The 265,000-nt window shown below is 34.0% G+C and overlaps 4 protein-coding genes, 1 non-coding gene and 1 pseudogene across 5 annotated transcripts in view; all 6 read left to right on the plus strand.

The window, feature by feature from the left end:
• The window catches only part of LOC127857398 (putative nuclease HARBI1), a 21,825-nt gene extending 8,818 nt beyond the window's left edge, over positions 1-13,007 (plus strand). The window contains exon 2 of the mRNA XM_052393794.1: positions 12,373-13,007. Coding sequence (XP_052249754.1) covers positions 12,373-13,007 — 635 coding nt within the window. The remainder of the gene's footprint in view (positions 1-12,372) is intronic.
• Positions 13,008-17,056: 4,049 nt separating this feature from the next.
• Positions 17,057-21,610, plus strand: LOC127857399 (receptor-type tyrosine-protein phosphatase epsilon-like). The gene is made up of 7 exons (XM_052393795.1): positions 17,057-17,134; positions 18,011-18,176; positions 19,620-19,684; positions 19,923-19,959; positions 20,190-20,293; positions 21,101-21,245; positions 21,468-21,610. The coding sequence occupies exons 1-7, from the start codon at positions 17,057-17,059 to the stop codon at positions 21,608-21,610; spliced, it is 738 nt and encodes a 245-aa protein (XP_052249755.1).
• Positions 21,611-72,878: 51,268 nt separating this feature from the next.
• On the plus strand, positions 72,879-86,723 carry LOC127857400 (uncharacterized; annotated as a pseudogene).
• A 30,061-nt stretch (positions 86,724-116,784) lies between these two features.
• LOC127857401 (receptor-type tyrosine-protein phosphatase kappa-like) lies at positions 116,785-214,293 on the plus strand. Its single transcript, XM_052393796.1, has 21 exons — positions 116,785-116,829; positions 117,037-117,176; positions 118,010-118,101; positions 118,246-118,398; positions 118,777-118,940; positions 119,227-119,314; positions 120,170-120,234; positions 120,594-120,630; positions 120,827-120,930; positions 121,223-121,348; positions 121,518-121,666; positions 122,823-122,958; positions 123,375-123,503; positions 123,605-123,707; positions 124,238-124,314; positions 124,841-124,975; positions 125,295-125,432; positions 211,052-211,206; positions 211,715-211,850; positions 212,166-212,206; positions 212,836-214,293. The coding sequence occupies exons 1-21, from the start codon at positions 116,785-116,787 to the stop codon at positions 212,885-212,887; spliced, it is 2,265 nt and encodes a 754-aa protein (XP_052249756.1). The 3' UTR covers positions 212,888-214,293.
• On the plus strand, positions 170,721-170,801 carry Trnac-gca (transfer RNA cysteine (anticodon GCA)). Its single transcript has one exon. It is a non-coding gene; the product is annotated as a tRNA-Cys (tRNA).
• Positions 214,294-215,530: 1,237 nt separating the features above from the next.
• LOC127856831 (uncharacterized) lies at positions 215,531-223,308 on the plus strand. Its single transcript, XM_052392978.1, has 8 exons — positions 215,531-215,987; positions 216,796-216,964; positions 217,278-217,443; positions 217,953-218,144; positions 219,738-219,870; positions 220,779-221,005; positions 221,281-221,403; positions 221,740-223,308. Exons 1-8 carry the CDS (start codon positions 215,828-215,830, stop codon positions 221,905-221,907), a joined length of 1,338 nt encoding a protein of 445 aa, XP_052248938.1. The 5' UTR covers positions 215,531-215,827; the 3' UTR covers positions 221,908-223,308.
• Positions 223,309-265,000: the final 41,692 nt, after the last annotated feature.

Here is a 265,000-nt window from a genome sequence, read left to right on the forward strand (position 1 = left end):
CTTTTTGGCAAATTTGTTATGATGCGTGCTAGTTAATTGATCACCGAGAAACACCGAGGTCTTTAAGTAAACTAATTTGTATGATGTCAACTGCTGAACATACTGTATGAAATCATCTAAGAATGCCGATGTAAAAACATTCACAATCCACAAACGGCACACTTCATGGGGTGAATTTTTCCCTCCCTTTATACTTATTATATTATATTACGTACCGTTTGGCGAATTAAAGGTAAAGGGGCTAGTACATGTACGACAGTAACGTTAAAAACATGTCACATTTCACATGGACTTTTTAACAATCACAAAGTAGAAAATAAATTTGGAAAATAAAAAGGTTGTCAAAATTTCGCTGTTATTCAAAAGACGCAGAGCCGCATCCACTGAACGAACTGTAATGATGCTTACGACCAGATAGCAAAGTATACAATGCTTAAGATTATAACAATTTTCAAAATCCTTGTGTTGAAAATATTTATTGTTTAATAGAAACTAAACTGATCCTAGCGACTGTATCCTGTTTACTCTGAAACTCTGCATTAAATACGCTTGTATTTAACTTTAAAATTGAGGCTGTGCGTTGGTAGGTCAAGAAGAAGATGCAAACATTAATCACTACACTGATCAAAATTGGTAAGCAATATTTAATTATGATTTTGAGTAATGTTTCAATAGGGGAATTTCATCTTCAGATACAAGGAGAGTATAGTTCAAGTTGTTCCCTTATGCATATGCTGACAATGCACTTTTAATCCCTGAAAATTAAGATAGCATGCACACAAAATGGAAACTCTAAACAAACGCATGTAAATTCTCATTTTCGGAAAGCGACATACATCGACAATTAATATTCATTCATAACACTCCATTAATTAATAGATATACATACTCTAGCTAATTTCACTATATACTCAGAAGAATGTGGCTGTTGACAATATTATAAGTACAATGTGGCTAACTGCAGTATCTAATAAGTAAAATGCTGCTATTTGCTTCATTTACTATGTAAAATGTTGAGTTTGTGATCATTGGCTATTCGAAGTATTTAATAATAAATAAGAGAGAACATATCACGAATTATGTACTTATTGGCGTATTGATATCAATATCGATTCTTTTATTTAAGTTGTACGTAGTCTTCATATCACCACTGCATTTTATTTTAAGTAAATAATATGCACTTTTAAATTGTCCGTGACTTAAAATAGTATTTCTTTCATCCACTGTCTTCTACTGCCTTGAATTGGAAATCGGCCACTTCCCTTAAACATAATTACAGGGGGTATAAACATATATTCTGATAATTTTGGATTTTCATTATCCCAATATTTCATAGAGTTTAGAGGGGATATAGACATTATTATGTTTTTTTTTTGTGTCTGCTAAGCGAGCTATATATATTGTTACTTTCTGTTCTGTTCTGTATACCTTACTTTGTACTGTACGTGGTAAGTACGCATACAAATCAGACATTAATACTACACTAATTTTAGATAAAAAGATAATTACTTACACATTTGATGTCACGTGTGTTGCTTTAGATTCGCATTTTGAACGAAATATATGTTGATTTACCAATATTTATTTGATTGTTAAGGAGGTTAATTCGACGAATAGTTGTGGAATTATGCCCGGGCTATTCCGTGTGAGTAAAATGATCCATATTGACTTCAATGTAAATACTTTTTAAAATTGTCCCCTCTTTATATATAGAGCCACATTCTGGTTTTTCCAAGTGACATCTTTTCGCCGTTCTCTACAACGCTTGTTCAAATAATCTTGGAGTTTAACTACGATTAAATTACATATGTAATGAAAACCACTATTTTCTTTAGAGAAGAACCTTACCGCGTGGTTTCAACCAAAACGATCAAATGTGCAATATTTGATGTTAAATATCTTATAATGGTCCTAAACAAAGCTTGTTCCAAATTGATATTCTCGCTGTTTTGATATACCTTTAGTAAATCTTCTTTAAAAATGTTATGTTCAAACACAATGTCATACGTTACTAAGGCGGCAGATTTAAATAAAGATTGTTTGAAGTTTCTTAGATAGTTACACAATGAATGTAATTGTAAAGATGCATTTTTATGTTAACTGAAATATGTATATCAAGCTTAATGTTAATTGCAACAATGTAAACGTTTGATAAAACAATTGTTTTTAAATCAACAACTTTTAATCACAATTACAGTTGTAGCGACAACCTTCGCTGAAAACCGGATATAAGCTCTCGATGAAAGTGTTCAGTGAAAGATGAAATGATTCTTTTTTTCAACGTGTGTCTTGAACGCTTTTCTGTGTTTTTGTTCGTAAAACAACAGGGAAGTTTTCTGAGAGTCATTGCCTATAATATTACTTGTGTGCTAGGTTTAGTTATTAATAAGACATCTGGAACAAGACTATTGCCAAGCAATATAACTCCCCTTCCGATGAAACTCAACCATTTTCAGCAATATTTAAAGTCTATCTGTTGCCATAGCTACCAGAATTCTTGACGTAGGAACAAAATGAAATGACGTGCATAATATCCATATTTTCATCTATCCATGCTTTAAGTTTCATGAAAAAATATGAAGACCTTTTAAAGTTATCGCAGGATCCACTATTTTTAGCAATACTAGTATGTCTAGTGTATTTGTTAATATTTCTAGTATATTTGTTGCCGTAGCAACCAGAATTCTTGACGTAGGAAAAAATAAATAAAAATGAAATGGCGTCCATAATCTCCATATTGCCATCTATCCATGTTTCAAGTTTCAAGAAAAAGTAATAAGAACTTTCAAAGTTATCCTAGGATCCAGAAAAGTGTTACAGACAGACAGAGCGCAAACCATAAGTCCTCTCAGGTTTCACCGGTAGGGGACAATAACGGTAGTGAACGTATATTCATAATTAATTATCTTTTTCTATATGTCGATCATCGAAAATATTGCACAGTAGTTTGAAGTAAATTTTAAGTAAGGCATTTATTTATGAATCTAATATGCAAAAATCACATTAACAGGAGAATCATAAATGGTCAACAAACATGTATAAATCTAGCTACAGCTCATTGTAGAATCACCAATAGTCGCTGTTTGAATTGCAATAAATAAAGCAACGTTTCATTTAAAAAGAAAAAGTTTGATTATCAATTGTTTATATTGCTACAACTTCTTATGAATATTATAATTGTAGCAATTTCATTCGCCTTGAACCGGATCTGACCTCTCAATGAGAGTTATCAGAGGAAGATTAAACGATCGTGGCTATATGTTCGTGTGCCTTGCTGGGCTACGTACAGTTGTTTAGAAAACGATACGATTGGAGTCCTTATGTATGTGCAAGCTTACTTAATTTTATTATTATTTTCTTTTTACATCTTTTTTATAATCTAATATATTGCAAAGACCGTCATCAGTGGGTATAAACCACATATAAAAATTGCGCATCAACGAGGATTTAATTTATTACATGGAATGTAACGCAGATATTTCTGCTAGTAAACGTTATATGAAAACATACGATTTAATTTTGTGCTTAATATAGATATAACAACACAAAATGATTACATGCTCAAACGACCACGTTAACATTAATAAACAAATCATATTTTTTACTAAGATAAGATGAGTGTGTGAAATAAAAAATGCAAACACTGTATTCTTATATTGAAGGTATTGATAGCAATCACTAACACATAGCTTTCACTAAGCTGCAGACTAAGTGATAAGAAATATTACATCGAATGTGTGCTTAATTAATTGGAGACAGATATCTAACATCATTAAATATTCACCTTAATGTTGACTTATACATTTGTTTGTGCTTTAGTCCATACTTTTCAATATTTTGTCGAATTAGTGTGTATTTAAAGTCAAAATCCATTTAATTGGTACTGGAAAGAAATTCCTTATTCCGAATTATAATAAAAAAGGTAGCCATTGCCTTTCTTTCTTTTTCAGTAAGAACATGTATTTTCTGTTTTCGCAATTGAGCTAAATCAACAATAATACTGTCAGGCTTCCATTACTCTTGTGAAAGAAATAAATTAGGCCCATTTAAAGTTTTTCTATACTTTATTTTGATTAATTCTGCTGTTAACTATTGATTACTAATTTTCCGTTTAATTTTGCTAGATAAACGAATGTTTAAGAGGAATACCCCTGTACTGAATGGGCGAAACACCATCATTTACTTCATACCATAATGCGAATGGTTTAAATGCATTTATTGTTAATATCGGTCACAATTTCTTTTGAACATGTATGTATGTGTGTTAATGATTCATTATGAATTGAAATAACATATAATTGTTAGAACGTATTGCCATGAGGACAATTGTTCCGGTGATTGTTATAAAATAGTCCGATATTGACCCAAAGAATTATAACATCTTTAAATTGAACGGCCCCATATAAGTCGTGCCTATAATTTAAAACAATTTTTGAATGAAAACAATCTCAATTTATGATCAAGTCGATTCGGGGGTATGCACATTTTTAATTTAAATAAAGGAACACGATATGTCGTTGTGACGAAACATCGTTATGTTGAAATATTATGGAAAAAGCCAGTGGTAAAATGTAGAGTCCGTCCGGTTGCATGAATGCTAACTATTTTGAAGCCTTGCCCCGTGTTCACAAAACGATTTTGCAATCAAAAATCGATTTTAACTGACATCGATTTTCATTCTTGCCTATCAACTACAATGGAAATGCATTATCAATAACAAGCAAAATCGATTGCAAAAAATGTTTTGTGAACAAGGGGCCATATATACATTGTTCAACAAAGGGACCGCAAACATATGGGAACGTCGATTAAATGCTGCGCAATTCTTGAGCGACTTGTTGCGCTTTTTACATATAATATCATATTATTAATCGTGTAGATTAGAGTCCGTTTTAAAAATAAAATTAAGATATAGCGGGATTATATATTCAAGATATTTACAAAATCACTGGTTATGGACGGATTATTCTATAAGAATCAAGAGCCTTAAAACAATTGCCACATGTTGTCATTATTGTGCAGTGAATCAAACGACGTACATTAAACAACTGGCGGATGATGATGCTCACTCCAGTAAAGCGATATATATATAAAACGGTCAAGTAGTAGAGGTAGTAGATGGTAGCTGTGGAAGTAATACAATAGAATTAGTAGTTACTGTTGTAGTAGTTCGCTATGCTCAAAGCATAGACATTGAAAAATGTATATATTAAATGATTAAAAAAATAAATAATGTTGCATATCAGTGTGGTAAGAACTTGCAATTTAGTTAGTCAGCTCATTGTATTATTTACCTGTAAAAACTGTTTTTCACAGATTATTATACAGTTATTATGTAACACTTATATATTAGATAATTTTGTATTTTTCCAAAAGAGATAGAGCAAATACCAAACAGATGGAGCTAAGGATATGAGGTGGCGCCAATACACGATATAAGAATAATCTCATGACTTACATTTGATAGATAGTGTTCTTTTTCATATTTCGTTTTTTTTTGTCAACGTTGATACTTATACCTAAATCTGAAAGAACAAACCGGGTATAACCATTCTATTGCAAATGGTGTAAATATTTTAATATATAAGTAAACAACGCAATTAAGAAGTTAATAACCTGAACAAACATATTGTACGATATTAATCCAAAATATGTAATTTTCAATTAATCCAATATCGAAATTCTCGATATTCTCAAAATATTATTTCTACAACAAATGTGTAAATGCAAAAACAAAATGGATGAAGTAATTTGAAGATGTTACTTCTACTTGAAACGATGATGTTTTACCCTATTACAAAATCTTAATTCACTTAATGGCAAAGGCAACGAATCTAAAATAAGCTTACATATGTCGTGTGTTCCTACTAATACCTGCAAAAAATAGGATATCTTCGGCTTTAGTCGTTACCTTTTTGTTTACTATACTCAAGCTTCTTTCCAGTTTTATAGTATAAAAATCTTCGAATTCTATTTGCATCACATGCTTCTCCATAATTATGTAGGCTTTACTGTTTCGATTATATTTCAAAATGATCGATTTAAGATAACATATTGAACACTCAACTTGGAATACGACACAAGAAGTGTATGATCGGCAACGAAATAACCTTTTGGAAAAACACTTATTTATCCATTAGATAAACAAAAGCCAACGTTTTTTTGCATGGAACAACTTACAAATGTTCAAAGCACAATGGTTTGATGTTGTAAGCCATCGGATGGAAATTTGCTTGTCACACAGGCAAAATACATCGAGTTTGTGTTAAAATCTTCGCAATGCCATTACTTCAAAAGGTCTTCACGTTTTCAAATGGGTTGTTATTGTATGTTTCTGTACATGTATAGATCAATAAATCTTTGTTTAATCGCACTACATTGCCCGATTTTAAAAATAATGCGAAATGTGTTGAAACAAACATATAAAACTAACTCACTAAGCAGAATTTTCTGTAACATTTAATAACATCCGGTCCTTAGCGCCACCACACAAAATATTATCACCATAGAAACACATTATGGAGCGATTTTAATACACTTTTACTCCTTTATTACATTATGTCCCGATCGCAGAATTAATGGTTAACGTGGCTTATACATGTATGACATTCAAGTATGAAACAAATTTGACAGTTCACATGAACGTATTAGCCGATAATAATGCAGAACGTTTGGTTAAACATGTAAATGGTTGTCTTCTTTTAACCGTGATTCTAAATACGTGGAGCTACATCAAATGATCTAATGTATGAAGATAAAAAAAGTGATGTAAGCGTGTGATAAATCATGCACTATTACTATTATCAAAGTTGTTTTACTAGATTCGATTATGATTTGGGATATTGTTTTAAGATTGGATTTTCCTCTACATGTGCAATTTTATTATTTTTCAAGTAGTTTCCTTATTCACATGTTTACAAAGCACTCGTCATGAGTATTATTGCAAGTAAAGATGTCATGAGATCAAAGTGGAAACTCCTAGCCCACGCAAGCAAATTTCTATTTCTTGGAAAGTGGCAGTCATCGAAAATGAGTAATCATTCCTGCAGTCCGTTAGATATACACACAGCAGCTAGTTTATTTATGTACAAAGAAGAGTGTGGCTATGAATTTTTTTCAAGATAATTGCGATTAATTGCTGCATTTCCTATTTTTAATGTAGCTATCTGCCGGCGGCGACAGTTGGCTATTCGAAGTGTCTAATGATTATAAAATGATAATTTATCACTAAATAAGCACTTATAAGACGACTAGTGTCTAAAATAACATCCTGGTCATGCCTCGGAATTAAATTGGTTTATTCCATATTGACTTACATAGTAAAATAAGTATGAAAATCTTCAATCACATTGCCTTAAGTGGCACTGTGGAAATTGACACCGTTTTTACCGATCTTTATACATTTTGTTCGAAACATGCACTTGAAGTTTATATATAGTGCACTCGCAAAATGACTTGACAATTTCTTGCCACCATATAAGAACGTAACCTTGTGATTTCCATATGTGCAGCATTCTATGTTAATTGTTGTTAAATGGTCCTAAGTATGTTTGTTCAAAATTGGCTACACATTTGCTAAATATATGTTCTTATCATACACCATTTCATTCGTTACTAAGACGGTTGATTTCGGACTCTCTTGGTCATCTTGCTTTAAAAAGATAACATGCATGTCATGCAATAGATTCACAATGAATGTAAATGAACAGATGCATTATTATGTTATTTGAAATAAATTCACCAGGCTTTACAAAAATTTAGCAATGTTAACGTTTGATTAAAAAATGTTTAAAAAGCAGCAACTCCTTTTAACAGCATTGTTGCAGCGACACTATTCGTTGTATACCGGATCTTAACTCTTGATGAAAGTGTGCAGGAAAAGATGAAATGATATTTATTTTAAACATGTCTCTGAATCGCGTGGCAGTGATTGTGTTGGTAAAACCACAACGAAGTGTCCTGAATGTCATTGTTCATTTTACTACATTTGTTCACGATACGTTCAGTTGTTAAAAGACGTCTAGAATAATGGAAGTGTAAGTATATTAATATTTTAATTATTTTCCTTATCGGTAGCATCACTTTTTAGTGAATGTGTGAATGAATCACGTATTTAAAAAGTTCATAACAGGAAAATCATACATGTTAAACAAGTATGTATATATTAAGCCACAGCTCATCGTAAATACCACTTTAGTAGCAATAATCTAGGGACTTATATCTACAGATGCATACAAGAGGTGATATAGTGATGATAGTTGTCAGCGTTAGATTAAACGATCTGGCCTTCATATTCCTGTGCATTGCTGGACGACTTCCAGATTTTAAAAGACGATCGGAAAACTTAAGTAAGTGAAACCATATTTACTTTAAAACGTATTTTCTTATTTATCAGGACAATCGCATATATGGCCTAGACCGTCATCAGTGAGAATAAAGTACATATATAAAGTGCTTATCAACAAAAACCTCATTAACTGCATGCAATTGAATTACTAGCAGCTTTTTCTGATAGCTAAAATTCAATAAATACATACGGTTTAATTTTGTTTATATCATTACTACATCATAACAAAAAAGCACATGCTCAAACGAATGTATTTGTTTAAACTAATAAAAGGTTAAACTTATATCAGGTTATTTTTGTTTTCTTATCAACACATTTTCATATATGTAATGTATTGCATGCGACTGCTTTGACAAGATGCAGAAAGGAGATAAGAAACATTATATTGTTAATTAAATAAAATGGAGACGGGTATCATATATTGTGAACTGTTAAAATTAATGTTGAATTATGCATAACAAATGTGATTTTTTTTTACATATTTGTTCAATATATGTTGAATTTATATAAAGTTAGAAGAAAATATTCATTTAATATGTACCAGATGATCATATCTTATTAAAAAAGTATAAAGTAAGTAGTCATTTTCTTTTATACCTAATGATAAAATATGACATTTCTGCAGTGAAATAACAGCAGTAAAAATAAACAAATTGTTATTTTCACCGGTGAAAATAACACATTTTTGGAACTACTTTTTCTATTTTTACATTATCATATCAAGATTTTTTTAATGATCACGAGTGAATTAAAATCGGTATTCCATTGAATCCAACACACGTTCTTTTCATTTGAGGCGTTTTTCACCGTTTATTTACATTGTAAAAGAGTTTAACTGGAGAATTTCGCTAGAATAGTGAAGTCATTTCGTCGAAAAAATGACGCCATTTTGTGTATTTAAATGTATTGAGGCACGCCACGGGAGAAATGGTAACTAATTATTTTCTTGAAAAGGGGGAATAAAAGAAACAGAACAATGTTTATGTCAGTGTGCGCCACTCATGAAAATATATGTTCTATGATCACTCGTGACATAACAAACGATCTTACACTGACATAAACAAATATCCTCTATATCTTCCATTCTCTGCATCTAAACCATATACGTTCCTTTTTCGCAATTGTGCTTAAACCACATTGGTATTGTAAGGCCTCCGATACTCCTGTAAAATAAGGGTTCGCGTTCATTCAGACTATATTCATACCGTAACAGATTTTCTTTCTGCTATTATATTTAAAGTATCAGGCTTTTTCCGCCCTATGCCACGGGTCCGAAATTCGGCCCCATTCCCAATGCAAATCTGGTTGTTTTTTTCCCAATTGAATTTTTTTTTCCAAATTCCAAAAAAAATATAAAAAATTTTTTTTTTTTTTTTTTTTTAACCTTAAAATATATAAGTTTACCTGATCCGGTGTAGAAAATAGAAAGTATTGCATAATTAAATTATCTGCTGCCTTGAATTTGTTTTAAAAACTGTAAAATATGTTAATGATTATATAAGACTTTCCTTATTTTCCTCAAAATCCGGGATTTTTTTCAACTAAAAAAAGGCCAAGCCTTTTCCCCAAATTCAGATTAAAAAACCTGCACTTATCACACATGTTCATAATATTTTGTCAAATTTTAATAATAAGTTATCAAAATAGTCGTTATATACCAGTTAACGGCTTCTTTGAAATATAAGAAACACTATTTACATGCGATAATTTTTCCCAATTGAGCCAATTTTGCGATTATTTTTTTCCCCAAAATTGGGGTTTTCACGACGCGAAATTCCCAAAATTCCAGTGTGGTGTTTTCCCAAAATGGAGCGGAAAAAGCCTGAGTATTAATTTTGCTGGATTAACGCATGTTCAATAGAACACACACAAGTCTGAAATGGACGTCAAACCAAGGAATATCCCAAAATCGAGTTTAAGACATCACGCGCATGCAGCACATGTGTGTTTATTTCCAAAAAATAGTAAACTGTTGTGTTTATGATATTTTTACAAACATGTATCGTTAATATTGGTAATAATTGTTTTTTTAAAGTGTAAGCAGTTTGTGTTTAGTATGCATCATGAAGTCAGGTAACATATTTTTGTAATAACGTAATGCCATGAGGACAACTGCCCCTTTGACTGTTAAGAAATACTCTGATTTTAATTTGAATAATTATTGGACGTTTTTTAATTGAGCGGCATCGGCATATTAAGTCTCGTCTATAATTTAAAACATTTTCTGAAAGAAAAATCTCAACTCATTATAAAGTTTATTTGGGGTATGACAATTTTAGATAAACATACTTTACATACAGGAATACATGTATCGTTGCCACGTTACTAACAGCGGTATTTTCAATTTTTATGGAACAATAGTCAGTGGTCGAAATGTAGAGTCTGTCAAGTTGAAAATAATCATAAATACTTGTTTAAGCCTTATTTAATTGTTACACTTAGGGACAGGAAACATTTAAAAACGTTGAATTAAGAGGACGAATGAGTACCTACTGCTCATGTATTGTGCTACGCTAAGTGTTTTTTACATATAACATTACGTCATTACTAAGTTAATGGATACATCTGCGAATTAAAGAAAAGGCGGGCTATTAGAAATGAAAATCAGAATGTTGAGACCTTGTTAGAAAGACAAAACGTTGTAATTATTGTTCGGTTATTCAAACGACGCATATTTGATAATTGACGGATGATGATACTTACTACCGTACAAATATTTATACAAGGCATTGGTATGAATAACACCACTTTCACAATTCACCTAGAATTTGATAAGTTTTGGTATTTAGGTAGAACCATCTGTTGTGGATAGAAAAATAAAACAAAAATCATGCACCGTTGTTGTTCATTTTTTATTCGCAATTGAACAACAAGCATATTTTAGAACAAGAACAATTCACCAATAAGGTAATAACATAAAAACTAGAGTAAATTAATGAGAAAAGAGTTGAAAACAACATCTATTTATCACAAAATATGTAATACTGATTTAATTATACTGTAAATTAAAAAAAAAAACATGAATCGATTGATTTATGTTTCTAATCAATTTTTAAACATAAACAAAAACAACAGAATTTCACATATGAAAATAAATAAAATTTATCAAAGTCATTTTTATTTTTAAATGCTTTCCTGCACCTAGATTTTTTCCACATTTGGCTTAATGTTAAATGAGTTATAACTTAATACAAATATAAAAAGAAAACAATAGCTCACCGATGTCGTTTGTTCACAAATGCAGTTTTACGGAAGGTATTAAAATGCAATTTAAAACACAGTGAAAACCATGTACATGGTGCCGGTCAAAAAACATACTAGTACATGTATTGCTGTATGCCAATGAAAATGTAGATTTAAATGTAAATGAAAACAGAAATTATGTGTAGCAAGATGAGTAAAAGAAGAAGAATACAGTAAATAACTGAAAACAAGATGTATACAATATATTAAAGGGGACGTCCAACAGATTTAGGCATGTTTTGAAGCTTGTCATTAAATACTTAAAATGCTTTATATTGATAAATTTAAACATTTGAACTAAAAATCTCCAGTTCAAAAACAATAATACAATTTTAAAAAAGGAAAAAAACGTAACGCTCAACAAGGCTCGATCCACTGACCCCTGGATTCCTGGAGAAAAAAGCCTACCGCCTATACCACTCGACCATTCTCGCTCATATTGAGAGCGGATGTATTTTTTACCTATATAAGCAATCCTCGTAGTTTCCCAAAATATCGTTTCACGTCGATACGACGCTTTATCTGTTGGAACGCCCCTTTAAAGGGGCATATCAAAGGTATTTCATTTTCATGGACAAAAACTGTTCATTTTGTGTACCTTGCATTTTAAGCATGTTTTGTTGTTATTTCGTGTTTACATTGTTTACATTCTTTTTTATCCGAAATGTATTGCACTTATTTCGCAACCGGTGTTTCAGTAAAAAAATATTTGCGTGAAACTAAACTGCCGCGTACGTCCTTAAGAGTTGCTAGGAACATAATATCTTTGTTTATTCTTGAAGTGTACCAGGCATTTGTTGACGAATATAAGGACGAAGTCATATCATGTCCAACATCACAAGTCGAATGGCGCATTATTGCGGAAGAGTTTAAGACAACGTGGAATGTGCCACTCGCCTGTGGAGCAATTGATGGCAAAGATGTGGCTATCATATGCCCACATAACACTGGATCATTGTTTCACAATTACAAAGGCTTCTTTTCGGTGGTTCTTCTGGCTTTGGTGGACGCCGATTATAAGATTGTGTGGACAGATATTGGTGGATACGGGTCTATGTCTGACGCTCGGATATACAACGAGTCCGAAATGAAGGAGTGTTTGAAAAATGCAACAATCGGAATCCCAGATCAAGACCAAATACCCAATGATGATCAGGACATGCCATATTTTATCTTGGGTGATGGCGCTTTTGGACTACGAACCCACCTGATGAAACCAAATTCCCACCGAGGACTTTCGAAGCAGGTGTTGATAACATACTATAGAATTTCAAGAGGGAGACGTGTAGTAGAGAACGCTTTTGGTATACTGGCACAGAGATGGCAGATAGTGTTGACCACAATGATGCAAGGACCTGACACAGTGAAAACTGTACTCGAGGCTTGCATATGCCTTAATAATCTAATGAGAACTTGACGCGGAGGATGATCAACATAATGTAGTACGAGGTCTCTGGAGAGCCAATGCAAACATGCATGAATTTGAAGCAATCAACGGACCTAACAGGGATACTGTAGCACGGAAAAGGCAACGGGAATATCTGAAGTTGTACTTAAACTGTTCAGCAGGATCGATGCCATGGCAAGAACATATGGTAACAAAACAATAGAGTTGGATAAGCATTTTTGACCTGCTAAATGTGTCCTTGGTTTTAATAATGATTGCATTTGACATTATGTGATGTGTATACTTTACTTTGTATTGATAATTCAATTATGGTTTGTTAAATTGGTTATGTAATATAATTTGCATTTATATGTACGACTTAATTTATTAAATCCTAACTCTGTTTAATCATAAGTCATACCGCAGTGAATGTATAATAAAACTGGATCGTTCCATGAGAAAAGCTGTTATAGTGATACCTACGTAAAATGCCGCCTCGGATCAGCCTGTGCAATTTGCAAATGCTAACCCGGAACACCACTTTCCTTTTACATTGAATTTTCGTTGAGTTCTCGGTTTTGCTTTCGTAGCTGCTTTGCAACCCCCCTTCCTTCTCGGCATATTTTCTGATGTAAAATACTTTACTTTTACTAAGAAGAAAGTCGCAGATTGAATGATCAGATCGAGCCGAATCGCAGTATGTATATGCAGACGCGGTGAGAACCTGATGGCGCGTGGTAAGAACGCAGTGCTATCTTGGCGGTCGTAGTAGCAACTTAGTACGGGCGTAGTTACAGTATAGCAAGAACGTGTTGGACGTGGTACCCGACTGAATACACGCGCAATAAGAACATAGTGGGAACGTTTTGGACGCAGTAAGAACTTAGTGGGAACGTGGTATGAGCGTAGCAATAACTTGAGAAATGCATTTTTACAATTTGTACCCCGTTCTCGCTACGTCCTACGACATTTTCAGGACGCAGCGCGTTCTTCTTGAACAATGCCTAGTGTGATGGGGCCTTTACTCGTAAAATAATTTATTTATTTCAATACTTTGCCATTAAAAGTCAATGGTACACTGATATGAACACAAATCATTTTAAACAAGTAGAGACACTTATATGGAAATTTGGTAATGATATAACAATGCATTATGTGTAAAAAGTATTTTATATAAACTATTATTGCATGTATATGGGTTGCAGTTTTACGCGTTTTCAAATTACATCTCATTTAGAGTGTGTTTTTTTTTCAATACATAATAATGTGGTATAAGTACTTCATTTGAATGAATATTTCTGATTAATTATGTATTTTATACAGTATGATCTCTTGAGCGATTTTACAACACAAGTTAAGCGGTAAATCAAACAACATTAATTAAAGATTATATATTAATAAACTATATTGCTTAATTACAAATCTGCGATACACAATAACATACTATAAATAACTAAATTCCAATTAAAACAAAACAAAACAATTCGTACTGCCTTACTTGTAAATTTAAATGTATTAGACACGCTTCATACACATTCAACAGGTTCAACATCCATAAAATGAGTCACAACTTATTATTAAAACCACTGTTATCTTCTCTGCATACAGAACGTTTGTAAATTTTAAGATCATTATTGAAAGAAATGTCATTGCATAACATAATACGTTTATGTGGGCTTCGTTCTGTTTTTTAAAACGACAAATATAGCGCTTGCAACATAAGTACATGGATATTGTTATTTTTTATCATCGTGAACCTTTATTGAAATAAATAGCGCTTATTAATGTGAAATACTTTCGACGTTTTTATTTTTTGTTTATAAAAGGCACACACAAGTTCTCGGTTGAAATCAAGTTATGCTAGGATACTTCATTTTTCGAGGTCCGGTCTAAGAGGTTTATGTCTTCTTTGCCCGAGAAAGGCCACGTTGTAACGATTTGCTTATTTGCATTATCATGTGACTACTCGCTCACCTATTCAAATAACAACAATGGCTGACGATATAGGTTTCCGAACTTCTCGGATATTATACAATAAACAAATTATATCGATTGACGGCCGTTGAAATTGAAAGCAGAATGTTGATCAATTCACATACGTCAAAACAGTTAGAATGGAACCAGATAAAGTTGCAAAATATCATTTTAATATATTGTCTTGATGTTTGTATACCGATAATTTTTTTCCTTATTACTGTTTATCTGAATTAACATATTTTTGTATTGCATGTTCGTCCTTTTAACAGGTTTGTTTCGCAATGATTTTTAACAGTTTAATTGTTTTTGTATCAGTTTTTTTAAATGTCTACATCAGCCGTAAAACGCAGACGTCCAATTTCGACACTATTAAAGGAAATTTGAAATGCAGATGAGACACGAGACCGACACGTTTGGTTATAATTACTTTTGTTTCCTTTTGACTGATCATTATAGCATAATATTGAACACATTTAATGACATTAAGCATTTAATAACGCCCATTGGCATTGGATATTTGATAATAAAAATATTTAGAAGCATTTAGTATATCCTCCTAAACCTTTGCATCAATTCTAAATCATTGATATTAAAAGCCGATAATTGGACGGGCATAACGATACAGTTATCACGTGTGTACGACGATACACACATTTAATAATGACCCAGTGGTGAAAATTTTCAAACAAATTCCCATTTACATTTTGGATCTTTTCACCGTCGTTTTATGTTTCTTTTTCAAATATTAATTTATGTGATACTTCATCATTTTAATTTGCTGAAATCACATTACATGTGTGTACTTAATGTGTATTAATTATTTTCAGAATATATTTGGAGCTATGGACCTAACATTGATGTATCTGATTTTGCTATTCATCGTTGATAACGCGAATGGTAGGTGTATGTTTAACTATACCAATCTATGAATTTCATCATATCCTGCAAAAACGGCTGTCATTTTAAAATATAGAAATTGCAGTCGAGTTATAATGCAAAGAGCGCATTTCAATTAATTGGAATATGGAATGTCCTTAATACCATTTCAGCAGAGACACACACTTGTATCGAGAATAACAATTGTAAAAGAAACAATTGCGTTTGGGTGACCGATCTCACATGGGATTGTTCGTATGGCTGCAATGATGGATATTGGGGACATAATTGCCGAAATAACTGAAGTGATGAAAACTGTCAGTCCTGTGATCACAAAAAAGGAGTATGTTCAACTTGCAAAAACGGATATTACCAATCTGGCGGACAATGCATCTCCTGGTGTATAGAAGGATATTACGGCTTGAAAACATGTGACAACCGATGTCCTTATAACTGTCGTACTTGCAGATCGGCTCAACATTGTTTGACATGCGAAAGTGGATATTACGGTTCCACATGCGAAAGCCACTGTCCCGATAATTGTGAGACCTGCGACAAATCCGGACTATGTTTAACATGTAAATTGAACTATTTCGACTCACACAAGAAATGTCAGTGTCTGATGAGTTTGTGCAAGTCCTTTCCATGCCATGATTGTTCAAACAGCACTTACTATCTAAATACAAATTCGAGTACATGTTGCCCATGTAGCAGTCGATGCAAGCATTCTATTTGCTCATCAGCTGAACTGTGCACACATGGGTGCGAAAAAGGATATTTTGGGTCTGAGTGTGGGAATGTTTGTTCTATAAGACATAAACTGTGTGCGATATGTAATGAACACACGTTAAATACGTTTGTATGCGCAACCTGTATTGACAGGTATTATCCGAATACAAACGGAACATGTATACCGTGTTCCGCTAACTGTTTTGAAGGTAATTGTAACAACTCGACTGGGCACTGTGCAAATGGATGTAAAGATGGATTCTGGAATTTCAAGTGCAAAAACACATGTCTAGAAAATTGCTCAGTGTGTGATCAGGACAGTGGCAAATTCTTGATTTGCTATACTTCAAGTTTGCATGGGATCAAATGCGAAAACACGTGCAATAGCAAATGTACCAATAAATCCTGTCATATGAATCGAAATTGTAAAAGCGGATGCATTTCAAACTATTTTGGTCCATCTTGTGACAAGCCATGTCCTATTAACTGTGCACAAAATGGAAGTGAATCTCGATGTTCCCATGAAACAGGACTCTGCATGTATGGCTGCAATGCAGGGTTTGCAGGAGGCAATTGTATGACAGGTTAGATAACACTATACAAATTAGTAATTCTTCTTGAGTTATTGGAGGTGTTGTTACAATTGAAATAATTTTTACAGCCATATATTGAACTGTATTCCACATTGTATTAAGTACGATAGCCTTAGTGTTACGTTGTTACTGCAAACAGATCTCAAGCAAGGCAGCTCGTTCGACTCAGTTTCCGCAACTGCGATTGGAGGAGGATTTGCTGTTTTTATAGTTGTGATCGTGATTGTTATCGGACTTGTTATTTCCATACGTAGAAAGTAAGTACACAAACTGCAATGTCGTGATAATCTATACATAGGTTATTACAAAATTGATTTGCATACACGTTTTCACCTGTATTTGCAAATTGTAAACATAATAAGTCTTACAATTATTTAGATGTGTTCTCATTTGTGTGCTTCTTTACAAACTTTTATATAAAAACATAAATAAATGGATGCATTATTAAATATGAATATACATACATTATAATTTCATCTTTTTTTAAATAGAAATCGTCAACCAAAGACTGAAATTGTTCGTGGAACATCATGCGATGCCGACAACTCTGTGGCACCGGTGCACGCGTCTGTTGTGCGTTATCGTAAGCAGTTTATGACACTACTGTATTCCTTCATCTCACTCAAATATATTGTATATTTCATCCCGCATTGGACGGCCAATATATCAATATTTATACATGCTAAGAAATCTAGTTCGATTTGCAATATTGCATTAGTTGAACACGCTTTAACTGAATTGAGTGGTGACATTGAATCTATTTATGTAATGCATGTTAATGCTATTATTAGATTATATTAAATTATTGAAAATACAAAATAAAAATATCCATTAGCATAAATTGGCATATTTCTGAAGAAAACTTTTCCATACCGAGATAATACAGGTGTAGTGTCTGAAAACGTATCCTCTGTGAAAGAGAATACCTCTTCCGGAAACTTGACCAACCCTGTCTACACGAACAACCTTAGCGACGAACACCTTGCGATGGCGAATGTTACCTCTGAAGACAGCCTGGAAGTCGGCAAGTAGTCTTTCGTACAAGGAGAAACAGGATTGAGGATCTTTCCACTTGTTGATTACTCTGGAGTTGTAATTGTCCTTATTATGACTACATGCAGTTTATTATCTTGTGCACAATCTGTATGTATTTTTATCTTCAATCATTGATGCAATATATGTTTAAGCACGATTTCTTGTTAACAAGAGATTCCTTCGAAATGAAACTGTTCAGTCATTTATCTACCTAGATATGCTAATATGTGTAGTTTATCAGCATACATGTATTTTGTTTAACAAGGCTGAATAATGGTAACTTATGAGAATTCATGTTTATGATCAGATGAACTAGACAGTATCGCACGACAGAATGCAATCAGATTTGAAGAGAATGGAGGTGTTTACTACAATAACGCTAATGAAGTAAAGAAATTCAAAATACCAGTCGCAGAACTACAGAATACGTGATGTCGAAGGATAGACATTTCTTCAAAACCGAATTCGAGGTAAATTTAACCAAATCATTGTTTCCATCCGCTATTCTTTTATTTAAAGATAGTGATCAGTTACCTCTGACATACTGGTTGTCAAAAACAGCAAAACAATCAACGTAACCGACGTCACTGTGTTCAAACTATCAATGCAAATAATTGAAGGGTAACAACCTGTCGCCATGCCGAACCAGAATAATAATTAGAACGTACCAATGTATATATGTGTCTACTGTTTTCCTTATAGCTTTGTCGTCATAATGAATACCTTACACGCACTTGCACGTTTTGTTCATTGAAAAACTTTTTTTTACAGAAATTCCCTTATGGACTGCTGAAAGACTTCCAAGTGTCTCAGATGAAGGCAAACATCACCAAAAACAGATACAAGGGCATTTACCCATATACGCAGATAAATATTAAAACAAAATTGCATCTATGGTTATCATCACCACTATTTTATTTGCAAGTGATATATTGACAGAAACGTACTATTAAGTAATTATATTTAATTGTGTCTAAAACAGCTGTAATTCTTGAATTAGTGGATCTTAAGTATTGAGTTATTAAAAACTGATTAATCGAATTATTATTTTCTTTTATTTATTTTTTCGATTTGAATAAAAATTATCTGATGTTAATATTTATTTACACTTGCTAGTTTTCTTAGTAATTCTTGCATAAGTGTGGGAGTATTATCCATTTAACCAGTTATATCACCAAATGCTTTTTATTGACGGTTCAAAATCGGTGTGCACAACTAGAGTAATGATTAATTTAAATAGACCAATGTATGAATTGTATTGTACTGTAAAGACAATCGGCCATCTTCCATAAAGAAAAGAATTACGGACATAATTTCTCGCCTGAAAATGTGGATGGATTTTTGCTGTTTGTAGATATTCATTTTATGTACAAAATGTATAGCCTATGTGAATAATGATTTACATCAGTTATACGTTTTCTTTGTCTTGCAGATGATGCTCACAGAGTAAAAGTTCTTGGTGAGGACACGGACTATATCAACGCCAGCTTCATCGACGTGAGATCAGATTTGTTACTTAACTAAGTATTGCTTTGAATTGAATTTTCATTAATTACAGAAATATGTCATATTATGCAACATTACTATGATAGTAATTATTTATGCTTAAAAACTATAAATGGTAACGGACGCAAGAATGTTTCAATAAGCCTTAGTCAATAAGCTTATTAAGATTAAAGATAAGCTTAATAAGCCTCATTTTGTTTCTTTTTCGTATTGCTATTGTTGTTTCTAGGGTTACAAAAAACGACACGAATACATCGCTGCATTAGGTATGTATTACTAAACACCTTTAAATATATAATTATGTTTGTTTAGTTGCAATATCATTATTGATGCCCATGTAATCTTGTTGTTAAACATTTTCCAAAAAATGAGTTTTTTTAGGACTAATTCTTATGAATTATGATTGTACAAATAAATTTCAATATACATGTAAAAACAAGACTTAAAATGCCCCACTAACACATTGGGTAGCTTATTGACTAATGAACTATTTTAGGTCCGATGTCTAAGCAGCTTGGTGACTTCAGAGCTTTCTGGAAAATGGTTTGGCAACAAAAGGTGGAGAAAGTCGTCATGGTTACAAATCTAGTAGAAGAAGGGGTGAGTACGTTTGTTACTTAAACAATTTTTGTCTAGATTACATGTTATCTATACTCCTATCGATGTTTTCTTATTTTGAAATAATCATGGGTTCATTAACTTATTTCGATCCGTCAAATTATGCTTATTATTATTGTATTTGTGAAATAAGCATATTGGCGTATGGAAGCAATAGTTCTCCTATACAAAATATATGTATGTATAAATACGGTGTATCATATACGTCTGTGAATTATTGTTCTCCTGTATTTAAAAAAAGACTTCTACAATCATTTGTTGTTTTGCAGACGGTCAAATGCGAGCAATATTGGCCTGATGCAAGTGTTAGTCAAGTATATGGTGACATCCGGGTTGTTTGTCAAAGCGAAAATCACTATGCTGAGTTTACGAGACGGACATTTACGGTCATGAAGGTACAAAATATACGCCGTTTGTGGATACACATTTATGTTTATTATCTACCGACATATCGATGGTGCGGCTCTAAATCTGGACTATTGCATTATTATATGATAAAGCGGTTATCAAGTGTGTGTTTTGTGACTACTGTCGGGCGAAGTGTTAGGTTAGAGTATTAGCCGTTCCTATGCTGTGCTTTGATAATCGTTTTGTGTTTGGTGCGTGTGTCTTTTAGTGTTCTGTAGTTTAAAAGGGATTACAAAATACGAAGTAAACAATCACGCTCACATCTATAAGGTCTAAATTCTTCTATTTTGCTAATCGACAAATTGCTGCTTAAATATGTTACTTTTGTATTGCAACGTGATTCTTTGAATAGCTGTCATTCATGTGTACTTTTCTGTACAGGCCAATGAAGAGAGAATCCTGCACCACCTACATTTCACAGTGTGGCCGGACAAAGACGTTCCAGAAGACGTCACGTCGATCATTGAGTTCAGAGAGAAAATCTTACAAGCTCCAGTAGTCCTAGGAGGACCTACCATTGTGCACTGCAGGTAAATACAAAATCTACACTCGTGAGACATGTGGGATAGAGAAATATTAAGATGAATGATTAAAGGCAATTGGAATGTAAAGCTTTGATACGGATTTTTCGGACAAAGTTAAAAAAATTCTAGTCATTAATTTTTGTAAATAGTAGAACCTGAATCGAAAAATCTGTTTCAAGAGCTTTCATATAATATCGAAAAGTATATTTTTGCGTACAATGCAGGCGTCGGTCGGACCGGTACTTACATTGCTATAGACACTGTGACAAAGGAGGGAGAGTCAGAAGGGGCAGTAGATATAGCAGGATGTGTGCTCAACATGCGACAGAACAGGCCCAACATGGTCCAGACTGCGGTAAAATGCTAACATCTTTTGAATATTATTGGCAGTAAATGTTCGCTCCTACGGCAAAGTCGCTTCGCTGAGTTCTTTAAACACCGATATTATAATTTGGGTAGGAACACAGCTGTCGTTTGTCTTTTCTCATCAAATACAAAACATCCGATTGTACTTTAGTGTATATCATGTTTGTTTTATGTTGGTACCTCTGTGTTACTTCGATATTGTAAAATGACATCAATGAAAGATTTATCTAAGTTTGATTGCTAATTAAACAAGAGCATTATCCAAAAATTGAAAAGGCATGAATGCATGGAATTAGACGCTTGCGTTAAACTACACAATTTTTAGAATGTTATCTCTTTCAAACATGTCATAGGAAATTTGCTAATAGCTTTTATACTTGTATGTTTAGGGTCAATACGAGTATATTCACCACGCCGTGGTCCACTCTCTAACGTTCGACTGCAAACATGTGGCCGGTGAAAAGTTCCAGTCATATATGAACAACATTTCCAAGGAACAAATCAGAAACATATTTCACGTACGAAATGAATGCATAAGATAATATATATAATATCATACCTAGTATATGCATAAACAAATATGGTGTAACACAAATGCTATTTGCGCGTCCATGTGTTAAGTAAAGTAAAATCATGTGATATAAGAAAATGGTCAATCCATTTAATATGTTTTGCAAAATTAAAAATAAAACATTTTGTCTTGTAGAAATTGCAAGAGACAAAAAAGCATATGCGGTTAGAGGAAACGGAGGCAGTGAAAAGAAACACAAACTACACTGACAAAAACAGAAAAGGGTCCGATATTCCAGGTTATACTCTTCTTTTTTTTATCGTTTTGATACATACATATACTTTAAACTGTTTGTTCATGCGGTACGGTTAAAATCAAACATACTCTTGTTTTAAAGCGTTAAAACACTTAAATAGGTGATGTTCATCGACCAAGACTTTACCTGAACCAGAAACCAGGTGCATCAGACTATATCAATGCAGTATATGTGAACGTATGTAGAAAAATGAATGTTACACTATTTGTTGCATATATTTACAATGACCTGAAATTTTCGTGAAAACGTTTGTTTAAATGCAACTCTTTTTAATTGAATACATATTGATGCTATGATATGTTTTTGTGTATCATAGATTTTTCAGGACAAGCATAAATACATCCTTGCCCAGTCACCTCTTTCAAACACAGTCGCCAACTTTTTGGCGTTAGTTGTCCAAACGGATTGTGCCTGCATTGTCAATTTTGAATCAACATCGGCAACTAGAAATGTGAGTAAAGTTTCTAGAAGTCGGATACTTATTTACAACTCAAAAATATTGACTGGTGATGTTTTCGCCACTAAGCATCATGCACGGGCTGTATGAATACTTACAAGTTGCTGCATTCACTCATGCACCTTTTTTTGTAAATAAAATCATCCTTAACGCTTTATTGTTATTTAAAAAAAAAGTTGTATGTACAAGTCTGTATTATTACAATCTTACGACTTTTGCATTACCTAACTCCAACAGGATTTCGGTGTGTATGTTCCACCGGACAATAAAGTGTTAAAAAAGGGGATCTTCAACGTACGATGTTCAAAGCCAGACGTTAATGCGTACCGTATCAAACGAACATTAACAATTGATTACCATGGAAAGGTTTCTGTATTGTTTATATTTTTCAATTTGTATAAATTATATGTCCGCTTGTGCATATATTCAATACAGTTTTTAATCTGATGTAATGTTAAATATTTTCTTCCATAGAATTCAAGGCATGAACAAATAGTGTATACTTTGTTGTATATTTTTGACTGCTTTGAGCAAATGTATATTTGTATTAAAAGTCGTTAAGTAGATTATATAAACCGATCTAAATACTAATACAAAAAAACGACGCAATAATTAACAATGAACTGGTATTGCATTTGTGTGCTACTAGGAGCTGTGTCTAACGAACCTGGAATTCACTGATTGGAACAAGGATTTTAACCTTCCAAATTCGCCGTCTGACTTCCGTCAATTGATTGCAGAAGTAGATATTGTTACAGCCAATACGAATGCTGATAGACCTGTACTCATACATTGCCTGTACGTTTGTGTGATTTGTTCTTATTTCTTGGCATGAATATTTGTTTGCTTGTTATATCTCATGATATATATTACACGTATGTATATTGTATTCGTGAACAATTACTCGTAGTTTTTATGTAGAAGGAGTTGGTTCCAAAGTAAAATAAACTGTTATAATGTAGCTCTACAGCTAGGTGTGTTTGAAAAGATATATACATGCGTGTGTGATAATCAAGACCTGAATCAGCCGGTAGCGAGCGGAATAGCATAGGCTATACATCAAAACAAACAATGCCGTTGTGTCACCTTTCTATTCATAAATCAAATAACTGAAATGGTGTACTGTTTTCCATCTTCGTTTTCAAATCCATGCATGATCGTCGTTTCCGCAGGGACGGTGCCAGTAAATGCGCTCTCTTCAGTGTCGTTGGCTCCCTGCTACAAACGCTGGAGGTGGAACATGAAGTTAGCATTGTTAACGCTGTCAGGAAAGTGAGGTCAAGACGGAAAGGTGCCATTCCTAACTCAGTACGTAGATTGGTTTTTCGCGTTTAATTATTAGGTCATTCGACTTGTAAGAAAAATAGCGTGAGTGTTAAGATAAACTTCAAAGACATTGTATTGGTAGTCCCACATTTATTTTGCGTAAGTCTAATTCAATTTTAAAGATATTGATCCGGCATTCAGTTCGTATGCGGCGATGAATTATAACAATCAAATCAGCAAGGACATTGATCGATTAGATCTTGATTGACCATATAATTACTTGAAAAACAGTGTGATCTTAAAAAGTAATAATCAAATTGAGTCTTTTGTCGGTGGACATTTACTAATTTGCATCTTAATATCATTTGCTTACCCATTTATACGTCGAAACCTTGATCGTGATTCCAACAAGAAGCATGTATTTCGATGCTCTATGAAGTCTCATTGAAGATTTCAAGCTTTATTTTAACATATTCGGGATGAAGCAGCAAAGCGTAGAGCAACGAATGTGTATCGCTTGTCTCTGTCTTTTTGTTTTCCAATAATGAAGAACATTTTTCAAAAACGATGTTATACAATGGAATACCAGGAAAGCGTCGAATTCAAATGTGTAACAAATGAGTTAAGCTCAGCAAGAAAACATGAAGCATTCGCAGTTAAGATTTCTAAGACTTTTTAATAAACTTATCAGTATGCAACAATAAACAATTATTCTCTATATACTAACATTCCGCTTGCTTGTATCAGGTGACACTGATGTGTATGTTGTATTCCACAGGAGCAGTTTCAGTTTTGCCATGACTGTGTCCTGGACTACATCAAGAGTTCCAACACCCACTCCAAATTCGTTGCCGATCTCTAAAATTAATATCATAAATTCAGCTACCGGATCTAAAAGTTAACATTAAGATATCGTTTAGAGCATCAATACACTAGATCCTCGTACATTGTAATTAAATTGGAATAATATGCCCCTTTATTGCTTTGTTTAATCTGAAATACGATGCTAAGAGGTTAATATTTATTAACAAAATTGAGCTTTTTGATTGATATGGACAGAAACGTCACTTTACATAATTAGTTTAACCATTAATATCGTGTTGAAATTTTCTTCTTGTGCTATGTAGGACAATCCTTATTTGCCTTAAGTAAAAAATGTTAAGGACATTTAAAATACATTATATGTTCTTACAATGATTTCTGGAGATTAATTATGAGCATACTTAAAGATTGGTTACGCATGCGAACTCCATGATATGCAAGAATATTCGCCTGTTGTATGATGTTGGACTTAAAGGTCATTACATAGTTTACCTTGGGTCGATTATGCGTAGCCTAGTAAAACAACGATTTTGTAGTACATGCACACACGAATTCTAACAATTAGAAAGATTAATGAAATATGAGCGGGAATGTTCAGATGTTCAATACTATGTTATGTATTTTATTTGCACCTGTCCACATCCTACAACACGTTGGAGTGTGTTTTTTTTGACGCAGTAGAACGAACACTTGTCATAACTTGTAATGTTCAGTCTTCAGAGTCGGTAAGAGTCGAGCTATTCTTCGTCATACAGGTGACATATATTTACAATCTTTATTTCACTAAGTTTATTAATTATATATATATATATATATATATATATATATATATATATATATATATATATATATCGCTAGCTTTGTAATGTAATAACTTCATAGATGGACCATATTTATTTGAACTATACTAACCTAAAAAAAACTCTTTAATACTCGCTTTATATTTTGGTGTTCATATTTTCGTTTTCTGTTTGCATGAGCATGTGTGATTGAGATCGTTTTAGACGCTCGTTTGTTTTCTGAATAATTCTTGGGTAAATTTAAATTTCAGCAAGGCTTAAATCTGTAAGAACCCTTTTGCTTTTCATTGATCGACCCGAGGTGGTGATCACAGATTTGCTAATTTAATGTTTATAGTGAGTGTCTTATGTATAAAAGAAGTTGAACACACATTTATCTCATGATATAGTTTTTTTAGTTGTCTTTTTCTATATTTTATGATGTGAAAAAGTTATGACAGAATAGTTTCATGTGATAAATTACTAAAGCATATTTATTTTTATTCCATACCATTTATTAATTTAATATGAAAAATAATAGTTTTATATGTAATATATTGATTGTGTTTGATTCAACCAAAGACAAAGGTGTATCTTTATCACACGATATTGAGTTAGCTTCGTAAATAAGGATGTTAATGTGTCATATTTTTTTCGATTATTTATCATTGTGTTTCGGGTTTTCTGCTGTATTTTTTTTAGTTTTATGATTTATTCAAACATCGCTTGTTTGCCGTCTGCCACTTGAACATAATGGACATGTACAAACTTTAATATAAGAATCACAATCACACATGTAAAGATTATCACAAGTATTGAATGTAAACATGTATTTTATTAACAAACTTGTATTATTATTGTTATGTTATTTGCTTTTATCATAATGTTTATTTTACTTATATTACATGTATTACAACTTCTATGTTTCGTAATAATTTCAATCTTTGTAAATAAAAGGTTTAATTATATTACAATGTTTTGAATAGTGTTTTTAAACAAACACAAATTATCAATATGTAGTTAGTAATAGAATATTAATATAACAGTTCCGTAATAAAGTAATTTTTAAGTATAAAAACCATATGTTGAGTAAAATGAACTTGGGCTTCGTGAAGTAGTACACGAGAAGAACTCATATCAACGAAGTTCACAGAGAGGCTGACTAAGAAACAAACTAGGTGGATTTCTTTGACAAGAGACCTGGATAAAAGAAAAGTCAATATCTTTAAATAAAGACTTCGTTATTGAGGTTTGATATCCATCAACTTTCTCTTATAAATGCATATACATTTTTTGTACCAAGGGTTTAATCAAGCTGTTGTGTCTCATCGATATCATTTATGTTTTTTAACGTTTACATTGACCATATGGTTTGAGTTGACAAATCGATGGATGATATGTAATAATTAATATGCACTGATGCATTTTAAGTCTGGGCCTGTAACCTTGGAAGCATCCAACTTTCAACCTTTTGGTGATACATATTATCATTAATACGTAATAAACACAAAAGAAGAAGGTTCACGAAGGTCCTTAATAGGTCCTATATTTTAACAAATATTTAAGTACAAAATATGTACGTTTTATAGTATTTATAAAAACTAAACTTAAGTTCTTTCATATTAATGGGACAGTAATGAAGGTGCTAATAGATTAACTCTTCGGTGGTTTTATAAGTGCAACAGTCTACAGCTTTTCGGTTTTAGTTGTAGTTTATTTAACACAAACACTGGTTCGAGACCAATATTCAAAGACGGCCAATAACAGAACAACCTGTGTAATTGAGTACAATTAAGATATTTTGTGAAGGAAGAATACTTTTAAAGGAACGACATTTTTATGTTTCAGATTAATACAATAAAACTTATTTTATTTAATTCAAAGTTCGCCTTTGTAATTGTAATAAATCGCTAAATGGTTGTTTAAAAACATAGATGGTTCAGCGTGGAGGATTCCAAACATCACCATCAGCATGTGATTATTATATCGTAAGGAAGGAGGTGATCAACAGCGTAACAAAAATGTTATGCTTATATAATCATATCAGAAGCTTGATTTTCAAAAATAAAAATGAATCGTTGTGATATGATCGGATTGCACTGCATTCAAAACCATAAAAGTGAGAGATTGTCTAAGTTAGTAAGTTCGTCATCGAATGCTAATTAAAGCGAGTCAGACTTTGTTTACCTATTAAAACATACATCAATTTAGATGAAAAAAAAGATACATGTTCAGCGAACGATATCTTATGAAAATATAGTGCCATTAAGCGATTGCCCATAAAGGACTAAATGTAATTATGTTCTTTCTTAATCTTAAAATATACATGAATGTGGAAGAGGCATGATAAATTATATGTATTAACTATCATATAATGGTGCTGATTACTAAATGTTGAAATTCAAAACCACAAGGGTGACATATTTAATGCAGTTGCATCGTATGAAGAAACATTCAATCTTCATGCATATTATACCCACCTTATCGTCGTGACCTCTAATATCACACAATAACGCACACGATCAATTATTCTGAATTCTACACAAACACTCTTATATTTCGAATCATGATTAAATCGGTTTCTTCACCGCCTATGGGTTTCATGTCAAATTGCTTGCAAAATGCCCCTAAATACAACGTAACATATTAGGCGCTCATATGTGAACAGCTAGTAAAGATTGTGTAACTGTTGATAAAGGAATTAAAAGTTTAATACTCATGGATATATATTTTAAAATCATGTGCTTATTAAGTGTGATAACTTAAAACAACCCATTATGTATAAAAAAATACTACTAATATAGCTTGTTAGTTATAAAATATGTAATGTTCCATATGAGCTGATATTGTTTTATATTGCTGCTCTTACCTCAACCTTGAGAGTTAAATCATACGTTTGCGTTCAAAATGTAATATCAGCCCGTTTGAACACGGTCGTTTCATTGGATCAACCTGGTCTGCGGCGGAATATATGTGTTAGGGTCATTTCATATGTTCGACATAAGTGATTAACAAAAAATACTTGGCAGTTGAGATAAGCATGCTAAATGGGAGAGTCAAGAAAAATAAATATGTCACTGGGTCTGCATGAAACTATGTCAGTGATTTAACTGTAATCCTAAAACCGGGACTGTTAGTATGATACTAATTTACAATAAATATATACTCAGATGGTTTCAGGAGATCTATGTTAACTCGTCATGCTACGAGAACTTTAGATTGTGTTGCCTTTAAAATAGCAGGTTCGATACAAGCTAGCAAAATTATTTTTATTTTGTAAAGTGAACAATGTCTATTATTTTTTCTTTCTGAGCTATTTTTACATTACGCATAAATAAGCTTTACATGTATTAAATTGATCGTCTTTGCCGTTACTGTTTTCGATTATGTTAACGTTTACATGATTCTTCACTATTTCTTCATAGGTAAAGCTATTTTATGATTGACACTTATTCTCGGTCGGATAATACAACCCATACCAAAACTTTATTAAACATTAGGAAAAAAAAGATAACCGTATAAAGTGTGGGCGTGAAAGAAAAAGAAACCATCAGTTGTAGAATATTATGACTAGAATGGCTGTTTATATGCATAGTTTTTAAAACTTTAAAGCGAGATTATACGATTTTGTCAAATATTTATTAATTTATATTACATGTATAAAAAACGTATTAAACATGTATTTCAATATAAATTAAAATACAAGTTAAGAAAAACATGTGTAGAAAAATGCGAAATAAGCTATATAATTTAATTCTGAAATCGAAAATGTCTGTACAGTCGAATTCGCCAGCATGTAAATCATGAATGTACGATGTGAATCTAAATTTAATTTTAACGGTTCATTTTAAATTCCTGCAACGATATCTATTCATACGACACAAGAACACTAACTAAAAAAGACGAATGCTTCGGTTTTTATAGAAAAACATGTACGAAATATATTCGTCACAATCGGCTCGGGACGCTAATTTGTCTTTTATGAAATTCGTCTTCAATGTATAATTTTTTTTGCCTATTATGTGTTATTGCACATATTTTATCAATATATTACAATTTAACACATATAAAAATCGTATAATCTCGCTTTAAACACGTCTTCTCTGCTGACTCGCATTAGGAAAGAAAGTCTTATTGTCGGAACTTTGAAACTTCAAACAATACCAGGGGCGACTGTTTGACGTTTTATTTACCGTCGCAGTGCGGTTTGTCCAGTTGGACCTGATGCAACCTGGTAGCAGACTAAAGCTCTGTTTATCAGCGACACGTTATTTCCATGTTTTCTTTCTGCGCTCAATGGGAACTCCAGTGGAAATTTCAGTATAACTGTACAATGATATGCATTTGCAAAGTGCGTGACTGATTGTAAATGTTTGACTGAACGCTTGATTTCCTCGAGCGATAATCTCGTACTAAGTTGGTGTAAAAGTATGACCCAATAACCAGCAATAAACTAAATCATAGTTAAAGCATTGTAGTCCTTGTTCAGACGTTTACAAAGTTGACCGGATACGACTGTATTGTGCCAAAATTAACTGTATTTGCCTTATGTCCAAGTGTGTAAACATTTGTCTCATTAGTTTTATCTGAGGTTTTGACCTTACCGTAGTATTTTATGATCAACTCTGTGGTTAATGGACAGCGCGGTACGCGGGTTCGGAATTGAAGAGTGACATCTTGAACCGAAGTGCCTCAGATTAAATTATGCAAGCTGCTGTTCTGCATCCTCTCTTTCCGTACGCAGTCGGCGGGTTTCACTAACGTTTTCATTCCCGCGCATTCAACTGCCATCGTGCTCGCATGAATCGGTATTGTTTTCGGTGTGTTAATGAATTAATATGTACCTTAAACACTTTATCGTCTTTTTCTTAAATCACAATTACATCTTTCATTCAAGACGGCTTCTTCGATAATTTTTCTACTGGACGTGCCATGGAATCCGCCAATTTACAACAAAATAAGAAAAGAAACGTACATCCTCTCCGGATAGATACTGATTTACGAACGATACGGCCCCACACGGGGCGGATTTCTAACAATGTAAAATAATAAAGCGAGAAAAAGTATACTCCCATACTAATAACATTACTTTTAGTAAAATAAGTTAAATAATCCGATATAATGGATGTCTGTTCACCTAACCCATAATAATTAAAGGGGCGAAACATATAAGGTTCTTTATAATATAAATAAGAACAATAATAATTTATTTAAAATCCTATAATAAAATGCTCGTGTAATTTTAAGCAAGAAATTTACGCAAGTTACATACACGAGGTAACATTTAAAATAACGATATATTGTGTCATGGATACATTTTTAGTTGTTATATTTATTATGTTTGTCGATCGATATTGACTCTGCGAAATGTCATGTCATTTCATTTGTAACAAAGTCTAAAAGCTATGATACAGCGCATAATACATTATACTGATTTTTTCTTTGATTTAAAAAATATGTATATACTCAAATACATTCATTATAGACGATATTGTTCTTACTTATAATGCAAGCAAAATAAAAGGTTCCAATCAATAGACACATTAAGATTAAAATATGACCAGAGCTAAATGTGTTAACCGGTTTATAGGATATGTACGTATCAAAATCCATTGGTTTAGACAGACATTCTCTTGAGACTCTTTCCCGGGAAAAGCTAGTAACAAGTTGCATGAAAGCATGTCTGTTATTTGTATTCTACCTCAATTTAACAGTTTTACAGTTCTTTAAACTACCTGTACCGGCTGTTTTTATCAATACTTTTTATTTTACTGTATTTTGTATTTCTATTGATTTTGGATACAATCACATTTTAATTCACATTAGGTGAGGATGCAAACTAGCATAAGAAACAACTTGAAAATGAAATGTTTATAATTTAGTTGTGGACCAGGTATATTAAGTCTCAAGAGTAAAAATATTTCACACAATTATCGATGGAACGAGTAATCAGCGTCAATGTGTGTCATGATTGTTTATGTTTGACTTGTTATCATAAATGTTCTGTTTAGAGAAAGTTTTTTCCCATGTAAATATATAATGCTTTGATGATTTCAAAAAAATTATAGTCATTTTTAATAAATGTATGTGTATACCTTATGGGAAATCTTGGTTCGGCTCTTTATTAATAATACAAAACTAAGTCATATACGCACGATCAAATGTGATCCATTAAGTCATTAATGACAAACTAATGGCCGTTCAGATAAACTAATTATATAGGAAACAAGTCCACTTTAAATCATCCAAGCTATGAAACATAGCTTAATATGTAAATACATGTTTTCTTTTGAAAGAAATTGATAAGAATGTTCGCCTGTTCGAAGCAATATGCTACAGATGAATTATCGGTGGGAAAATGAGTGATGGTATTAAACTGTTATTAATGGTATTAAACTGTTATGTTTGTAAATGAATGACTTGATAATTCTAATTAAGTCCTTAGAAGTGTTGTTATTTTGTTATTTTTTTAAGTCCTTTGTTGTTTTGCGAGAAAGCTTAACTTCTCTCCATGTGTTAAACACAGCCTCCTTTATTGACTGCACCGTTCTGGTTTCATTGTCATTATCAAAGTGTGCTATAATAACTGTCCCTGCTGCGAAATAGCTTATCTCTGTTAACCGAATGGTGTGTGGTTAAAGCACACCACCGACGTTTGTTATCGATTAAAATGTATCACATACACTTATATGTAATCTCTCAACATTGGTTATTGTAGCAAACATACGTTGATTGTTTTACATTCAAACGTATCTGATTAAGTATTTGTTCATATATGTTCACGCTTTTAACAAGAATATAATACTAGCACACAGCTCTAATTCTACAGCGATTCCATTGTGTAATGGTTATTTTATTTGCATATAAACTATAAGGCCCTGGGTTCAATCCCCAGTGGAATTACCTTTTGTGTATGCACTTTCAATGTAATGATCGCAAGATATAATCGGAATGTATCTCGTTAATATGCTTTTATAAAAAAGGAAAACCTGAGACCAATATATTAGTTTTTCATACGATACGCACAATATACCGGCTTGAATAATTTCCCATTAGGTTGTTAATTGTTCATCTTGTTTGATCGTCATATTTTGAGTTTTACAGTAATAGTATTTATGCTATAATGAGATCAAACTTACCGATTCGATACGTAAATACATGTGTTTACATTTAGGCAATGACATCTTGGTCAATTGATCGCCATTTCTGCTATAACATACATGTATAACGAGGATAACATTAAAAGGAGAGCTCCAATATGGTTTTCAATGTGAACAACAGGTAGCGGACGGTGTCCGTCGAAACCGCGACGGGAAGAACCAAGTACGTGCTTCCGTCATCGTCGATATCCAATTGAATGTTCCGAAAGAAGTTGTATTTGTTTGTCCTGATCTATCAAAACGACAAAAAAAATTCTATAGAAAGGATGTCAATGTTGCATTTGTATTTATGATTTTTTGTAAAAAATTTATTTTCATATCAGTTCTTATACAGGTTTGTATATGTTGCAGTGAATTAAAAATAAAAGGCAGTTCACCCTAATTATTCTTTAAAACATCTGTCTATCAATGTTAGTCACTATTATTGAAAAGTGCATATGCGTGTTAATACCTATAATAGGTTTACTTTATTAGCAACAATAATATTAAACTAGATCAGAAACCCTTTAATGAAGCAACACCTATCAGCACTGTATGAGACTGTGTACCACCTCACTTCTATGCGTGGATCATTTATTACCAATATGGTTTTCAATGTGAACAACAGGTAGCGGACGGTGTCCGTCGAAACCGCGACGGGAAGAACCAAGTACGTGCTTCCGTCATCGTCGATATCCAATTGAATGTTCCGAAAGAAGTTGTATTTGTTTGTCCTGATCTATCAAAACGACAAAAAAAATCTATAGAAAGGATGTCAATGTTGCATTTGTATTTATGATTTTTTGTAAAAAAATTATTTTCATATCAGTTCTTATACAGGTTTGTATATGTTGCAGTGAATTAAAAATAAAAGGCAGTTCACCCTAATTATTCTTTAAAACATCTGTCTATCAATGTCAGTCACTATTATTGAAAAGTGCATATGCGTGTTAATACCTATAATAGGTTTACTTTATTAGCAACAATAATATTAAACTAGATCAGAAACCCTTTAATGAAGCAACACCTATCAGCACTGTATGAGACTGTGTACCACCTCACTTCTATGCGTGGATCATTTATTACCAATATGGTTTTCAATGTGAACAACAGGTAGCGGACGGTGTCCGTCGAAACCGCGACAGGAAGAACCAAGTACATGCTTCCGTCATCGTCGATAACCAATTGAATGTTCCGAAAGAAGTTGTATTTGTTTGTCCGCCCGTCGAATGGTATCCATACTCTATCAAAACGACAAAAAATCTCTATGGAACGGATGTCGATGTTGAATTTGTATTTATGATTTTTTGTAAAAAAGTATTTTAATATCAGTTCATATACAGGTTTGTATATGATGCAGTGAATTAAAAATAAAAGGCAGTTCACCCTAATTATTCTTCAAAACATCTGGCTATCAATGTCAGTCACTATTATTGAGAAGTGCATATGCGTGTTAATACTTATAATATATATACGCTATAAGCAACAATAAAATTAAACTAGATCAGAAACCCTTTAATGAAGCAACACTTATCAGCACTGTATGAGACTTTGTACCACCTCACTTCTATGCGTGGATCATTTATTACCTCATTTTTTAGTATAGTAGGTTTCATCATAATATCTTTAGTATCCCATTTTGACAACGGAAAAACGGACAGATGGAGGAACGTGTGAACGGTCACTGGAAAAAACCTACGATTAACGTCGCTATAGAAGTATTATGTATCAATTAAAAAGAAACTCGCATCTAAAATGAATGAACACCTTAATTCGGTAATGGAATGTTTATGAAATGTGCCTAGCTACATTTTGTCGTCTTGACGTTTTGTTACAATGGAAAATAAGGATGAATAACTGTGTTTATAAAGTCGCATTGACAATACCATACGGCTACTTATTTATCCACCACATCATGATGTTTTGCACACACTCAACATATTTTTAGAAGTCGTATTCATCTTAAGGCAATTCTGATATACAGTTAATCATAAGGCCTTACATAATCTGTCCTCCCTTACGATGAATTTACATCTATGATGTCTTTTTTTCCGTCTTGTCAGGATCTTTGCATGCATGAAGGCGCAACGGTTAGGGACAGTTTTGAAAACAAATCAAATCAATATTAAGTCACTTTTATTAAATATATTTAAACCGGGGCGTTTGCCAAGATAATGTCAGTCTTTGTGACAAAATGCCCATCCTTTTTTCGGTAAACAACATTTCTCTAATTAGGTATATCAAACCTTTAACTAAAGAGAATCGTTTCACAGTCAAACGATCTAAAACTGTTTAACACATTTAAAACGCTTGCTATTTATTAAACATATACTATATATAAATACACTGATGAGAAAAAATATAATGCAAGCAATGTTCTGAAGTATTGTTATATGACTTATTCATAATGTAAAATTACAGAAATACGAAACACTTATCTTTACCGTGTTATGTTCGTATAAATCCTGAACCCTATCTGCATCAACTTGTTAGAATTACTTACATATGACGACCACCTTAGTGGCAATATATGCTTTGATGTATGACTACTTCAAACTTTTGTGTTTAGTTGACGAAGTCGAAATCAGTTTCTACAAGTCCGTCATCAAGATTCCAGTCGGTACCAACTGACTGCAGAAGGAATTAAAACATGAAGTGTTTTTATTTATTTGAGTAAATGGTAAACACCTTGTATGTAAATATGATATATAATTAATGTAATATGACTTGGATTGGAGACTCCGATTATCTAAGCCCCATTTCAGTTAGCAACCAGTCGGCCAGGTAGCTGGTATTTTGTTGTTCCTTAAACGAAAACTGAGATCAGGTCAGTTGTTTCATAAAACCAATACTATCAACACATGAGCTATTGAGTTGTGTTAAGATTCTTCTTTGCAAAAAATTGTGTGTGACTTTAACGTTAATTTCTGTCAATGTCTTTCTAACTTTACTGAAATTTTGTTTTCGTTTTTAAAAGTGTTTTATAAAAGGAAAATGACTATTATTTGTTAAGGCTTATCGTGATAAAAACGTATTACAGCAGCCGCACAAAGTTTATACAACACATACCTTATAATTTCACCAAACTTTACCCCCGGTTCACACGTAGACGCCGCTTCTCCTACGATCAAACTGTTGCCGAAAACGTGGCCGATCGATACAAATCGCAGGAGAAACGTAGTGGAGTCTTCATAAGCGCAGTATGATCGCGGTTGAGTCTTCATTATCGGAGAGCTCTACGCTATCGCCATGCTTATGTTGAACATACACAAAACAAGCGTAGCGGGATCGTGGCCAACAAGAATCGGTGTAAAGTCGTATAAAGAGCGTAGTGGAAGCGCCGTAATCGTACAGGCAGCAAGGAAGCATCGTGGAGAGATCTTCATAATCGCAGTAAAAGCGCAGTAAAAGCGTAGTACATTCGGGAACTAATCAAGTACGCTCCTGCAACGCTCCCACCACGTCCTTACTACGTTTCCACGACGTCTCTCTGCGTTCCTGACGATCCTACGAAGACCTACAATGGCCTTACGCCGATCATGCCACGACCTATCAGGCAGCTGTTTGTTTTAATAGTGCTGATATTTGACCAATCATCATCTGTCAACTACATGTAAAGGGTGACACTTTACTTGACGATCATTTGCAGTTTAGACTTCGAACTGTTCAAATCTTGTTACAGCTACAATTAAAAATGCCCCGTAAACCACGTGGTAAAGGCCATGAAAAATCTGCGGTTGCAAGTTTTGTGACTCAAGACCTTGAACATCCTGCAGCAGAAAATCATGAGGCCGGGAAAGAGCATTACAAACCTTCGACCGTTGAAGCCGCTGCCCTTCCTTCCACGAAAACTCCTCAGCCTGATGATTCCTCTATTGAGTCCAAATTCGATGTTGAAGACAGTAGAAATGTTCTCCAGCAGAAACGCAGGAAAATGCAGACAGACCTTACAGAGGACCAGGAACAGCCTACGGTTGAATGGCTCAGCGCACATCCAATCCTTTACAACAAAAAGCTAAAGGGGTATAAAGAAATCCAGAAGAAAGAATATATCTGGAGGGAATCTGCTTGGTAAAGACGCTGACATCGTCAAAACCTGGTAGTTGAATACACTAGCACTCGAACAAGGTATGGGCGGCTTACAAAAACGCGACCCGGTGCTCCAGATGCGGAACTAACAGAAAGGGACAGTTGGATACTGCGTGAGTTTGGTTTCCTGCAGCCCCATATCATTGAAGTAAAAAAAACGCACCGCTGTAAGTGTAAGTAGATAACCACACATTCCTAATAGGGTCGAAATTATGTCATATGCTTGAGTGTTGATTCCTTTGGAACAAACGAATTTCAAAGCGGAAACTGACTGGATCCCAATCAGTAGTCAATTGATAATGATTCACGTTACATATAAAGCTGGCGTTATGGTATAATTGGTTAAAAAGCCAAATTGTACAATAGAATAAATTGTTGTTTTCTATGTTAATATTTATTGCAGATGAAAATGGGGATAATGTATTCATTCGTACTTATTTTCGTAACAGATGATGGCGAAGATGGTCCCAACAAAACCTGACTCTGCTGATTACCAAGCTGATACCGCTGGTGCAGGCGCTCTCTACATTGACGCCTTTGATGATTCCACTACAACGTTATCTACTTTGACAAGTGTATCTTTAACATCAACGTATTCAAGAGCTTCTGGAACTCAAAATCGGTCCTCCGATGATGCAATCTTGGCAGACCTGGCAGGTAGTCGGGAACAGCTTATTTACTTGCAGCGAAAGTTGCTGGGTCGCATCAAGAATGCACCTGAACCGAATGAGCGTGATGCCTTCATGGACTTGGTAAGCATGCCGTGGCAGGCCTTAATACGACTCTTTGGCGCAAAATCCAGGCTGACGTACACCAACTGGTCAGCCGCTAAACTGACATGCAGGAGCAGCAGCAACAACAGCTGCAGCCTAGACCTGACTTTTCCTCAAACAAGGATAGTGATCCCTGTTCCATGGCAGCCTTATCCCTCGCAATAGCCATCCCAAGTCGTTAATACAACGTCCGTGTGGGGATCTCATGAACGTGCTAGGGTGTAACAGCAGCAGTTTCAGCAGCAATACAGGAGTGTGCCCCTCCCGTTAGTAGACCGTCACAAGAGGGATAAAGTATGGTGTTTGCAGGCCTTAGCTCACTGTTAGATATGGATGACGGACAACATTGACTCCAGCAGCAGTAAACGCTTATCAATACAATTCATAGAAAAAACATAGACACACGCAGTTCTAGCGATATCATGTTATTTTTGCAGCAGTGAAACTTCTTAAAGCTATTTTAAAGTAGTGTCAGGCATGCAATTAATTGACAATAGTTCATTTTGTTTTTAAAATCAGCCAGTTAGATTGTTTGATGCACGTTGTTATATGTACAATTGTGTGCATACTCTTTTGTTCAAAATGTGTATGTATAAAGGCAATAATTGTACTAGTGTAACTTCTTGTATTACTGTTTGTTTTCAATCAAAATTCAATTGTTATGTCTGTCTGTGTGTCTTGTCTTGTTTTTTTTTATTTGTGTATGTTTAAAGAATACCAGTTTTGGCTCGTGTTATAAAAAATCTTAACGTTTAATTTTTAATAAAAATAGCATTATGGTTGGTACCATCAGCTTTGTTGTCAAATAACTTTAGGTGCCTTAAACGAATTTAAATCTACATTTGCAATGCGATTATGTTACAAGATTTGTGTCATATGTTTCTGTTTTATACACGAAGTATAAGAATAAAACTAATATAGAATATACTAGTATTATTTATTACTCCATATACTTAGGCACGTTGATCTGCCTGTAATCTTTCTGCGACTAAATTTCTTCGATGTTTCCATACCTTTACCGTATTTTACTTGGTTACAGTTTTACCAAATTGCCCACGAATGGAGTGTAACTCATAATTTGGGGAAAAAAAAAATACTTAAATTACATAATTTTCATTTTTTATTGTTTACAACAGTTTATATATATATGGCAAACGCTGTTAAGATGACTTCTTTTGTATATTGCATTGCATTATACACATAAATTCCTTTTGCAAAAACATACAATATAGAACTGTACTTTAATTCACAAATAACTGCAGAGATTTTTCACAATCTTAATTTAATCCGAAATTGCAGCTTGACAAAAAATATTCAAACAATCACTACACAAACGTCATCTGACTTCGCAGTAATTGTAAAAAATTGTAAACAGATGTTTATTCGTTATAACTTGATTATACCGCACATATACTTCTTAAAATGTCCAACACTGTACATAATAACGCATACTTGTAGGGAATGATTCTTTCCTGCCATGGTACCGATCCTACCGGGCTGTTAAAAAAGAGTTTAAGTAGCTCCCTTTTCTCTTCCCAGCGATGCTGTCCCTGTTTGGTCCTCCTGGCATCTGTACCTCTTGCATGTTAGCTTCTTGTCTTCAGGCACCGGGCTCCGGATTGTGATCATCATCTTCCTAGTCAAGATGGGCATTTTGTAAAGCCGGGTAGCGCAATCTCATGAGGGTATGAAGGCAAACACAACACTCTATGATGTCTTGTATCGCAGCTGGGAAATGCTGCATGGTTATGAATAATACATGCCATCTTTGTGCCAAAATACCAACCGCATTTTCAATCACACGACGACCCCTTGATATTCTGTAGTTGGTGATTAAGTGCTCTCAGGTTAGACCTCTTTGCGAATAAAGTTTCAACAAATATATCCTCAACCCAAATGCATCGTGTCCCAAAATAAATTAGGGCATCGGCTCGCGGTCATGAGGAAGTGGGTCTGGCGCTGTAAATCCAATTGCTCTGTCTTCGAAGCACTGTTTCAGCTCAGATTCGTTAAAAATGGGAGCATTAGACATAGAACCAAGACCTCCGCAGTCAATCCATTGAAATCTGTAATCAGTATCTGCCAATGCAAGTAGCACTACGAAAAAGTAATGCTTGTAATTGTGGTAAAGCGAGCTACTGTTCGGGGGAAATCTGATGGCCACATGTTTACCATCTAGGGCACCGCATGCATTTCGGGCATTCCATCTGTTCTTGAACTCGTCTGCTATGAGAGACCATTCATCTGGAGTTGTTGGGCATTTTATCGCTTCATCTTTAAATTCCTCACAAATAGCCTGTCAAACCCCATGCATGAAACACGCTATCGTATTCTCAGCCACTCTGAAGTTATACATTAGACTAGGGTACTTATCTCATGAAGCGAGATGTCTGATAGTAATGGCAAATAACGCTCTCCTCCAGCCTGTATCTTTCTTCTGAATCCTAGGGCCAACTCTCTGGAGCAACTCATCGAACATCGCTGGTTCCATCCTAAAAAAGTTGAAAAAGATATTGGTGTCTTCTATTCAGAGTTTTCGCAGCAGTGTGTCATACTGTCAAACTGGAGCCTCCTATCTGCAGATAGCCATTGCCGTACTCAGTATCTTTTTGGCCTTCTTCTGCGCCTCCGCCTGTTAACTATCTGTGCAATTTCAAGTTCAACTTACAACTGTTCTTGCTGAAGTAAAGCCAGTTGAATCAGATCAGCATTCATACGTCCATTCATGTTTGAAGTTTGGAAAGAAATGAAAAATTTGGTTTTACTCAAAGATATATATATATATATATATATATATATATATATATATATATATATATATATATATACATCATCGCCAAAGTCGTACTAGAAGCGTAATACAATCGTAATATGATCGGAGATATGTTGGCGAAATCGTCGTTCAGTCATATCGGTGTGCGTAGCGTCGTAGTATGATTTTGAATGTCGCGGCAGTAAACGCGGCTGCTAGTCGGCAACGGTATGCGTAACATCGTAGTAGAAGCGCGTTAGCATCGCGTTTGACGTAGGGGCATCGTAGTACGGTCAAAATGAAGACTATGAGTTGCCAAATTGCTCGATTGAGACTCCGATCGGCCCGATTCGCCCTGATCCAAACTTTTTTCAGATCGTTGCTTGATCAGGATAATCGTCGTAAAGTCGCATTATAATTGTGCCATTAAAAACGCGAAAGAGCACCACCAAAATACATTCTCTTGTATTTATTACTTAAGCAGCGGTTGTATGCACCCAGATCTGTACGCTGTGACTTAGATCGAAATACACTAACATCCAAAGTCCTATCACATACAATAATAAAAAAACATTTATCAGTTTTTAAAAAAATGAGTAGAGTGGTGGAAAGCGCTTATAATTCAATTGGTGTTCGACAATATAATGTTATAACACCTATCTTTAACATACGAGTTAACGATATTTACATACATTACGTAACTTGCAATCCAATGTAAATTATTTATGGGAAATTAATCAAATTGTTAGAATTAATGTTAAGAAGCGCATGCAGAAAACAATTTACAGTTAAACATTTGTTCATTTTGTAATGTATTTTGCATACTTTAAACAGTAATCGCTATTTCACGGACTGCTAGCGGTAGTAAATATTTGGTGAACACTTTCTTTATTAATTTTATATCTAGACATAAACACATTCTCTGGGATGTCGTCCAAATCACGGTTCAAAGAGCATCTAACTTGGCGTATAGATACGACGTTTTGTTTTCGACTTCGCTCTACGACTGCAAAATGCATATTATAAACTTAAAACAACATTAACAAATATTTAAACTAAACATGGTAAGTTGCGATATTTGCAACTTGTTATCAGATCGTTAAATACGTACTTATTGAAACAGTCCCCCGGTATAGATCTTGTCTGGTTTCCCCAACTTTGATGGTTAGTATCACACTTTTGGGTCAAACGAGTACTTCGATGGTTTTCTGCACTAACAGTGACAGCAGTTGTGTTTTTTCTGTTCAAAGGTGGAAGACATGGACATAAATGAACAATACATAACAGAAGTGGATGACAACAAAGAATTCAATAGTGCAAAAGATGGTGATTACAATGAGAGGGCTATTGATGAAAGCTTCAAGGGTCGGTTTAGTAAGAATAAAACTCATGAAACGGACAAGGCAGTAGAGGGCGGTGATGATTACGACGAGAACGGAGATCTGGAGACTGGCAAACACTGCAAGACTTACGGCATGGGTATGATGTGGAACACAAATGTCAATTTGGGTGACCCCGTGCTTCGTGACAAGGAGTGTCGGGTAGGTTCTGAAGAATGATTATCAACTTTTAATCATTGGTTACAGATTCAAGTTCCTTTTCCTTTCAAGGCTGCGTGCAATTTTATGTGTTAATATACCTGCTCAACATGCCAATTATTAGCTTACTTAAGCTTGTGTGATTCCCCTAAGTCCGTCGTGCATTGGCTGTCGTGCGGAGTCAACATATTGGACTTTCCAAACACGCAAAAAGCCACCTGTTTTGCCCGAATCTCCCTGCAATTTGGTCAGAACATGTGTCCAAATGATATAGTGCGGAACAGGGTAAACAGGTCAGATGAGAGAAATGGCTTTTTGAAAATATGCAGGCCAACATTGTTGCTGATTTTTATTTAACTTAGTTAAACAATACCGTGATATCAAATATATCTTGGTCGAGTTGGAATCTTTGAAATGGTCCCCAAGTGGGACAACAACAAGCATTCTAAATGTTTGATGACTTATTGTACTCTTTGTTCAAGTTAGATATAACGGGAATCCTCAAGCATGGGTACATGTTAATATTATCCCACTATTAATACTCATTTTAGTCGATCGGATATTAAAAACACTCACTTGTTAATAGTGATGGTTAACACAACGCTTTATTGATACCACTGCGACATATGGGTGAGTCGTACCCTATCAATGACTATCCCAGTCCCATAAATGGTTATTGTTTGTACGTGTTATTATGTTCCGGCTTAAACAGTCAATGTATCGCCATTATTACATTCCGATAACCGAGTAGTCCATCCACTCCAGGGGATGAAACCCAAATAAACAAATGTTGTATTCCAAATGATCTCATCATTATCGCAATATACCATTCTCCTTGCGCTTGCTAATCAAATCAACAGCCTGAACGTGCAACAAATTAATCTTACCCTCCCAGATTGAGCAAATGTATGTTAAATATATATTCACACGCTAAAATAAAAGATAAATAAATAATACACATACAATTACGTTACAAATTGTCCCAACAATTTTAATTTAACATTTTATCAAACGAAATGAATTTATTTGCAAATAAACCAGATATCTTTCAAAATTGACAACATATTCATTGCTATTTTATATATTATTTATGCTTTTAAGTGTTACTAAACTGTAAACACTCATTATTCACCAATGTTTCCAATTTTATTTGTAAGATAATTTATTTAAAACAATCGTTTTATTGGGGCTCTTTTTAGGTTGCCATTTACAATTCAGATGTTCCATGGTATATTTGTCTACATAACATATTATTTAAAAATTGTCTTCAGCGTCATTCTGAGTTGGCCGGAATTCTTATACTAGCCGGACAGGGTCTAAATATTGCGTTCCATGTTACATTCTATGTCTTTAAGTGCAACACGAAAGTTCAAAAGCATGTCATTAATGTATCTAAGCAGAACTTTCGCTTCCCACGACATAATGATAAATAATTATTTTTTACAGAAAAATGTGGATACAAGTGCATTTACATATTCACAGTATAGAGAATATCACTTAGTTGAACGTTTATTTTGATGCGTTTATACCATAGAGTATGGGCAGATATCGCTTCCGGCCATATGCCCTAAAATGCGGACAACATAGTAGATCACTATTTTATGATAAGTTATGCTTCATATAATACGTATTCGATATACAAAAAAACCCCAGCTATTGTGCTGTATTTGGAAGTAGTTATAAACAAATTAGTTTTTATAATTTCTTCCAAGTGCAACAAAATAACTTGTTTTAAATGTTTACTTTTTTTATTGATCAACAAAAGTCGCGCATCGTGACATACCGATAATCGAATGGTACCTCAAGTCTATAGAATAAAACCAAAATACAATATCCAAGTATTCCTCATTTATTTCGCAATTATCACTACTTAGCATTCTCGTCCCGCTGGCTTTTCGATACTCCAACTTATTTTCTAGTTGACGCTGAGTTTTATGTTGAGCAGTGTGCTTGTCAGTTGTTTCTTACTGAACGCCCGATGGAAAATAACCATTAAACCTAACATGTATTGCCCAACTTAATACAATTGTTCAAAACAAAACCCAGATGATAATATATCGAAGTTGGAAACTGGGTTAGGTTACACACTAGGTCACCAGGTCAAATTATAGAAAACGTTTGTTAGCACTTTAGTGACCACATTGTTGGTGACCGTAAAAAAGCAAAATCCGGCTTGGGTTGGACACATCAACAGGCTTGACAAAGTTTGCAAGACTTCGCTCCAGGGCACAGTAGAGGGAGGGTTGTCGTTGAAGCCTTCAGACCAATAGCGGGATGAACAATATGATAGCGTAGACACCCCACTTTATGGTTGAGTTATGTACAACAGCGCTCAACAAAATCTGAAGTTGATGATCTGGATGTTTGTTTTCCGTACTAATACCATTAATTGAAAACTAGACTTACACTAGGCCAGTAGATGAGCATGGATAACTATAATCTTTGTTTTTGTAATGTTTGTCAAATAATTAAAAGCAAACTTATTTGGTCGTATTATACAGCATGTAGTATTGTTCGTCTACAAAGGATTAGCTTATATCAGTCAACTTGATAATTGATTGACAATTACTAGTTACTGTGTACTATGAAAGAGCCTCGATAATACAAAATCAACTTATTTCTTTAAATGTGTTGGTACCCTAATTCCAGTCGGATAACACAGAAGGAGGTATTGCATTTCTACAATACCCTGCAGTATATACTGCACGAGACAGGATTTCCTGAAACTGAAGATCGAACTGCTATTCCTCGGCGCGATAACAACAAAGAGATTGTCTGGTTGGAGTGCTTTCTCCATCTGACGATTGCATTGCGCCGGTACCTGAATGTAGGTACAATATTGAAATTCCAGATTCGTAATGCAATTTATGGTTTGCATGTGTTTTAGGTTTCCTTAAAACAAAATACCTACATTAAAAACGAAATATGTAATTTTTACCAAACTCGAGTTGGAATAGTATTCATAGGCAGAATAGAGTGTTTCCTCGCTTCTTGTCAAGATTTTAAGATTAAATAGGATTCAGTTTTTTGTGTTAATAAGTCATAATGCTGTTATATAGTAAATTGTGTTGTAAAAAATAGTGATTTTGATTATGCTTGATACCCTCAGTACGCTTTCATCTGCGATCATGCCAAATGTTGTAGTGGTTACTTAAAAAAGTAAGTCGGCAATGAACATTGTGGCCATCATCAAGGTCAAGGTCACAGGGACTTGTATAATCAGATAAGTTTGCACTTAGTATCTAGATAATATTTATTATCTTATCGGTTATCATTGACTAAAGATGACCACTCAAATAAGTATATATAAGGTCAAGGACACATGGGCGACTTTCTTCAAGTCAGGGGAAGACATGTTTTACAAATATTTGTTGCAATCAAAAAACAATATATCAATCCCATGATGTGTGTATGTGAGATTTGATAAACATATATCAATATTATTTAACTTATTCAATATGTATACTACTTAGTAGCTGTAATACTATTAGGGCATCGGCTTTGCACCTTAGTTATAATGTGCGTGGCACACTTTTCCAAAACAGATCATAATAAGGCCTCATAACAAAAATTGTATTCGCTATCTTACTTTAAAATATGTTTTGCCTCATGTCTTTGTAACTAGAAACTACTTTGTGAGGGTTAAGTATGTGTCTTGTTAAAATATTTAAGCAATCACAACAGTTATAACAGTTTTGAATGTTTTCCACGCTTTAAGGTGGTAACAAAGTATCCGACACCCTGCATCCGGTCCTCAAAGAGACCTGGGTTTCAAAACAACCGCACAAGAAAAAGGCGGGTCTGTACGAGCTCTTCATTTTTAAGGCCATCACGTTCCATAAAGGGGGCCTCACCTACATTGACGAATTTAATCCCCCGCGGAAATGCACCTGCCTCATCAACTATTTCACCAATCCAGTGAATTCTGGTCAACCGTTTTGGGTTATTGAAATGGAGGTAGACGTATAGTATGTACTTCATGTTATAATAATTATTATAGATCTTGTCATGATATTGGATGATTTTGCTGAAGACGTAAACTAAAAAAAATCCGTATTACTCAACTCAGGAAAAACAAATCCGGATACTGAATGGACCATATTATACAGCTAGGAAATGATTCTGAACTTTTTTTCTCTTATTAATCTCGAGAACATACTCATAAGATGAAATTAATTATAGACATAATGTTACCTTACAAGTTAAATTGTCTTTAACACTTTCTCATTATCTCGTTTGTATTCACTAAGATTCCCGGATTAATAATAATGAACATCCCTATGTGTAGCTAAGTAGCTTTTACGATCAAAAGATAAAAAGGACTGAAGGCCTCTATTATATTGTATTTATTATAGGAAAACCTGGATATCCCAATGAGCAGTTCACTTTCGCTGTGTGCCCTAGTGGACAACAAGCTATGGACACGATACCAGATGTCACGCTGCGGTCTGTCCCACCCTGAGACTCTTGAATTTACATTCGTTCCAAAGATATCTGTAAGTTTGTGGTAGTTAGATTCAGTATTGCATACTTATGCAGTTATGGCACTTTTAATAACTTTGCATACAAATATGCATATCCGAAATTACACAATGAGTGGTCGAATTTAACGCACACAATATTTGCACACAGAAAATGAGTAGGTTAAAGTAACAGAGTTACCTTCATAAGTAAATATATAATTTAAATGGTATATCGTATAGTGTTTAAAATATAAACCATTCTGCTGTTTTGTTATGTAAGACACAACTTTGAAATAGTAAAACCTATAACAATACCTACTCTTTTTTCAGAACTTTCAGCTTTGCTCTGTACTAAAAACTGTCTTTCTAGGTACCAAGCATCGATACTATCAGAGTGTGCGAAGTGGCTCGATGTTTGAAAAACGGAAACGCCCAGGCTGAATTCAACTTGCTAGACGGCAACAGGGGGGTCATTATGCCAGACACATCACCTGCCCCGATAGAGAGTCACGCCGTAGAACCAACGGCCAACAACGTGTTTACTGCTAAGCAAATTAAGGACGGTGGTTTGGTGTGTACGCATGCAGCTATGGAGCTTGAGACCCAAAACTTTCTGCAAAAACCTTCCATTTTCAACCGAAAGGTAACGTTCAATGACGGAGTGTCTCATTGAAGATCGATTACATGAAAGTAATTATCAAAACCGTTACCTCTATTGAATTGTTTTGCCAGATATTGTTTTCGAAACTTATAGGTTAAAAAAAATTGTGTAAGCTGTCGGATGGTCAGGCGGTCGGTCGTTACGCTTTCGATTACATTTGATTTCAAATTGTATCTTATTTTCTATTTCCAATATGTATAACCATGTAAACAAATGTTCAATAGAGGGTCAACCAAAACCTGTGCATTTTATACTGTTGGACGACACAGTGATGCCTCCATAAATAGAAGTAATAATAAACAAACCTTTTTCTAACTCTAGTGTAAGCCTTGCAAAATATATTTGACATATGTTTAGTAGGTTGTTATCGGTACATATTATTCAAAATGTTCATGAACATTGTACGAAACGGCCGCAAAAGCCTTAACTAGAATGTTAACTTTGTGAAAGTCATACTTTTGCAATACATTAATGTATTTAAAAATAATTTAACATATAAGTAATCCACCATAAACTCATAAGTAGCGAGTAACGTCCGTCTCCCTACCTCAACGGTCATATTAAGTCATAAACCAGTTTTTTTCGGGGCTGTAACTTTGTCATTCATAATGCAAATAACTTACCATAAATGGCCACCATTAGGAGACATTGCCATATTTCTTATTCCCTATTTGAGACCCAATATTAGTTGAGCCCTTTCATACTTTATAAAAATTAATACATATTAGTCTCGTACCCGGGTTCGAACCCTTTCTATTGAAGCAAAAACAAAAACTAATATAATGTTTGCTACTGCACCACGCAGCTTTTCAAGTCAACACAACCGGCATAGTGATGCTTGACCGTTTTCAACCAATTAAGGAAAAGCAATACACACGCTTTATTATTATAGCTATTTTGAATGACGATAATCAGTTAACAAACCAATACCTAAAATTATTTTCCTTAATCGCTATTGCGCTATTTCGCTTGTGTAAACACAATGCTCATTTTTTTAAATATATCACAATGTGTTTAAAATCGTCATTTTACCAAACTGTTAACAAGTCCCTTTTATCTTCAATTAAGATTAAAGTTAAGAAAGATAATCATGGTACAATTTGCTTGTGACAGAACATGTATAAAGTATACTTTATCAGTGAGTTACTTCAGATTGTAGTCAAACCGTCGGGCCCAGATTATTATGCCAGTTTTGGTGTTACGTTTCACGCTCCTGGTAACGTTGAATCTGTCATTGATGCCGTGAATAACCTCCTGGATGTTATTCACGATGGGGATTCTATTCTCGTAGAGACCTTTGTTGAACCTATCAAGCCCAGGCCAGTTACAGGTAAGCAGTGTTTCATTTAATTTGTTTGCTCTCAGTACTGTAGTGAAAAATAGTTTTTCAAATGTGTATGTTTGCAGTGGTTGATTTTGCTTTGTATATCACAAACATTTGGCTTTTGGATTAGGAAAATAGCATAATAAATAAGGAAATTTGGGAAAATTAAATATCATAAATATTCTTAACAAATGTCATGTTTCAAATTGCTAATAAGTTAAATAGATGGATAGTTGCAATTTTATAATAATTCGTGCAAACAATATTTTTAATTGGTCTATTTTGATCAATTAAGGTAGGCTTTTTAAGCCAAAAACAAAATTAATAGTCTCTTTAGGATTCGAAGTTAATCGATTGTGGAAGAATACCATGTGCTAGTCTTTTTAAATGCTATGACCGTAACTTGGTTTAAAAGAGATAACATTGATTAATTTGTACAATGAAAACTTTCCTGAAACATTTTCAGGTATAACCCACAATATCCAGCTAGCAAAGGGTGACAGTGGGCTAAATTTTAGAGTGCGCTCAACTGGTTGCAAAGACTTCGACGGCAAACCTATTTGCTCAATTGTAAGTTGTTGGCATGTCATCTCCAATGATCTTAAATTGATATGCAATCACAGTTCTTTCGTGCAATTTTGTAGAAAGAGAACAATGTATTTTAATCAACTGTCTGTTAAACATTGGACAAAAATATAATGACCTTCAGTGAAGCATGAACAACTATTTTTTTTATTATTTAAATTTAGAATTTTACCTTGAAATGACAGCATAGATATGGAAAATATCCAGGGAAAAAATATGATTAGCTCACCTGACCACTGACTTGCAGAGGGGGGGGGGGATATTGTGATCAGTCTATGCTGCGGTGTTCGATTGGCAACTGTGAGCTTGTTACAAGTCTTAAGAAAAAGTGTCTCACTATTGATGACATTGATCAAGCGATTAATTAATTTCAATATATTGTATATAGGCCTCAAGCGAATTTGAGTCATATGGGGTAAATATAGATCAACTGGTCAGTTTTATGAGAAAAAAACTTGAAGTCATGTGAGCGATTTTGGCTGTGTGCAGGGTTGGTGTTCCTAAAGCTTATTAGAGAAAGTCTTAAATTCAATTATTTAGATTAAGAAGAAAGTGTTGTCGTTTTTCTTAGAAAAAGTTTAGATTTCGTGTCTAAACTTTGGTTTTACCGACAAAGGACTCAAATGCAATTGTCTTTAATTCGATCCCAAGCCCTTTTGTCTGGATTTGTCAAGCAAATCTTTCTAAGGCAGTTCATCCACATACACTGTTTCAAGTATTGCTCTGCATACGTATGCATAAGTATGTGCACTTAGTTCTGATTACCTGCTTACCCAGGAAGAGCGTTGGGTAGGTTAACGTAGATATGGGCCGTGCTCTGTGAAAATAGGGTTTAATGCGTGTGTGTAAATTGTCCTCAACAGATTAGTCTGTGCGGACTGCACATGTTAATCATGGATGACACGTTCAGGTTTTATTGAAATGTTTGTTTCAAGAGAGCCTTTCTTGAAAACAAAATCCAGTTTATGCGTAAAGTGTCGTCCGTGATTAGCCTCGGCGGACAGCACAGGCTTATCTGGGACGACATTTTACTCACATGCATTAAACCCCCTATTAACATAGCACGGCTTGTATATTACAATTTACTATTTTAAAGACAAAGAATCTGAACAAACGAACACTTCATATTTCATTATTGTTTTGGTACTGACATTAACCAACAATGAATTTTAAATAAACATCATAGGCTAGTAATATGTAAGTTATATGTGAGTTTTGTAATCTACATGAACTGATTTAAGTTATCCATCTTAACCCTTATTACTCATAAACATGCACTCTATTTTCAACTTCAGACGATTTTACTTAAAAAGAATGGTGAAATATTGGATCTTTACAATTAATGTGCAGATTGTCAAATTCTGAAATGTTGTTGCTTTACCACCCAAAACATCGAAGTCATAGTTGTTTTTTATAATTCTCATTTAGTGCGAAAAGGGTATCCTTTCTTTAATATGCCAGTACTTTAACTTATATTTACGACAGGCATTGATTTCTTCTTAACGGAGAAGAATGACCAGATCGTCCCGGTCGCGGTCGAGGTTAACAGTCACAACTACACAACAAACTCGAACAGGTACGAGTGCTTAGCGGACATGATGCATCGATGCACGGTTCTCAACACCCAGATAATGAATCCTGTGTATCAACTGTCGGAGCATAGAATCGGGTAACATTTCACAATGAAGGGTAATGCATGGTGTTGTTGTTTTTCATAAACTTTCTTTTACGGGAGGGGGGGATGCACTAACCATGGTTGATTTTTGGTCATGGCAATATAACAACATTAGGAATGAAAGGTTATATTGTTTGGTATTGTGAGTTTTTTTTGTGAGTGTGTGTGTTTTGTTGTGTGCAGTTCGTTGCTTATTTGTTGAGGGACATGCAATCAGTTGTATGTGTTTGATATAAGCTATGAACCGGTTTGCGTTACCAATAGAAAAATGGTTGGTAGTTTTAAAACTACCACATACATTATTAAGTTACTCGTTCACTAGCATTGAAAGCGCCACCTTTGCCCAAAGTTGTTTCGTAAAATTTTCGACCAGGATATCATTTACCATTTTGAAATATAAATTTGACCTGTAAAGCCTACGTTTATCAGCTCGATTCGTTATTTACTCTCGTTTATACTAAATGTTTACGTGTACATTCTAAATTTTTGTTTGTTTATTAGATATGATATCGTTATGAAAACATAAATGAGTTATCATCCTTTGTATGCGTACTTCAACTTAAATAAAGACAGCAAACACGCGCTGTATATTAAAGCAATTTAATTTGCTTTCATGACAATACTGTAAGTGCGTTTTCCAGCCGTTTGCTTGTGTTAAGTTTCGATCATCTAACAGAAAAAGTTAAAACCATGTGGTTAATAGATTTCAATACGAAATAACTAGGCAAGATCATAGACTAATTAATAACAGAGTGATGACCATTGTTTTCAGGGGATTACATCATTTAAAATAAGTAAAGATTACCGTCAATGTTTACTTGATCAACAGAAAATGAAACATTTATTTTTGAGTGTTGAATTATTTTACGGATTTTGTAGCGACAACCCCAATCAGTATGAGAGAAGGAACCTTTGACATGCGCAAATTCGACCAAATGTTTGGTCGAGGCGTTAGGCCGTGGGTACGAACCATGCTCACCTGTTCCCAGAACTACATTTTGCAAGAAAAGATGATCCTTGTGATTGGGGCTGGAGACTATAGCAAGGGATTTATCTGGCCTGCTGCTTTTAGAGATGCGAGTTAAGGTAAGCAAAAGGGCTGGAGGCTTTAGGATGGGCTATATATAAGCCAAATGACGTGAGACCTAGCAAGAGGTTTGTGTGGAGTATTTGGATATGGAAGTGAAGGTGAGCAAGACGGTTGGTGGCGAGAAATAAGTTCATCTGCACTGTTGATTTGGACGGTAAAGATGAGAATTAACGCTTGATAATACAGCACTTAGTTTATAGGGAATGTTGCACTGCATATGCGAGATGATGTAAACAATTGCACTGAAAGCTGTAGCCTTCTGATTTTGAGATTGGAGTCAAGGTAAGCCATAGGTCTGGAGGTTACAGCGAGAATTGTATCTGGTCTGCTGATAACAGATGGGAGACAAGGTAAACCATAAGGATCAAGGCTAAAGCGAGAGGTTAATCTGGTGTGTTGATTAGAAATGGGAGTCAAGGTAAGCCAAAGGGCTGGAGGCTAAAGCGATAGGTTTACCTTACTTGGTGATTACAGATTGGAGACAAGGTTACCCACAGGGCTCGAGGCTACATTTTTTTTATATCTGACCTGCTGATAACAGATGGTAGACAAGGTTACCCATAGGGAACGTGGCTAAAACGAGAAGTTTATCTGGTTGGCTGATTAGAGTTGGGAGACAAGGTAAGCCATATGACCGGAAGCTAAAGCGAGACGTTTTTCAGGCCTGCTGATAAAAGTAAACCATAGGGTTGGAGGTTATAGCCAGGGCTTTTGCTGGTACGTTAATTGACCACGGTATATGTGTTACGCTGTGAAGAAGATTCGAAAAGATATGTTTTGTATGTTGTGCTTGATACACATGTTATTAGCGGGAGCTGTAATTTTGTGATCCCGCTAATAAATTTCGTAGCGAGTAAAGTCGATATATATAGAGATAGCGAATATTAATACTGAAATAATGCCGATATAGGTGGAATGTCAGCGGAATGTAAAACAATAATTTAAGTAATAAAGGGTATAAAACGGAGAAAATCTCCTGTCTCGGCATGGGCGTTGCCCTCTTCACTTCCTTTTAATCATCATGTGATTATCCCTGTTGGATATCACCGATCAGAATGAAACAAATGAGCATATTGCAGTAAGTTGTAATAAAAATGCAATCACACATTCTTACTGTTTACTTTTGACAAACATGCGCCAATAGCGGGTTGACAATTACCTGCGACATATTTTTGTTTAGGATAATCCTCGTGGAATCCAACCCCAAGCATTTTGCCCGCTACCTTGTTGACCGTTTCATCTGCATTGATGTCGAGTACCACAAACAGGACCGCGCGCTTGCGAGCCTAATTGTTGAGACCCTACGGGATGAGAACATCAGCGTGGACGGTTGTCTCAGCTTCTGGGAGGACAGTGGACCCTTGGCGGCGCTAGTGTCTGAATTGCTTCAGACCAAAGGTTGAGTGGACCATGGGTTTAGATTCGTTATATAGAATTTTGTTTTTTGAATATAAAAATTATACCCTTGTACGACTGTCAATTTTCTTTGTGTCACAGGTAAATAAAAAAAAACTTAAGTAGTAAAACTTGGTAAACATCCGCATATGATCTTCCGCTGATATGTCTTTTTTCTATTTCTATTTCAGCATAAAAATTGTCCATTTTTAATATACCAGTTTTGGTGTTTTGTTACTCCTTAATGGATGAACGCGGAATAGCTCACCTCATCACAGAGTGCTTATGAGAAGAATTTAGTTGCCCATCGTATTTCAGTGAGGACGTCCGTCCGAAAATTTTATAGTCTAAACATTTTTCCTTCTCCACCTCTTGGTGGATTTGAATAAAACTACGACGACATGAATGACTTATCCTTTGTCAAAGTTCTTCAAATCGTTCCAGTCCAATAGGTTATGGATCTTAACATAATACAAAAAGGAAAAAAACGTATGCAATTGTCTCGTCTGAAGTCATATGTAGCTTATATACTTAGTGTTTACCATCGTCGTGTGGTCCTCTACTAAGTTAAAGGAACCGATATGTGTGCAGAAATTAGAAACAGTACTTTTTTTATCAGTCGATGTGTAGAAAACACCAATACGCCAATTATCGACGATATACTTATGAATGATATACCTTTTAAGTGTTAACACATTTCATTTCACAATTTCGAAAGAAAATTATTTTATATTTCCGTAGTACGCTAGCTACAATTGTTTATGCAAATACAAACTTTGGATATCCCAATAGCATCAATCGGTCAAATATGTCACATATTGTTAATTAGTGGAACTAAAGTGTGTTTACTGGTTATTTAATAAAACGTAAATTGTTTTGGCTTCAAATAATGATTCCTCCAAATTATATTTGATTAAAAATAAATATGATGAATATAGCACTAGTATGGTACTTCTGGTTTTATACGACTCTTAACAACCAAATAATCTGAAACACATTTTCAGAACATCATTTACTTTTTCAAGAACGTTTCTGATATTTACTTAATCGACGTGTTTAATTTGTTGAAAAACACTAATGTCTTAACCACCAAGTCGGTATTACCTTCTCATTATCTTAAATTGCTGAAATCGGTCAAGTATGTTCTGATCGAACAGACGAACCGACTTTAGAAGCATATTATTGTTGAATAATTTGTTCACAAATACAATGTTCATAAACCTTGGAAAAATATGTATATCATCATCTTCCTACTAATAATCATCTATCATCATTTATCGTTCCACATCGACCACAATCACTTCCCTCATAAATCGTCATCAAAGTTTTACCTCCACAAAATCCACTACCACAATGACAACGTTTCTTCACCATGGAAATCATCATTATGAATAGTATCGTTATCATAATAACGATGATTATCATCATCATCACCATCATCGTAATCTAACCACAAAAAGATGAGTAATATTTTGACGTCATAACTGGACAAAATATTATAACTCTTATCGTTTGGTCTGTTACCATGGTTATTTGGGTAATTGTTTATGCATATTAATGTTTGTTACAATTTTATCGGTAACGATTTATGAACTAGTCGATGGTTCAAAATATGTCTTAATCTATCGTTAACAATATCGTACACTTAATTAAACAAGTGTGTGTTTCATGGAAGCAAATGCCATGGTATGTATCTTTTTGTATCACGCAAACAAATACAGTTTCGAAAAATCATCATGATGAAAGATTTACAGGCAACGTGTGTTAAATGAAATAATTATTACTGCAACGCATGAAAAATGCGATTTGGACAACACAAGCAGACAGTCAACGCTTAGAAGGAACAATATAAAGAAGTGAAAGCAAACAATGAAGTAATTATATAAACCATGTATAAAACTAAAAGTTACCACTAAGCAAGTTGGAGTATTTAATGAAGTACAGGAAATAGAATCAAGTATAATCTTATTGACAAGATGTCTAACACAGAATATCTACTTTTAATTTTTAATTTAATATAACGCTGTTGTTAATAATAGAATGTGATTGATAAAATAACATAAAATCATAGTTTTAATCCCAAAATATTGCAATATTATGAAACAAGTGTTATTAAGGTATCGCATCCCTAATGGGCACATATCCAAATATAATTTAATGAATTATTTTCCTAATCAGCATCATTTCACTGAACTACATGCAAATTTGTAGGTAGGCTTTCCATGCTTTAAAAAAAAAATATACCGTTTTTTTCAAAACCACCCTCACGCTCGGCTTTTGTCCAGTTTATTTTCACCCCTGGGGTATATAAAAGTTCCATAATTCATTCAAATGTCCAAATATGGGCATGCAGTTGGTGTGTACATATGCAGTAAAGGTGTTTAAAGTTTAAACAAGATGAAATAAGTATTCTTTTACAGACATTTATTTTTTACAAATTTTTATCTATGGAATAGCGACATGAAATGTGAGTGATTTCAGCCAAGTAAAAATTGGGTCGGTTAAAAACAAAGTGTCATAAAATTCAAAATAGTATCATTTAAGTTATATTTTTAACTTAGTTTTTATAGAAACACTATATACAGCAAAAAAAATACCAAGAAATAGACAGATTTACCGTTTACTTTTTAAAATAAAAATACAAATGCAACATGCATCATTCGTATTTTCAGCAGTAAATTACCCAGTTTAGCCATAACGTTGTTTTAATTTTAAAAATTGAAGGATGTGCTTATAATTTTCAACATATTTAACAATAAACATAGCTTATATGCTATATTAAATCAAATTACGTTGGAAAATAAATAAAACGCGTCGCAAAAAGTATGCCATGTCGGCAGGATTCGAACCTGCGCGGGAAGATCCCGAAAGATTTCTAGACCATCGCCTTAACCACTCGGCCACGATAACTTTTCATCAATGCAACCTTAAATTAGATATGGATAAATAAACAGCTAAAAATGCTCATTTGAAGAAATCGCGAAATCGTATTTTTCAGATGATTATTGGATTAAAGTCAATATTTATAGTGAAAATAATGTATTCTAAATGAATTATCAAAATTCGAAGTTTGAAAAAAATGAAATGCATCTCTCGGAAATAACCGATCATTGAAGATCGGCGATGATCGTAAAATAAATCGCGGGAAATCATTAGAGGTGCGCTACCTTAAGTAATGTATTAAACTACTTAATAGTTCAAACAGGGAAGCTAGCCATGTTTAGTTCAAAATGCTTTACAATAATAGAAGAAAATGTCATACGTATGTAGTGTAAAATAATAATAAAACATTTTGTACAAAGCAAATTAGGTCAGAATTATTTAAATATTGCTAAAATTGTAAAACTATACTTATAACATTGTGCGATATCTATGTATTACCTCATCCATGTGACATTTTCACGAAATATGTTCACGAAATATGTTTATTTCCTGTTTATTTAAACTAACTGTCACTAAAATGATGTGTGTTTTGTGTGTACTTCCACGAATGCTGTTATTTTATATGTATGCTAAAGACGATGAGTTTCACATGCTGAAGTAACATAAGCTATTATTTTCTGTTCTACTCTTTTATTCACTCCTTAATTAAGTTTCATACAAACCAAGTGTAAACACTGTTCACATCAAAGTTTGTTCTATGTGTATGCATATATTGGAAAAGAAATAAACATAATCACTTTATCATTTGTATGTCTTATTCATTATGTGAGATATCTGAAAAATCATTTAACTATCAAATATATATATTACACTTCATCAAGTGTGCAGCGATTTTCACGAACTCTGTCTTATTCAACTGAAACATGAATTTCCTTCCTGGAAATTTACATATCTTGCAAGATTGTTACACATGCTAGGTCAAATTTTAAGAAATAACACGATACACAATACACGTTGTCGATCAGACCCGATAAATGAATGAAATCTCAATGTGTAAAGACACACCTTCGAATTGGACCAATGAAATCACTCGTGTGTTTAAAATGTCGGCCAGTTGAAATGTATGTAAACAATGGATTCAAACGGCGCTTGGCAGTTAGTGTTGATGCATAATGCAACGGCAAGAACGGTAAGAAAGTTTTTTCATACGTTTGATTTAATAACGGTTGCGAGGTCCGTGAACTTTGCAGGCAAAATGCCCTTTTCAACGTGAAGAGTTCAGTCTTTGATCGGGTCTGATCGACAACGAGTTGGTTACGCGAGTTGTGTATCGTGCTATTTCTTAACATTTGACTCAGCATTTGTGAAAATCTTCCAAGATATGTACATTTCTAAAAAGGAAATTCATTTCTGCGTTGAATAAGACAAAGTTCGTGAAAATCGCTGCACATTTGATGAAGTTTTGGTTGTTCACAGCGATGCACCCCGTTTCGAGGTGGTTTTGAGTTGAATACTTTGTTATATATATATTTGATAGTGAATTTTCTTTCAGAAAGTTGATTTTTCGTTATAATTTAATTATTTATCATTCAAAATGATGTTTTCACTAATTAATATCATAGCCATACGCTAAGCACCTGTGGTGCAATATCGTGAACGTGAGGCATTTTTTAATGTCGCATTTACAATAAATAAGTTACCAATATCAAATATTGGAAGCTGTCAAATCCGATTTATATATATATATATATATATATATATATATATATATATATATATATATATATATATATATATATATATATATATATATATATTTATATATATCTGATAAATGTTGACTATATATATATATTTGTTAAACATCTTAAAGCAAATAGTTGGACATTTGAGACATGATTCGACATTTAAAGTCTTGACATTGAAGCAAGGATTGAACTTTCATGCATTAAACAAATATGAATGCATAAATCAATTCACGTTGCCTTATCTCAGAAGTTGGTATTTAAAAGCTGAATACCCTTAAAAATATTGAGGATGCAATATTTTAATGCGAAAGGGATTGTTCTCCCGGCCGTTCATCTAAACGTTTTTTTTTTTCAAAATAACGTATAAATGAAATTAATATAAATGAAATAAAGCACGTGGATAAAACAACAATTGTATACAATTTTATGTAACTAAAGAATCATTAAATCATGTCGTATGTAAACTGTGAGAAACAATTGATGAGGCACGTATGCAAAGTATTTAATCAGAGACAAACGCGGATCTTTGAATAATTGGGCCATCTTGTGCGAAGTAAATTAAAAATAAATCTTATCGAATATTCTAGGTATCGCTTCAAGTCAACCCATGTTAGCCATCTTCCCTTTGAAATATATTAAAAGTAGGGTAACGAGGGGATCACATTAAAGCGGTTTATTTGACGATCATTTATTTCACTTGCATTTACTGGACGCTATTTAAATGTCCTTGTGTGGTTACTGTTTCGTTAAATTCGTTCAATTATCAGACCATGATCGTGTTTACAAATATTTCGGACCCAGCAAGTGGAAAGAGATACTAACGGTTAATTGGTGAGTCGCTAGTAATGAATTCCCTTGATTGTATGTATGGAATGATTTGCCGAGGAGCGCTAGGCCTTGAATAGCGTGTGCAAGATTCAAATACTGGCTCTATGTTTACAATTGTGTTACAATTAATTGATGGTTATTTAACAAGGATGTAAAACATGTACAGCAGAACACGCAACAGACTCAATCATTTCATCGAGGGCCACCTCGTCGGAATGTTAAATGCATAACATTATTTTGGCTCATACATTAAACGGGAATAACCGACAATGACCTTCTACATTTGTCCAACTTGAAAATATATTGAAATGCATGCGATATAGAATATGTTCTGATAAATGTTGACTTTAAGTACTTAACAATTTCCTTACTGATATTTTTTTTCCTGTATCATCATTTCCACTCAAGTTGAGCTGCATTTTAAGTGGTCGCGTGGTTTACATTAAAGCAACGGAACGAAAAGAGCCTGTGATAGAACACTTGTACATACACACTTCATAATACAGCAGTCTTCCTTAAACTTATTAAATTAAACAAAATACTTTATGTGGACGCGCTTCAAGCTGAATTCGGATATATTCTTAATTGTGTATTTATTTGCGCGGTTTAAATATTAACACCATATAATGCGGAAGTTTAATGAAATGCTGCTTTACAATTGCGAAATCTGAAACACTAATGAAACCACACGAAATTTTAATATACAGGCTTAACTGTGAATGAAGTATAACGATTAAGAAACCGTCGGTGGCGCTGTTGTATCCACCGGTATGTGAGCTAATTTCATTCGTTGCATGCTAATATTGCTGCACAAAAATGGTCAATTTTTGTAATTGTTTGTTATTGAATTTCTCAACTTTTTTCGATAATTTACTATTAGCATACAGGCAATTATCTTCTTTATTGTTATAGAGTTTCAAATAACAGTTCAATCGAGTCATTTGATATCAATTTGTGTTGTAACACTCATGTTTAATATGTTATCGACTTATAATCGAATAGTTCGAGTTATTATACTCACCCATTTGTTTGCTCTGATATAGGAGTTTAGGTCTATAAAAAATACAAGTTGTTTCAAACTTGTTCTACAAACTAATGATTTTTAGACATATTTATGGTTCATATTGCTCCTCACTGTTTCTGAAAAATATTGTTAATAAAGATTTCCGCTACTTAAGTCGCTTGTTTTATAATCGAAAAGGGTTTGTTAATTTAGGTTTAAGTGTGAGGTACTGCTTTTCCTTAAACCGGATTTAATCCCAAAGGCTATGCATTAACCATTTCAAGGCGGTGATCACAGTTGATAGCATTTTATGATTTGAGTAGGGGTTCTGTTAAAAATGTATTTGATAAGAAACAGCATGTCTTTTCTCCTGATATAGTTTCGGGAGTTTCATTGTTTACGTTATCAATAATCTGCTCTAATTATATTTTATTTATATTTGTCAATCGTTTACGTGCTTATATGTGATATGTGTACATTAATGTATTCTTGTAAACAGTTGGCAACGCGATTTAATACTAATATGTAACAACTGTCGCTCCAGTTGTGTGACATATCTAATAAATAAAACGCCTATACTTATAAAAGAAATAGCGACAAAACCAGTCTGATTTTAAAATGTGAGCCACCGAAAAGTTAACGCACCTTTGGGAATATAACGGGGTTAACAAATGTCCAATCCTAAGAATATTTCCATCTATGATTGTAGTTAAATATATTCGTTGTGTGTTTTATTGTGATCAACCTCGACTTAAAAACCTATAATATCATTTTGATGAACCGAACTTTCGCCTCGTTATTTCAATATATTCACTAAAAATACATTTAATTTGTTTTTGTATTGTTTACGCTGGTTTTTTTTAAAAAACGAGAACCTAAAACAGTGCTTGGTTATATATTAGAAACTGCATGTTTCATTACCTAGAGCACATTCTGGATTTATTTACGGAAGACAGCAGGCAATATAATATGAAATCGCTAGTTCAAATTGTGGGACGAATTGTATCTGCGATTTTATCTGAACGGTTTCAATATAACCATAACAGTAGACGGAAGTTAAATGTACTACAGTTTAACAAAAGATAAATCAAGCGGAACTTTATGTGCTTCTGTTCAAATCAACCTTATATGTTCAATATTTAAACACAGCCAGGAATGCGTATTATTGTAATGGAGAAATTGTCTGTGACTCGATAATACTGACAGGTATGTTGCTATTTTATTAGTTTAATCAGTTAATGTTTACAGGTTTGTGAATAAAGTTGTTAACATTAGTTTTAAAATTGTATTTAATATATCAAAATTCAGATCACATACGTATGTAGGTCATTGTACGTTTACAGGGTTTGCAATCGTTTAAATAATGTATTGTTATCATTTGCATTATTCGTCATTCGCAGTTTTAATAGAGTTTCAAATGAAGATTGACGCGTGGCGTGTTATATGCTAATGGGTCGGCTTCCTTTTTTTGATCTTTGATCACCGACAGTAGATTATTGACAAACTTCAAACAATAGAATATAGATATCTTCCAATTAATTATCACATAACTTGCGTGTTACGGATAAAATTGCCAGAATGATATCATATCACGGGTAAATATTTGCGGTTTGTTTGAACGAATATTAACATTATACAGGAAAACAGATGTCTTTGCTTGAGAAAGTCGCCTTTAGCTAAACATGTAAATAATATATCATTGGAATATTTTGAAGTTTCCAAAATGCCTGTATTCGCAATTTTGAGCCAGCACAAGGGTGCGTATTTATAACCTCCAAGTTTATAATACATTTGGCACAATAGCATTTTTAATTTTATCATTTCAGGAACACGGTATTTGAAAGAGTCATACATATCTACTGAAAAATTTAATTTAATGCTACATTTTTATTTTATCATATCATATTATATATAAATCTTTACTCAATTAATACCAATATAATAACTGAACTCGTGATTTTCTGTTAAGAAACCAAATGCTGAAAATAATAATGTATATCTTAGAATTAATAAATACATTATAACAATACAATAATATAATAACAGGTTATATAACATTATGAAACATTCTTCGTGCTACTAGTTTTACGCACACATTTTAACCTAAGCATTTAACCATAAGTTCACGACTGTGTTAGAAACAGTAACAAGCAATATCAAATAATGGATAAAGATTTAATTATCACCATGACTACCCAGAAGTGAAAGCCGGTGAACATGTATTGAATGGTTTTGCAGTACTTTGATTTATAAACTATGAATAGTATAAAAAAGAATTAACAGAGGCAGTGATGATAAGTTATCGAAGACTTATCAACCATTTCAATATAGTGAACGATAAAATGTGAGTTTCGTCATGTCTGTTGCGAAAACCACAAGCAGTTAATTGTTATTTCCTTTTAAAGAAAGAACTAGAAACAATTTGATATTTTTGTAGTTAAATTGAGCTTTATTTCGCTGATAAATAAAAACTGAAAAAAGAGGGTCACTGGTGTTGGACCTCAAAAAGTGGTCTTTGCGTCACCTCACCAAAATGCCATGCAGAACAAAAATCAGCCAAAAAAATGAGAGAAAAAATGATAAAAAAAACGGTAAGCGTTAGTTACACTTATAACTATGATTAACATGTGATTTATATTCAGAAATATAGTCAAATAGATATGACTATTAAATAGTTTTCGGAAAATTAGAAAACAATCTGGACTTCACAAATAAAAATTCTAAACATCCATATACAACATTACTTCATTATAACTTGTCTTTTCGAAGATAGATTTAATATACCTTAAAGGGGCCTTTTCACAGATTTTGGCATGTTTTGAAGTTTGTCATTAAATACTTTATATTGATAAATGTAAACATTAAATTTTAAAAGCTCCAGTAAAAAATCAAAAATAAAATTTAAAAAAGGAAAAAAAGAAGCCCGCAGAAGGGCTCGAACCAGTGATCCCGGAATCCTGAAGTAAAAACGCATTAGCCAACTGAGCTATCCTGCCAAGCATACATAAGATGCGTATTTTATACGTTATATAAGCAATCTTCGTAGTTTCACAAATTTAAACGACAACAACAGAACTCTCCAAATTATGCAATCGTTTCGCGTTATAATTTTTAGGTTTTTAAATCGTCAACAGATGCATAAATTAGCTATATTAGACCATGGCAAATGTTCAGTAATACTGTTTCCTCACAAATATCATAACTAAACCGAAAATTTGCGAATCTGAAACAACTTTTTTCAATTTTTGTCAATTTACCAAACCGTGAAAAGATCCCTTTAAAAAATGATTCAAAAGTTATCCCAAATTAAGCCAATAAAGAGCAAATATAAGGTCACCATGATAGTTTGTTCAGCTCATCTGTAAAAAGTAGGATAAAATCGGAAACACAGTAAATAACAATTGAAATGGAATTACCTAAGTGTATGTTCCTAGTTTCTCAATATTTTATTGGAAAACTAATTTCTCCGTTGATATAATAACACATATATCTCATTAGGAACCCTTAATTCACTAGCATCATAATATCTTGATATAATACACATATTCAGATGTGTTCATTTGGCCTCTTGATAATACTAACAAACACGTCGATATGATATAAAAGACATAGTTGGCCTCCTGTTGTTGTTGCATTTTTTTTCAAAATTACTCGAGGATTGTAGACAGCTGATACGATTTATGGATCAACATGGCCTCTTAATTTGTACGCAACATCTCCCGAGGGCAGCTAATAAATAGTCTCTTCTTTTTCTTAGAAAAATCTTATAAGTGTTTACAACGACCCTCAAAGGAACCTGTTCACTGATTTGACGTGTATTGGAGTTTGTCATTAAACGCACTAAATTGATAAATGTCACAACTGGCACAAAATAGCTCCAGTGAAATACAAGAAGAACATCATATCCTCGTATCGTCACAAAATATCAAGATAACAACAGAACTCTCCATGTCATCCAATCGTTTCGCGTTTTTTATACTTTTTACCGTCAAAAGATGCATACAATTGATATTTTAGTGCATGTTAAATGTTCAGTATTACTGTTTCCTCGCAAATATCATAACTACATCGAAATTTCACGAATCTAATACATTTTTGGCAATCGTGTAATTTTACTAAAACGTGAAAAGGTCCCTTTAAGATTACAAGGCTACAATCGAAACTTGTTAAAAGTACTCATAGTGAGCGAGTGTAGCATAAGGCTTAAAGGCGTCTTTCGTCAACAAGTGTCGTTAAACGACATCTTCTAAATCGCTTATCATAAAACTTGACAATAATTATCATTTGATTACCCTCTTTCAAAGTTGTTTGGATCGTTCCGGTTTACTGTTTATATCTTTAGACTTAAGATCGCACGCCTTGAAATCACTTAAATTTCAATAATAAAAAGTTGTACAGTTCTATTTGAAATTCTCGTGTGGTCCTTACAAAATGTGTTGTACTATTTCCTTTGGATTAAGAACTTAGTATGCCCAGGTGTTTGCATATTTTAGATCGATTTATTTAGCATAGCATCCTTTAAAATTTTCTGATTCGAAAACAATATGGTCAGATGTATAATGTTTGTTATTTAGTTGTTCTCTATAAAATGTGATCAAATTATTTTAGCAAGCCACATCCAAGGGGTCATTAACATAATATAAAACTTATTATATTCAAATTCAAAACAAAGAGCAGAATGTTTTGTTATATGGCATAAATAGTTTAGTCATCATTTGCCAGGTTAATTAAAAGTATGAGCATTTTGTAAAAACTGGCAAAATCTTTGTGTTTAGAATACGCCGTATAGACCTATACAGCAATCTTTTATGTCTAAATTATTAAGTTTAGATAGCTATGAGCAAGCTTTAAAAGAGCAATAAACGCCCTTTTTTGTCTTGGTAAATTTACTCAATCACTTAATAAATTAAGATAGTCACGTTTTTTCTTAGTTTCATGTTTGCCGTTATCTTCAGATTTAACACGAATGAAATGCTTGATTTCTACTCCACAGTGAACACCAATGTATACAACTGTGACTTTGGTTTATTTTTTGTAACGTGTTGACGCCTTTTTTTATTACACATACTGGTTATAATGTTTTCTAAATATTTACATGGGCATCCACAATATAACTGTCTGTATATTATAAACAGAACATAGTATATATAACAGGTCTAAAACATACGATGGATGACTACTCGTGTAAAAAAAAATAAATAATGCTTAAGCCTTGAAGAATTGGTTCTAACCTTCAGATTTCATTTTCACTTGCCATTAATAGTATCTGTCTACATCGTTAAATATATTATGAATCGGTCAATATGAATAACATATTGTAAGTTTTTGTGTTATATTTACTAACAAAACATCCAGAAGCCAAAAGCCCAAGTGGGCAAAATAAGCACACAGTGTTTAAACAGAACAAAAAGTTCATGATTATACAAAGAAATAAAACGTTTGATTACAACAATACATAATAATGTATTATTGACTCTTTTTTAAATAACTGTCGACAGTATATCGATAATTAAATGTGTCACATTACGTCAATTTATATTATATCTAATTATTAACAACAATATAGCAAATACATTGTAGTTTACAAACAATTCATTTCACGAAGCACCTGCTTTTGATACTTGTATAATTGACAGTATGCAGATGTTTGAGAGAATTTAGAAATACTGTTAAACACATGCAAAATTCAACCCGGTACATTTTATTACTATCCCTTACTTCAATTGATGTATATATGTAGCAGCATTATTTGTGTAGCAAAATTTTTTTTAGGTGTTAGTTATTCAATTCATTTTAGCATTTATAATGTTTCAATGTTATCAATTGAGATCTTAACTCTGAATAAATCCTACACTTAAAAATATAGTGGAATTCATCTTCTAATGTATTACACATGTTACAATTTCTTTCGCCTATGAAAACGGAATAAGGTTTAGCTCATCTCCCACTTTCTACATACAATCCATCTGAAGAGCATGTTAATTTCGAAACTAGTTCGATTTTTTTTTATTAAGCACAACTATATAAATAAGGCTGAAATTTCAAAATGGCAATATTTAAAACACATTGGCTCTGTTTTGTTTCACAATTTCAATTTTGAATGAAACTATCATTAAATCTATGTTTAACGTTTTTATTAAATGCCTTATCGTGTCTGTCATCTTGACAAAGCCATACCTCGTAAAATCATAAGTTACATGGTAAGTCCTTAAGTAAAGGTCACTAGTTGATTTAATTAGAATTAACAATGCAATCATATTTTTTTTATTTTAAATACGAACATTTTAGAGAGGAGTTAATCGCATTATAAGTTAAAGGAGCAGAAATCAAAACAAAATGCTTTCATTTAGAAGTGTTTTTGTAGAAATACCAATACATCCATTACATGCGTTATCCTCCTAAAGTATATACCTATCAAATTTCAAAAAACCAATACAACTTGTATCATGAAGTTTTCTTTTATTCTTATATTAATAATCATGCATCGCTTTTGTCCATGCTTGCCGAGTGAAACATTTGAAAACTGACTTTATGTTCACAATTATATAATATTATTTAATGGATTCAATTATTGTTACTTTCCCATGTTGTATAACATATACAGCAAAACCCACTTGACCTAATCATTTTAGTATTCCACTACTGCACTTTTACGTTGGAGACGCTGACATGATATTTTAAAGTGTTATCGGATACCCCATCCGATAACACTTTTAAGCTCCGCCCATTAATATCATGTTTTAACTCCTCCTACATTTGGGTTCACCATTATTTTGTGCAGCGTTCAATGTTTGCTTAGTCCCGCCCATACTGAGAACTACTTTTTTGTAGGCGTAGAACGTCGATTACGTCGTTAAATTGTAAACAAACTGAACCATTCATATTGTATTCAGAAAATCCATGAACAGTAAGTAATAATTAAAACTTATATCATTTATTAAGTTTATAAATATGAAAAGCATGAAAGAAATGAGCATTCATCTATGGGAAAATAAAACAAATACACATTTGGGCCTAACTTGCTTCACTTAAAAGTAAAACAAATTATACACTATAATATGAAACATTAAACTTAACAAAATAAACTTAAACGTTTTATAATATAAAAAAATCAACATGACAGATTTGATCAAAAGAAGAATTCAGGGCAACTTATACTTTAAAGATGCAAATGCTTTCCTTGTTTGTGTCACAGTTTAAATGCCAAGGGAAAAAAGTGAATATCATACACAATAAATAAATGTCGACAAAGAAATTTTTTAAATAATAAAGATGCTTTCTAACATTCAAAGATAAAACAATAACAACTTTTCTCAATAATAAATTTGTTGAAAAACAGTTCTACCTTTCCAAACAAGTAATTCAATGGGTTGATTTGAAGCTGTGCCGGAATGCAGAGGGATTATATCTTGAATTCTTTGAGAGGCAGAGAAAGACTAAGATCGGTTTAACTGATAAGGCTAGAACTGTATCGCCAAGGACTTGGAAGAATGATCATTACACTATAACATTTTTATAGCGTAAAGCACAACTTGAACAAATTACAATTTAGACAGGCACACAATATCATTCTAAAAAAAAGCTAATATAGGCATATGAAATGGCTGTTAACAACTTTAAATAAAAAATAAATATTTTTTTAAAACTAACAACCTTTTTATAATATATTTGTTTTTTTCCTCAATTATTAATAGCGAATGGCTGTTTTTGCACAAATTTGAGGAATTCGCGTTCCCTACCCACTATGGCTTCTCAGCGATGGTCTGTTTTTCGGGGAGACCGTTTACTTCTCACAACTAAACGTATACTACGTAGATTGACAAGTTGAAAAATAAATCACTCTTATCACTTCCAATTTGCGCACTACGTGAAAATCCCGTTCCATTTGGTTATTGTCTTTATTGTTTGAAATTTTCACTCTACACATTCGCTTTGAAATTAGCGGTTGGCGTGTACTTGGAAGTACATGTACATGTCGAATGTGTTATTGTAAAAAATATTAATATTGCGTTTTCAGTGCAGAAATTGTAATTTAAAGCATCGATTTCTCGCTTCAATTTTTATATTTTGTTAAATTATGTGCGTTTAAATTAGATTTTTTGTTGCTTACTTGCGAACTAGTTTTTATGTGTAAATATGCATAAACGCTAGCAGATGTAATCAGGTTGCTACTAATTTGCATATTTTACTACCGTATCGACATCAATGAAATTTAGCGGTTGTTTGTTTTCGTTTGTTTTGTTAATATTTTCTTATTTACTTTAAATGTGGCATAATAAATAGAATATATGGTTGGTGACTTTTGATATCATGTGATATAAGACTCGTCCGATATGGCGTGTGAAAAGCCTCGGCAAGCCTCGCCTTTTCCTACGCCATATCAGACTCGTCTTATATCACATGATATCAAAAGTCACCAACCATATATTCTCTATTTAAACTCGGGCTTCCGCATCGGAACGTTTACTGCATACCATTATTTGTGATTTAAAATTAAAGTTTAATTGGATTTTATGGACGATTGTTTATCACAATTGGCTAAACTATTCGTGCAAGATAATTATATATGCGCTATATGATATATTCTTATTTATCTTCAAAAAGAACGAATGCATGTCCTATTTCCTGCCGGTGTATCATTATTTTCACTTAAGTTGTGTTTCATTTAAAGTGGTCTCGTTGTTAACAGAACGAAACGAAACAAAACGCCCGTGATTAAAATCTAATGTAATCTAAATTATTAAGCGGACCATCTTAGCTAAAAAAACTATGTTAAATGTTTTATGTGGAAATACTTGAAGATGAATCAGAATATAAGTGCTTTATGCTATTTTTATCTGTGCGGTCTTAATGTCAACACCGTTTAATGCGGAAGCGATCTTTACCAGTGTTAAATCAGGGATGACACCAAACGAAATTTCAGTAATCAAATGCAATCGTCAATACATTATTGTTATAAAGAAATCAGCGGTGACGCTGCAATATTCACATGTGTATGAGTATAATTCATTCGCTGAAAGTTTATATTGTTAAAAAATAAACTTTGGAAAAGTGGTTATTAACTATGTTAACACTAATTTTAACAAACTAATTACTATGTGTATAAGCGTTTATCTATAGTAGGATCAAATGCTAGTACATGTCGTTATGGGAATGATGGGTTTCCAAAACAACTGCGTCCTTTATCTAGACTGTTCAATATTTACGATATCATGTGCATTTGTATTATTCATTCTTGTCGAAATATTGTCAATTTGACTTTTGGTATTGTTGCATTTGAAGTGGTATCTTTGTCAATATTAAGGAAACGAATGAACATATCAAATGATAACAAGCCAGTGTATTTTACATGTCTCTGTCTGTCTTAAATATGTAAGTTTGCATGTTTGCTGCTGAATACGAGAACACTTGCTAAATGGTAGTTTATCTGTTTGGTTTAAGCTTAAACACTCGTGCGCGGATGCGGAAGTTAAATTTACATACGTTGTACACGTGCTTTATCGAGCAGAACATTTGTGCTCTATTGTCACCAAACCAATTTAATAGTTATACGTATTTGTGACTACATTGTTGCTATTACGGAATTGTGTTAACAGGTATGTGAGTTTTATTGTATGTTTATATGGTTTAAACATATTACACATCTCAATATGTGTGTTCAATTGGTTTAGAGCTTATATATAATTATATCCCGATCATAATATGCCGTTATACGGATTATAGGACTTCAAAGCAACAGTTACTTATTTTATCTAGATTTATCTAACAAGAGATGTGTTTGTCAGAAACACAATGACCCTACTACGCCGCTTTGAAGCCATATATTTGACCTTTGACCTTAAAGGATGACCTTGACCTTGACATTTGACCACTCAAATTGTGCAGCTTTATGAGATACACATGCATGCAAATATCAAGTTGCTATCTTCAATATTGCAATAGTTATGACCAAGGTTAAAGTTTTGGGACAGAATGACAGAATGACAGACAGACACATACACTGACAAACAGGCCAAAAACAATATACCCCTGATCATTCGATCCGGGTGCATAAAAATAATTCGAGAGTTTATGGTTCCGTTCTGTGCATAACAATTGTTTCCTTCTGACAAATAAATGTATATCGTTTACAAACTTACGAATTCTGTTTACAAACTTTTGCAAGTTGTGCTATATAAACGTAAATGGGAAATTCAAATAAATACACATGTATTGTGCTGTTACATGTTTATACACGCCAGTACCTCAACAATTATTGAAGATTTTGAAATGGCAGTGCAAGCGAGTAATGTAATATAAACTTGTGTTGGCTACTTGTCTTAAATCTTCAACGAAACAGTATCGACTATTTTTAGAATCGTTCCAGCTATTTGCTTCCGTCTTTTAAATGTTGTGGTTAATGTTATCGCGCAACATATCACTGCTTCTTAAAGATATAATCACTTCACTCGATTAAATGGCGCGGCACAGGCCGACGCGTATCCACACGCCGCATGTTTAAACCCAGGGGCGCCACAGGGTTGGTAATGGGGCAATGCGTAGTTGAGATTGATCGTATTGTCATAAGAGAAGTTCAGTATAAATTAGAAGAGAATCGGTGTAGAAATGAAGAAGTTATGTAAACGGCAATTTTGGACGGGTGTGGCCTATGTGGGCGGGGCGCCCCAGGGTTGGTATGCATATTTGAGAATGACCGTATTGTCATAAGAATAGTTCAGTATCAATTAGAAATGAATGTATCCCCACGCCGCATGTTTGACCCAGGGGCGCCACAGGGTTGGTAATGGGGCAATGCATAGTTGAGATTGACCGTATTGTCATAAGAGAAGTTCAGTATAAATAAGAAGTGAATCGGTGTAGAAATAAAGAAATTATAGTAAAAGGCAATTTGGATGGGTGTGGCCTATTTAGGCGGGGCGCCCCAGGGTTTGTAATGGGGCCATGCATAGTTGAGATTGACCGTATTGTCATAAGAGAAGTTCAGTATCAATTAGAAGTGAATCGGTGTAGAAATGAAGAAGTTATAGTAAAAGGCAATTTGCGTTGGTGTGGCCTATGTGGGTGGGGCGCCTCATGGTTGGTAATGGGGCCATGCATAGTTAAGATTGACCGTATTGTAATGCATAGTTGAGATTGACCGTATTGTCATAAGAGAATTTCAGTATCAATTAGAAGTAAATCGGTGTAGAAATGAAGAAATTATAGTAAAAGGCAATTTTGGGTGGGTGTGGTCTATGTGGGCGGGGCGCCCCAGGGTTGGTAATGAGGCCTTGCATAGTTGAGATTGACCGTATTGTCATAACAGAGGTTCAGTATCAATTTGAAGTAATTCGGTGTAGAAATGAAGAAGTTATTGTAAAATAACATAAAAATGAGTGAACATATCTGACCCGGCCCCGCCCCAACCCCCATAACTTTTGACCCAGGGGTTAGATCAAAATTCCAAATAGTGCAGGGTCGCACATATGCTCATAGCTACCATGTGTGTAAGTTTCAAGGTTCTAGTGCTTAAAGTGTAGGAGGAGATAGTGGCCAGGACGGACAGACAGACGGACGGACAGACGGACGGCGGAGATAGCCACAATATCCCTACGCTTTTCAAAAAGCGTGGGGATAATAAAAGGAATAATACGCAAGTCAATTGTTACAAGTGTTTGTATCAGTCTCGTGGCTTGCGCTATTTCGTATCACATTCGAGGCTCCGCCTCTCGTGAAATACGTCATCACAAAAGCCACTCGACTGATTCAAACACATGGAACAATCGACTAGCGTAATATTCCGTATATATCATTGATTTTTTGTGGATTTAAGGTTGGGGGGACGGGAAACAATTAAGACTCAGTTTAAAGATTGTATGAGTTGTTGTTGATTATTCAGTTGATGAAAATCTAAAATATTATTTTATTGCTCCACTTTCACTCTGTTTACTGTATTATTCTTATGTTGATTATTTTCCAGAGAACATATTGTGACACAAGATGAAGACAACGTATCTTATTTACTTTTGGATAGCAATTTACATACAAGGTAGATACAGTTCATATAGTTTTTAAATTGATATGTCAACGCTTATATACTGGAACGTATAAATGTTTTTCGATGCTCAAAGATTGAAATATATTATCTATCTTTTAGATCAATGCACATCGCAATGCAGTGTTGGCTTATATCCGTTCTATTACCTGAACACGTATTATTGTTATAAATGCCATACCAACTGCGTATCCTGCGAAGACTGGAACAATTGCAATTCTTGTGAACCGGGCTATAATGGTACGCACTGTGATTCACGTTGTTCAGCGGGCTGCCAAGGTAGCGTCTGTAATAAAGAAACCGGAGCGTGTACGTGTTCTGAAAAGTTCACAGGAAGCAAATGCGACGCGTGCTTGTTGGGTTATTATGGAGACGAGTGCAGACCGTGTTCATACGGCTGTAAGGATGTCTGTGATAGACACAGTGGAACTTGCTAACTTGCTCATGTAAGCCAACACATACAGGTCCGTTATGTGATAAGTGTGCAGCTGGATTGTATGGGCCATATTGCTCACAAGCGTGTAAATATAATTGCAAATCCTGTACGGACATACAGACATGTTTGAAATGTAAATCAGGATTTTTGTACAGAAATGCGTGCCAAACATGCAGTTTTGGATGTCCGAATGAATCATGCTACGAGCAATCCGGTCAGTGCTACTCATCGTGCATAATCGGGTATCGTGATCACGACTGCAGTTTAAATTGCTCTGAAGGATGTGCTAACAATTTATGTCGAAAGATCGATGCTGTATGTACAGATGGATGTAAACCCGGATACTCTAATGCATATTGCTGTCAACCAGGTATGTTTAGATGGTCGTGTGAGATGAACTGTCCCACAAACTGTGCTACATGTACATCCATGACCGAATGTCAAAGTTGTAAAAATGGATTCTTTGGGTCACAATGTTATGAAACTTGTCCTGTTATGTGCAAAACTTGTACCTCGCTGATGAAATGTACTGCTTGAAACAATGGATATATTGGGGAAACATGTCAGACACGTTGTCCTGAAAAATGCTTGACATGTAATAATGATGGAACATGTATGACATGCAAAGACGAATTTTCAAGGCCTGATAAACAATGTCAATGTTTAAATACTAATATGTGCAGCTTCTAATTGCACATCGTGTTTAAATCCTACATACTATACAGAAGGAACTTCGTGTTGTCCGTGCAACAGTAACTGCAAACATGGCACCTGTACATCAGCTGATCAATGCACAGACGCATGTAAAGATGGCTTGTTCGGACCCAAGTGTGAGTTGCCATGTACACTGATCGACATGAACTGTTCTATGTGTAGTTAAAATAGCTTTGGATCATCTGTTTGTAAAAAGTGTACTTATGGAAATTATCCTGATGCAAACCGTACATGTGTGCAGTGTTCAAGATTGTGTGTTGAGGGTACATGTAATAGTTCTAACGGACATTGTGGAAAGGGTTGCAAAGATAGATTCTGGAATCCATGGTGCGACCGTTATTGCAGTGAAACGTGTACAATATGCAACCAGGATAGTGGAGATTGTTTGATTTGCTCATCGACAGGTGTGTTCGGTGCAAAGTGCGATATGCCATGTAGTAACATGTGTCTTAATGAATCATTTCATATGAATGGAACTTGCAAAAGCGGGTGCATTTCTGATTTCTATGGTCCATCCTGTGAGCAGTCATGCCCTACCAATTGTGCCAATGGAAGTAACGGAACACGATGTTCAGGTGCAATAGGTTTGTGTCTGTACGGCTGTAATGAAGGCTTTGTTGGAGAAGGATGTGTGGAAGGTGAGAATAGTTTTTATTAAATATGCTTTATTCATTGTATGGTATTAATTTATATTTCATAATGAACACATTTTGTATTAGTTTTAAACTTACAAAAAAACAAAATAATACGTTATTTAAAACGAACATGATTCCAACTGTAACATGAAATTGTATGCATCATTTTGTGTTTGAAACCCATTTGGTAAGCGTACCAAGCCTGTTACTGTGTTTATAGCTCTCAAGTTAGACAAAACTAAAGATACAGTACCAGCAGCCGCAATAGGAGGTGGAGTTGCAGCTGTAGCTGTTGTTGCTATTATGGTGGTCGTTGGAATTTTCGTTCGGCAAAGGTAATGTACCTTCCAGGCATAAAATATTTCGCAAACCGGTCAACGCATACTTTTAAACCAACTTTCGCAAACGCAGGCTTTTTGAAGGACGTTGAATTTGTATAACCAAGTGAGTATTTTCTATTTCTTTTTTTTATCTGAGTCATAATTTGACTGATATTAGAATAACAGGTCTATGTGGCGGTTATGTTTCAGGAATAGAATGCCATTGTACGATAATGTCGTAAGAGAAACACATGAAGATCGCCCTGAACATGCATATGACGGCTTACATATGAATTGTAAGAACATTAAGTTTATAGCTTTCTTAAATGTGTACATTGATCGTTTTTCATCAAGCAGTCAACTAAATTTCATATTAAAGGAATCTTACAATACAGTCTAAATAGTAAAATAGTGTTAAGATGCTGATACCATGGACATGAAATCAGGATATGTGGTAATATGACCGAATATAAATAACGTGTTTTATCTTATCTTTAGTTAGCGATGGCACGAAGGAGTGCTCTACAACTGTTGTAAGAGCACATACTGACTACCAGAACACGAGTGATCGTTTTTCGGAATCGCCAGAACAGACTGCCTCTTGTTTGATACGACTCTTCGCAAACAACTCAACTACAATACATTTCGAAAACAATTCATATGTTTATGTACGAGTCTGATATTTACATAATTGATATGTGTAATTTGTAGAAACATAATGACATGACTGTCTTAACTGCCAATTATGTATAACTTTCGGATCATCTTTATTTGCGTACAATCTGTAACTTATGCGCTTATCAATGCAGACGTACCGCTTATAGGAGTATACATAATTGATGATAATATATTCACAAAAACTATTTTAAAAACATGTGAAAAACATTTATCATCATTATCATCATCATCATGATCAACATTTGTCATCTGTTATTGTTACCACCACATTCACTAACCTCGTCATCATTGTCATTACTTATAACTCCACCACATTCATCACAACCACGAGCATCACGATTACGTTATTCATCATCGAAATCATTATCACAACTAGTACCGCCATGATAATAATTACCATCATCGTTATAGTTACCATTATCATCATCATCATCATCATCTTAGCACAGAAAGATAAGTTATCTATGGAATTTCAAACTGAAAATAAATATGATAACTCTTACTGGTGTGTCTGTAACCATGTTGTTTTCGACAAATCTTAATACAAATAATACAATGAATATATGGTCTATATATGGCATGTATACATTTATTTAATACGCAGTCTTGTTCGTGCATTCGAATAAAGTTTCGACAAATAATCAAAATGAACAATAGTCATGCAACATGTGTTTAATAAAATAATAAATACTGCAACACATGGTAAGGACCTTTTGGAACACAAAACCACACAATTTACAGTAAGAAGGAACAAAGAAGGAAGTAATTGTGTAAACCATGTAGAGAACTGAAAGGTACCATTAAGGAAGTCGAAGATATATGAGGTATATGAAATGAAATCAAGTATAAATAATATGTATGCATTGTGTTGACGATGAGCGTTTGGCCTTAAGTAACGTATGCAACATTTCAATACCGGCTTTATGTTTACAATTTTATAACGGATTAATTGATGGTTATTTTACCAGGCTGTAAAGAATGTTCTGGACCACACACACAAAACTTAATCATTTTAATCGAGGGCTACCATATCGGAACACCAACATGATTTGGGCTCCAAATTTAAACGGGAATAAACGATTTAAGAAATGGAATAAAACGAGCCCGTGATTACAACTAGTATAACAAACTAAACAATTAAGCAAACCCTCTTAGACTCACTACTAAAGAACGACACATATTAGTAATGTTGACGAGCTTTAAGACGAAATCAAATATGCTTGCTTAATTGTGTGTTTATCTGTGCGTTTAAAATGATAACACCATATTATGCGGAAGTTGATTTGACTGCTGCTTTACAATTGCGACATCTTTTGCTTGTATGACATCAAGCGTAATTTAAATATTCAAACTTAACTGTGAGTGTATTATAACCATTAATAAATCATCGGTTGCGCTTCAGTATTCACAGGTATGTGAGTTTATATCATTCGTTTAATGCTTATAATCTTGAGCAAAAAGGGTCAATTTCTGAAAGTATGCGTCATTTAAGTCGTCAACACTTTTCAAACAAATTCCATAAACATGCAGGCTATTATCTTCATCATTGTAAAAGAGTTTTAAATGATATCTCAATCGAGTCATTTGATATAATCTTGTGCTGTCATGCTATCGACCTACTATCGCATATGCTCACCCATTTGTTTGCCCTGATATAGGCGTTGATGTCTGCATAATACTATCGTCAGGGTTATATACAGACTTTGCTCGCATAGTTAATAAAGTTAAACAAAATTAATTTGTGTACAGGTGAAAACTGTCTTGGAATTGAAACGTTTCATTTTGTTATTTGAAATTTAAATAGTATTTAAGGTTACACATTCAATATTGCTACCACAGAAAGTAAACTTCCAATATGTTTTTGTGGTCAATTTAACTAATGACATAAAGAGGATATCAATACCACTGTCAAAGCGGAGAAATAGTTTTGCGCGTTGTCTTGAGAAAGCCATTGTTTTAGTTAAATGTCGTGTTGCTTGTCGTGTCCTGTATTTTATATATTTCGTTTTGTTACCTGGCAGCCAGTTCAAGTATGTCCGGATATCTGACATGTTAAATAGTTGCATCAATAGACACTTCTGTATGACCAGACAAACACACGGTTTTTCACGGTTTCAAAAGATTAGGTTGGAATAAACGAGTGAAAATTCTAGTTTTACTGTTTTGATTATGCGCCTATAAATTTTCGGCATTTACATATTTTCGAGATTTACTGCAATGAAACCAAGCGTTCGATTGCTTGACGTCACTTCGTGATCGACTTCGATGAAACGCTTGCTTACGCTGTAAATGTTATTTCTGTGCAAATACAAGCGTCTATTAATTACGAAACGATAATTTGTCAACAATGAGAATCAGATACTTGGCTTGATAATTTTCATTTAAAATGTCTAATTTGAATATAATTCGGAATACAAAACGAAACTTAAAAGTTTGTTTTAAAACGTTCCAAAGAACAATATGGATTTCAATAGAAATACTATTTCCACCGACAATCAAGATTTCCGGTATGACCACTGTTATTTTGACGATTTTTCTATCGGATCGTCGGTAAGCGTGACCACGTGTGACAACAGCGATGCCAGTTGGAAAATTAGTAGACGTGTCGTTGAACTCGACACATTGGCCGAATCGCTTTCAGCATGCAGTTCTTGCCAAGTGCCCATGAATTTACTTAACACAGTAGGAAGCAGAGATTTCGGACAGGCATGCGTTTTGGAAATACAGTGTAGCAATTGTGGTGCAATAAATAATGTGGCTACTGGACGGAAACATGACAGAGTTTATGACATGAACACAAAGCTTGCATTGTGTAAGACTTTTTTTGTCTTTCTGGTACATTGGTGCATTATATCATGATTTATTGTCTAGACTAAATTACTGATACTTTTGAATACAGTCAGATAGTTATCTCAAAGTACATGTAATTCCTGTGTAGTCTACATGCATACATTTTTTTATATTGTACTTGCTATATTTTTCCTTCATATTTTGTCTGATTAATCATTTACTGTCAGTAAACACAATTACAGTAGAATGTGAATGGTTCATTGGCTGTCCTTAGTTAAACATGTATATTTTAAAGTGACATAAGTTTATTTTCTTCCTGGAGCACTTTTTATTAATACCGGTAATAGAATTGAAATTTTTCAAGTTTACAAAACATAAATATTCTCAATTCGTCAAATACGTATTGGTTTTGAAAATAAAGGGCTTAAATTTATTATTATTTGTGTGTATGTAGATCTCTAGGTCTTATAAAATTATGTAACTTTTGTAAATTATTGACATTATTTCATATTTTATTCCGCATAAGCATATTCTAGCATTGTGGATTGTAAACTGTTCTGTCATTTACTGCAATCTGTTTCAGGTAAATCATAAACTGGGTGTTTCACCTGGGACTTTCACATCGAAACTGGCCTTTCCCCGTGACCTTCAGCACAAAAAAGATGGCTATAGCTTTTGCTCGTGCAGCAAAACAGCGACGCATAAGACTCAAAACTGGAACGGTATTTTTAATTATGGGCATTTTATTTTTAAAACACAGTATTCTTCATGTGTATGCCCCAAATTGGTAACTTAGTTTTTGCACTATCCGTGGTTCGGTCGGTCAGTCCACCATACTTTTCGTGCCTGCCCTCTAATTCAAGTAGTTTTAATCCGATCTTCACCAAACTTGGTCAGAAGCTGTGTCTAGACCAAGTTCGAACATGGCCATGTGGGATCGTGGGTTTCTTACAATTGTATGGATTATTTTTTTATATTGTTACAAAGTTGGAGTTTGGGGCATCCGTGTCGTGTGGACACATTTCTTGTTTGAGATTGTTTCAATAGATCCATCAATTATATATGCAAAGTAGTAGGAACATTTAAAAGCATATGCTTATGTTTGTAAATTGATTATTGTAAAAGCATTAATGTGCTGTGTAATCATTTCTTAAAATAAAAATCGGAGATAACCCATGAAGGTGCAAGCACATTTTCCCATTTGAAATTCTGTTTTGCTGTTCAGGCATTCAAAGGACAGTGCAAGAAGTACGAGCGGGACCAACATACAGTTCAAACATAGAGGACCAAGATGTTGAAGTTACAACTTTACCCCCACCTGTACCCAAGCCTGGTCCAGCAGGGCTAGACACTACTGGGAAGGAATATGTTTTCTTTGATTTGGAAACAAGAGGGTTAGGTAAAGTTTATTTTTAACATATTCCTTATTCACAGTGTTGCACATACAGAAGTTTATCTTGGTCCAATTCAGGTATTTAGGTACTCTAAATCTCCAAAATTTAACTTCTATTAAAAAATATACATATTTACTTACATGTGTAACATAATTCAACCTGCTACTGCTGAGTAACTCAATGTGAGATATCGTGTGAATTGTTTCCGATCAATAACCCTTCAACTGAAAAACTCTCTTAAACCACAATGCATAGAGAATGGATGTGAAGGAACCTCTTCTATGATTGTTCAAATTAAGCTTCAAAATAAGTCCTGTCCTGGGAATGGGGGGGGGGGCAATGTTTTTCCCTTTTATGTTTGTTGTTAACACTGCAAAAGTATTTTAAGAAGTTTACATTGTACTTGAGCGAGCGCCCCAAGGCTCTCTGATTAATGGAGCTAAAATGGATTTTGTGCAATTTCTATCTACATTTTTTGTTTTGTTTTTTCAGAGCGTACTTCTCACATAATTCAGATAGCTGCAGTGCATTCAACTGGTCAGTTTTCAACATATGTGATGCCTGAGAAGAAGATGTCCTTGAAAGCGTCAGAAATAACTGGAGTGACAGTTGTTAACGACTCTATGCTTGTCAAGGGACAAACAGTAACAGCTGTCCCCATCAAATCTGCATTGACAAGTTTTATAACATTCTTACAGAAATTTTCACCAGTTATTTTAGTTGGGCATAATATAGAGTGTATTTGATTGTAAAGTGTTGCTCCATGCTGTCCATACTTGTGGAAAAATGTTTGAGTTTCAGCAAAATATTTTTGGCTTTTTAGATACTTAAAAAGGAAATATTACCAAATATGAAATCATATAAAGGTCTTTTTTATTATAGTGTCACCCCTATTGAAAGGGCCAGTCAATCTGACTTATGAGACACTTTTTTCGTGTATACCATGTACCTCCCAACTCCTATCACTATGCCAGACGCCAGGCGGATAGAAGTCGGTAACCATTCATGTTTAACGCTCGCGGCTCACGAGCCGGCCTAATCGGAACAAGTGCCATGACAAACATCCATCCTTAGACAAACGCTCCCCATGGGGCTCGAACCTACGACCTCCCGATCCCAAGGCGGGCGCCTTATCCACTAGGCCACGGCGATCGGTATAAGCGGGAACATTTAGTTAAATTGGTGAATTATACATGGCACATGGCGCTCTACAGGATGTTTTAGCTTTACAAAAGTTAGTGAACTCTGTTCCTCTTGACCAAAACACTGTAAACAAATATTCATTCAGCTATGACCAAGCAGTATTAGCATACAATGTGTAACTAAATGTTGCTTCCAACATAAAATCTTTGCAAACCATGATTGATACAAAAGTTATAAGTCAAGGTGTTACAAGGAAAGTTGCAGGAAGTGGAATGCAACTTAAACATTTGAGTATTGAATCAAAAAGAAACGGACTGAGTGGTTTTGAGGAGCCCCCTGTCAGAGGTTACAAACGGACAAATCAGAGTAACAAAATCAGAGAAAATAATATGTGCAATAGCGAGTTATTTGTTGCCTGACATCTAACCAATTGTTATTTGCATCTTGTATATAGATAAGCTATGAAATCTAATAGCTGTTACATAATTGTTTTTCCTTCTCGATGACAAACATAGTTGTGATTCTTATGTCAGTTGTATTTCTCATGTTTCACCTAAGTTGTAAGATATTTTTGGCAATGCATTAAACCACAGATGCTGTGTGAAACATAATTTCCCCGCTTATTGTATTCTATGTTGTTTTTAGCTCCACTGGCCAAAGGCCAGCAGGGCTTATGTCATGATCCTGTGTCCGTCGTGCGTGCGTGCGTTAACTTTTCCTTTAAACATCTTCTTCTCCTAAACTACTAGTCCAATTCTGATGAAATTTTTTCAGGAATGTTTCTGGGGTGAACCTCTTTCAATTTTGTTCAAATGATGCCCCTGGGGTCAAATTTGACCCTGCCCCGGGGGTCACACAATTGAACATATGCTTATATAGGGTCTATTTTGTGAAAACTTTACAAATATTCTCGTCCATAACCATTGGGTATAGGGCTACCAAATTTGGTATGTAGTGGCATCTTATACTTCTCTACCAGGTTTGTTCAAATTATGCCCCTGGGGTCAAGTTTGATCCTGCCTCGAGGGTCACAAAATTGAACTTATGAACTTCAGTTGATAAGGCCTTTTTTATGAAAACTTTAAAAATCTTCTTGTTCATAACAGTATGACATAGGGCTACCAAATTTGGTATGTAGTGACATGTAATAGTTCTCTACCAAGTTTGTTCAAATTATGCCCCTTGAGTCAAATTTGAAACTGCCCCGGGGGTCACAAAACTGAACATATGCTTATAAAGTGCTTATTTTGTGAAAACTTTAAAATACTCTTGTCCATATCCATTGGGCCTAGGGCTACCAAATTTGGTATGTAGTGACATCTAATAAACCTCTACCAAATTTGTTCAAATAATGCCTCTTGGGTCAAATTTGACCCTGCCGTGGGGGTCACAAAATATAAAAACGCTTATAAAGCGCCTATTTTGTGAAATCTTAAAAAATCTTGTCGAAAACCATTCGGAATACGGCTACCAAATTTGGTATGCAGGAACATCTTATAGTCTTCTACTAAGTTTGTTCAAATTATGCCCTTTGGGTCAAATTTGATCCTGACCCGCGGGTCACAAAATTGAATATTATATACGCTTATATCTTGCTTATTTTGTGAAAACTTAAAAATACTATTGTCCTTAACCCTAGTACTTAGGGCTACCACAATTTGTATGTAGTGAGATATAGTAGTCCTCTACAAAGTTTGCTCAAATTATGTCCCTGGGGTTAAATTTGACCCAGCCCAGGTGGTCACAAAAGTGTACATGTGCTTAAATAGGACCTATATTTAAGTATTTGCACATGCGTAGAATATTTGTTTCAGCCTTTTTTTTCAGCAGTGGAGCGATACAGGGCCATCATGGCCCTCTTGTCTTTAGATACAAATCTCACAGTTCTAAAATAATAATTTTAAAATAATACATATGTTCAATTTACAACCCACAACATGGGTAACAGGTGGGTGGGGTAATTTAAGATGTTTTTTGAATATCACCATTGTTTTTTCATTTGTTACATCTGAAATATTTTCATAACAATGTACATTATAAATATTTCTACGTGTATCACATTTCAGTTGATAATTTGATTGTTATGGAGCAGTTATTATATAGATATATTTTAATTACTATTACAATATTAGTCATTATATTTTTGAAATTAAGTCCATATTAAAATGTCTGTAGCAAAAAAAAATCCACGGTGACCTATCAATTTCTTTACTTCATTTTAATGCTAAGCAAGTTTCCTTTAATTGAGAACCTGAAAGGAATATGAATATTACATCAACAGAAATATGTATCTGTATTGCATGTTATCTATTTTGAACTGTGCAATAAAAAATTCAAAACAAACAAAAAACTAGTCTTACTTATTTCTCATTATTTTTTATGATTTCTAATATTTTTGGTTTTAAAAGTGTTCAGTATGATAATACAAATGTTACAGTTGCTTATCTAATACAATCTCAATATTACTATGCCATTTTAAATGTATTACACACAAACATTTTAACGTACCTCCAATTTTATGCCCCGCAAAAATGACCTTTTTTCAAACGCACAGGGCATTTAAAAACCTTCGTTATCTCAAAATTATTCACGGTGACCTCCCTTTTTTATTTTATATTTATTTCAGATACAGATCCATTAATCACCATAAATTTTTTATAGCATTCCGGATATTTTAAAAAAAATCACAAAACGATCGAACATCCTTAAAATAATTGTTTATATTTATAGAATATTTAAAATACAAGTTGTTTCAAACTTTTGCTACAAACAAATTATGTTTAGACATATTTGTGTCCCATGTTGTTCTTCACGATTTCTGAATAAATATTTGTTATATAGATTTCCGATACTTACGACGCTTGTTTTATATGCCAATATGCTTTGTCAATAATGCAGGGTTAAGTGTGAGGTTCTACTTGCCCTCAAACCGAATTGAATCCCAAATGCTAGACATTGATTTTTTCAAGGTGGTGATCACAGTTGAAAGAATTGTACGTTTATAGTTGATGTGCTGTAATACATGTAGTTGAAAAGAAAGAGCACACTTTCTCTTGATATAGTTTCTGGAGTTTCATTGTTTACGCTATCTATAATCTGCTGTTATTGTATTGTATGTTTATTTGGCAATTGTTTATATGTTGATATGTGATATGTGTACATTAATGTATTCATACGAAGAATCCCGCAAACAGTTTACAACGCGATTTAATACTTGTTAGAAAATCAAACAAACTTCATCTTTAGGGTCCCCTCCTCGCCGCCCTTAATTGTTAAAGTTATTGCCCTGTTGTTTTGCGAACGAAACATTTTTGGTACGAAAAAAAGTTTAGGGGTACGGGGAAGTAGTACCCGTGGGTAACTTGACCCATTGAGCGAAACTGGGAGGCGGGTTACATTCTTGTTTATTAAGTGTGGCAATACATTCATGATGATTCTCGAAAGTAGGTATGAGCACATAGCCGGACCATGTGAGCTCAATCGTATGAGCACTTGACTATCCGAGCTCGCCCACGAACATATTGATAAGTTAACTAATAGCGAAATGGCCTTATACATGTATATGCTGAAATCTAACAATCAAACGAAATATCAAACATGGTATGTACACTTAGGTGGTTGTGTAATTTCTGTTAGAATATCGTATTCAATATGTAAAATTTAAATGATTGTGCCCGCACTTGAGTTTGTTGCCTTGTTTGAGTCTATACGCGCCTAGGCTGCACCCAGTGTGTGTATTTGTGTTTTTCCAAGGTAATGAGTTACCCCCGCGCTGAGGCTGCATAATGTTGGGACCCGGAGTGTGTCCAGCACTCCTACCTAATAAGATTAGATTGACGACAGTTGGGACGAATTTTGAATGATAGCTGCAATTTCCAGCTATTTGTTTTGTACTGAAATACTTGTTAATTTTTTATATGGTCAAATGCTGGGGGGGGGGGGGGGTGAGATTTTCCGGAAAAAAACAACTGTCAGGAATGGTGACCACAAAACATACAAAATATAACATTGCGCCGGGAGCGGGAATCGAACCGGTGTCGTAAAGGTGAAAAAGCGAACGTCCTTACCACTGCGCTGCGGGATGGACAATTACGCAAAGAAATGTTGTTTTATCTATATATATCATAGCAGTGCAGCGTTTACAATTTGCAGGTTCGAAATCGTTCGCATTCTTTAGTTTTGTGATCACGTAAAAAGTTAATTTTACATGTTTTTATTCGCAATTTATTTACTAAATCGAGAACAAATATCAAACAAAATAGAGAAAATATATAGTTGTTTCATTGGTCCATAAAAATAAAATGGATGTAAAATTACTAATTTGAAATTAACGTTCTGATACACTTATTGAATCTGTTTCCCCAGGATATGCTGTTCTATTAATATTTACCTTTATCAACACGAACGACAACTCTGCTAGGAGAATGTTATCAATGAAAATCAACGAGCAATCTCCTACGCAGTGGCGAATGCCAAGGGAAGTAACTGAAAAATCGAGTTATCTCAATCGGACTGGCTCGGTCTTTTACATAGGTCGCCATTGTTAAGAATTTTTTTACTGGTTATCAAACCTTGGACGCTGCTGTTCCAGCATCGTCAAAAAGGAACAAAGAGGAGTAACTGCTATATTAGCAATATCAAATTATGGATCAATATTTTGATACATATCCTGACTACTCAGAAGTGGAAGCGGGTGAACATTTATTAAATGATTTTGCTTAACTTTGATTTATAAAATATGTATAGTAAAATATAATTAATAGAGGCTAGTGATAATAAGTTATCGAAGACTTATCGACCATTCAAAGGTAGTGAACGAACAAGAAACTGTGTATTATTTATGTATGTTGCGAAAATCATGTGTAGTAAATTCTAATTATTTCCTTTTTAAGGAATTACTAGAAACAATTTGATATTTTTGGTAGTTTTATTGAGCCAGGAGTCACCAGTGTTGGACCTTGAACGTAACCTCACCAATAAGCCGTGAAGAACAAAATGAGCCACACAATTGAGAAAACCGTTATAAAAAGTGTAAATAACTAATAAAAAGTATAGTATTCTTTGCATGATATATATATATATATATATATATATATATATATATATATATATATATATATATATATATATATATATATATTTATTTATTTATTTATTTATATTTTTATATAATTAACAACAACAACATTATGACAATTACAAAAGAAAGAAAAAAAATGACATTTCCATAATGAAAGTATGTATTAATTGCGCTAACAAATAAAAAATGATATATCAAGAACAGATACAAAAATTACATATCAAGACATTTTCCCTTAAGTAACGGTACGGTATAAGTAAAATTTGTAACCAGTTAAAAAGACTACAACAATTTGAGATAAAAGAGATGCAAATGTAACACATATAAAGTTATCCATATAATACAACTCAATGCCATAATTTGTAAGAGGTTGCAAAAAAGAACAACAATCATCAAATTTAAATATAAAGTAGCGAGACAATCGCACTGAACAACTGCCATTCGACTTCAAAGGATTTTAAGTTTTTTTATTGATATTTTTCTTAAGTTAATATAATTATGCTTAATGTATGTATTGACTCCTGTTATACTTGGGATTATTTAACTCATTTAACACTTGTAGAAGTAAATTTTATATACAAAAAACTTTATTTATTGTTCTAGTAGACTTTGTAAAATATCCAATTGGAAAAATTGTCTTATTTATGAACGGAAAAGTTTGTCCTGATCACATTCCGTCAATAATTGCTTTAGATATTTGACATTCCCAGAATGAATGTTCTTACGTTTCTTCATTTTGTTTGCAATTTAAACATTATGTACCATCAGTTATTTTCACTTTTATTCAGAAGACTATTTGTTCCAAGCATCCTGTGGATTATTATGTATTGGAACCACTGAATCTTAACATCATTGGTCATTTAAAATGGTTGTTCAAATATGCAATTCCATTCCTCTTAATGATTTATAGTATTGAGTTTGGAACACCATTTCGCTTTCACTGATAGTTGTTCATGTTTTGTATTTAGAATGATATATAGTCGTTTTGCACATGATTCACTTTTCAATATCAGTTATAATAATGAGGGCAAAAAGGGTTTGATCTTTTGTTGTTAACGACATGAAATACAATTTTATGTTAATAAAATAAACTATAGCTCTTGTCACTCACTTGTCAATATATTTGGTTTGTAGAAAAAGTGGATAATACAATACTTCTTCCGTGTTTACTTCTTATTTACCACAATAATGTAAGAAGCTTTTTTAAAACATCTACCTAAAAAGAGTTTCAAAGTTAATATACCTTAACCTAACGGTTCAAAGGTCATCAAAAAATAAGACAATGAAAGGAAAAAATAAGGCCACACTGAAAGCTGCTAAATATTGTGTTTGTGAACTATTTTTTCTGTTGATACAATAACACATATATCTTATTGTGAACCATTTATTTACGAGCATCATGATATCTTAATACTATACACATATTGCGTTGTGTTCAGTTTGCCTCTTGATAATAAACAAGTCGATATGATACAAAAATACTTAGTTAGCCTCTTGTGATTGTTGCTTTTTTCAAAATTACTTAAAGATTGTTAACAGCAGATATGATTTATGGATCAAAGTGGCCTCTTAATTTGAACACAACATCTCTTGAGGGCAGATAATTAACAGTCTCTTCTTTTTCTTAGAAGCACCTTATAAGTGTATGTAACGTCAACACTTGTCATTAAACGCCATCTTCTAAATCGATTTTCATAAAAATGTACCATAATCATCATTGAATTACCCTCTTTCAAAGTTGTCCTAACCGTTACAGTTTACAGCTTGCTGCTCTAGACTTGACAGCCTATTGAATTGATAGTTATATTGGTCCGTACCAAATGTGTTTTATTAACCTGGGACTAAGAAAATAGTGCCCTTTTGTTTTCATATTAACGATCAATTTTCTCAGCAAAGCTACCTTTAACATTTAATGTTTTCTGTTTTCAAATCATTCGGGCCAGATGTGTTACGTTTGTTATTTAATATCGTTTAGTTGTCCTCTATAACATGTGATCAAATACTTCTACCTAGCCACATCCGCGAATCACTGACAAATATACAAGTAATTCTCTTCAAATGCAAGACGAACGCGAAATGTTTTGGTATATTGCATTACTTGTTTGGTCATCCTTTGACAGGTTTATGCAAATCATGATCATTTTGTCAAAACTGGCAATATCTTTGTGGTTTAAATAAGCCGTAAAGACTTATATAGCAAGATTTAATGTCAAAATAGTACTCAGATGCGCGAGCTATGGACGCCTTTTTTCCTCTTTGTAAATTAACTTAATCACTTTATAAATATGATAATCATGTGTTTTCATAGTTTCTTGTATGCCCTTGTCTTTAAATTAAACAAAAAACAAATGCATAATTTCTACTTCACAATGTATACCAATGTATAGATAATACAACTATGACTTTTGTTTGTATCTTTGTAACGTTTTGACGCCTTTATTATTATACATACTGGTAATTATGAATTGTAAATATTTAGATGGGCCGATCATACAATCTAACTGTTTGCTTAAACAGAACAAAGTATATAATACATACGATAGAGGACTAACCCTGTAAAATGCCTAGGCCTTGTAGAATTGGTTCTAAGCTTTAGATTGCATTTTCCCTTGCTATTAATTGTATTTGTCTACATCGGTGAATACATTACGCATCGGTCAATACCAAATAACATATTGTAAGTTTGTGTGTAAATTAATAAAAAATCTAGAAGGCCAAATGCCCAAGTTGACAAAATAAGCGTACAGTGTTTACACAGTAAAGAGTTCATTATTATACATATAGGATCTGGCACGAGTTGTCATATCATACCATTTTTTATTAAACGAGTTCAGGAATTTTGTTAGTAAGCGAGCCTTTGGCGAGCTTACTAAAGAATTTCCTGGACGAGTTTAATAAAATATGGTATGATATGACAACGAGTGTCAGATCTTTTTTATCACATGCTTTTAAATGAGCAAATTAAATAAATATTTACGCAAACATAATGATAAGGCCCGAATGTTGTTTACATTTCGTGACGTCATTTGACGTTGCAACGTCATTTCAGCAAAATAACAAAATGCGATTGGGCAATAAACGAAAACTAAGCCAATGAAAACGCTTAAAAATGTTGTATTACACATGTGTAATAAAAAAAATATGTAATTGTTGTATTACATGGGAAACAGGGTTTGGAATGTGATAAAAAAAATAATACGTTTAATCGCATCATTGCATATCAAATTCTCTATAAATAACTTTCGACGGTTTATCAATAATTAAATGTGTGTCATTACGTCAATTTTATGATTCAGCTTGTTAATAACAAGAATATAGCTGGTATATTGTAGTTTAAATACAATTCATTTCATGAGGCACCTGCTTTTGATACTAGTATACATTACAGTATGCAGATGTTTCAGAAAATATCAAAATATTTTATTGTAATAAAATAGTGTTCTTATATTACAGTTTGCTGCACTACAATACACGCCAATTATAACTCACCATAAAACAATAGCACTAGCATTTACCCTTGTTTTCTACCTTAACGGAACGCAAATATAGGCAGACCAAAGGCTCTGGTACAGTACATTATTTAATTAAAATAAAAATAACATTCTGACACGGTGTCTGTAGATTAACAAACACGCATTACAACATGAATTAAGAGAACGACGTTTGACTAACAAGGATTTTATAAACCCTATACAGACCACCTACAAGATTGGTCTAAATGTAATGTACAATGCAATATAGAAATAGAGCAGTTACATGTGACATAATAGCCGTAATGTAATGCATTACAATTGTTAAAATAAATTTGAAGCAGCATTTTCATTTCGATTGTAATTTATTCAATACATGTTAGTAATTAGCCTTTTACAATGTGATATACTTTACTCTGAATACATCCTACACTCAAACACAAAGTGGAATTCATCTTCAAATGTATAACAAATTTTACGCTGTCTTTCGCCTTTAGGAACGGAATAAGGTTATGTCCATCTCCCAATTTCTATGTATGTATGTATGTATTTATTTTGACCTTGCGGTCAAGGATAACCCATGAAAGTTCAAGCACTTATTTCCAATGGGGTCCTTTGGTTTTTGCTGAAGAAACAGCAAGCAGAAGAGACAGTATTGGGATACAAGGAATCCGGGTGCGATACCCTAGCTCTTTGCGAATAGATGCCTTGGTTCTTTTACGTGCTCAGTGTATAGCACCAATACACGCGAGAATTACCTGGGTTTCATACCAGTACATCTCTAGTTGGTAGGGAAACACTAGAAGCATTTCTGAAATGTCCAGTGCCCCGGCCGGGATTTGAACCGGGCACCTCTGGAATGGTAGACCAGAGTGTTACCACTCGACCACCGCGCCATCATAAATATAAATAATCTATATGACGAGCATCCTAATTTTGAAAACTTTTTTTTTAATGAAGCACATATATAAAAAGGCTGAATTTTAAAAATGGCAATATTGTAAAACAAATTGGCTCTGTTTAGTTACACAATTTCGAATTTCGATTTTCCAATTTGGAATAAAACTCATCATTACATCTTTGTTTAACGTTTGAAATTCCGTCATCTGGAAAAAGCCACACCTCGTAAAACCATAAGTTGCAAAGCAAGTCCTTAGGTAAAGATGACTCGTTAATTATATTTAGATGACAGTTTTAATCATAAAATTATAATATATACTTTTATTTTTTTAGTAAGAACTTTTTGACTAGGAGTGAACTGCAATATATATTATAGTGGCCGCTTTTTTGCAAAAATCAAGACACAAAGCTTTTCCTTATAAGTGATTGTGCAGAAATATCAATTATCCCGCTGAAGTATATGATCATGGCATTTCTAACAACCAATACAATTTGTATTCTGAAGTTCATTTATTTTGATTGTTAAATGTTCATATCAATGTTCAATTAGTACAAATACATTTCCTTTTTTTATACCGGTGTATCATCATTACCACTAAAGTTGTGTTTCAATTGAGTGGCCTCGTTGTTGACAGAACGAAACGAAACAAAAACGCCCGTGATTAATGTCAACACCGTTTAATGCGGAAGTGATCTTTCCCAGTGCTGAATCAGGGAGAACATTCTTTTACACTGATTACACGAAACGAAATTTATTTCAGTAATCAAATGTAATCGTCAATACATAATTATTATAAAGAAATCAGCGTCGACGCTGCAGTATTCACATGTGTATGAGTATATTTCATTCGCTGAAAGTTCATATTGTTAAAAAAAAATAACATCCGAAAAGTGGTTATTAACTTTGTTAACACTAATTTTAAATGTACAGTTAATATGTGTATAAGTGTTTATCTATAGTAGGATCAAATGCTAGTACATGTCGTTATGGGATTGATGGGTATCCAAAACAACTGCGTCCTTTATCTAGACTGTTCAATATTTACGATATCATGTGCATTTGTATTATATTTTCTTGTCGAAATATTGTCAATATGACTCCTTGTTGCATTTGAAGTGGTATTTTGTCAATATTAAGGACACGAATGAAAAGATCAAATGAAAACAAGCCATTGTATTGTACATGTCTCTTGTCTGTCTCGGCCAAATGCCTACTTAAATATGTTAGCTTGAATGTTTGCTGCTTAATGCGATTCATGGCACTTGATAAATGTGTTGTTCATCTGTTCGGTTTAAGTTTAAACACTCGTTCGCGGATGCGGATGTTAAATTTACCAACGTTGTACAAGTGCTTTATCAAGCAGAACATTCGTTTGCGCTTTTGAAACTAAACCAAATTTAATAGTTATACGTATATGTGATTAAATTGTTGATATTACGAAATCGTGTTGACAGGTATGTTGTGAGTTTTATTGTATGTTTATATTGTTCAAACATATAACACATCTAAATATATGTTTTCAATTGGTTTACAGCTTATATATAATAATACCCTTGATCATAATGTGCCATTATACGGATTATACGTCTTCAAAGCAACAGTTACTTATTTTATCTAGATTTTGCAAATCTAACAAGAGATGTGTTTGTCAGAAAAACAATGCCCCCCTACTGCGCCATTTTGAAGCCATATATTTGACCTTTGATCTTAAAGGATGACCTTGACCTTGACATTGGAACACTGAAAATGTGCAGCTTTATGAGATACACATGCATGCCAAATATCAAGTTGCTATCTTCAATATTGCAATAGTTATGACCAAGGTTAACGTTTGGGGACAGAATGACAGAATGACAAACAGACACATACACTGACAAACAGGCCAAATGCACTATACCCCTGATCATTCGATCTGGGGCATATAAATAATTCGAGAGTTTATGGTTCCGTTCTGCGCATAACGATTGTTTCCTACTGACAAATAAATGTATATACATTTACAAACTTACGAATTCTGTTTACAAACTTTTGCAAGTTGTGCTATATAAACGTAAATGGGAAATTCAAATAAATACACTCAACCATTATTATAGATTTTGAAATGACAGTGCAAGCGAGTAATGTAATATAAACTTGTGTTGGCTACCTGTCTTAAATCATCAACGAAACAGTATCGCTTATTTTTTTAATCGTTCCAGCTATTTGCTACCGTCTTTAAAATGTTGTTGTTAATGTTAACGCCCACCATATAACTGCTTCTTAAAGAGATAATCACTTCACTCGATTAAATTATTCAATGCGAATTTTTGAGGTCACTGACGAAGTTCCATACCAACTGAAATTCAGTAGAATTGTGCATCGTTCCTTATTTGACATTGCAGTTCGCTTGTTTTACATAATTGTTTTTAGTCTTTATGAACTGATTAGGATCTATTATGGTGGCAAACCTTTAAGTATAATTATGTCGATCTTTGTACTTAAAAGGATCAGGTTTAGTTTTGAGTACAAGATGTAATTTAGATTCATATTTGTATTTGGGGACTAAATACATAATGCATCACTTCAAATATTGAATTAAACTTTTACTCGGGATCACCATTGTAGTCTATCTGGTTCGTTCGTGCAATAATTCCATATCGCTACAACTACTGCATATATATTGAAGTATAACTTTGAACTTGTGAACAGGGTTGTCCTTTAGAGTCAATGACCACGAATTAGTGTTTTGACTGGCCTTTTAGAAGAATTATTTAATCTTGTTGTGATTAGAAAAGTGGGTAAATGTTTGCGTTCAAGATGAAATTTAGGTAAAATGTTGAGAGCAACATGTATATATCTATGATCATATACTATTGATATTCAATAAAAACACTAATTTGACTTGAGGTGGAGGTTTATATAAGGTGTACAGAGTTCAGTTTCCGCGTAACAATTTGAGTTTATATGAAAATGTTTTCCTGTATTTGTAAGTGTACTTTGGTTATATCCATTCGTTTTCAGCAAAGTTAATTACGTTACAGACAATTAATTAATTAATTTATTTATTTATCGTTGATAAAATTCATAGATGGTTTCATGGCACTGTCGCGATTCCTGTTTTAATTCATTATTTAAATTATTTTACCGTTTACATAATCTATATTACTTAATGAATGTCAAACTTACGGTATGTCTAATTAGTCGTTATATTTTGTCATTTTTGGAACTTTGCCACGTGCCTGAAAAAAAATGCAGGTGTTTATCATAATTTTTCACCTGATAATTTGCCTAAAGTTCCATTATTCTTAAATGTTTATCAACAACACTACTCACTTCCTACAGATACATTTTTAGCTTTATTTCACCGGAAAACAACACAACAGGGATATGCATGTATGTCCTTCATTCTTAATATTTCTGTCTCTGGACACTTACTTATGACCAAACCAACACATTAAAGAAATAAGATTTCGACTATTTTTCCGTCAGCCTTCGGGCCATATGGTTGCAACGGTTTGCAGGCAATAAGTAAAGATATTACCGAATGTACTTAGCTAATTATTGGTATATATGTATAGCAGCATTAAAATACAAGTTTAAAAAAAAATTGATACAAACCAACGATTTTCTGACAAATTTAGAGTCCAAGTAGGTGTACGCGATTTTTGAAAGATATATCGTTATTTTAAGTTTTCGATACGTGCGATGCTTGGGTTACACGTGACTATAGCTTGTGGTTTAAACCAGGCATGTGTGACGGTTCGGATTGCCCTCCAACTGCTTTAAACTCGAGTGTTTGCTTATTAATGTAACATATAGTTACTAGTAAATGCGCTCGTTAAGTTACTCGTCTTTTGTAATAGCATCGTGAAAAAAATACAAACTAATAACATGTATTTTGTGTAAATTCGTTGATAGCCCAATGCGATGTTCAGTTAAGGAAATTAATATATAAAATTCGAAGATGATCACACCAGAATATATAATACACACATCGAAAATACATGCTATTACAAAAGACGAGTAACTTAACGAGCGCATTTACTAGTAACTTTATGTTACATTAATAAGCAAACACTCGATTTAAGTTAGGAAGATTGCATGACATATGCTTTGAAAACGCTAGTGCAAGTTTCGGTAGGAATTTTATCTGCTTGTTTATCTAAACAGTTTAAGTCAAACAACAACAGAAGGCAGAAGTTTAATTCACTGCAGTTTTACAAGCGATAACTCAAGCGGAACTTAATAAGCGTTTGAATCAACTTAGGTTCAATAGTTAAACATAGCTGAGAATGTGTATTATCATTTTAAAGAAATAGTCTGTGACGCTGTGGTATTTAAATGTATATTGGTTTATTATGTCTTGTACTGATTGTCTGTTTATGTTTATATATATTCACGGCTTTTGTGTGACGATTATAATCACCGAAATGATTTTATATCATGGATGAAATTGACCGGTTTTTGTTAACGAGAACTACAAAATACAGGAAACTTATATATTCGCTTAAGACATTCGCATATAGCTCAACATGTTCATGGAAAACCATTGTAATGTTTCTGAAGTTTCGTAATTTTTATTTTTGTTTCTAATAGCTAACATAAACAATATCGCGTAATGTATTTCCAAAAATTATCATTGTGATCAAACAAACCTTTGTCAAAATACGAAATACGAAGTATAAAAGGTGCGTAAACAAAACAAAAAATCGCTGTGTTTATTGATTAGAAGGAGAAGCATGTGAATCATTAAAATGTTATGTATTATCAATACAAAAATATAACTATTTACTGCCAATTAAAATTTGAACTTTAAAAATCCATCTTCATTGCAAACATAAGGTCACCAGGGTCGTTTGTTCTCAATTACTGGCTTCTAACGAATGTAGAGTAAAATAACAAAACATAGTTACAACGATTGAAACGTGATTACGTACGTTTCAGTTCCTGGTCGCTAAATATTATGCAGGTGAACTTCTTGCTATTTGAACATATTTTAACATGTCTCTTATTAAGAATCCAAAACATTGTGTGTTGAATGTTGTTATTTCTTTAGTCAAAAACATAGGCTTATTCGTGTTCCCGCTGCTACGCAGGATTGCATGTCGTTCCCTAAGTAGTACAATGAGTAAAAACATAGACAGACAATATTAACAGTTGATTGCAAACTTAAATAGCAAAGCAAACGTTCGTTTTGTCTAATATGATGTGTTAGGCATAGATATGTTTTACTTGTGGTACGAGCAGTATCCTACCGCTCATCACTGTTCTTAACTCGAATGTAACACAAATTATTTAAAAAATAATTATTGTTTATCGGATCGGTCCAAAGAAAAAGACTTTGCAAACAAAGCTATAATATATTTGCATGTATCCATGTGTACGATTCAACCACATTCGATAATAGTGCAGACGTATCAGCGTCTTAATTCAATGGTTGAAATGTCAACACGAAGAAAATGATATGTAACATCAGATTAAAAGTGTGTATATATTAATGTACCTTGTAATTTAAGTTAAAGTTGATTCAATAACAGCATGCTTATGCGAAAAAAAATATCCTTCATAATTACCAAACACAATTTGTTATTTTCCGATTTTAGGGCTATATCGGCTGTTTTCATCGTAATTTGAATACAAATACATTGAAATCACGAAATAAACCGTTTTATAAAATGCGGACATTTATTTGTGGCAAAAAAAACAAAGACTAATCAGTAAGATACCAACAAATAGACAAGACACATACATGCATAACACACTTACATGCATGAACAAATTTGGCGTCACCGTATCAAAATGTACATTGTAAACGCAACGTACTTCGCCAATACCTAAAAAGGCTAAATACAAATGTACACAATTGATGATTTGGTACGCATCAAACACCTATTAAATCTGAATTAATCTAGAGTCGCTGCCTTGGAAAAGTCTGTGAAAACACAGTAGAGACTTATAACCGTTTTAATGAGCTAATAATCTCAAACTGGGCCTATACTTATTTAAGAATTAAAACATTTATTCACGTAAAGATTATTGTGTATGCTCTAAAACTGAAATTTAATATGCATGTGTTCTGCTGTATTATATTGATACAGACAAGTATCGAATATACGCACGATTTTTATAAAGTTTCAAATGCCAGTTCAAACACGGTCTTTAATAAACTCCTATATGCGCTATAAATTAGCTAGAGCTTCAAGATATGTGTTATATTCGCGAACGATTAATTCAGTGTGTATATAACAAATGTAGTTTGAGTTTTGGTAAAAATCTAAACAAATATTTCAAATCCTGTATACAATAATTTCCTTATTAAAACTTAAAATAATGGTTGAATAAACATTTTCACTCGACTGTTTGCAGTCCCTTGTTATAGAGTTAACGATACTTCACCAATATAGTAATCCACAAGTATTGGGTCTGTAAAAACATTTACAAAATATAATAATGGCTTCCCGGTATTAACAATTAATGTTGTAATCCTTGTTTACTTTTGTTCTTTGTGGGTTTTTGTTAATTGACTTAGCATCGTAAATTTAAAAATGAACACTTGTTTTTTTTTCGGACAACAAATGAAAATGAACTGAATTTTCCAAACATGATAAGTTCATCAGGCAATTACTCAATTAAATGAGTATATACAGAAATGAATACTATAAACTCCGAAATGTATAGCAATTTATATAGCCACAGCTAGGTCGAGTAGGACTCGTGGCATACATGTTACAAAATATATACGCGTTCATATAGTATCGTATCAACCTTATTCCATTACTTCCTATAAAAAAATACGTTTATTACAACGCCATCATGAGAAGAAACAAAGAACTAAAAAATATTGCAACTCGTGACATGTCATCAGCATAAAAAAACGAAATCACTTGCTATTTCATATTGGCATTACAAACTCTCATTATTTCTATAATGAATAGTATTGCATGAATTGACATTAGCGCATCACATATAAACGACCGATAAAACAAGGATAAAAAGTGTATGTAGGTTTTTAAACGATACTTGCATGTGTGCCTTTATTGAAAACACGTTTAACATTAATTATTTAACACACTTTAAGTCATTAGTTAACATCCTTGATCCTTCAATCATGCTGTTCTTGAAACCGCCAATTTTGTTAACGGGAAAGGCTCGTTCTGTCACCCTGTTGCTTACCTTCTTGCTGCAATTAATCAAAGCGCTGAAGGCACTGAAGATGTTCGCTATTGCATAATTTAACACGCAATTCATTTTTCAAAATCAATCGCAAGTTTGAAATGAGCACACGCCATTCAACTTTATAAAGTGTGTGTCATAGCGCACGGGTCGAGTTTTGTGTGCACTTTTTATCATCCTTATAATTTCAAAGAAATAACTTAGACAAAATAAAAACACATGCTTTTTGGACGTTCTGAAAGCATAGACAGTATGATGAAAATGGTCATGAAAACTTAATATAAAGAAAATTTGCAGTCACCATCATATTAAAGGAATATTTTTTCTATTATCAAATAACTATCTCACCAAGAATATAAATTCATAATGAAAGTTCCGTGTACAAAACTTTTGATTTTTGACACCATATACAAATTCAAAATATACAATTATCTTCGTATCTTGTATATGGAGGAATAAAAGTATATAAACATATCTGTTTATGCTTTACTTGTTACCCGAGCAATTCAAACGGTATCAACAACGCTGACATAAACATAGGTATAGGGCATTAATGCGCTTTTAGTAGTAGCTGTTTTACTCAGTTTTAATCTTAGTGACTTTTACATAACACCAACAGACACGAATGAATATTTTCGAATATTTAATAAGCTGATTCGAGATACAACCTCTGAATTTTTGCTACATCACTGCGTATGTGCTCAATTCAAAGGATGTAGCACTGTTCAGTGTAAGGAATTCCGGTCTACTCTCTATATGCTCAAACGACACAAATTGTGGCCCTGTTACAATTACGCGTTACAATCCACTTGCAGAATTTCACTTTCGCCTCCAAGATGAGAAAACAATCATAAGCGAAATAGTATAGTGTCACGATAAGAGAAAATCGTTTAATTATCATACCACAATGTTTGCCGTACTTGGTCAGCACGTCTAAAAATCATTCCTTAATGTGTGGATAGGCTGCCATTATTAACAAGTTTGCTATTTTGAATTCAATTTTGTATCAAAAAGCATTGTTCTTGAATGTGGCATTTTCAATTCGCAATGAGATTTGTAATGACCCTCGTCATGCGAAAATGGGTCTTATTCCATATGCGCCCATCATATAAATAGCCCACTCAGCTATCTCTCTAAGGAGAAACATAACATATTGAGTGATTTTATAGCGAACAGCATCGCCTATGGCCTGACTGCGCAAAAGCACATGTTGGGTTTAACAAACGCTTGCCGAAACGCATAAGACCCATTTTCGCATGACGCCGCTATTGACGTGTGATTTAAATGTGTCGAAAGAAAACTGCGTTTTAATAAAATATCAACATACGCTACGCTATATTTCGATAGTGAAGAAAGATACTCATAACAAGGCATATGAGGAAACATATGAAGTGCTCTCCCGTAGTATATTTTTATCTACTCACACTAATGTGTGGTTTGACAATGCTAACACACATTCCATGCGGTTAATATGCAACTTACAAGTGAAAAACACAACACAACAGTTTAACTTTGTTTAATTGTATTTATTTATTTAGAAAAGTAAATTGCAAACTTTATTTCAAAGTCAGCGTATACGCCGACTACATTTTTAAAAGATATTTATTGTTATAAATATATTAAATATACTATATTTTGTTGTTTACGGTTTTAGCGATTATAAAGCATTTTCGAGGTTGCCTATAGTATGCCTGTAGTAATTGATGAACTCATATCCAACTGTCTATGTATTGAGAACTGTGAATATAAACAAGCTAAACCTTTCACTAACCTTCTACTATTGCGTTGCTAGCACCCGTAAATACAAAAGATCGCCGCTATCTGTTGAGAACCAAAGAACTTTTTCAGAAATACCCGCTGTAGTAGCATGAACAAGGTTACGAAACAGGTCATTCGTATTATTATTATAAATTGTTTGTTATATTCGGGTTAAGCGATTATGAAACATTTTTTTGTTTTTGTCTATCGTATCGCTGAAGTTATTGTTGAACTTATGTTCAACGTTTTATAAATTGAGAATATAAGTAAGCGTTAACTTTTTCCCGAATCTATTAATAGCCTCAATTTACGACCTGTACTACGTCATTGAGGTGTATGTGAGAGCGTAACCTATTGCGTTGTTATCGCCCGTGGACTTTCCTTTGTTTATCGACAGGCGCATCTATAAATAGCCTCATATTATGAATGGACTGAGCAAAAATACTACGTCATAAAGACGTTGCAGATAGTGGACTATTTTATTCATTCGTAAACAATCTCCTCCGCGACACGTACAATACGATCATTGTTTATTGATTCTTTTCTATAATAGCACCGTTCGAAACTATTGCATTTAACACGATATTAATATCATGTTTCCATTTGTGAATGAATATAATTGGAGAACTCAAACCTCTTGCATAAATTATACAACTCTTTCTCGCGCGGATACGTGTAGTAAGCGGGTATTGGGCTCCTAGTAGCTAAGGCGTATCGACCTGAATTTTAGACTAATCACCTTAGACGGTCGCTAAGCGACCATCTAAAAAGCAACAACCAAATGTTATGTCTAACGTCCGATAAGAAGTATTGACGCAGTAGCGTCATCCGCATACTAATTCATTGGGAACTATTTTGTTACTTAAAGGATTGCATGACTAGCACCAGAACCTTTGAGAAATTGTTAAGTGAAAATACGATGGCAAAAGCCATTATGCTAACGAGCGATATGATAATAACGACAATATTTATTATTGATTTTGCTGCTAAGCGATATCATTATTATTGTCTGGGTTAATGTATACAGACTTTCTAAATTAAGTCACATCTCAGTGTATTTACTGACAATTTAGTAACTTCACTTAAAACAGGTTATGAACGTGTTTTAATACGCTAGAGTATGCGATCTAAACACCGGTTTTAAACACGGGTTGTTGCAGTTGAATTAAATTGCTTATGTATCCTGTGAATATCTGCACAGAACACGTAGACAAACATATAAAAGGTAGGTTCGTTCTTATTAAAAGACAAGTACATTGTAATATTGTATAGTATGTATGTACTTCAATACACACAATCGCTTAATTTCCTGAATGAATTGTCGCCTTTTCCGTATTTGCCATCTTTTCACAGTTTTGTTTTGTTTTAGCAATTGGTCACTTGCCTTAAATAAAGGACCAACAAATTGTTTATAATGAGCATGCAAAACTGCTCCAGCAGCTGGAGTTTCACTTCTTCATATTATATGTTAGGACATAAACAGCTCTTTCTCTTGATTTATGTGTAAATGTTTTCAACGTCAATGGTGCCATGACATGACTGTTTTAAAACATTTTAAACAATCTTATACATCTATAGTAAAGTTTTAAATTAACACAAGTAGTCCCTAGTAAGGCTATTAAGGGAATTTATCCCAAACATTTTTCAATATTGCGTCACATAGCGTAAACTAGATTGGTATATTTGTGTACTCTCATTACTTCATTCAAAGCAAACATTTTAACGAAATATTTAAAAAAAAATCAACGATCGACACGATATTATACACGTTAAAGTCTATTTTATTGGACGTTTTAAAAATATATTTTATGTTTGTAAAGTAAAAAGCTAAAGTATTCGCTCTTGGTTTAAACTGCTTACTTGCGCGTAAAATTAGCATTATATTTGGAATAGGTTTTTAGTTGATCGTATTATTGATTTTTATGATTATGTATATCTAAGTTTAACATAAACGTAACACGCGAAAGTAGAATTGACTGCTCATATTTGCGTATTTGAACAAAACCTAGCTTTATGCTCTTTACATTTGAATATGAATACGAAACCAGCAATTGTACTAATTCCCAATGGACGGAGGTGCTGAGATTATGAAGGGTATGTTAATTTCGTTTTGGAATATAATGTAGTGATATGTTATTTAACCCATTCAATTGTATAAATATAAATGAATATGTTCAGTGTTCGAATGTGTAAGTTTAACCGTAATCAAATAGTTCAGTTAGCCACACAAATTTACGAGGTGCACAATTTCACAGTTTGCCTAGTTAGTTATCTTTAATACAATCAAGTTGACGTATTTGTGCGCTTTAATAAGTGTGCAATTTATATAATTATATAATTTTATTTAATGTTGTGCTCTTCTGTTATAGGGATTAAACATTGCCCTTATCCTGCTTAAATATATCAGACTACTCTTTTATTTTATTATTAATGCCTATTATGAGAATAATTGTGTTCCAAATACATGCAAAGATATATCACATCGATCACTATTGACCATTTGAAGCAGCATGAAATTTAACATGCATTTCAATATTGTGTTTTGCATTCCGCTTAACTTTTAATTAGGTTGAACGATATGGTAATAACATCAAGTAAGATATATTCTCATCTATAACACAAATTATATATTCAAAAATAATCAAAAAATTCACTTTGCAATGACATGTAACTGAAATTTTGCCAATGGGTAACCAGCGCGCAATTATCTGTAAAATATACTAGATTTACCTGTGTACATCGGCAATTCAATGGAAGTGGTCAAATTGTCCGTTGCAGGCAAGAGGCCGCTTACGCGGATTACCAGTGCCTACATGGTTGTTCAAATACTAGAAACATTCTCATTTAAAGAAAGAAACATTAAAAGCTTATAAAAAACTGTTTGTACACAAACATCACAGATAAACAGCATTGTAATTTAAACTCGACACACACTTTTCAAATTGACATTTAATGAGTAAAAATTGTTATGTTACCCCTATCTTGCAATCCACATACAGTCATTTTTAATGATAACAACATATCACATCACGCAAACATTACTTAAAAAACATATAATCATCTCCACTAAAACAGTTACACCTCGTGTACACATATTCGCTCACAACAAACTCAACGTATTACGCCGCGCTTTAAAAGCTCACTGGCATCTAAATAGCGATAATTACTTAAACCGTTTTACAGACTTTGACTTACTTTGTTTGAAAGATTTCTCCATAGTAATCATAAACAAAAACATTATCGGCACCCCATTTTTTGTTTTCTCACTGCAGACCGCATTTTTCACATCAAATTAGAGAATTACTGGCTTTGTCCACATGTCACTGTGCGCGGTATGTTGATCAGCAACACATTAGATATAGCAGATTGTTATTTTGTCCATCAGTCGAACTTAAAATAGTGATCATATGTACTCAGTACCTTTGTCGTATTTGGGTATTCAGGGAAAAAAAACTTACGCATAACTCTTATTTTCTGTTGCCTTGTAGTATTATTATATAGTACAATATCTGTAATCTGTATACTTTAAGCGAAATCCATACGCCTTGTATAATACAAACCTTATTTACAACCAATTATTTGTGTTCGCGCAATAGGCCGCAGTTATCCCATTAACAACAGTTAACGCAATCAGATTATTTAGCCGAAAAATAGACACACAATAGACACTATGACATCAGAGGTAAAACAAACAACGTAGGTTGATTTGAGTGTTTACTTTTTGCACAAAAATATGACTGCCTCGTGACCGCCTAACTCAGTTCGAAAATGTAGTTCGGTGTGGAATATACTTGCATTTGGCCGCTGAAACAAAGTGACCTAATATTTATATGTCATCCATATTTTTTTGTCGAAACGAACCCAGACTGACCTCTAAAGCTAGTCGACCGTTATTCAGGGATGACCATTAAGTCAAGTCAGATTGTATGTTTGAAGAAATTGCGACAGTACAGCTTAACAAGTCCGGCTAGCGAACGTATGACCTTAGCGCATAGACTTCCGCATACACAGATATCGGAGATCTGGCACTATGTTACACAGCAGATATAAGGGCCCTTGTATGCTGTTAATTAAAAATGCTGACCGGCTGGCTGACTGACTCATAAGTAGTTAGACCGTTGCCCACTGACTTAAGTCTACAATGACTGCCAGAGCATACGATTATAAGTTTGGGATGTTACAGCTACTTGGGTTGATTTTCCCATTGAATGATTATGTTTATAGTTTTACTTCCATCAAAAAATCTTGTAAAGGCTAAATAAGAAATTACATTTTACATGGGGTGATCGGCCTTGTTTCAACTTCGTTAACAAGTATGATACATGTGCTTGTGCATAAACACTGTTAAATGTGTGTTTGCGACAAAATTGACTTAAGGCTCAACGTTAACCCATATGTCAAATTTTAGCATGAATGATGCAACTAGCATCTTAAAGCAAAAGTGACACATAAAACGCGAAACACAAGGTACATATTTCAAATCGAATTTCATAAGAAAAAGAATGATTTTCCAAACTAACTATATACATTAATCTAAAGGCTTTTATTTTGTAAACAATACCAACACAATTGTCTTATCATTTTTACTACACAATAAAAATAAACAAGACACTGTATCAATACTCCAAATGTTGACATTTGTAAAATACCAAATACGATGAAAGAAAAAAGTTCAGACTTATGAAAATACAATTTATATAAACAAATATCGCTCTGTTAATGGTTACATAAAAGTGTAAGCCGCGTTCGCAACTTGGATTCATTGAACAAAAGTCGAGATTTAGTCAAACTTGTGTTTCAGACAACGATGGCCTTGCGTTTTAACCGATCGCTAGGTTAACACAACCGACGCAATTGACATTGTCAAAAGCGTTTAGATTGATAAGTCGGACATCCTTCTAACAATTGTCGTAAATGCAACGGGCTCATATCTTGCTTTTAACGGTGATTAACGCACGTCGTTTTACTATAACTTTTTCTGAAAATAGACGGAAACTGTCTTTGCGGACGGCACACTACGCCTATGCGGTTAGTCAAACATTGATTGCACCTCTATAACCCCTATAAAGGTATACGTTAAGAAAAAATACATGCTACAGATTGCACAAAAATGCATCGCATGAAAGGGCAAACACTTCATAGTTAATATTGCAACCTATTGCAAAATATGTTGAGTAAGTAATTACACGTATTACGACAACTATTACGACAAACATTTGAAGTATACATGTACATTATTCGACTATTCAAACGGCATATAAGTCAATCTTGAAAACTGTAACTGGATTCAACAGAAACATGTTACCTTCATAATCAAGAAAAATAAAGATGAAATTCTTATAGCAACATATAAACGGTGCTTGTACAACAATGTAAGGATTCTCACATCATTACGATCAGTACCTTGCAATGTTAAATGATAAATGTGTTGTGAAATGTCAGATCTGTTGTGCCATGTCATTTGTGACATAGTCTTTGACACTCAATAATAAACATACTCAAGTCCTTGTCAATGTTAATAACGATTTATTTCTATTGATCCAATGTCAACAAAACATTTTTCAATGTTCGTTCAATATTCTAAACTAAACGTTAAATGTATCGGCCTATTGGCCCCATGACTATAACAAATTGTGTGACCGAAGTGTCCGGCCATGTACGTGATTCTGCTTCCCTCTACTGAAGAACATTTAATTAATATAGATTGGTACATCCACTGGTGACGTGTGCAATGCAAAACCACGCTCCCAAAGGTAGCGAAGTATGCGATTGACAATTAAGAAAGTCCGCTATTTACATGTCTAAACAGCAAAATACCTTATCATCAAATGATCTGTAACTATATAAATAAAGACAACTAACACTGAAATGTACCGATTATGTGTGGACCAAATGTGTTTCTATATCATCTAATGAAGCATGCAACCTTACAATACATTACATCCGAGTTTATAGCGCACTTCTGTAGACTACTTTTGTCAAGCTGAATCATACCATTTGAACCACATAGTTTATTTCTTAATAATTGAACTGTGTCTAAGTCCTTATATGTCTTCACTTCGTGTTTCCTAATGAAACCGGATAAAATACTACAGAAAAATGCCTATTTTCTAATTACAAAAAAAGTGAGTACTACTCAAAATTAAGTTTTCATAAAATAGATCAATCCATCAAAGTTCTTAAGTGCAACATTTTGGGAAATAATTACTATAAATAAATACTAGACTGGTTGATGGAATTATAACAGCTGACGCAAACGACACCAAAAGTAAAACCAAAACATTTAAATAACAATTAAATCGTCAAATACAAACTGACGTTCCTGACCATACAACATTATGTACCCTAAATGTGATCAAGTACGCCATTCAATTGTTGTATCTGTTGTTTTATATTTTCATACCATAATATCAGCAGAACATATATTACAAACCGTTAACATAATCTTTTCGTATAAATCCCCTTTAAACCAATCGTAATAGACTTAACAGTTCCAGAGTGTACCTGAAAACAAAAAGTTACGATATCCCAATGGCATATTTTATGGAGCTAAGGTTTAAATATCCTCGATAAATAGATCGTTCGCGAAACCCTTTAACATTTCCCCAAATTGCATCAAAATGTCATTTCCTTATTTTTATTTTATCAGTGTGTCCGCTGGGAATTTAACAGAACTGAAACGAATGAGCATGTAATAAAATAATAACACAAATTTCAGGTTTTATTGAAGACCGAATGAACTGCGAGAACGCACTTATACAAGTTCGTATATGCTGTCGTTATGCTCTTTGTTGTACCCACGGTTTAAATATATACACACCCACATGGGATAATTAAGTTCACTGCAGTTATAAAAGTGCATTGTCGAGTGGGAAATTTTCCCACACACATTCAAAATACACACACATTCATTGATTTTAAGAAGTCGTCTGTCGCGCTGTATTATCGATAGGTATGTGCTTTGTTCGCAGTGTTCTTTTTTGGTTATGTCTGCCATTGAGTAGACAGTATTCATAAATGTGCAGGTATTCTATTTCGTAAACAGAATCTTAGCAACGCTGAGACACGATGAGGCAGCTGCCTCGCTTGAAATTTGCGGAACAACAACAATTAATAGAATTCTTAGAAAATCGTGAGACAGAACAATGTCAGCTGCTGAATAATCAAAGAAATTAAGGCACCGTCATATCATTATGCATTCCAATTTCGTCAGTTGCACAAATTTAATCACGTTTTTCATTCATCCGTTCTTGTCGGTGTGAAAGAAGCTTTAGTTCAATGCTATGCAACGAAATGAAAGAAAACGCCGATAAAACCTAGATGTTGTTTGATGTAGCTTGTATTCACATTATAGCCTACAATAAATGTCATGTCTGTATTGGGCGAGTGTGCAGGGCCTCTCCACCCCGATCTTAACTCGTTCTTAGTACTCGTCAGTAAGCGATACGATGTAATTTAAGTGATCTTTTGATTTCCTACTACATTCTCACGACCTCGAGGCGTATATGGAAATGCACCCGCGTAAATAGTCACCGTATAACAGTTATATTGATTCCAGTTCGGTTAAGCGTATTTGCTAATGAATGTTCAACTAATGCACACATACGTTGTAACGACTAGAATGCATTTGAAATAAAAACGATAATGTTTCACTGTAATCGTTTACGTTTCACAATCGTAACTTCTTTGTGCCTGCTATCGTTTTATTGCATAATAATAAAAATCCACGGAAATTAATTACACGTACATGTATCGTAAAAATGTTCAGTGTTACTTGATGTGTTATTACATAATTCGGGTAATATCCAAAACGTACCAGAGGCGTTTTAGGTGACCAAACATTCAATTGTGGCATTATCCGTACCCTACCCACCACCCAAGACTGCCTTGGGTTAAAGGGAAATCTAACAACGTCACTTTTGTAATTCAAAGTTAAGATACCCCAGAAGACGGTTATATTGATATTGAAGTATAACAATGGTGTTTACTTAAACTTATAGCAGAGCAGATTGTAATCATTTATATTAAATACTCCGTAAGTGAAACGTTGTTAAATGTCATACGATATCACACTTTTAGAGTCAAAACTTTGTAATGAAGCAAATCACTAGCAGGGGATGACTTTTGTAATATGAATTCAAAATAGAAAATTGTTCGATAAAAAATAGCGTATCATTGTCTTGTTTATGTTGATATATGGTGGCAAAATAAAAAATCAAAGTACTGAAAGTACTGGTTTGACGATGCTTTTGAAGAGGATGGATATATAGAGGATATGTGTTGGATTCGGTGGAATATCGATTTTCCAAAAAAAAAAAAACAGCGAAAAATATCGATATTTTCACTGTTATTTTTCACTGTTTAAAACAGTGAAATACCAGTTTATTTCACTGATAATTCTGTATAAATTACCGGAAAGCATAAAATAAATAAGCATCCATTTAATTTAATCTACATCACCGCAATTGTGTATTTTTTATTGCTTGTCATTTATCCGCAGGTAAGTAGTTAATGGTTGTGGTGCAATCGTTTTCGTTCTTGGACACTGCACTCCCTTCAATGAGATTTATTTAACTAAATATCTCATATTTGAACTTACAATTCTTTTGGGAGTAATGGTCCATACAACTGGATAAAACAGCAACAATATGCTCACCCATTATTTTTCGAGGAACATAATTGAGAATTCCTGTGCTAGCCCCCAATCACAGTATGTTGGGGTATAATAATAGTCAAATTTTGTTTTTCTTCTCAAAAGATTGTCGTAGATTATAAGTTGATGAATATATCATCCAAGACTACAACTTTTAGAAAGCCATTTGTTTCATTTATTTTTATTGATAAACAAGGTTTTGTAACAATTTATACTATACATAGATAGCTTTAACAGCACAATGTGGCTCACCTGAAACTGATTGTTTCCTCGTGGTGTTAACTAACTTTTCATGAAGATCTAGAAAAAAAGGCATTGTGAGTATGAATAAACTATTTGCGTCCATCCGATCTAGTTGAGCCTTGTTACAGAGTTCCTACTTTTATTTATTTGAACATTCTGATCAACTGCCATGAAGATCAGGTAAAAAATGTAAGTGTTAAATAGATTTTAATGATTTTAGTTATTGATCAAATGCTTGGAAGCACATGACCCACTTTGGAACGTGACCTGTTAATCACTGAGACTAGGCCTTGTGACCTAAATGTTGAATACTAGTATGCTACTTTCAAGCTTGACTTTAAAATCATTTAAAATAATGTTCTAACCAATTTACAAGTGGATCAGAGAGAAAATGTGACCACTAAAGTATTAACGGACCTTTTTTATATTTGACATAGTGCCCCAATTTTTGATAGAATATGAAACCCAAAATGACATAGAGGTGACTAGTTTCATAAGAATCTGGCAAAGAGGTGACACCCAAATTTAAACATTGTAAAATGATATCTTATGTGTTCACAATAAACTTTGGATAAAATACAACAGACAGAGTGATAACAAAAGCTAACCTTGTCACATCGTAACAAGTGAGCAAAATAACCAAAACTATGACATCATATAATTGCTCAGTTACTTCCAATAACAATAAAATGTTACTTTAACAAATACAATACATTCCCTTTCTTACTACGGGCTGTTCTAAAACAAGATAGCCCTGTATCGCTCACCCAAAACTCCTTCTATAGTGTCAAAAACTTGTGTATAATTTTACTAAGTTGTAACCTAGCTTTAGCCTGCACATGACCAATTTGCAAATTCAGCTTTTGATTTGATTAAGATGGACATTGTAAGCAATTTTCATGAAAATCAGGAAGATAATGTGACCTGTAGAAAGGTAAAGGAAGTTTTCTATATTTTGACCTAATGACCTAGTTTTTGACAAACTACCAACTTTCAAACTGAAACTTTATTTCATCGAGATAACATCTGTCCAATTTTCATGAAGATCTGGAAGAAAATGTGACCTCTGGAGTTTTCACTAACCTTATCTGTGATTTGGACCACATATGACCTACTTTCAAACTTAACATAGAATTGACCGAGATGAACATTTACCAACATAAAACAAACAAGGGCTGTTTGTAAAACATGCATGCCCCCCATTTGGGCTGTCAGTTGTAGTGGTAGCCATTGTGTGAATACATTTTTTGTCACTGTGACCTTGACCTTTGACCTAGTAACCTGAAAATCAATAGGTATCATCTACCAGTCATGATCAATTTACCTATGAAGTTTCATGATCCTAGACCTTACTATTCATGAGTTATCATCAGGAAACTTTTTTACTGTTATGAGTCACTGTGACCTTGAACTTTGACCTTGTGACCTGAAAATCAATAAGGGTTATATACCAGTCATGATCAATGTACCTATGAAGTTAAATGGTCCTAGGCATAAGCATTTTTGAGTTATCATCCGGATACTATTTAACTGTTTTGAGTCACTTTGACCTTGACCTTTGACCTAGTGACCTAATCATCAATAGGGGTAATCTGCCAGTCATGATCAATGTACCTATGAAGTTTCATGATCCTAGACGTAAGCATTCTTGAGTTATAATCCGGAAATCATTAAACAGTTTTGACTCACTGTGACCTTGACCTTTGACCTAATGACCTGAACATCAATAGGGGTCATATGCCAATCATGATCAATATACCTATGTAGTTTCATGATCCTAGGCCTAAGCATTCTAGTCACTGTGACCTTACCCTTTTATTTAGTTACCTGAAAATCAATAGGGTTCATCTGCCAGTCTTGATTAATGTACCTATGAAGTTTCATGATCCTAGGCCTAAGCGTTCTTGAGTTATCATCCGGAAACCATCTGGTGGACGGACCGACTGACGGACTGACTGACATGTGCTAAACAATATACCCCGAACAAGCCATATAAGAAATGCAGCATAACACATTCTAAAAGTAAACGACATCTGTGCAATGATATCTTTTCTTCAAATGGTAAGATGAACAAACAAGAGGGCCTGAAAGGCCCAAAGTCGTTCACCTGAGAAAACAAGATATTATTGGGACAAATATTGTGACCAAAATTTATGAAGATCGGAAAATAAATGTGACCTCTCGAGTATGTTTTACTATAGCAATATAAGGAAAAATGACCCACCCCCTGGGCCTGGCAGCCATGTTTTTCAACCAATTGTAACCATTTTGGAACTGATCCAAGATATCATTGAGACTTATATTCTGGCCAAATTTTATGAAGATTGGAATATAAACGTGGCATCCACAGAGTAAACAAGGCAAATGTTGACGGCTCACGGCGGCCATAATCCGATCACAAAAGCTCACCATGAGCACGTTGTGCGATTACACTCAATGCGTTCAAATTTTTCTCACAGGCTTTGCCATTGACCTTTATAGTATGGATGGCTTTGTTATTATTTATTGCTATCATGTACCTGCAATATTGTGTGAATGTTTACAATACACAAAGCATATGACATAAATAGACTAATTTAGCTTATAATAATCTGATTACTATAGCCAGGTCAATTAAAGACTTAAAAAACATTTTTGTTGTCCTGATTTCATGTAGACTTGAGACATTATGCACATAGAGTTTCAAGATATGGGATTATCCACAAATAAAAGGTATTTTTGATCTGTGTTGTGCAGGCTCTTTTTCCATGACTGTCAAAGTGAAATTTCCATGTGAAAAGGATGTCAATTTTTTCATTCAACCATTGTGTATAAAGAACGGTTCTGCATAAAATTTGCCATTTTTATAGGAGATGACCAGGGTGACAGAGAAAAGGGATATACATTTGAGATCTGGTCAGGACTCCATATAAAAGTGGTTATATTTAAAAATGTTTAATTACCACATGACCACGGACTCTAGATCTCCGTGGCATGACTAAGGTTCTAAATAAATCTAGTATGAACATTTGAACTATATCTTTTTAAAACAATTAAAAAATAATATTTGATGTACAAATTTAATTCTACCAATGTGTACAGATACTACTTCACAAATATTTGACTGAATTGAATGTAGGAACTAGTTAAAATATCCATTAGAAAAAGAGATGAGGATATGAAATATTCATTGCCTGAAGCAAAGACCCTGGAGCTATGTTTATATATCTTTAAACACACTGATTAAAGAAGTAAAACAATACATTGATACAACAGAGGTAAAATCATCCCTTCTGAACAATATGATACATAATTATGTATCATATCTTTTTATCTGGATCTGGATAGGTACACAGCAGGATGTTGAGGTGTGCGCGCTGAGGGAGAGATATAGGAGTTACTTATATTTTGGATTTAATTATATTCACTGAAATTCATCACTGAAGTTACAGTATGATCTCATTTGATAAAGATGTACATGATTGTATCAAGCAAAATATATTAAATAATTATCAGAATTAATTCACTGTCATGATTTCAGTATCATTAAAATGATTTCAGTAAAGTCTATCATTCATATGCATCAATTTGGTAAATATCAATATAAGTATACTACATTAAAACATTTTTAAAACAAGGGCTGTCTGTAAAACATGCATGCCCCCCGTATGGGCTGTCAATTGTAGTGGCAGCCATTGTGTGAATACGTTTTTGGCACTGAGACCTTGACCTCTGACCTAGTGACCTGAAAATCAATAGGGGTCATCTGCGAGTCATGATCAATGTACCTATGAAGTTTCATGATCCTAGGCGTAAGCTTTCTTGTGTTATCATCCGGAAACCATTTTACTGTGTTAAGTCACTGTGACCTTGACCTTTGACCTAGTGACCTGAAAGTCAATAGAGGTCATCTGAGAGTCATGATCAATGTACCTAAAAAGTTTCATGATCATAGGCGAAAGCATTCTTGAGTTATCAACCGGACACCATTTTTCAAAGTTGAGTCACTGTGACCTTGGCCTTTGACCTAGTGACCTGAAAATCATTAGGGGTCATCTGCGAGTCATGATCAATGTACCTAAAAAGTTTCATGATCATAGGCGAAAGCATTCTTGAGTTATCAACCGGAAACCATTTTTCAAAGTTGAGTCACTGTGACCTTGGCCTTTGACATAGTGACCTGAAAATCATTAGGGGTCATCTGCGAGTCATGATCAATGTACCAATTAAGTTTCATGATCCTAGGCATAAACGTTGTTGAGTTATCATCCGGAAACCATTTTACTTTTTCGGGTCACCGTGACCTTGACCTTTGACCTAGTGACCTGAAATTCAATAGGGATCATCTGCGACTGATGATCAATGTATCTATGAAGTTTCATGATCCTTGGCATAAGCGTTCTTGAGTTATCATCCGGAAACCATTTAACTATTTCGGGTCACCGTGACCTTGACCTTTGACCCAGTGACCTCAAAATGGTCATCTGCGAGTCATGATCAATGTATCTATGAAGTTTCATGATCCTAGGCATACGCGGTCTTGAGTTGTCATCCGGAAACCATTTTACTATTTCGGGTCACCGTGACCTTGACCTCTGACCTAGTGACCTGAAAATCAATAGGGTTTATCTGCGAGTCATGATCAATGAACCTATGAAGTTTCATGATCCTAGGCATAAGCGTTCTTGAGTTATCATCCGGAAACTGTTTTACTATTTCGGGTCACCGTGACCTTGACCTTTGACCTAGTGACCTCAAAATCAATAGTGGTCATCTGCGAGTCATGATCAATCTACACTTGAAGTTTCATGATCCTAGGCATAAGCGTTCTTGAGTTATCATTAGGAAACCATTTTATTATTTCGGGTCACCGTGACCTTGCTCTTTGACCTAGTGACCTCAAAATCAATATAAATCATCTGCGAGTCATGATCAATGTACCTATGAAGTTTCTTGATCCTAGGCATAAGCATTCTTGAGTTATTATCCGGAAACCATCTGCTGGACGGACATACAGACCGACAAGTGCAAAACAATATACCCTCTCTTCTTCGAAGGGGGGCATAATAATACAGTAGCATGAACCAACAAGGGAGGCAACATGTTATGTCACAATTTGGCAGAGTATAAAAAGTGATACTTAATTATCTCGCTAAACATGGGTCTAAATTACGTTTAAAAGCTATTTTCTGATTGGATGAAACAGTCCGAAATCATCCAATAAATAAAGTCGAGATATTTATCTTGCGGAATATGCAATGCCATGCCGCATGCAAACTATTGATAAAGTAAATATCGTAAATCAAAAAGTTTGTAATGTTTTTTTTCTCGGTCATAGACGGTGTTCCTGGCTAAAAACGATGCAATATTACTTTTAAATCATTCATGCATTAGTTTTAGCAAGAAAGAGGTAGAATATTAGTGTAAAACATAAAAAAATTATTTAAACTTGTGTCTGCTACAATTTAACGAGTGGTTACGGAAATTACCGATTGTACAGATGTATCGACAGACATATGCAAAACGAAAGAATAGCTTGCATATTTCAAGTTTATCAGCCTTGAAATTACCTATTAATCAAATAAGAATCAAAATTATTAAAATATAAACCAGTAATGTTCATTAACACCAACATCATATTTTTGGAAACCGTGACGTATTGTTTTTCGGAAACCGACGATAGGTAATTTCCATAACCATATGGAAAAATTCATCACTGACAAGTTTCGTTTCTAATGTTTTTCTCAAATATTCTACCACAAAATTATTGTATACCATTACACAAATGAATGACAAGTAATAATTCCTTGATTTTGGGGAGGGACACTGTCTATAAATGCTTATAAAAACGCATTAAGGCTAAACTTAAGTGCATAAAATATTGAAAAATTAATCATAATTCAAGTGTAGACAAGTGTTCGTTTTATCCGATATATTCATTCACCCACATTGACACTCAATTATATTGGAAATTATTACGAATATCTGATAAAACTTGGATTATTTATTTTTTATCTTTAAACTTCCATTTCATAAATGTTTGTTTTTATAAACGTCGTCAATTATTAATTGTGTTTAGATTTCTCTATAGTTTGAAAAACATTTAGGCAAATATTTCTCATGTACGATAAAATGCAAATAATTAATAATATATTCCCTTTTAATCAGTATGTTGGTTTATCGGTCAATAACAATATCACTTTGAACATTGAATTATTTAAAAGTTATAACAAACATTAAATGTTCTCCGAACAAATAATTCATAACACATATAACAGATTGATAGGAAGATATGAACAAATCAAGGTTGCTAGGTTGCCCGCCTAGAATGGTTCTGTTAATATGGAAGTACTTGATATATAAATTTATTAGCCTGTCGGTGTTGTAAGGACATAAAATATTTTATGAATGTCTCAAAGTGTAGAATTTTTTTGCATTTAGTAAAAGAAAGGCAAGATATAACCCTTAAGTGGCTGACAAGAACTTGTGGCTGAATACAACTAAAAAGAGGCATTATGCTTCTTGAAAATAAAAGTAAACATCATTATATATGAATTTTCTGATCAAAAGTGTTATTTTTAGTGAATAGGGGAAATACATTTTCAAGAATAAACAATATAATTATAAATGTTTTGCCGAAGTGCATCATAGTATTATCATAGTACCAGTTTTGGTCTAAAAATCAAGTAACATTTTTTAAATTTCATAACCCCTTGTTGCAAATAAAACTCATGAAAAATAGAATTTTTAGAGTAACCTATTAAAATAAAATATAAAAAATGCTTTATTAGACCCTAGATATTATTTTTGCAATCATTTTTCATCAATTACAAATGTTAAAAAAAAATATTGTTTCATGCTACTCATGGTACCAGTTTTTTGTCAGAAAATTAATTACATTTTTTAAAAATGTGTTACCCCTTGTTGCCAAAAAATTCATAAAAAATATAATTTTCAAAGATATCCTTTAAAACAAAAAGAAAATGCCTTCTTAAACCTTAAATATTATTCCTTCAAGCATTTTACATCAATTATTTATGTTTGAAAAAATCATTGGTTCATGCTAAATACTGTTTGATATACTGTAAATAATGTAAATACACATCCAAGTAGTGAGTCCATCAAACTATTGCAACCGAAACACCTGGTGTGCCAAGGCACCAGCCGAAGTCAAATGCCTTCTGACTTAGTGCATTTTACTATTTATATTTGTATGCATTTGTATGTGTTTGAAAAAATGTATAATCTTAAATGATATCTTCTGACCATGCATGTCCTCGATTTCAAAATTCAAGCCCTGGTCTGACACATTGGTAATATTAACGTTAAACTGTTACCAGGCTTATGAATTTAATTAGCAAGGTCACAGGAAAACGGCAGTCTAATCAGTATCCGATTAAACTATTTGTCATTGTACCGCTCTTAAGCAAACAGCTTTCAAGCAACTGCAGGCTAAACTGGATCTTAACTGGCCACAATCGCCTTAATGTCTCTTTTACTGGGATACAGTTCATTTAACTTTAAAGCGATCTTTTCACGTTTTGGTAAATTGCCAACAATTGAAAAAAAGTTGTATCGGATTCGCAAATTTTCGTTTTAGTTATGTTATTTTTAGGAAACAGTATTACTGAACATTTACCATGGTCTAATATAGCCATTATATGCATCTTTTAACGATTTAAAAATTATAAAGCGTTGCAACGCGAAACGATTGAATAATTATGAGAGTTATGTTGTTGTTGTTTAATTGTGTCAAACTACGGAGATTGCATATATTAGGTATAAAAAACGTCAACCATTTATTCTTGGCAAAATAGTCGAGCAGGCTAATGCGTTTTTACTCCAGGACTAAAGAGGTCACTGGTTCGAGCCCTGCTGCAGACTACTTTTTTTTAAGAATTTTATTCTGGATTTTTAACTGGAGCTTTTAAGATCCAATGTTAACATTTATCAATATAAAGCATTTAATGACTAACTTCAAAACATGTCAAAATCTGTGAAAAGGCCTCTTTAACATAATATCTACTCCTATAAATATGAGGTTGATAAACATGGACTAAACGGTAAATTACGTCTAATTATTTGGACTACAATGATATCAACTACTTAAATAGAAAGAAGAAAGAATTCATACAAACCAGTAATTTGAGTAAAGAGTTTGTAATCAATGTTGTATTTCAGGACAGCTTGGTGATATGCAAAGCCCATATGACATGTTCATATCGGGTATCATAGCAATTCAATAAGTCGCAAAATGCTCGAACAAAATTTATGAAGCAAAATGTGACTTAAATTGATAACTAAAAATACCAGTATCATCAGTATGCCAGTTTTGCCTTGTCAAGCTGTCGAGATCCAGAGAGTGCTTCATTCACATTGAATATATCCTTCGAATTCCATTTATTGTTGCATTACTAAATAGCGAAACAAGCCGATTTAAGCTGTAAGAAAGTTTTGACACGAGTGTTATCAAGTCTCTCATGAGCGAAGCCATTGTTGTAGAAAGTGATCCATTCGCATCGAATATATCCTTCGAATTCCATCCATTGTTGTCATTAGCGGAGATTTAGTGAATAAATAATTCATATATCATAAATGACAGCTTCTAAATAGCGAAACAAGCCAATTTATGCAGTAAGAAAGTTTTGACTCGAGACTCTCATGGGGGCGGCCATTGTTGAATGTTGAAACACGAATGACAGCTCTGCTTGGAGAATGTTATCAATGAAAATCAACTAGGTCGAGGTATTTCGATTAGGAAAATCGAGTTATCTCAATCGGACTGGCTCGGTCTTTTACATAGGTCGCCATTGTGAAGAATTTTTTTATGGTTATCATACCTTAGACGATGCTGTTCCAGCATCGTCAATAATGTTCAAACTTTTATTTGATATTGTTAATTACTAGTATTCAGCTTATAAAAATCTAAATTGTTTTTATATTGTTTACTTTCCAGAAAACTTCTAGTGACAAAGTATGAAGACCATACATCTAATAAACTTCGTTATAGCAGTTTACATGCAAGGTAGGTACACACTATTGTCATTTTAGTTGATACATAAACGCCAATGTGTATGTCCATCTGAACATCGATGAATTTTGTTAAGAATATATTATTTATGTTTTAGATCTCTGCACATCCCAGTGCATTAACAACTGTCGGTATTGTCATAACGGGAAATGCACCAATTGCAATGATGGATTTTATTTGGGATATTACTATGGGCGCGAATATTGTTACCCATGCAGGTCCAACTGCATATCATGCACATTCTGGAACTATTGCAATTCTTGTAAACCAGGATATACTGGTAGCAAATGCGACACGTGTCTAAAGGGTTATTACGGATATTATGAGCATTGTTATCAATGCAGTGAAAGATGTATATCCTGCACAGACTCGTCAAATTGCAATGAATGTAAAACGGGATATTATGGTAAGCGGTGTGATTTATCATGTAGATATAATTGCAAATCATGTACGGACTTAGACACATGTTTGGATTGTAAATCTGGATTTTTTTATGAGAATGCGTGCCAAATATGTGGTGTTGGATGTCTGAATAAATATTGCTACGAGCATTCCGGTGAGTGCCGCTCATCGTGCATGGTTGGGTATCGTGATAAAGACTGCAGTCAAAATTGCTCGGAAGGATGCGTTAACAATTTATGTCACCAGAACGAAGCCAATTGTACAAATGGATGTAAACAAGGGTACTCAAGTGCATATTGCTGTCAGCCAGGTATGTTTGGATGGTCGTGTGAGAGGAACTGTCCCACAAACTGTGCTACATGTACATCCGAGACCGAATGTCAAAGTTGTAAAGAGGGCTTGTTTGGACCCAAGTGTGAGTTCCAATGTACAAAGATAGATATGGAGTGTTCTGTGTGTATTGGTAATACTATTCAGTCATCTGTTTGTAACACCTGTACTAATGGATATTATCCAGATACAAACCGTACATGTGTGCAGTGTTCAAGATTTTGTGCGGAAGGTCAATGTAATAGCTCCAATGGACATTGTGAAAAGGGATGCAAAGATGGCTACTGGAACCCAAAGTGCGACCGCGTTTGCAGTGAAAAGTGTGGAGTATGCGACCTGAATAGTGGAAATTGTTTGACTTGCTCAATGGCAAGTGTTTTCGGTGCAAACTGCGATATACCATGTAGTAACACGTGTAATAATGCATCATGTCATATGAATGGAACTTGCAAAAGCGGGTGCATTTCTGATAACTTTGGACCATCCTGTGAGCAGTCATGTCCTACCAATTGTGCTCGTAGTGGAAACGGAACACGATGTTCCCATACAACAGGTTTATGTCTTTTTGGCTGCACCGACGGATTTAAAGGAAAAGGCTGCAATGAAGGTTTGAATAATCATAAGTATTACAAACATATTATTTGTATTATGCTTGAGATAATATGTTTTGTTATGCACAATTTGAGAAAACATTTATGTGAGTGGAACACAGACTTAATGGACACCGCGAAAGAAAAATGAGTTGCCCATGTGGCAGTTTAAATGCATTAAGAAAAGCTGTCCTTGATTCAATATAAGTAATGATGTAATACATCCAATTAACACTGTATTATAACAAACGTATGATGTTTATAGCCCTCAGGTTAGACAATAGTAAAGATACAGTGCCAATAGCAGCAATAGGAGGAGGAGTTGCAGCTGCCTTTATAGTTGCTGTTGTGGTGGTCGTAGGATTATTTATCTTCTTCTGTAGAAGGTAAATGACCTTCTTTTAATGGTTGCAAACATAGCATGTTGTAGAAAACTACTTTCACTCCGAAGATGGCGGAATTTTAATGTTGAGGTTCATAATAAACGTATAGTTGTATGTGTACCATTTTTATTGGAATGAAAATATGAGTGCTATATATATATACATTATTATTACTTTATGTACATAGATCTCATGCACCAAAGAATGAAACCATCTCAGTAGAATCAAACAATGCAAGCAACTCGTCTGCACCAGTGTATGCAATAGTCTCGCGCAGAGGTAAGAATTGCGTTTGGTAGAGCTATTGTAGAATTGTATTCGTAGTCATTAAAAAAAAACTTCACAACTAACTTTTTTTAAACTTATCATCAATATGTGTTTAAGGAATGCAAGCACAATAATCCCAACTTTTTTTGCGCAAAGAGCATCCAGTTTCGGTGTATGAAAACACGTCATCTGTAAAAGCCAATAATTCGGAAGTTCAAGTGCACAACCCTGTTTACACAAAAAGTCGTGTGGATCCGGTCTCCCCAAGGGATGGTTCTTCAATAACAACAGAAGACAGTTTAGAAGTCGGTACGTGTAATGTGTGCATGCTCATTATGTGAATGTACTTACTATTGTATGTTTTGTTTCTAAATGGATAGCGTGAATGAATTGAATTTGATCGTTATGCATGGGTTCATATTTTTTATCGATTTTTATATTATGTTTCTGATCATTTTCGATTAGTCCATATCAAGAAACGTGAATTAATGATGCTAGTACACATTTAACCACTATTTATACTATTTTACCATTCATGTGTGAAGTGATTAATTCTTCCATATCATGGGACAGTAAAATGATGAAATAGTAAATACATAACGTTGAAACAGAGTAACATTGCAACTCCTAAAACAACAGCAGGCGAGTAATTCATGTAACAACTGATCATGCCAATTATATCCCAAGATGAATGGGACAGTATCGCTCGCAACAATGCGATCATATTCGAAGAAAACGGAGGGGTGTACTACAACAACAACGAAAAAGTAAAGGCATTGAAAATTCAAGTTGTAGAACTGAAGAAATTTGTTATGTCAAAGAATATGGACTACTTCAAGAAAGAGTTTGAGGTGATTATTTTTTCACTTTAATTACCTTTTTTTGGAACGTCTTTTAAATGTCAGATTTTTAAGTAAGCGTTCCAAAGCAATGCACCCAATTTATTTGGTATGTTTTGTGGTTGTTTTGTGTTTTCGGTACGTTGCTACAATCTTTCGGCTATTCGATCGTTGCTGAAAATAAGATACTTTTAGTAACTATTTCCAGCTCATAAGCTTATGTTATACCATTATGTGGCAGGTTCAGTCTATTAGTTCCAATTACTAATTGGAATACTTATTTCGTATATTTCTGCAGAAACTTCCATACGGGCTTCTAAAGGAGTACCGGGTTTCGCAAATGAAGGAAAACATTGGCAAAAACAGATACAAAGGCATATATCCTTGTAAGTTAATTGAAACTTAATATAATAATGAGTATACTTTTGAAAGTCATTGTAAACCCCACTCTCTTTGATTATTTGTTTCATCGTGCCGAAGCATGACATTATATCAATCAATGAATGACTGTTTATTGATTATTCTAAATGTTCATGATACCTATATGTTAATTTTATCATACCACTACATTTATATTTGCCTTATATAACGCTGCCTGTTATATATTTATCTACTTAAGAGGAAGTGGTTATATCAGTTATGTTGGGAGGTAGGTCGCATCACTCGGAATAAAGTATTAAGTCATCATTTTTGGTGAAATAAATTCAGACTCAACCAATCAAGCAACTACCAAGATGTTATATATTATGTGTATAAATAAAAAAAGTAACAAACACAGCAACACATATATTTTACATGTTAAAGTGCCAGTGCGAATGACATCATGATTTATACGTAAAACATCATATTCATTCCCGTTAAAAATGCAGCGTCGCGCAATTATATTTCATTATTTCTTTTGAAATGGGGACGCAGATTTATGTTTACCGTCCTATCGCTGTATAATATATCAGGCTCGGCTCAAATACCACAACGGTACGGCAAGCCTCGCCGTTCTTTTATTCTACGTGTCAACCGACACCATACACAACGATCGGGCAGTAACCTGCTATCCTCAATATAACTAATATTTATAAAAGTAAACGCTGTAAATATGAAATCTCCTTGTTGGATATTCGTGTAAATGCAGAAATATACACCCTAGAGATTACTAAGTAACGACACTTTTACGTTCGTAACACTTGATGAAAGATTTCAATCATAAACGTATACAATCATTTGTGATAATGGTCTTACCACAGATGATGACTACAGGGTGAAGGTTCGAGGTGGAGACACCGACTATATCAACGCTAGTTTCATTGACGTAAGACACCGTTCTCATCAAATTTAACTTAATATATTATCATAATTTTATTTGCTTTTGATGTAAATTGATTCTATCTTGTTCTGTATTATACATTATTCAAAGCAATATTGAATATTGGATTGATGCATTTTCATATAAATTACTAATGTTGCATTGAATATTTATGCCACAACACGAACAGGTGTACTTAGTAAACATGAGATTGGTGTATAGTTGCTTTCAATATTTTATCATATGTACACGGCTTTTAACATTAGCATTTGGTTGTCAAGAACAACTCATTTCTTATACAAACAATTACGTTAACACATGTATACGTTCAGTGTTAAATATGATCAGTTTTGCTGTGTTGTCAGGGATACAAAAGGCGAAACGAATACATCGCAACATTGGGTAAATATCATTCACGAACTCTTAACATTTAACCTTTATATTTATTTATTTTTTGTATATATGGTAAATTGCTATTTTACTTTTACATGAGTAGTGAAATACTTTGGAATATTTGTCATCACATATATTAAGTTTAAGCGGATTGTATTTTTATTTATACATGAAGAATATGAACTTTTTTTACTATAACTATAAGGTCCCATGTCTAAACAACTTGGCAATTTTGCGACTTTCTGGAGAATGGTGTGGCAACAAAACGTAGAGAAAATCGTAATGGTAACAAATCTAGTGGAGGACGGGGTGAGTATATAATTGAAGTATGTCCGATTTAATCGTTTTAAATATTTGATATGATTAATGTTTTTGATGGTATAAACCTAAAAATAATGTTTTTATACGTGGTAAATTCAATGAAAAAAACAGCAACACTTCACTACAGGCATATTAAATTTCATACTCGTCTGATAAACCCCAATAAGGACAAATTCTATATAACTCAAAATACTGACCAGGAGCTCTTTCGTTTTAAAGATATAATATCGCTATATGTATGTCTCCAGGTATATCCATACCGTGAATATTTTTCTTACAGACAGACAAGTGCGAGAAGTACTGGCCCAGTGTTGATGCCCCGCAGATGTACGATGATATTCAAGTGTTATGTAAGAGTGAAGACGAATATGCCGAATTTACGCGACGAATGTTTACTGCTATAAAGGTATAATGTTTTAAAACTAATTCTCATTATACAGCATTATGAAACCCGCAGTCTTTTATTGAAATTATTGACATAATGAAACTGGCATATTTTAAAATACAATAGAAATAAGACAGTATGTAGCTATGCATATTAAAGCACATATCACATACATGAATACGATTTTCAGGACAGACAAACTCGGACTTTGACTCATTTACATTTCACATCTTGGCCCGATAAAGATGTTCCGGAAGATGTTACATCAATCATCGATTTCAGGCAGAATGTTTTACGTGCTCCGGCGACACTTGAAGGACCCACAATCGTGCACTGCAGGTACAAGACAGAGAGTGTAGATATGTATGTGTGTCTCAGTCTATGTACAAGAAAGAATGAAAGTCCCTCACTCATTCAACGAGAAAGGGATCAGTTGATTACATCTCTGTTAAAAATTAACAATAAATATCTATAAAAAAAATATTCTGCGTCTATACTGTCTAAATTACTTGTCTAAATAATTAAATCGAAAATATATTTGTCTTAACCGGGAGATCACCTTCTACGTTTCATCACAGGGCTTCCTAGGAAATTATTCTTCACCATCGAAATATATTACATGTTTATATTTTTGCACACAGATTTTTATCGACACATTCAAATCACACTCTAAGATCCGCGTTATGCGAAAACAGGCCTAAATGGGTTTTGGTCAGCGAAGCGAGATACCAGCCAGCGCAAATGCACAGTCTTTTCCAAAGCTAAAATAACGTACGCCTTCATGGTCTTATCGGGTATTTATTGACCAGATTGCGAAATGTGCAATCTTGACATAAGCTACGCTGGACGCATATAGCATAATACCAATTTTCGCAATCCTTTACGATAGAAAATTAAAGCAATTTGTGTTATGTATAGCTCATTTGCAAGAATTTGGCAGCCTATTCAGGCTTTAAGGAACAATTTCCAGACGGACTGACTGAGTACTGCAAACATTTGTACTTAGGTAATTAAACGGTAGTTATCATGACACTTTACTATTTCGGTAGTGTTTGTTGTCTCATCTTAAAAGCGATACTTAGATACCAACATTTATCGATAGTCCGAAATGTATTCCCTTTAATTTCCGAGCTCTGACCCTGAAATTCTGCGATATTGATTTTAAACACGTAATTGAAACTTTGCCAAAACTTGTGTCTAAGTGTCGTGTTAACATGCAGAGAGAAGTCAGGAATTCCTTACACTGGACAGTGTTAAATCCAATACGCTTTATACTAACGAAGTGATGTTTCCGAAGTTGTGGGGGATTTCTCTCGAATCGTCCAATGAAATATTTGAATGTATTCTATTCGTCCGGGTCTGCTGCCGTTATGTTACTGTCAGTTAAGGTGGAAAGCTGAGTTAACCAGCTACGAAGCTGAGTTAACCAGCAACGCCGAAAAACCATTAATTTTGCTTGGAAATTGTTCCATGTTTCTGATTGTTTTGGTTATAGTGCAGGCGTAGGTCGCACCGGTACCTACATAGCTATCGATATTCTCACAAAAGAGGGAGAAGCCGAAGGAGCTATAGAAGTTCCTAGCTGTGTTCTGAACATGAGACAAAACAGGCCAAATATGGTACAGACAGAAGTATGTATTCTTTTTAATATTCTTTCTTCAAACTTCAAATAACGACACATGAGAGCTTCAAAACAATATTAATTTTTAATGAATATATTATTCAAATAACAAATGCAAGCACACTTTGTGTTTGATGTAAAACAAATCTACATGTACATCTATATGGCTTATGCAAGAAATTGCTTTTGTAGAAAACATTTTATTTAAAATTAGTATACATAATGTATCAAAGTTGATAATATATAAACATCATATCATTTACATCATGTTATCCGGATATTTATAGTTAATCGCAATTGGGGTATGTCACACACAATTGCGTATTTAATACAAAACAACTTCGTACAAACTAAATCGTATCACATGTTAAAGTGAAGAACCCTAACCATATTCTTTAATTTATACCTCAATACCTGCATTTCCAGGGACAGTACGCGTATCTTCACCATGCCGTTCTCCACTCGCTCACATTTGACTGCAAGCCAGTGACCATTAACAAGTTCCAATTGTACATGGACACAACATCAAAGGATAAAATCAGGAACATATTTCACGTAATGTTTGTTTAATTTTATTGCGTTAAAATTGATAAACCATTTCAAATCTATGCATTGATGACACAATACCGGAACTCATTATTACAAATATTATTTAGCAATTACAAGATACAGCGTCGTGCGAGTCATCGGAAGAAACCGAATCAGTTGCAAGAAACGCCAAACGTACTGACAAGAACAGAGAGGGGGCTGATGTTCCAGGTATTAACTCGGTTGATGATCAGTTACATGATCCCTATTAATACGCCATCAATTTTAAAGCGATTGGCAAATAGAACATTTAAATATTGTGTGTGTTTCAAAACACAAACAGTAAAGAACAATACAACCAAAAATTTACATAAGACTTTCGCTTGGCTTCGATGTAAATTTTACTTAATAAATCTCCGCTTCTGAAACTTCTGTTATTATGTCTACTTTCTATGATTTGTACAAAAATAGTATTGACTATAGTTCACTGTTCCTAGCATTTCGGAGTTTTGTTTCGAAACAAATGTGAACAAAACCATGTGATCCCGTTGTATTGAATGACGGAATTGCTTGACGATAAACGCTCATCTAAAACAATCATTAACATAAATCATGGCTTCCTTTATTGTGAACTGCAACGCATATATCATAGTGATCATAAACAACACACATTGGCATCAGTAATAACTTCTTACTTTAATTATGTTAACATAAAACATGCGTATTATAGTTTCTGCTCACAATACTGATAACAATCATAGGTGACGAGCATCGACCGAAGCTATACTTAAACCGGAAACCAGGTTCCACAGATTATATAAATGCAGTTTTTGTTAACGTAAGTATGCGATGTATACAGGCTTTTCTTATCGTTGAAACGCATCAAGTAAGACACATAATACAACATATGTGTTTACTCTAGAAATCGTCCATGAACACGTTCATCACTCAGATTGCTGTCTTAAACATTGCAAATTAACATGTTACCATGTGATAAGCACTTTTGTGCTGAGTATTTCGGTATCAAATCCACTTTTGGTTTACGCATGTACAAATGTTATGCAAGTAAATAGATTTTGCAAATAATACGTTTTTAGCTGCTAATAGTGGTGCAGTTGATTCAATGTAAAATTATATGACACATATTGTCAATCTGTTAATCAATCTCATTAACAATTGTTATTTTGAATAAAACAAAGTTACTGTTCTTTAACGGTAGTCGTAGTGAAGTCATTCAAATAATGTATTAAGATTTACATCGGGTGTCTTTTTTCTTTAGTCTGTTATAGATATAGTATAAGTTATTATTATCTCGGATAAATATGAATATATATCTTAATATTGTGTGTGTGACTTGTTTGCAGAGTTTCCAGAAAAAGAATAATTACATCCTTGCACAAACTCCGTTAACAAACACCGTCGTCGATTTCCTCGCATTGCTTGTCCAAACAAACTGTGCGTGCATTGTAAGTTTGGAATCAGCAAATATGAACGCTGTGGTAAGTGCTGCTTTAAATCTATTTAATTGACATTGAGTTTAGCATAGTTTACCATCGGTTATTGTCTAATCCATTGCACATTTAAGATATGGAACACTACACAAGTCATACCAAACAAATAACAATTTAAACTATTAAAATTGTTATTAATATGCAAGTAAAATGTATACGTGTACCAATCGACTTCATATGTGAATGTGAACAATTGCGGGTAAAAATAAATGTTGTTAATATGCCAGTAAAACTACATACCACTCGACTTTATATGTGTATATAAACGCTCTAGGGTAACAAAATGCTGTTACTGTAAAACATATAATTTAAGGACATCGGTGTGTACTTACCTGCGGACAATCAGGTGTTGAAGAATGGAATCTTCAACGTCCGTTGTTCGAAGACAGAGGCAAATGAGTTTCGCAATAAACGGACGATGACCGTTGAGCATCGAGCGAATCAGGTTTGAAGTCCTACAAAAACTTAATTTCAGTGCATTGTATTTATTCGCAAAAAAAATTATGAAGAATGAATTCAAATGACATTTACTCGTGTAATACAGGACGTATACAACTTTTTTTTCAAAAGATTGATGTATTAATTATAATTATTTGCTCTGCCTCACTCTAGGCAAGCGAGGCATTGTCTTTAACGTACCTGGAGTTTACAGACTGGAACACGGAAGAGATAATACCAAATTCTCCTGCTAATTTCCGCCGATTCATTGCAGAAGTTGACGCAGTAACAGCCAATAGCTCTGATCGTCCAGTTCTGATACATTGTCTGTAAGCTCATTTTGTTGTTGTTGTCGTGCAGCGATATGGTACCTATGATTCAATGTTTAGTTCCAATATTATAAATTAATTACAAAAATGCTAAACTATCTTTAAAGATAAAAGAAGTGAAACTTCAGCTGATCCGAAAGGAAAACAAACTCTTATAAGCAGTTAATGTTCTATATTGACGGAATTTGGCGAATTGCCAGAACAATACGACAGTAACAATTATAATCAAAGTGAACATCGATTATCATCTTACATGTCCTTCATGTATGGCAAGTGACCCAATAAATGACAACACAAGCAAAGCAATTATTACATGCAAGATATTGAATGTGAAATATATATCAGTTGTTTCTTGGCAAAACAAAACAATTCTTAAGGTCGTTAAGTTTACCTGTCAATGATCAAGCGAACTTACAATAATTATGCAGGTAAATGCGCAATTTTTCGTTGTTTCAACGTTGGTATACGCGCTATTTGCGGACTATTTGCTTAGTATAATGTTATCAGGGATGGTGCCAGTAAATGCGGGCTATTTTGTGTGGTTGCCAATCTCCTACAGACGATGGAGGTGGAACATGAAGTCAGCGTAGCGAACACTGTGCGGAAGGTTAAGACGAGAAGAAAGGGCGCGATCCCTAACTTAGTAAGTTGTTTAAAAAAAGCTTTCATCACTAATGTGTTCGCATTTTGTTCACATTGTGTGAGGCTTATTTAGTTTATGAATCACTAACAATCTTTGCAAAACACTGAAATGTAAATAGGCCCTCCAATTATGCGCTTCGTTTTATTTAGTTTTCTAATCTATTGAATATGCAATGCGTACACATTTATATTACCAGTAGTTCGCATCTGAAAAAAAGAGAAAAAATGGACATGTTTATCAGATTACTTAAATTCAGCGGACTTTTTCTATTTTACTTGTCGAAGATCATTTTTATAATTCATTTTTCAGGAGCAGTTTCAGTTCTGCCATGACTGTGTCCTTGACTATACTCAGAGCGTCAACATTTACTCAAATATCGCCGCTGAGCTCTCCGATTGCTGAGTTGATGTTGTATGAAACGACTTGGTACTTGACTTCATTCTGAGCTTCAATATTTACTCCAACTTCGGTGCTGAGCTCTCCGATTGCTGAGTGCAGGAAGTATGAAACGACTTGGTCCTTGACTTCATTCAAAGCTTCAACATCTACTCAAATTGTGCCGCTGAGCTCTCTGATTGCTGAGTTCGTGTTGTATGAACTGACTTGGTCCTTGACTTCATTCAGAGCTTCAACATTTACTCCAACTTCTCCGCTGAGCTCTCCGATTGCTGAGTTCATGTTGTATGAGACGACTTGGTCCTTGACTTCATTCAGAGCTTCCACATTTACTTAAATATCGCCGCTGAGCTCTCCGATTGCTGAATTTATGTTGTATAAGACGACTTGGTCCTTGACTTCATTCAGAGCTTCAACATTTACTCCAACTTCACCGCTGAGCTCTCCGATTGCTGAGTTCATGTTGTATGAGAAGACTTGGTCCTTGACTTCATTCGGAGCTTCAACATTTACTCAAACTTCGCCGCTGAGCTCTCTGATTTCGCGGATTTCAGGAAGTTTGACTTTCGCTGGACTAGACTACACTCAAACATTCCCAATCTACTCCGATGGAGGAGTTCAAGTTGTCTGTCATGACTGTGTCCTTTGCTATATTCAAAGTTCACAGTGGCTTTAACAACTACTCCAATTTCGCTGCTGCTCTTTCCGATTGCTGACAATACTTCGAAAAAAACAACAACAACCTCTCAAACTTCGCTGTTTTCATCTCCAAGTCCTACCTTAACATTACTACCCTCATGAAAGTGCTGCCGATAGACTACATAGTGCTTTCCTAATAAAGGCCGAAACTAATCTCCATCATTGATCACTTGATTTAAACAGTGATTTTTCTATGATTTGAAATTCGTGTTGTCTTTTTTTATGAATTTCTCAATAAAAGCTCTTTTAGTATAGCTGTTTTAAATTTTTAAATAATATATGTTGAAATGCATGATGACATTAGAATACAAGTCATTCAACTGATATATACTCTTGGAACAATTGACTAGGGTAATAGACTGTATGTATATGAAAATGCATCGCAAATCGCACAATAGTGTGCGTGTAAATATGTCCAAATTTATTTAATTGGAGCGCTGTGATATTATTCATAATAATTGTAATGTGTTACAGTAAGTAATAACCTATTTAGACTCGTTTGTCAACAATTATATTCAATTATTTTATTTCACATTCTAGAGCAGATATTCGCTACTTTTTGCCATTTCAAAAGTCCTGTCTCATAGCCACTGTTTTTTCATGCGACATCTTTAACAAGGTGTGTTTTATGATTATAGATATCAATGTTATGTTTCGTTACTTATGTTTTTCAGACATTTGCAATTGTAAAAGTAAAAATCCAATGTGAATATTAAACATGATGCTTTATTATCGGGCGTATGTATACATTATGAATTTGCTTTCTTTTTAGATGTCCATGGATTAATATGAATTTATGTATATTTGAGTATTTGGTAGTATTTAGTGTTTGGGGAATGTGCGTTGCGTGGTCCCATTCGAAGTGACTACATATACGTGTTTTAAAGTTGTGTGTGCCTTAACTACCGGAAAACTTTTCATACGCTAATTTACAACGCAGTTTTAAATCCGGTTTATGTGCTTTTTGTTAAGTTTTAGCTATAAAGGTTAAAGTTTGAAACATATTAATGTATATGCTGGTAACAAAACGACCGTTGCATGATGAATTCTGTTTTTGTTTTGTATAGGTATGATGATAGTTTGCGCTTGGATTCTTTGTTATAGACATTAACTGTATTTCCATAAGGTGTTATGCTCCAGTATTAAATGTGCTTCATGAATTTGTAAATATAAATAATTAACGTACTTTCTATCTTTTTGAACATCTAAACCTTTCGCAACAAATACAACTACTTTAAACAGCTGATATGTGCCCGTTGTTTTCTGGTTATTTTGAAAGCGCACATAAACTGTGCTACAGTCGCTAAAATAGTGTCAACTCTATTACTTAGGTAAACAGATAAACAAGCTTATTTTTTTTATAATAAACTATCAAAGGAATGTTTTTACTATAATTACAATCGGGTCTATTCAATATCACCACATGAAGGTCGTGTGAGGGATGTTTTTGAGTTGCAATATAATTATGGATTAGATTGTAATTTAATACGCACTCAAGAGGGACAACTGCTTTCGCAGCAAAGCAAAAAAGCAGCAAGCAAAAGTTTTCTCCCATTTGCTATATTTGTTCAACGGCCGGATGATCATATTAAATTGACGCTATATTTTGCCATCTCAAAGAAAAACCATATTTCAATTGGTTTCTTATTTATATATTTGATCTTCCTCTGAGAAAAAACAACATAATGTTTATTTAAGCGCTAAGATCTTTTACACAAACAATGTATGAGTGCATTTGTTCAATATATATTCACTAATCTTTACTTTTCGTGATACTTCAATTAACATTTGAACATATTATCGTTTACTTGAAAGCTTTTTCAAGATGTTAAACAGTACATTTATCTATTTTTATATGTTCGGAAAATAAGTTTGAAAAACAAATATTGCCATGATCAGAGAAAATAAATGATCCGTGATATAAATCAAAATGTACATAACCATGACGTATAGGTCGATTCTAAGATATTACAGAAATAGTTCACGTCGCACTTTTTTTCTGTGTAACTCAATTTGTCTTAATAGCATTGAAAACGACAGTCTGTGAAATCATTTTCTTTAAAGGATTTTAACGATCTCTCCATTAATATTAGCGCATTTCATGTTGCCTTATCTCTGTATTGTATTCATTAATTTCATTAAAGTAGAAAAGATGTCAAATGCTTTAAACATCATGGGTAGATAATGGGCGTTATATTCAGTCCGTATAGGTGGTGGTTGCCGGTCGGTGCACCTCTTATGGATTCTACTCAACAAAATTCATTACTTGCGAGCATCGTTTGTCTTAGTTAGTTGTATTCGTTTCTCTGAATGATGATAATGATGATGATGATGATGATGATGATGATGATGATGATGATGATGATGATGATGATGATGATGATGATGATGATGATGATGATGATGATGATGATGATGATGATAACCTTATATAACGCGCGCGTACACCGGTCACATGACGAGATTCTCGCGCTATCCGAGAGTCTTCTGCAGTCCGTATGCGACCTTCTGTACAAGAAAGAGGTCCGAGGCAAGGACGAACTATGATCAACAGGTCATACCGAACTGTGAAAGGAGTGGTGTGAGAACTTACTTTTAGCAGTTAGCTTATTCATAAAAAGTGTAATGCCTTTAGCAATATAGGATCGGATTATAAGTAACATTTGTTATTTTACCATATTCCTGAAAAAAGATCTCGTTGGGAACATTGTACTTGTGGTGATTTCCAAGAAAATTTCTAAAAAATATACATAATATTGAGAACAATATAGGTTATATATACGAATATTATTTACTTTCTTATCAAAAGCTTGACAAGATCAAGGTTTACATAATATTCACAACAGTTCATAGTGCCCGTAATTTCAGATTTAAAATACCCTTCAATTATGTAAAATATGGTTTGTTAAATATAAATGATCATATAACTGTTTAAGGCATGCTTTTACAAGAAACCTCATAGGCGAGACTTGACGCGAGATACAGCATAGCGTGTACACGCGATGGTGTTATACATAAACATTAGCTTTTAACAGAATAATAAATTCTTATTAAACCGACAGAAATAAAAACAAGATCAAAGAGTATAGAAATAAGAGTGAAAGTATCTGAATAATGCGTTTTATGTTTGATTAAACATGGACGAAAAAAATACATTCATCCATGAAAGAAACCAAGCATATTTATCTGTTAATGATAGTTAAAGCAATATAAGTTTCGTAATGGAAACTTTACCTGTATAGGTCTGGTTGTCCTATCTATTATGCAATTATGCATGCCGAATATTTTTATTTCCAATTTTAGAAGTCAATCATTTATTCAAATCATGTCAAATAATATGTAATCATTCTGTAATCAATATATTACTTAGATTGAATGCAATGATGGTGAGGTTGTTTTCTTCATTAAAGCAATTGTTAGATTTAATATGCACGCAAATAATTATCTTACAATAATTATTCCAAAACCAGAAGTGGTATATAGTGTCCATGAATGTTTTTTCACCTGTTTACCCATAATTTCTATTATTTAAGTAATTAACATATGTCATGTTCATTATGATGGTGTTCATTATGTCACTGACACACGCTGTATAATGATGCAACTGCCAGAAACTTTGCAATATGGTATATATGTACACTTGTAGACTTTTCTAACGCAACACTTTTCAAACTTGAAAATCTCGGTTATTTGTTTAGATGTTGATTTTAAATTTTACATCTGATCATTTGACAACATTCTGATCAAGCTCACAATAAAATCATTTATCCTTGACGATCGGTCGCTTTAGCGCGTGGGGTATTTATGGTTTCATCTGTCTGCACGTTGAAATAGAGGAACGCGATATTATTCTTAATTTAGTTCACTTTCAACATTAAGGTGGGTTAAGAGAAACATAAAACTAGTTTTAAAAAATGTATGGCTTTTATTAATATTTAGGAGTGCAACCGCGTATTTCGCTCATTGCAGGTTACCTGCATGTGTTTTGGATACTTTTCTAACCCAATACTTTTCAAATTTAAATATCTCTCTTAAGTAAATGTTTCATTTAAAATTGTACATGTGATCATTTGACTACATTTGGTGCAAGCTTACGATAAAATCATTCATCCGTGATGATCGGACGCGTCAGCACGTGGGGAAAGTCACATGTAATCTGCCAAAATGGTTGTGCTTCTGAATATTCATATGAGCCATACATATTTTAATTTAGTGTATGTTTTCCTGGTGAAAGAACCCTCATAAAATGATGATATTGAAATAAATTGAGATTTAGATTAATATTGCGTTTGACCATGTCCACGTGCAAACAGACGAACTATACACATCCCACACTCTTAAGCGTCATATCGTCAAGAATGAATATTTGTATCATGAGCTTGATCAGAATGTAGTCAAATGTTCACATGTAATGTTTTAAATCAAAATCTTCGGTCATTACAGAGATATTCAACTTTTAAAAGTGTTGCTTTAAAAAAGTCTCCAAGTGTATGCTATGAGAACGTTGGTGCAAATTTCGATACGAATTGTATCTGCTTGTTTATCTGAACGGTTTAAATGTGTAAACAGTAGGCGGAAGTTTAAATCACTACAGTTTTACAAGTGATATATCAAGCGGAACTTCAAAAAGGTTCAAATCAACGTTTGTTCAATAGTTTAACATAGCTGGGCATGAGTTTTATCGGTTTGAAGAAATAGTATGTGACTTTGTGGTATTGAAAGGTAAGTGGGTTTATGTTTTATTGTAATGATTTTAAGTATCAATAAGTAAACTGAACAGAACAGCTCGTGAATTATGCTGTATACAGAAGTATTAAGTTGTATTTTATATTTAGAAGATAATATAAAGCTACGCAGGGCCGGGCAGTGATAATTGGCCCGCAGGGAGCATAACGGCCCGAGGGCCGTTTGCGATCTGGGACCGATTAGCACTGCCCGGCCCGGCTAAGCCGTGTATTAATGTCTATAATATATGTATTACTTTGTTTTGTTTATCGTTGTGTTGTTCTTCCTCTTAAATTTAAAACAGAACCAGCTTTCCGTACTTTTATTTTAATTCAATTCATTACGCAATTTATGACGTTTTTTTGTGACGTCATATCTGTGACGAAAACAGCAGTTTTTGCTATTCGGACGTGAAAGGTTTTTATTCAATATTTTTGAAGCATCGAACGAAAAATAAAAACGTTTTTTCGGATTGTGCACTTTTCTTGCATATTTGGAGGGACGATTGAACTTTACCGGTACGCAACACTTAACATCAAACAGCGTACCCTAACCCTAACCCTTAACACCTAACACATAACAACTAACACAACACCTTATAATCCTTTTTATCCTATATATTTCCTTAGTATCGGGGGCTACCGCTCCCAAACCCCCGCTTTGTCGATAGTGGTAAACAACTAACACAACACCTTATAATCCTTTTTATCCTATATATTTCCTTAGTATCGGGGGTTACCGCCCCAAACCCCCGCTTTGTCGATAGTGGTAAACAAATGCGTACCGGTAAAGTTCAATCTAGCCTATTTGGAAGCTTTGATATAATTATTGTAATCGCTCCGACAAGTCATTCGATTTTGTAAATCGTGTTTTTGGTGACAGTGCCGAGTGGTTAGCATTCGCTACAGTCGTTTAAAAAAAATGTGATTTAAAATAAATTTAAATAAACGGATAGAATAACAGAAAACGGATTGCACATCTTTGATATTTTATTATTACAAGCATCGGATTAAAGTTGTCATAGAGGTAAGTGTGTCTTTTACTTTTTAAATTTTGCTGTTCGATGAATCCTGTTAGAGCTCAAATAGAGGCATCAATCTAATGTGAAGCAGAGTTTCAGTTTCAATCGATATTTTTATTTAATATCCAAATTGCGTGCTACCTGTCATGAAATAATATAATTATTATTGATTATTTCGTTGATTTATGGCTAAGACTGAATGTGAACGCCGTTGAACGTCACGCGCACACATTCTGAGGGCCGATTATAAATAATAGGCCCTAGGGCCGAATATTTATAATGACCCCGCAACGGTGATAATGGAATGAAAAACTGTACACATTTGCTACTATATATAGTAAGGTATGTATAATATAAAAATAACGATTACATGAATTTGTATATCACGGTATGTTTAATACGTTATCAACATAATGCATTTAATCATTTGCATACTTCGTCATTTAGCAGTTTTATTAGAGTTTCAAATATCAATTCGAGCGTTTAATGATGTTATTAACTTGTGTTGGATGCCTGCTGCGTTTAATGACTAACAAAAGATTATTGGCAATTTACGAAATAAATGAATAAATAATTACATATATATTCACGGCTTTTGTGTGAGAATATAACTGCAAGCATGATTTAATATCATTGATTAAATTGGGCCGTTTTTTGTGAGCGAAAATAAACATAATAGATCTACAAGAAACCGATATATTTTCTTGAGACAATTGCACGTAGCTCAACGTGTTCATAGAATACCATTGTAATGTTTCTGAAGTTTCCGATTGTTATTGGTTTGCTTCTAAGAGCTTACAATTACATTAACAATATCGCGTATTGTATTTCAAAACAAAAATCATACACGTGTATCCTGGTCTATCGTAAGTTCGTGGATATTACAAATAGAACAGTTTTTTAAGCAATTATATTTTTATTTTGATCAAATTAATATAATTAAGCATAAATTAAATCATTATCTGTGTGAATAATTAAAAAGAATCAAGTTCAATTGTAATCTTGTTTTCCAAATTCAAGTTAACAAACACCATCCATCACTTTGAACCGCCATTTTGAATTCATGTAAGTTCGTGGATGACACATGTGACGTCATTACTCCAGAACAGCTGATTAGGCCAATTGTAGGAATGTGTGTTTTCTAAACAGATGAAAATCATGCGAAAATTAGACTTCATGTACAACATCACGTCATTCTTCCTCGGGGAAAGCGTGGACTTTAATATTCGTTTGCTGAATAAAAACTTCGTAGCGCAGAGGTCGCTAATATCTTTACTTTTGGTTAAACACCGTAGATAATTTTTGAAATGTGATTCTTTTTAAACACCGTAGATAATTTTTGAAAATTGATTCTTTTTGTGTATGCTGTATCTACAGAGCTACATTGGTTGAGATCAGTAATGATCTGTGAAATGTACAGTTATTGTATTTAGTTCCACGTGGGGTCGGCGTGTATACGGCTGCCTGGGCGCTGATTGGCTGATGCGCTTACCAATAAGAGTTTGATTGACAGCTGGAAAATCAATATTGGCCACTCGCTGAGAAACTCATTGAAAACAGTAGCTCGTAGGTGGAGTTAACGGACTAAATAACCCGATTTACTGTTGACATGTGTACGTGTTGTGTATTAGAAAATAGCGTACATGCGGATTATCGGACGTCCAAGGAACTTTTACCATTTGTATATAATGGACGTACGACTGCCGTTTTTGGGCGTAATTTACGCCCGGACGTCCACTAACGGCAGCGCTGACAATTCTAAGTACAGTCTATATTTAAGTTTCAATGGAGTTGGATTGGCCTGTAAATTAAATAAAGATGCATAAGAAATCAGGTACCGAAAACCACTTATTATTTACTTTGCCTAAGTAGCATTTCAAAATCGAGAACAATGTTGTGTACATACAGTGTCAATAAAACGCTGTTTGTAAACAAAGTGAGCAAAATAGGGTTTATGTATTTTGTTGCGGATTTTTTTGGAAAGGAAATTTGTGCATTAGGAAAATGGAGGTAAAATATACTTATGGGCATTATTCAATTTGTTTACATGTTTAGAACGCATTTTATTTGAATATTTTGTGCTCAGTTGTTAAAAGATGGTTTGCAATACACAATTTTGGTTTTCGTCTCCAGGATGTCAAACTCTAGCGCGTGTAGTTATTCCAAACTGAAAATCCACAAACTTATGCTATCCACGAACTTGGACTACAGTATGCAACGATATTTATTTAAAAAATATATCTATATTATTTTATAGTATTGGGAAAATGGTTTTTAATAGTTTCAGACATATTTATTAAAACAGTAATTTAATAGTAAAATATTTGATGATAAAATATGACATTTCTGCAGTGAAATAACAGCAGTGAAAATAACAAATTGTTATTTTCACCGATGAAAAGAACAACTTTTCGGAACTCCTTTTCGATTTTGAGATTATCATAAATAATTTTACATATATTTTTCTATGATCACGAGTCAATTAAAATCATCATTCCACAGAATTCAACACATTTTCTTTTTATTTTATGCTTAAATTCACCGTATATTTACATTGTAAAAGAGTTTTAACTGGAAATTCCGCTGGTATAATGACGTCATTCCGTCATACTAATGACGTCATTTTGTGTTTTGAAATGTTTTTAGGCATGCCATGGCATGTTAATGACGATGAGCTTCACATGCTTAAGTCAAAAATAAACTATTCTGTTCTGTTCTGTTCTGTTCTGCCATGGGAGAAACTCCGAGAAAGGGTAACTTTTCAGCGAAAGGGAAACAGCTGTTAATTATTTTCTTGAAAAAGGGGCATGAAAGAAACAGAAAATTTGTTCATGTCAGTGTAAGATCGTATGTTATTTCACTCGTGATCATAGAAAAATAATATTTTGTGTTATAATATAAATATAATTTCTATGATCACTCGTGAAATAACAAACGATCTTACACTGACATGAACAAATATCCTCAATGTATTAAACCTTACTGAGTGAATGCTAAGTTGTCCCCTTTTTTGGAAAACCATAGCCTTTGTTATATTTTTGTTAATACATAAAGTTTCCATCCATCACAATATTCCTCTAACAAGGACAACCCACCCTGTAATTAGTTCTTCCTAAGTTTCTACCATAATTACAATATAATCTGCATATAACAACACACATAATTTTAGCTTACCGATATCTCTTCCTCTAAAACCATTTAACATACAATTTGTCTTTTAAGTCTTTCAAATCAAGAGAAAATCGGAATGGTGATAATGATTCTCCTTGTCTTACTCCCAAAACACAGGAAAAATCGTCATTACTTATTGTGTTACCTAAATTTATTCTTATTTTCACATTTGTATATATTGATTTCATGCTATCAAGCATTTTTCAAATACTCCAAGCTTCAACAGTTTATACTAGATAATCTCCCCCAAACAATAATCGAACGCTTTGTTGTAATCAACACATTTGACACAAACAATTTTTGTTCACTTGATAAATAATTAATGACATCGTGTAATACAAATATGGTATCAACAGTTCCCATATTTGGTCTGAATGCTGCCAGAGCCTCTATGCAGACATGAAAGTGTTCCGCCCAAGTAGTAAGCCTAGTGGTAATGACCTTAGTGAATAATTTCCCAAACGTACTTAATAATGTTATCCCTCTGTAATTATTCACATCATGTTTATTATAATTTGAGCATAGACTTATCGGCTATTCGAAGGCGTTTACCGAACCTTGTTGGTGTTTTTGTTATGTCTGTTGTAAAAATTATATTTAGTATGTTATTTATATTTATTTTGAAAGGAGGTACTTGTCAGTTTTAAGGATTATTACGCATATAGTTGCATATGTCTTGGTAGTTTGATCGAGATTATATTTTTTAAATAAAATAAATGCAAATCTAATGTCACCAGAGTTGTGCCTCAACCATTACAACTGCGTAATGTCACAAATATGCCATGAAGATAAACACGGTGAGTAAATCGTTGAAACAAAATCACCGTTTTCATTTATTAGTATGATAAACATGTGATTCATTAACATGTGATTCATAATCACTAAAAAAATCCAAATAGTTTTTACTTTTCATTGTCAATTTTTAAAACAATCTGCAATTTCGCTGCTAACATTAAGTTACCAGGATTGTTTGTTCTCAACTACTAACATCTGCCGAATGTAGATTATGATAAAAAGCACAAGTACAACAATTGAAAAGGTGTTACATAAGTGTCTGTCCCTGGTTGCTCAATATTTTGCAGGTGAATGTATTGCCAATTGAACAGGTTGAAACATATATCTTATTAAGAACCAAAGACATTGTAGATTGAAAGCTGGGTTTTCTCCAGTCACAAAAACAGGTTGATTCAGGTTTCCGTGTGCTACGCAGGATTGCATTTCGTTCATTCAGTAGTTCAATCAGTCGAAACATAGACAGAGAACAGTCTACACGGTAATATATTTTAACCACTAGCCCGAATTATGATGCTTTATTGGAAACAGACAAAAATCCAATAGCCCAACTATATAAATTATTAATTTCTAGTGGCCCGATTAACGTTTAACCAGTCCCGGGCTGTCGGGCTTATAGTTAGCGTGAAGACTTAGAGAATATTCACAAATATTTTATTGCAAAATCAAATAGCAGAGCAAATGCTCGTTTAAGCTGACGTAATGTGGATGTCATACATGAGTTGCACGCGCGGTACGAGCAATGTCGCATCGCTCATCAATGTTCTTAAATCGAAAGTAATAAATTCTACTAAAACACATATTACCCGATCGGTTAAAAGAATAAAATGTGCGAACTAACATGTATCATATCATGATGTAGCTCTCTACAAGATGATGCTATCACATAAAATCAACGTTTTAAGCAGACGATATAAAATACATGTTATAATCGCCGTAGCTACGTGAAATAAAAACCAAACCTTTCACTGTAAAGTACACTGACATTTAAGCCTTTTCCATGTGTGTGCATGTTCGTTTTTGACCTAAATATATTTTTGTAATGTGCACTAGTATGTGTATTGCTATTTGAAAGTATCAATTTCATAGTACATAAGATAGCGCTTCAAAATTGTATGAATTTGGCCGTTGTTAATGTTATAAATCATACAAAACGAATGTAAAATTCTCTATAAACAAATTAAGTACGTATGCGTGTTTATGTATCATTTTTGTTCTGTGAAAACTTATTTTAAAGCTCACGCTTATGTGTTATTCAATACGTCTCAATTTACATTATAATAAAATAAAACAATAAACTTTACCTCTTAATGTTTTAAAAAGTTATTGAAATTATATACTGAATACTAACGGTATTGAAATTGAAATATCTGCAATAATCTTTTATTCGCTAATATGACTGTGTTAAGCAGTATTAATGTTCAAAGTATTTGTTAAACAAAAAAATACTTACATGGCTGTAATTAATGTGTGTATCAGTCATTTCGTATGAAAAGCCAGGTTGAATCAATACAAATGCGCCGTACAAATTTTTTTAACATTTTATTGCTTAAATATTAGATATGTTATTTCCTCTAAGCATTTGCAATTTAATAAGGTGAAACTTATTAACGGATATTGAATTGTCAGTTAGAACATATATGCAAGCACTGAATGTCAGCTAGTTAAAAAATATAAGTGCAGTAATAAAAACATGGTTTTTATCTTAAAGTGTTGTGTTTAGAGAAGGAATAACTTAAATACAATAAAGATGCATTGAACGTTATTTCTGTCCAGGTACTCAAATGATAAAAACACTCTAAGTTATCTGAATGTTATTACTTTCAAATTCAATCGGTTTGTGGTATGCTTTATTTTTGTTTGATTTGACACTCGGTGCTTTCATATTATTGTATTTACACGTTTTTGTTGTGTGTGGTTTTTGATTTCCGGACAAAGTTTGGAGTTTGACATGCTTTTTAAGGCTTCTATACGGTTTACGCCGACGACGTGTGTTTTAATTGAGCATTTATTGGCGGTGATCTCTGTAATTTGTCTGGTATTTCAAGTTTATCAAGTATGTATTTTTTCTTTTATGTGAGTAGTGCTTTGTTAAATATGAGGTTAGGACTGCCGGTTTCAACACACAACATGCACTATCATTGACCGTTCCAAGAAAGTGAATCAATCGTGTTTATTTTAAATAACTTATTGTATGAAACATGTTGGATGGGATGTGTCTCAAGACTTTTAACATGTTTGATGCGCGATATCAAGCTTTGTTACCTGTCTGATGCAAAATGACAAGCCTTATAACAGGTTTGATGCGCGGAGTTAACCCTTCTAACAGGTTTGATGCGCGATATCAAGCATTGTTACATGTCTGATGCAAAATGTCAAGCCTTATAACAGGTTAGATGCGCGGAGTTAACCCTTCTGACAGGTTTGATGCGCGATATCAAGCTTTGTTACATGTCTGATGCAAAATGTCAAGCCTTATAACAGGTTTGATGCGCGGAGTTAACCCTTCTAACAGGTTTGATGCGCGATATCAAGCTGTGTTACATGTTTGATGTGAAATGTCAAGCCTTCTAACAGGTTTGAGGCGCAGAAATAACCCTTCTAACAGGTTTGATGCGCGATATCAAGCTTTGTTACATGTCTGATGCAAAATGTCAAGCCTTATAACAGATTTGATGCGCGGAGTTAACCCTTCTTACAGGTTTGATGCGCGATATCAAGCTTTGTTATATGTTTGATGTGAAATTTCAAGCCTTCTAACAGGTTTGAGGCGCGGAGTTAAACCTTCTAACAGGTTTGATGCGCGATATCAAGCTGTGTTACATGTTGATGTGAAATGTCAAGCCTTCTAACAGGTTTGATGCGCGGAGTTAGCCCTTTTAACAGGTATGATGCGCGATATCAAGCTTTGTTACATGTTTATGCGAAATATCGAGCCTTCTTACAGGTTTGATGCGTAATGTCAATCCTTCTAACAGGTTTGATGCGCTTTGCCAAGCCTTTTACCAGGTTTGATACGCTATGTCAAGCCTCACAAAAGGTTTGATGCGCTATGTTAAGCCTTTGAACAGGTTTGATGCGCGATGTCAAGCCTTCTTACAGGTTTGATGCGCTATGCCAAGCCTTCTAACAGGTTTGATGCGCTTTGCCAAGCCTTTTAACAGGTTTAATCAGCTATGTCAAGCATTTTAACAGGTTTGATACGCTATGTCAAGCCTTCTAACAGGTTTGATGCGCTATGTCAAGCATTTTAACGGGTTCGATGCGCTATGTCAAGCCTTCTACCAGGTTTGATGCGCTATGCCAAGCATTATAACCGGTTTGATGCGCTATATCAAGCATTCTAACATGTTTGATGCGCTATATCAAGCCTTCTTACAGGTTTGATGCGCTATGCCAAGCATTCTCACAGGTTTGAAGCGCTATATCAAGCCTTTTAACAGGTTTGATACGCTATGTCGAGCCTCCCAACAGGTTTGATACGCTTTGTCAAGCCTCTCAACAGGTTTGATGCGCTATGTCAAGCCTTCTAACAGGCTTGATGCGCTATGTCAAGCCTTCTTACAGGTTTGATGCGCTATGTCAAGCTTTCTAACAGATTTTATACGCTCCGCTTTACAGACATCCGCTTAACAGACAAACAGTTACGTACAGAATGGAACAGGACGTCTCTTAATTTTGTTTCACGAGTGACATAATACATTGAGCTATATTTATTGTAACAACAGCAAGCAAATATAAATTATTTGATGACACAATTGCAAGACATATGGCAATCAGAAGGAGAACAACACTATTAAATCATGTTTTGGTAAAGTTGACCTTAAAAGTTTAATTAACTACGGATATATTGCGAACTGTCTTAGGTAGATATCACGTTACAACTAACGAGTTTGAAGGTTATATTTTAGAAATTCAGAACACAGCTAGACGTACCAATCTAGAAATGAGCCGGCTAGAACTAATACAGACTACACACTTGTGTTTTTTGGCAGGAAACACTTCAAGTTTAAAATACAAAATGACCGGCAACAATTATATTAACATAACAATTAAACATTTCAAAGGGCGAACAAACATCAAGATACAGTTGCATAAGATTTTTTATTGTTTGCAATTTCAAAATCACATTTGGAAAAACCGAGTAGTTCATTTAAGTATACGTATAAACGTTTTAATTTCAAAACCTCCGATTTATCAATTTGTTATAATACATTAATGCAAACAGATTTTCAATTTTATTATTTGAGGAAAACAGTATTTACAATTTTCAGACATATTGACAGCAAAATTTAATTCAACGCTACAATTCAGTTTTATTATACCATATTATATTAAAAAAAGACTTAACTCAATGAATACCAATAAAATAACTTAACTGATGGGTTTCTAATCAGAAGCCAAATGTTTGAAATAATATATAATAATATTGATAGACACATGCTATTTATGATTTAATTTTAGGTTATATAAAATTATGAAACATTCTGCGCGCTATTAGTTTTACGTACACATTTGAAACTAAGCACTAAATCAGAAGTTCACGACAGTGTTAAACACAAAATCAAAAAATCAATCCCTATGTTTACAATATCAAATACTGGATCAAGATTTAATGATCCCTCTGACTACTAAGAAGTGGAAGCCAGTGAGCATGCATGATTTTGCTGTGCTGATTTATAAAATATGAAAACTTTAAAAAAGAATTAATAGAGGCCAGTGATAACAAGTTATCGAAGACTTATCGACCGTTCAATCAAAGGTAGTGAACGAACAAGAAAATGTGTATTCGTTATGTCTGTTGTGAAAATCAAATGTAGTAAATTGTAATTATTTCCTTTTTAAGGAATTACTATCAACAATTTGAAATTTTTGGTAGTACAGTTGAGCAAATTTGCTAAAATAAAACACCGAGGGTCACCATTTCTGTAAATTAGAATACAGCATGAACTTTACAAATAAACATACTTAACCTCTATATAAAACATTATAACTTGCCTTTTCAAAACTATATTTAATATACATAAGCCAAATGGTTCAAAGCTCATCCCAAAATAGGCCAATGAAGAGCAAAAATTACCATGATAGCATGTTCAATTCACCTGTCCAATGAAGAATAAAATCGGAAACACAGTGCAGAGCAATTGAAATGGAATTACCTACGTATATGTTCTTACTTGCTCAATATTTTATTGGTAAACTTATTTCTCCGTTGATATAATAAACCATACCGTATATCTCATTGGAAACCCTTAATTAACTAACATATCATGATATAATACACATATTCCGTTGTGTTCATTTGGTCTCTTGATAATAATAATAAACAAGTCGATATGATATAAAGGACATAGTTGGCCTCCTGTTGTTGTTGCTTTTTTTCAAAATTACTCAAAGACTGTAGACAGCTGATATGAATTATGGATCAAATTATCCTCTTAATGTGTACACAACATCTCTTGATGGCAGATAATAAATAGTCTCTTCTTACAAGCATCTTATAAGTTTATAAAACGTCCCTTAAAGGTACCTTTTCATTAATTTGGCGTTTATTGAAGTCTGCCATTAAACGCATTTAATTGATAAATGAAGACGTTGGAACTAATGAGCTCAAATAAAAAACAAGCACAAAATTACATAAAAAGTAATCCTTGACTGGGCTGGAACCACTGACCCTTGGAGTAAAAGCCTAGCACGTAAACCACTCGACCATCCGTGCTGATACAGTGCGAGGTGAATTGTATGCTTTATATAAGCAATCCTCGTGGTGCCCCACAATATAACGATAAAAACAGAGCACACACTATTATTCAATCGTTTCGAGTTTTGACGCTTTATAATTTTCAGGTTTTTAAATCGTCAAAAGATGCATATAATTGATATATAAGTGCATGATTAATGTTCAGTATTCCTGTTTCCTCGCAACTATTATAACTGCAACGAAAGAACGTGAATCTGATTTTTTTTTCAATTATGTTTATTAACCAGAACGCGAAAAGGTCCCTTTAAAGGGATCTTTTCACGGTTTGGTAAATTGACAAAATTGAAACAAATTGTTTCAGATTCGCAAATTTTCGGTTTAGTTATGATATTTGTGAGGAAACAGTATTACTGAACATTTGCCATGGTCTAATAGAGCCATAACATGCATCTTTTGACGATTTAAAAACCTAAAAATTATAAAGCGTTGCAACGCGAAACGATTGAATTATTTGGAGAGTTCTGTTGTTGTCGTTTAAATTTGTGAAACTACGAAGTTGCTTATATAAGGTATTAAATATGCATCTTCTGTATTCTAACAGGATAGCTTAGTTGGCTTATGCGTTTTTACTTCAGGATTCCGGGGGTCACTGGTTCGAGCCCTGCTGCGGGCTACTTGTTTTTCCTTTTTAAGATTTTATTTTTGATTTTTTACTGGAGCTTTTGAATTTAATATTTACATATATCAATATAAAGCATTTAATGACAAACTTCAAAACATGTCAATGCGCTTTTACTTCAGGATTCCGGGGGTCACTGGTCCGAGCCCTGCTGCGGGCTACTTTTTTTTTCTTTTTTAAATTTTATTTTTGATTTTTTACTGGAGCTTTTAAAATTTAATGTTGACATGTATCAATATAAAGCATTTAATGACAAACTTCAAAACATGCCAAAATCTCTGAAAAGGCCCCTTTAAAATAACAAGGCTGCAATCGAAACTCGTTGAAAGTACTCATAGTGAGCGACTGTAGCATAAGGCTTATAGGCGTCTTTCGTCAACAAGTGTCGTTAAACGACATCTTCTTAAAGGGGCCTTTTCACAGATTTTGGCATTTTTTTAACTTATTCATTAAATGCTTTATATTGATAAATGTAAACATTAGATCGTAAAAGCTCCAGTAAAAAATCAAGAATAAAATTTAAAAAAGGAAAAGAACATTGCCCGGACCAGGTTTCGAACCAGTGACCCCTGGAGTCCTGCCAGAGTCCTGAAGTAAAAACGCTTTAGCCTACTGAGCTATTCCGCCGAGTACACATATCAGACGTATTTTATACGTTATATAAGCAATCTTCGTAGTTTCACAAAATTTAACGACAAAAACAGAACTCTCCAAATTATTCAATCGTTTTCAATCGTTTCGCGTTGCAACGCTTTATAATTTTTAGGTTTTAAAATCGTCAAAAGATGCATATAATGGCTATATTAGACCATGGTAAATGTTCAGTATTACTGTTTCCTCACAAATATCATAACTAAAACGAAAATTTGCAAATCTGAAACAACTTTTTTCAATTTTGTCAATTTACCAAAGCGTGAAAAGATCCCTTTAATCGCTTTTCATAAAACCTTACCATAATATTCATAGGTTTACCCTCTTTCAAAGATGTTTAAATCGTTGTAGTTTACTGCTTATATCTCTAGACTTTAACGCGCACACCACTAAATCTCTTAATTTTCAATAATCAGAAGTTTGATAGCTGCATTTAAAATGATCGTCTGGTTGTTACTAAATGTGTTTTATTAATTCATTTCGATTAAGATTATGCCCAAGTTTTTGCATATTTAAGATCGATTTGTTTGGCGAAAGCAACCTTAACAATCGTCTATTTTAAAATCACTAGGTCAAGATGTGTAATGTTTGTTATTTAACATCGTTTAGTTGTCTCTATAACATGTGATCTAATTCTTCTAGCTAGCCACATCCAGGGGCTCACTAACATATATAAAAAGTAATTCTCTTCAAATGGAAGACCAAACGCGGAATGATTTGGTATAAGGAATAAATTGTTTAGTCATCCTTTGACAAGTTTATTCCAATCATGAGAATTTCGTTAAAACTGGCAATATCTTTGTAGTACAAATACACCGTATAGACTACAGCTACATTTTATAACAGAACTCAGATGAACGAGCTATGAGCGAGCTATGGGTCCTGCTCACCGTGCAACGTTTGAATATTGACTATATGTTCACAATTATATAATGGACTGAATGATCCTTTTTTCCGAGGATATACAGCAAATCCCACTCGACACTTATCATTGTAATCGCGTGCCACCGCATCGGAATTTTTACTGCATATCATTATTTGTGATCTAAAATTAAACGGAGTTTATCGACGATCAATTCTCACAATGGGCTCAACTATTCGTGCACGATAATCATATGTATCATATCACCGCATTGATATATGCCTGATACAACGTTGTGTTGTACTTATATTCTTAACTTCGTAATGTGTATGTTAAGCCTGTATCACTATTTTTTTAATTTTACGTTAGCGTTGTTTTTATAAACTTATATCAACTGTTATATCACATATCATAGTTCGCCATCTTACGGATTATTGGTTTGCACATTTAAAAAAAATCCTTATTATCTAAACAGACCAACATGTGCATGTTTTCCACAAAATTATGGTTTAGCTTTTTTATGCGCATCGTCTTGCTTTATATTTAACAAATCATATATAGAATAGAATTTATATGATTCAAATTCTATTCAAGTAAACATTAGTGTGTATGCTCTTAAACTGAAATTTAATATGAACGTGTTTTTCTGTATTATATTGATTCGGAGAAGTACCGAATATCCGCACGATTTGAATACAGTTTCAAATGCCAGTTCAAGCGCGGTCTTTAATAAACTCCTATATGCACTATAAATTAGCTGGAGCTTCAAGTGGTATAAGCATTATAATCGTTATAATCTCGAACGATTAATTCAGTGTGTGTAGTACAAATGTAGTTTGAGTTTTGGTAAAAATCTGAACAAATATTTCAAATCTTGTATACAATAATTTCCAAATTAAAACTTTAAATAATGGTTGAATCAAGATTTTTCACTCGACTGTTTACAGTCCCTTGTTATAGAGTTAACGATACTTCACCAATATAGTAATCCACAATAATTGGGTTCGATCTGTAAAAACCTCTTATACAAACATTAACAAAATCCCATAATATAATAATGGCTTCCCGGTATTTACAATTAATGTTGTAATCCTTGTGTATTTTTTTTTCTTTGTGAGTTTATGTTAATTGACTTACCATCGTAAATTTGAAAATGAACACATGTGGTTTTTTTTCGGACAATAAAGGAAAATGAACTGAATTTTTCAAACATGAAAATTTCAACAGGCAATTATTCAATGAAATGTGTATATACAGCAATGAATACTATGAACTCCAACATTTATAGCAATTTATTATATATACTCACAGCTAGGTCGAGTAGGGCTCGTGGCATACACGTTACAAAATATACAAGAGTTCATATACTAGCGTATCAACAATATTCCATTACTTGCTATATTAAAGACGTATATTAAAACGCCATCATGAGAACAAATAAAGAACTAAAAAAAGAATACAACTCCTGGCATGTCAGCAGCATTAAAAAACTTAATCACTGGTTATTTCATAGTGGCATTACAAAACTCTCATTATTTCTATAATGAATAGTATCGCATGAATTGGCATTAGCGCATCACATATAAAGGACCGAAGGAAAAATGATAAAAAATATATGTAGGTTTTTAAACGATACTTGCATGTGTGCCTTTATTAAAAACACGTTTAACATGAATTATTTAACACATTTTAAGTCATTAGTTAAAATCCTTGATTTTTAAATCATGCTGTTCTTGAAACCGCCATGTTTTGTTAACTGGAAAGGCTCGTTCTGTCACCCTGTTGCTTACCTTCTTGCTGTAATTAAAAAGCAACAACCAAATGTTATTTCTAACGTCCGACAAATATGTATTGACGCCGTAGCGTCATCCGTTTACTAATACATGTACCGTGGGTACTATTTTGTTACTTATAAAAGGATTGCATGACTAGCAGCAGAAACTTTTAGAAATTGGTAAGTGAAAATACGATGGCAAAAGTCATTATGCTTACGAGCGATATGATAATAACGACAATATTTATTTTTGATTTTGCTGCTTACCGATATCATTATTATTATTGTCTGGATTAATGTATACAGACATAATAAATGAAGTAACATCTCAATGTATTCACTGACAATGTAGCAACTTCACTAAAAACAGGTTATGAACGTGTTTTACTACGCTAGAGTATGCGATATAAACACCGGTTTTATGTACTTCAATACACACACTCGCTTAATTTCCTGAATGCATTGTCGCCTTTTCATTATTTGCCATCTTTTCACAGCTTTGTTTTGTTTTGGCAATTGGTCGCTTGCCTTAAATAAACGACCAACTAATTGTTTATAATGAGGATGCAATACTGCTCCAGCAACTGGGGTTTCATTTCTTTATATTATATGTTGGGACATATATACACCTATTGTGAAGTCTTACATTAACACAAGTAGTCCCTATTAAGGCTATTTAGGGAAATTTTCCCAATCATTTGTAAATATCGCGTCACATAGCGTAAAATAAATTGGTCTATGTGTGTACTCTCATTACTTCATTCAAAGCAAACATTTGAATGCAATATTTCAAATATATTATAAGTCTATTATATAGGACGTTTTATAAGATACCTTTTTTTGGTTTTAAAGTAAATAGCTAACGTATTCGCGCATGATTTAAAATGCTAACTGCGCGTAAGATTAGTATTACATTTGGCAAAGGTTTTTCGGTGATCGTAATATTGGTTTTTGTGATTATGTATATCTAAGTTCAACATTAACGAAGCAGCGGAAGTAGAATTACCTGCTCATATTTGCGTATTTGAACAAAACCTAGCTTTATGCTCTTTACATTTGAATAGATCTATGAATACGAAACCAGCAATTGTACTGATTCCCTATGAACGGAGGTGCTGAGATTTTGAAGGGTATGTTAATTTCGTTTTGGAATATAATGTAGTGATAAGTTATTTAAACCATTTAATTGTAAAATATATTAATGAATACATTCAGTTTTCGAATGTATAAATTTAACCGTAATTAAATAGTTCAGTAAGCCAAATAAATTAACGAGGTGCACAATTTCACATTTTGCCTAGTTAGTTATCTTTAAAACAATCAAGTTGACGTATTAGTGCGCTTTAATAAGTGTGCAATTTATATAATTTTATTTAATGTTGTGCTCTTCTGTTATTGGGATAAAACATTGCCCTTGTCCTGCTTAAATATGTCAGACTACTCTTAAGTTATAAATTTAATGCCTATTATGAGAATAATTGCGTTCCACATACATGCAAACGATAACTTACATCGATCACTATTAACCATATAAAGCAGTATGAAATTTAAGAAATACATAATGAAATTACATCCATCATTTACATTGACGCAGTTAGTAACGTAATAGAGTTATTTTGTAAGTTTTATATTAAAGGGGCCTTTTCACGTTTGGGTAAATTGACAAAATTGAAAAAAAGTTGTTTGAGGTTCGAAAATTTTCGTTTTAGTTATGATTTTTGTGAGAAGACATTAATACTAAACATTTACCATTATATGCATCTTTCGACGATTTAACAACCCGAAAATAATAAAGCGTTGCAACGCGAAACGAATTTATAATTTGGAGAGTTCTGTTGTTGTCGTTATATTGAGGGAAACTACGAGGATTGCTTTTGTCGTTATATTGAGGGAAACTACGAGGATTGCTTTTATAAAGTATAAAATACGTCTGTTCTTGTAACCGGAAGGATGGTCGAGTGGTCTAAGTGATAGACTTTTTACTCCAGGACTCCAGGACTCCAGGGGTCAGTTGTTCCTGCTGAGGGTTATCTTTTTTTTCTTTTTTAAATTTTATTCTTGATTGTTTTCTGGAGCTATTTATATCTAATGTTTACATTTATTAATATTTAATGACAAACTTCACAACATGCCAAAAATTTGTGAAAAGGCCCCTAAAATCTATCGTATTACACAATATTAAAAACGAACAGCGTCTATTCGTTCTTTTACTATATCTTCGCAAGTTAATGTTTTTCAATTTATTAATATTAGTCGTAATAATTTATTTATTTTATAAATGAAGGGAGAAAATATTAGTCGGTTCTTTTGACTCTATAAAAAGTAAAGTCAATACGAGTTTGTTTGGCTTTATGTAACATTTTCAATTTTATGTATTTTTCGAAACGAATGAAATTGCACGTGTGTGCGGGTGTGTGTTGGTGTGTGTGTGTGTGTGTGTGTGTGTGTGTGTGTGTGTGTGTGTGTGTGTGTGTGTGTGTGTGTGTGTGTGTGTGTGTGTGTGTGTGTGTGTGTGTGTGTGTTGTGCGTGCGTGCGTGCGTGCGTGCGTGCGTGCGTGTGTGTGTGTGTGCGTGCGTGCGTGTGTGTGTGTGTGTTATCATATTTTATTTAACCAAAATGTAATACACAGTTAAGGAACCACTAATGCATGCAAAACATATTTCAACATTTCATTAAAGGAAATAATGTCGATGTCACTTCCGTGCTCATATGTGTATTTTTAAAGCAGGGATATTTATTTTCGACTCTGACCAACTCGATCAGGGATGGAAACTAACTTTATATGGTTGGTTGCCCCGACGGGCAACCAACTTCTGAAATTAGGTTGCCCAGCAAAAAACCTACGAGCCCAGAACTTTCCTAATACTTTATATACATTTTTGTAGTTCAATGAACGTACAATGTTTGGTCAGACAGCTAGGTAATAAAATGACATAATTTTCACATTGTGTACATTGTTTAAACTTATTCATGACCTGACAATTTCGTTAAAGCTTACGATGTGATCATAAACCTCAAACGCACACTTTTTACATGTACATTTTTAGATTAATGTTGACCCCTACTAGGCAAGACCACTGTAATTAACACAAAGATTTCTTGTTAAGTAAGTTCTTTTATTTGAAGGTATTGATACATGCTGTAATGCAATAATTTTAACTGCACCATATTTTGAGGTACTGTAAATAATTTTCACAGTCTGCCACAGACACATGATATACATAAATCAAAAGAGAATTTCACGAAAACAAATTTGGTTACATATGTCAATACATGAAAAGAAATGTTGCAGCTCTACTAATAATTTACATAGGTTCGTTAAAGCTTAACAGGCGATTAAAGACCTCAGATTCATCCGAATCAGAATCTGACGAGTCGCTAGACACCAAGTCAAATTCAAGTTCACTGTCAGTCTCATTTTCTACTTCATAAACGTTGACCACATTGTATGTATGTATTTGCTCCTTGGACTTATTGTCCTTAAACATGGGTCTCCTCATGCGAATCCCACTAGTGTTCCAGTTGTGAACCGCATCAGTTGGGTCAAAGTGCTCTACATCTGGTACCTCGAGTTTGATGCACAAGAGATTATTCAGTACTGGCTGGGTAATTCTTGTTCGTAGTCTCGTTTTCAATAGCTTTAATTGTGTAAACCCTCTCTCTGCTTCTGCACTGGAGGGTGATATGGACAAGATGGGGTCAATGACAGGTAAGATATTGGGGAACTTTTGTGCCATCACATCATTCACAGAGATCCAGTCAGCCAGCTTGTTGCTGAAGTTAAACATAAATGATGCAATTCATATTTCATAAATTAAAAATCTTTCTGGAAAAGTATTTAAACCAGAATTTACTTAATTAATTCAGTAAAAACTACTGTCATTGCGCTAAATAGCTGTTGGCTAGCATTTAGTACCTTTGTTTTAATTCAAGTTTATTTCGAAGAAATTATTTATTAAATATGTATTACTAAATATAGAAGAAAATAAATAAATAATGCAGAACTATCAAAAGTAATGTTTATTATTTTTTTGTTTCATTGCTAATTGCCTAGTTATCAGTGACAACAAGATTTAAACTCAATGGCACCTGAAGATTTACTTCTTGAGCATTGTCCACTCCATTTCAGCCTCAGCAGGTCTTACTCCTGCCTTGACTAGAGTAGGGCTGAAATGCTGCAATAGCACCTGAAGCTCCTGGTCACCATAGTCTTAAGGGTAGAAATTGAAAATTATTAAAACACTATCCAAATTAATATGTTTTATTATTGATAAATAAAATTTACAAAACGCAAGGCAGCATCATGCGGAAAATCATTACTTCCTTGTGACTGTGTTAATTTGTTTTATGTTTTATTATGGAACAGGATTGATTTTTAAATTATAAGATTATAATAACTTAAAATGAATTTGATTGGGTCAACTCAAATATTTAAAACCATTTGTGATATTAATTATAAATAAAAGTGCAAATAATGTGTTAACAATATAAAGAATGAACATTTCATCCTCCTAAAACTTGGAGCAACTACAACAGCAACAACAAACAATAACTTATCTTCAAAAGTATTAAACTCAACTGAAACCATTTTTTTAAACATTGCACCTTTAAGCTTCTCCCATGATTTAGGCCATTCACTTATATCAGCTATTATCGTTGCATGAACAACACCAGGACTACATAATTCCTAAAACCGTTTCTCTATACACTTGGAAAAGAGTGGGGTCATGTGCTTTCTGGCACATACAAATTCATCATCAGAACCCTTCAAATCATTGAAAACATGATCCTGTGATTGTACCTTCCTCAGATTAGGACCATCAATGTAAAGAGTGAATATCAACTTTGTTTTAATACATTTAAGATATATGCTGACACGTTTTAAATTACTTGTTTACACAAAAAAGTTAAATTAAAGTTAAGTTAAATTACCTGTCTGTGTACTCGTTGATGGCATCAATAGTTGAAGAGAGTTCTGCATGCTGAACCCCAAGGACAGCCTGTCTGTTCTGGAGCATCTTCGACATCAGGCTCAAGGGAGTAAGGACATCCAGCAGGTGGTACAAGAAGTACGCAACGCTTCTGGACTGCAATAGCTTGAGGAAAGCTCGAGCTTTAGCCTTCGCATCACTGCTGACTTTCTCAGACGTCTCGATCAGCTGGATAAGAGAGAATTTTAATACACTGAAACTCGTTATTCTATATTTAAAATGTGCTGCTTAAAATTTAATGTATATTATAATCATTGTGCATCGACTATTTACACATGTATTTTGTATCTTAAGAACATTAACATAATGTTTTCTGCAGGTTCAAAGATAAACATTTGTATATGAGTTTATCTTACATTCACCCCTTTATTACCTGCTGAAGATGTGCAACTATAAACTTGTTAGCTGCAATTATGTTAGTCACTGCTCGCAAGGTGTGTGCTATCCATCGAGTTCCTCCAACACGCACAGGCATTAGCAATGGGCCATCACCAGTTGTCTTCAAAGCTTCATAACTCCTGTTCAACATTGATCTATTCAAACTGCTATAATGGTAAAACAAATAAAGGCCCAGCAGTAGTGTGTCAACAGTTTTCACATACAATTTAGTAGACTTTGCCATGTCCTTGAGAGAAAGTTCAAGTCGATGGGCCATACAGTGGATTTTAATCAATGATGGCTGTTCTTTTTGAAGAAGTGCCCCAACTCCTGCTTTGCATCCTAACATGACACTTGCTCCATCGCATGATAGAGCCACCAGCTTAGAGGAAACATCATCCCATTCTAACGACATGTTTGTGCTTACTAAATGCCTTATTCCACCAACAAGACTTGACGCATCTGTTTTTTCTGGTTTATGCACTCCTAAAAAATATGTTACAATTGTACCAGCAGTAGCAGTTCTTAAGTACCAGAGTTCTTGTTCCTGAATAGCAGCATCCGTGCTGCCGTCCCCTATTGAGCATAAGAAGTTACTTTTTGAAATTTCTGTTGAGATTCTATCAAATACAGTTGTAGCAATCGCATTCACAAAAACTTGAGCAGATTTTTCATTTCTATAGGTTTCGCCTAGCTGCATCCCTTTCATGTCATCTAATTTACACATCCACTCAAAGTCAGATAATGGCCTGTTGTTCACTACCAACGCATGACAGGTTCTGAACATGTTACAAAGTTAATTGAAAACTTGAGCATTTAATGTTTGTAGAGTTTTTGCAGCTTGAGAATTGTAATTTGGCTTGCTCTTTGCTAACGCAATAGCCGCGGCACGCTTGTGCCCATCAGATTGTTCGTGCTTCTTAATGCTGTCGATTTTCAATGAGGAGCAACCCGTTACAAAAGAATTTTGCATGACTTGTTCAATACAATATGTGCATTTCATGCCGCTTTCGTGATCATTTGTCAACCAAGGCCTAGTTTTCAACCACCCTAACTGAAATTCTCGCTTAAGTTTATTTTGATCATAATCATGATTATACTTGCGTTTTTCAGTAGGACGGTTTTTTCCAGGCTGAGAAACGCCTTGAATGAACTGCCACATATTGAAATTTATTACGAAGCAGCCATTTCGAACAGAAAGTTTACAGCGTAGTAAACATCGTAGTAGTAGTAAATGGTGACGTCAGACGCTGTCAACTTTATGGGTATTCAATGTTTTGAACGGCACGATTTAATTGGCTGAGACAATTTCACGCCAGAGGGGAAAATGTATTGATAAATACCGCGCAATGTATCGATTGTAGAAAACATCGTAGTAGTAGTAAATCGTGACGTCAGACGCTGTCAACTTTATGGGTATTCGATGTTTTGAACGGCGCGATCTAATTGGCTGAGACCATTTCACACCAGAGGGGTAAATGTTATTGAGAAATACCGCGCAATGTATCGATTGTTCAGAACGGCCTTTTTAAAAAGCTATTCGTCCGGACGGACTACCGGCTTTTGAGATTCATTTGCCCGACGTAAAAATTACTCGCCCCTGGCGAACGGGCAATCGTTAATTTCCATCCCTGTCGATTGTTTTAATACTTATATCGTTTTGAATATTTGAGGTTGTTATTATTTACGATATTATTATTGTTATTTTTATTATTAATATTATTATTGTGTAATCCCTGACCACAATGGGGATTAAACCCGGGACCTCCCGGTCCCAAATCAGGCAGACACTCTACCACGTCGCTATTAAAGCTAGCTCATATAGCAAGGCAGTTTAAGTTCTCCTTATACTGAACCCTGCTACATACACCCGCTACAATTGTGAAATTCTTAAACGAATTTCCTATTGCCATGATATCAGTGGGACGTCTGACAAGCATGGTTGGGGTTTTTCACGTTAGGCGCCAATGTAACCCAGCCAGAAAAAATCCTTGGCCACAATCGGTAATTGAACCTGGAACCTCCCAGTTCCGAATCAGGCGGACACTACCGGTCGCTATTGAAGCTAGCTCATATAGCAAAGCAGTATTAAGTTCTCAATATAACGAATCCTGCTACAATTATTATTATTATTATTATTATTACTAAAAATGAAATAATTTCACAAAAACAATCATCAGATACCACGCAATAAACTCTTGCAGGTGTGTTCAGTTCAGTATAGACCAGGTTTAGCTTCAATTATCCTGAAACGCCTGAACAATAACATGCATTTCGATATTAGTTTGTGTTTTGCATTACGCTTTACTTTTATTTAGGTTGAACGATATTGAAATAACATCAAGTAAGATACATTCTCATCTATAAAACAAATTATAAATACAAAAATAATCAAAAGTTTAACTTTGCGATTATATGTAACTGAAATTTCCCAATGTGTAACCAGCGCGATTATCTGTTAAATTTAAAACATTCACCTGTGTACATCGGCAATCCAATGGAAGTGGTCAAATTGTCCGTTGCAGACAGGCTGCTTACGTGGGTTACCATTGCCTACATGGTTGTTCAAATACTAGAATCATTCTCATTTAAAGATAGAAGCTTAGCAAAACTTATTTGTACACAAACATCTAGCATAAACAGCATTGTAATTTAAACACCACACACACTTTTCGAATTGACCTGTAATGAGTAAATTGTTATATTACCTCTATGTGGCAATCCACATACAGTCATTTTTAATGATAACAGCATATCACATCACGCAAAAATTGCTTAAAAGAACATATACTCATCTCCACTAAAACAGTTACACCACGTGAACACATATTCGCTCACAACAAATTCAACATATTACGCCGCGCTTTAAAAGCGCACTGGCATCTAAATATCGATACTTACTTAAACCGTTTTACAGACTATGACTTACTCTGTTTGAAAGATTTCTCCATAGTAATCATAAACAATAACATTGTCGGCACCCTATTTTTTGTTTTCTCCCTGTAGACCGCATTTTTCATATCAAATTGAGAGAATTACTGGCTTTGTCCACATGTCACTGTGCGCGGTATGTTGATCAGCAACACATTTGATGTAGCAGATTGTTATTTTGTCCATCAGTCGAACTTAAAATAGTGACCATATGTACTCAGTACCTTTGTCGTATTTGGGTATTCAGGAAAAAAACACTTGCGCAATACTCTCATTGTATGTTGCCTTGTAGTATTGTTATATTGTACAATATCTGTGATCTGTACACTTTAAGCGAAATCCATACGCCTTGTATAATACAAACCTTATTTACAACCAATTATTTGTGTTCGCGCAATTGGCCGCAGTTATCCCATAAACAATTAACGCAATCAGATTATTCAGCCGAAAAAATAGACACACAATAGACACTATGACATCAGAGGTAAGAAAAAACAACGTAGGTTGATTTGAGTGTTTACTTTTTGCACCAAAATATAACTGCCTCGTGACCGCCTGACACAGTTGGAAAATGTAGAACTTCGATGTAGCATATACCTGCATTTGGCCGCTGAAACAAAATGCCCTAATACTTATAAGTCATACACATTTTTTGTCGGAACGAACCCAGATTGACCTCTAAAGCTAGTCGACCGCTATTCAGGGATGACCATTACATCAAGTCAGATTGTATGTTTGAAGAAATTGCGATAGTACAGCTTAACAAGTCCGGCTAGCGAACGTATGACCTTAGCGACAGAGACTTCCGCATAAACAGATATCGGAGCTCTGGCACTATGTTACACAGCAGAAATGAGGGCCCACGTATACTGTAAAATAAAAACTTTGACCGGCTGACTGTCTGACCCATAATAAGTTAGACCGTTTGCCAACTGAGTTCAGTCTACAATGACTGCTAGAGCATACCATTAAAAGTTTGGGATGTTACAGCTACTTGGGTTATTTTTCCATCGAATGATTATGTTTATAGTTTTACTTCCAGCAAAAAATCTTGTAAAGGCTAAATAATAAATTATATTTTACATAGGGTGACCTGCCTTGTTTTAACTTCGTTAAATAGTATGATACATGCGCTTTTGCCAAAACACTGTTAAATGTGTGTTTGCGACAAAACTGACTTAAGGAACAGCGTAGCTTTTCCAAACTAACTATATACATTACTCTAAAGGCTTATATTTTTAAACAATACGAACACACTTGTCGTATCATTTTTACTACACAATACAAATAAGCAAGAGACTGTATCAATTCTCCAAAAGTTGATGTTTGAAAAATACCAAATACGATAAAAGAAAAAATTCGGACTTATGAAAATACAATTTATAAAAACAAATATCGCTCTGGTAATGGTTTCATACAAGTGTAAGCCGCGTTCGCAACTTGGATTCATCGACCTTAAGTCGAGATTTAGTCAAACTAGTGTTTCCGACAAAGAGGGCCTTGCGTTTTAAACGATCGCTAGATAAACACAACCGACGCAATTGACATTGTCGAAAGCGTTTAGATTGATGTGTCGGACATGCTTCTAACAATTGTCGTAAAGGCAACGGGCTAATATCGTCCTTTAACCTCTGATTAACTCACGTCGTTTTACTACAACTTTTTCTGCCAATAGAGGAAACTGTCTTTGCGGACGGCACACTACGCCTATGCGTGTAGTCAAACGTTGATTGCACCTCTATAAACTATATAACGGTACACATTAAGAAAAATGCATGCTACAGATAGCGCAAAAATGCATCGCATTAAAGGGCAAACACTACATAGTTTATATTGCTACAAATTGAAAAAAAAAGTTGAGTAAGTAATTACACGTATTACGACAACTGTAAACATGTGAAGTATACATTATTTTAAGGGCATATCAGTCAATCTACAGGATTGTAACTGGATTCAACAGAAACAAGTTACCTTCATAATAAAGAAAAATATAGATGAAATTCTAATAGCAACATATAAACGATACTTGTACAACAATGGAAGGATTCACACATCATTACAATCAATACCTTTCAATGTTATCATTTCGAGAATAAATATGTTGTAGAATGTCACATATGTTGTGCCATGTCATTTGTGACATAGTCTTTGACACTCAATAATAAACATACTCAAGTCCCGTTCAATGTTCATAACGATTTATTTCTATTGATTTAATTTCAACACAACGTTTTCCAATGTTCGTAAAATATTCTTAACTTAAAGTTAAATGTATCGGCCTATTGGCCCCATGAAAATAACAAATTGTGTGGCCGTAGTGTCCGGCCGTGTACGTGATTATACTTCCCTCTACTGAAGAACTGTGTATTAATATAGATTGGAACATCCACTGGTGACGTGTACAATGCAAAACCACGTGCTCAAAAGAAGCGAAGTGTGCGATAGACAATTAAGGAAGCCCGCTATTTACATGAAATCATACAACATCCAATTTGCCGTCTGCCAAGACATGTTTAATTAGCGAGATAAGCAATGTGTTATTAACTTGGTGTGTTATTCTGGTCTATTTTGACGATATCTAATTACCATCTGTATCGGTCATCTGATATCGTTCTGAAGCATGTATCCGTTAATTCATTAATACGCTGGGCTCTTTGTATGTAAAATATTGCTTATTGTGGGAATTTTTGCCAATTTCGTGACCCATTAATAACATTGAATTTCTGTTGTTTATAATTTTCCAATTCGTATTATATTTTGTATACTATATTTTATATAATATTTAATTTGTTACGCTACACATTTCTTTTGTATTTTTTTATCTGTTTTTAGAAAAGCAAAGCATTTGCCAGATATGAAATATTAAAATTCAAGTATGCTAACAATATATTCAAATGTTAATTCAACTGAATGATCTGCATGGAAAGAACCGACGGTATACATGGTGTATGCCCTTAGGCTAAGGATTGAACATGTCAATCCATAAGATGAACACAATATCCAATACTACTTAGTTATTTGTGGTACAAGTTTATGTATTGTCTAAACAGCAAAGTACCTTGTCATCAAATGATCTGTACATATATAAATAAAGACAACTAACACTGAAATGTAACTATTATGTATGGACCAAATGTACTTCTATATCATCTCATGAAGCATACAACACATTACATCCGATATTATAGTGCACTTCTGTACACTACTTTTGTCAAGCTGAATCAGACCATTTGAACCACATATTTGGGACTTTGAAAGTTTTTAATAATTGAACTGTGTCCAAGTCCTTAAATGTTTTCTCTTCGTGTTTCCTAATGAAACCGGATAAAACACTATAGGTGAATGCATATTTTTTTAATTCCAAAAAAGTTAGCACTACTCAAAATTTATTTTAAATAAATAAATCAATCCATCAACGTTCTTAAGTGCAACATTTCGGGAAATAATTAAAACAGAATAAATACTAGACTGGTTGGTGGAATTATAGCATTTAAATAACAATAAAATAGTCAAATACAATCTGACGTTCCTGTAAATAATAACATTGTGTGCCCTTAATTCGATCAAGTAAGACATTCAATTGTTGTATCTGTTGTTTTATATTTTCATATCATTATATCAGCAGAACAGATATTATAAACCGTTGACAAAATATTTTCGTATAAATCCCCTTTAAACCAATCGTAATAGACTTAACAATTCCAGAGTGTACCTGAAAAAATTTACGATATCCTAATAGCATATTTTATGGAGCTAAGGTTAAAATATCCTCGATAAATAGATATTTCGCGCAACACTTTAACATTTCCCCTCAATGCATCAAAATTCAATTTCCTTATTTTTTTTATCAGTGTGTCCGCTGGGATTTAAACAGAACTGAAACGAATGAGCATGTATTGAAGACCGAATGAATTGCGAGAACGCAATTATACAAGTTCGAATATGCTTTCGAAATGCTCTTTGTTATACCTACGATTTAAATACATACACACCCATATGGGTAAATTAAATTCACTGCTGTTATAAAAGTGAATTGTCGAGTGGGAAATATTCCCAAACACATTCAAAATATTTATATATTACCCGGAATGCATAAATATGTAATTGCTTATAAGAAGTCTTATGTCGCGCTGTGTTATCGATAGGTATGTGTTTTGTTCGCAATGTACTTTTTATGTTATGTTTGCCATTGAGTAGTAGACAGTATTCATAAATGTGCAGGTATTCTATTTCGTAAACAGAATCTTAGCAACGCTGAGACGCGATGAGGCAGCAGACTCGCTTGAAATTTGCGGAACAACAACAATTAATAAAATTCTTAGGAAATCGTGAGACAGAACAATGTCAGCTGCTAAATAATCAAAGAAATTAAGGCACCGTCAGTTCATTATGCACTTATTAATGGCATTTCAACTTTGTCAGTCATAAATTTAATCACGTTTTCAGTTCATCCGTTCTTTTCAATGTGCAAGACGCTTTAGTTCAATGTAATGCAAAGAGATGAACGAAAACGCCGATAAAACCTAAAAGTTGTTTGATGTAGCTTGTATTCACATTCTAGCCTACAGTAAAATAAATGTCATGTCTGTATTGGGCGAGTGTGCAGGGCCTCTCCACCCCGATCTTAACTCGTTCTTAGTACTCGTCATTAAGCGATACGATGTAATTTAAGTGATCTTTTGATTTCTTACTACATTCTCACGACCTTGAGGCGTATATGGAGATGCATCCGCGTAAATAGTCATCGTAGGACAGTTATATTGATTCCAGTTCGGTTCAAGCGTATTTGCTAATGAATTGTCAACTAAAGCACACATACGTAATAACGACTGGAATGCATTCGAAATAAACACGATAATGTGTCACTGTAATCGTTTACGTTTCACAATCGTTACTTCTTTGTGCCTACTCTCGTTTTATTGTATAATAATAAAAATCCACGGATATTAATTACACGTTCATGTATCGTAAAAATGTTCAGTGGTACTTGATTTGTTATTACATGATTCGGGTAATATCCAAAACGCACAAGAGGCGTTTTAGGTGACCAAACATTCAATTGTGGCATTATCAGATCCTACCCACCACCCAAGACTGCCTTGGGTTAAAGGAAAATCTAACTACGTCACTTTTGTAATTCAAAGTTAAGATACCCCCAAAAGACGGTTATATTGCTTTAGCTAAAGTATAACAATGGTGTTTATTTAAACTTATAGCAGAGCAGATTGTTATCATTTATATAAAATACTCCTTAAGTGAAACGTTGTTAAATGTCATACAATATCACACTTTTACAGTCAAAACTTTGAAATGACGCAAATCACTAGCAGGGGGTGAGTGTTTTAATATGAATTCAAAATAGAAACATTTTCGATACAATAGTGTATCATTGTCTTGTTTATGTTGATAAATGGTGGCAAAATAAAAATAATGTTCAGACTTTTATTTGATATTGTTAATAATTCAGCTTATAAAAATCTAAATTGTTTTTATATTGTTTACTTTCCAGAAAACATCTAGTGACAAAGTATGAAGACTTTATATCTAATAAACTATGTAATAGCAGTTTACATGTAAGGTAGGTACAATATATTTTCATTTTAGTTGATACATTAACGCCAATGTGTTAATGCGTGTATACCCATCTGAAAATCGATGTATTTTTTAAGAATATATTATTTATGTTTTAGATCTCTGCACATCACAATGCATTTCCAACTGTCGGTATTGTAATAACGGGCAATGCACCGATTGCAATGATGGATTTTATTTGGCCAATTACCGAAGTGGTAGCCAATGGTACGAATATTGTGCCCAATGCAGGGTCAACTGCATATCATGCACAACCTGGGACGATTGCAATTCTTGTAAACCAGGATATACTGGTAGCAAATGCGACACGTGTCTCAAGGGTTATTACGGATATAATGGGGGTTGTTATCAATGCAGTGAAAGATGTATATCCTGCACAGATTTGTCAAATTGCAATGAATGTAAAATGGGATATTATGGTAGGCGGTGTGATTTATCATGTAGATATAATTGCAAATCATGTACGGACTTAGACACATGTTTGGAATGTAAATCTGGATTTTTTTATGAGAATGCGTGCCAAATATGTGGTGTTGGCTGTGTGGATAGATATTGCTACGAACATTCCGGTGAGTGCCGCTCATTGTGCATGGATGGGTATCGTGACAAAGACTGCAGTCAAAATTGCTCTGAAGGATGTCTTTAAAATTTGTGTCGCCAGATCAATGCCGTATGTACAATTGGGTGTAAACAAGGATACTCGGGTGAAAATTGCTGCCTACCAGGCATATTTGGATGGATGTGTGAGCTACAATGTCCTACACACTGTAATACATGTACATCCCTGACCGAATGTCACATTTGTAAAGATGGGTTTTATAAATCTATATGTAACAAAACATGCCCTGTAAATTGCAAAACGTGCATCTCGCAGAGTAACTTACTGAGTGCAAGAACGGATATTCCGGGACAACATGTCAGATAAAATGTCCTGAAAACTGCTTGGCATGTGATAATGTTGGCAAATGTGTATCTTGCAAAGGCGTATTTTCGAAGCCAGATAGTCAATGTCAGTGTTAAGATAGTCAGTGTGCGTCTTCTGAGTGCATATCTTGTGCGAATTCTACTTACTATTTAGACGGATCTACTTGTTGTCCGTGCAATAGTAACTGTTAACATGGCGCATACACATCAGCTGATCAGTGTACATACGGATGTGAAGATGGCTTGTTCGGACCCAAGTGTGATTTGTCATGTACACAGATCGACATGAACTGTTCTGTGTGTAGTGGTAATAATATTCAGTCATGTTTTTGTAAAAGCTGTAAAAATGGATATTATCCTTCAACAAACCGTACATGTGCTAAATGTTCAAGTTTGTGTGTTGAAGGTCAATGTAATAGCTATAACGTACATTGTGAAAAGGGTTGCAAAGATGGACACTGGAATTCACGATGCGACCGCAGTTGCAGTGAAAATTGTACAGTATGCAACCAGGGCAGTAGAGATTGTTTGACTTGCTCATCGACAGGTGTTTTCGGTGCCAAGTGTGATGTACCATGTAGTAACACGTGTCTTAATGAATAATGTCATATGAATGGAACTTGCAAAAGCGGGTGCATTCCTGATTTGTATGGTCCATCCTGTGAGCAGTCATGCCCTACCAATTGTGCCAATGGAAGTAACGGAACACGATGTTCACGTGCAATAGGTTTGTGTCTGTACGGCCGTAATGAAGGCTTTGTTGGAGAAGGATGTGTGGAAAGTGAGAATAGTTTTTATTAAATATGCTTTATTCATTGTATGGTATTAATTTATATTTCATGATGAACACATTTTGTTTTAGTTTTAAACTTACAAAAAAACAATAGAATACGTTATTTAAAACGAACATTATTCCAACTGTAACATGAAAATGTATGCATCATTTTGTGTTTGAAACCCATTTGGTAAGCGTACCAAGAACTGTAACTGTGTTTATAGCTCTCAAGTTAGACAAAACTAAAGATACAGTACCAGCAACCGCAATAGGAGGTGGAGTTGCAGCTGTAGCTGTTGTTGCTATTATGGTGGTCGTTAGAATATTCGTTCGGCAAAGGTAATGTACCTACCAGGCATAAAATATTTCGCACACCGGTCAACGCATACTTTTAAACCAACTTTTGCAAACGCAGGCTTTTTAAAGGACGTTGAATTTGTATAACCAAGTGAGTATTTTCTATTTCTTTTTAAATCTGAGTCATAATTTGACTGATATTAGAATAACAGGTCTATGTGGCGGTTATGTTTCAGGAATCGAATGCCATTGTACGATAATGTCGTAAGAGAAACACGTGAAGATCGCCCTGAACATACATATGACGGCTTACATATGAATTGTAAGAACATTTAGTTTATAGCTTTCTTAAATGTGTACATTGATCGTTTTTCATCAATCAGTCAACTAAATTTCATATTAAAGGAATCTTACAATACAGTCTAAATAGTAAATTAGTATTAATATGCTGTTACCATGGACATGAAATCAGGATATGTGGTAATATGACCGAATATAAATAAAGTGTTTTATCTTTAATAGTGAGCGATGGCACGAAGGAGTGCTCTACAACTGTTGTAAGAACACATACTGACTACCAGATCACGAGCGATCGTTTTTCGGAATCGCCAGAACAGACTGCAAATGAAGAACACACGTATGACATCGGTTTATAGATACATGCGAACAAATATGTTTTTATAGTAATAGTGTTGTGGTTTAAATACACAGGCAATGTCGTAAAATTATACCTGTGTAATGGACATACATTATTATTGAAATGACGCATCAATTAGAAAATGATACGTCTATACGCTCATCAACTATCGTCACGTTATAATAAGTATTATTCTAATCTGTTATGTATTGCAATGCATGTATTGATAGTTATGTAATTTAAGCTATTTGACATGGGCTACACGCTCAGTCAAAGTAGCATCTTATGACCGTGCATACCATACCTAAAGAACAAAGTGATGAAATTAATAATAGGCAAGAACTAACCTGCATCATAACATATTGCATTTAACAGTTTGAAAAAATTACTATTTTCAACAGTAAATTGAATTATTTCTGTTCCCGTAGTAGCTATACAATATTTTTATGTAAACACGTACGGTGTACACGCCATTATTATCAATCGGTCAGCTTTTTCACTTATAGTTATTCAGTAAAACCAAAAACAGTTTTACTGGGTATAAAATAAATTTTATTTTGGCTGCAAAAAAAAATGCCCAAAGTTTTGTACTAAATAATTTTAACATTAATATTACACACACATGGTACCTCTTGTTTGATACGACTCTTCGCAAACAACTCAACTAAAATACATTTTTCGAAAACAGTTCATATGTTTATGTACGAGTCTGATATTTACATAATTGCTATGTGTAAGTTGTAGAAACATAAAGACATGAATGTCTTAACTGCCAAGTATGTATAACTTTCGGATCATCTTTATTTGCTAATAATCTGTAACTTATGTCTTTATCAATGCAGACATACCGCTTATAGAAGTATACATAATTTATGATAATATATTCACAAAAACAATTTTAAAAACCTGTGAAAAATATTTATCATCATTATCATCATCATCATGATCAACATTTATCATCTGTTATCGTTACCACCACATTCACTAACCTCGTCATCATTGTCATTACTTATAACTCCCCCACATTCATCACAACCACGAGCATCATGATTACGTTAATTATCATCGAAATCATTATCACAACTAGTACCGCCATGATAATAATTACCATCATCGTTATAGTTACCATTATCATCATCATCATCATCATCTTACCACAGAAAAATAAGTTATCTTATTCTATGGAATTCCAAACTGAAAATAAATATGATAACTCTTACTGGTGTGTCGGAAATCATGTTGTTTTCGACAAATCTTAATACAAATAATACAATAAATATATGTGTGTACGTATCGTTTATATATGGCATGTATACATTTATTTAATACGCAGTCTTGTTCATGCATTCGAATAAAGTTTCGACAAATAATCAAAATGAACAATAATCATGCAACATGTGTTTAATAAAATAATAAATACTGCAACACATGGTGAGGACACAAAACCACACAATTTACAGTAAGAAGGAACAAAGTAGGAAGTAATTGTGTAAACCATGTAGAGAACTGAAAGGTACCATTAAGGAAGTCAAAGATATATGAGGTATATGAAATGAAATCAAGTATAAGAAATATGTATGCATTGTGTTGACGATGAGCGTTTGGCCTTGAATAACGTATGCAACATTTCAATACTGGCTTTATGTTTACAATATTGTAACGGATTAATTGATGGTTATTTTACCAGGCTGTAAAGCATGTACTGGACCACACACACAAAAGTTAATCATTTTAATCGCGGGCTACCATATCGGAACACCAACATGATTTGGGCTCCAAATTTAAACGGGAATAAACGACGATTTAAGAAATGGAATAAAACGAGCCCGTGATTACAACTAGTATAACAAACTAAACAATTAAGCAAACCCTCTTAGACTCACTACTGAAGAACGACACATATTAGTAATGTTGACGAGCTTTAAGACGAAATCAAATATGCTTGCTTAATTGTGTGTTTATCTGTGCGTTTAAAATGATAACACCATATTATGCGGAAGTTGATTTGACTGCTTTACAATTGCGACATCTTTTGCTTGTATGACATCAAGCGTAATTTAAATATTCAAACTTAACTGTGAGTGTATTATAACCATTAATAAATCATCGGTTGCGCTTCAGTATTCACAGGTATGTGAGTTTATATCATTCGTTTAATGCTTATAATCTTAAGCAAAAAGGGTCAATTTCTGAAAGTATGCGTCATTTAAGTCGTCAACACTTTTCAAACAAATTCCATAAGCATGCAGGCTATTATCTTCATCATTGTTAAAGAGTTTTAAATGATATTTTAATCGAGTCATTTGATATAATCTTGTGCTGTCATGCTATCGACTTACTATTGCATATGCTCACCCATTTGTTTGCCCTGATATAGGCGTTGAGGTCTGCATAATATTATCGTCAGGGTTATATACAGACTTTGCTCGCATAGTTAATTAAGTTAAACAAAATCAATTTGTGTACAGGTGAAAACTTTCTTGGAATTGTAACGTTTCTTTTTGTTATTTGAAATTTAAATAGTATTTAAGGTTACACATTCAATAATGCTACCACAAATAGTAAACTTCCAATATGTATTTGTGGTCAATTTAATAAGGGTGTCACGATACGCTCACCTTACGATACGATACGTATATGCGGTACAGTGTGTACGATACAATACGTATCGCGATACGTATCGTCAGATGGAATCAACATACAAACTATTTAAAACCATTTTTCAATTTTATTTAAGACTTCTACGTATGTGTCGTACAATATACAAAATACCATATATTATAATGTACACGAATTGACAATTAGTTATTATTATTTACAAATCTAAAACTTTGATTAAATATGAACACGAAATTATTAATATGTTTAAAAAATACGGACTGCTTTATGTTTCTTTTACTTCGATAGATTATTTAAGTTAAAAATAAAACGTTTTTACCAACTAGTCAAACTGGCTATCTTTGCTTGTGCCGTAAAAAACTCCAAGCGCAATTCGTAGAACCAGTGAAATATTGCACTTTGTTTCGTGACGTAGGCGACACAGCACATTTTTGAGTGGTTGAAATTTAATTTTAATGGTTTCAAAGAATTTGCGAAATTCTCAGCGGAATCACAAAATTACAGCTCCTGCTTAAGAAATTCGTAACGACTAAAGTCGTGATGTAAGCAAATGTTTATACGAAATAAACGCCTACCACTTTCTTACTGATAACACAAAATGCTTCCATATTTTTTATTAGAAGCTCGCTGGAGGTGATTTCAATTCAACTTCCGCCATTTTTAGGGCGAATTACAGTTACTTTCCTCGAATGCGTCATGGAAAAAGCCGTACCGTACGGACTCGGAAGCGTATCGTGAACCGTACCGAGGGGAGACTATTACGATATACCGTCCCACGGAGTACCGTGACACCCTTACAATTTAATTAATGACAGAAAGAGGATATCAATACCACTGTCAAAGCGGAGAAATAGTTTGGCGCGTTGTCTTGAGAAAGCCCTTGTTTTAGTTAAATGTCGTGTTGCATGTTGTTTCCTGTATTTTATATATTTCGTTTCGTTACCTGGCAGCCAATTCAAGTATGTCCGGATATCTGACATGTTAAATAGTTGCATCAGTTGACACTTCTGTATGACCAGACAAACACGGTCTATGCATATGAGTCCGTCTGGCTTCCTATAATTTGCTTACGTAAAAATATGAAAGCTTATATTAAAATGATAGTTGGTTTATATTTATAGAATATTTAAAATACAAGTTGTTTCAAACGTTTGCTACAAACAACTTATGTTTAGACATATTTGTGGCCCATGTTGTTCTTCACGATTTCTGAATAAATATTTATAAATATTTGTTATATAGATTTCCGATACTTACGACGCTTGTTTTATATGCCAATATGCTTTGTCAATAATGCAGGGATAAGTGTAAGGTTCTACTTGCCCTCAAACCGAATTGAATCCCAAATGCTAGACATTGATTTTTTCAAGGTGGTGATCACAGTTGAAAGAATTGTACGTTTATAGTTGATGTGCTGTTATAAATGTAGTTGAAAAGAAACAGCACATTTTCTCATGATATAGTTTCTGGAGTTTCATTGTTTACGCTATCAATAATCTGCTGTAATTGTATTGTATGTTTATTTGGTAATTGTTTATATGTTGATATGTGATATGTGTACATTAATGTATTCATACAAAGAATCCCGCAAACAGTTTTCAACGCGATTTAATACTTGTTAGAAAATCAAACAAACTTCATCTTTAGGGTCCCCTCCTCGCCGCCCTTATTTGTTAAAGTTATTGCCCTGTTGTGTGACAATTAAAAAAAAATGGCTTACACTTTTAAACAAGTAGCGACAAAACCAGTCAGATTTTAAAATGCAAGCCACCGAATTCAAACTGGGAATTAAGTGGGGCTAGCATATGTCCAATCCTAAGAATGTGTCCATGTATGATTGTAGCTAAATATAATCGTTGTTTGAAGTATATATTTTGATGTGATACACCTCGACTTAAGTACTTTTTACATTAATTTCCTGAACTGAAATTTCGCCTTTTATGTGTGTGTGTGTTTTTTTCTATATTTAACGCTGCTTTTACAAAAGAGGAGAAACAAGAAGAGAGCATGGTCACTTAATAGTAACTACATGATGAATTACTAAGCAAGCACTCTTAATAATAGAAGACCGCATGAAATATGTTATGAAATTTATGAAATCTCTAGTTTAAAGTTTGGGACAAACTGTATGTGCTATTTCATCGGAACGATTTAAATATAAACACACCAGAAACGGAAGTAAAATTCACTACAGTTTTACAAACAATAAATCAAGCGGAACTTCGTGTGCTGCTGTTCAAATCAACCTCATGTATTCAATATTTAAACACAGCTGGGAATGCGTATTATTGTTATAAAGACATTGTATGTGACTCTGTAATATTGACAGGTATGTTAATATTTTGTTATTTAAATCATTCTATGTTGAAAAGAGTAGAGTATTCAGAACATGTTTTTGAATATAATTGTTAACAGTAGTATTAAAGTTGTTTTTAAATAATCAAAATTACGATCACATACTTATGTAGGTCATTATACATGTAATGGGTTAGCAATCTTCAAAATAATATATTGTTATCATGTGCAGACTTCGTCATTTGTAGTTTTAATATAGTTTCAAATGAAGATTTAAGCGTGGCATGTTATATAATACTATGTTGGCTTCCTGACTTTAATCACAAATATTAGATTTTAGACAAACGTAAACCAACTGTGCATGGATATCTTCCAATACATTATCACATGGCTTGCGTGTTACGGATTAAATTGCCAGAATTATATAATACCAAGGATATATGTTTGCGATTTGTTTGAACGAATGTAAACATAATGCAGGAAAACAGATGTTTCTGCTTGAGAAAATCGCCTATAGCTCCCCATGTACGTAAAATATCGTTGGAATACTCTGATGTTTCCAAAATGCCTTTATTCGCAATTTGGAACTAGCACAAAGTCGGATATTTTAAATCTGCGAATTCTATAATGTATGTATTAAAATAGCATCGTCATTTTCATAAAACGTAACTCAATGAATACCAATATAATTACATAACTCGCGGTTTTCTGTTCTGAAACCAAAAGCTGCAAATAATAACATACAATAATATTAAGAAACACATAATAATAATAATATAATAATTGGTTGTATATAACATTATGAAACATTTTGCGCGCTACTAGTTAGTATGTTCACGACATTATTATAAAAAAGGAACAAAGAGGAGTAACCGCTATATTAGCAATATTAAATTATGGATCAATATTTTGATACATACCCTGAGTACTCAGAAGTGGAAGCGGGTGAACATTCATTAAATGATTTTGCTTTACTTTGATTTATAAAATATGAATTGTAAAATAAAACAAATAGAGGCTAGTGATAATAAGTTATCGAAGACTTATCGACCATTCAAAGGTAGTGAACGAACAAGAAAATGTGTATTATTTATGTATGTTGCGAAAATCATGTGTAGTAAATTCTAATTATTTCCTTTTTAAGGAATTACTAGAAACAATTTGATATTTTTAGTAGTTTGATTGAGCCAGGAGTCACCAGTGTTGGACCTTGAACGTCATCTCACCAATAAGCCGTGAAGAACAAAATCAGCCACACAATTGAGAAAACCGTTATAAAAAGTGTAAATAACTAAAAAAAAGTATATGTATTCTCTGTATGAGATTTATAAATATATATAACAACAACAAAATCATGACAAGTACAAAAGAAAAAAATAGATTACATTTCCATAATGAAAGTATGTATTAATTGCGCTAACAAATAAAAAATGATATATCAAGAACAGACACAAAAATTACATATCAAGACATTTTCCTGTAAGTAACGGTACGGTATAAGTAGTATTTGTAACCAGTTATAAAGACTACAACAATTTGAGATAAAAGAGATGCATATGCAACACATATAAAGTTATCCATAAAATACAACTCAATGGCATAATTTGTAAGAGGTTGCAAAAAAAGAACAACAATCATCAAATTTAAATATAAAGGAGCGAGACAATCGCACTGAACAACTCCCAATCGACTTCAAAGGATTTAAAAAAAAAATATTGATATTTTGCTTAAGTTAATATAATTATGCTTAATGTATGTATTGACTCCTGTTATACTTGGGATTCTTTAACTCATTTTACACTTGTAGAAGTAAAGCTTTATATACAAAAAAACTTTATTTATTGTTCTAGTAGACTTTGTAAAATATCCAAGTAGAAAAATTGTCTTTTTTATGAACGGAAAGGTTTGTCCTGATAACATTCCGTCAATAATTGCTTTAGATATTTGACATTCCCAGAATAAATGTTCTTACGTTTCTTCATTTTGTTTGCAATTTAAACATAATTTACCATCAGTTATTTTCATTTTTATTCAGAAGACTATTTGGTCCAAGCATCCTGTGGATTATTATGTATTGGAACCACTGAATCTTAACATCATTGGTCTTTAAAATGGTTCAAATATGCAATTCCATTCCTCTTAAGGTAGCGCACCCCTAATGATTTCCTGCGATTTATTTTACAATCATTGCCGATCTTCAAAGATCGGTTATTTCCGAGAGATGCATTTTATTTATTTCAAACTTCGAATTTTGATATATGTTTACGTAATTCCTTTAGAATACATTATTTTCACAATAAATATTGACTTTGATCAAAATATCATCTGAAAAAATTCGATTTCTTCAAAGATCGACGAGCCTTTTTACCTGTTTACTTATGGATATGTAATTTAAGCTAGCACAAATGTGAAGTTGTAGTGGCCGAGTGGTAAAGGCGATGGACTGCAAATCTTTTGGGATCTCCCGCGCAGGTTCGAATCCTGCCGACATCGCATACTTTTTGCGACGCGTTTTATTCCTTTTCTAACGTAATTTGATTAAATATAGCATATATGCTATGTTTATTGTTAAATATGTTGAAATTTTTATGCATATCCTTCACGTTTTAAAATATAAACAACGTTATAGCTAAATTGGGTGATTAACTGCTGAAAATACGAATGATGCATGTTGCCTTTTTATTTTTATTTCAAAAAGTAAACGGTAAATCTGTCTATTTCTTGGTATTTTGCTGTATATAGTGTTTCTATAAAAACTACGTTTAAAATATAACTTAAATGATACTATTTTGAATTTTATGACACTTTGTTTTTAACCGACTCAATTTTTGCTTGGCTGAAATAACTTTCATTTCATGGCGCTCTTCCATAGATAAAAATTTGTAAAGAATAAATGTCTGTAAAAGAATACTTATTTCATCTTGTTTAAACTTTAAACACCTTTACTGCATCTGTAAACACCAACTGCATGCCCATATTTGGAAATTTGAATGACTTATGGAACTTTTATTTACCCCATGGGTGAAAATAAACTGGACAATGGGTATATTTTTTTAAAAAGCATGGAAAGCCTACCTACAAATTTGCATGTAGTTCAGTGAAATGATGCTGATTAAGAAAATAATTAATTAGATTATATTTGGATATGTGCCCATTAGAGGTGCGCTACCTTAATGATTTATAGTATTGAGTTTGGAACACCATTTCGCTTTCACTGATAGTTGTTCATTTTTTGTATTTAGAATGATATATAGTCGTTTTGCACATGATTCACTTTTCAATATCAGTTATCATAATGAGGGCAAAAAGCGTTTGATCTATTGTTGTGCACGACATGAAATACAATTTTATGTTAATAAAATAAACTAAAGCTCTTGTCACTCACTTGTCAATATATTTGGTTTGTATAAAAAGAGGATAATACAATACTTCTTTCGTGTTTACTTCTTATTTACCACAATACTGTAAGAATCTTTTTAAAACATCTACATAAAAAGGGTTTCAAATTTAATATACCTTAACCTTAAGGTTCAAAGGTCATCCAAAAATAAGACAATAAAGAGAAAAAATAAGGCCACACTGAAAGCTGCTCAATATTGTGTTGGTAAACTATTTTTTTCTGTTGATACAATAACACATATATCTTATTGTGAACCATTTATTTACGAGCATCATGATATCTTAATACTATACACATATTGCGTTGTGTTCAGTTTGCCTCTTGATAATAAACAAGTCGATATGATATAAAAAATACTTAGTTAGCCTCTTGTGATTGTTGCTTTTTTCAAAATTACTTAAAGATTGTTAACAACAGATATGATTTATGGATCAAAGTGGCCTCTTAATTTGAACACAACATCTCTTGAGGGCAGAAAATGAACGGTCTCTTCTTTTTGACGATGCTGGAACAGCATCGTCTAATGTAAGATAACCATTAAAAAAATCTTCACAATGGCGACCTATGTAAAAGACCGAGCCAGTCCGATTGAGATAACTCGATTTCAGGTCGATTTCAGTTACTTCCCTTGGGCATTCGCCACTGCGTAGGAGATTGCTCGTTGATTTTCATTGATAACATTCTCCTAGCAGAGTTGTCGTTCGTTTTTCAACATTCAACAATGGCCGCCCCCATGAGAGTCTCGATTCAAAACTTTCTTACTGCATAAATTGGCTTGTTTCGCTATTTAGAAGCTGTCATTTATGATATATTAATTATTTATTCACTAAATCTCCGCTAATGACAACAATGGATGGAATTCGAAGGATATCTTCGATGTGAATGGATCACTTTCTACAACAATGGCTTCGCCCATGAGAGACTTGATAAAACTCGTGTCAAAACTTTCTTACAGCTTAAATCGGCTTGTTTCGCTATTTAGTAATGCAACAATAAATGGAATTTGAAGGATATATTCAATGTGAAATGAAGCACTTTCTGGATCTCGACAGATTGAAAAGGCAAAACTGGCATACTGATGATACTGGTATTTTTAGTTATCAATTTAAGTCACATTTTGCTTTATAAATTTTGTTCGAGCATTTTGCGACTTATTGAATGGCTATGATACCCGATATCAACAGCTCATATGGGATTTGCATATCACCAACTGTCCTGAAATACAACATTGATTACAAACTCTTTCCTCAAATTACTGGTTTGTATGAATTCTTTCTTCTTTCTATTTAAGTAGTTGATATCATAGTCCAAATAATTAGACGAAATTTACGTTTAGTCCATGTATATCGACCTCATATTTATAGGAGTAGATATTATGTTAAAGGAGCTATTTCACAAATTTTTACCTGTTTTGAAGTGAGTCGTTAAATGCTTTATATTGATAAATGTAAACATTGGATCTTAAAAGCTCCAGTTAAAAATCCAGAATAAAATTCTTTTAAAAAAAGTAGTCCGCCGCAGGGCTTGAACCAGTGACCCCCTTAGTCCTGGAGTACAAACGCATAAGCCTGCTCGACTTTTCTGCCAAGTATAAATGGTTGACGTATTTTATACCTAATATAAGCTATCTTCATAGTTTCACACAATTAAACAACAACAACATAACTCTCCAAATTAGTCAATCGTTTCGCGTTGAAACGCTTTATAATTTTTTAATCGTTAAAAGATGCATATAATGGCTATATTAGACCATGGTAAATGTTCAGTAATACTGTTTCCTAAAAATAACATAACTTGAACGAAAATTTGCGAATCCGATACAACTTTTTTCAATTTTTGTCAATTTACCAAAACGTGAAAAGATCCCTTTTAAGTTAAATGAACTGTATCCCAGTAAAAGAGACATTAAGGCGATTGTGGCCAGTTTAGATCCAGTTCAGCCTGCAGTTGCTTGAAAGCTGTTTGCTTAAGAGCGGTTTTCTGACAATGGCAAATAGTTTAATTGGATACTGATTAGACTGCCCTTTTCCTGTGACCTGGCTAATAAAATTCAGAAGCCTGGTAACAGTTTAACGTTAATGTTACCAATGTGTCGGACCAGGGTCTGGATTTTGAAATCTAGGACATGCATGGTCAGAAGATGTCATTTAAGATTATACATTTTTTCAAACATATACAAATGCATACAAATATTAATAGTAAAATGCACTAAGTCAGAAGGCATTTGACTTCGGCTGGTGCCTTGGCACACCAGATGTTTCGGTTGCAATAGATTGATGGATTCACTACTTGGATGTGTAGTTACATTATTTACAGTATATCAAACAGTATTTAGCATGAACCAATGATTTTTTCAAACATAAATAATTATTGATGTAAAATGCTTGAAGGAATAATATTTAAGGTTTAAGAAGGCGTTTTCTTTTTGTTTTTAAGGATATCTTTGAAAATTATATTTTTTATGCATTTTTTGGCAACAAGGGGTAACGCATTTTTAAAAAATGTAATTAATTTTCGACAAACAACTGGTACCATGAGTAGCATGAAACAATTTTTTTTTTAATTTGTAATTGATGAAAAATGATTGCAAAAATAATATCTAGGGTCTAATAAAGCATTTTTTATTTTATTTTAATAGGTTACTCTAAAAATTCTATTTTTCATGATTATTTTTTTGCAACAAGGGGTTATGAAATTTTAAAAATGTTACTGTTTTTTAGACCAAAACTGGTACTATGATAATACTATAATGCACTTCGCCAAAACATTTATAATTATATTGTTTATTCTTGAAAATGTATTTCCCCTATTCGCTAAAGATAACACTTTTGATCAGAAAATTCATATATAATGATGTTTACTTTTATTTTCAAGAAGCATAATGCCTCTTTATAGTCGTATTTATGTCTTAACAACACCGACAGGCTAATAAATTTATATATCAAGTACTTCCATACTAACAGGACCATTCTAGGCGGGCAACCTAGCAACCTTGATTTGTTCATATCTTCCTATCAATCTGTTATATGTGTTATGAATAATGTTTGTTATAACTTTTAAATAATTCAATGTTCAAAGTGATATTGTTATTGACCGATAAACCAACATACTGATTAAAAGGGAATATTTTATTTATTATTTGCATTTTATCTTACATGAGAAATATTTGCCTAAATGTTTTTTCAAACTATAGAGAAATCTATATATAATTAATAATTGACGACGTTTATCAGAAAAAAACATTTATGAAATGGAAGTTTAAAGATAAAAAAAATAATGCAATTTTTTGGGGTCAGATATTCATAATAATTTCCATTATAATTGAGTGTCTGAGCAATGTGGATGAATGAATATATCGGATAAAACGAACACTTGTCTACACTTAAATTATGATTTATTTTTCAATATTGTATGCACTTACGTTTAGCCTTTATGCTTTTTTTTAGCATTTATAGACAGTGTCACTCCCCAAAATCAAGGAATTATTACCTGTCATACATTTGTATATTGGAATTTGTGGTAGAATATTTGAGAAAAACATTGGAAACGAAACTTGTGAGTGATGAAATTTTCCATATGGTTATGGAAATTACCGATCGTCGGTTTCTGAAAAACAATACGTCACGGTTTCCAAAAATATGATGGTTGTGCTATGATGGTTGTGCCCAAAGATTTTGGTGTTAATGAACATTACTGGTTTATATTTTAATAATTTCGATTCTCACTTGATTAATAGGTAATTTCAAGGCTGATAAACTTGAAATATGCAAGCTTTTCTTTCGTTTTGCATAAATTGTAGCAGACATAAATATAAAGAAATATGTTTTACACTAATATTCTACCTCTTTCTTGCTAAAAACTAATGCATGAATGATTTAAAAGTAATATTGCATCGTTTTCAGCCAAGAACACTGTCTATGACCGCGAAAAAACCTATAAACTTTTTGATTTACGATATTTACTTTATAAATAGCTTGCATGCGGCATGGCATTGCATGTTCCGCAAGATAAATATCTCGACTTTATTTATTGGATGATTTCGGACTGTTTCATCCAATCAGAAAATAGCTTTTAAACATAATTTAGACCCATGTTTAGCGAGATAATTAAGTACCACTTTTTATACACTGCCAAATTGTGACATAACAAGTTGCCTCCCTTGTTGGTTCATTCTACTGTATTATTATGCCACCCTTCGAAGTAGAGAGGGTATATTGTTTTGCACATGTCGGTCCGTATGTCCGTCCACCAGATGGTTTCCGGATGATAACTCAAGAATGCTTATGCCTAGGATCAGGAAACTTCATAGGTACATTGATCATGACTCGCAGATGACCCATATTGATTTTGAGGTTACTAGGTCAAAGAGCAAGATCACGGTAACCCGCAATAGTAAAATGGTTTCCTGACGATAACTCAAGAACGCTAATGCCTAGGATCATGAAACTTCATGTGTACATTGATCATGACTCTCAGATGACCACTATTGATTTTGAGGTCACTAAGTCAAAGGTCAAGGTCACGGTGATCCGAAATATTAAAACGGTTTCCGGATGATAACTCAAGAACGCTTATGCCAAGGATCATGAAACTTCATAGGTTCATTGATCATGACTGGCAGATGAACCTTATTGATTTTCAGATCACTAGGTCAGAGGTCAAGGTCACGGTGACCCGAAATAGTAAAATGGTTTCCGGATGATAACTCAAGAATGCTTATGCCTAGGATCATGACACTTCATAGATATATTGATCATGACTCGCAGATGACCCCCTTTTGAGGTCATAAGGTCAAAGGTCAAGATCACGGTGACCCGAAAGAGTAAAATGGTTTCCGGATGATAACTCAAGAACGCTTATGCCTAGGATCATGAAACTTCATAGATACATTGATCATGACTCGCAGATGATCCCTACTGAATTTCAGGTGACTAGGTCAAAGGTCAAGGTCACGGTAACCCGAAATAGTAAATGGTTTCCGGATGATAACTCAGCAACGTGTATGCCTAGGATCATCAAACTTCATAAGTACATTGATCATGACTCGCAGATGACCCCTTATGATTTTCAGGTCACTAGGTCAAAGGTCAAGGTCACGGTGACCTAAAGCAGAAAAATGGTTTCCTGATGATAACTCAAGAATGCTTATGCCTAGGATCATGAAACTTTATAGATACATTGATCGTGACTCGCAGATAACCCCTATTGATTTTCAGGTCACTAGGTCAAAGGTCAAGGTCACGATGACCCGAAATAGTAAAATGGTTTCCGGATGACAACTCAAGAACGCTTAGGCCTAGGATCATGAAAATTTATAGGTACATTAATCATAACTAGTAGATGACCCCTTATTGATTTTCAGGTCACTAGGTCAAAGGTCAATGTCACGATGACCCGAAATAGTAAAATGGTTTCCGGATGATAACTCAAGAACGCTTAGGCCTAGGATCATAAAACTTCATAGGTACATTGATCATGACTCGTAGATGACCCCTATTGATTTTCAGGTTACTAGGTCAAAGGTCAAGGTCACGGAAACACGAAATAGTAAAATGGTTTCAAGATGATAACTCAAGAACGCTTATGCATAGGATCATGAAACTTCATAGGTACATTGATCATGACTCGAAGATGACCCCTATTGATTTTCAGGTCACTAGATCAAAGGTCAAGGTCACGGTGACCTGAAACAGTAAAATGGTTTCTGGATGATAACTCAAGAAGGCTTATGTCTTGGTTCATGAAACTTCATAGGTATATTGATCATGACTCGCAGATGACCCCTATTGATTATTAGGTCACTAGGTCAAAGGTCAAGGTCACAGTGCCAAAAAACGTATTCACACAATGGCTGTCAAGGTCAAGGTGACTCATCTTAGAAAAATGGTTTCCAGATGATAACTCAAGAATAGTTACATTGATCATGACTCGCAGATGAAAATTAATAATGATGAAACTTGACCAGGATGTTTGTCTTGACAATATCTAGGTCAAGTTTGACATTTGGTAAAGATTGAATGAATCGACTCCTCTTAGGTGAGCGAACTAGGGCCATCTTGGCCCTCTTTTGTTAAATAAATCAAAGCGGCGCAGTAGGCGGCATTGTGTTTCTGACAAACACATTGTGGTAAAAGGTCAAGGTCATCCTTTACGGTCGATGGTAAAAAATACAGATTTAAGGGAAGTAATAAGCTTTAAAAAGGGAGAAAATTATTCAATATTGAACATAGCCACTTTATATATTTGGCATGCATGTGTATCTCATGGAGCTGCACATTTTGAGTGGTGAATCTACAGTCACAGTAGTGGCTTGTAATTATTTGCTACTAAAAATAGAGATTTGTTACAGACAATTATTTTCAAGGGAAGTAATTTATATAATTATAAATCTTATATATTTCCTTACCAAGAATTGAAGTTCTTTCCACAGTTACTGTACATATTTATTATTTTGATTATTTATAACCCAAATGATTGATTTGTCAAAGTTTTTTTTAAATGATATAATTAAAATTTCTTTGATGTTCATTACATACCTGTGGACTTATGTCCATAGATACATGATCAACTCTGGTTATGATCTTTTTTTAAACACAGGCCTTGGTTGTCAGTGATGTCTGACATGGTCATAATTGACTGTGAGACCCTCCCCCTCCCCCCCCCCCCCCGTCGGTTGGATTGGATAAAATTCAAGGGAAGTAATAACCTTTAACGGGAGATGATTTCTATACCTGCCATATGATAAAAAGAAATTTTATTTCAATGCGGCGCAGTAGGGGGCATTGTGTTTCTGACAAACACATCTCTTGTTGTGTCACTAGGTCAAAGGTCAAGGTCACTGTGACCTCTAAAAAAAATCTGACAAGCTTTCGCAGCCGAGCGTGGCATCCGTTATGCAGTGCTCTTGTCATGAAATTTGGTCAGAACATTTGTTTCCTTGATATGAGAGTTGAGTTCAAAAATGGTTCTGGTCAGTTGAATAACATGGCTGCCGAGGAGGGGGGGGGCAGTTTTCTTATATTTATACATAGTAAAAACAGCTTGTGAACACTCTAAAAGTCACATTTTTTGCCCAATCATCATGAAACTTGGTGAAAAGATTGGTTTGATATATATCACATAATTAATGCCATAATTATTGCCCTAAGATTGTCCAAATTTTCTTTATATTATACAAAATCCTTGTAAACACTCTAGAGGTCACAATTTTGTTTCAGATTTTATGAATCGTGGTCATAATATTTATTTTTGTAAGCAAAGTTTGATGTTTGGAAAGGGGGGTCAACTCAAAATATAGGTCACCAGGTCGATTCTTACAAAAACAAAAACACTCTACGCCAGAGTTTTGGTTCAATAATGATGAAACTTGACCAGGATGTTTCTCGGGACAATATCTAGGTCAAGTTTGACGTTTGGTAAAGATTGAATGAACCGACTCCTCTCAGGTGAGCGAACTAGGGCCATCTTGGCCCTCTTGTTCTAATGGATATTTTAACTAGTTCCTACATTCAATACAGTCAAATATATGTTAAGTAGTATCTGTACACATTGGTAGATTAAATTTGTACATCAAATATTCTTTTTTAATTGTTTTTAAAAGATATAGTTCAAATGTTCAAACTAGATTAATTTAGAACCTTAGTCATGTCACGGAGATCTAGAGTCCGTGGTCATGTGGTAAGTAAACATTTTTAAATAAAACCACTTTTATATGGAGTCCAGGCCTGATCTCAAATGCATATCCCTTTTCTCTGTCACCCTGGTCATCTCCTATCAAAATGGCAAATTATATGCAGAACCGTTCTTTATACACAATGGTTGAATGAATAAATTGACATTTACATGGAAATTTCACTTTGACAGTCATGGAAAAAGAGCCTGCACAACACAGATCAAAAATACTTTTTATTTGCGAATTATCCTATATCTTGAAACTCTATGTGCATTAATATATCAAGTCTTCATGAAATCATGACAACAAAAATGTTTTTTAAGTCCTTAATTGACCTGGCTAAAGTAATCAGATTAGTATAAGCTCAATTAGTCTATTTATGTCATATGCGTTGTGTATTGTAAATATACACACAATATTGCAGGTACATGATAGCAATAAATAATAACAAAGCCATCCATACTATAAAGGTCAATGGCAAAGCCTGTGAGAAAAATTTGAACGCATTGAGTGTAATCACACAACGTGCTCATGGTGAGCTTTTGTGATCGCTTTATGGCCATCGTGAGCCGTCAACATTTGCCTTGTTAACTCTGTGGATGCCACGTTTATATTCCAATCTTCATAAAATTTGGCCAGAATATACGTCTGAATGATATCTTGAATCAGTTCGAAAATGGTTACAATTGGTTGAAAAACATGGCTGCCAGGGGGTGGGGCATTTTTCCTTATATTGCTATACTAAAACATTGTTAACACTCGAGAGGTCACATTTATTTTTCGATCTTAATGAATTTTGGTCACAATATTTGTCCCAATAATATCTTGTTATCTCAGGTGAACGAGTTTGGGCCTTTCAGGCCCTCTTGTTTGATCATCTTACCATTTGAAGAAAAGATATCATTGCACAGATGTCTTTTACTTTCAGAATGTGTTATGCTGCATTTCTTATGTGGCTTTCTTGGGGTATATTGTTTAGCACATGTCGGTCAGTCCGTCAGTCAGTCCGTCCATCAGATGGTTTCCGGATAATAACTCAAGAACGCTTAGGCCTAGGATCATGAAACTTCATAGGTACATTGATCATGACTGGCATATGACCCCTATTGATGTTCAGGTCATTAGGTCAAAGGTCAAGGTCACATTGAGTCAAAACAGTTTAATGATTTCCGGATGATAACTCAAGAATGCTTACGTCTAGGATCATGAAACTTCATAGGTATATTAATCATGACTTGCAGATCACCCCTTTTGATGTTTAGGTCACTAGGTCAAAGGTCAAGGCAAAGTGACTCAAATCAGTAAAATAGTATCCGGATGATAACTCAAAAATGCTTACGCCTAGGACCATTAAACTTCATAGGTACATTGATCATGACTGGTATATAACCCTTATTGATTTTTAGGTCACTTGGTCAAAGGTCAAGGTCACAGTGACTCATAACAGTAAAAAGGTTTCCTGATGATAACTCAAAAATAGTAATGCCTAGGATTATGAAACTTCATAGGTAAATTGATCATGACTGGCAGATGATCCCTATTGATTTTCAGGTCACTAGGTCAAAGGTCAAGGTCACAGTGACAAAAAAATGTATTCACACAATGGCTATCACTGGAACTGACAGCCCATATGGGGGCATGCATGTTTTATAAACAGCCCTTGTTTGTCTTATGTTGGTAAATGTTCATCTCGGTCAATTCTAGGTTAAATTTGAAAGTAGGTCATATGTGGTCCAAACTAGGTCAACAAACCAAATCACAGAAAAGGTTAGTGAACACTCCAGAGGTCACATTTTCTTCCAGATCTTCATGAAAATTGGACAGAATGTTATCTCGATGAAATAAAGTTTCAGTTTGAAAGTTGGTGGTTTGTCAAAAACTAGGTCATTAGGTAAAAATATAGAAAACTTCCTTTACCTTTCTACAGGTCACAGTATCTTCCTGATTTTCATGAAAATTGCTTACAATGTCCATCTTAATCAAATCAAAAGCTGAATTTGCAAGTTGATCATGTGCAGTCTAAAGCTAGGTTACAACTTAGTCAAATCATACACAAGTTTTTGACACTCTAGAAGGAGTTTTGGGTGAGCGATACAGGGCTATCTTGTTTTAGAACAGCCTGTAGTAAGAAAGGGAAGGTATTGTATTTGTTTCAAAAGTAACATTTTATTGTTATTGGAAGTAACTGAGCATTTATATGATGTCATAGTTTTGGTTATTTTGCTCACTTGTTATGATGTGACAAGGTGAGCTTTTGTTATCACTCTTTGTCTGTTGTATTTTATCCAAAGTTTATTGTGAACACATAAGATATAATTTTACAATGTTTAAATTTGGGTGTCACCTCTTTGCCAGATTCTTATGAAACTAGTCACCTCTATGTCATTTTGGGTTTCATATTCTATCAAAAATTAGGGCACTAGGTCAAATATAAGAAAAGGTCTGTTAATACTTTAGTGGTCACATTCTTTCTTTGATCCACTTGTAAATTGGTTAAAACATTATTTTAAATGAACAAAGTCAAGCTTGAAAGTAGCATATTCAGCATTAGGTCACAAGGTCTAGTCTCAGTGATTAACAGGTCACGTTCCAAATTGGGTGATGTGCTTCCAAGCATTTGATCAATAACTAAAATCATTAACATCTTTGTTAACACTTACATGTTTTACCTGATCTTCATGGCAGTTCATCAGAATGTTCAATTAAATAAAAGTAGGAACTCGGTAACAAGGCTCAACTAGATCGGATAGACGCAAATAGTTTGTTCATACTCACAATGCCTTTTTTTCTAGATCTTCATGAAAAATTAAATAACACCACTAGGAAACAATCAGTTTCAGGTGAGCCACATGGTGCTGTTAAAGCTTTCTATGTATAGTATAGATTGTTACCAAACCTTGTTTATCAATAAAAAATAATTGAAAAAAATGGCTTTCTAAAAGTTGTAGTCTTGGATGATATATTCCTCAACGTATAATCTACGACAATCTTTTGAGAAGAAACACAAAATTTGACTATTATTATACCCCAACATACTGTGATTGGGGGCTAGCACAGGAATTCTCAATTATGTTCCTCGAAAAATAATGGGTTAGCATATTGTTGCTGTTTTATCCAGTTGTCTGGACCATTACTCCCAAAAGAATTGTAAGTTCAAATATGAGATATTTAGGTAAATAAATCTATTTCACCTGCGGATAAATGACAAGCAATAAAAATTACACAATTGGGTGATGTAGATATACTTAAATGGATGCTTATTTATTTTATGCTTTCCGGTGATTTATACAGAAACATCAGTGAAATAAACTGGTTTTTCAATGTTTTAAACAGTGAAAAATAACAGTGAAAATATCGATATTTTTCGCTGTTTTTCTGGGAAAATCGATATTCCACCCTATCCAACAAATATCCTCTATATATCCATCCTCTTCAAAAGCATCGTCAAACCAGTACTTTCAGTACTTTGTTTTCTTAGAAGCATCTTATAAGTGAATGTTACGTCAACAGTTGTCATTAAACGACATCTTCTAAAAGGATTTTCATAAAAATGTACCATAATCATCATTGAATTACCCTCTTTCAAAGTTGTCCAAACCGTAAAAGTTTACTGCTTGCTGATCTAGACTTGACAGCGCACGCCTTGAAACCTATTGAATTGATAGTTGTATTGGTCCTTACCAAATGTGTTTTATTAATACCTTTGGGACTAAGAAAATAGTGCCCTTGTCTTTCATATTAACGATCAAATTTCTCAGCAAAGCAACCTTAAACATTTAATGTTTCTGTTTTCAAATCACTCGGGCCAGTTGTGTTATGTTTGTTATTTAATATCATTTAGTTGTCCTCAATAACATGTGATCAAATACTTCTACCTAGCCACATCCGGGGGTCACTGACAAATATACAAGTAATTCTCTTCAAATGCAAGACGAAAGCGAAATGTTTTGGTATATGGCATAACTTGTTAGTCATCCTTCGACAGGTTTATGCAAATCATGAGCATGTTGTTAAAACTGGTAATATCTTTGTGGTTTAAATACGCCGTAAAGATTTATATAGCAAGATTTTATGTCAAAACAGTACTCAGGTGAGCGAGATATGGACGCCTTTTTTCCTCTTGGTAAATTAACTTAATCACTTAATAAATATGATAATCATGTGTTTTCATAGTTTCTTGTATGCCCTTGTCTTTAAATTAAACAAGACAAAATGCATAATTTCTACTCCACAATGGATACCAATGTATAGATAATACAACTATGACTTTGGTTTGTATCTTTGTAACGTTTGGACGCTATCATTATTATACATACTGGTAATTATGATTGTAAATATTTACATGGGCCGATCATACAATCTAACTGTTTGCTTAAACAGAACATAGTATATATAACATACGATAGAGGACTAACCCTGTAAAATGCCTAGGCCTTGTAGAATTGGTTCTAAGCTTTAGATTGCATTTACCCTTGCTATTAATTGTATTTGTCTACATCGGTGAATACATTACGCATCGGTCAATACAAATAACATATTGTAAGTTTGTTTTTAAATTAAAAAAAATCTAGAAGGCCAAATGCCCAAGTTGACAAAATAAGCGCACAGTGTTTACACAGTAAAGAGTTCATTATTATTCAAAGAAATAATACGTTTAATCGCATCATTACATATTAAATTCTCTATAAATAACTTTCGACGGTTTATCAATAAATTAATGTGTGGCATTACGTCAATTTATGATTCAGCTTATAAATAACAAGAATATAGCTGGTCAATTGTAGTTTACATACAATTCATTTCATGAGACACCTGCTTTTGATACTAGTATACATAGCAGTATGCAGATGTTTCAGAAAACATCAAAATATTTTATTGTAATAAAATAGTGTTCGTATATAACAGTTCGCTGCACTACAATACACGCCAATTATAACTCACCATAAAACAATAGCACTAGGATTTACCCTTGTTTTCTACCTATACGGAACGCAAATATAGGCAGACCAAAGGCTCTGGTACAGTATATTATTTAATTAAAACAAAAATAACATTCTGACACGGTGTCTGTAGATAAACAAACACGCATTACAACATGAATTAAGAGAACGACTTTTGACTAACAAGGATTGTATAAACCCTATACAGACCACCTACAAGATTGGTCTAAACGTAATTTACAATGCAATATAGAAATAGAGCAGTTACATGTGACATAATAGCCGTAATGTAATGCATTACAATTGTTAAAATAAATTTGAAGCAACATTTTCATTTCGATTGTAAGTTATTCAATAAATGTTAGCAATTAGCCTTTTACAATGTGATATACTTTACTCTGAATACATCCTACACTCAAACACAAAGTGAAAATTCATCTTCTAATGTATTACAAATTTTATGCTTTCTTTCGCCTATAGGAACGAAATAAGGTTAAGCCCATCTCCCAATGTCAATAAACAATCTATATGAAGAGCATCCTAATTTTGAAAACCTATTCAATTTTTTTAAATTAAGCACATATATAAAAAGGCTGAACTTTAAAAAATGGCAATATTGTAAAACAAATTGGCTCTGTTTTAGTTACACAATTTCGAATTTCGAATTTCCAATTTGGAATAAAACTCATCATTAAATCTTTGTTTAACGTTTGAAATGATTGCCTGATCGTTTCCGTCATCTGGAAAAAGCCACACCTCGTAAAACCATAAGTTACAAAGCAAGTCCTTAAGTAAAGATGACTAGTTGATTATATTTAGATGAAAGTTTTAATGATAAAATTTTAATATATACTTTTATTTTTTTGTAAGAACATTTTATCTAGGAGTAAACTGCAATATATATTTTAGTGGCCGCTTTTTTGCAAAAATCAAGACACAAAGCTTTCCCTTATAAGTGGATGTGCAGAAATACCAATTATCCCGCTGAAGTATATGCTCATGGCATTTCTAACAACCAATACAACTTGTATTCTGAAGTTCATTTATTTTGATTGTAAACTGTTCATATCAATGTTCAAATAGTACAAATACATTTCCTATTTCATACCGGTGTATCATCATTTCCACTTAAGTTGTGTTTCAATTGAGTGGCATCGTTGTTGACAGAACGAAACGAAACAAAAACGCCCGTGATTAATGTCAACACCGTTTAATGCGGAAGCTATCTTTACCAGTGCTGAATCAGGGAGAACCTTCTTTTACACTGATTACACGAAACGATTTATTTCAGTAATCATATGTTATCGTCAATACATAATTATTATTAAGAAATCAGCGGTGACGCTGCTGTATTCACAGGTGTATGAGTACATTTCATTCGCAAAAAGTTCATATTGTTAAAAAAATAAACTTCCGAAAAGTGGTTATTAACTTTGTTAACACTAATTTTAAATGTACAGTTAATATGTGTATAAGCGTTTATCTATAGTAGGATCAAATGCTAGTACATGTCGTTATGGGATTGATGGGTATCCTAAACAACTGCGTCCTTTATCTAGACTGTTCAATATTTACGATATCATGTGCATTTGAATTATTTTTTCTTGTCGAAATATTGTCAATATGACTCCTTGTTTCATTTGAAGTGGTATTTTGTCAATATTAAGGACACGAATGAAAAGATCAAATGAAAACATGCCATTGTATTGTACATGTATCTTGTCTGTCTCGGCCAAATGCCTACTTAAATATGTTAGCCTGAATGTTTGCTGCTGAATGCGATAACACTTGCTAAATGGGTTGTTTATCTGTTCGGTTTAAGTTTAAACACTCGTTCGCGGATGCGGATGTTAAATTTACCAACGTTGTACAAGTGCTTTATCAAGCAGAACATTCGTTTGCGCTTTTGAAACCAAACCAAGTTTAATAGTTATACGTATATGTGACTAAATTGTTGATATTACGGAATCGTGTTGACAGGTATGTTGTGAGTTTTATTGTATGTTTATATTGTTCAAACATATTACACATCTAAATATGTGTTTTCAATTGGTTTACAGCTTATATATAATAATACCCCTGATCATAATGTGCCGTTATACGGATTATACGTCTTCAAAGCAACAGTTACATATTTTATCTAGATTTTGCAAATCTAACAAGAGATGTGTCAGAAGAACAATGCCCCCCTACAGCGCCACTTTGAAGCCATATATTTGACCTTTGACCTTAAAGGATGACCTTGACCTTGACATTGGACCACTCAAAATGTGCAGCTTTATGAGATACACATGCATGTCATCAAGTTGCTATCTTCAATATTGCAATAGTTATGACCAAGTTAAAGTTTGGGGACAAAATGACAGAATGACAAACAGACACATACACTGACAAACAGGCCAAAAAATATATACCCGTGATCATTCGATCCGGGGCATAAAAATAATTCGAGAGTTTATGGTTCCGTTCTGCGCATAACAATTGTTTCCTACTGACAAATAAATGTATATACATTTACAAACTTACGAATTCTGTTTACAAACTTTTGCAAGTTGTGCTATATAAACGTAAATGGGAAATTCAAATAAATACACTCAACCATTATTTAAGATTTTAAAATGACAGTGTAAGCGAGTAATGTAATATAAACTTGTGTTGGCTACCTGTCTTAAATCATCAACGAAACAGTATCGACAATTTTTTTAATCGTTCCAGCTATTTGCTGCCGTCTTTAAAATGTTGTGGTTAATGTTAACGCGCACCATATAACTGCTTCTTAAGGAGATAATCACTTCACTCGATTAAATTATTCAATGCGAATGTTTGAGGTCACTGACTAAGTTCCATACCAACTGAAATTCAGCAGAATTGTGCATCGTTCCTTATTTGACATTGCAGTTCGCTTGTTTTGCATAATTGTTTTTAGTCTTTATGAACTGATTAAGATCTATTATGGTGGCAAACCTTGAAGTATAATTATGTCGATCTTTGTTCTTAAAAGGATCAGGTTTAGTTTTGAGTACAAGATGTAATTTAGGTTCAGATTTGTATTTGGGGACTAAATACATAATGCATCACTTCAAATATTGAATTAAACTTTTACTCGGGATCACCATTGAAGTCTATCTGGTTCTTTCGTGCAATAATTCCATATCGCTACAACTACTGCATATATATTGAAGTATAACTTTGAACTTGTGAACAGGGTTGTCCTTTAGAGTCAATGACCACGAAGTAGTGTTTTGACTGGCCTTTTAGAAGAATTTTTTAATATTGTTGTGATTAGAAAAGTGGGTAAATGTTTGCGTTCAAGATGAAATTTAGGTAAAGTGTTGAAAACAGCATGTATATATCTATTATCATATACTGTTGATATTCAATAAAAACACTAATTTGACTTGAGGTGGAGGTTTATATAAAGTGCACAGATTTCAGTTTCCGCGTAACAATTTGAGTTTATATGAAAATGTTTTCCTGTATTTGTAAGTGTACTTTGGTTATATCCATTCGTTTTCAGCAAAGTTAATTACGTTACAGACAATTTATTTATATATTTATCGTTGATAAAATTGATAGATGGTCTCATGGCACTGTCACGATTCCTGTTTTAATTCATAATTTAAATTATTTTACCGTTTACATAATCTATACTACTTAATAAATGTCAAACGTCCGGTATGTCGAATTGGTCGTTATATTTTGTCATTTTTGGAACTTTGCCACGTGCCTGAAAAAAAAATGCAGGTGTTTATCATAATTTTTCACCTGGTAATTTGTCTAAAGTTCCATTATTCTTAAATGTTTATCAACAACACAACTCACTTCCTACAGATACATTTTTAGCGTTATTACACCGGCAACCAACACAAGTGGGATATGCATTTATGTCCTTCATTCTTAATATTTCTGTCTCTGGACACTTACTTATGACCAAACCAACACATTAAAGAAATTGTTATAAAAGTAGCGGTAATACCAGTCAGATATTAAAATGTGACTTAAAAGATATACTGCACAACCAATTTGGAATTAAACGGGGTTTTACGTCCGATCCTAGGCATTGTTCAATCTATACGTATGATTTATTTAAGTACATGTATATTCGCTGTGTGTATTATATATTCTGGTGTGATCAACTTCGAATTTTATATATTAATTTCCTTAACTGAACGTCGCATTGGGCTATCAATGAATTTACACAAAATACATGTTATTAGTTTGTATTTTGTTCACGATGCTATTACAAAAGACGAGTAACTTAACGAGCGCATTTACTAGTAACTATATGTTACATTAATAAGCAAACACTCGATTTAAGTGAGGAAGATTGCATGACATATGCTTTGAAAACGCTAGTGCAAGTTTCGGTAGGAATTTTATCTGCTTGTTTATCTAAACAGTTTAAGTAAAACAACAACAGAAGGCAGAAGTTTAATTCACTGCAGTTTTACAAGCGATAACTCAAGCGGAACTTAATAAGCGTTTGAATCAACTTAGGTTCAATAGTTAAACATAGCTGAGAATGTGTATTATCATTTTAAAGAAATAGTCTGTGACGCTGTGGTATTTAAATGTATATAGGTTTATTATTTCTTGTACTGATTGTCTGTTTATGTTTATATATATTCACGGCTTTTGTGTGACGGATATAATCACCAGAATGATTTTATATCATGGATGAAATTGACCGGTTTTTGTTAACGAAAACTACAAAATACAGGAAACTTATATATTCGCTTAAGACATTCGCATAAAGCTCAACATGTTCATGAAAAACCATTGTAATGTTTCTGAAGTTTCGTAAGTTTTATTTTTGTTTCTAATAGCTAACATTACCAATATCGCGTAACGTATTTCCAAAAATGTCCCTACACGTTTATCATTGTGATCAAACAAACTTTTGTCAAAATACGAATTTCGTACAGAAAACGATCTTTAACAGTTTCAGACAAGTCCATAAAACATTAATTTAATATTACAATATTTTCATGATTCAATAGTATATAATTATTAAACTTAGCTGAATGAATGCTTATATGGTTTTTGAACTGGTGGTTGTCTGTTCACCAAAAAAATCCGTGGAATAATAATATTAAAACACAAATAATTATAAAATAATAACAGGATTTCTAAAAGCGTTAACACATCCACTGCGCTACAATTGTAACGCGCTAAGTTGAAATTTATAATTTTATCGTAAGATTATTACATGGAACCTAGTGCACATACATTTTTATGCTGTTATTCTTTTAATATTTATTGTAAAACATAATAAATATGACCCGCGATACTAATTGTCGAACGCTTATCGACCATTTGAAGGCGGAGACCGAACATTTTTGGTAAATTCGTCATGTCTGTTGTAAGAATATATATAAAGTAAGTTTTTAATATTTCCTTATGATACGCATATAACTACATATTAGTTTGTAGTTTGATTTAACTATATTTTGTTTATAAAATTATTTTAAAATCTTATGCAACCAGAGGTGTGCCTCAAACATAACAACTGCGTAATGTCACAAATATGCTATGAAAGTATAAAAGGTGCGTAAACAAAACAAAAAATCGCTGTATTTATTGATTAGAAGGAGAAACATGTGAATCATTAAAATGTTATGTATTATCAATACAAAAATATGACAATTTACTGCCAATTAAAATTTGAACTTTAAAAATCCATCTTCATTGCAAACATAAGGTAACCAGGATCGTTTGTTCTCAATTACTGGCTTCTAACGAATGTAGAGTAAAATAAGAAAACATAGTTACAACGATTGAAACGTGATTACATACGTTTCAGTTCCTGGTCGCTAAATATTATGCAGGTGAACTTTTTTCTATTTGAACATATTTTAACATGTCTCTTATTAAAAATCCATAACATTGTGTGTTGAATGTTGTGATTTCTTTAGTCAAAAACATAGGCTTATTCGTGTTCCCGCTGCTACGCAGGATTGCATGTCGTTCCCTAAGTAGTACAATGACTAAAAACATAGACAGAGAATATTCACAGTTTGATTGCAAACTTAAATAGCAAGCAAACGTTCGTTTTGTCTGATATGATGTGTTAGGCATAGATGTGTTGCACTTGTGGTACGAGCAGTATCTTACCGCTCATCACTGTTCTTAACTCGAATGTAACAAAAATTATTTAAAAAATAATTATTGTTTATCGGATCGGTCCAAAGAAAAAGACTTTGCAAACAAAGCTATAATATATTTGCATGTATCAATTTGTACGATTCAACCACATTCGATAATAGTGCAGACGTATCAGCGTCGTAATTCAATGGTTGAAATGTCAACACGAAGAAAATGATATGTAACATCAGATTAAAAGTGTGTATATATTAATGTACCTTGTAATTTAAGTTAAAGTTGATTCAATAACAGCATGCTTATGCGAAAAAAATATCCTTCATAATTACCAAACACAATTTGTTATTTGCCGATTTTAGGGCTATATCGGCTGTTTTCATCGTAATTTGAATACAAATACATTGAAATCACGAAATAAACCGTTTTATAAAATGCGAACAAAATGTACATTGTAAACGCAACGTACTAAGCCAATACCTAAAAAGGCTAAATACAAATGTACACAATTGATAATTTGGTACGCATCAAACACCTATTAAATCTGAATTAATCTAGAGTCGCTGCCTTGGAAAAGTCTGTGAAAACACAGTAGAGTCTTATAGCCGTTTTAATGAGCTAATAATCTCAAACTGGGCCTATAATTATTTAAGAATTAAAACATTTATTCACGTAAAGATTATTGTGTATGCTCTAAAACTGAAATTTAATATGCATGTGTTTTGCTGTATTATATTGATACAGACAAGTACCGAATATACGCACGATTTTAATAAAGTTTCAAATGCAAGTTCAAACACGGTCTTTAATAAACTCCTATATGCGCTATAAATTAGCTAGAGCTTCAAGCTATTTGTTATATTCGCGAACGATTAATTCAGTGTGTATATAATAAATGTAGTCTGAGTTTTGGTAAAAATCTGAACAAATATTTCAAATCCTGTATACAATAATTTCCTTATTAAAACTTTAAATAATGGTTGAATAAACATTTTTCACTCGACTGTTTACAGTCCCTTGTTATAGAGTTAACGATACTTCACCAATATAGTAATCCACAAGTATTGGGTCTGTAAAAACATTTACAAAATATAATAATGGCTTCCCGGTATTAACCATTAATGTTGTAATCCTTGTTTACTTTTGTTCTTTGTGGGTTTTTGTTAATTGAATTAGCATCGTAAATTTGAAAATGAACACTTGTTTTTTTTCGGACAACAAATGAAAATGAACTGAATTTTCCAAACATGATAAGTTCATCAGGCAATTACTCAATTTAATGTGTATATACAGAAATGAATACTATGAACTCCGAAATGTATAGCAATTTATTTAATATAGCCACAGCTAGGTCGAGTAGGACTCGTGGCATACATGTTACAAAATATATACGCGTTCATATACTAGCGTATCAACCATATTCCATTACTTCCTATAAAAAATACGTTTATTACAACGCCATCATGAGAACAAACAAAGAACAAAAAAATATTGCAACTCGTGACATGTCATCAGCATAAAAAAACGAAATCACTTGCTATTTCATAGTGGAATTACAAACTCTCATTATTTCTATAATGAATAGTATCGCATGAATTGACATTACCGCATCACATATAAAAAACCGATGGAACAAGGATAAAAAGTGTATGTAGGTTTTTAAACGATACTTGCATGTGTGCCTTTATTGAAAACACGTTTAACATGAATTATTTAACACACTTTAAGTCATTAGTTAACATCCTTGATCCTTCAATCATGCTGTTCTTGAAACCGCCAATTTTGTTAACGGGAAAGGCTCGTTATGTCACCTTGTTGCTTACCTTCTTGCTGCAATTAAAAAGCAACAACCAAATGTTATGTCTAACGTCCGATAAGAAGTATTGACGCAGTAGCGTCATCCGCATACTAATTCATTGGGAACTATTTTGTTACTTAAAGGATTGCATGCCTAGCACCAGAAACATTTAGGAATTGTTAAGTGAAAATACGATGGCAAAAGCCATTATGCTAACGAGCGATGTGATGATAACGACAATATTTATTATTGATTTTGCTGCTAACCGATATCATTATTATTGTTTGGGTTAATGTATACAGACTTTATAAATTAAGTCGCATCTCAGTGTATTTACTGACAATTTAGTAACTTCACTTAAAACAGGTTATGAACGTGTTTTAATACGCTAGAGTATGCGATCTAAACACCGGTTTTAAACACGGGCTGTTGCAGTTGAATTAAATTGCTTATGTATCCTGTGCATATCTGCACAGAATACGTAGACAAACATATAAGAGGTAGGTTCGTTCTTATTAAAATACAAGTACATTGTAATATTGTATAGTATGTATGTACTTCAATACACACAATCGCTTAATTTCCTGAATGCATTGTCGCCTTTTCCGTATTTGCCATCTTTTCACAGCGTTGTATTGTTTTGGCAATTGGTCACTTGCCTTAAATAAAGGACCAACAAAATGTTTATAATGAGCATGCAAAACTGCTCCAGCAGCTTGAGTTTCACTTCTTCATATTATATGTTGGGACATAAACAGCTCTTTCTCTTGATTTATGTGTAGATGTTTTCAACGTCAATGGTGCCATGACATAACTGTTTTAAAACATTTTAAACAATCTTATACATCTATTGTAAAGTCTTACATTAACACAAGTAGTCCCTAGTAAGGCTATTTAGGGAAATTTATCCCAATTATTTGTAAATATCGCGTCACATAGCGTAAACTAAATTGGTATATTTGTGTCATCTCATTACTTCATTCAAAGCAAACATTTGAACGCAATATTTAAAAAAAATCAACGAGCGAGACGATATTATACACGTAAAAGTCTATTTTATAGGACGTTTTAAAAATATATTTTGTGTTTGTAAAGTAAATAGCTAAAGTATTCGCGCCTGGTTTAAACTGCTAACTTGCGCGTAAGATTAGCATTATATTTGGAATAGGTTTTTAGTTGATCGTATTATTGATTTTTGTGATTATGTATATCTAAGTTTAACATAAACTTAACACGCGGAAGTAGAATTGACTGCTCATATTTGCGTATTTGAACAAAACCTACCTTTATGCTCTTTACATTTGAATATGAATACGAAACCAGCAATTGTACTAATTCCCAATGGACGGAGGTGCTGAGATTATGAAGGGTATGTTAATTTCGTTTTGGAATATAATGTAGTGATATGTTATTTAAACCATTCAATTGTAAAATATATAAATGAATATGTTCAGTGTTCGAATGTGTAGTTTAACCGTAATCAAATAGTTCAGTTAGCCACACAAATGTACGAGGTGCACAATTTCACAGTTTGCCTAGTTAGTTATCTTTAATACAATCAAGTTGACGTATTTGTGCGCTTTAATAAGTGTGCAATTTATATAATTTTATTTAATGTTGTGCTCTTCTGTTATTGGGATAAAACATTGCCCTTATCCTGCTTAAATATATCAGACTACTCTTTTATTTTAACATTAATACCTATTATGAGAATAATTGCGTTCCAAATACATGCAAACGATATATCACATCGATCACAATTGACCATTTGAAGCAGCATGAAATTTAACATGCATTTCAATATTGTGTTTTGCATTCCGCTTGACTTTTAATTAGTTTGAACGATATGGTAATAACATCAAGTAAGATATATTCTCATCTAAAACACAAATTATATATACAAAAATAATCAAAAGTTTCACTTTGCAATTACATGTAACTGAAATTTTGCCAATGGGTAACCAGCGCGCAATTATCTGTAAAATATACAAGATTTACCTGTGTAAATCGGCAATTCAATGGAAGTGGTAAAATTGTCTGTTGCAGGCAAGAGGCCGCTTACGCGGATTACCATTGCCTACATGGTTGTTCAAATACTAGTATCATTCTCATTTAAAGAAAGAAACATTAAAAGCTTATAAAAAATTGTTTGTACACAAACGTCACACATTAACAGCATTGTTATTTAAACACGACACACACTTTTCAAATTGACATTTAATGAGCAAAAATTGTTATGTTACCTCTATGTTGCAATCCACATACAGTCATTTTTAATGATAACAACATATCACATCACGCAGACATTACTTAAAAAAACATATAATCATCTCCACTAAAACAGTTACACCACGTGTATACATATTCGCTCACAACAAACTCAACATATTACGCCGCGCTTTAAAAGCGCACTGGCATCTAAATATCGATACTTACTTTAACCGTTTTACAGACTATGACTTACTTTGTTTGAAAGATTTCTCCATAGTAATCATAAACAAAAAATTATCGGCACCCCATTTTTTATTTTCTCACTGTAGACCGCATTTTTCATATCAAATTGAGAGAATTACTGGCTTTGTCCACATGTCACTGTGCGCGGTATGTTGATCAGCAACAAATTAGATGTAGCAGATTGTTATTTTGCCCATCAGTCGAACTTAAAATAGTGACCATATGTACTCAGTACCTTTGTCGTATTTGGGTATTCAGGAAAAAAAACTTACGCAATACTCTTATTGTCTGTTGCCTTGTAGTATTATTATATAGTACAATATATGTAATCTTTAAGCGAAATTCATATGCCTTGTATAATACAAAACTTATTTACAACCAATTATTTGTGTTCGCGCAATGGGCCGCAGTTATCCCATTAACAACAGTTAACGCAATCAGATTATTGAGCCAAAAAATAGACACACAATAGACACTATGACATCAGAGGTAAGAAAAAACAACGTAGGTTGATTTGAGTGTTTACTTTTTGCACTAAAATATGACTGCCTCGTGACCGCCTAACTCAGTTGGAAAATGTAGTTCGGTGTGGAATATACTTGCATTTGGCCGCCGAAACAAAGTGACCTAATATTTATATGTCATCCATATTTTTTTATCGAAACGAACCCAGACTGACTTCTAAAGCTAGTCGACCGTTATTCAGGGATGACCATTTAGTCAAGTCAGATTGTATGTTTGAAGAAATTGCGATAGTACAGCTAAACAAGTCCGGCTAGCGAACGTATGACCTTAGCGACAGAGACTTCCGCATAAACAGATATCGGAGCTTTGGCACTATGTTACACAGCAGAAATAAGGGCCCTTGTTTGCTGTTAATTAAAAATGCTGACCGGCTGGCTGACTGACCCATAAGTAGTTAGACCGTTTGCCCACTGAGTTAAGTCTACAATGACTGCCAGAGCATACAATTATAAGTTTGGGATGTTACAGCTACTTGGGTTGATTTTCCCATTGAATGATTATGTTTATAGTTTTACTTCCAGCAAAGAATCTTGTAAAGGCTAAATAAGAAATTATATTTTACATGGATTGATCGGCCTTGTTTCAACTTAGTTAACAAGTATGATATGTGTGCGTGTGCCTAAACACTGTTAAATGTGTGTTTGCGACAAAATTGACTTAAGGCTCAACGCCAATCCATATGTCAAATTTTAGCATGAAACAAGCAACTAGCATCTTAAAGCAAAAGTGACACATAAAACGCGAAACACAGGGTACATATTTCAAATCGAATTTCATACGAAAAAGAATGTTTTTCCAAACTAACTAAATACATAAATCTAAAGGCTTATATTTTAAAACAATACTAACACACTTGTCTTATCATTTTTACTACACAATAAAAATAAACAAGACACTGTATCAATACTCCAAATGTTGACGTTTGAAAAATACCAAATACGATGAAAGAAAAAAGTTCAGACTTATGAAAATACAATTTATATAAACAAATATCGCTCTGTTAATGGTTACATAAAAGTGTAAGCCGCGTTTGCAACTTGGATTCATTGAACAAAAGTCGAGATTTAGTCAAACTAGTGTTTCAGACAACGAGGGCCTTGCGTTTTAAACGATCGCTAGGTTACCACAACCGACGCAAATGACATTGTCGAAAGCGTTTAGATTGATGTGTCGGACATCCTTCTAACAATTGTCGTAAAGGCAACGGGCTCATATCTTGCTTTTAACGGTGATCAACGCACGTCGTTTTACTATAACTTTTTCTAACAATAGACGGAAACTGTCTTTGCGGACGGCACACTACGCCTATGCGGTTAATCAAACGTTGATTGCACCTCTATAACCCCTATAACGGTATACGTGAAGAAAAAATACATGCTACAGATTGCACAAAAATGCATCGCATGAAAGGGCAAACACTTCATAGTTAATATTGCAACATATTGAACAATATGTTGAGTAAGTAATTACACGTATTACGACAACTGTAAACATTTGAAGTATACATGTACATTATTCGACTATTTAAACGGCATATCAGTCAATCTTGAGAACTGTAACTGGATCCAACAGAAACAAGTTACCTTCATAATCAAGAAAAATATAGACGAAATTTTAATAGCAATATATAAACGGTACTTGTGCAACAATGTAAGGATTCTCACATCATTACGATCAGTACCTTGCAATGTTATTCATTTCGAGGATAAATGTGTTGTGAAATGTCAGATCTGTTGTGTCATGTCATTTGTGACATAGTCTTTGACACTCAATAATAAACATACTTAAGTCCTTGTCAATGTTCATAACGATTTATTTCTATTGATCAAATGGCAACAAAACATTTTCCAATGTTCGTTAAATATTCTAAACCAAACGTTAAATGTTTCGACCTATTGGCCCCATGATTATAACAAATTGTGTGACCGAAGTGTCCGGCCATGTAAGTGATTATGCCCCCCTTCTACTGAAGAACAGTTAATTAATATAGATTGGAACATCCACTGGTGACGTGAGCAATGCAAAACCACGCTCCCAAAGGTAGCGAAGTATGCGATTGACAATTAAGGAAGTCCGCTATTTACATGTCTAAACAGCAAAGTACCTTATCATCAAATGATCTGTAACTATATAAATAAAGACAACTAACACTGAAATGTAACGAGTATGTGTGGATCAAATGTGTTTCTATATCATCTAATGAAGCATGCAACCTTACAATACATTACATCCGATATTATAGTGCACTTCTGTAGACTACTTTTGTCAAGCTGAATCATACCATTTGAACCACATAGTTTAGTTCTTAATAATTGAACTGTGTCTGAGTCCTTATATGTCTTCACTTCGTGTTTCCTAATGAAACCGGATAAAATACTATAGATAAATGCCTATTTTCTAATTACAAAAAGTGAGTACTACTTAAAATTAAGTTTTCATAAAATAGATCAATCCATCAACGTTCTTAAGTGCAACATTTCGGGAAATAATTAAAACAGAATAAATACTAGACTGGTTGATGGAATTATAACAGCTGACGCAAACGACACCAAAAGTAAAACCAAAACATTTAAATAACAATTAAATCGTCAAATACAAACTGACGTTCCTGACCATACAACATTGTGTGCCCTAAATGTGATCAAGTACGCCATTCAATTGTTGTATCTGTTGTTTTATATTTTCATATCATAATATCAGCAGAACATATATTACAAACCGTTAACATAATCTTTTCGTATAAATCCCCTTTAAACCAATCGTAATAGACTTAACAGTTCCAGAGTGTACCTGAAAACAAAAAGTTACGATATCCCAATAGCATATTTTATGGAGCTAAGGTTTAAATATCCTCGATATAGAGAATACTAGGTTAGCGTTGAATACAGAGAAGTTTATGTTGCGAGGCTTAGAACGCCGGGAGCGCGAGCCTTCTATTTATCCCATTTGATTTTTTTTCAACGTGACATTTAACATAAATAGATCTAATAACCTTAACAATTATTTTCATTCAGTCTTGAAAGCGCTTAAAATCTAACGAATGTAACCATGCGAAGTGATATAAATGTATTTGTTCTGGTACGCAAAATAGTCTTTAAAAAATTCACACACAAACTGTAAAACAAGTAAAAATATCACCATATGCCTCGATTCAATTTTACGCAGTATGCGAATTGTAACACATTACGACCGCAAAAAGAAGATTTTACTTAACTATAATTCATTTTATTTTCGAAAGAAACTGATCAAAATCCAATATGGCGGCGATTGCTCCTGACAAAATGATGTCGATGTTCACATTATGATACATGTACACCATCGACGACCTTGACAATTTCGACAAGTAAACAGTCAATTGCAGCGACTGACACTTTATTTGACTTAATATACAGGGCAATACGTTTTCCGTCTTCGGACGACAAATTTAAGGATGCGCAGAACGTGTTTTTTTATAAAATGTTATGGGTATGCCGTGTGTGATCCGATGCATCAATGGCGCCGATGTAAAAATCATTTCCCCGACAACAGGGAACGACAAAAGTACAAACAAAAACCAAAACACGTTCGAACTAGTTTCTTACCTTTAATTATCCTTTAAAATCCATCTTATAATCCATTTAACTCAATAATTGACGATTTTGCTTCTAGGGTCTTTAATAATTATTCTAGCATAGTTAAATAAAGACCATTATGCCATCCTATCACTATATTCAAATGAGTTTACGAACTCAATAAACTTTCTTCTTCGTCACACGCTACGTCATGTACTCTTTGTACATTACTGCTGTTAAAATGAACCGGAGCAGTTTATCAAATAACAGCCGTTGGTAAACTCGGTTGCATTTGCAGATTTCTGCATACAAACATAATTATGATTAAACTTGCACAATGTTTTATTTGTCTATGGTAAATGCCCATATTGTACACAATAATTTAATTTATAAATACACAAAGAATGGAAAACATTCCATTACACAACAGATAAATGAGTGGAGTGAATACCCGTGTACAAAATGGGACGTTCCGAATTCCAGTGTGGTGCTATTTTTACCATCTTATACTTTACACAGCTCTATGCCTAACGTGAATTAATCGGAGAGCAAATATTGCAGATTATGTATTAAGTGTGCGATATTTGTATGGCTTGTTGTACATTCTTAAATGTCAAAAGTATATGGATGGATTATAAACAATGCACATTACACGAAATAAGGAAAATAGGATAAATTGACAATTATGTCGATATACAGTACATGTACATGTGAACTAAGTCGCGTTTATAATCAAGCGTAAAAAAATGGGGAAAATGACGCAATAAGTCTGTCATGTTATGACGCCATCAATCAGCTGATTCATTATACGGATGGCGAAAAATTATGTCATATGACTAGATTTAAAGGTTGAAGGTCTCATACTTTTGAAGCTAAAGTTTTCTCGACTTTATTTTTTATATAAAATCATTCAGTGGTAAAGTAAAAAGTAGTCCGTGCACGCGACAGGTATATCCCATAAGGTTGAATACAGGTTAGTATATTCCATAAGGTGTTATACCATCATGTCGCGTTGAAAATGGGATAAAAATAGATCTTTCGCGAAACCCTTTAACATTTCCCAACATTGCATCAAAATGTCATTTCCTTATTATTATTTTATCAGTGTGCCCGCTGGGAATTTAACAGAACTGAAACGAATGAGCATGTAATAAAATAATAACACAAATGTAAGGTTTTATTGAAGACCGAATGAACTGCGAGAACGCACTTATACAAGTTCGTATATGCTTTCGTTATGCTCTTTGTTGTACCCACGGTTTAAATATATACACACCCATATGGGGAAATTAAATTCACTGCAGTTATAAAAGTGCATTGTCGAGTGGAAAATTTTCCCACACACATTCAAAATACACACACATTCATTGCTTTTAAGAAGTCGTCTGTCGCGCTGTATTATCGATAGGTATGTGCTTTGTTCGCAGTGTACTTTTTTGGTTATGTCTGCCATTGGGTAGAAAGTATTCATAAATGTGCAGGTATTCTATTTCGTAAACAGAATCTTAGCAACGCTGAGACGCGATGAGGCAGCTGACTCGCTTGAAATTTGCGGAACAACAACAATTAATAGAATTCTTAGAAAATCGTGAGACAAAACAATGTCAGCTGCTGAATAATCAAAAAAATTAAGGCACCGTCAGATCATTATGCATTCCAATCTCGTCAGTTGCACAAATTTAATCACGTTTTTCGTTCATCCGTTCTTGTCGGTGTGAAAGAAGCTTTAGTTCAATGCTATGCAACGAAATGAAAGAAAACGCCGATAAAACCTAGATGTTGTTTGATGTAGCTTGTATTCACATTATAGCCTACAATAAATGTCATGTCTGTATTGGGCGAGTGTGCAGGGCCTCTCCACCCCGATCTTAACTCGTTCTTAGTACTCGTCATTAAGCGATACGATGTAATTTAAGTGATCTTTTGATTTCCTACTACATTCTCACGACCTCGAGGCGTATATGGAAATGCACCCGCTAAAATAGTCATCGTAGGACAGTTATATTGATTCCAGTTCGGTTAAGCGTATTTGCTAACGAATTTTCAACTAATGCACACATACATAGTAACGACTGGAATGCATTTGAAATAAAAACGATAATGTTTCACTGTAATCGTTTACGTTTCACAATCGTAACTTCCTTGTGCCTGATATCGTTTTATTGTATAATAATAAAAATCCACGGAAATTAATTACACGTACATGTATCGTAAAAATGTTCAGTGTTACTTGATGTGTTATTACATGATTCGGGTTATATCCAAAACGTACCAGAGGCGTTTTAGGTGACCAAACATTCAACTGTGGCATTATCCGTACCCTACCCACCACCCAAGACTGCCTTGGGTTAAAGACAAATCTAACTACGTCACTTTTGTAATTCAAAGTTAAGATACCCCAAAAGACGGTTATATTGCTTAAGCTAAAGTATAACAATCGTGTTTACTTAAACTTATAGCAGAGCAGATTGTAATCATTTATGTTAAATACTCCGTAAGTGAAACGTTGTTAAATGTCATACAATATCACACTTTTACAGTCAAAACTTTGTAATGAAGCAAATCACTAGCAGGGGATGACTTTTTAAATATGAATTCAAAATAGAAACATTTTCGATAAAATAGTGTATCATTGTCTTGTTTATGTTGATATATGGTGGCAAAATAAAGAATAATGTTCAAACTTTTATTTGATATTGTTAATTATTCAGCTTATACAAATCTAAATTGTTTTTATATTGTTTACCTTCCAGAAAACATCTAGAAACAAAGTATGAAGACCATATATCTAATAAACTTCGTAATAGCAGTTTACATGCAAGGTAGGTACACATATTGTCATTTTAGTTGATACATAAACGCAAATGTGTAAATGCGTGTAAGTCCATCTGAACATCGATGTATTTTTTTAAGAATATATTATTTATGTTTCAGATCTTTGCACATCACAGTGGATTAACAACTGTCGGTATTATAATAACGGGCAATGCACCGATTGCAATGATGGATTTTATTTGGCCAGTTACCGAATTGGTGACCAATGGTACGAATATTGTCCCCAATGCAGCGTCAACTGCATATCATGCACATTCCGGGACTATTGCAATTCTTGTAAACCAAGATATACTGGTATAAAATGCAACACGTGTCTAAAGGGTTATTACGGATATAATGGGTATTGTTATCAGTGCAGTGAAAAATGTATATCCTGCACAGACTTGTCGAATTGCAATGAATGTAAAACGGGATATTATGGTAAGCGGTGTGATTTATCATGTAGATATAATTGCAAATCATGTACGGACTTAGACACATGTTTGGAATGTAATGCTGGATATTTTTATGAGAATGCGTGCCAAATATGTGGTGTTGGATGTCTGAATAGATATTGCTACGAGCATTCCGGTAAGTGCCGCTCATCGTGCATGGTTGGGTATCGTGATAAAGACTGCAGTCAAAATTGCTCGGAAGGATGTGTAAACAATTTATGTCACCAGAACGATGCCAATTGTACAAATGGATGTAAACAAGGGTACTCAAGTGCATATTGCTGTCAGCCAGGTATGTTTGGATGGTCGTGTGAGAGGAACTGTCCCACAAACTGTGCTACATGTACATCCGAGACCGAATGTCAAAGTTGTAAAGAGGGCTTGTTTGGACCCAAGTGTGAGTTCCAATGTACAAAGATAGATATTGAGTGTTCTGTGTGTGTTGGTAATACTATTCAGTCATCTGTTTGTAACACTTGTACTAATGGATTTTATCCAGATACAAACCGTACATGTGTGCAGTGTTCAAGATTGTGTGCGGAAGGTCAATGTAATAGTTCCAATGGACATTGTGAAAAGGGATGCAAAGATGGCTACTGGAATCCAAAGTGCGACCGCGTTTGCAGTGAAAAGTGTGGAGTATGCGACCTGAACAGTGGAAATTGTTTGACTTGCTCAATGGCAAGTGTTTTCGGTGCAAACTGCGATATACCATGTAGTAACACGTGTAATAATGCATCATGTCATATGAATGGAACTTGCAAAAGCGGTTGCATTTCTGATTACTATGGTCCATCCTGTGAGCAGTCATGTCCTACCAATTGTGCTCGTAGTGGAAACGGAACACGATGTTCCCATGCAACCGGTTTATGTCTGTTTGGCTGCACCGACGGATTTAAAGGAAAAGGCTGCAATGAAGGTTAGAATAATCATAAGTATTACAAACATATTATTTGTATTATGCTTGAGATAATATGTTTTGTTATGCACAATTTGAGAACAAAATTTATGTGAGTGGAACACAGACTTAATGGACACCGCGAAAGAAATATGAGTTGCCCATCCGGCAGTTTAAATGCATTAAGAAAAGCTGTCCTTGATTCAATATAAGTAATGATGTAATACATCCAATTAACACTGTATTATAACAAACGTATGATGTTTATAGCCCTCAGGTTAGACAATAGTAAAGATACAGTGCCAGTAGCAGCAATAGGAGGAGGAGTTGCAGCTGCCTTTATAGTTGCTGTTGTGGTGGTCGTAGGATTATTTATTTTCTTCCGTAGAAGGTAAATGACTTTCTTTTAATGGTTGCAAACATATCATGTTGTAGAAAACTACTTTCACTCCGAAGATGGCGGAATTTTAATGTTGAGGTTCATAATTAACGTAAAGTTGTATGTGTACCATTTTTATTGGAATGAAAATATGAGTGATATATATATACATAATTAATACTTTATGTTAATAGATCTCATGCACCAAAGAATGAAACCATCTCAGTAGAATCAAACAATGCAAGCAACTCGTCTGCACCAGTGTATGCAATAGTCTCGCGCAGAGGTAAGAATTGCGTTTGGTAGAGCTATTATAGAATTGTATTCGTAGTCATTAAAAAAAAACTTCACAATTGACTTTTTTTAAACGTATCTTCAATATGTGTTTAACGAATGCAAGCACAATAATCCCAACTTTTTTTGCGCAAAGAGCATCCAGTTTCGGTGTGTGAAAACACGTCATCTGTAAAAGCCAATAATACGGCAGTTCAAGTGCACAACCCTGTTTACACAAAAAGTCGTGTGGATCCGGTCTCCCCAAGGGATGGTTCTTCAATAACAACAGAAGACAGTTTAGAAATCGGTACGTGTAATGTGTGCATGTTCATTATGTGAATGTACTGACTATTGTATGTTTTGTTTCTAAATGGATAGCGTGAATGAATTGAATTTGATCGTTATACATGGGTTCATATTTTTTATCGATTTTTATAATATTTTTCTGATCATTTTCGATTAGTCCATATCAAGAAACGTGAATTAATGATGCTAGTACACATTTTACCACTATTTATAATATTTTACCATTCATGTGAGAAGTGATTAGTTTTTCCATATCATGGGAACGTGAAATGATGAAATAGTAAATACATAACGTTGAAACAGAGTAACATTGCAACTCCTAAAACAACAGCAGGCGAGTAATTCATGTAACAACTGATCATGCCAATTATATCCCAAGATGAATGGGACAGTATCGCTCGAAACAATGCGATCATATTCGAAGAAAACGGAGGGGTGTACTACAACAACAACGAAAAAGTAAAGGCACTGAAAATTCAAGTTGTAGAACTGAAGAAATTTGTTATGTCAAAGAATATGGACTACTTCAAGAAAGAGTTTGAGGTGATTATTTTTTCACTTTAATTACCTTTTTTTGGAACGTCTTTTAAATGTCAGATTTTTAAGTAAGCATTCCAAAGCAATGCACCCAATTTATTTGTAAGGTGCGTTTTGTGGTTGTTTTGTGTTTTCGGTACGGTGCTTCATTCTGTTCTGCTCTTCGGGCGTTGCTGAAAATGAGATACTTTTAGTAACTATCCCCAGCTCATATGCTTATGTTATACCATTATTTTGCAGGTTCAGTTAATGAGTTCCAATTACTAATTGGCATACTTATTTCGTATATTTCTGCAGAAACTTCCATACGGGCTTCTAAAAGAGTACCAGGTTTCGCAAATGAAGGAAAACATTGGCAAAAACAGATACAAAGGCATATATCCTTGTAAGTTAATTGAAACTTAATATAATAATGAGTATACTTTTGAAAGTCATTGTAAACCCCACTCTCTTTGATTATTTGTTTCATCGTGCCAATGCATGACATTATATCAATCAATTAATGACTGTTTATTGATTATTCTAAATGTTAATGATACCTATATGTTAATTTTATCATACCACTACATTTATATTTGCCTGATATAACGCTGCCTGTAAAATATTTATCTACTTAAGAGGAAGTGGTTATATCAGTTATGTTGGGAGGTTGGTCGCATCACTCGGAATCAAGTATTAAGTCATTATTTTTGTTGAAATAAATTCAGACTCGACCAATCAAGCAACTTGATACCAAGATGTTATATATTATGTGTATAAATAAAAAAGTAACAAACACAGCAACACATATATTTTACATGTTTAAGTGCCAGTGCGAATGACATCATTATTTATACGTAAAACATCAAATTCATTCCCGTAAAAAATGCAGCGTCGCGCAATTATATTTCATTATTTCTTTTGAAATGGGGACGCAGATTTATGTTTACCGTCCTATCGCTGTATAATATATCAGGCTCGGCTCAAATATCACAACGGTACGGCAAGCCTCGCCGTTCTTTTATTATACGTGTCAACCGACACCATACACAACGATCGGGCAGTAACCTGCTATCCTCAATATAACTAATATTTATAAAAGTAAACGCTGTAAATATGAAATCTCCTTGTTGGATATTCGTGTAAATGCAAAAATATACACCTTAGAGATTACTAAGTAACGACACTTTTACGTGCGTAACACTTGATGAAAGATTTCTATCATGAACGTATACAATCATTTGTGATAATGGTCTAACCACAGATGATGACTACAGGGTGAAGGTTCGAGGTGGAGACACCGACTATATCAACGCTAGTTTCATTGACGTAAGACACCGTTCTCATCAAATTTAACTTAATATATTATCATAATTTTATTTGCTTTTGATGTAAATTTATTCTATCTTGTTTTGTAAAATACATTATTCAAAGCAATATTGAATATTGGATTGATACATTTTCATATAAATTACTAATTTTGCATTGAATATTTATGCCACAACACGTACATGTGTACTTAAACATGAGATAAGTGTAAAGTAGCTTTCAATATTTTATCATATGTACACGGCTTTTAACATTAGCATTTGGTTGTCAAGAACAACTCATTGCTAATACAAACAATTACGTTAACACATGTATACGTTCAGTGTTAATTATGATCAGTTTTGCTGTGTTGTCAGGGATACAAAAGGCGAAACGAATACATCGCAACATTGGGTAAATATTATTCACGCACTCTTAACATTTAACCTTTATAATTATTTATTTTTTGTATATTTGGTAAATTGCTATTTTACTTTTGCATGAGTAGTGAAATACTTTGGAATATTTTTAATCACATAGATTAAGTGTAAGCAGATTGTATTTTTATTTATACATGTAGAATATGAACTGTTTTTACTATTACTATAAGGTCCTATGTCTAAACAACTTGGCAATTTTGCGACTTTCTGGAGAATGGTGTGGCAACAAAACGTAGAGAAAATCGTAATGTTAACAAATCTAGTGGAGGACGGGGTGAGTATATCATTGAAGTATGTCCGATTTAATCGTTTTAAATATTTGATATGATTATTTTTTTTGATGGTATTAACCTAAAAATAATGTTTTTATAAGTGATATATTCAATGAAAAAAAAAAGCAACACTTCACTACAGGCATATTAAATTTCATACTCGTCTGATAAACCCCAATAAGGACAAATTCTATATAACTCAAAATATTGACCAGGAGCTCTTTCGTATTAAAGATATAATATCGCTATATGTATGTCTCCAAGTATATCCATATTGTGAATATTTTTCTTACAGAAAGACAAGTGCGAGAAGTACTGGCCCAATGTTGATGCCCCGCAGATGTACGATGATATTCAAGTGTTATGTCAGAGTGAAGACGAATATGCCGAATTTACGCGACGAATGTTTACTGCTATAAAGGTATAATGTTTTAAAACTTATTCTCATTATTCAGCATTATAAAACCCGCAGTCTTTTATTGAAATTATCGACATAATGAAACTGGCATATTTTAAAATACAATAGAAATACGATTTTCAGGACAGACAAACTCGGACTTTGACTCAATTACATTTCACATCTTGGCCCGATAAAGATGTTCCAGAAGATGTTACATCAATCATCGATTTCAGGCAGAATGTTTTACGTGCTCCGGCGACACTTGAAGGACCCACAATCGTGCACTGCAGGTACAAGACAGAGAGTGTAGATATGTATGTGTGTCTCAGTCTATGGACAAGAGAGAATGAAAGTCCCTCACTCATTCAACGAGAAAGGGATCAGTTGATTAGATCTTTGTTAATAATTAACAATAAATATCTATAAAAAAATATATTCTGCGTCTATACTGTCTAAATTACTTGTCTAAATAATTAAATCGAAAATATATATGTCTTACCCGGGAGATCCCCTTCTACGTTTCATCACAGGGCTTCCTAGGAAATTATTCTTCACCATCGAAATATATTACATGTTTATATTTTGTGCACACAGATTTCTATCGACACATTCAAATCACACTTTAAAATCCGCGTTATGCGAAAACAGGCCTAAATGGGTTTTGGTCAGCAAAGCGAGATACCAGCCAGCGCAAATGCACAGTCTTTTCCAAAGCTACGCTTTCCGCTATAAAATAACGTACGCCTTCATGGTCTTTTCGGGTATTTATTGACCAGATTGTGAAATGTGCAATCTTGACATAAGCTACGCTGGCCGCATAATACCAATTTTCGCAATCCTTTACGATAGAAAATTGAAAGCAATTTGTGTAATGTATAGCTCATTTGCAAGAATTGGCAGCCTATTCAGGCTTTAAGGAACAATTTCCAGACGGACTGACCGAGTACTGCAAACATTTGTACTTAGGTAATTAAACGGTTGTTATCATGACACTATACTATTTCGGTAGTGTTTGTTTTCTCATCTTAAAAGCGATACTTAGATACCAACATTTATCGATAGTCCGTAATGTATTCCCTTTAATGTCCGACAACCGACCCTGAAATTATGCGATATTGATTTTAAACGCGTAATTGAAACTTTGCCAAAACTTGTGTCTAAGTGTCTTGTTAACATGCAGAGAGACGTCAGGAATTCCTTACACTGAACAGTGTTAAATCCAATACGCTTTATACTAACGCAGTGATGTTGCCGAAGTTGTGGGGGATTTCTCTCGAATCGTCCAATGAAATATTTGTATGTATTCTATTTGTCCGGGTCTGCTGCCGTTATGTAACTGTCAGTTAAGGTGAAAAGCTGAGTTAACCAGCTACGAAGCTGAGTTAACCAGCTACGCCGAAACCATTAATTTTGCCTGGAAATTGTTCCATGTTTTTTATTGTTTTGGTAATAGTGCAGGCGTAGGTCGCACCGGTACCTACATAGCTATCGATATTCTCACAAAAGAGGGAGAAGCCGAAGGAGCTATAGAAGTTCCTAGCTGTGTTCTGAACATGAGACAAAACAGGCCAAATATGGTACAGACAGAAGTATGTATTCTTTTTAATATTCTATCTTCAAACTTCAAATAACGACACATGAGAGCTTCAAAACTTATTAATTTTTTATGAATATATTATTCAAATAACAAATGCAAGCACACTTTGTGTTTGATGTGAAACAAACCTACATGTACAACTATATGGCTAATACCAGAAATTGCTTTTGTAGAAAACATTTGATTAAAAATTAGTATGCATAATGTATCTAAGTTGATAACATATAAACATCATATCATTTACATCATGTTATCCGGATATTTATAGTGAATCGCAATTGGGGTATGTCACACACAATTGCGTATTTAATACCAAACAACTTCGTACAAACTTAATCGTATCACATGTTAAAGTGAAGAAACCTAACCATATTCTTGAATTTATACCTCAATACCTGCATTTTCAGGGACAGTACGCGTATCTTCACCATGCCGTTCTCCACTCGCTCACATTTGACTGCAAGCCAGTGACCATTAACAAGTTCCAATTGTACATGGACACAACATCAAAGGATAAAATCAGGAACATATTTCACGTAATGTTTGTTTAATTCTATTGCGTTAAAATTGTTAAACCATTTCAAATCTATGCATTGATGACACAATATCGGAACTCATTATTACAAATATTATTTAGCAATTACAAGAGACAGCGTCGTGCGAGTCATCGGATGAAACCGAAGCAGTTGCAAGAAACGCCGAACGCACTGATAAGAACAGAGAGGGGGCTGATGTCCCAGGTATTAACTCGGTTGATGTTCAGTTACATGATCCCTCTAAATACGCATCAGTTTTAGAGCGATTGGCAAATGGACATTTAAATAATATGTGTGTTTCAAAACACAAACAATAAAGAACAATACAACCAAAAATTAAAAAAAGACTTTCGCTTGGCTTCGATGTAAATTTTACTTGTAAAATGAATATCCGTTTCTAAAACTTCTGTTATTATGTCTACTTTTCATGATTTGAACAAAAAAAAATACTGATAATTGACTATAGTTCACAGCATTTCGGAGTTTTGTTTCGAAACAAATGTAAACAAAGTCATGTGATCCCGTTGTATTGAATAACGGCAATGATTGACGATTAACGCTCATCTTAAACAAACATTAACATAAAGCATGGCTTCCTTTATTGCGACCTGCAACGCATATATCATAATGATCATAAACAACACACATTGGCATCAGTAATAACTTCTTACTTTAATTATGTTAACATAAAACATGCGTATTATAGTTTCTGCTCACAATACTGATAACAATCACAGGTGACGAGCATCGACCGAAGCTATACTTAAACCGGAAACCAAGTTTCACAGATTATATAAATGCAGTTTTTGTTAACGTAAGTATGCGATGTATACAGGCTTTTCTTATCGTTGAAACGCATCAAGTTAGACACATAATACAACATATGTGTTTACTCTAGAAATCGTCCATGAACACGTTCATCACTCAGATTGCTGTCTTAAACATTATATATTAACATGTTACCATGTGATAAGCACTTTTTGTGCTGAGTATATCGGTATCAAATCCACTTTTGGTTTACGCAGGTACACATTTTATGCAAGTAAATAGATTTTGCAAATAATACGTTTTTAGCTGCTAATATTGGTGCAGTTGATTCTATGTAAAATTATATGACACATATTGTCAATCTGTAAATCAATCTCATTAACAATTGTTATTTTGAATAAAACAAAGTTACTGTTCTTTAACGGTAGTCGTAGTGAAGTCATTCAAATAAAGTATAAAGATTTACATCGGGTGTCTTTTTTCTTTAGTCTGTTATAGATCTAGTATAAGTTATTATCTCGGGTTAATATGAATATGTATCTTAATATTGTGTGTGTGTGACTTGTTTGCAGAGTGTCCGGAAAAAAAATAATTACATCCTTGCACAAATTCCGTTAACAAACACCGTCGTCGATTTCCTCGCTTTGCTTGTCCAAACAAACTGTGCGTGCATTGTAAGTTTGGAATCAGCAAATATGAACGCTGTGGTAAGTGCTGCTTTAAATCTATGACATTGGGTTTAGCATATTTGGTACTTGTAAACCATCGGTTATTGTCTAATCCATTGCACATTTAAGATATGGAACACTACACAAGTCATGCCAAACAAATAACAATTTAAAGTATTAAGATTGGTATTAATATGCAAGTAAAATGTATACATGTACCATTCGACTTCATAGGTGAATGTGAACAATTGCGGGTAAAAATAAATGTTGTTAATATGCCAGTAAAACTACATACCACTCGACTTTATATGTGTATATAAACGCTCAAGGGTAACAAAATGCTGTTACTGTAAAACATATAATTTAAGGACATCGGTGTGTACTTACCTGCGGACAATCAGGTGTTGAAGAATGGAATCTTCAGCGTCCGTTGTTCGAAGACAGAGGCAAATGAGTACCGCAATAAACGGACGATGACCGTTGAGCATCGAGCGAATCATCAGGTTTGGAGTCCTACAAAAACTTAATTTCAGTGTATTGTATTTATTCGCAAAAAAATATTATGAAGAATGAATTCAAATGATATTTACTCGTGTAATACAGGACGTATACAACTTTTTTTTCAAAAGATTGATGTATTAATTATAATTATTTTCTCTGCCTCACTCTAGGCAAGCGAGGCATTGTCTTTAACGTACCTGGAGTTTACAGACTGGAACACGGAAGAGAGAATACCAAATTCTCCTGCTAATTTCCGCCGATTCATTGCAGAAGTTGACACAGTAACAGCCAATAGCTCTGATCGTCCTGTTCTGATACATTGTCTGTAAGCTCATTTTGTTGTTGTTGTCGTGCAGCGATATGGTACCTATGATTCAATGTTTAGTTCCAATATTATAAATTCATTACAAAAATGTTAAACTATCTTTGAAGATAAGTGAACAGAAACTTCAGCTGATCCGAAAGGAAAACAAACTCTTATAATCAGTTAATGTTCTATATTGACGGAATTTGGCGAATCGCCAGAACAATACGACAGTAACAATTATAATCAAAGTGAACATCGATTATCATCTTACATGTCCTTCATGTATGGTAAGTGATCCAGTAAATGACAACACAAGCAAAGCAATTAATACATGCAAGATATTGAATGTGAAATATATATCAGTTGTTTCTTTGCAAAACAAAACAATTCTTAAGGTCGTTAAGTTTACATGTTAATGATCAAGCGAACTTACAATTAATTATGCAGGTAAATGCGCAATTTTTCGTTGTTTCAACTTTGGTATACACGCTATTTGCGGACTGATTGCTTAGTGTAATGTTATCAGGGATGGTGCCAGTAAATGCGGCCTATTTTGTGTGGTTGCCAATCTCCTACAGACGATGGAGGTGGAACATGAAGTCAGCGTAGCGAACACTGTGCGGAAGGTTAAGACGAGAAGAAAGGGCGCGATCCCTAACTTAGTAAGTTGTTTAAAAAAAGCTTTTATCACTAATGTGTTCGCATTATGTTCACATTGTGTGAGGCTAATTTAGTCTATGAATCACTAACAATCTTTGCAAAACACTGAAATGTAAATAGGCCCTCCATTATGCGCTTGTTTTATTTAGTTTTCTAATCTATTGAATATGCAATGCGTACACATTTATATTACCAGTAGTTCGCATCTGAAAAAAAAGAGAAAAAATGGACATGTTTATCAGATTACTTAAATTCAGCGTACTTTTTCTATTTTACTTGTCGAAGATCATTTTTATAATTCATATTTCATTTTTCAGGAGCAGTTTCAGTTCTGCCATGACTGTGTCCTTGACTATACTCAGAGCTTCAACATTTACTCAAATATCGCCACTGAGCTCTCCGATTGCTGAGTTGATGTTGTATAAAACGACTTGGTCCTTGACTTCATTCTGAGCTTCAATATTTACTCCAACTTCGGTGCTGAGCTGTCCGATTGCTGAGTGCAGAAAGTATGAAACGACTTGGTCCTTGACTTCATTCAAAGCTTTAACATCTACTAAAATTGTGCCGCTGAGCTCTCCGATTGCTGTGTGCATGTTGTATGAACTGACTTGGTCCTTGACTTCATTCAGAGCTTCAACATTTACTCCAACTTCTCCGCTGAGCTCTCCGATTGCTGAGTTCATGTTGTATGAGACGACTTGGTCCTTGACTTCATTCAGAGCTTTCACACTTACTATAATATCGCCTCTGAGCTCTCCGATTGCTGAATTCATGTTGTATAAGACGACTTGGTCCTTGACTTCATTCAGAGCTTCAACATTTACTCCAACTTCGCCGCTGAGCTCTCCGATTGCTGAGTTCATGTTGTATGAAATGATCTGGTCCTTGACTTCATTCGAGCTTCAACATTTACTCCAACTTCGCCGCTGAGCTCTCCGATTGCTGTGTTCATGTTGTATAAAACGACTTGGTCCTTGACTTCATTCAGAGCTTCAACATTTACTCCAACTTCGCCGCTGAGCTCTCCGATTGCTGAGTTCATGTTGTATGAGACGACTTGGTCCTTGACTTCATTCGGAGCTTCAACATTTCCTCCAACTTCGCCGCTGAGCTCTCTGATTTCGCGGACTTCGGGAATTTTGACTTTCGCTGGACTAGACTACACTCAAATATTCCCAATCTACTCCGATGGAGGAGTTCAAGTTGTCTGTCATGACTGTGTCCTTTGCTATATTCAAAGTTCACAGCGGCTTTGACAACTACTCCAATTTCGCTGCTGCTCTTTCCGATTGCTGACAATACTTCGAAAAAAAAAACAACAACAACCTCTAAAACTTCGCTGTTTTCATCTCCAAGTCCTACCTTAACATTACTACCCTAATGAAAGTGCTACTGATAGACTACATAGCGCTTTCCTAATAAAGGCCGAAACTAATCTCCATCATTGATCACTTGATTTAAACAGTGATTTTTCTATGATTTTAAATTCGTGTTGTCTTTTTTTATGAATTTCTCAATAAAAGCTCTTTTAGTATAGCTGTTTTAAATCTTAAAAGAATATATGTTGAAATGCATGACGACATTAGAATACAAGTCATTCAACTGACATATACTCTTGGAACAATCGACTAGGGTAATGGGCTGTATGTATATGAAAATGCATCGCAAATCGCACAATAGTGTGCGTGTAAATATGTCCAAATTTATTTAATTGGAGCGCTGTAATAATCTATTTAGACTCGTTTGTCAACAATTATATTAAATTATTTTATATCAACTTCTAGAGCAGATATTCGCTACTTTTTGCCATTTCAAAAGTCCTGTCTCATAGCCACTGTTTTTTCATGTGACATCTTTAACAAGGTGTGTTTTATGATTATAGATATCAATGTTATGTTTCGTTACTTATGTTTTTCAGACATTTGCAATTGTAAAAGTAAATATCAAATGTGAACATAAAACATGATGCTTTATTATCGGGCTTATGTGTACATTATGAATTTGCTTTTTTTTTTTAGATGCTCATGGTTAATATGAATTTATGTATATTTGAGTATTTGGTAGTATTTAATGTTTGGGGAACGTGCGTTGCTTGGTCCCATGGTATGTGACAACATATACGTGTTTTAAAGATGTGTGTGCCTTTACTGCGGGAAAACTTTGCATACGCTAATTTGCAACTTAGTTTTATATTCGGTGTATGTGGTTTTGTTAAGTTTGAGCTATAAAGGTGAAAGTTTGAAACATGTAAATGTATATGTTGGTAACAAAACGACCATTGCATGATGAATTCTGTTTTTGTTTTGTTATAGGGATGATGATAGTTTGCGCTTAAATTCTCACTTTGTGATAGACATTAACTGTATTTCCATAAATTGTTATGCTCCAGTATCAAATGTGATTCTTGAATTTGTAAATATAAATAAGTAACGTACTTTCTATCTTTTTTGAACATCTAAACTTTTCGCATCAAATACAACTTCTTTAAACCGCAGATGTGTCCGTTGTTTTCTGGTAAGTTTGAAAGCGCACATAAACTGTGCTACAGTCGTTAAATTGGTGTTTACTCTATTACTAAGCTAAACAGATAAACAAGCTTAGTTTGTTTATAATAAATTATCAAAGGAATGTTTTTAATATTATAACAATCGGGTCGATTCAATATCATCACATGAAGGTCGTGTGCAAGATGTGTATTAGTTGCAATATATGGATTGGTTTGGATTTTATTACGCATTCAAGGGGGGACAACTGCAACAGCAAAACTAGCAGCAAGCAAAGTATTCTCCCATTGCATATATTTGTTCAACGGCCGGATGATCATATTTAATTGACGATATATTTTGCCTTCACAATGAAAAATTCATGTTACCATTAGTTTCTCATTTATTTATTTGATCTTTCTCTGAGAAAAAACAGAATGTTTATTTTAGTGCTAAGAACTTTTACACAAACAATGTATGAGTGCATTCGTACCAGATATATTCGCTCATCTTTACTTGTCGTGATACTTAATCAAAAATTACAACATATTTTCGTTGTACTTGAGAGCATTTTCAAGATATTTAAATAATAAATATGTTTTGATATTTAAGGTAAATAAGAAATAAACAGCTATAGCCATGACCAGAGAAAACAAAATATCCGTGATATAAAATAAAATGTACATTATCGTGCCTTTATATGTCGATTCTAAGATATTAAAATGTCCTTGATGAAGCTTGTCTTGCCGTCGACGTAGAGTAAGTACGTTCCAAGCACTAACGCCGCAAACGTAAACCGCGTCATACTTAGAACGTTTCGTCGATTTGCAATGTAAGTGTGCCGTTAGATATTTTGGATATGAGAACAATCACTTAATACCGACTTTTAGGTGTTTTTAGTTATTTCAGTTTGATTCGATCACTTTAACGTGAGTAGTTTGTATCTCCAGCGTTTCTTCAAATATAGAATATAAATAAGTGTATAATTTTTAATTCAATAAAATTATGTTACAAAACTAGCGGAGCATAGCACTTCTACCGCACTCTTATTTCCACGTATTTTACATGCAACGTGTATTATTGGACACGAAGAAGTGTGACATCACCGGTTAAGTTTGAATGGAAGAAATGTCGCCTATAGCTTGTTTTGTTATATCAATTTATATCAATTTCTTCCATTCAAACTTAACCGGTGATGTCACACTTCTTCGTGTCCAATAATACACGTTGCATGTAAAATACGTGGAAATAAGAGTGCGGTAGAAGTGCTATGCTCCGCTAGTTTTGTAACATAATTTTATTGAATTAAAAATTATACACTTATTTATATTCTATATTTGAAGAAACGCTGGAGATACAAACTACTCACGTTAAAGTGATCGAATCAAACTGAAATAACTAAAAACACCTAAAAGTCGGTATTAAGTGATTGTTCTCATATCCAAAATATCTAACGGCACACTTACATTGCAAATCGACGAAACGTTCTAAGTATGACGCGGTTTACGTTTGCGGCGTTAGTGCTTGGAACGTACTTACTCTACGTCGACGGCAAGACAAGCTTCATCAAGGACATGAAAACTGACGTGCCTTTTCCGCCTGTGAACACCCAGAACGTTCCGGGAATCCCCGAGGGGCATCTTCGACCGCTTGGTGAGCACGTTATTAAAGTTCTCTTTTCGTTGTTAATGGCATCGTATCTTATTTGGGAACACATATATAAGACAACTAAAAGGGTTGAGTTGAATGCAACGTTCATTATTGAGTATATTTGAATCTTATTTGTGATATCTTCAGGGGATTTGAGAACGATATGTCAATCCTACGCTTGTTGGCGTAATATGTAACTATAATGCAGTAAGCATTCTTTTGAAACGTTAAAGGGGCCGTCCAACAGATAAAGCGTCGTATCGACGCGATTCGATATTTTTGGAAACTACGAGGATTGCTTATATAGCTAAACAATACATCTACTCTGAATGTGAGCGTGGATGGTCGAGTGGTGTAGGCAGGAGGCTTTTTACTCCAGGAATCCAGGGGTCAGTGATTCGAGCTCTGTTGAGGGTTACTTTTTTCCTTTTTTTAAAATTGTATTCTTGTTTTTTTTTAACTGGAGATTTTTAGTTCAAATGTTTAAATTTATCAATATAAAGCATTTAAAGCATTTAATGACAAGCTTCAATACATGCCAAAATCTGTTGGACGGCCCATTTAATACAACGGAAACAGTACGAGTGGGGCACGTATTAAATGGTATGTGTATTTTGTCTATCGCAAACATATTGCATTGGTCAACTCAGACCGAGAATGGCGTATCTCAACTGGTCGATTATGTATGCAGAATGTCCTTCGTACAACAGCGACGATATATTACAATTACGTACATGGTAAATAATGAGATTAACGTATAAGATAATGGGCACAAGAAATTTGTTACAATTTACTGGAATTTAACCACCAGGATGGCAGAGAAAACCGGAAGGAAAGGTTCGAGAGGAGAAGGATGCGTTGTCGCCTTCCACGTTCTACATCAGGTACGTGAAGACCGGAAGGCCCGCCGTGATGCGAGGGGTCCTGAAAGAAGCCGCAGTAACCGAGAAGTGGGAGGAGGATACCTACTTAAAGGAAAAGTGAGTCTTTGAGCATTTAGCCTAATTGATCACGTCCCTCTGGTGTTCATGGAAATACTGGTAAATAAATTTGACACTACAGAACTGAAGCTAACTGATCTTAGTTGAAATATCAATTTAAGTTAACAGTTACGTCTGAAGATATATTATATATTTATAGGCAAGATTACTTGTTACTGGTCGAACATTTCGCGGCGTAAGGAAAACTTCCTCGCTGGTATTCGTATGTTCTTCTTTTTGTGGGGAAAAATTCACCAAATACGCCTAATTATTCGGGTCAATGATTTCACGACTATTCCTACTATGGCTCCAGGTACGGAATGCTGAATATGACCATTACGGTGAAGAAAGAGGTCATGAACCGAGATCCACACACAACCAAGCGGCGCATGCTCTTCCGAAAGTTCCTCATGGACTATAAGTACGAGAACTGGTATCTCACGTCAACAGTTCATGAAGTCATGCGGAAAGAACTTCCGGTGAGCTTTCATATTTATAATCTTGTGTTATTAATAAAAAAAGAAATATTTACAACTTTGATTTGTAAACTATTGTGCGGACGGTTTCTACAAACGATTTCGCGAATTTAATCACGTGACCGACTTTAGACTTTTACAGTCCACAAAGTAATTGATTAACCTTAATGTACATGTATTAGTAACGCCTGTATCTTCAAATTTTTAATATAATCTAACTTATAGTTTTACTAGTTTGTTAGAAGATTACCTATACAATACTGGTGCTGCTGCTTCAACTGCTTATGCTGGTGGTAATAATGCTTCTGCTAATGAATGATGAAGCAAATTATGATTTTGCAACTTCACAATAACATTATTTATAACTGAAGTACGGGTTAAAATAAAATTAAAGATGATGATAATAATAGTGTGACTGATGAAGAATGACTATGATGACATTGAACATGAATAATATAATAAAGCCGCCTCAATGATTGCTCTGCAATCACTTAAACGCTGCTCTGTTTCAGCTACCGGACGTGCTCTCGTGTGGGACATACAGAGATCGCCTGACGGAAGCAGAAGTGTGGATGAGTTCCGGTGGCACGGCGTCTCTGCTGCACTCCCATGGCGACCACAACGTCCACTGTGTGCTGGACGGCCGGAAGGACTTCATTCTGATCGAGGACCAGTACCAGAGCGTCTTCAACTTCGAACCCACTGTGAGAAAATATGCATTTGTCTTGTTCTTACTTTTTTTCCGGAGAAACATCACAATAAACATGTACATGTATTAAAGTATTCGGATTCACTGAAGTAAAATATACATGTACGTACTTTAATTCATTCAATCACATTTTATCGTTTGTGATTTTTTGTTTGGTTCCTTTAACACTTAACACGCTTTGCGGGGTGCTTTCTACAGCAAAAAAAAAAAAAACAAGATTACAATACAAATTGTATCACGTGCATCGGTTTTGATCCTTATTATCCCCTTTGATTGCCGGCCATTTTGTTTTATGTCTGTTATTTCTCAAGCTACATGCAGTCAACAAAAGCATTGATATATGTGCAAAAGAAATGTAAGAGAAATCTAACGACTGAAAGACAAACGTAGGATCAGTCATATACATATTTTAAGCATTACAGTGCACATGACATAAAGGTTTTAAATGAAAATTACAAATATCTAAAATCTATCGATATACTTGACTTTTTACCTTGCTAACAATCAATAGAGAGCTTTCCCATGTAATTCTGCTCCCAGGGGCATTGTCTTTTTTAAGTTGGTTTAAATGGCTCTATAATGGACCCTCTATTCTTAATTGTCATTTGTATTTTTAGTATCCAACTTCACAGCGATGGACATGTTTCTGTGTACGCTTGATGAATTTGTTTCAGTATTAAGAATCACATAGCTATCTAACACAATGCCTCTTATATGCATGGTTTAAGTACCTAAATTTAAACTTTGTGTGTTTTATCAGTTTCGAAATCAGTATCATAACAATTAGTGACATTTATGTTGTAATTATCGAACTCAGAGTGCAATAGACGTTTATGTTCCAGTGTCTCAAATCAAAATAAAAAGTTAAATGGTACAAAGATTAACACACATAAAATGAAATAAAAGCCAAACTCAACAGCAAAATATGACATGTAAAAAGTGAAAAACTAAAATATTTAATTATACAATAAAACGTGTGTTTCTGTACCTGAACTTTAATAGTAAAAAAAACTCAGCTGTCGAAACGGGGGCCATATTATAATTTCACGTTTTGTCAGTTTTGTTACTCCGAGTCAGGACATTATCCAAACTGAACAGCAAAAAGGTATTAAGAATAGGTTAAAAAGTAATTAAAAAAAAACAATGTATTCTTCTGTACCTAAACTTAGAAGAAAAACTAACCAATAGCAACCTCAGTTTTCGAAACCAGGGTCATAAAGTCATTTGGCTTAACAGCCATATCCTTTTAGTAGAAAATCTAACCTAAATACACCTCAGTGATCGAAATCAGGGACATAAATAATTTTGCGATTTTTTTCAGTATCCTTACTCCGTTCCGGTGATTCGCCGATGGACGATATAGTTAATGATGACACAGTATCCAAACTGAGAAGCGGAATTAAGAAATTGTAAACATTTAAATAAATGTTTTTTCTGTACCTGAACTTGGAAGACTTGATTTCAGTATCCTAACTCCGGGTCAGGTCATTCTCCACTTGATTTCAGTATCCTAACTCCGGGTCAGGTCATTCTCCACTTGATTTCAGTATCCTAACTTCGGGTCAGGTCATTCTCCACTTGATTTCAGTATCCTAACTCCGGGTCAGGTCATTCTCCGATGGACATGGATATGATTAACGCCTACAAGAATCCCAAGATAGCAGAGACGCCCTGGGTGTGGTCCACCCTCTGGCAGGGGGACTGCATCTTCGTACCCGCAGGTAAGGGGCTGGGACATGATTAACGCCTACAAGAATCCCAAGATAGCAGAGACGCCCTGGGTGTGGTCCACCCTCTGGCAGGGGGACTGCATCTTCGTACCCACAGGTAAGGGGCTGGGACATGATTAACGCCTACAAGAATCCCAAGATAGCAGAGACGCCTTGAGTGTGGTCCACCCTCTGGCAGGGGGACTGCATCTTCGTACCCGCAGGTAAGGGGCTGGGACATGATTAACGCCTACAAGAATCCCAAGATAACAGAGACGCCATGGGTGTGGTCCACCCTCTGGCAGGGGGACTGCATCTTCGTACCCGCAGGTAGGGGGCCTCCATCTTCGTACCCGCAGGTAGGGAAGGACTGGATATTCGTACCCGCAGGTAGGGGGCTGTAACATCGTACCCGCAGGTTGGGGGCTGTAACTTCGTACCCGCAGGTAGGGGGCCTACATCTTCGTACACACAGGTAGGGGGCTGTAACTTCGTACCCGCAGGTAGGGAAGGACTGCATATTGGTACTTCATCTTTGTATCCGCAGGTAAGATAGCATCTTTGTACCAACAGGACTGCATATTCGTACCCCCGCAAGTATATAGACTGCATTTTCGCACCAACCGATAGGGGGATGCATTTTCCTACCCGCAGTTAAGGGGGTGCATCTTTGTGCGCAGGTAGGGGGTGGGGCTGCATTTTCGTACCAGCGGGTAGGTGAATTGCATATTTGTTTTTTTGTTAATTATTGACATCGAATCCATAGCTGTGTACTAGTCGCACAAGGGCTGGGAGCGGGTTTCGCAAGTTTGGGCACTTCGACACATGTTTCTTAATCGCTGTTAATTCGTCTTTATACTTAGTGCAGCAATTACTAGTATTTGAAAAATGTTCTAATTTACATTTGATGACATTTCTAGGCTACCTCCATCAAGTTCGAGCCTTTGGACGGAGTATTTCGTACACCGTACAGTTCGCACCCTCGGTTACGTATGAGAGTGTAGATTGTCCGGACGAGGCGGGTGGAGGCAAGCGGAAGAAGAAAGAGAAGAAGGCTTCGAAAGGCGATACCGAACCGGAAGCTGAGAACCGGAAACTATCCCTTGCCGATGTCGAGTTCATGTGGACGTACAGTGATGGAGAAATGGTAATGCAGACAATATATTTATTTTTCTTCAGTTCAAGGTGATGCAATCATTCCAACCATTATGCTATCTATAAAATATATCAAATTATTTTTCGACGAACGCCAGTCATTATTACCTTCGATGTCATAATTTTAAATAAAGGTCAATCGAAATATATGTGGACAGATTAGTTCATCAAATCACCATATCCTGTAGATAACGATAACGTTTCAATAACCCAGCTGAAAGGTATCTATTAGTCAAAACATATACCGGTATGCGTTTTATGCTGCAGCGTCTAAGTGACCGAGCACTTGTACCCCGCTCTCTGAGGCGCTTGCTTCTTCTGTTGCTACGCGACGGAGATCAATTACACAGAGACCAGTTTGTGCACTTCTACGAGGACTCGCATGCGCATGTAAGTGGTAGCAGTTGTTGTTGATGATGAGGAGGTAATTTGTATTATCGTGAAGGTGGTGGAGGAGGAAATTATTACGATGGATAGAGTGACGGTGATGGTTTTGATGATGAATGTGGTATATTGATTGTGATGATGATGGGTGCAGTGATGCTGCTGCTACTTCTGCTGCTGCCGATGATGATGATGCTGCTGCTGCTGCTGATGATGATGATGAGGAGGAGGAGGAAGAGGAGGAGGAGGAGGATGGAATGATGATAGTTGTGGTGGTATTAAACACAACAACTGAATGTCAAAAAATATACTTTAACCGCCTGTTTTTGGTTGCTTTCATAGGAACCTAATCTAACTCCGACGCCAGACGAGGTCTTCCACTTGATGACGCCAAACAACGCGCGCGTGCACCTGTCACGTGAAGAGATTCTCGCGCTGTCAGACAGTCGTCTTCAGTCCGTATGCGACCTTCTGAACAAGAAGGATGCCCGAGTCAAGGATGAACTGTGATCAACAGGCCATACCGAACTGTGAATCGCATAGTGTGACAACTTACAATAAGTAGTTAGCTGATTCATAAAACGTATAAGCAATATAGGATCGGATTATATTTAAGATGTCTTATTTTACCATTTTCTTGAAAAATATGATCTCGTTGAAAACATTTTACATGCGGTGAACTCCAAGAAAATGTCTAAAAATGTAAACATACATAATATTGAGAACAATGTCGGTTATATACACGAATATGATTTACTTATTATTTACCGATCTAAAGTTGGACAAGATCACATTGTACATGGTATTCACAAAAAGTGCAAAATAAGTGCCCGTATGTTCAGAGATGTAAAATACCCTTCAATTATGTAAAATATGGTTTGGTAAATATAAATGACCATATAACTGTTTTAGGCATGCTTTTACAAGAAACCGCATAGGCGAGACTTGACGAAAAGTACAGTAGAGAGTGTACACGCAATGGTGTTAAACAAAAAAAGCTTTTAGCAAAATATAAATTATTAAACGGAAAGAAATAAAATAACAAGTGCAAGGAGTATAGAAGTTAGAGTGTAGGAATCCGAACAATACGTTTTATGTATGTTAAATATGGACAAAAATTTACATTCACCCATGTAAGAATCCAAGCATATTTAGTCCGTTAATAATAGTAATAGCAATATTAGTTTCGTCGTTGTATAATCACCCATGTGGCTTGGTCGGCCTACCTTTGTATTATGCAAGTATGCATGCCTATTATTTGTATTTCCAATTTTAATATTCAATCATGTATTTAATTCAAGTGGAATAACATGTAATCCTTCTGTGATTAATGTATTACTTAGTTTGAATGAAATGGTGGTTAACTTGTTATCTTTTGAAGCATTATTTTAAAGCTCTGGATTGATTTAGTATGCACATAAATAATTATCTTAAAATTATGATTCCAAAATCAGAAATGCTATATTATTATCTTCAACGGTTTACCAATTAATTTTCCATTGTTTAAGTAGCTTTAAAATGTCATGTTCATTATGATGTTGTTCAATATGTCAGTGCCGCACACTGTACAATGATGCAACTGCCGGAAACTTTGCAATATGGTATATATATGATTAACCCATGCATTTTCGAGATATCTTTATTGACGGTAGTGTTCAAATGCACTATGTTTAATTTATCATATTAAAGATCTATCTTTCCGCTTAAAAAATGTATGCTTGTATGTGCGCGTGCTTGCAAGCGTGTATGTAAGTTTATGTGAGCGCGTGTTGCGATGTCCTTAATCTTAATCGTCCGATTGCAGAAGATCAACCTGTTGTTTATTCATATATGGTATACGTGTAAACGGTACTTTGTATTGTTGTGTGCATTAGACAATCGACTTTCATTAGCAAATAAACGTGAATGTTCCTACTGACTTCAACATTGCAATAAATACAAATGTGATGCATTCGAGGGAGAAACATTATGTTTATGTTCATAGAAGACGATACGTTAAATGCGTCAATCAATAAAGCATTTACATCCAATCATTGAGCTTTGGAATTACGTGATTGACGGTCAAACTATTTAAGCTCGATTGGTCATTTAAGTATACTTGAATGAATCCCGGGTACGGAAAATATAAGCGTACCCGGGAATTTTGACGCTAAAGTGGTCGTGGTTGTTGTCGGCATTTTTTTCAAAAGAATTGTGTTCATATATACCAATATTTTGTCTAATGACCTCTCTATTGTCTAAACTCCTAGGCAAAAAGTACTATGATGCAGGGTTTGTTAAAGAATTTGGTTTTGTATTCCGTAGCGATATCGGATTTTGGGCGGGAATAAAACTCTGGGACAGTCTAAATAGACCGTGTTCGTGTTCGTTTATTTGCCGCCCCGGGGTACATTTAAGTATACTTAAGAGTACCCTGTGTACATTTAAGGAGTACCCGAGCCGACAATGACCTATCAGCCCTATTTATTGATGTATAGCACGTCTGTAGCACGCGATCCCCGGATTGGCTTGGCTGTGGGGAAAGCACTGTGGTTGGTACAACCGCTTCTCACTAGGCGACCCGGGTTTGATCACCGATCCCGGAAGCATATGAGTTTGTTGGTCGTTACTGTACCGATCAGGTTGGGTTTCCTCCGGGTACACCGGATTCTACAACAGCACAAAACCACACTTCAATTGATTATCTTTCAATAAATAAATAATTAGATTAAAATTGCAGATATAACTCAAATCTCGTCAAATTTTCGTGAGTCTACTAAGTTAATTAGGCAGTGCTGGAACATACTCCGGATCCACATATAGTTCAGTCCCTTGCGTGGCATGACCTCATGTAATTGACAATACTCGCACACTGTAGATATTGTTGACGCGTCGCATCGACGTGACAAACAAGAAAAATGATTCTCCTTAGCAGCAGCAGCAGCAGCAGCGGGCCATTCACATCGTCACATTATGTTGCCGTTCGGGGTATTGCTTCCACAAATATCAACCATCCCACCCTCGTTTTATATAACATACTTTATACCAGTTCAAATTGTAATCGTTGTCATCGCTGGCATCGATTTGTTTCCATACGAACAAATAAAGACAATGTTGTGGTGTTGTTTTAAATTAAATTCTAATCGCTCCATGATAAAAAATTAATTGTGTGGCGTGAGTCACCGAACAAAGTAAGAACCGACTATTTAATTTATTGATTATGAACATCTTGATTTTGGTGCGGCGTCTCATCTCGGTCTGCGCTGTTTGTTTAAAGGAATTTCTGTAAGAAATATTCTAAATATAGAAATACATATATTAGACATCCCTAATTTTGGAAATAAATTGATCCAGTTTAGAAGGATGGGAGAGTCCACTAGGCATAAATGGGATAGTACTATGCCTACTGAAAGTTTTCTTTCAGAAAAGGGCCCATAGTACAGTTTCCCTAAATACAAAGAGATAATTGTTTAATTGTTTCTGATAAACAATGGGAATAGCGCTAATTTACTCGCCTGTTGAGATAGGCCCCAGCGGAATACTTCATCCATCGATGGTTGATGTAACACGTCTTTTGATTTGCCAAGAAAAGAGAAGCAGCGAATGAAAGCAAATGATACATGAGGTCATAGGTCTGAATTTTGCTGACGTTAATAATTTGTGAGAAAAAAAATATTGAAATATATTTGAAGCAATTACAGAAGTGATATGGCATTAATTTGAACCGGCAAGTTTCTTTATCCAGGTCCAAGACCCATTACTTGGAAAAAAACAATGCACCGGAACGAAAGTCATACTTCATCCGTATAAAGTCATTTAGGTTGAATTCACACAATACCAGGTCAATATCTTAAAGCGTTTAGACGGACGTACAGTCCGAATGCTTTAGTTCACCCCACTGGTAGGATAATAATCTAAGGAAAGCCTTCACTGTCTTATACGTAAACGAACCTATATATCATGTCGATGTGACCTTATATTATGTCAATACGTCATTATATGAGGTGCATTTGTCAATATATTATGTCAAGCCATCCTTACATTGAGTCGATATGTAATTATATTGGGTGCATTTGTCAATATATTGTGCAAAACCATCCTTATATTAACTCAATCTGTCATTATATTGGGTGCATTTGCCAATATATTATGTCAAACCATCCTTATATTGAGTGGTTTCGTCATTATATTGGGTGCTTTTGTGAGTATATTGTGTCAAACCATCCTTGTACAAATTAAAGTCCTTATATTGCGTCGCTGTCGTTCTCAAACCTCGTAGCTACAAAATGACAACTTTTCAGGAGAGAGTATAAAACGTCTCATTTTTTTATAACGATATTTTAGAAATTGAAATTCTGTAAAAATACCAAACAAATGAAGCTGCAAAATACGGTATAAGCCGTAGACGCGTAAGTCATACTGATAAGTCATACTGACAGTCAGACATGGTAGCTACGATATTTTGTCACCACAATTTTGTCATTTTTATGAGGTACGACAATTCGTCCTGATAGGAAACCTCGTAGTTGCAAATATTAAAAATGTCAAATTTGTCCAAACGAAACGACGTACCTATAGGTGAAATGGCGTCGCTACGACTTTTCACCGGGAAAAAAGCCAACAATCATTCAACAACATTTCGTCACGTGGCTTTTTCAAGGGCTCTGATTGGTGTAGAGCTACGAGATATAGCACAAAACACGCGCCAGACTTCATATATTCGGAAAAGACAAAAAAAATATTTTGAAAATTTTGGAGCTACGAGGTTTGAGAACGACAGCGACGATTGGGTGCTTTTGTCAATAAAGTGTGTCAAACCATCCTTATATTTAGTAGTATCGTCATTATATTGGGTGCATTTGTCAAGATATTATGTCAAACTATCCTTAAACACTGTTCGCTTAATTTGTCCACTTGGGCTTTTGGCCTTCTGGATGTTATGTTCAAATAAACGTGAAACGTATATTGAGTTATGGAAAGCCTTCACTGTCTTATACGTCAAAGAACCTATATATCATGTCGATGTGACCTTATATTCAGTCAATACGTCATTATATGAGGTGCATTTGTCAATATATTATGTCAAGCCATCCTAACATTGAGTCAATATGTAATTATATTGGGTGCATTTGTCAATATCTTGTGTCAAACTATCCTTCTATTAACTCAATCTGTCATTATATTGGGCGCATTTGTCAATATAGTATGTCAAACCATCCTTATATTGATTGGTTTTGTCATTGTATTGTGTGCTTTTGTCAATATATTGTGTCAGACCATCCTTATGTAAATTAAAGTCCTTATATTGGGTGCTTTTGTCAATATATTGTGTCAAACCATCCTTATATTGAGTGGTATCGTCATAATATTGGGTGCATTTGTCAATATATTGTGTCAAACCATCCTTATATTAATTCAATCGGTCATTATCTTTGGTGCTTTTGTCAATATATTATGTCAAACCATCCTTATATTTAGTGGTATCGTATTATATTGGGTGCTTTTGTCAGTATATTGTGTAAAACCATAATTATATTTAGTTAATCTGTCATTATATTGGGTGCTTTTATCAATATATTGTATCAAACCATCATTATATTGAGTGGTTTCGTCATTATATTGAGTGGATCAAATTGACCGGGTAATGTCGAACTGTGCACCAATATGTTTCCGCCAATTTGTGCGCAAAGGCATAGTGCAATATGACCCGGTCAAGTTGTTCCTCTCAATATAATGACGAAACCACTCAATATAAGGAAAGGTTGACATAATATATTGACAAAAGCACCCAATATAATGACATATTGACTTAATATAAGGATGGTTTGACATAATATATTGACAAAAGCACGAAATATAATGACAGATTGACGTATTATTAGGAGGGTTTGACACAATATATTGACAAATGCACCCAATATAATGACGAAACCACTCAATGTAAGGATGGTTTGACATATAATATATTGACAAATGCACCTCATATAATGACGTATTGACGTAATATAAGGTCACATCGACATGATATATAGGTTCGTTGACTCAATATAAGTGTGGCTTGACATAATATATTGACAAAAGCACCCAATATAATGACATATTGACTTCATATATGAATAAAGTGACTAAATATATTTCTATTTTGACACAGCAATGTTCATTTTGTACGTATAAGACGTCAAGGCTTTCCATAATAATCAGCTCAATTACGGTAAGAGTTGCGAAAAAACACTCTGGAAAACGGTTATTATAGAGAAACTTTAATTCCAAGGGCCATAATTACCAAATATCAATGGACCGGAACGAATTTCACACTTAATATGTTGTTCATTTAAAACTCACATACCAACAATTAGCTCCATATCTGAAATAGTAAAAAAAAAACTACGGAAGACGGTTACAATAGAAAACAATTCAAGCGCCAATCTAATGTCGCAGTTGTAGACGATTTTGACGGTTTATCTGTGTTGATGGTGGTGAAAGTAAAACAGTGTAGTAGATGATAAACATTTAATTAGTTATTTACTTTGAAACATTAATGGAGGTTTGAATTTAAAGAGAAAATAGTATTATGGTCAGTCATACTTTATGATACATTTTGATTTTCAAAGTTTGCTTTCCTTCGTCATCAAATATCATACATTTCTGAAATCTAATGCTTAAAACATTAGTGTGGTAAGCATTAAAATTCACCTTGGAAAGTGCCAATTTAAAAAAATAAGAATGGAAGACTCCTCCCGCACACTCCCCGTTTTTTTTGCCCCCAATTCAAATATTCCCGCGTACGGCCCTGATAATAATAATAATAATAATAATAATAATAATAATAATAATCGACGTCATTACACTACCACCAACATCATCATCATAGTAATCATTCAAGTAATAAATTGCATCATCTTCATGACTTACAGTATCATCATTAGCAAAGGCAGTAAAATAAACATCAGCAGTTGATGAGCTGTAAAACAAGTTGCAGCTGAATAGAAACATCAACATTATAATAACAGTTAGAATGTATCACAATCACCAAAGCATCACCACTGCGACAACCATAACATAAATCATCGTAATTATACTGCAACCACAATCTTCAGAATCATTATCATCGGCATCCTCAAAAATAAGCATTGCCACAATCATCATCATTATTACCACAACTTGAACGTGATTTAAGAAGCTTTAAACTGACAATACACTAGGTAATCACACTCTGACTTCTCAATGTTTGAAAATACACTCGAAAAAGCATTTAGGTTTCCTACTCAGACACATGCGGAGGTCGTTCATCGTGGGTATATTGGTATTCCTATACACTTATTAAAAAAAGTAAAAGCACCATTTTGCTAACAATCATTGGCAGTAAAAAACGAAATTTCATTTCAAATTATAAGTATCTTACCGTGCTTACCTGGTACCGGTAAATAATTCGTTTCAACTATAAAATATACACATCACTTACGTAATTTTAATGTAGCCAATGTCTTTATAAGAAATGAGCATGTACATAGATTCTCAAAGAAAGCAACAAGAACCAATAATATAATATGTTTTACAATTTTGTGGAATACAAGTTATATCGAGGAAAAGTGCAGTCTGAGAGTTAAAACTTAGCATGTTAAATGAAGCTTAATATGGTGTATGTAGGACAGTATACGTCTTTTTTATATTCGATCAAAGAGCTGTCAATGTTTGTTCAAATCACAGGTGGTTAGCGTGTTGCTAAGATATAAATTAGTGAAAACATCATTTTGAATGATAAATAATCATAATATAAAGAAAAATTAACTTTTTTGGAAAAATAATTCACTATATATTGATTTTTTTTTCATAAGATTTAATTTTTCGTTATAATATGATTATTTATCATTCAAAATGATGTTTTACTAATTAATTTCATAGCCACACGCTAACCACCTGTGGATTTAGCTGGTGTCAGTTCTACCGATGTATATTTCTAAGTGTATATAAAACAATATAAATATATAGCTTCGGGTATAGACGGGTATTTACAATCAGGTTTGTTACCGTCTAAGCAAGCGTGGAAACAGATGCTCCAACGATCGGTATCCGCTCCGGAACATCACAGACAGTTGGAAAGTATCCGGGATGTGTGTCCCACATTGAACCTTGATGATGTTCTACACGTAGATAAGCCCTCGTCCCTCTGGAAAATATCCCGGATTTCGCCTAAGCTATCGTCCTTAATAGCCACCCTGATGACACAACTGGGAGGATTCCTCTCTAGATCGTACCCAACAGTGTGCTCATTGTGTGGGATACACACGGAAAACAAACTACTTCATTCAGTGTGTTTTTGTTCGAGAAGGGAACTGTTACGTGAATCACTTTGGGATGCTGTCATTTACCAAAAGGGGTTTCAGTGTTTTATTAAATTAATACGAAAGACACCATTAGAACAAATCGTAACGTTGTTTGAAATGACGCTATCAACTACAGATGACAATCGCCTGAATAATCAATTAGCAATCCTATTGCTGAGACTAGTTTGTTAGTTTGTGATTGTGCTAATCATAAAATCGTCTCTCTATTGTTGCTCATATGCATGTACATATATTAATATACACATATTATTATCTCTTGTATACATTAATGATGTAAATACTTGTTGTAAATGTGTAAAGCTCTCCATGAATGGAGGAAATAAAGAATCTATCTATCTATCTATCTATCTATCTATCTATCTATCTATCTATCTATCTATCTATCTATCTATCTATCTATCTATCTATCTATCTATCTATCTATCTATCTATCTATCTATATATCTATATATCTATCTATCTATCTATCTATCTCTTGCAAGAAATTTCATTGAAATGAGACGTGTTATCCGTTACTACAGGCACCTATACAAAATTTGTTTGTATAGGTCCCTGGTTACTACAAGTATAATATCGTTTCTAATCGCCACGGTTACCCTCAACTATTTTTCAATAAGACAAAACTAACAATCAAGCAGTGTACGAGGTATCAGTGGCGGGAAATCAAATCGTGCATGCATTGTTGATGTTTAAACGCACATGTAAGCGCTGAAAAGCAAAAGAAATGAGGTATTTTACACATACAAGTACTTTCAAAGTGGTATCAAACTGTTACAAGGTAAGTACGGAAGATTGATTAATGTCTATTTAAGTACAAGCGTCAAGCGAACGCTCTTTAGATTCATTGTGATAGAAATTGTTTAAAGGCTGTATTAAACGTTCATGCCGAAACAAATGACAATTTTAGCACTTTCTCATGGATAGTGAAATTTGACATCAGAAGCCCTGCTTCTTTGTGTTACAGTCTGCGTAAAATACAAAATTCAAATTATAACGCATAATGTCCAGTCCTCAGAGAATCATTAAACAGATTTCATTTAGGGCCAGCCCCTTAGAAAATTACCTCAACAGCTCGCAACAGGATGTCCATTAATAAAACACCACCTGTCATTAACGGCCCCTTTTAACATAATAGCCATTGGGGTCCAATTTCGTTGCTTTCCCAGCAAATGTCCAGTGTCCCTAAATGCCCCCTTTCACTTTTTCTGAATGTGTCCCCTGTACACAATGACAGCAACGCTTGTACCCTCAATCAAGGTCACTAGGGGTCAGTTAAGGTAATGGCTACAGGGGCCAAGGCCATAGACAGACCTGTAATCTGGCCCTAAAATAGGGGACTGTATTATGGTCACTAATTTTCATACTGATATTGCTTTTACTAGCACAAGTACAGAATTTTTTCTTTAAACAAATATTATAAACTTTTAATGGAATATAAAAGTTATATAATAACCTTTGATGAAAACATGCATTGAATGCATTTTGTCTTCGATTCAATATTTTGCCTCTACAAATGATAATGTCATGCATTTGCTTCAATGTATTAAAAATATACCAATGCAACAAATATTATTATATTGTAAAGACCAATAAAAAAAGAGATACATTTAAGCAACATATAGGCATGTATACTTTGTGTGCATCGAAAATTTCTAGAAAGATGTGTTTAAAAAATTTCTTGACATTATTATTTAATTTGAATGCATATGTATGAAGAATGTTCAATAAACTAAAATCCTGTAATTAACTGGTGTATTAAAACATGGATATTGTCATATGACTGAAAATTCTTCAATAAAATGAATTAATATTCAACCATATATTTTAAGCTGATGCTCAATCTTTGCCCAGAAAAATTTGCATAAATTGTTGATAGCATCGCATGTTGTGGAATTTACCAAGAAAAGTAACAAAGTAGAAGCAATTTTTCATGTACAGCTGAGAAATAAAATTAAAGTCTGAAATTCAATCTCTTCTCATTTATTCTGGTCACTACACAAACATTGCTCCTTTTTCATGTCCCAGAATAATGAAACCCTTCTTGCCTCCATTTGAAAGATTCCATTGATGTTATGCAAATTTCTATAATCTATGAATAAATTTTAGTAGTCTTGACGCATCCATAAGTGGCGTCATACATTATTATACCTTGAAAGCAAAAACCACTGGACAGCTAAACTGGATGGTCACAACTTTGTGATAGCAAGCAAAACTACCTTTACTTATAGAGAAATGTTAAGGACTTACAGTTGTTTGACACAACATCCAACAATTGATAGTATGTAACCTATGGGTTCATGGGAAGGGGACGTTTTAAAAAGGGGTCCACTGTGATCGTAAACGGGGGTCTACAGGACTGTTGACATTCATCATCGGGGACATGGTACAATTACCTGGTAATAATTAAGTAATTTCACTTTCATAGGCTACTAATATATACCTTATGTAAATTGACTCCCGCCCTATAGAGCTCTTTTATGTAGTGTTTGATTTCGTCAAAGTGATTGGAGAAGATTTTATTTGATAGTTAACACTTGATAAGTAGGTAAAGTGAAATATTGATAGCTAATAATGGACAGGACAGGACTATCTTGAATTTTCTATTAATTTTAAACCAGTAAATTTAATAGTCATTTCGGCCTGGGGGGGCATCGTGAGTGGATAAATAAACGTAGAGGTGCATGTATTACATATTTGGAAGTGGTTTGTTTTGGGTATTTGGGTCCTGTTTTAATAACAATATTTGTACAGACGTACACAGTACTAAATTCAAAGCACTAAAATGTGCACAAAGCTTGCAGGACTGCTTGACAATGCAGAAGACGAATATAGTGGTATTTTTTGTTTAAACAAAATCGAAAAAAATCAGAATATTTCAGGTTCAGAATTGTTTATTTGCAAATTGTAATTTTCACAATGTGATATACATCGTGGAATATGAGACTCTTATCTTTCTAGTTGACAATTATTTTATTTTATCCAGTTGGAAATTTATATAACTTATATAAAAATAAATTATGTGCATAAAGATAATTGTTCATGCCCAATATGTTATCTAATAAATCACATGATTGTTTTAAATATTTAAATACACTATTGATAAATCTTCATGCAAATCATTCTGAGATAATCAAAGTCAACTAAATTGGCAAAGTAAAATGTGATGAAGCTGAATATGGTTTAAATATAATATAATTTATTCAATACAAATGTATGAACAATTTACTCTTTGATAATACATACTTATTATATACAGACGGCTAAAACACGGTATTGGTGCTGAAAGTAGTCTCACTTACTCAAAAAAATGAAATTGTAGATACAGCATTTCCTTGGTGTTATTTTTAAAGCTCAATGTATCCCCTGCTCAAATCAAGTTGAATTTTATTTGATCATGCATGCATTATTTTTTTATCTAACATTTTCATCCTATGGTGTAATACAAGTTACAGACACTACACTAGTCATATAACATGCAAGAAAAACATAGCAGAACTTCAAAACTTCAAATATTTTCACTTTAACATCAACTACAGGTTATAAACTGTTGAAATAAATCAAAAAACCCAAAGTGATAACTATCTTAACAAAAAAATCAAAGCATTAATTAATCAGGTATCAGACCAAAATAGAACCAAGCAAGAAACTTTTCTATAACTTTTATTATACACCCACAAGATAGCTAATTAGGCATTTGTCTGAAACCAGGAAGTATATTCAAACAAAATAAATCGAAACGATTGGTTTGAAAAAGCATAAGTTTTAAGAAAAGGTAGAATTGCATGCTCATACGTTTGGTTACAGACACTACCAAAATATATGATTCCAAAAACAGTTGCAGAATGGCATAAAGCATTAAAAAATGCACTATAAAAGCAAGTTTACATAAAAACAGTGACATGAACATTATATCAAATGGTTTTTGATCTGTTAGAATTTGAGTTAAAACACATTGTTTGTGTACATGATCTGAGTTGGTTACAGACACTACACATGGGGTAACAATAGCTGTCCAGGAGACATGTAGCTTGACAATTCTTAGTGCTGGGCACATACAAGTCAAAGAAGACTAATCTGATATCATGAGTTTGGCATCTCATATGAAAAACCTGTGGAGTTTCAAATTAATATAATCTAGAATTTCATTATGCAGCAATAAGCATTACCAAATAATGTGCGGAAAACTTTCCAAACATTTCAGTGTAAAAAAAAATGTAATTTTGCAAGCAGCAAATCAGTGATGTATTTATAACCCTTTGTTACTCTAGCTATCAAGATAAGGCAATATAAAATAAATTCCTAGATTCTCATCCCCGCCCGCCCATCGAAAATCGCCGCGCCCGAACGGTTTTATTTTGAAAAAAAAATCATAAACAAAATCGAGCCGCAAAATACTGAGCACGAAACGGCTGAATTAGTACGAAAATTGCGAAGTGCGAATCAGCAACTCAATGTCTCCGAGACGATTATTGATTTTTAAATGCGCGCGAGCGTCGTCTGAAACTTAAGTGATCGAGCGAAAACAACAACAAAATGTTTTTTTTGTTTAAGGTGTAGAAACGGCGTTAGAACCGTAAAAGATTGGTACTGATTGTCAAAATGTGCATAAACTTTAACTCTCGCGGACCTGTACGATGAGTTCATTTGTGGTTCGTATGATCAAGTCCCATCGTTGAAAGTTGACCACCCGAAAATCGTCTGTGCCCTAGTCGGCCGAAATAAATTAGAATGACACAGGTGTTACCCGATGTTACAGTTAGTCAAGCTGTCGGCTGTCTAGGAAATTTTATTTACTTTAGTATTGGAGACACCCCTGAAACTTCCCATAAATCTCCATGCATACCATGTTTTAATCAATAATATCTAGTCATACTGAAAAAGAATGTAAAGGGTTCTGTTACAGATTTGTATTTTCTTCAATACGTTGTGTAGGCAATGTTTTATTGAATGTCAGAATGTGTTTAACATGATATTAAAAGGGTAAACTAAAACACAATAGTCAAATTTTGATAATGTATTTCTTTTATTATATAATTTTACATGCATGCATACATATAGGCATTATGCATATAAACTAACAAATTCGTGAACATTTCATTATTTAATATATAGGTCCGACATATAAAATAAAAATTAAAAAAATAAACCCCACCCACCCTCCCCAATTTTCCCCAAAATTTGGATGAGAATCTAGTTATTTATTTTCTATGGCCTAATCACAGAGAAGTTTAAGCTTTAAGTAATGTTTGCCCTGAATTTGAATTTGTGAAGTCCACTTGCAATAATATCTCTAGATCGTGTGCGCTATAAACAAGATGACATCTATTGATTCCTGTAAACAGTCATCTCTTCCAGGCCAAATTTGCTTAACTTTCAAAATAAATGTATTTCAATCTGATTTCTGTTCCAAAGCAAACACTAAAATGTCCTTTGATTCCATTCTTTTGCTCTAGCCTAGCAGCTACGAAGGCATCATAGTTGTATTTTAGCCTCTCATATTTTCGTTTGTTCTCCCAATGCTTAGCCTTCATGCAGCCAAACCTAGTCATATTTTATCTTTTCTTTTTTGCTTGATTTATCTTTGCTTCCTGAAACAAGAACGGAAACAAAATTCATTTTCCTTTCTTCAAAGTTTCTGCTACTAATTAAAGTATAAGAATGTAAATTAATATACATGTAGTGTAAAGCATACAGTGAGCATGTCTTCATTGATCCATTTATAAGCAAAGGAAATGATTAAATGCAGCTATTTGGATCAAAGTAAAAAACAGAAGTTACCTCAGACATGGTTAAAACTCATCACTTTAGCTTTATAAATGAGTTCATATGCTCTTTGATAGCATGAACAATAATAAGTTAAATGTGTAGGCATTGTAGAGTCTGTAACCATATGAGCATCAAAACAAACTGTTTGATATTGTGTCTGATCTCAGTAAATTCTCAAATGGTTTTGTTTGGATTTACTGTTCTCATGATATTTAATGCAAAAAACTATGTTTCCAATTGCATATTCTAGGAGATAATTGAAAAAGTGCCAGTTTATAGAAAGCTACACTATGAAGACAATTTATTTACATTATTATGATAAATATTTCAAATTTCAGACAGAAAATGTCTAAATAATGCACCTTATACATCAGCAATGTATTACAAAATACAATTTTGTTTCATTTTACTCACATATAACAAAAAAGGTTTAAGGCTTACAGAAGGAAGTTAGTGGTTACAGACACTACGAATTTTAGCGTAGCATAATCAAAATGGTAGATAATTACCTGAGTCATTACAAGAGGTTTGTTCTTGTCTTCTCTCCATATTAAAGGGTTGTATCATCGTAAAGAACACAGACATATTTAGATAAATCATTTTAGAAAAAGAAAATCAGGTTATATTGTTTCTAAATAAATTGTTCATAAAATAATTCTACAAGAATGCTTACAATATTTCATCATAAGCGGTCTTGCATTACCTTTTTTTGCACATTAATCTATTGCACAATGTATGATGTAACATTCCAACATAAAAGATGGAACTTTCTCATGAGTAAAACAAAATATTTATGAGAAATAGAACAGGGATTTTTTTCCTTCATTTTTTACACATTTTTGTAGTGTCTGTAACTTTTTCTAAGTAGTATTTTTTCAATAATGATAATATTTTAGCAAGGCAAATTTCAGCCAACTTAGACATGACATGAATACACATTAGCAAATGTAGTATTTATACTTTTGCATGGGAAAACTTCTAAACTATTGCCACATAAAACTTTCAATGGTTACAGACACTACAGAATTTTAAATAAAAAGATTTACCAATGAACTATCATTATTGCTCAAACCCCGGCTTATCTAGTAGTTTGAATGGCTTTTGTACTTATACTAATACATAAATGAATTTTTTATGTTAATACAAGTTTAATTTACTGAAATTTTGTACCAATAATTGGAGTATAACAATAAGTATATGTTTGAATTTTAGTGTTGAAACAAAATCCCTGCTGGTAGTATTTTACTTATAAAATCCATAATATTTTACCTATTTCATTAATTCAAGCAGCAAATCGTTCCGGATACAAGTTTGTGTAAGATTATACCAATGTTTGCATCATTTGTTGCTGATATCAAGAGCATTTCTCATTTAAATCAATAGATTTTTTCAAGTGAGACTGCATAACGCTAAAAAAAGGCCATTTTTAGAGCATGTTTCAAGGTATATCTCAAGAACGTGTAGCACTAGCCTCTTGAAATTTTCAGGAAAGTAAGATGGGTATATGCCAGTGTAGTGGACCTTTAGAATTAATTCCTATATTGTATATTTTTTCTTAGCCATGGATATAACATGTTAAGGGATTTCCATCTAAATGACAGAAGAATGGCCCACTATTAGGTGGGCGTCTTTTCAGGAACCCCGAAATGTTGTTTAACGCACATATTTCTGTTGAAGTGGATTTTTTATCTTCAAAACTGCCCCTGAACCATATTGATCTGTTTTAGAAAACCAAATAGCAAGTTGGATTATGCCATCTTTTTCATTAACCAAAACATCTGACTGTGAAATATCCCTTGAAGGAGAATTTTTTGATGGCAAGGCAATTTCGCCCACCCTACGTAAACCGAAAAAAAGCAAGGCTAAATGCCGCAGTGAACAAGTGACTCTCATACATATTATTACATACTATATGCAAAACTGACACTATCTGTTTCAATATATGCGTGGTTATTGGGAATCTAGACCCCCTCCCTAACGAAGATCTCTTTAAACCTTCCAAAGCCTTCTCAATGACATAATGCCTGGAAACATCTGAAACAACCCTTATTTTACATTGAAAGCTGACTGCTTTCACGTACAAACAAGCTGTGGAGTGGGACAAACCCCTAAATGATAACCAAGAAATAAACATGACAATATGCTCTTAAGATGGAGGCCAAATTAATTGTAAATTATATTTCTTTTTGAAGTTTTCAAATTGTTGAAAACCATTGTTGTAAGCCTCCGTTGTATTATTTGCAAATGCCGCCTTTAACAATCACTCGGACTCACAGTGGATATCGGAGAGTGAAAACGTGCTGGTATCTGGCATGGATCCTGGTGTGTATTTGGACATAACTTTCGGAACCTGTCCCATTGCTTGCGAGAAATAGAATCGGTTATAGAATTCACATGGGTAGAAATATGCAAAGACTTAACTACGATACCAAATTCCATAACTAACATTACAAATGCCCTCACTAGCTGCATAAGCCTTATTGACTTTTATGTTTCCTTATTGATAACCATAACCAAAGCTTCATTATCTATGCGGAGTAAAACTTTCCTGTGCTGTAACTTTAAAGACAATAGGCACAGGCTAAGAATCACAGGGACCATTTCTAAATATGTGATATCTTTCATAACCGAACCCCATTGTTTAGGCCAGGTAAAACATGACAACTCTCAATTGAAAAAACAGCCACATCCAAGATCAAGGGAACCAGCACTGTCTGAGAATAATTGTATAACGCTGCTGTCTAACCATGAGTCCGGAGGGATATGCGTTACACCATTACATTTCTAAAAAAATAACCACAAATCTAAATCGAGCTTAATTGCCTCTGTGATACGTAATCTATGATGTGGATGTTTTGCACTGACCATCGCATCATAGCACCTACGCAGGAAAGTCCTCCCTGACCTTATAGCCTGACAGAAAAATGACAATTTTCCTACCAACGACTGAAATTCCCATAATGTAACCTTCCATCTCTAAAGTACCTGCATTATAGCTACCAGCAACTCCTCGACGTTAAGCAACGGGATCCGAATGATCATGTTAACCGAATCCATCTCTAAAAATTCTAAAAATATCAACCTCTTACAAGGACCAACTGATTTTTCCGAACCACTGCAAGAATGTAGCAAACTGCTCAAACAGTGCACAAGATACTCTGCAACCCATAGGCAAACATTTATCTATGTAAATGTTACCATCATTACCATTTAAGCCTAACAAACAGAAGTCGCCTGGACAATATGTAACAGCCGAAATGCTGATTTTATGTCACGTTTGGCGCTTTCGGTGTTACAACCAAGCTTAAAAATCTTATCTACCACTGTATCAAAGGAGGTATAATTCACAAAACTAAGATCATCACTTATGCCATCATTAACACTACCTCCTTTTGGACAAGACATATGTGTAATAAGCCGCCATGATCCATCCGATTTTGGAACGAGGCCAAAAGGCGAAAATTTTGAATTTTCTATTGGAAAATACTTAAACGGACCCGCAAATCTACCAGCCGACACCTCACTGTTTATTTTTTTGCTTTAAAATATTTGAACGTAAACGTGCCGACTTCAAATTACATGCAGATGTTGAAACTCTTGGCCCGTTAAATCCAAGACGAAAGCCTTTCAAAAATCCCTCTTTAAGTATTTCAGCATCTTGTAAATTTGTATAAATGTTCAAATATGAAATAAGCACATCAGTATTTATTGGTGATTTTCCCAGACTAAAATCAATATTTTCGCATGTTGACGTAAGGGTGTCTTGGTCTGGGTCTTGGTCCACCTCTCGATAATACCCGAAAGGGAAGCTAGACAGTATATATAGATAGTCTGAAAACCGGTCTAAACCCAGCAAAACGCGGGCCCTGGGGAGCAGGGGCCCTGCCTGGCAAGAATCCTCTATTTCCCTGAACCTGCACTCCGCTGAAAGCAGACCTACACATATTAGAAGGATGAATACCACTATAACTAAGACAACATGCCTATAAGGGCTGCACCGAATATCCGAAATATCCGAGATTCACGGATCCAAACGAGGATTCGCGGAATTAACCGTGATTGGTAAAATCGCGTTTCAAATCCGGATCTTATTTGAGTTTAACCTTTCGATTGTTTCTTTTGCCTTAATACGTTTCGTTAAATTGTTTCGTTCTGTTTGAAAGGCTGACTGGTATGTAGTTTGTCACAACTAATGTTTGTTCGCTTCAGAATAAACCATTTTATCCAACGCAAGATATACGAGTTATCCGTCACACAAGAGTGACCGTTCATGAAAATTAGTCTCCCGCATGGGGCGCTAAACCAAAGTATATATTGGGCTGCAATTCTATCTGCTTCCTTTTCCCATGCTGTCTCATTTCTGAGTAAGTTGCATAATTGTTTATTAAGAAATTTATTTTAAGAAACCCGCCCACCTTCCTGTGCCATTTTATATTTATAATGAACAACGATACTTGCCATTTCGTCATATATTTTCAGCCATTTTTCCATGTCTTCGTGTTTACCTTCGCCTGTCGTCGTCAAGGCTGATCAGATACTGATTGATTATGATATGGACTCCCGGTGCCAAAGTGCTTTCTGTTGGACTTCCGGTGCCAAAGTGCTGTCTGTGTTAGAACTATATCTGTGACTTCCGGTATCGGGGTCTTGATTATTTTCTCAAATATGTCTTAGAGTGGCATGATCCTATTATAACACAGCCTTCCGGTGTCGGGGGATATAAGCTATCATAATTTTATGATATTATTTTTGTTCATGAATATTTTGTTAGAAAACATAACTATGCTTTTGTTATCAGCCTTGACAGATATGTTTGCCAAACTTAAATAAAAAATTAATTCTACAAACGTATTGGCTTGTCGTTGGATAATTATCGATACGTTTTCGACAAAAACATGGTACTACACAGTCTACTTTCGTTTTCGATGGTGCAAAATTGCGCAGAAGAAAAATCGCGATGCACCTAAACAATTAAAATCCTCGGTGTGGAAGCATTTTGGGTTTTATCAGCATACTAATTCTTGCTTATAAGTGGTCGTTACGAAGTATTTTATTGATACTTATTGCAGATTGCGTCTGATGCGTTTTTTGCTTGTTAAAATACAGCGTTATTCATATTATATCTGACTGACATAGATATGTTTAATATGAGACATTATTATTAATGTTTGTCGTTAAAATGCTTACACTATTTCGTGTATGTGCGATTTTGAGAAATTTGCGGAATCTTGACCCGTGTATAATTTTTTTTTCAAACAACGTAAGTCAATTTTTTCATCTACTTAGTATTTGTTTTTGTTTATGATGTCGTTATTTCTGCTTCCACTACTGCTGTTGCGGCTGTAGCTGCATCTACCAATGCTGCTAAAGTAGTATAAATATTAGTAGCTTTAAAGTTTATAATAATAATAAAAGTTAATTACTTTTCCCATAAGACATATATAAGTTCTGGTGTTTCAAAACATAATTTTGGTAATAACAATATAAATTATAATTTATTTTGCGTATTTTTACTTTCAAATTAGGATTCGAACCGATGCTCGATATCCGAGCCTTTGGATTCGAATTTGGATCCGATTGAAATTTTGGATTCGGTGCAGCACTAATGCCTATACGGACAAGGATCCATAGCACACCTGCTGTAATTAAAGTCTAACATTTACTGATCATGACTCTTTCTTCAACTGCCCCCTGCATAGAACGACCCACATATAGCAACCATAGCTCATAATCAATTTTATCAAAGCGGGTACCTGGATCAACCGCAAGGCGCAAACGAAACTGCTGGCCATAGGCTTTCCAACCCATTCCTACATGCCTCTTTGCCGCAGTCCTAATTGTACTCATGTACTTGAGTAGCTCCTGCGTCATGTGAGGATGTGCTGTTAAGAAGATACTTGCATATACTAGAAATGCGTCTGACCACGCTTCAATTGTATTTATTGATTTTGAAGGCTCAAATGGTTTGATAACCAACTGCCCAGATTGAATGAAGTTCAAACCATGCACCTGCTCCCCTGGTTGATAGTGAAGGCTAATAGTGAAGCCATATCTATGTACATTCCTGAAATAATATTTTGTTTAATGGCAGGTGATACATGCAAGCCCAACTGGTTGTGCACACTTGCAATTTGTATGGGGTTAGTGTCAAAATCTAAAGGCAAAACCTGTTCATTACCTGGGAAGGCCTCAACGCCAACTGGCACCTTTGGAGCTGTTGCATCGGGGATAAACTCAATAAATGACCCACGGGCTGACTCTGTAGCACGCGTACTTGGACCAGGGACTGCCTCTGCGCTTGATGGCCCAGGGCCTGGCGCTGCACCAGATGACCCACTGTCAGTGACCGAATTCCCCTCTCGCATACGCTTTGAGATGGTTTCTGCACCATCACGGAATCCGTGGCCCGCTTACTTTTTGCTTTTGCCTTCGGCATTGTGACTTGGACGTTATCGTTTAGAAACATGAAAAATAAAATATATGAAAATTCCATTTAACACTGCAACTTGCTGGTGCATAATCATTTTTTTAAACAACACTGCTCATACCAATAACATAACACGAGATGACGATGACAACCACAATAACAACATTTTTAATCGATATAATCGAGCTCAAATAAATTACATCCAATTAAACACCTACAGTACTCCTTAAGTCATTATGCTTAAACTCTGAACTTATTAAAATATGATGATATACTACTTAAATTATTTTTGCCAAAATTGTTAAAGACAATTTTTACGAACATTTCAATTTTCGCCTGATCCGAAAAGAGGAAGTGGAAAGACGGTGTAAACCCAACATCATCCAGATCAAATTATCCCTACTATTGTACATAAGGCGGTGTTTAACTAAATCTGATCAAAATAACCTTAATTGTTTACAGAGCAAAACACAACAGGACAGACCGCACTCCAATAACGATTGGTTATCGATTAAAGATAACCGCTAGTATATTGAAGTGGTTGACGCTGTTTTGGCGAACACTTACTAAATAGGCTTTTTATCTGTTCGGTTTAAGTTTAAACAGTCATGCGTGGTTGCGGAAGTCAAATTTAATACAGTTGTACAAGTGCTTTATCAAGCAGAACATTCGTTTGCGCTATTGAAACCAAACCAAATTCAACGTGTATACAAAATCGGAACTAAATTGTTTGTTTTAAGAACGTTTTGACAGGTATGTGAATTTTATTGTATGTTTAACAGTTACTTACCTTATCTAGATTTGTCATAATTCGAGAGTTTTTGGTTAGCTCTGTTCTGCGTATTGCCATTGTTTCCTGCTGGCACAATACAGTATTATGACATTTTATTTACAAACGTGTGCAATGTTTGCTGTATAAATATAAATGGGACATTCAAAATAAATATTCATGTATTGTGCTGCTATATGTTTATACAAGCCATTACCTTGTCCATTATTACAGAGTTTGAAATGACAGTTCAGGCGAGTAATGTAATATAAACATGTGTTAGCTACCTGCCTTAAATCATTAACAGTACATTATCGACTACTCTTAGAATAGTTCCGGCTTTGTATTGGAGTCTTTGCAATTCTGTGATTAATTTATAAACGCAACATGTCACTGCTTCTAGAAGAGATAATATTATATAAAGAAGTGAAACTCCAGCTGCTGGAGCAGTATTGAATTTTCATGAAAAACAATTAGTTGGTCCTTTATTTAAGGCAAGTGACCGATTGCCCAAACAGTACAAAACAGCACAATACAGCACAATACAAACCAACATAAACACAAAATATGAATAAAGCTGGGGTCACCGCCTTGGAATGGTCAATGCAAAGCATTGGGGGTTTAAACCTGGTTATAGAGCGCTCAACCTCACACTTGGCCCAGCAATATTCATAATACATTTAAGTGAAAATAAAATTTAACGTCATAGCATTGTAACTCAAATTAAACAATAATAAAAGGGAATTAAAACGCATTCAATTTAATTACTATTTAATTACTCAATTGCATTGAAGATACAAGAGTAACAGAGTTACAACTTTTTGACGAACGATCAAATAAAACTATTAACAATTGTCAACTACATTCCTTCTTTATAGAAAAAGATTTGAGAATATAGCGTCATGGAGTTAATATTATATCAGATAATCATCGCGCAAATACGGGAAGAAGCAGCAATAATGGGTGTAAAAATTCCATATTACATAGCTTGGTTGTTTATGTGACTGCTAAAAAAATATAATAATTCAATCAAACAAGAAACGCGTATCAGAGAGAAAATATAAATAAAATGGAAGGTTATAAACCCGATGACCTGTGCATGTAGATTACAAATGGGAAAGTCGGTCGTATGACGTCACAAAAATCCATAATGACGTAAACAAAATCCAGGGGCAGTACTAAATAAAATTATTAATGGGGCTGTGCTACTAATATAACAAGATTAGGTGATTTAATATTAAGAAGCAAATGAATAAAAATGATAATTCCATTAAAGCGACATTATTGGAATCAAACAGTATATAGGTGTTTTGACAACTGAAGACAGAAATGATTTAATGTACGATTTGAGTCCAAATGTAAATTTCATGCAGACTTGTTCATACGACACAATGACACAATTTTATTCAACAGTGAAAATTGCCTATAATGTAGTTTTCATGCAAATTTGTTCATACGACACAATGACACAATTTTATTCAACAGTGAAAAATGTTTATCACTTAACTATATTAAATAGATTAATTAAAAAAAAAACTATAAACACTCACAATCAACGAATGTTTCATACAATATTTCGGAAAATAAAGTTATTTATGTGATACTATATTCAAAACATATTCATGTATCATTTTAGTGTTCGTGTTCCGTATGATTACATATCGTTGCAGGCATAAAAATGGAATATAGTAGTAGCTGTATATTTTATTAAAGGGCCTTTTCAAAGATTTTGGCATGTATTGAATTTGTCATTAAATGATTTATATTGATAAATGTAAACACTGGATCTAAAAAGCTCTAGTAAAAAACAAGAATAAAATTAAAGAAAAAAAGTAACCCTCAACTAGACTCGAACCACTGACCCCTGGAGTAAAAGTCTACCGCTAAGACCACTCGGCCATCCGTGCTCATGCTATGATGGTTGTAATGTATACTTTATATAAGCAATCCTCGTGGTGTCACAACAGTTAACGACAACAACAAAACTCACCAAATTATTCATTTGTTTCGCGTTGCAACGCTTTATAATTTTCATTTTTTTAAATCGTCAAAGGATGCATATGATGGATATTTTAGAGCCTGGTAAATGTTCAGTATTACTTTTTTCCTCAAAAATATCATAACAACAACGATTATTTGCGAATCTGAAAAATAAATTGTCAATTTACCAAAACGTGGTAAACGTGGTCACCTCAAAAGTGACACATACTACAAGGGCAACTATGGTTATTTACAGCAATATTACGATCAATATTATAATTTACAAATATTTTTTTTTTAAATGTACTACCCAGCCATTTAAATGGCTTACGAGTCACTAAGTTGACATGTTATAGTCATAAAATCACATCAATATAGTGCAGTCACTTAACTTCAATAACTTCTGTTCATTATTAACAAGTGGACTTACAATCATAGTATTGCAAGTCCATCTAAAAGAGTGATACTATTTACATAGGTTGTATAATTTACATATTGATGTGTTTTAATGTATGTCGAATATATTTAATGTTTTCGAGCGTTTTATATAGAAATCTTGAATGAACAATGCAGATTTATAAATAAGTCTCTTATCAGTCAGCATACATGCAACATCTCGCCCTTAGGATGTTAGTTATGTTTGGTTTAATCTGTGAGACACAGTTATAAAAACATCATCTTAAACAAAGGTAGAATGAACATTCCAATAAGAAATGGCATTATGTTTCGGCCTGATTGGGTTCTTTAAACAGTAGACATAGTATTTCTTCGATCTTTAAGTTTCATAACCGCCTGGTTTCAATGCGCAGCGGCGAGTCGCCTGTTCTTATTTGAGCAATATAAGATCTCAAATGATTTGGTAGTTGCATACACACATAATTTTCACATCCAAATTCGTTTTTATATTTTCCGGTATGTCCTGAGCTTGGGTTAGGATACGAGATATTGTTGCCATTGGTCAGCATACATACCTATAAATGTATATTTAGCATGGCACCAAACATTGTCCAGCGACAGGTTGCTCATGGATTTAGTCGTATTCAGATCGAGTAAACTTAATTGTTCAAAAACACGTTTCACGTCCGCGTTCGAACACCACCCGAATATATAGTGCCAAAAGAAAAGTGCCAAATAGTTAATTAAACTTTTCTTTGGGATCATCATTGAGGGCTAACTTGTTTGTTCAGTTACTCCATATCGATGCATCCACTGCATATATATTGAAGTATAACATTGAACTTGTGATCAGGGTTAGTATTAAGAGTCACTGACCACTGAGAAAAGTTTTGACTAGCCTTTGAGTAGAATTATGCAATCATTGTGTGATTAGAAAAGTTTGTTTATTTTTGCATTCAAGTTTAGTTTAAATGAAAACAGTGCACTGCGATTGTATGTGTATGTTGGTTATATGCATACTTTGCTAGCAAGTTTATTATGTTAAAGAAAATTAATTAATCAATTAATTAATTAACTAATTGATTATTTTTTTAATATCTAGTTTCTTGGCACTGTCACGATTCACATTTTATTTTATAATTTCGATCATGATACCGTTTACCTGTTATTGGCGTCGCTCTGGAGAGTGGCGACTAGTATGTAATGCATTCTTTTTCGCTAATGGTAGGAGAAGTTATTTTACGGATCAATGTATATATTTTTGTTTTAAGAATATATTGCATAGTGGTGATTTTTTGTGTAAATTAGTGTAAATAAGTACTGCATTTGTGCCTATTACATTTATGACAACATGTATTGCCAATAATGCAAAGATAATTGTTTTAATTAATAACTGATCCACAACTGATCACAGGGGAAAGACCACAGGGACTGGGCAAAAACGCGAAACTTTCTGGTTTTGTATAAAAACAAAACATAATCAAAATATATTATTTTTGTGGTTTTTCCAATTTGCTTATTTAGTGGAGAATCAATTTAGTACGATATTTGACGACCTATCGCGCAAGCAAGTTTATTGGAAGGCGTAGTGGTACGAAAACGTACAATGTATTAGTTAATTAATAGACATATAATAACGATCGTTATACACAACTTCATCAAATAGCAGTACACAAATGATGCCAGCCGGAATAGCTCAGTTGGGAGAGCGTTAGACTGAAGTTGTTAACGCAACAATCATCTAAAGGCCCCCGGTTCAATCCCGGGTTCCGACACGAACGGAACAGTTCAGCGGCTGACATTTTTTTTCAGTCAGGTTAATAAATATAATAAAGCTTTATTTTATGTAGACATTTTAAAATCCATTTTACTACTAATGGACATTTTTATTAAAATTAATGGAAGCCGCGTGGTGACAACGTAAATTAAAATTTCTTACATCACTTTAAAATCATATAAAAAATACATGTGTTTTTATATTAACAAATAAATGCAAACAACACATCTATTGTCCATGTATTTTTATGGTTATCTATCAAAGGCCCTAAGTACCATCCCTACTACATATAGAGCGCGAAGCGCGACACGTATTATTGATTGTAACAATGAGTTGAGATAAAGGAAGCAGCCGCTTATCAAGGAGGAGCTGTGTCCCAGCAACCCGTTTTCCTAGAGTCAAGCACTCCTCAGAGTTTTTTTTAAGAACCACAAATAGAGCGCGAAGCGCGACACGTATTACTATCCAGGTGGTATGGGCCCTTTAGCATTATCCGACCATTACGTCCATAGTTATCTTCCTTAGAATTTGAGAAATTTTGAAATCGTTGTTCGAAGTCCAAAATTTTCATCCGATTGTTCCCAAAAATGAGGACCCATCCCAAAACTCTCTATATGAGCAATATCGGACCATAAGTCCAGAATTATGTCTCTTTGAATTTAAAAATCAAACTGCTTGGTTAGGTGATTATGTCAACATTTTTCATCAGATTCTGTCCAAACTTACAGTGTCTGCATATCAATGAGCATTTGTACCTCATTAAAAATGAGAAACATCGGGACAATAAGTCAAGTATTGTTTTCTATTAAATTTGACAAAATAAATAATTTCCACTTGTTTAAAAGATTTCACAACTTTCGTCTGAATCTTTCCAAACTTGTTAAGTGTTTTTATATCAGTATTACTCGAACCCTATTGAAAATGATGAATATCGGAGCAATAAATCTATAATGATCTTTTACTGAATTTCAAAGTATTGTGAAATGCAGCTTCTTTATGCAATTTACAGTGTTCATTCAATTTGTTTTTCAAACTGTTAAAGTGTTTACATATCAATGAGTACTCAACCCCATATCGTAAATGAGCAACGTAAGAATAAGTTCAGAATCATCTCCCCTTGAAGTTGAAAAAAATATGAAATTACGCTTACAAGATGAAGCAGAATTTTAAAAACCTACACAGTTCTGTTTCATTAATGAAAACTGCACACGGATGCCAGTAAAAAAGGAAACCCATGTAAATAAAATGAACTATGAAATATTTGGGGGTTACAACACAAAATCATAAATAATGGTTATTTGGGGGTTATAACACAAAATTATAGATAATGGTTATACCAGTATCTTTTTCTATTTTGTTTAAAATAATCGGCCAATATATTAATATTTACAGTAGAAAAAAATCGTTCCATGTAACTTCATTGAGTGCCCTTTACACTGAAATTCCCGACGCCCTTTGTTGCTTTTCATCAATACTTATCTTGTATATTGCTTATATAGATATTCAACTACTGGTATGTTTTAGAGGTCATTATGAGGTGACGTACAGAAAATGTGCCTTAATCTATCGACGAGTAGTCGAGAGCGGTATCTTGGGACTGTCGGGTTCCAAGTATTTCTCTGTATTGTAAAAGCACATTGACATGTGCCTTAAATAACAAATGGCAGGTGTGTATCAGTATTTTTCACTTGATACATTTTCTGAAGTTGCATTATTCGAACATGTTTGTTAACAACACATCTCGTTTCATACAGATAGGTTTTTTATCGTTATTACGCCGGAAACCGACACTAGAGGGATGCGCATTAATATGCGGCGTTCTTAATATCTCTGTCTATGGACACTTACTTATGAACAAACCCACACATAGGTTTGCCCGTCGGCCTTCGGGTCATATAGTTGAAACGGTTAAAATAAAAAAATAAAAATTGGTTTATTTGTAAAGCAGAATTAAAATACAAGTTCGATTCAACTTTTGTTACAAACAAAATTTTACGACATATTTAGGGCCCATGTTGGTCTACTCGATTTGTGAATCAAAAGTATCGTTTTTAAAGATTTCTGATAAATGCGATGCATGGTTAAGACGTGAACATGGTTTGTGGTTTATTCCGGGGCAAACGTGCGGTTCGGATTGCCCTAAAACCGGTTTAAACTCCACATGTAATGTATTAACCGTTTCAATGCGGTGATCAACGTGTTTATCATTTTTAGCTGTTCGCGTGATTATCGTGTTAAATGAAATATTTTTGAACGGAGCTTATATAGAAAAGTATCAATAAACAATTTTTGTATTATATGTGTCGCGGTAGAGATTGTTTATGAATGATTAAAATAGTCCACTATCTGCTGCGTCTTAATGACGTAATACAGGTCATTCATAATCTGAGGCTATTAACAGATTTGGAAGAACATCGCAATAGTATAAGGTTACGCTTGTTTATATTCTCAATTTATAAAACGTTGAACATAAGTTCAACAATAACTTCAGGGATACGATAGACAACAATTAAAATGATTCATAATCGCTAAAACTGAATATAAAAAAAAACAATTTAATATAAGAAGAATTATCTGTTTCGTAACCTCGTTCATGCTTCTACAGCGAGGTTAAATTTGATATTTCTAGGAAACGTTCTTTTGTTCTCAACAGATAGCGGCTATCTTTTGTATTTACGAGTGCTAACAACGCAATGGTAGAAGGTTAAGCTTGTTTAAATTCACAGTTCTCAATTTATAAAACATTGAACATGAGTTCACCAATTACTACAGGTATACTATAGACAACCTCAAAAATGCTTTATAATCGCTGATACCGACTATTAACAAACAACTTAAATAAAACAAGAAATATCTTTTTAAAAGGTAGTCGGCGTAAATGCTGACTTTGAAATAAAGTTCGCAATTAACGTTTCTAAATAAATGAATTGAAAACAAAAGTTTAACTATTTTGGGTTTTTTTCACTTGTAAATAGCATATTCGCCACAGGAGATATGTGTTATCATTGTTAAACCACACTTTAGTGTAAGTAGATCACATTTATACTACGGGAGTGCACATTATATGTGTCCTCACATGCCTTATTATGAGTATATTTCTTCACTATCGAAATTTATCGTATGTTAGTATTTGATTTAAACGCAGTTTTCTTTCGACACATTAAAATCACATTTGCATAGCCGCGTCATGCGAAAATGGGTCTTATGCGTTTCGGTCAGCGTACCGTAAACCCAACATGTGCATTTGCGCAGTCTGTTCAGAGGCGATGCTGTTCGCTACAAAATCACTCAATGTGTTTTGGTCTCATTATGTATGTCCTGACCAGACTGAGAGATGCGCAGGCTGAGTGGGCTATATATATGATGGGCGAATATGGAATAAGACCCATTTTCGCATGACGAGGGTCATTAAAAAGCAAATCTCATTGCGAATTGAAAATTGCACATTTCAGCACAAGCTTAATTCAAAAATAACAAACTTGTAAATCAGGGCAACCTATACAGGCCTTCAGGAACGATTTCCAGGCGTGCTGACCGAGTACGGCAAACATTTGTGGTTGGGTAATTAAACAATTTTCCTCTTATCGTGACACTATGCTATGACAATGTTTGTTTACTCATCTTGAAAGCAAAACTGTGTTTATCGATAGTCAATTATATATTCCCCGGACGATTTAGTAAACAAGTACTGACCCTGAAATTCTGCGAGAAGGATTTTAACCCGTAATTGTATCTGGGTCACAATTTTTGTCGTTTTAACATACACAGATTAGTCATGGATTCCTTACACTTAACAGTGCTATGTCATTTGCGCTGAGCACAGACACAGTGGTGTAGCCAAAGTTTAGAGGTTTTATATCTAATCAGCCCATGAAATATTCGAAAATATTTATGCATGTCTGCTGGCGTTATGTAAAAGTCATTTAAGGTGAAAAGCTGGGTAAAACAGCTACGCCGAAAAAGCGCATTAGTGCTCTATACCTATGTTTAGGTCAAAGTTGTTGACACCGTGTGAACTGCTAGGGTAACAAGTAATGCAAAAACAACAAAGTACGGGTCAACAGGACTGTCTTATGACTACCTAAGTCGTGAGTAAAAAGTATTGCTCGAAGATTTATTTTTTATTTATTTATTATATTCTTAGTGAGATAGGTATTTGATATTCCAACAATATTCATTTAACATGATGGTGTTTGCAAATTATATTTATATTCAGATCTCATTACCATTTTCATCATACTGTATATGCTTTCAGAACGTCCAAAAAGGGCCATGTTGTTGTTTTTTTGTCTAAGTTATCTCTATGAAATAAATAGGATGATAAAAAGTGCACACAAATCTTGACCCGTGCGTTATGACAAACTCTTTATAAATTTGAATGGCGTGTGTTAATTTCAAACTTGCGATTAATTTTGAAAAATGGGTTGCGTCTTAAATAGCGAACAACTTCAGTGCCTTCAGCGCTTTGATATATTTATAGTTGATGTTATGTTATAAAAGTAGAAATGCAACCAGTCAGTTGTTCAATGAGACTTAAAAGATTAACTGCACAGCCAATTTGTATTAAAACAGGGTTGCATACGTTTGATCCTTAGCATTTGTCATTCTTTATGTATGATAAATTTCAGTATATTCGTTGTGTGTTTTGTAAATTCTGACGTGATCAACTTTGACTTATGTAGATTTATATATTAATGTCATTAACTGAAAATTGGCTTGTGCTATCAATGAATTCGCACAAAATAAATGTTGTTAGTTTTTATATTATTCACGCCGCCATTAAAGAAGACGAGGAACTAAAAGAGCGCATTAACTAGTAACAACATGTTCCATTAATAAGGCAACACTTTTGATTAAATTGACGAAGATTGTATAAAATGCTATGAGAACGCTAGTGCAAATTTCGGTACGAATTATATCTACTTGTTTAACTCAACGATTTAAATATAAACACAACAGAAAACGGAAGTCTAATTCACCACAGTTGGACAAAAGATAAATCAAGCGGAACTTTATGAGCTTTCGATTCGACCTATGTTCAATAGCTAAACATAACTGAGTATGTGTATTCTCGTTATGAAGAAATTGTTTGTGACGCTGTAGTGTTGAAAGGTATGTAGGTTTATTTTGTGATGTAGCGATTTTATGTTTCAAGAAATAAACATATCAGAACAGGTTCGTGAATTAAGCTTTTATCAGAAGTATTAAGCTTTGTTTTATATATCAAACTTTCTATTAAATATTTTCGTATTTCATTGTAAGTTTACTGGGTTTGCAAATTAAAAAAATGCCATTTAATCATTTGCACACGTCGTCATTCTGCAGTTTTATAAGAGTTTCAAATGACGATTCAAACGTTTTATGATATATACACTTGTGATGGATTCCTGCTGCTTTCAATGACTAAAAAAACATAATTGGGAACTTAAAAATTAATTAATTTATATATACACCTCAGAGAGATTGGTCCTTCTATAGTCTATGGACCGGTCACTATTTTTTGTATATGAACCGTTCGGGGTTACACACCACTAAATGTGCACTGTGTTGAAGCGTTTTATTGAACAGCATTGGCACTATTATAGCTTTAACAACAGTAAAAAAAAAACAACTTTATTTAGAATAAACGACATGCTAATCTAAATGCCAACCTTAATCCATTGTTTTTAACAATAAAGTCGCAACGATATTCACTTCTATTTTCTATTATCCCATCCCTTTATCGAAACTTATTTAAATCACACTATTTTATTGTATTTCTATCGAAGTTTACATTATGTATGATAAACACACAATCCGAAATATGTTTTGCATTCGTTCGATGCCTTAAACAAATAACTAACTGTTAAAAAAACCACGTCCGCCATTTCTTTAACATCCAGAGAATTTAGCTCGAGCTGGAATGTTTCGTCAGAGAAACTACCTCATTCGATATACGTCATCGATTGCGCAATCAGTTGCATGAAAATTACAAATACGGAAAGCCGGTACAGCATTGTACAATGATAAAGGACACTCTTCGGTGTTATATTTAAGAAATAGTTAACCCCACTGAGGTCCCTATGGCATTATAGTGACCAGCCAGGCAGCAACAAACCGTATATGGACCGAAGCCGTAGATTACTCTATCGCATTTTATAGACTGAAACCGGTCGTTATATATATATATATATATATATATATATATATATATATATATATATATATATATATATATATATATATATATATATATATATATATATATATATATATATATATATATATATATACTTATACATAGTGCTAGTAACGCGGTCTCGGTAGTTCTTACGAGGTCAATATAAAAACGGGGTCTGTATACAACCCCGCGTTCTAGACACCTGTAATTACTATGAGGGGGGGGGGTGTAGGGGAGGTAATGCAATCAAATTACACAATAAGGTGTTAAATCGAAAACCACAATCACGTCTGAAATTCAAATGTTATATACCTTGCAATTAACTTCGCTATATATTTCCTTGTATAAGACGTTAAATAAATGACGTATTTATATATAATAATATATTAGGTACCCCTATATACCTTAATTCGTGCTTATATCTGATAAAAAGGGGTATGGAGATACATGTGTTTAAAGTGGGAACCCCATGACCTATTTCTAAATGAGAGATCCCGTAACTGGCCATATGTGTGAATATATTTAATATACAATATTTTATATATCAAACTTAATTGCATGAATGCTTACATTGTTATTGAACTGGTGTTTTGCTATTCACAAACAAAATGCATCAAATACTAATATTATTAAGCAAATAATAAAAACAGTTCTTACAAAAGCGTTAAAACATCCAGCGCGCTACAAGTTGAACGCGCACAGTTAAAATTATTATTTAATCATAAGCGTATTACAGTGGAAGCTAAAATATATTTTTTCTATGATTACGAGTGAATTAAAATCGATATTCCACCCAATCCAACAAATAATATTTTTATTTTATGCTTACAAATTATTATTTTTATATTTTTGCCAATCCGTTCAAACTAATTCCCTATTGGGCGCTTCAAAATATCCTTACCGCTTATACAATAAGCGTTGCAAATAGTTCACAAGAAAACAAACGTTTAACAATACCTATGTTTTTGTATTAACAATGCAACACATATCGAGTGAAAAGAAACAAACACTGATAATATCATTCGAAAAGTAAATAATAATATGATAACACAACAAGATAAGTAATGATACAGAGCATCAAAGGGCGTCGGGAAATTCAGTGTAAAAGGCACTCAATGAAGTTACATTGAACGATTTGTTTTTCTACTATAAATATCAATATATTGGCCGATTAATTTAAACAAAATAGAAAAAGATACTGGTATAACCATTATCTATGATTTTGTGTTATAACCCCCAAATAACCATTATCTATGATGTTGTGTTATAACCCCTAAATAACCATTGTCTATGATTTTGTGTTGTAACTCACAAATATTTCATAGTTCATTTTATTTACATTGGTTTCCTTTTTTTTACTGGCATCCGTATGCAGTTTTCATTAAGGGAAAAGAACTGTGTAGGTTTAAAAAAAATCTGATTCATCTTGTAAAACGGCCACCGGAAAAACTTTGCGAAACCGAAATTTCGCAAACGTAAGTACCCTTTTTCTTAAAGATTTGCTACTTTGAGACATAGTATGCGATAAAAGTCTTATCGTTGATTAATAATTGGTTATTTTCACTCAAAAAACGCGTTTTCTTCACTATGAAATTTATAAGCAAAGTTGGGGTTCCCATGGGATTTTTGCATTTTCCCATGGGATTTTCGATTTTCCCATGGGATTTTTTCTCCCATGGGATTTTTTTTCGCCCATTATTTGCAAATGGGAGAAAAAGCCCATGGGATTTTGAACATTTTAAAAAACGTGTTTTATTTGCGTTTGCAAGTATTTTAACGTTATTTAAGGACTGTATATTGGTTTTATGCCAATTATATATAAAAATATTTAGTAATAAAAAAATCACATTTTAAAATGGGAGAAAAAAATCCCATGGGATTTTTTTCTTATTTTGAGAGATTTATTCATGAAACTTTCAGAAACATCATATTTTATGAAATGATGAACAACTACGATATTTTAATGCGTTTAGTCGTGTTTAAAAAAAAAAAAAATCCCATGGGATTTTTTCTCCCATGGGATTTTTTCCAATGGGATTTTTCAGTTTCGTAAGCCGAATAAGTTTCTTAATGCGAAAAACAACAATAAAGGAAATAATAATTATAATTTTGAATAATAAATTGAATAATATAAATAACATGAATATTTTTAAAATGAGTTACAATTAAAGGTTTATGCTAGTACTTATCATTTCTTGTTCGAGCAGATGGTTGAGTCCAATTGGTGAGTATGCCAGCTTAGAACCAGTATAAATGCATCGCAGACAGACAACGCTGTCATACTGTACACACCGCTGAGTAACAATCTTTATTGCATTTCATTTTGCAACAGAAAATGAACCCCGTAGTATAATTGATCTTATATATGCCCTCTGCTTTTGAAAGCGTGCAACACATTAACATAACAATAAGTCCATGCCAAAAACTATGTGCAAATTCCATTCAAAGCTATATACACATTATAAAGGTCAGATGACCCGCGTCATGCGAAAATGGGTCTTATGTCATATGCGGCCGAAGTTGGTCCATCCTAGCTTGTCCAACCGCGCAGTCTGGTCAGGTACTACGCTGACTGATATATAAAGTCAAGCCATGATTCGTGGTCTCATATCCAAACTCGGTAGCTCCTGTGCGAAACTTTCACCGGAAACGACGGCACCGAGACGGGCGCTCGAACTTTGCGGATGCGCGTTATATGTTATATATAATAGCGCGATGTGTTTTTTCTTGCCTCAAATTAGTAAGCCCAATCAGCGTTTTATTGTGTTCTTTGCTTCTACTATTAACAAGAACTTCAACTGATACGAACATGAATTTTATTTTAATATGTTTATTTAATGCTCGGAAAACTCATTGTATATTTAGACTACTACTTATAAAACAAAGTCGGGTTTTCAACATCTGTTTTCGGCATAAAAATTGTTATTCCAAACCAGATTTTACACACTTTACTGTACAAAATACCGTTAGGGCCACCGTGGTTACTCATTAAAATCCAGAGGGCGAGAATGCGAGAACGCGAAAGTACGATGACGACAGTGCGACAATACGATGGCGACAATGCGTTCGTACGATTGCGAAAACGCGCTAGTACGATGACGACAATGCGACAGTGCGACAATACAATGGCGGCAGTGCGATAGTACGGGGGCGACAATGCGATAGTCATATCGTACTGTCGCCGTGGTATCATCGCAATGTCGCCATCGTTCTATCGCATTGTCGCCATCGTATTGTCGCACTGTCGCCATCGCATTTTCGAATTGCCGCCATCATACTATCGCGTTATCGCATTGGCACCATCGTACTATCGCACTGTCGGCTATCGCCATCGTATTGTCGCACTGTCGTCATCGTATTTTCGCACTGTCGTCATCGTATTATCGCACTATCGAACTGTAGTATTGTCGCCATCGTACTATCTCACTGTCGCCATCGTATTGTCGCACTGTCGTCATCGCACTGTCTGATTGTCGTCATCGTATTATCGCGTTCTCGCATTGTCGCCATCGTACTATCGCATTGTCGCCATCGTATTGTCACCCTGTCATCATCGTATTGTCACATTGTCGCCATCGTACTATCGCGTTCTCGCGTTCTCGCCCTCTGGATTTTAATGTGTAACCACGATGGCACTAACGGTATTCCGTAATACTGCTAAAGCACAGTATGATTAGGTCACTCCCAATGCTCAAATCTCTATGTCTATTTTAGTAACAACACATGTCTATGGAAGGATATTTAGGTAAAAGTTACATCATTCGTGGTGAATATTTACATTATGACTGATGCTTATTCTAATTTGCTTTATGACAATTCCAACATGCTTGTTGTCTATTCGTTTATACTTGATGATTGCTGCAACATTACATCATTCATGAATAATATTTACATTATGCGTGATGTTTATTCTAACATGCTTCATGACAGTTCCAACATGCTTGTTCTCTATCGGTTATACTTGATGATTGTTTCAACATGCTTGGTGACTATCCAATGTTTGTGTGTTCATTATTCCTGAAACCAGTCATAATCGGTTTTGCCACTAAGCGTCATTAACAACGGCAGTTAGCAACAGGCAGTAAGCAGAATGCAAGTTACTAAATTATGACATCAGGTGGCGCGCGTTTATTTTCCGTATGTTGAATAAATTACTTTTCGGAAAAAAAAGCGAAAACATCCGAATCATTTTGACTAGTAAACTGAATAAGCTGAATTAGTTCCCTTCGTTATATAATCTCCATTAAACTAAATACGTTCATTATTGCCATGAAGACCAGTAAGTTTACACAATGAATTGACTGCCGTGAATGTTTTTGATATTTGTAAGATGCAATTGGCACTCAAGAAATTATACATGTATTTTATTCAGAACATAACGGGGCTGATGTGTTGGAATTGTGGCCCTTCCCTAGTCCAAATAATTACAGTAGACGTAATCTACCGATGTGCATTGCATATCGACCTCATATTTATAAAGTAGCCCAAACCCCCATTGCCACAGACCTGTGCGTGAAACTTTCAGATTTCTCTAGTCTGTTTACCATGCTATAATTACAATTTCTATAAACACATATTTATCATTTTATGACTATATAATGTCTGTGGTATACAGAGAAACCTGAAAGTTACAAGTACTCGTGTCTAGTACTGTACAACTATTGTACTCCTCGTTGAGAAAACAACTACTTCATCTACATGTATTAAAATATCATAAAACATAATTTTCAATCAAGTTGGAAAAAATCAATAAATAAATGTCATATAAACAGGTTTGTCATGAACGTTGACGTCGCTCTTGGTTACCAGAAAAATTCCCACGCACGGATTTCAACCGTCATTGTTTACAATCAATTAAGTGCATAAGTACTTGAATTTGTATAGTGTTTTTTAAAAGTGTCCAGCTACAGGTGGTTAGCGTGTGGCTATAATACTAGTTAGTGAAAACATATTTTGGAATGATAAGTAATCATATTATAACGAAAAATCAACTTTTCTTAAAAAAAATAAGTTATATATATATTCAACAAGGTATCCAACTCGAAATCATCCGAAAACGGGATGCATCGTTTTAAACAGCCATTACTTCATCAATTTTGCAGCGATTTTCACGATCTTGGTCTTATTCAACGCAGAAATAAATTTCCTTTCTGGAAATGTATATGTCTTGCAATATTTTTACAAATACTGGGTCAACTTTTAAAAAATAACACGATACACAACTCGCGTGACCCAGCTGTGATCGATCAGACAGTATTCATGACTGAAATCTTCACGGGGAAATGGGCATTTTCCCTGCAAAGTTCACGAACCTCGATACCATAATTCAATAAAACGTATGAAAAAAACATTCTTACCGTGCTTGCCGTAGAATTATGCATCGCATCAAAACTAACTGTCCAGCGCATTTTCAAACCTTTGTTTACATACATTTCAACCAACTGACATTTTAAACACAAGAGTGATTTCATTGCTCCAATGCGGAGTTGTGTCTTTACAACTGGAGATTTCAGTCATAAATACGGTCTGATCGATAACAACTGGGTCAAACAAATTATGTATAGCTTTATTTCTTAAAATTTGACCCAGCATGTGTAGAAATATAACAATATATATACATTTCCTAAAAGGAAATTCATTTCTGCGTTGAATAAGACCGGGTCATGAAAATCGCTGCAAAATTAATTTAGTAATGGCTGTTCAAAACGATGCACCCCGTTTTCGGATGATTTCGAGTTGGATACCTTGTTATATATAAAACGGTAGTGATTTTTTTTTAAATAGAAAATTTGATTTTTCGTTTTAATATGATTATTTATCATTCAAAAAGATGTTTTCACTAATTATTATCATAGCCACACGCTAACCACCTGTGTGTCCAGCACGTGTGCCGGGAGAACAGGGCTTAATGTATTTTTTGTTAAGCTCTATAATATTTATATCCAATCTGTATGAAAAAATGTCGGTGGACATTATTCCGGTGTTAATTTTTGAAAATATTGAGGCATTCGTTAATTATGGATCTAAAACGGAACATTAATCCGCAAAAAAAAAACACCGGGCATATTGCATATTAGATCGGACACATGAAATTATTTCGAAAGAAAGCAATAAGAGTTTCAATTCTACATGAGTAAGTCTCGCTGTGCACGATTACGCTCTTACTGCTCGTATATATTTGACTCTTGGCAAATACCTAGTGTTTTATTTTGCTTAATCTAAATTGTGTCATGCATCTATATGTACTTAAAGCAGCATGACCAACAGCTCTTTCATATGTGAAAGAGATTGACACGAAATACCTACCCATCTATAATAAAGTTTATATGTGCACTTCAATATTATAGTTTTAAAGCATTTTATGTGGTGCAATATAAAAGTACTCTAGTAAATTTGAAATTATGTAATCGATTTCCTCTCAACATACATGCAAAGTTCCAGATAACTTTTTCAGCAAAATCTTGGTTTACACTCTATAATAATCCAGCCTTAAAGTCTATTATTAATTCTTTTTTTTTCAGGTAAATATAATTTTTGGCACATCCGCATTTAGGTTTATAGTCTAAGAAGAGCTAATGACAATTGCCGGGTTACAGCAGACTTTTTGCGATAAAAGGACCAGATAATGGAAAACGTTCGGCTTTTCGACTGTTGTAAAGATGGTCTGTTATTCATAATAACGTTAAAGTGCTGTTGATTTCATAATTGTAATGAGGGCCTAGACGAGTGGGAACTCATTGATAAAATGTTTACATTATATGCATTGATATTGAGTTTTACGCATGATCACACATTTTGAATTCTTATTTTATTTTTCCAATGTGTAACCGTACGCACAGAATTTAAGTCTACTTTTTTACTAAATTTAATTCAATTTTTTACGACTTTAAGCGTCTTATCTGGAGCTCTGCATACATGCATTAGTAGCATATATTGAAATATATCCATAGACTTTCTTTGGTTATTGAAGGTAAATTACTGTACAAAAATTATGGTTAGTCATTAACCAAAAAAAAGTTAAGTCTACAAACACGCGGTTAATTTCGGTTCAGTAGCAAATATCTTACAAAGGTGCGCAACTTCTCCTATAACATAAAATTTCCGTTATACGCTGTAAATTTCCGTAGTCCTCCGTAGCATTTCGGACTGACTGTCAATTGACATCATTGTATCATGCATGATAGTATGTTGCTTTGTGCTTGGGTGAAACTCACATCTTACCATCGCGTTAATTTATTAAACGCATTAATATTTGATTTCATTATGCACTGCGCCTATTGCACAAGTCTCTCTGCACAAACCAACATACACATATGCAGCATGCAATTAACGAACAAGAATGTTGCATCTGTACACATGCATGATACCATTAAGCAGAATGTAAATAGACATTGGACATCAGGCAAGATGTAAGTGGCATCAAGCATGAAAAGGTGTCTACATACTAATTGAAAGTACCATCAAGAATCATGACACAGTCACAAAGAAGGATGTAATTTTTACCTAAATACCCTTCCATATTTGTCGGCACTGTGTGTTTGCTTAATTGCACTGAAGAACGTCTACTGGTAAATCTTACAAAAAAAGTGATAAATAAGACTGAGTAGCAATTTTTTCGGCGTTGCTGTTTAACGTCAAATTTGGCCTTTCAACGAACTTCTTAAAAGCCCATTGAATTTTAATGAAGAAGTTTCCCGCTTGTAGGTCCGAATGAATTAAATCAAATTTTGCAATTGGCAATTTGATAGAAATCCCCATAAAACATTGCACATAGCTTTCTGAAATAAACAGGCCACATTGAACGCATTCACGATATCCAACAGCTCTCTTTGCAAAGACCTATCTAGTGTTTCTTGGCCGTGTAAGATCTATTATTAGAACATCGTCACCTAAACATCTACTAATAGAAGAGCATATTTTTGGGAAACAAATTCAATAAGAGTATAAAATGTCCACGATCAATAATGTGTAGTTTGTTAAAGATATCACGGCAGTAAAAACATAGCACTTTAAAGAGACCACAATCTGGTACATTTGGTCAATTGTTGCGTCCGTGGCGGACAATACATTTTTAAAAAGAAAGCGTACAAAAAAGCAAACACAAAGTTCTTCGTAAGCTTGTTTTACTCTTAAAAACACATAATCGACAGTCATTCCAGTCAAATACAATACTAACAGTCAGCACTCTAGAGATCAAAATTGCGGATATAAATATTTAATTCAGGGATATCAAGTGTATCAAGTTCGAATTCCGGAAAAAATAGCCGGTAGTCTGGGGCATTAGGTCCCTTACAGGGATAAAAGGTAAATCCCCGCCCGAGCCGTAGCTAACTGATTTATTGTAGTCTTTCTAGTTGCAATTTCTGGTGAGTACAATGCGGAATATTACGGATATTTGCAACATGTCGAAGATTTTCGGAAAGTAGCGAAGAGGTTTTCGTCAGTTAATATTCATGTCCGTGCCGGCCGCTAACTTATCAGAATCAATAAAAAAGAACCAGGAAAAATCGGTACCGATCGCAAATTTCCGGAATTCCGATAAAGCTTCAACATAATTTGTTCTCAAATGATCGCGTACTCGAACGAATCTGTCCCTACGCCTCCAACTCCCTTTAAATCTCATCGGACGTACATTGATCTCAAAATCTATCCTTGACGACTCAAATCATATTTCCTGAATAGTTTGGCCTATTGACGTCCCTGTAATTATAACAATGGTCTTTTGGATAAACACCGCTAAGTTGTTGAAATATAATAACCGTTTAAAATAGTTACCGGTTTTCATTTAATAATATGATTAAGTCATATTCGAGATTTCAGCGATTGCCAATATTTTGCTTTTGTTTCTCATAAGCATATGGTGCTTGGTATCTGCTATTGACTCCTATGTAGATTGCAAATATTACATAACCCTTACAGCGGCCGAGCGCAGATATCTGCATTTGGCCGCTAAAAAGAAAAATCTTTGCGCATTAATTTAATTCAAATCTCATTATCATAATCAAAATCATCATCATCGTCGTCGTCGTCACTACTACCACCACCACCATCATCATCATCATCATCTTCTTCTTCTTCTTCTTCTTCCTCCTCCTCCTCCTCATCATCATCATTAACAACAACAGCAACACCAACTTAACATCATCATCAAACAACAATAAACATCGGTAGCATACAATGTGCTTCATCAACCATACATAATTATATGCGTTAAAACACCATAATAGAACAGCATGAATGAAGCTGTCTATTACTCTTTTATATTTCCTATACCAATATTTTTTTTTCGTTAATTGAAGGACTAGTTGAAATCGTCTATAAAAGCCCTCCCACCCCCCACCCCAAAATAAAAAAAAATAAAACATAATAATAATAACCCTAGCAAACAACAATAAACATAGGTTAGTTAGTATACACTGTGCTTTAGCAACCATGCATAATGAATGTTTATGACTTCGGACCGTTGTGATCAAATTTAAAAAAGCAAGATGGTATGTATGCGGCACACAACACATAGATAATTATAGTTTTATACCTTAAACGTAGTTCATCAAAATAAAGATAAGTTATTATCTATGTAATACTTAAATTAGGTTTATAACGTATGCATATTTGTCTAAAACTTGTGAAATGTGATTCGTAAGCCGACGACAACATTATCATTCGGACCCTTCTCCCCACCTAACAATCGAGATTAAACACCTGTGGAGATCCCGATCTTATCAATGAATAAACCGGTTCAATGATGTCAAGTCAAATAAAACATACTATTACTATCCAAATAAATATCTATCAAAAAATGTAAATTGATATACCTACTTAACTAAAACTAAACTTAAACGATTAGCAAGAAAAATATATAAAGAAGAAGCAGGCAAAGTAGACAAATTAATTGTAACATATGTTTTCTCAGTCTCCCACTGTTGAACAATATAAATAGTATTTATCGCCACCCCAAAAGGGATCTTTATCACACGTTTGGCTCAACTAATATATAATTGTGACAGGACAAACTGTCAACAAATACCTTGTTAATGTTTTATACATAACTCCAATCAAAGGTCAACTTCCAAGGAAACTGCGGCATGTTAAAACTGTTGATTATGACAAAATGTTGTTTAGTACAAATCAGTACAATAGCGTCTGTTATGTGGCATATACTAATCCAGTTAAATAAAACTTTAATCGCAGAAAAGTTTAGATTCTTTACACCTTTAAAGGGGCCTTTTCACAGATTTTGGCATTTTTTTTAACTTATTCATTAAATGCTTTTTATTGATAAATGTAAACATTGGATCATAAAAGCTCCAGTTGAAAATCAAGAAAAAAAATAAAAAAAAAGGAAATGTACATTGCCCGGAGCAGGGTTCGAACCAGTGACCCCTGGAGTCCTGGCAGAGTCCTGTAGTATAAACGCTTATGCCTACTGAGCTATTCCGCCGAGGACACATTCTCGACGTATTTTATACCTTATATAAGCAATCTTCGTAGTTTCACAAAATTTAACGACAAAAACAGAACTCTCCAAATTATTCAATCGTTTCGCGTTGCAACGCTTTATAATTTTCAGGTTTTAAAATCGCCAAAAGATGCATATAATGGCTATATTAGAGCATGGTTAATGTTCAGTATTACTGTTTCCTCACAAATATCATAACTAAAACGAAAACTTACGAATCTGAAACAACTTTTTTCAATTTTGTCAATTTACCAAAGCGTGAATTTTACCTTTTACCTTTAAGAAAATATGTATAACAGTTCTTTCCTGTTTTAACAAAATGATACATTTAAAAATAAATTATGAAGCATCGCTAGCAATATTAGAAAGAGAAGTAGACGGAGAATTATTATCAATAGTAGCAGTAGCAGCAGCAGCAGCAGTAGCAGCAGCAGCAGTAGCAGAATCAGTAGCAGTAGCAGTAGCACTAGCAGTAGCAGTAGAAGTAGCAGTATCAGTAGCCGTATCAGTAGCAGTAACAGTAGCAGCAGCAACAGCAGCAGAAGCAGCAGCAGCAGCAGTAGCAGTAGCACTATCAGAAGCAACAGCAGCAGCGGCAGTGGCAGCGGCAGTGGCAGTGGCAGTAGCAGTGGCAGTAGCAGTGGCAGTAGCAGTGGCAGTAGCAGTGGCAGTAGCAGTGGCAGTAGCAGTAGCACTATCAGTAGCAGCAGCAGCAGCAGCAGCACTGGCAGCGGCAGTTGCAGCGGCAGTGGCAGTGGCAGCGGCAGCGGCAGTGGCAGCGGCAGTGGCAGCGGCAGTGGCAGTGGCAGCGGCAGCGGCAGCAGTAGCAGTAGCAGTAGCAGTAAGAGTAGCCGAAGCAGTAGCAGTAGCGGCTTTTTGCTTTTTTGTTTTAGAAGTGTTTGTCGTATAAGAAGAACGCAAGGAAGACAAATTAATTGTAACATGTGTTATCTTAGTCTCCGTTGTAGTAGTATTTGTTGTATCTACACAGCCATTTTTCAGTCACCTGAGAGACATGTTTTTATAAGAGATTTAATTGTGGACCAATACATCGTGTATTAATATCAGTGTACCCACTGGGACACCACATGGGGCGAGGATTAACAGATAAACTAGGCCTTCAATTAATTATGCGCCTAGAGGCAAACAATACTATAACTTACTGATATTTTAGGATTGGGATGTGTTTGTATCTTATTTGAAATTAGCTAGCTTAATTCAAAAACTAATTATAGCCTCAATATTATCACAAGAACATCATCACATATTCATTGTGCAATATATAATCATATCACCATCACAATATGCCAGAGCGTTAGTATTTATTGTGCATACATATCCTACAGCAACATTTACAAAACTTATTACAAACCAACCGCTCAAGCTTTAATTAAGATTGATTTCAATTTATATTATGACATACATTAAAGATCACTGTCAATTAATTAAAAATAGCTTGATGCTTCGTACTCAGCGATTTAAATAAAAGAAACGTTGCGTACACAATAATTGGGGTTAATAAAAAAAGTCTGCAATTAAAATAAT

Source organism: Dreissena polymorpha, chromosome 14, assembly GCF_020536995.1.
Source record: "Dreissena polymorpha isolate Duluth1 chromosome 14, UMN_Dpol_1.0, whole genome shotgun sequence".
In the NCBI taxonomy this organism is placed as follows: Eukaryota; Metazoa; Mollusca; class Bivalvia; order Myida; family Dreissenidae; genus Dreissena; species Dreissena polymorpha.

Excerpts from the sequence above, each read along its gene's own strand:
- LOC127857401 (XM_052393796.1), top strand. The coding sequence starts at position 116,785 with ATGGATGTAAACAAGGGTACTCAAGTGCATATTGCTGTCAGCCAG. Across the intron at positions 118,399-118,776 it reads AGAAGACAGTTTAGAAGTCG|ATGAATGGGACAGTATCGCT; the intron begins GTACGTGTAATG and ends TTATATCCCAAG. Across the intron at positions 212,207-212,835 it reads GACTGTGTCCTTGACTATAC|TCAGAGCTTCAACATTTACT; the intron begins TCAGAGCTTCAA and ends CCTTGACTTCAT.
- LOC127856831 (XM_052392978.1), top strand. The coding sequence starts at position 215,828 with ATGACGCGGTTTACGTTTGCGGCGTTAGTGCTTGGAACGTACTTACTC. Across the intron at positions 215,988-216,795 it reads GGGGCATCTTCGACCGCTTG|GATGGCAGAGAAAACCGGAA; the intron begins GTGAGCACGTTA and ends TTTAACCACCAG. Across the intron at positions 219,871-220,778 it reads CTGCATCTTCGTACCCGCAG|GCTACCTCCATCAAGTTCGA; the intron begins GTAAGGGGCTGG and ends TGACATTTCTAG.
- LOC127857399 (XM_052393795.1), top strand. The coding sequence starts at position 17,057 with ATGGAAGTGAATCTCGATGTTCCCATGAAACAGGACTCTGCATGTATG. Across the intron at positions 17,135-18,010 it reads AGGGTTTGCAGGAGGCAATT|AAAACTTTTCCATACCGAGA; the intron begins GTATGACAGGTT and ends ATATTTCTGAAG. Across the intron at positions 19,960-20,189 it reads CGAATACATCGCTGCATTAG|GTCCGATGTCTAAGCAGCTT; the intron begins GTATGTATTACT and ends GAACTATTTTAG.